The sequence below is a fragment of the Sebastes umbrosus genome, chromosome 6, assembly GCF_015220745.1.
Source record: "Sebastes umbrosus isolate fSebUmb1 chromosome 6, fSebUmb1.pri, whole genome shotgun sequence".
NCBI lineage: Eukaryota > Metazoa > Chordata > Actinopteri > Perciformes > Sebastidae > Sebastes > Sebastes umbrosus.
In genome coordinates, this window is record NC_051274.1 from 30,748,196 (window position 1) to 30,954,869 (window position 206,674).

Genomic DNA, 206,674 nt, shown 5'->3' on the forward strand with positions numbered 1-206,674 from the left:
TCGGGGACTCCATTCCTGTCCCCCCTGGGTAAAAGAATCCAGAAGCTCTCTGCGAACTCTTTTTGTACTGGCTGAGCCTCGCCAAGATAAATGAGGCTCTATTCACCAGTGGTATGGTACCGGGGGGGATTGCCAGCTGGGTCTGTGCCACACCGATTCACTCTGTGTGTGTGTGTGTGTGTGTGAGCCCCTGTCTGAACCTGCCTCCATTGTTTAGCCGTCACCAAGGAGATGTATTACAAATCACCGGTACAAAGAAACTACCAAGCGTGTATTACAGAGTCTATAAACATCCTGCGACTATCATCTGCTGCAGATTTCCTTCAGCAACACGTCTTCTTCACACTTCAATGGACTAACAATAGTCTGTGTTTTTTTTTTACAGAAAGTTCAAAAGAGTAAATCTGGGTGACTTGTAAATTGATATCACAGCCTGAAATACATAATGAAACTGCTTCATTTCTTTTCCTTGAGACCGTCGCCATCTAGTGGTCGGGTCTGTGCAGTACACTTCACTGCAGAAGCCGGAAGGGCCACCAAGATGACATTTAAAGTTTACGTTATTGGGCTTCATCACAACCTATAATTATGTTTTTGTAGATATAACAAACCCCATAAAAAATTAATGAATGAACAAATTACATTTACTCAAGTACTGTACTTAAGTACTTGTATGTTTATTTGCGTTTTCAAAGTTAACGCGTTACGCAAATTCGTTTTAACACCACTAATTTCTTTAACGCATTTACGCAACTTGTTATTTTTATGTTGTTGTGGGCTCACTTTTTTTTTGTTTTTTTTGTAACTTAGTTTTTATTTCAGTTTCAGCAACTTAAACAATAATCATCACATTCTTTCCCACTGTTTTTTCTTTCTCATTTTACAGCTGTCTCTTTGTTTTTACACATAATTTCACAACTTAAACAAGGTGGGAGAGAGAGAAAAAAAACAAGACTTCAGCTTGAACTATAATTTCAATTGAGTTCGGAGAAAAAGAAAGGACACATACTTAGACAATCCAAAGAATTAAAATAAAATAAAGTAAAATAAATAAGTAAATTAATTAAAAATAAATAAATAAATGTGATGAATGGTCAGAGATCAGGGAGGGGAAATTAATATGAAAGGTTTTAGCCACTTAATTGTGATGCATTTAATTGCTGCTGTTAGTATATACTGTATATCTGTAAGAGATATTTTTTTAGCTCTTCCATCAATGCCTTCCGGTATTCAAGATTCAGGAGTTTTATTTGCCATTTGCACCTAATATAAGTACATTGGAAATCTGAGCAGTTTACACCGAGTCAGCTTTAAGAAAAGAAAAAGCAGAAAAGGCACGAGGTAATTAGAGTACAAAATATGTAACACATTCAACTCAACACAATAAATAAATAAATAATTAAAACATAAAACGCCCTCAGTGTAGTCAATAAATAAACTAAACTACCCTCTGCATAGGAACGATACCCCCATAATACAAATATACAATATATATGCTCTATGACCATATTAAAAGAACTTGTAGCTCTCATAAAAATATTTTTCAAAAATAATTAATATATTTCAGAGGGTTGCACAGTGGAAGGCAGCATGTGGCACAACATTTCAGTCCTTTTGGTTCAGGTGTACTGCATGTCAATAACGGTACCGAGGTGAGGTGTGGGCTATTTGTGGGTATTGCTCCCAGCAATGCCATTTTTGGATCTTTAGTGAAGTTTTGGTAAAATAGTGACGAGAATAAAGTCATAACTTTACAAGAAAAAAGTCGTAATATTACAAGTATAAAGTCATAACTTTACGAGAAAAAAATGTCGTAATATTACAAGTATAAAGTCATAACTTTACGAGAAAAAAATTTCGTAATATTACAAGTATAAAGTCATAACTTTACGAGAAAAAAATGTCGGAATATTACAAGTATGAAGTCATAACTTTACGAGAAAAAAGTCGTAATATTACAAGTATAAAGTCATAACTTTACAAGAAAAAAGTCGTAATATTACAAGTATAAAGTCATAACTTTACAAGAAAAAAGTCGTAATATTATAAGTAATGACATTAAAAACCCCCAAAAATAATTCTATTGCCCCCGGTCTCCCCTATTCAATACTGCAGTACACTGAGACTCTATTCTTCTGGGCTCACTGACAGTCCAAATATAGTGTGTCATATCACAGGTTTATAAGGATGAAGATAGACCAAGTGTTGCTCCAGAATAGAGCACCCTGAGGACTCCCATCCTCTTCCCCCTCCTCTCCTCTCCTCTCCTCTCCTCTCCTCTCTCCTCTCCTTTCCTCTCTCCTCCTCTCTTCTCTCTCCTCCTCTCTCCCCTCCTCTCCTCTCCTCTCCTCTCCTCTCCTCTCTCCTCTCTTCTCCTCTCCGCTCCTCCTCGCCCCTCCCCTCCTCTCCCCTCCTCTCCTCTCCTCTCCTCTCCTTTCTCCTCTCTCCTCCTCTCCTTTCCTCTCCTCTCCTCCCCCCCCCTCTCCTCCTCCCCTCCCCTCTCCTCTCCTCTCCTCTCCTCTCTCCTCCTCTCTCCTCTCATCCTCTCTCCTCCTCTCATGTCCTCTCCCCTCCTCTGCCCTCCTGTCCTCTCCTCTCCCCTCCTCTCCTCTGCTCTCCTCTCCTCTCTCCTCTCTCCCCTCCTCTCCTCTCCTCCCCTCTCCTCTGCCCTCCTGTCCTCTCCTCTCCCCTCCTCTCCTCTGCTCTCCTCTCCTCTCTCCTAGCTGTTCCCATCTTTGTCCAGTGGGTGACGATATTTTACCAGTTGAACTTTGAGAACCCCTCAACTGTTCTCACCCAAATATTACGACTTTTTCTTGTAAAGTTATGACTTTATTCTCTCCTCTCCTCTCCTCTCCTCTCCTCTCCTCTCCTCTCCTCTCTTCTCCTCTCCTCCTCTCCTCTCCTCTCTCCCCCTACTCCTCTCCTCTCCTCTCTCCTCTCTCCTCTCCTCTCCTCTCCTCTCCCCTCCTCTCCTATCCTCTCCTCTCTCCCTCTCCTCTCACCTCCTCTCCTCTCCTCTCCTTTCCTCCTTTCCTCTCCTCTTCTCCTCTCCTCTCCTCTCTCCCCTCCTCTCTCCTCTCCTCCTCTCCTCCCCTCCCCTCTCCTCTCCTCTCTCCTCTCCCCCTCTCCTCTCCTCCCCTCTCCTTTCCTCCTTTCCTCTCCTCCTCTCCTCTCTCCTCTCCTCCTCTCTCCTCTCCTCTCCTCTCCCTTCTTCTCCTCTCCTCTCCTTTCCTCTCTCCTCCTCTCTTCTCTCTCCTCCTCTCTCCTCTCCTCTCCTCTCCCCTCTCCCCTCCTCTCTTCTCCTCTCCCCTCTCTCCTCTCCTCTCCTCTCCTCTCCTCTCCTCTCTCCTCTCCTCTCCTTTCCTCTCTCCTCCTCTCTTCTCTCTCCTCCTCTCTCCTCTCCTCTCCTCTCCTCTCCTCTCCTCTCCTCTCCTCCTCTCTCCTAGCTGTTCCCATCTTTGTCCAGTGGGTGACGATATTTTACCAGTTGAACTTTGAGAACCCCTCAACTGTTCTCACCCTCAAACATGAAGAAGGATGCTGTCATGCTGAGTTGCCCCTCACACACACACACACACACACACACACACACACACTCACACACACACACACACAACACACTATAGTCTGAGAGCACTTGACTTTATTCTCGTAAAGTTATGACTTTTATTCTCTCCTCCTCTCCTCTCCTCTCCTCTCCTCTCCTCTCCTCTCTCCTCTCCTTTCCTCTCTCCTCCTCTCCTCTCCTCTCCTCTCCCCTCTCCTCTCCTCTCCTCTCCTCTCCTCTCCTCTCCTCTCCTCTCCTCTCCCCTCTCCTCTCATCCTCTCTCCTCCTCTCATCTCCTCTCCTCTCTCCTCTCTCCTCTCCTCTCCTCTCCTCTCCTCTCCTCTCTCCTCTCCTTTCCTCTCTCCTCCTCTCCTCTCCTCTCCTCTCCCCTCTCCTCTCATCCTCTCCTCCTCCTCTCCTCCCCACCCCTCTCCTCCTCTCCTCCTCTTCTCCCCTCCCCTCTCCTCTCCTCCTCTCTCCTCCTCTCATCTCCTCTCCCCTCCCCTCCTCCTCTCCTCTCTCTCCTCTCCTCTCCTCTCCTCTCCTCTCTCCTTCTCTCCTCTCCTCTCTCCTCTCCTCTCCTCCTCTCCTCTCCTCTCACCTCCTCTCCTCTCCTCTCCTCACCTCTCCTCTGCCCTCCTGTCCTCTCCTCTCCCCTCCTCTCCTCTCCTCTCCTCTCCTCTCCTCTCTCCTCTCATCCTCTCTCCTCCTCTCATCTCCTCTCCTCTCCTCTCTCCTCTCCTCTCCTCTCCTCCTCCTCTCCTCCCCACCCCTCTCCTCCTCTCCTCCTCTTCTCCCCTCCCCTCTCCTCTCCTCTCCTCTCCTCCTCTCTCCTCCTCTCATCTCCTCTCCCCTCCCCTCCTCCTCTCCTCTCCTTTCTCCTCTCCTCTCCTCTCCTCTCCTCTCTCCTCTCTCCCCTCCTCTCCTCTCCTCTCCTCCTCTCTCCTCCTCTCATCTCCTCTCCCCTCCCCTCCTCCTCTCCTCTCCTCTCTCCTCTCCTCTCCTCTCCTCTCCTCTCTCCTCCTCTCCTCTCACCTCCTCTCCTCTCTCCCCTCTCTCCTTCTCTCCTCTCCCCTCTCCTCTCCTCTCCTCTCCTCTCTCCTTCTCTCCTCTCCCCTCTCCTCTCCTCTCCTCCTCTCCTCTCACCTCCTCTCCTCTCCTCTCCTCCCCTCTCCCCTCCCCTCCTCTCCTCTCCTCTCCTCTCCTCTCTCCTAGCTGTTCCCATCTTTGTCCAGTGGGTGACGATATTTTACCAGTTGAACTTTGAGAACCCCTCAACTGTTCTCACCCTCAAACATGAAGAAGGATGCTGTCATGCTGAGTTGCCCCTCACACACACACACACACACACACACACACACACACACACACACACACACACAACACACTATAGTCTGAGAGCATTCAGAGCAACGATTACTCTCCTCTCTCTCTTTATTATCCTCAACTCCATCACTTATGACAGCATTGTTATATCAAACGTTCCGTTATAAGAGGAAGATAACACATACAGGTGTCTCTGCAGCAGCTGCTCGTGCTGCTCTGTAGTGTGTAGTGGCTAACTAACGTTGGCTAATTGCCCTGCTGGCTGCTGCTGCTGCTGCTGCTGCTATTGTTTGTTGTTGCAGTCTCTTCATCAAACAAAATCACAGATGTTGTAGATCAAGCTCTTCAAGGTAAGTGCTCTGAGCTTCAACCATCTTATCTTACCATCTTACAAATGTGTTTGTGAACGTTGTGACTGTTATTTGGCTAATTTAGCCTATTAGCATCCTGGCTAGCTAGCTAGTTAGCTGATAGACTTGTTCCCTTGGTTACTATGGAACGTTAGCGGCTAGTGACTAGCACTGATTAAAAAGGTGCCGTCTAATGTCTGGACACAAACAAGCTCGTTGACACCGGTTAGCACAATGCAAACACACACAAACATGGTTTCATTTTATTAAACGCTTGGTGGTGTTTTAACGTGCATGTAACGTTGCAGTGCCTCATTAGAAACGGTTTCTCTTGTTGAATCACCCCTGTTGTAGTAGCTTTGCTCCAGGGAGTAGACGGAGCCCGTTTCAGCTATTGTCATTAGCTCATGGTAAACGTTAGCTTAGCTTGGTGAAGCTAACTTGCTGTCTTTGTGTGCTTTGACTTACTGAATTATTGTTATGTAGCAGTGTGTACATGGTGTGTTATGTGGGTTTAAGCTATACACTGGATAATAATGGCACATTTATGGTGACTTTATTTGGAGACAAAGATGCAAGGCTTGTAAATATTGTTCATGGGAGAACATTTGTCAACAAATAGAAACATGAGCACTTTCCACCTCTGGCAGCCTGAGGAGTTCACAACATCTGAGTAGTAGTGACTACATAAAGGTGCAGGGATAGTGCTGTTTATAGTATGGAGGACCACAAGAGTCACAGAAATAGTAATACAATGTAATTGATTAATAACTAATTGTACAATAAACATATGCATTAATAAACTTGTTTACAAATGTATTTATTGAACTATGAATATATGGACTATTAGTGTTTAGTTATTTTATATTTTAACGGGCAATAAAAAGAAGAATTATAAAAATGATTTACAAATGAAATATGGACTCCACGCGTTCAAGTGTGGGCTTGACTTACAATTATTGTTATGTAGCAGTGTACAGTTTGTGGTTCTTTATTAGCTTGGTTTCAAACTAACACTGGATAACGGGAAACACTTATAGTGACTTTTTTGGAAACAAAGATGCAAGACTTGTAAAAATGTTCGTGGGAGAAATTTGTCAACAAATAGAAAGAGCAGAATTGGCATGAGCACTTTTCACCTCTGGCAGCTTGAGTAGTTCACAACATTTGAGTAGTAGTGACTACATAAAGGTGCAGGGATAGTGCTGTTTGGAGTATGGAGGACCACAAGAGTCACAGAAATAGTAACAACATGTAATTGATTAATAACTAATTGTACAATAAACATAGGCATTAGTAAACTTGTTTACAAATGTATTTATTGAACTATGAATAAATGGACTAAACTACAAAGTAATTCATTATTTGACATTTTAATGGGCAACAAAAAGAAGAAGTATAAAGAGAATTTACAAATGAAATATGGTGCCTTCAAATGTATTTATTGATGCCTTCAAATGGGGTTGTGTTTATGAGAAGAGTCCATATGAACGCCCCCCTCATGTGGTATTCACAACCTCGTAACTGGAAAGTTTCTGAAAGCTCCGAGTTCACGACTTGTGACGTGTTTGTTGACGTTGTGAGAAATGGCGGAGCCCATGGAAGTTTGCCTCATTATGCCTTTGCATTTCCTACATTATGTTACCCACTGGTTAGCTTGCTAAATTGTTAGCCTCTGTGGCTTTGAGACGCCAACAGTAACGCTAATATTACTGTTGCTTAGCAGCGGTGTTCTTCACGACTTAACCACTTGAACGCCACGCATATTGTGTACACGACTTCCCATGTTGTAAACACGAGCTCACGAGTTTCATTTGAAGGCACCATACAACATGGGAAGTTACAATAATTATATTATTACACGGATTTGTTGAATACTCAATTCTGATCACGGCATTCTGCAGTCTGTTATTTCTTTATAGCAGACTGTTGCTATGAATAACAGACCGTTGCTATGGACGCAGCTCTGATGTCGGACTCTGGAGGACCGTTTTTGTGTCAAATTATTAATTTCTTTAGTAAGTAGCTATGTAATAAGCGGGATAATGTACAGCTAGCGGGTCATTGTTGTGAAAGAAACCCCTTCAGGGAGACCGCTTCGCTTCCGGGTGCAGCATCGCCCCGTCGGGGTTTCATTCACAACAATGACCTGCTCGCTGCACATTATGCCTTACTTAACTTATTATGCACTAAAAAAATTATTTCCTGGCCGCCGCCATTTCTGACAACATCAACAAACACGTCACAAGTCCTGAACTCTGAGCTTTAGAAACTTTCCACTTAAGAGGTGGTGAATATAACATGAGGAGGGCGTTCATATGGATTCTTCTCTTAAACACGGTAAACACAACCCCATTTGAAGGCACCAATAATTCATCAATAAATAGTTCAAATTAAAAAGGGATTTACAAAAACACCATAAAACAGTCATCATCTAAAAATACATTAATGAATTCATAAATAAATGATTTCTTTTTATAATTCTTTTTTTTGTTGCCCATTAAAATGTCAAATAATTAATTAGTTTGTAATTTAGTCCATTTATTATTACTATATACAGTATTAATGCATATTTTTATTGTACAATTAGTTATTAATCAATTAAATGCTTTATTACTATTTAAATGACTCATTTGGTTCTCCGTAGTGGAGTTGTGAAATTGAAAAATAGTAAACAAAAGACACTCTTTGGCTGCACACACCATGCATAATCTGTCTTTTAGATGAGATTCCAGATATGGTTTTCTATTCATGATAGTATCTGTAACTTGAGGCAGAGCCATTAATAGCTGGTGATTTATATTTATTGAGTGCTTATGACTCACTGCCGACTTATGACTTGTGTGCCTTACAGGCTACATAGCCCTGCACCATTGTGGACTTCACCATAGCTAATGAATATACACTGTGCACAATGATCAAAGGCGTGAGCGGCATTTGATTTGCTCCATAAATGCCAAGCTATTTTCAGTCCACTGAAAGAAAGTAATTTAATGTTGACAACAAAGCCTGCATTTCCTTACTTGTCAGAATATAAGGAAATCTTTAATAACCTGACACAGCATTGCATTGTAAAACATAGTATGTTTAATGACTGTAAACAGATTAACATGGACACGTTTTGGTACTTTACTCTAATTACCTATTGCCACCTGTTCAGGCTCCTGATAATGTCATGACTGTGTGGAGAGAGGTCACTGAACTGAGAAAGTTCATCATGTCATGTCTGTTACACACACTGTGGTTAGCAATAGAGGGTTAGGTAAGAAAACACACACACATACATGAGAGGAATACTGCAGCAATATTTGTACACAGTTTAATACAGTTAAAAGTTTAACAACAAGTAATATTTCTTTCTTGCTTTGAAAATATACACCACAAGATATTTAATCCGCTTTAGATTTTACTGGACATATCCTGTATACGGCTGCAACTAATTAATTGAATCGATTGGTTGTCATCAACTATTTAATGGTCAACTATTTGGATAATCAGTTAAACGGTTTGAGTCATTTTAGTAAGAAAAAAAAGTAAAAAACTCTGATTCCAGCTTCTTAAATGTGAATATTTTCTGGTTTCTTTACTCCTCTGTGACAGTAAACTGTTGAGTTGTGGACAAAACAAGACATTTGAGGACGTCATCTTGGGCATTGATCGACATTTTTCACCATTTACTGACATTTTATACCAAGCAACTAATCGATTAATCGAAGAAATTGTCGACAGATTAATCTCCGATTAAAATAATTGTTAGTTGCAGCCTTAAATACATGCAAAGATTTGTAGCTCAGATTGTACAAAAGGTGGTGCTGTGATGAAATCTTTGCATGTATTTAAGGCTGCAACTAACGATTATTTTAATCGGAGATTAATCTGTCGACAATTTCTTCAATTAATCGATTAGATGTTTGATCTATAAAATGTCAGAAAATGGTGAAAAATGTCGACCAGTGTTTCCAAGATGACGTTCTCAAATGTTTTGTTTTGTCCACAACTCAAAGATATTCAGTTTACTGTCATAGAGGAGTAAAAAAACGCATATAATATTCACATTTAAGAAGCTGGAATCAGAGAATTTTTACTATTTTTCTTAAAAAAATTACTCAAATCGATGAATTTATTGTCAAAATAGTTGGCGATTAATTTAATAGTTGACAACTAATCGATTAATAGTCGTTAATCATCATTGCAGTTGTGACTAAAGTGGCATCTTCATACACCTTTTTAGCTCCATACATTGTGCATATATATATATACACTTAAAGAAGTCTATTATATTTATTATTATTTTATTATATTGTTGGTCATAGGTGCTTTATATCTACGTATATTTATAAAATATTTATACACCTATTTTTCCACTACTTGTGTACATAACAGTCCTGTCTAATCTTCACCTTTATTTGTCCAGCTTTGTTCCTATAGCTATTATTTAGAGTTCTGTATGAGTATGCTTAGAGAAATGCATAAAAACCAGAGGCAAACTCCTTGTTTGTATGTACTTTGGGAATAAATCTGATTCTGATATGGCACATCTGATGTTTTGGTAGCCTTTCCTGCTGCCAGTAGCTCAGCAGTTGTGATTTAGATTTTCTTAAACTACCACTTAGACTGTAAACTTGCTAGGTTTGGTCACGGAGGTCTGCCATTACAGGCTATACGTTGATTACTACTTCAGCAAAGCGCCGACAGAAAGCACCTTAATGTTTGGTTTATAGTTTCTGTAGGAAGATAATTTTTCAGGTTCGGCCAATAGGATGATTTAGAATAGCTTAAAACAGTTGTGGTGTTCATTTTTAATGTATAAAATGTGCTTTTTAAATCCACATTATCTGGTTAGTTCAGGGGTCAGAGGAGGTCAGGGTGTTTTACAGTGTTCCAGTTTGCTCTCAAGAGCAGCAGCGGGTAAAATGACTTTGACTCACATATCCAGTGACACACCCCATCCATCGGATGTTAATCTAGCTGTAGCTGCAGCAGAGTAATGATAAGAGAAGTGTAATAACCCTGCTATTTTCCTTTAATGACTAATGTGTGTTTGAGTAATGGCAGCTCTCTGTGAGTAATATTATGTGGCAAAGAGAAGGCCAGACAATGTTAAGGAAAATCCCTTTTCACTGACACCTCTTTTGTCGGATGATTTGTCAATACACATGCCCGGGAATTCAATGTTTACATGCTGCGCTCGAGCGGCATCTTGCTGTTTTTCACCGAGATGCCGTCGCTACATCTTTCCTTCGCCATGAATTGTCATGAAAGATGATTCCCCCCCCCCCATAACAATGCCCAGGTCTAGTCTCAGAGCTACTTCATGCTGAATACTCAGGCATTGTGTTGCAGTACGAGACGGTGCTATATAACCTGTCAGCGGTGTGGCAAGCCTGTATTTTAAAAGGGGCATTTTACTCTCAGCAAGGCTATTGTGTTTCAAATAAAGGTGATTAGGTGGATTTATTGTGACTTTTTGCTCAAGGATTTCATATACAGTATGAAATTATGTTGGCAGGAGAGGTAGCTGAGCAGTGAAATGTCTCCTTGACAAAACCAACAGCACAGGGAGTGATTTGTAATAAAGCATCTTTAGACATTTGTAATGAAGAAAATGTTTTGCCTTGTATTTATTAGGGCTTGGATGATACACCTATCTCCTGATTCGATACTATCACGATACTTGGGTGCCGATTCGATATTTATTGTGAGGGTGCAGGTCGTATCCACGCAGACCCTCCGCCGTTTTCTACTTTCTCGTTTCTGCTCGCTGCGGTTTGTTTTGGTCGACGGATACGGAATGGATATGACGTCACGTTACTCAGACTACAACAATAAAAACTTCCTTCTACCTCCGCTTAGATTCAAATGAAGCAAATATATCGATTCTGGCATAAAACAAATAGCAATACACCCCTAGTATTTATATTCAAATGCTGCTGCAAAGACAACACAATAGGGAAGCAAGTGGATCAACTGATTTAGCTTTTTTTTCCTGTACACTGCTTGCTTGATATCGGTTGCATTGCAAGATATCTGGCTGTTACATAGAAAATTAATGCTCTGAACAAAGGAGCAATGTTCGCTCAAAGACCTCTTGATGGGCCATTCAAGTGCTGTATATTCATTAAAAATAACAATCTGTCAGCACTTACTGACAGCACGCACAACAAGCCAAGCTCTCTTTTATTGTTCTCCGAAGATGTTTTTCAGTTCCCGTGCCAAGAGCTGGGTAATTGGCTGTAGCAAAGCCTTGCATGTGTTGTTTTAAGATATTGGACTGACACGCACAGGGCACACTGGCAGAAATGAGGCAAGCACACTTCCCTCCTCCTCCTCCTCCTCTTCCTCCTCCTGGCTTATCCCAGCAAGTCAGAGGAGGCAAGATGCTGGATGTTTTTTTGTGTTCTTTGACAGCTTCCCTTCACCTCTCATAAGAGGAGATCCAAGCGTGCTGCATCATATCTCATCTTTGTTTGATTCGGGCCTAGCTCTGCAGCTCCACAATTGTGCCAAGGAGATAGCATCGGCAAACGCTATCCGTGTTAACAATTGTGAGCTGTCTTGCTACATACTGCTGGTGGTATTTGATGTACCAGATGTGATGAAATCTGCTTCTTTTTTTTTGGCTGTGGAGCTCATGCAGCCGCGTTGAAGTTGGTCTCACTTCATCCTGCAAATGCTGCTCCTTTCTGTGTCTTATTGGGCCGGCTTGGTGTGGAGAATTCACATCTTAACTGATCAGGCACATTGTGTTTTGTGTTGTTGCCAGCCTCTTGGCAGGTGTTAGGTAGAGCGACAAATATATCTCCATATTTTCCTTGTTCAATTTTGTTGGTGGCTTTGAGGCTTTGAGACTGTATAGTGCTGCAACTCAACACATTTCAGCATCTTCTGTGATTTATGTCGGGCTGCAAGTAACGATTTCATTGTGGATTAATCTGTTGATTATTTTCTCGGTTAGTTGTTTGGTTTATAAAATGGTGAAAAATGTTGATCAGTGTTTCCCAAAGCCATCTGTTTTTTTTTTTTTCAGAATGATTACAGCTTTACCAACTGTGACAGTGGCATGAATGTGCTCATACCATGGTTTTCAGTGCACTCAAATGACAAGTTAGTCAGCAAAAAGGTTGTGAGAAACCGCCAAAGTTATTTTAAAACACAAGATGTTAGATACTGAGGGATGAATGTGATGCTGCACAAGATACAGGCCTATATAAGATTTGGGTTTTATTAGGGCGCTGAGACTGTAAAGTGCTGCACCTCACAGCATTTCAGTGTCTTCTGTGGTTTATCTAGGGCTGCAACTAATGATTATTTTCATTGTTGATTAATCTGTTGATTATTTTCTCGATTAGTCGATGAGTTTGGTCTATAAAATGTCAGAAAATGGTGAAAAATGTGTCTTATGTGTCTTGTTTTGTCCACAACTCAAAGATATTCAGTTGTTTGTCAACTATTAAATCAATCGCCAACTATTTTGATAATCAATTAATTTGTTTGAGTAATTGTTTAAAGAAAAATAAGTCAAAATTCTCTGATTCCAGCTTCTTAAATGTGAATATTTTCTGGTTTCTTTACTCCTCTATGACAGTAAACTGAATATCTTTGAGTTGTGGACAAAACCAGACCTTTGAGGACGTCATCTTGGGCTTTGGGAAACACTGATCCACATTTTTCACCATTTTCTGACATTTTATAGACCAAACAACTAATCGATTAATCGAGGAAATTGTCGACAGATTAATCGCCGATGAAAATAATCGTTAGTTGCAGCCTTATTAGATAAGATTTGTGGCTGAGATTATTCAGAAAGTAGTGCTGTGTTGTTGGATGTTACAGGGACTGTGATAAATGCAAATGCATTAATGATTATGATGACATAAAAATGTAAACTTTTTTGATGCAGTCAGATTCTTTTTTTGATGATTTTATGGATATAGCAGTGTGTTCTTTATACTATGACAGTTTTCCTAAAATTAAATTAAAAAAATTGCGATAAATCACCTTGCTTACTGTATTGCAATTTATCTCAATATATTGAATTGTATCCCCTGTGTCATGATACGTATCGCCGGATTCTTGCCAATACACAGACCTACTACATGAAGTAGTTTTGATTATAGTGACTGCAAAACTGATATTTTTTTGTCTCCTGTATCTGCCTTACACATTGTTAGATTTCTCATGCACTAATTATTAGTTAAAACACACACTAGCATGCAGACAATAGCATATTTTTTTCAGCATTTGAGCAAGATAGGCTAATAATAGCACTTAGTCAATTACAGAGTCAAAAAAGCATGAATTGAAAGAGATCAAAAATAACAGTCAGCCATTTGCCATCTCGGTAAAAGAGGAAAATGAAATGGTGTAGGATCAGCTGGCTGGCCCCTGAGGAGAGGGAGAGAAAAGGGGGGAGAGTGATGAGGAGGTGGTAGAAGAGGAGGAAGGAGGAGGAGGAGTGCTTTGCCGCTGTGTGTGTGTCAGTGCTGATTAGGTAAGAGATTTCCTCATGTAATGACACGGCATGGCGCTAGTGGTGCAGAAACACAAACAATGCATACCAGTGTTTTACTGCGCACACCCCCTGCAGCTGCCTGCCTGAAGATGTTTATATAGACGTATACTCTCTCTCTCTCCCTAGAATATTTCAACATCTTTTAGATGATGCCTTGTTTTCAGCGACACACACACATATATATCTACGCCGTCCGGAAGCCAATAGCTTTTTTCTCCGTGCGCTCTCTTTTCTTCTGTAGCTCAGATGAAAGATGGAGGTGATTAAAGGAGAGGAGCACAATAGAGTCTGTGCAGTTTTCTATCAGCGCTTATTGTTACTATTGACAGCAGTATTTTTCAGCACAGTTATGTGTTGTTAAATAGGCAACATCACCTGCCAAACCTCTCTGCTGTGTGAGCTGAACCTTAAGCACACGGGATCATGTCATATTCTGTATTGTATTGGATCCATTATACACCGCAGTGTTAACAGAGTTTTCATCCATTAGCATAGCTAATAATTAGGGCTGGGGATCATTTAAAAAATGATGATACCCTGCAAGTGATACTGATATCAATAGAGTACTTAATATGATACCTTTTTTTATCTACTTCATTTGATACCCACCATGTGAATGGAAGCATTCAGTTGTGAGAAATGCCACCACCGCATTTATTTTTATCAGACGCCACAGACATGTAGTATAGCTGTACAAATAACACGGCGCTCGACCTCACCACACCACAGACTGTATGGGTTGTAGCTGCTGCGGTAGTGGGGCCAATCACACGCCGCATTTAATAATAAATATAAAAGAACACTTGCGGTGATTGGCTGCGAGCAACACCATATAAATAGTCATTTTTTTCTAGATCTGGGAATAAAAGGGATCAATTGCAGGGATCGTTTGACTGGAGAAGTTTCAATACTACTTGGCACTGGCTTATTTTGGTCAACACCTTTTTTTAAGATATTGTGTACAGATTAGGGCTTCGACCATTGCCATGGTATTCGACCTCCAAATCACTATTCGAAAGCTTTGTTTTTTATATATATATATATATTTATTTATATATATATATATATATAAGTATGTAATAATTAATTATAAATCCCAAAATATAGCCCATGAAATAAGGAATAATCCCACAACATTATTCATTATTCATATTCAACATTAATTATTATTAGTTATTCTCAGACGGATATCGCTGTTTGTTGTGTGTAGCGGTGCGTGTGTGTACAGTAGTGCGTCAGCAGCACTGAAACAGGGGAGATGGAGACTGAGCCTGTTGCGTCGCGAAGCTTCGAATACCTTTGAATATTTCTCACCGAATCTTCAAAGCCCAAGAAATGGTATCTGGTGCGGCTGTGGCTCAGAAGGTAGAGCAGGTCGTCCACCAATCGGAAGGTCGGTGGTTCAGTCCCCGGCTGCTTCGGTCACATGTTGATGTGTCCTTGAGCAAGACACTTGACCCGAAATTGCTGCCGAAGGCCATCGGTGTGGGAATGAATATTTAGATTAGATCCTGATGGGCAAAGTTGGCACCCTGCATGGCAGCCTCTGCCATCAGTGTATGAATGTGTGTAGTGTAAAGTGCTTTGAGTGGTCGGAAGACCAGAAAAGTGCTGTATAAATGCAAGTCCATTTACCATCCATTTACAGCCCTAGTACCGATACCCAGCCCTGCTATTAATAGACCTGCTTTAGGCTGTTGTATCTGAGACAAAATGTTAAGGAAGTGACACAGTGATTAAGGGGAACAGTCACTTTGTTGTAATTATCAGAGAGCCACTTTGATTAGCATGTTGTTGATTTAATTGACTGTTTTATAGAGAGATGTGTCAATAACAGCTGGCTATTGTCCAGACAAACATGTGTCTTTTGTCTTTAATTAAAGTGGCTGTAATGGATCCTTTCTGCGCAGGTCATTGATTTTCAACATTGTGGATGAGACGAATCACACGTACATCTTTTTTACAAAGTGCTGGTTGTGCTCTGTGGCCTCTGTGACTAATACGGGTATCGCACCGCCACCGATGTTGTGACTGCACATGAGGCACCGTCTGTTTGCAGAGCTGCAGACCTGTGACTGATCTTTTAATGGAGACGGTACGCGAGCCACTGGTGAGCTCAGGGGTTCATGCAGCCGCGAGGGAAATGACCCCGGCGGTGACATTATGGCAGCGTTCGCGAGGTGCCTCCGGTAAACCGTGCCTTTGCTCGCCCTTGCAGGTTAAGGCACACCTATTGAGCCCGCTGAGCCGTTTGGTTTAGGCGCTATACGGCTGGGGATCGAGCTCGGGTTTAAGGATGGACATCTTGTCTCTGTGCGTACCCCCAGTTCCAGCAGCCGGCGCCGAGAAAATGAGTTCTGAGGATTGGGTTTAGATTTGCCACTGTAGCACTTCAACTCTGATACACTCTAGCTACCATCAGGGGGAAGGCTGTCAGAGAGAGAGGGAGAGAAAACAGCGAAGCACAGCAGTGCTATCTAATAGATCAATTTGTAATAAATCTGTTGCCTCAAGCTGTTGTTGTTCGCCTCTACTCAGTAAAAGGTGTCTGCGTTTCTCAGGCAAGAAAATGCTTGTCAGGCAGAGGCATACAGAGCTATCAGTGAACGAGACGCAGCCTAAAGCACAGTAAATCATTTTCTCTGTGCTCGGTTTACATAGGTCGAAACACATCGCTCTCCTATCATTCCATTGGTCAGAAAAAAGGGGGGGTTTTCTAACCAATCAATGGGGGGGCCGAGCGCTGAAATGAGGAAGTAACGTTCCCCTCACATTAGATTTGTTCAATATGAGCCATTAATCATGATGAAGGAGCTATTGATTAGGCTATCAGCCGAGGTTGGTCAGTTTATTTGCCAAGAGTCATTCCACATATTGCAAGCTGTTTTAACATTTAATAGCTAGACAGGATATTCATTAGAGATCATTTTGCCTAGTCAAAACTCTAATTCAAGATATCCCTAATTCTATTTTGACGAGGCCAAACTCTGATTCATTACAGATATCTACAATTCAGTTGCAGATATCTGCAACTGAATTATGACTAGTCAGAATTCCAGTTCAACATATCTTTAATTCCCCTCAATTCAAGATATACATTGTCCTTTTTAGATATCTAAAATTAAATTTTGACTAGTCTTGACGTTGTAGATATCTCTAACTGGAGTTACGGATAGTCAAAATGTAATTACAGATATCTAGAATTAGAGTTTAGGTGAAATGAAGTTGCAGATATCTGTAATTACGTCAGAAGGGGGCAGGATGGGACGGGAGGTGGAAGCTATTCAAACATACTATGGCCCTGCACTGCAGCCGTATGGGTTTATAAAGTGTGTCTGGAGACAATGAATCTACAATACACTGTAAATTTCTATCACAACTCTCTAGCAAACAAAGCTCTCGTTGGCCACAGATTCCTCGATATGAGCTCTTTTTCTATTTCATGTCATTTTCTAACTATCTGATCCCAAGTTAGCAAAAGCTTCTGCTGACACTGTTCAGATGCTTTGTTGGGCCGATATCCAATGAGAAGCCCTGATGAGCAACTTCATGCACAACAACTCTGACTAGTCATAATGAGGTTTTAAGATATCTGTAACTGTTATTTAGGAGAGTCATAACTGAATCACAAATATCTCTAACTGTCGTTTTGACTAGTCAGAAAGACGTTAACTGGAATAAGAACTCTGACTAGTCACAATGTAATTAGTCAAAATGTAAAAAAAAAAAACGGTTTGCAATGTTCCACAATTTGAGGATCTGTTGAAGTAGCGCAGCTCCACGCAAAAAACAAAAAAACCAAGTGGTAGAATTTGAAATGGCCCCATTATTATGACAACAGTTTGATCTTTAAGGTAACAAAAGAGCGGGCCTCTATAAGGACCACATGGGACCCCTCCTGCTCCTCCTCCACCAGCAGCCATATGGACCGTACTAATTGTGTTTTACGCCGACCATTTTCACCGATCCATCGGGGACTTGTGGAAAGTGCTGTAGCTATAATGTCACCAGCAGTGGGCTGGCTCATGAAAGAAACATTAGCGAGCGAGATGAGAAGACAGGAAGGCAATACACTGCGAGTCAACACAATTATTGATTTTATTCAAATGAAATCTCTGCTTCTCTGCTCTGAATCTCATGTTAGACGCCTTTTTAAAGTGTGATTTCTATTGTTTCTTTTTCCCAGTTGCTGTTGTCGGAGAGCAGTTCAGCCTCACACATGCACTTTGTCAAATAAAAGCTCAAATTCTAGGCGTACTGCCAATGTATAAAGATGTTCTGCTCTTGTAATCCCATATATCTCCGAAGATGTTTTATCCCATTAATTCACATGATGATTTATCAAGGAGGTAGTTTATTCTGCTGATTCGGACCAGCGCCACATTTAGCCGGCTGTAATTGCTCCACAGAGAAATCGTCTATCATCCATCGTTTTGTTTTTGTGACGACACAAATGCTTGGATGTAAATGTGACATTCACAGTGTTTGCTTTTTGCCCTTCAGGCCAGGGATTGGTTGTAAAGCGTTTGAAGTGCTAAGTGTGACTGAGGAAAATCAGTGTGTGTTTTAACGTTTTTTTTTTATAATATGCAATCATGAAAAGGGCACATCTATGGAAATTAGATCCTGTGAAGGAGGGGAGGGGCGCTGGAGTGGCGGCGACGGTGGAGAGAGAAAGACAGAGAGAGAGAGGGAAAAAAAAAAGTGTGTGTGTGTGCGTTTCATTGTGTCCCCGCTAACAGTTTTCTTGTAATTATTGAAATTGATGTTTGCTGCGAAGCTGTAAATCTGCAAGATCTCTTGTTAATAAAGCGGCAGAGGCAGCCGAGCCGTTAGGCTGGGAAATAAAAGGCAATCAAGCCTCCAACATCCTGTCCTTCGCCCCAAAATGAAGCGGCAGAAATCCTAATTAACTGAGAGGATGAGCAGCTCTTACTCCGGCGCTTGGCTAGTCGGTGCCAGAGCTAGCTGCTGTACTCTAATGAAGACGCTCTGCTAGCCGCCCGCTACCTCTCTCTCTCTGTCTTCCTTCCAGCCCTCTCTATCTGACTCGCCTGAGGTATTTTCTCCCCCTCAGCTTCCTCCTCCTTCCTCGTGAGTGAAGTTATGGATGTGACTGTTGCGCTGATGGAGTGAGAGAAGCTTTGTTGCCTGGAGGTGTCTGGGAGTCCTGCGCAGGAAAATCGGTGAGCTAGATGACGGCCTCTGTGCTTATTGCTGCTTATGTAAAGAGCTGCGAGAAAGAGTGAGAGAGAGAGAGAGAGACGGCATTGATCTCCTCCCATTGATTTCATAGATCCTCTTTAAGATGACAATAAAATTGTCTTTCTGTGTCATCTCCAAGTGCTCCTTTTCAAATCAGCGACGTGGCAAATTACTGCTGTCATCAGCCGCCCGTACTCCTGCAGCATTGTGTGATCATTTTGTGGAGTTGAAAGTCAGGTTAAATCTCGCTTTGCACACTTGTTTGTTTCAGCAGGTCTTTGAACATGTCATTCAGTAATACGTTGGTTATGTATCGCTGCTTTGGTGTTAACCAAAGCTCTTAGAATTTATAGGCCTGCAACGTGGCTTTAATAGAAAATAATGATGTGCTCAGTGTAGTGAGAAATAGAGAGGTGAAGTGCCGTCCCTTCTGGTGGGCCATCATGGGAACTAACTTAGCTATGATCCCGCACAAATGAAACGTTATCTGACCTGATGTGTTTTATCCAGCGACTCCTGGTCTTTTTATCAGGTGGGAAGAGAAAGAACAATCAGACCCGTTGCTGGTGTGAGTTCATCCCAGTAGGAAACACACCAGCATCGTAGCTTCAGAGAGAGAGACGTCCCTTACGTGACTGTTGGGCGTGTCGTCTTTCTAATTACGTATTTTCAGTCTGACACTTCAACAGTTTTACGACAAACTGAGACTTTCTTGACTTGCAAAATTATCTTTTAAATTGACAAACATCATATGTGTGATTCATGGCGCAATTCAAACTCTCTCCATTAACTACCATTCATATTTTTTCCGCAATAAGGTCCCATGGTGGTCCACTGGAAGAGGAGGGACTTCGGCTCTCTATGACCTGTGATTTGCCAAAGTCTTCCGTCACGAGTTCGATTTTTTTAAAGCCTGAAAACAGAACCATAATGAGGTGCAGAAGTGTAGTAACACTTGAATTACAATATGCTGAAAGGTTGTTATGGATTTTTTTGCCCAATGATGCCAAAAATATACTGCAGGTTTAAACAAAGCTCTTAGAATTTATAGGCCTGCAAAGTGGCTTTAATAGAAAATAAGATGTGCTCAGTGTAGTGAGTAATACTGTGCCATAAGCCACGTCTTTGTTGTTGTGGAGGAGCGAGCGGTGATTGATTGTTTGAAACCGGAGCTCGCCTCGGCTCCCAGTCAGCTGCTTCTCACACTATTTACCTGTAAACTTGTCCTTTCTGCTTCGGCTTTGTCTGTGGATGGCCGCAGAGCTCTCTCTGTCGCCTCCCCCCCCCCCCCCCCCCCCCCCCCTCTTTGTTGTACCAAGCAGCCCAAAGGCCTCCAGGGATGAACAGACAAATAGAAGACAGCGAAGAGAGGTGAGGCTCGGTGCCCCCCCCCCCCACCCCATCCCCATTCTCCCATCTATCGCTCTCCCTTGCGAGCACTCTGCCAGACAAGTTTCCAGGCACTCAAAAGCAGCAAATCGACTCACTGTAGGAATCACTGTCACTTAGCCGAGCTGGGGCATAGCAGCGCACTAGGAGGCCAAATCCTCCTCCTCCTCCTCCTCCTCTCTCCATTTCACCGCCTTCTCAAATGAAGAAAATGCTATTTGGCATCGCTGAGGCCGGGTTCTCTGTACAGATGAGCTTATTCCAGTCTACCCCCCCACCCCCAAAAAAGCTTTCTTTTTGCCTCTTCACTTGTACATTAGTGGGGCGCTACTGATGACGACCTAATTAAGTGCTTGTGGAATAGGGATCTGACTTTGAATTTTTTCTCATTTTGCCATATATATAGCAGAAGAAATATTGCAATGTCAGTTTTTTCCAACGTCGTTCAGCCCTAATTTGTACATTAAAGCTTCAGTAGGCAACACTTTTTTGGCATCATTGGGCAAAAACTATAATAATAACCTTTCAGCATATTGTAATACAAGTGTTCTGAGAGAAAACTAGACTTCTGCACCTCCTCATGACTCCTTTTTTCAGGCTCCCGTGACGGAAGACTTTGACCAATCACAGGTCATTTCAGAGAGAGCGTTTCTATTGGCTGGTGGGCGGTGCTTGTTATTTCCTCAACTGATCTCAACATGGCTGACGGGTCACAAACGTTCTCATTTTCCAGCTAAACAGTACGCTACAAGATGTTTCTGAAAACATTTGAGGAGAGAAATAGGCATTACAGTAACAGAATATTGATTCATATTTGATCAGCGCTGCCTAGTTTGACCGTTTGATCGGACTTTGCGAGTGATTGACAGCTGCTCAGAGACGGCAGCGCTCCAGCTCGGCACGGCTTGGTTGTTTTCCTCCGGTCTGTGAAATCTTGCAGATGTCATTAGGAGACATATTTTGCTCCATTTCTACCCACTGCAGCTTTAACGGGGATGTAGCACAGCATGGAAGTGGAAACAGTGCTCTGTTTATTTTAATGTTAAAGTGCAATAAAATGCGTTGTCGCTAAAATCAATGAATAATCGTGATAAATAATCATGATATCAGCAGCCCTAGTGAGCAGCGTTGATTTGGCTCTGGTTGATTTTTAACCAACACGATTGGCAGGCGTAGATGGCGCGCCGCTATTGCATGAATCTCTCATCAAGGTTGGGGATGTTTTGTTTGTGCACAGATTTCATGATTGTGATTGAGCACGAGGAGGAACGCTGTCAGAGTCTCAGCCTTTATTCTTGGCACAAAGCAAACGATCTGCTCGGCACAAAGCCAGCGCTCGCTGCAAAAAAGAAAAACCCAAACGTGGTGAGCAGAGGAAGGTGGCGCGTGGCTTTCGTATCAGATGCATGCACAGACACATGCACTCGGTGTAATGAAAGACGAGAAATTCTCCTGACAGCAGGAGTTTAAATTTCACTCCTCGGTGCGACGGCTTTGTCACCGGGAAGAGATTCACCACCACCACCCCTGGCAGCCCTCACCTCTCCTCTGAGAACCAGCAGTCCTCCCTTTCTTCTCCTTGTTTCCCTCTGTATTTATTTAGCACTCAGTCTCTTCCTCTAATCAACGACAGGCTTGTGAAAATCTCTACATAAAACAATGCTGCTTTATTTCTTTTTTCTCTCTCTTTCCCTCTGCCTGACTCTTCCCCAGAGTTTTTTTTTGTCTTGCCTGTGCAGCTGCTGCTGTGAAGAGGATGACAACAGGCAGAGAAAACTAAAAGGACATGTCGTCTTTACCCCCCCCCCTCCTTTTCTTTTCTTTTCCTTTTCTCTGTAAGCAGCTGCTTACATTACACAGGGCTCGTCCACCTTGTATTTGCTGTTGCAGAGAGATAAAGACGATGAAAGTGAGAAATACGTGTGAAGTTCTCTGGGAATTTGGCTTAGGGATGCTGGTGTGCGTGTGGGTGACTAGTACGGGTGGGAAAAGAATAGATTCACCTATATATCGCGATTTTCTTTATGATTTTGAAATTAATTTTTTTAAGTATGGAAACACTTTGGGTGTCACACATTACCAGGAAAAGCAGAGCTAGACATCACGGCTAAAGCTGCATGCTAACTCTGTCACGGACAGGAAACGTTATCGTATTGCGTTAACGTCAAGCCAGCCGTCATTCTCATCTCTGTGGTCAAATGGGTCGACGCTACAACTGTAGAGCACCAATATACTGACTTTTATGTTAAATGCATTCAAACGGCCCCGAAAGAAATTTTAATAAATAATTCCTGACAATGACATATTGACACTGACAGATATATTTGATTTCAGGACATCTCTGACTACATACATGCTGAAAATCAAACATTTTTACTGTATTAATTTAGATATTTTTCAAAGTAAAATGAATTTCCCTAGGATCTAGTGTTAAAAAAGTTAACAAAAACAACAAAAAATCGCAATACATATCGAATCGGCACCCAAGTATCGAGATAGTTTCGAACGGGGAGATAACTGCATCGTCCCAGCCCAAGTGTAGAGGATTGAGGTCATATGAGTGGATTTTTTTGTATTTATTTTAGATGTGTGTTTGTACTGTAAGGAGCTCATGGGACCACAGGAACCAACAGGCATGTTTTAATTGTTTGTGACACGTGAAATGAGAAACAATAATGTGTGACTAGCGGACCCAGGAGATTACAATCCGGCCAGCCGCTTAAAGGAGTGTCAGAGAGATGCATTACCACGTCGTTGTCTCCCTCTGAGCCATAAACCACTCACAAGCATTTAGCCAGCAGTGATTTCTCCCCCCTGTTCACCTCCTCGCCCTGCTCCTGATGCTGTAGCACTGCTGGTGGAGAAACCTCCCTGAATGAATCCTTTATGTAGTGTGTGTTAGGGGTGTGAGAAAATATCGGTACACGTGAATATCACGATATTATGTTGTGCGATACTGTATAGACTCTCCAAAATACTGTATTGATTTTTAATTAATCGCTATTTGATGTTTCGGAGGTTGTAGTGGGCGCAGTTTTAAAGCTAGGGATAAGGAATTATATGAGACTGAAGGAATCCATTGGTACCAGCATGTGGCTGTGGCTTGTCGCGCAGGAGGCTAAATAACACTCCAAAGGTACGCTAAATTACAACGATTTTCACAGGGGTCTCTTGACCTCTGACCTCAAGATATGTGAATGAAAATGGGTTCTATGGGTACCCACGAGTCTCCCCTTTATAGACATGCCCACTTTATGATAATCACATATTTTGCAGTATAAATGTGTTTTTTACACGTACAGTGTGAGCACTCAGGTCGTGGCTGACGATCGGACGGTACAGTGTGAGCACATAAATCGTGAGCTTTGGTTTCACATTGCAAACGATCTACTCGTACAGCAGGAGTAGGAAGTACACAACAACATTTCTAAAATCAAGCACAGTGTATGCCCAGCTTTATAGTATTGCAATATATCCTAATATATTGAATCGTTACCTCTGTATCATCATACGTATCGTCAGATTCTTGCCAACACAGAGCCCTAGTGTGTGTGTGTGTGTGTCTCTGTTCTTGCAGCCCTGGTACTCTGCAAATCTCTGCAGCACCACCTGATTTGACTTGGTAATGGGGCATTGATGAGTCTTGGGGGAAATCTGGAAAAGGAGCACAAAACCATACCGCAAAAAAACCACTGGCGGCAGTAAAGACAGCGTTGGGGGTTTCTCAATAGCAATTGACAAAAGAGGGTGAGGTAAAAATGGAGGAGTGTGGAGAGATATAGCTGTCATGTGTTGATGCCTACGGCCGCCTGCGAAAAAAAAAAAAGCTTTAGAGGTGGAGACGGGCCTCAGCACCCAGGCTTCAACTCGATTTTGTATTTTTACTCCACTGCGCTGAAAAAGCTGCTGCTTCTCTCTCCAGGACAGCAGGTTATTTACATCTTTAGCAGAGCTCATTGCTCACAGAATATTGAGTTCAGCGTGGAGGACATAAAAGGTAGCCAAGCCAGGAGTAGTAGAGGGAGATAAAAGCAGGATCGCTTAAGCACTCTGTGTTATTTTGAAGCACATTTTCCTACTGCTGTTGATGTAGAGACTAGCCTAATAATTCATCTCTCCTAGTTTTTTATCACTCTCGCGCACACGCCCACACACAGTAACTATACTCACAAACACAAATTCCCCTCCGCCAGCGAGGGTAGGCCCCCCTCTAATATAAAACAAGCGATTCAGAGATGAAATGCTCATCATTCTGCTGCCTCACCGCCGCGACCATCCAACACATGAGTAGCGCTGCGAACAAAAAAGCAAAAGGGGGCCTTGCCTGCGCCCAGCTCCCTCACAGGGGCATCTTGTCTGTGTGTTATCACTCCAGCTAGTGCTGCAATTAATATTAATGTGCTTTAAAGCACGCTCCAGCAGCCCCGCTTCCCTCTCGCTCTCGCTCTCTCTCTCTCTCGCTTCTGTGTGTGTTTGCGACTCAGGAGGAAGAGAGCAATAAAGCCAGCGGGGATAAGAATCTAGGCAGGATATGACAGTCCTCATGTCAGCTGTCTTAGAGCTGGAGGGATATGTGGATAAAGACAAGGGATGAAACTGAATCCAAGCCAGCCAGCCAGACAGGCGGGCAGGCAGGTAGCAGCGTGGCGTGTAGGTTGCTGGTAGAGACTCACAGCGGCCGTGCACAGCCTGTTTATTTAGTCATGTTGTAATAATGCTTGACCTTTTCTTTCAAGTCCACGGCCTGACCTTTAGCACCTTTACTCCTCAGCAAATCAGTGTGTGTGTGTGTGTGTGTGTGTGTGTGTGTGTCTCTCTCTCTCACACACACTTGCACATGCAGAGAGGGAAACGAGCACCTCCTTTGCAGGGAGCGTCATGGTCTGCCAACTCCAGGAGTGGATTGTTCCAAATTAGTATGCATTAGGTGGTTAGTGCAAAGCATTTAATTATGCGAGATGGCACTAAACTGTCTATGTTATGATTAGCCCAACACGTTACAACCTTAATCTCTTCATTTTTTTCCCATATCTTTTTTCATGGGTGAATATGGGGGGGGTTTGATAGGCTGGTGAAGGAGGATGATGGGGGGTGGGGGTTGGGGGTGGAGGGCTTTAGACATGCTCCCATATTCCCATTAGATGTTACAAGTATCTCTGCAGCCAATGTTTTCTCCCTAGAAGGATTTTGATATTTTCTCCTCTGCGTGCTAGGGCTGGGATGATACACCTATCTCCTGATTCAATACTATAACCATATTTGGGTGCCGATTCGATATGTATTGCGATTCGATATTATGATTTATTGTTAACTTTTTTAACACTAAACAGTTGTAGCGTCGGCCCATTTGACCACGGAGATGAGAGTGATGGCCGGCTTGACCGTACGTTACCACAGTACGATAACGTTTCCTGTCCGTGACAGAGTTAGCATGCAGTTTTAGTCGTGATGTCTAGCTCTGCCTTTTTCCTGCAATGTGTGAAACCCAAAGTGTTTCCATACTTGACTGGATGTGTAGTGTTTACCACTTTGGATTTAAAATGTGAGTGTGCAGGTCGTATCCAAGTAAAACCTCCACCGTTTTCTACTTTTTTGTTTCGGCTCGCTGCGGTTTGTTTTGGTTGACGGATACGGAACAGATATGACATCACGTTACTCAGACTACAACAATAAAAGCGGTAACTTCCTTCTACCTCCGCATAGACTCAAATGAAGCAAATATACCGATTCTGGCCTTAAAAAATCTATTTCAAAATTGTAAAATAACAATACATAGCTGAATTGTTTTTTCTCCCACCCCTAATTCCCATTACAAGTATCTCTGCAGCCAGTGTTTTCTCCCTAGAAGGGTTTTGGTATTTTCTCCCCCTCTGCGTGCCCCTCGACACTTTGTCAGAAAACATTGAATCAAGTCGCTTCCTTTTATGTGTGCACGTCCCCGCTCTCTGTTTTCACTGCTTTTCATGGTAGGCAAGGCTGTTTTAATGTTGGGCAGCAGGCGGCGGTGGCAGAGGCAGAGGAGCCGGAGCGAGCCAGTCGGTCGCTGCAGCATCTCCCCAGAGGAGCCCATTATACAGGAGAGATATCAAACCATGAATCATTTACGCCAGTCCTCCCCTCCCTTCTCCTATACCCCTCGCACGCAGCCTTGACGCCCGGCCGGCCGCCTGCTTGCCGCTGTCTGCATCTTTAATGAATGATTATTGCGTTTCATAAACACGGGCTGCAGTAATTAAAGTCTTATTGATCCTTTCCATGTTGGCTCCAAGGTGGACAAAAAATGTTGTTTTTTTACTCTCCTCTTCACATATCTTTTTTTGTCACTATGCTGGATAGAGAAAATCCCTCTAGGAACAGCAGACGGTGATTTATTTAGCCTGACGGTGTGATCCCCCCCCCCCCCTCCTGTTTAGGCATTTCATTCAGGGAGGAGGGTGTTGATACAACAGGGTGGGGTTCTTCTCATTGTGGGTGTTTTTGCGTAAAAAGTGTAGGGACAACGGGGGTTAATGTGCTGGAAAAGAGTGATTTAGGTCAGTGGTCGTGTCTGCATCTGTCACTCTGACAAGCTTGGCGCTTTAGGAAGGCTGCGCGGCGTTTGAATAAAGGACAAAGTGAGAGACAAGTGAGGAGAGGAGCCGGGCTCTTTCAAATGGAAAAGAGGAAAACCTGACTTGACTGTGATTTGTGCTCTCAGCGACAGGCGCCGTGTTACAAGCAGCCGTTTGATATAAACCTAATCAGTTTCACCTCTTTATTGAGGATCAAGACAGTTAAAGCCTCTGCAAATAAGTGCACGTCTCCTCGCTTTCCTTCCATCTGTTTTTTTTTCCTTCCTTCCTCAGCTTTCCCTGCTGTCACTTCTCCTGGTCATTTCTCCTTTTCTCTCTCTTCCCACTTTCACTACACTCATCTTTCTCTACACCGTGTTCCCTCATCCTCCCTCCCCCCTGTTTCAATCAGGAGTGCACTTCAGCTTCTGTGTAAATATCACAATCACTGATGAGGAAAAAGTGCTGGCATCTCCACAAGGGGGATTAGAGGAGCCATTTTGTGTATCACTTATTAATGTGTCCATCTCTCCTTTCTTTTTGTGCTATCTCCCCCTGAGCTGTATGGATTGTTTCCTGTCATACAGGCATAAATCTATTCGCAGGCACATTTTTACCTCCATAAGAGTTTAGCAGTAAAATTTCACTGTCGTAATAAACGTCTACACTCCAGTGAATTTCTTACCTCTGAGGATTCTGATGAATTATTTTTATTCACAGCTGTTGTTTTTCCTCACTTCACAAAAAAAAACTGCTCAATAACATCACCATAAAACAATGCTGCATCATAAAGACGTGACGATCACATTGATCCAGCCATTAAAAGTCTGTGATAGCCCCGTTTGAACTAGCCCGTGCTGATTGCTAGCTGTCTCTCACCGCCCCTGCGGCTCGTCCCTTTTGTTAGCGAGCCACATGGCTCTCTGCAGGGCTTTAGTCTAATCAGCGCTAAATATTCAGCGGTAGTCCCGTAGCCTAATCAGCCAAAGCATAATCATTGTCAACCAATTGCATTCCTCTTGACCTCCCAGATGGAGGTAAACTGCACAGCCTCTCCATAGCGCCGCCTCAATTACTGCAGCAGTAATGGCGATAAAGAAAGACCACGGGCTCAAATGAAGATGGCTGATTGATGTGGACACACATGGCTTATAATTGGATTATAAGGAAGGACGTTAGGGGCGTCGCGGCGGAGCGGGGGATCCTAAACACGCACCAGGTATTTAGTGATTCACCCCTCCTGCCTCCTCATCTAATAATGCAGTTGTGCATCACAACAGTATCCTCGGGGGTCTCGGCACCTAAAGCGCAACCCCTCTTGTCCCGCCCCCCCCACCCTGCATGTCAGGGGTGGATGTGTGTGTAAGTAAAATGCTTATGTGCTTATGAGCTGCCAGTAACTGGCTTTCTTATGCTAGTGACAGCTGTGGGGTCAGAACAAAAAGCTGTCTATTTCCAAAGCAGCAGCAGCTCCTCGTCCTCCTGTCCAACACACACTGAATGAGTCACTGGGAGAATTTGGTTGATATGTCTACCCTACACTAGCTGCATTGACGAACAAGGCCGATTAAAGCTTACTTTCATTATTCATTTTATTATTAATCTTATAAATTGTTTAATTCTCTAGCCTTCACTTCACGACGTTCCACAGCTCAGAGTAAAGCCTTGAAATTTGAGATTTTTGTCTGACCAATAGGGGTGTAAATCACAAGTTTCATCACAATACGATATTATATTCAAAGAAAAAGTGCTGCACTGGGTCAGGAAACTCGGTGTTGGTAATGTTGAATAATAAAAAAAGCAGGTGCTCTTCAAGGATGGGGCAAGTAGTCAAATTATAAATGAAATAAAAAATCCTTTATTAAGACATAAATAACACCAACACGTTTCAACTCAACAACTTAACTTTTTTGAGGAGGATTTTTAACTCACAATCAGAGTGCCTCGGATGTTTTCCAGTCCTTATACCAAGGACTTCCTTTCAAAGTAAGCCAGACAGTCACTGTTTTTATTGTTATATTGATTCTTAGGACAACAATATGATATGTGCTGATATCACAAAGTCTGCCACCACGATACCATTTTGATTTGATTCAGTTCATTTAACACAATCAGTAACATTTATATCAACTCACAAAAAGCAACTAAAATATGAGTTGACAGTTTTATTACTGAGCTCTTCCAGACATTTGAATTATTCTCCTTAATAAAAAGAATAAATATAAAGTGAGAAAATAAAGGCGTATCTTAAAGATATGGATTGATGTTTTCACTTTGCATCGATGGTATTGGATCGTTGATCATTGAATCGATCTATCAATCCAGATCGATGTATCGTTGCACCCCTACTCACCAACATTAAAAAGTATTCAATGTACTATGAAATGGAGAAAATCAGCAAATCCTCTCATTTGAGAAGCTGCAACAGGGGGAAGTTTAGTATCTTTATTTAATTAGTGAATCATATGATTTAATTTAGGATGAAATACTCCTTTCTGTAGATGACTAATTGGTTTATGAACAGAAGGAGGAGCTGGTCGGTCGTGTTGCTGGGGGTTGGAGGTTCAGCGCCCCCCTTGTTGTTAGACAGCTCTTCATTTATTTCTGTTTATCCTAATGGGGAGCGCTAAGAGAGGGATGTAATTAATTGACCCTGGCAGCTCAGAGGGGCTGTGGTCGGGTCTGGGAGCAGGTGCTGACTGCGCTGCCCGCCGTCCCTTTCACTAGCCCTCATCTCAGTGTGCATATCTCCGCCGAGTGCCCGGCGCTCGCTCCCCGCTGACCGATTGGCTCCCGGTAAGTGCAATGATGCCGGATGCCTGAGCCTGCGTGAGCGGCATAATACCGACTAATGCCTGAAGGAGTGCTCTCCCCGCTTCTATCTCGCCTCTCCCCTCAGCTGCTGCTTAGCCAAGCCTGGCCGGTGCCGAGCAGAGCTGAGTGCCTTCCCTTTCTACTCTCACTCTGCTCTGCCTGGCAGTTTATTAAAGGGAATACTAGCTTTTTTTCCTCGCGCCCGGGCTTTTGATTTTCGACAGCAGCAGAGGCTGTCACGGCAGATAAAAGGCAGCGGGCCCCAGAATTACGGCGCACACAGCATCTGTATTTACTGCGTCATCCTGCCTGCCTCTGACAAGGGAGGAGGAGGAGAGGAGGAGAAAATGGAGGACAGGCTGCTGCATTCATGTGTCTTTACATTGACATGTCTCATCAGGGAAAGAGGTGGACAGACCGTCTGCAGTGAAGCCAATTCAAGCCATCAATCAGCCCCTTTTCAATACGCCTGTCCAGCACTGTAATACTCACACAGCATAAAGACGGCGTTATTGCTGTAATAGTGGGGTGATTGTGGCGTGCTGGCTAAAAATGTCAGGAAAGCAGTTTCATTATTTTGACTGTTCTGATTGTTGGTGTTGCTTTTTGTTTTTCAAACTATCAAGATGCATAAACAATCATCATATATATTTATAGAAATACAGAGATAGGTGCTTAATTCTTGTCTTGGCTGTAACCAGGGTCTGAAATCATCACTTGGAAGGCAGGGATGGGAACAGAGAACGGGTTCCTAGTTGTCCGATTCCTTGGCATCTCATGCCTCCGTGTCTATCGATTCCTCTTATTGATGCTTTCCGAAAAGTTAAGCATTCCCAGTGACGCATACGCACGCTGTATCATGTTTCAGTTTGTTTGGTACGGTAGCCATAGCGGAGAGAAAACAAAGCGCTCAAGAGCATGGCGCTACAACTAATAAACCTGAGGGGACGCACTCTATTTATTCCCTGATAAAGGTACACTGTTAACAACAAATCTGTGTTGTAATCGGCAGGAGAGCTAGTAACGTTAGCTGTTAGCAGCTGGTGGGCAGCGCGGTCCTGATAACGGAGATACTAATGTTAATAGAGGTTGAACGCATTATGGTGCGTTCAAGCTCTGCTCAGTAAAAATAACTATTGGGCGAAGGTGCATTTTTTTTTTTTTTTTTTTTAATTTATAAATTTTCAATCCAGTAAACAAGTAACACAACTACAAAGGAATAATCCACCCCCCCACCCTCACAAATAACAACAAAAAAAGAAAAAACAAGACAAAGAAAAAACAAAAACAAAAACATGCTCTTTTAGGATATAAATAAATATGATAAGCAAAACAATCATCACCAGCCAATAACTTCCTAACACTAGCTCTAAGCATTTTATGATATATAATTAAAACTACTGATGCCAAGAGTTTTTTAATCAGCATTCATTTCCTAATCATTTGAAATGTGTTTTTATGCAAATAACCACTACAGATGACAATACAAAGTACAGTACCCTCCCACACTCGAAACATAGGGCTCCCCCTGAAGCTACAGTGTAATTCAAACACTGGAATTTGCCATGCATATAATGTTTTTGTGTAAAATATATCGTAGATCGAATGACGTCAGATCTTAAATGTTATTTCTTCATTTAGCACGTCGATTTCAAAAGTGGCATATATAATTTCTGAGTGTCAGAAAAGTGAATTTCGGACTCCGGCTGTAACTGATTCCTCAGATGTTCGCTACTTCTAGTTAATCAGATAAATGGTTCAAATGATAATATTTTGATTTCAGTTTCTAAAAGGCGTTTTCTCTCTAAGCCTCACCGTGACTTAACAGAGAGATATCCATTTCCCTGGCAGTATCCCTCACCGAGGCCGGGGGTCATGCTAATTTTTCATCGGCATCATTTCATTGAGCTTTAATTAACACAACGAGGATTTGGTGTCCTCCAGTGTCATCCACTCAGACAGCTAATACAAACTCATTAGCCATTAACTCCCAGCAACTCTAAAACAAAATGTTATTGCGCTGTTTACTGTTTTGGTATATATTAGAATTGATTATGCTGATGTATTCATCCACATAAATTAAGGTTTTCAGATAGACCATTTCATCTGAGGGGCTAAAATAAGCCTTTATTTAATACAGTACAATACAGTCCTGGTGCTTAATCTGCTTCAGCGGCGTTTCAAGCAACCAGCTGTCTGTCTTCTTCATGCGTCTCGATGCTCTCGCCCGTGGTGACAGCAAGACTAATGTATTCATGGCGCCGCCACGGTGAGAGGCATTACTTTACCTTTGCTTAATTGAGGGGAAACTCCCCTGACACCTGCTTAGCGCGGCGCTAGGCTAGCAAAGCGGCCAAACTCAACCCTAGGAGCCGAGGCCACTGAACCCCGACTGAGAAATAACACAACCCGAGACCACCCAGGGACCGCCGAGGGGAGGAATGATTTAATAATGCTGATGAGATATTACGCCAGCCCTTCCTCCACTGTCTCCCTGTCTCTCCCCCTCTCATTACCTCTTACCTGGGGAGGGAGACGGCTCCGACTCCGTTGCCTGGAGGTGTGTGGAGATGGGGCTGCTAAATATTTTAAACCCTAAAGAGGGACAAGTAAAAGAAGAAGCAAAAAAGAGGAGCAAGAGGGGCGAGAAAATCAGTGCAGAGGGTTTTGACATGGATTGTGGAGGGAGGTTAGGGAGTGTAGTCAAGGGCACGCAGGGCAGGCTTGTAATTGGCTGACACCAGCGGTGGATTTGTGTGTGTGTGTGTGTGTGTGTGTGTGTGTGTGTGTGTGTGTCTCTCTGAGTGTGTGAAGTCAGACAGTATAGACTGAATACTGTAAAGCTGGGCATACACTGCGCGATTTTAGTTAGTTTCTTGCACGAATTTTGAAGCGCAGGACTCATTTTAGAGTCGGACTGAATTTCAGCTTCGTCGTGCGTCGTTTGCCGTGTGGCCGAAGACCGACATACTTGCCAACCATCCCGATTTACCCGGGAGACTCACGTTTTTAATTGCCCTCTCCCGTTTTCCTCCCGGGGTCACAATTATCCCGTATTTCTCCCGATTTATGGCAAATTTTCACACTTTTGTGTGAGTCTTTTTGAGCCCAATCGCATCATGTGATGGACACGGAAACTGTAGTACCGCCATTTGGCCACTACGAAAATTGGCATCAACGACCGGCGCTCTTCCTGGGGGCTTGGTCTGGGCCCAAACAGACTTGCATTGGGAAAAAGACGTCTGTATTTCAGCGGATAATTTTTTTTAGGTAAATCAACTTCCCAGTATGAACACTCTAACAGTCCCTATTTAAATCATGAGGTCCTAAAAGTTGTAAAATGCACTAATAAACAAACCCAGAGTTATTTCCCTTCCTCCATTCATGTGAATGAGACCCAGACTGAGGCCTTGAGCGAGGGTTGGGAGGTGGAGTTAGCAAGCTGTGACGACAGCGTGACGGCTGTGACCCCGTGACCGAGCCATGTGACCTAGCGGACGCTACTGCGCCTGCTCAATGGGCCCAATGGATGCAGAAGATCGCCGGAGGATCCGGGTACTTTTCCATACGGAAGCAGAGCCATTTTGGTCCCCGCCTCCAACGCTCTATCCAGTTCTCTTAATACATCCATGGTACAGACCTCTGCTAGCAAACAAACTTTAACTGCCTCTGAGCTTTCAAACAAATCTTTATTGACAACTGTCAACAGCCAGAACGTTTTTAATCTATTTTACACGTACAGTGTGAGCACATAAATCGTGAGCTTTGGCTTTCCATCGTAAACGATCTACTTGTGTAGTAGGAGTAAGAATTACACAACAACACTTCTAAAATTGTGTATGCCTCGTCTATACCCAGCTTAAGGCCAAATATATCCCTCCAGCCAGGCTGCATTGCTTTCAGTGTGTTGACATGCTGCCATCACCTTGCGCTACAGTGAATGTCGATCTCAAGTACAACAGACATTATTTTCTTTGGGCTCCAATACCAAACTCCCTCTACCTCCACCGCTACCGGTCCCATCTGAGACGCAGCATGACAGCTCCGCTGAGCTCCTGCCTCGTTTTTTAATTGTCCCATGCCCCAGGGGCTGCTGGGAGCTAGCAGGGCGGGGCTGAACATTTCCTCCAGGGGGGGTTGAGGAGAGGTGGGTGACGGGAACACTGGCGGTGTCAGGTGCAGGTGCGGAGAAAAGAGATGGAGAGGTTGCTGACAAGCTAACCGTGGGGAGCCGAGTAGTGGGAAGCCACTCACTCAGATTGGAGAGGAGAGAGAGAGCTTTATATAAGAGGAGAGCACACAGGAGGCATCCGTCACCACCGCTCTCACCGATACATATTATTCAGCTGTTATCAGCTGCTGGATTAACACACACCGCTGCGAGAAATGTATGCAAAGAGCACTCAATGTGGCCGTGGTGGTACAACAGCACTAGATTTCTGCACTGTGAATGATAGCAGCCTGTGTCTTTTTGTTCAGATGAGGTTTTGTTGTTGCAGGAAAGTCTTTTGTCTGTTAATTCATGGAACAACTCTTCCTCTAATCTAATAACATGTCTGCTGGACAAAACATCATCCTGGTCACATTTTAAATCACACCAGTCTGCTTGATAATCGATTAATCAGTTAAGTCATTTTTAAGCAAAAATGCTTAAACATTCGATGGTTTCAGCTTCTTAAATTTGAGACATTTCCTGCATTCTGGTGAGTTTGTATGCACCAATTTATGATGTATTGGTATGTATGTCAAGGAAAAATACAAAATTCAGGCACCAGGTGACAATTCAAAATATCACGTAATATAATGCAGTAAGGCTCTCTGGCATTCTGTATTGGTTTCAAATAGTTATTCTCCTAATAGATCAACTATTTTCATTACATGTTATCTCTGCTGAGTCAACACACATGTAGATATGATTTACTCTTTTTTTTTTTTACAGAGCAAATTAGTAGTCTTCAATAAAGGAAATAATCAATATCCCACTAATGGAAACAGTTACAACAAGACTTAAAGCAGCAATGACACCAAAATTAGAAACACACTACGTACATGAAATAATAAAACACATACAATATACACATTTACACTCAAAATAAATAAAAAAAATAGATAAATAAAATTAAATATAAGAATTAGATAAACAAAATAAAATAAAATAGATAAAGTAAGTTAAAAATTAGAAGCTCTAATGTGTTTCAGCAAGATTTCTGCTCGTTCAAAACTTTCTACAAAATTCAAAACATATCCCAGATCTGCATGTGTTCTCTGAGAAGTCGAGAATAAAGTTGTAATATTTTGAGGGAAAAGTTGTAATATTACGAGAGTAAAGTCGCGATTCAATGAGAATAAAGTCATAATATTTTTTTCTAGCATAAGAAAAAAATGCCCTATAGTCTGCTGTACATGACGTCATCGCTCTGCTGACATGTAGTATCCCCTTCAGACCGTCTGACCGGCACAGAACTCCGTTTTAAACAAATAATCGATTAATTGAGAAGATTAATTTGCAGATTAATTGATAATGAAAATAATTGCATGTATATTTGCAGCCCTGGAGGTGATTGTGTTATCAACTACATCTACATGGCCTGCAGCAATCTCACAATCGACCTTATTCTACGTGCGTATTTTTATTAGCTGTTTATGTAGGTTAGTAATTCCCATTTACCGTGCTACTAGCCATAGCCCAATTAATATCTTTAGACGCCTCCGCCACATTATGTTGCACCATCAGTTTCCTTCCAGTAGCCTCATACCACATCTCTCTGTCATGTTGTAGCCTCTGTAGTACAGATTGTGCAATAACACGGAGCTTTGTTCTATTCATCCTGCAGCTACATGAAAGCTGAGTCAGATGGTAGAGCGCCTGTTTTATCAAGCGCTTCTGCAAAATGCTGTCAAAGCTCTCATTGTGCGATTCATCACTCCATTAAGGTGTATCTTAAATGCTGTTGACTAAAGCAATTGGATTGCATGTCTTAATGTGATTATGCGTTCTCATACTTGCCAATCCTCCAGATTTTTCCTGGGAGACTCCAGTTTTTCATCACCCTCTCCCGGTTTCCTCCCGGGGTCACAATTCTCCCGTATTTCTCCCGATTTATGGCAAAATGTTCACACTTTTTTTTGTATAACCCCTACTGTTTCCACCCGGACGACAATAGAGCTACACCAACTGTCTGTTTCCCGGCGGAAGAGAGCAGTTTATGCTCGCCACAGTGTGCAGCGCCCGAAGTTGGGCTTTGCTATAAGCAGCAAAAAGGCGTCGTGGCGCGGCGCAAGCCGTTGGAAATAACGGGTTTCAGAATGCAGTGGTGGCGTTGTCGCGTTGTGTCTGAAAGGAGCTTCAGCGAGTGAGAGAAGGGGAGAGAAATGGAGAGAACTAGAAATACAATAATAAAAACTGATGAATATTAGTTTATCTCAGAGATTCACACAAATTATTCAGTTTTCTTTCCTGGGAGTTAAAGGTAAAAACATAAAAATGCTGTTGCAGTGTACTTATTATTTTGTTATTTTCATTTTTTTAAAGTCACCAGAATGCAGGAAACAATTCCTCCCTTTTTTTAAGGTCTCAAGGTTTGCAAGTATGTGCGTTCTCTGAATATGGATATGAATATAGGCTAATTGGAACATGGTGATTTATAATTGTCTCACTTGGGTAAATTATTGAGAAATTGCGGTCCTTGTAAACATAGTCTTTTTTTAGTCTGAACAATAGCGGAGCTGTTCAGAGCTGCTGGAATGAAATGTTGTGCAGCCGAGAGGAAGCAGCGGCGTGCTTTTGGGTCTCGCTCTTCCTGTGTTGCTGGCGCAGAGACGTCATCCAGCCAGTCACGCTGGGGTCAGAGGCTCTGAAAATAGCCCCGAGGGGATTCAGGCTGCTCTGATAGCATACCTGCTGCTAACGCTGAGATGTTATCCAACTGCCAGCTCCCTCCCAGCTGCTTGGGATTGTTCTGCAGTACCTCACGCAAAGATGGAGCGGAGCCATTACACCTCTGGCTCTGTAACACTCCCTGCAGACACACACACACATGCTTACTGAAACCTGCACAAACATGCATACATGCACTGCATTTGTTTGTCTTTGCACATACAGATCGTCACACACATACCCGTATAGTGAGGCATATAGGCAAACCAATTGTGCATTAATGACTAAAGCATGAAATGTCATCATACAATCTACCCCAAAGTTTTCTTTCAGACATGGAGGCAATTTGTATCTGACCTCTGGTGACCTTGAGAGGTCATTGACCTCAGCACTCTCCATTATAAACATGTATATCTTTGCCTAGATTTCATTTCTGTTCTTTTTCTACCCAGATCTGATCTTTTATACCCTGATCTGGTTGTCTTCTACCTAGATCTGGTCATCTTCTACCCTGATCTGGTTGTCTTCTACCTAGATCTGGTCTTTTCTACCCAGATCTGGTCTTTTTTACCCTGATCTGGTTTGTGTTCTACCTAGATCTGGTCTTTTCTACCCTGATCTGGTCTTATTCTACCTAGATCTGGTCTTTTTTTTACCCAGATCTGGTTGTCTTCTACCTAGATCTGGTTGTCTTCTACCTAGATCTGGTCGTCTTCTACCCTGATCTGGTTGTCTTCTACCTAGATCTGGTCATCTTCTACCCTGATCTGGTCGTCTTCTACCCTGATCTGGTTGTCTTCTAATAGATCTGGTTGTCTTTTCTACCCAGATCCGGTCTTTTCTACCCTGATCTGGTTGTCTTCTACCTAGATCTGGTCTTTTCTACCCAGATCTGGTCTTTTTTACCCTGATCTGGTTTGTGTTCTACCTAGATCTGGTCTTTTTTTACCCAGACCTGGTCGTCTTCTACCCTGATCTTGTCTTTTCTACCTTGATCTCTTCTTTTCTTCCCAGATCTGGTTATTTTCTACCTAGATCTGGTCTTATTCTACCTAGATCTGGTCTTATTCTACCTAGATTTGGTCTTTTCTACCTAGATCTGGTCTTTTCTACTTAGAACTGGTCTTTTTAATACCCAGATTTGGTCTTTTTTCTACCCAGTTCTGGTATTCTTCTACCCAGATCTGGTCTTTTCTACCCTGATCTGGTCGTATTATACCTAGATCTGGTCTTATTCTACCTAGATCTGGTCTCACTCTACCAAGATTTGGTCTTATTCTACCCAGATCTGGTCTTTTTCTACCTAGATCAGGTCTTTTAGTTGTCTTCTACCCTGATCTGGTCTTTTTCTACCCAGATCTGGTCTTTTCTACCCAGATCAGGTCATCTTCTACCCAGATGTGGTCTTTTCTATGCGACCACACACACACATCAAACCAGATTACGCTGTCACCGCAAAAAGCTTCGTCGCGGCAGCATAGGCAGGATGGCTTTTTCACAACGGGTCAGAGTTGACTGCAAATTACAGCTGGTGGCTGACCAAGGCCGCTGATGGATCTCAATGCACTCTGTGTGTTTACCCACATACACCTGCAACCCCCCCCCCTCCCTCCTCTCCCCCCAACACGGATAGGAGAGACGGCAGCACAGCCGAGAGCACACAGCCATTTTGTAACACCTCAAGGAACTCTCTCCCCCCCCCCCACCTCTCTCCCTGTATGAGGAATAGATGAGGTGGTGCCATTAAGTGAATTTGCTGTTATTTCCCCAGGCTCTTAGCTGAAGATGTCAAACCTCAGCCAGCGAGGCAGCCAAGGATGACTGCCGACTCAGGCAGAGGCAAACATACACACACATACACATACACCAAACTCCCTGCCACGCAAATGATCAGCTTTCATGCTTGCTTCTGTGTAATTTATCAAATTGCTTGGGCATGTGATGAATGGGCCCAGATCTCAAAAGGAGAAAAAGACATTTAGTTTGCATTAGGTCGCTGTTATGCCCATGTTACAGCTGAGAATTTAATTACAGTAAATGGTAAACATCGTATTCACATTTTCTGAAACAATATCTCAGTAGGCCTAATTGCTTTGTAGTTTCACAGACTTAACACTTCAGCGATTACACAAGTGGGATCAGCTTGTTAAATAAAAAATGTTCAATCCTATTACTTACACTATATACTACTATATTCTCTTATCGTGTGGAATGAGCAAGTAGACTTAATGTTCTCTACATTTTCACTAGTGTTGCACGGTATACCGATACCAGAAAGGTATCGCGATACCCTGCTGTTAAAAACGATGCAATACCCCGTTTTATTAGTACCGATACTTTAAGAATGACAGTGTTTTAATACGAGCCGTGCAGCGCTCTGCTTTAGAGGACGCCTTCAGGATTGGGATCTCGCAGGAGCAGGCACTTATAACTTTGCTGCTGGTGGGAGAAAGCGATCAAAAACCTAAACTGTAGTGATAACCAGAAGGATGGAGTCAACAAGTGAAGTTGAAAAGAAGATTAAAGCAGGTCATGAACCGCTCACCGGCTGCACAGTTCCGCTCTGAGCTGGTTTCTCTATCAGCAAAACTCCCCTTAAAAAAAAAAACAAGGAAATAACAGCGCGGCTCTGATTACCGATAAAATGTAGCGATAAAATTAGATTCACCATCTTTTCTGAATCTGTCCAAGCATCTCCTTTAATTCAGCAAACACGTAATCCACCAAAGAGCACGCGTTAAAGTATTAATCTACCGTGTGTCTCTGTAATGTGAAATGGACGGAGAGGAAAAAGCAGTCCGGTGACTATATAGTCAGACTAACTTCAAGTTAGTCACTTAGCATACATCACTCGGCTGTTCATATCCCTCCACTGGCTCCCAGTTGCTGCTCGCATCAAATTCAAAACCCAGTTGCTCGCTTACAAAACAGCAACAAAAACGGCTCCCTCCTACCTGAACTCTTTCATCCAGGTCGACACTCCCTCCCGCCCACTACGCTCGGCCAATGAAAGGCGCCTGGTACTCCCATCACAACAGGGCCCTCAGTCACGAGCTAGACTCTTCTCCTACGTAGTCCCCCGGAGGTGGAATGAGTTACCGAACTACACTCGATCCGCAGAGTCCCTTTCCACCTTTAAGAAAAAGCTAAAGACCCAGCTCCGGACCTAGTGACACTGATGATGTTGCTGATGATGATATTGATAATATTGAGGATATTGAGAATGTTGTTGACATTGATTAGGATATTCATGATGATGATGTCATTGATGACGTTAATGATGATAATGACAAAAAAAAGAAGATCTGCTTCTATATACCCGGTGCATTGCCTCTGTGCACTGCTTGTTGGCACCTGTGTCCGATCAGACTTGAAGCACTTACTCACATTGTTCCTTCCTATCTAGTTCCTTGCTTGTGTTGTACGAATTCTCAGATGTACGTCGCTTTGGACAAAAGCGTCTGCTAAATGAAATTGTAGAATTGTAGAATTAGTCAGGAAATGACTCAAATAAATATGAAATATAACAGAAAATGCCAAAACACACTGGAGGTGGGCTTAAATGCTCTACATTTTTTCACAAAAGCTCCGCGCTCACACATCCTTACTGTAGAAGAGGCTGCTTCTCTCCTGGTGATTTGTCACACTTCCCCATTGTATTACACACCACCTCTCCTTCACACTCCAAACCCCTCCTCCTCCCCTCCTTTTCTTTCTCTCCCTCTCTCCCTCCCCTCCCTCGCTCCCTAAATCATTTCTTTACATGTGTGTGGGTGCCCCCTCTTGCTGTGATTCTGATACTTCATAACGGCAGGAGGAAATTGAGCTGACCTTGAGGCTGCCGAGCTCCTTTATAATGCTGATGTATGGGGCTGTGGGCGCAGGCAGCCAGTAAGTGAGAGGCATGTTTTTATTTGCCAGGGAGCGGGGCCCGGTGTCAGGACGCATAACAGGGTTCATTTCTCGCCCACTCGAGCTAGCTAGTACGCCAGGAAGCTTAGTGTCAAGCATTCAACTTCCACTAGGTGTGATTTACCTGCATTAGCCTTTGTGTACTGGAATATGTCGCATCACGCTGCCTAACGCCACAGATGGAGTTAACCCTGTGGATAGATTTGGCCTCACTGAAATGTGATTTAGATGGTGTTGCCGTTGCTGTTATCTCAAGGTTGGACTAATTCATCCAGGATTGTTTCTTTGCATTTTGTTGCACGGGTGGTGACAGGGCAGTCATTTTAAAAACAATAGCCTCTTTGACAACCTTATATCACCGTGCCTGTCGTTGATGTCACTATTAGTTCGGGGTGGAATGGCCTACTTTCTTCTCTTCTGCAGCTCTCGGCTCATCAGCGCAATCAGCTGCCTCCTAACACAATCAGCCCGCTCTCAAATTACAGTCATGATTGAGACCAAGTCAGTCAGCAGGAAAAGACACTGGAGCGCTTATGATTCAAGCACGAACGCCGTTCAGGAGGTGGTGGACGCGATAAATGAATAACTGTAAAATATAATGCAATAGCCCTGCAATGAATGACGCCTTTGTGATGCCTGGAAGATGCTTTTTATTATGAGAGACTGTGGCCATTTTGGCGCTGCCTTCTCCTGTTTTGTTACTGTATATTGTCAGCTGCACCACAACAAAATGAAAATGAAACAATGGCCTCAATTTAAGATTATTCTCATTATTGATTAATCTACAGATTAATTTCTTGATTAATTAATTAATTGTTAAATCTATAAAATGTCAGTAAATTGGGGAAAAAAAGACCATTAAAAACAAGTTCCCAGAGCCCACGGGGAACCATGCTTTAATATTAAGACTGTTTTAAATGCCAAGTAAATAATAATAATTTATAAATAAATAAATAATTTACTAAAAATTTAGATATCAAAATCCACGTTTGGTGCCTTCAAATGAAACTTGTGAGCTTGTGTTTACATCATGGGAAGTTGTGTACACAATATGCTTGGTGTTCAAGTGGTTAAGTCGAGAGAACACCGCTGCTAAGCAACGGTATTATTAACGTTACTGTCGGCGTCTAGAAGCCACAGAGTCTAACAATTTAGCAAGCTAGCAAGCGGGTAACATAATGCAGGAAATACAAAGGCATAATGACAGAGGAAACAGATGAGGCCGTTGGGAATATCAACATTTTTTCTCAGACATATTGTAAAATTACGAAGAAAAACAATATACGACAAAAATTACAATATATTCACTTATTATGCAAAAATTGACCTCCATGACCTATGCTATTTCCTAAAATGTCAACAAACACGTCACAACTTGTGAAGCTTTCAGAAACTTTCCACTTACGAGGTCGTGAATGTCACAAGAGGAGGTCGTTCATATGGACTCTTCTCATGAACACGGTAAACACGACCCCATTTGAAGGCACCACATGTCCTACAATCCTAATGCAATATTAATGCAATGCTACTGAAAGAGTCTAATATACTATGATGACACTTTTCCATCTTCCACACTAGGATGTACTGTGGCCTTCAAATGCTCAACAATGCATGTTGAACAAAAGCAATATGCCTTTGCAGACAGCGTCTAAGCTGGAACACATTTTTTCTCTACTTACAGGCTTGTTGTTGGTTACATGGTTTTCAAAATAAAACCACTTTGATTTTTAATGTGGCGGTGTGGCTTTTCGCAATGACAAAGGGACAATAGAAGTGATACGCAAGTATTCATTTGTTTTCACTTTGTCAGGAATGTTAAACACTCATTCTAACCCCTAATTCGGAGCTTTGTGTGTAAATGTAGTGGCTGTGGTTGACATTAAGATGAGCGCAGGAAGCTCACGAGCCCTGCCAACTCGGCTCACTTCTCATATGGCTCGGATCCACTTGCATAACCCCGTGTCTGGATGCTGCACTCTGAAAAACAGGCAAGGACCCAATTCATTCACAGCCCATCCAACAACACATTGACTGTGCGCAAAATATGTTTTAGCAGCTTAACAGCGGCAGACTAATCAATTGATCCAGATTTTTGCCGTCCATTGATCTTGGCGCACCCTGGGTCCAGACTGTTACGTTGCACGTATGATAATGATCACGATCATTAGCAGCCCTTGGCCGACCTATTAGGGCAGAGGGAAATGCTAGTAAAAACCACCCGAACCGTGCATAGAAACATTTGCACTGCCAAACGCTGGAGCGAATGGTCCAAATCTGCTTTGCAAAATGCCTCCCTGTCACTCTCCCTCCCTCCCTCCCCTCCCCTCCCCTCCCTGCCTCACCACAGTAACAGTAGTGTGGCAGAGCGGCGTCGGGCGAGCCTGCTGGTGCTGCTGACTGGCATTCTGTGTGTTGATGAATGTGCCTCCCTGACGGCTCAATGTGCTTACCTAACAGGAGCTGCTCTACTGTCACACTGAGTTTCTCAGTCTCTCTCACTCGTGTCTTTTTTTTTTCTGAGGTAGTACGGAGAGCGTTCCACTCGGCTAGACACCGCACCCCCCACACTGTTTCTCAAAGGTTAATGGAGCTGCCTCACAATGCGCACTAATCACCAGGTAATCGCTTGATAGGTGGCAAAGGTCGCCTATGATGACCACCAATATGGCCCTCTTGGATAGAGGGAATCAGTTTGCCAAATATGGTTGTTTATTTTGCGCGAAATTTCTTGTAGCAGTATGTTGTCTTCTATAGCAACAAGTTTTTTTTTATGATACTGAATTGATTTTCTAAAACACTATAGATTTTGAATTAATAGTTTACATGCAAAGATTAACTCTGTCAAATCTTTATTTAATTTGCAAAGAAATGCACTTGTGATGTCGCGGTGAGGAAATTTTCCCATCGGTTAATAAACTTGTGATGACACCGGTGTTACCGATTACACCGGACCTTTCATAATAAAAGATGATGGTCAATATATGTAGAGCGCTTTAATCATTAACATCGGATAGCTGTGTGTCTGGCCGGGCTGGACCGTCCTCAGTGTGGCGATGTCTGCAAACCCACCCGACCCGTCTTGAAACACGGACCCCGTTTTTCAAGACGGGTCGGGTGGGTTTGCAAAGTTCTTCATCAATCGAGCCTCTTAATTTTGCTTTCAAAGTGCACCACATTGCTGCATTTAACTTTTAAAATGTAAGCCTCAAAATTGTCTTTCCAAATGCATGATGTCTCAATGTTGACCAAAATAATCGCGATTATGATTTCTGCCATAGTTGAACAGCCCTAACGGATCATATTGCCAGTACACCGCCCTAATAGAAACCACTTTTGGAATCGTTGCTCATATCCCAACACACTTGACACCCGCCTCTTACAGTATGGAAATAGCGAGGAAGATACAGCCCGAGCTATCTTTGGTGTCTTCATGTTGTGTTTGTGTAAGTGTTTGAAGTGGTTAGCATGAGCCTGGTGTTAAAATAGTGGCTCTTCTGACGAGCACGTACGTGGTGGACAGCCAGAGATGCTGGCTGACAGACTGAGAGGCCGACTAAAAGTCATGTCCTTTTGATGTCAGCCAGCTTCCGAAGGGCCGCGGTGGTCGGAGGGGATTGAGGTTTCAGCGCTGGGATTCGGGGATTGTCGTGTCAGAGAGGTCTCTCTGGGGCCAAGTGTGGGCGAGTCAGCGCATGCATATTCACATTCTAAGACCAGGCAGCTACAGAAGGAAAGGCCAGTTGTCATCATCCACATCACCCCACGGTGCTCACATATAATAACCCTCAACTCGCAGAGCATGGAAGCGCTCTCACATATACGAGCATATAGGATCAGACGTTTCTAGGCCTGTTGAGATTGTTTTAGTGTCTCTATTGTGACTTGTGGGAGAGACTGGATAGATGGGCGGTTTGTTAAAGGAATGATGTTGCATGCCTCGTGCTATTTGGATACAGCTTCTAGGCAGAGATATGAGCAGATTAAGATGAAGATGGGTTAGTCACAGACAGAGATGAGTCCCTCTGTGTGAGTGTGTGCTTGATGGCCACATTGTCTGTCCCCGTGGAAATACCAGAGTTACCGAAGGGATTGCAAAAAATCAATGTGAGCTATTCATACACGGATCTAATCCTCAGATTTACTGCCATTTAATCTGTGGTTATGGCAGCGCTCTGATGGCTCTAATGCCGTCAAACAGATGTCCCTGTTCAGCCACCCAGGTTAGGCTGCACCTGGTGACACCATTGAGCCCTGGCACCGGGTGGCCCCGCTGCACATTTCATCTTCTTCCTCAGGTGGCAACTATTGTATGAAAACATGCATTATAGTGTCATGGTGCATCCGAAAGATAATCGAGCCAAATGTTTATGGCAAACATCTACGACCCCCCCGAAATCCTCTTTGGTTGAGAGTGTGATCATGCTGTGAATATATGTGCTTATCTGGATGGTTGTTGTGTGCTATTTTTGACAGCATACTCCGCTCGCCGGGCTGTTGAACAGTGCTGAGATTGCACGGACAGAGATACTTGGGTTTTTATTCACTGCACACCTGGTGTTATTTTCACATTCAAAAAGGGAGCAGACCATTTCACTTCAGAATGCAGGCTGAATTCAGGAGGCGTATTGCATCAGAAGCAGGCAGGGACTGAATAACAACAAAACAGTATCAGTTTGTACATCTGGTAAATGTCATGGGACGTTGCCTTGTTTTGTAACAGCTTTGCCATCAAGAAATAATAAGAAACCAACCTCCTTTTGAAGACAAATAGCTCAGACAAAATCCTACACATATTCATCCTACAGTGCCCTACATATTCACTTTATCTTGTCTGTAAGACAATTCATTTTCTCATCCTCATAATATTCAGAGCTACATATAATGGCAAACACATAGGCTAGAGGGGTGGGAGGAAATATCGATACAGCAATGTATCGCGATATTTTGTGTGGCAATATTGTATCGATACACGTCAAGTATCACTCTTTTATTATATAAACTATTAACCCCTTAACAATCTGACAGAAGCTATTCTGTCTTTCAGAGGTTGTAGTGGGCTCAGTCTTAAAGCTGGAGTGAAGATACTGGTATCATATGAAACTAGAAAAACCTAAGGAATCGCACACACATCTCTATTACATGTTAGATGCTTCATGCATCATGACATGTCAGCTTGTCAGGAAGAACGCTCAATAACAAGGAAAAACTGGCATGGCCATTTTTAAAGGGGTCAATATCGAGTATCGATCTTTTATTATATAACAACAACAACATATAACAATCCAACAGACACTATTCTGTCTGAACAGAGTGAAAACTGTCTTATTAGATAAAACGGATGTTGACAAACTTCATAATTTGCAGTTGAAAAAAGGTAATAAATCACCATCCATCCATCCATCCATCTTCAACCGCTTATCCGGGATCGGGTCGCGGGGGCAACAGCTCCAGCAGGGGACCCCAAACTTCCCTTTCCTTTTATATCTTATTACAATACTCAGCATATAGTAAAATGTTTAACATCGCAATAAAATTGTATTTTGACTTAAGTATTGTGATAATATCATGTCGTGGGGCCTCTGGTGATTCCCACCCCTAATGGGCTATTCTATATATTTGTCTCAACCATGTTGAAAAATGTTCCTAAATTATCCTCATCAATCATTTGGTTTTGCAACCAACCAAAATGGCAAACCATTGAATCACATGAATAGACTTCAGTAATTGATGGATGATAATTGACTAGTTTTCATGAAAAGGACACAATACGACACTGTTTCCACAAAATCAAGATGTGCAGCATCCAATACTACTCCATGACTGCAGGAGGACATAAATGCACACGTTATACACCATCCCCAGGCTGTGCAGTTAATAAAATGCCTGCATTGAAATATTGCAGATTGATAGTGTGTGTGTGTGTGTGTGTGTGTGTGTTGGGTTTCTGGGTGTTAAAGAGAGTAAATGCAGGGAATCTCTCGGTGTGCGGATGCTGAATGTGAAATGTCAATGTTATTGAACAGGTGCTGCGAGGCAGAGCTGTGATGTTTTTATTTCCAAGCTCTTGTCAAGCAAGGCAGAGAAGAGAGGGCTCATGGGATAATAGGGGGAGGGGAGGGACTATGTGTGTGTGTGTGTGTGTGTGTGTGTGTGTGTGTGTGTGTGTGTAGATGTGTGTGTATCCAGAGAGGTTTATTGAGAAGAGGGAAATGAATACTGGCTTAGAATAAATGCTCATAGAAAACGTTAACTGCGCTGTGAGGGGAGTATTATATTATTTTTCGTGCACCTTTTTTCATTCACCATGTGTTCAACATGATGCCAAATATGGCTGCCGTCTTCACCCATGCGTACACCTCTACTGTCAAGCTGTTATCACCTCGTTTGTTCCATTTGCACATCATTTATGTTTTCCCCCCCCCCTCCCTTGTCCTCTGTGTGTGTCTTCCCTTTCAGTTTTTCTCTTGCAGATTGTGTCAATACTTGTTGAGAGGCAGTGTGGCAGAGAGCTAGGAGGTGAATGCAGTCAAGGTTAGTCAACAATGCTTCGTGACACTGGAGCGCTGGCTAACACGGCGTCTGCCCTAACCCCTCCTCTCCTCTCCTCTCCTCTCCTTCCCCCCCAAAAATGTTTCTATTCCTGCCCCACCCAGTGGACCTTGATCATGTTCTCTACCTGCCCTTGCTGCTCTCAGCCTCTCCATCATCATCCTCACCCCTCGATGTGCTTCGCCTTCTCCTCCTTCCTCCCCCTCGCAGCCATCTTTCCCGCTACTTTCTGTTCCATTGGAGAGAACAAGCTCCAGCCTGTCAACACTCATTCATCCCTCAACTACTAACTCATGCTAACCCACTCCTGTGTTTGTGTCTGGATGCATTATTTCCTATGTTGTAGCATGATGGCAAGCAGTTTTAACATTTAATAGCTAAGCTTGACTATCCGGAATTATTAGAGATATATATGATTTAACTAGTCAGAATTCTTCTGAATTCCAGATAACTATAACGTCATTCTGACTAGTCAAAACAACAGTTAGAGGTGTCTGTAATTCAGTTCTGACTATCCTAAATAACAGTTGCATATATTTCAAACGTCATTATGACTAGTCAGAGTTGTTGTCATGACGTTGCTCATGCGAGGCTTCTCATTGGATATTGGCCCAACAGAACACCTGAACAGTGTCAGCAGAAGCTTTTGTTAACTCGGATAGTTCGGTAAAGTTGGAAAGATATTCACAGATTTAAACTTACCAGATCAATAACTCATAAGTTGTTAAAACACAAACGACGCCTTTTTCTAACCGTAGTGAGGTAGACAACGAGCTACAAGCTCATTTTAATCAGCCGTCCTCCGAGCTGGACGCATAACATCGGTCTCTATGTGCAGCGGGCTGTGAGACGAGTGGTTCAGGGACCGCTGTGGATCAGATAGTTAGAAAACGACATGAAATAGAAAAAGAGCTCATCATCGAGGAATCTGTGGCCAACGAGAGCTTTGTTCGCTAGAGAGTTGTGGTAGAAATTTACAGCGTATTGTAGATTCATTGTCTCCAGACACACTTTATAAACCCATACGGCTGCAGTGCAGGGCCATAGTATGTTTGAATAGCTTCCACCTCCCATCCCATCCTGCCCCCTTCTGACGTAATTACAGATATCTACAAGTCATTTCACCTATAGTCAAAACTCTAATTCTAGATATCTGTAATTACATTACGACTATCCCTAACTCCAGTTAGAGTTATCTACAACGTCATTCTGAATATTTAGATATCTAAAAAGGACAATGTAGATATCTTCAATTGAGGGGAATTACGACTAGTCAGAGTTAAATTGTAGATATCTGCAACTAAATTGTAGATATCTGTAATGAGAAACCCCATACACATGAATGGCAAAAGTAGTTTGAATCGTACTAGTCAAAATATAATTACGGATATCTAAAATTAGAGTTTTGCCTGGTCAAAATAGAATTAGGGATATCTTGAATTTGAGTTTTGACGAGGCAAAATGACGTTACAGATATCTCTGATGAATATCCTGTCTAGTTATTAAATGTTAAAACGGTTTGCCATAGTAACATTACCTGTACGCACACCAGACAGTCTTTGATAATGTGATGCTTTTAATCATTTTCATTGCGGCTTCACTTGTGATTCTTGCACTTTTAATTCCATGTGAAAATGTGATTACCGTCTTGCCATTTACTCTCCCGCCATTTAAAAAAAAAAAAAAGAGTTGCAAGAGTGAGAGCAGCGCTTATATCTTAATGTCCAGAGCAACGGCGGAGAATCCAGTCACGATACAGAAGGAGGAGGGATGGGGGGGGGGGAGGCTGCAGTTCAAAGCCGACTAGCAGGTTACTTAATGAGTTTGGTAATTGGCTCGCTGTAGCCTCCGCGCATCCCTGCCCTCCTGCTGCTGATGTGTGCAGGAACAGGGAGTAGCGCTCTACGGCTCCTCGCACTCCCTCCCCTCGCTCAGTCTTTCCTTCCCTCACGCGACCCATCCATCTTTCTTCCCCTCCATCCATCCATCCCTCTTCCAACGAGCTGACTTATGGAGCTAACGCTGCACCGAGCCTCCTCTCGTCTGCCCCCCCCCACTTGTTCCTATTATAAAGACACCGTTAGCACGTTAGCTTTCCACTCTGCCATGTCGAATATCAACGGCCTACCTCTCATCTCTCTCCCACTTGTTCGCTATCTTTTACACTCACTTCCCACCACACACACACACACACACACACACACACACATCTATTATATGTGAGATGCTTCATGCATTATGCAGAATCTGTGCATCCAAACAAGCAATTTGCAGAATTTCCAGCTCACCACTTCTGCGTCGTAATTCTCCGTGTGTCCACACAACAACAAGCGTAATGAGAAACGCACTTCCATGCTCAGTTGATTCATAAGTCCAAACAATAAAGACAAAAGAGTAGCTCGGCTTGCCATGTAATCATAAATGACACCTAACATATTATTCTCCGATTTCAGCGCATTATCTCCTCACCAGAGACATCAAAGGGACAGCTATTCTTCTGTTGTAATAACGTGCGGTAGAGGGGGGGGGAATCGGCGTCAAATCTGGTTTAAATCTCATTAACTCACGAAGCAAATTATACTGATAATAGTGGGAGAGAGAAAAAAAAATCAATGACCTTCACGGTTTAGTTGTAATTGAGAGTTTTGAGTGTGGATTGTTTATTGCTTTGTTTGTTTATAACAAGCCTGTAGATTTAATGCCTTCGGGGATCTGCACTAGTGAGGCTAACCTAATATATATTCTGGCTAATGAGCAAGCTTCCTACCTTCCTACCTATTCCCATTAATTTCCATTTTGTACCTTTAAAACAAGCCATAAATAAAGCCTGCATGCATTAGCAGCCGTCTCCAGTTGCAAGACTGCTGCCAAGCTTTTTATCTACTCCCACAGTTGAGCGGTTGAATCTGAACGCTGTAGGGGTTGGGAGGCCAACGCACGGCTAAGTGGCTCCTCTTGACCTCGGCACTGATCTCCCAACTGTCTGCTCCGACTGCACACAGACACATTTTACCCGTTCGCTCCCACAAAAAAAACAAAAAACAGTCTAATCTCGTAACACACAGCCTCGGCACCCCCCCGCCTGCACGCTGTCTTTTTGAATCCTTCCCTCACCGCACCCCGGTGTTGACACGTTGACCGTACATTTGAGATTACTTCTCTCTGCTACAATTCATGCCAAATTGGGAGAAAAAAAAAAAAAAAGGAATGTGAGGAAAGCGAAAGCTTGAGAATCTTGTTCCTCTGACCTATAACGGATGTGCTTATTCTAGTTATCACTATCTATCTGTAAACTAGATGGCTGAATCATTAGCGTACACACACAGAGAGCAGCCGAGTGTGACCAGAGGAGAGTAATTGATTTCTGAAGAAGCGTCGCTACTGGAGGAGCTTTGTGAGCCATATTGAGCATCTTAAAGCGGCAGTAGGCAGAATATTTTTGGCATCATTGGGCAAAAAAATCCATAGTAACCTTTCAGCACATTGTAATTCAAGTGCTCTTAGAGATGACTAGACTTCTGCACCTCCTCATGGCTCTGTTTTCAGGCTTTAAAAAATCTAGCCCGTGACGGGTGACGGGTCATTTCAGAGAGAGAGAGAGAGAGAGAGCGTTCCTGTTCATTCAACAGAGGAAGCTGTAAATCACTCGTGATTAAACTGGGGACACACCGAGCCGACATCAATGACCTAGCAGGGACGAAGGCCACCAGTTGTGTCGCCTCACGTCTCCTTTGTCTTGGCCAAAAAGTTGCACTCGAACACACCGCATCTGCGCCTGCGTGACAAGAAATAACTCTCAACACCAGCAGACGCAGGTAGTCTGTATTCGTCATTCAAAAAGGGAAAGACGGCGCATGTAAAAGCGGTTGTTATGATACATACATGAAACAAAACAAAGCGGCGTTTAAGCTGAACAGCTAATCAGAGTGATTTCTCTCACTGACGGGCACCGCTGCTGATTCAACATGCTGAATTGGCCGAAAAAACTACAACACGGGCAGACTAGAGCCGACGGTGTGGGACACACCGAAAAAACTCTTGGTGTATCAGGACCTAAACGGTCAAACTAGGCAACGCTGATCAATTATGAATCCATATTCTGTTATTGTAATGTCTATTTATTGCGTAAAATGTTTCCAGAAACATCTTGTAGTGTAATGAGTTTCTCATTTTACAGCTAAACAGTACACTACAAGATGTTTCTGAAAACATTTGAGGAGAGAAATAGGCATTACAGTAACAGAATATTGATTCTTATTTGATCAGCGCTGCCTAGTTTGACCATTTGATCGGAGTTTGTGAGTGATTGACAGCTGCTCAGAGATGGCACGGCTCCACATCGGCTCTGATTGGTTGTTTTCCTCCGGTCTGTGAAATCTTGTCCATTAGGAGCACTGCTGTCGGGATATAGTGACCGTTTTATAAAAATACCCTTTTTTTAAAAAAATCACATTTGCTCCAATCTGCCTACTCCAGCTTTAATATGCATGTCATGAATTATAGTGTTTTACACCGTCTCCACCTCCTCTTTTAGCACAGCAACAGCATGTAGCTGCACCTCCGCTGTGTGTCCATAGGGTGGCAGTGTATGGAGGTGAGACCGCCATGTGCTCTGTGTGTGTGAAATGGAGCAGTCACTGGCTATATGAGCAGATTAGCTCAGAGACAGTAACCACACAGGAATCACACACCCCAACCGCCACTCTCTCTCTCTCTCTCTCTCTCTCTCTCTCTCTCTCTCTCTTTCATGATCAACGACCCCCATTTGCCTTGACTTTTAAACACATTTTCACCCTGCCGTAGTTGGATTTTACTAACTGCTTCCAGAGCTAAACATCACACACACGCACACGTACTGTTTGTTTATCTTGCTGCGTCTTTGTTCACAAAAAGGATTTGCCTGCAATGTAAACTTCCTCTTTTCGGCCACAGCCTGCACTCTGTCTCTCTCTCTCTTTCTCTCTTCTGTGGAAATACAGTCTCATTCCTCAGAGTCTGTTCTCTCAGAGCAGCCACGGCGAGGCTGAACTGCTCTTTTATTCAGATGAATGAGGCCCTGTTTAGCCCGGAGAATCAGACAGACACAGACGGTCCATGTGAGAGCTTGAAGAATGTCTGTGGCAAAAAAAAAAAATCCAGGCTCAGTGAAAAAGCATCTAAGTTATTACACGTCTGCATTTGTTTGCGTCTGTTTACACTTTCTGTATGTGAGTTTTACAACCATGCAGGGTTGGTTTGTCTGGTTCGTAAGCATTTCACACGCTGACCTTCTTTTACCTGAGCTTCTAATGGAAGCCATCGTCAGTGTGAGCTCCTATTGAAAGCAGTTTTTAGCTCATATACTATTTCAAAATCTGCAAATGACAAACAATGAAAGGTGGTCGCGCTCATCCAAAACCGCAGTAGGCCAGTGCTGGACCAGCAGAAGAAAGCAATGAAAAACTTAGAAGAAGGTCCGCACACTGTAGCTCCCTTTATGTGCAATTTATTGGCACATCTTAGTGAGTGACGTTTTCGTGCACCAGCTCTTCTTCAGACTTAATAAATCTGCACAGAGACGACATCTTAACAGGTAAACGCTCTGGTCAAATGATACCGCCAGAGACCCAAGTATCCCACATATAATCAAATGTAACGTTACATGTATATTAAGAAAAACCTATATATACATAGTATACAACCATTTATCAATTCATAATATAGGAAAGTACTGTAACACTTCATTTTACAGGTCATGGGTCAATTAGGTGATAATTAGCAAGTAACTTATTTGAAGTTTCTTTGGAATTACTGCCAAATTACCCCAATATTTACCTCAAAATGTATCGAAAATTACTTTATTATAAACATAATTTAATAATTATATGCTAAGATAGCATATAATGGTTGAAATAGGGCCCTTAGGCTTGAGAAGCGACTGAGCGCTGCTCTCCATCGGAGGTGGAAAACCAAAACTAATAGAAGACACTTCTGATCAGGCACAAATGTAACCTGGTAGCTAAGAATTTCAAATAAGTTATTTGCTAATAAATTTAATTTATTAAATAAATTATCAGCTATTGGGAAATGGCGGAATATGATTATTAAATAATGTTTATAATAAAGTAATTTTGAGGTGAATATTGGGGTAATTTGGCAGTAATTCCAAAGAAATTTCAAATATGTTACCTGCTAATTATCACCTAATTACCATGACCTGTAAAATGAAGTGTTACCGTGCTTTTCTATATTATGAATTGATAAATGTTTGTATATGAATTGTTGTATATATTCTCGTATGCTATGTATATATGAGTTTTTCTTGTTAATGTTACGTTTGATTATATGTGGGATACTTGTGTCTCTGGTGGTATCATGTGACCAGAGCGTTTACCTTTTTAAGATGGCGTCTCTGTGCAGATTTATTAAGTCTGAAGAAGAGCTTCTGTTCGAAACGTCACTCACTAAGACGTGCCAATAAATTGCACTTAAAGGGAGCAACAGCGTGCGGACCTTCTTCTACGTTTCTTTCAAAGTCTGCAAATGAGCAATCAGGTTTTGCTGTGTTTCCTAAAGAGAGAATGCTGTGATTTCCTCTCGCTAACATTTGATCAATTTGTCTGCCAGGTGGCAGATACCTCCATCTGGAATAAGCTTATTCTTCTTTTCTTTTTTTTTAATATGCAATAGTTTTAAACCAAATGGCTGCAGCAAGCAAGTTTCCCTCTCTCCGGAGTAGCTTGTGTAGCTTGGCAAAGAGATCAGACATATGTAGCCTACAAGTGTCTTGGTTTTCAGAGTGTAGCGAGGCTGCCAAATGTGACTGTGAATAGCTATGTAAACAAGATAGCTATGCGAGGCTAGACCTTGCAATGATTGCCTAAAGTGAAATGCCATTCCTCGGCTTCTTTCACTTTTTTACAACTGTGTTAATGATCGCAAATAAAGGCTCGCTAGGTAGCAGGTTAATTACTAGCTGTCTGTTTGGATTGTCTCCAGAGGAAGTCTTGATTTTCACTTTGTCACCATAATAGAGCTGTTTGCTTGTGTAGAGAAAAGCTTTAAAGAAAAGTGTTCTTAAAAGGTCCTTTTTTCTCTATTTTTAGTTAATGAAATTTGTGCTCTGTGGAGTGCTGTTCTTTTTAGCTAAAGCCTTGAATCTTCACATCCACATTAATGATATTTAGTTGAGTAATTTCCTCGAGTTACTTTGTTGGGAGATTGGAGAGGATTGTTTTATTGCTTCCCCCTCTTCTCTCAACCCCCTCCAGGCAATGTTTTAATTAGTCGTGTAAGACCCGATTTTCCCTTTGGATTCCCCCAACTTGTAAAGTGCTCTCTTAAGAATCCGTGAAGGCTAAAAGGGGCAATGAATGATTTGAAGTTTTTTTTTTTTGCCTGCCAGCCAGCAGTGAAGGGGGGGAGGAAGTATGAGGAACAGTAACTTCAAGCAGCAGTCACACAGAGGCTTTGTTCTTTATGGATTTGTGGCGAGGAGAGAGAGTCGCTGCTTTAAAGCCCCATCTGGAAAAGCGAGTTTTTAATATGAGAAGAAGAACAGCTCCTGTAGATAATACCTGGTGAAACAGTCTCAAGGTTTCTTTTTTTTTCCTTCCTCGTATTATGTTTTGGCAGCAGGGAAGTTAGCTTGTTACACTGTAGAGATTTAGGCCCTGTTCACACCTGGTATTAACACGCGTCCTGAGTGATCCGAACACAATTGGACAGCTTAAAGTAAGTCTGTTCACACCTGGCATTAGAATGCGTCTCCACATGCATCACGATATTATATATATATATTATATAGGAGACTGTCTGAACGCTGTGGGGGAACGAACTCTCCGTCCAGTCTGCTTTTGTTTCGCTCTGCTAATCGACACCTTCGGTCGATGCCGTCATAATTAAATGCTTCAAGTGTCCACATATAAACTTCGGTTGAAGAGTGTCGGCATACAGTTTGACACAAAACGTTGTCAGTTGAGCTTGACTATCATGAGCTACTGCTGTTTGGTGTACCGAAAGAATGTTGCGAACCGAACCAAGCGTCCTGTACTGAACGGTTCAGTTCGAATACACGTACCGTTGCACCCCTAATTCGCATACACACTGCTAAAAGAATGTGGCCATATGTGGCCCAGACCACCTCTGAATGTGATCTGAAAGATCGGATCTCAAGGCGTCTTGAGTGCGTTCGCACCTGTTCTCAGAGCTGTCCACTTGTGATCCGATCACTGAGGACTCATGTTAATACCAGGCCTGAACAAAGTCTTTGTTCTTTATGGGTTTGTGGCGAGGAGAGAGAGTCGCTGCTTTAAAGCCTCATCTGGAAAAGCGAGTTTTTAATATGAGAAGAAGAACAGCTCCTGTAGATAATACCTGGTGAAACGGTCTCAAGGTTCAATCTAGCACATCCGTTTTTATTTTTTTCTTCCCCTCCTCGTATTATGTTTTGGCAGCGGGGAAGTTAGCTTGTTACACTGTAGAGATTTAGTCATGTGTTAAAGTCTTCTGAAGAACACCCCCCACCACCACCGCCACCGCCGCCACAACCTAACCCTCCTTTTTGGTTTACAAGTCTGTTTTTCTTCTCTCAATCCCGTTTTCCTTCAACTTGTCTGCTCATCCCTGGTGAATGTATTAAATGAAGTTACTAGATATGAGTGCTTAAGAGGCCAGGGCCTCTGAGGCTTGCCAAGTCTCTCACAGGCTTGGCTCAGTCATCCATGTCGCTTTTTTTTTTTTTTTTTCTCTCCTGTTGTTTCAGCTACTGGCTTGTATTGTATTCTCTCTTTCTCTCTGAGTGGCTTGTTTTTCCTCCAGTGTGGAGAAATCAGGCTAAAGCAAACAGTGTGTGTCAGGCGCAGCTTTTGTTAAGTATTCATTTTTAATGAGCGTAAGTGGCTACAGAATCCTATAAACCATAAATGGAGTAGTCAGACCAGGGAGGGGTGATGAGAGAGGGGGTGGGGGCCGCGTTGGCCTTTAATTCACTGGCTGTCTTGCAGTCTTTTTGTTTAGCAACACTTGTACTAATTATGTTTGATGTGGATGAAGAAAACAAAATGATAGTTTGTGTTGCTTTATTCTTTCTCCCTCATATATACGCCCCCTCTGGTTTTGTACAAGTTCCCTTTTAATGATGGTTGCAGAGAAATGTGTCTCTTTTTAAAGCAGCTCTGTTAGATTTCATTTCCTCTGAATTCGGAAGATCGGCGCCACCAAGTAACCAGTTTTTGTTCCGTCGGGATGGAAGGCAGCGTAGCTGGGGGTGCTCAGGGAAAAGGTATTGTGATGGGCTGTTTGAATGCTGAGCAGAATTGAATAGACACAGTCAGCTTCCCAGATACATGCTTAGGCCTGTAGAATGTGGAGTGCTTTGCTTGTAACTGCACCGGTTGTCTCCTTTCATTATCGGTTAATGGTGCCCAACTTGACAGAGCCATGTGATAAACAGAGGAGCTGTGAAATCCTGGAGGTGGAGTTCTCGTCTGCCTGATAATGGGATCTCATCTGCCGGGGAGGGGGAGCCCGCCCCGCCAGCCAATCCAGCTTTACTCTGCCTTCACAGAGAGGATTCACTGCACTCGCCCTTCACTGCCAGAGTTGCCAAGTCTGCTTATTAGAAGCGACTTTGTGGGCTTGTTTTCCTGGAAAGTCGTCTATAACCGTCTAGTTTTCCCTGTTGCGGGATCCATACACAACCCCGATCTAAATCTAGATTTAATCTTGTAAAATTATGAACTAAAAATGGACACAAAAATTACATGAAACATTTAATTTCAAGTTTATAACAAGAAAAATGTGAAGTTACAAACTAAAAATGGATGCAAAAATTATATGAAACGTTTAACTTTAAGTATATAACAAGAGAAATGTAAAGTTACAAGATAAAAATGGATGCATAAAGGACAGAAACGTTCAATTTTAAGTTTATAACAAGACAAATGTAAAATCACAACCTAAAATTGGATGCAAAAAATTACATGAAGTGTTCAACTTTCAGTTTATAACAAGAAAAATGTAAAGTTACAAGCTAAAAATGGACACAAAAAGGACAAGGAGCGTTCAACTTTAAGTTTATAACAAGAAAAATGTAAAGTTCCTGGCTAAGACAGCAGAGATTCACTCCAACTTAAGCCTCACAATACTGGAAATGCTGGCTGGGTTCTTCTTGTGTAACACATGATTTTTTGTTTTAACACTGTGATTGAGCATCAGAAACGGAGATGTAAATCTCGCTATCTTGGATCCTCTGGATGTTTGTGTGACTCAGGAAAGGGGGCAGACTGTGTGTGCAAATATCATAAACACTGACCTTGTGAAATGTATACATACTGTGATAAGGGAGGAGCCGTGGCCACCGAGGTGTTAGGTTACTATGTGGAGGAGGACTTCTCAAGACAGTTGCCTCAGGAGCTGGAGGAGGTTTTACCAGCACTTTATTGTTGTTGAACCCCCCCACCCTCCTCCTCCCTCTGCTATTGAAACGAAGACGACCAACATGGTCTTGTAGCAGCACACAATGAAAGAGCCCCTGCACACAACCCCCCTCCCTCAACTCAATTGATATTGATCCTCACTGCCCGTCTCTCCTGCTGCCTGTGTTTGTGCAAAAAGAGCCCAATGCTCAAAGTATTTACTTTAGCTAATTGGATTTTGACAGTGATCCAATATCATGTTTAAGACAATGAAAATGTGTCAAGCTAGTGAAATCATCCTTTTCATTTAATGCAGTCCATCTTTTTTTCACGCTATATGTGTCAGATTCCTTTTCATTGGTGGTAGGGCTGCAACTAACTATTATTTTCATTGTCCATTAATCTGTCAAATATTTTCTCGATTAATCGATTAGTTGTTTGGTCTTGTGGAAAAAATGGTGAAAGATGTGGATTAGTGTTTCTCAAAGCCCAAGATGACGTCCCAAAATGTCTTGTTTTGTTCACAACTCAAAGATATTCAGTTTACTGTCACAGAGGAGTAAAGAAACCAGCGCTTCGTCCGAAATCGCATACTATGCTCTACATACCGTTCAACATACTTTACTAATTTACATCGTCACTTCCTGAGAACCTCCTTGCCGGTTGGAGACGAGTAACCATGGTAACCTGTGCCAACCTTGTGTTACCAAAACGACGGTTTGTTAGAATCATGCAGTTAGCATGCTAACTTCCTTACAATGATCACGCTAACACGCTGATGTTTAGCAGATGAATATATATTTATTTATATATATATTTATTTATTTATATATATATATATATATACAGATTTATTTATTTATTTATATATATATATTTATTTATTTATATGTATATATTTATTTATTTATATTATTTATTTATTTATATATATATACAATGTGCACCATCTTAGTTTAGCATGTTAGCATGTTAACTTCCTTATATTGATCACGCTAACATGCTGATGTTTAGCAGTTATATATATATATAATAAGGGTAATCAGGCATAATGATAATGTGATAATGGCATTTCAAACACTAAGACCTACATAAGAGAAATATACCGTGAGATCTCAGTCCACACTAGAACCAGGATCACATCTGATGTGATGTTCAGGCTCTCAAATATTACTAATGGATTATATTCACATTATCATCCCTGCTTGTATTTTCTGCCTTTTTTTAATGGGGTGGGGGGATGACTAATTAATTCATTATCCAAAAAATGCAAATGAGCTCCACAAGCCTGAGCAGCATGTATTCTCCAGCAGATGTATAATATATATACATATAGCTAATGTTTTCAGATCTAAATCAGCAGCAGCAGCAACCTCTATTTAAGAGCATCATTTAATTAATTAATTATTAATTAATTTATCAATCATTAAAACGCCTCATTGCTGTGTGGCTCTAATTAAGCCATTATTAACAACAACTACTACTATAGCTTTTCATTGTGTTTCATTGTGTCTCTGTAGTGTTTCAGTCACATCCCCCATAATAAGCATTGATCTGTTGGTGATGGTGATGGTGGGTCTCCTCCAACCACCACCTCCTCCTCCTCCACCATCCACCATCCACCTCCACCCTTTTGTCCCTGACGACTATTTGAATCCAGTCCATGTTTTTGTTTCGCTCGGATTTTCTCTCTTTCTTTTTGTGTGTGTGCGTGTGTGTGTGTGTGTGTGTGTGTGTGTGTGTGTGTGTGTGTGAGTGTGGTCGGGGTAATTCTCCTTCACTAGTGTGTCTGGATAAAGAAAGACTAGGTCAGCCATGTGGATGCGTCTGTTGAACAGCTGAAGAGGAGGAGGAGGAGGAGGAGGAGGAAGAGGGGGAGCGATAGGGAGAGTGTGTGTGCATAGGAAAGAGAGAGAAGAAGAAGAAGAGAGAGAGAGAGAGAGAGAGAGAGAGAGAGAGAGAGAGAGAGCTGAGTGTGTGTGACTGTGTGTGTGAGTGTGTGTGTGTGGAAAAAGGAAGCAGAGCCTGTAAACGGCGCTGTGTTACTTTTCATGTGGACTCTATCCTCGACAACAACCAAACACGACCAAAAGGGAATAGCAGCTTTTTTTCCGAGATACAGAGGGTTTTTTTGCGCGGTGCGTAAATCAGTAAAGTGAAACCGTCTTTTGTTGAAAGCAAGTGCTCGCCCGAGCTCGGAGGAAAAAAACCGGAGGGGGATAAAAAAGAAAGGAAAAAAAAAAAAAAGTGTCCGTGTGCGTGTTCGCCGCGTTTTGTCCCGGTTCTTGGATTTGGCCCCCGGCTCTGGTGGGTCATCTCCGGGCAAAGGATCGCGTTTTTTGAACTTGTTTGCAGAGGTCTGTGGGACTCCAAGAAATCACCAGACTGGCGGGTGAGTAGTTGAATACAAAAAAAGATTGCAGGACGGTTGTGGTTGGAGGAAGAGGAGGAGGAGGAGGAGGAGGAGGGTGGTGCAGACAACAGCAATGTGTGCCTGATAAATAAATACATGGCATATATATATAGGGATGAGGAAAAAGCCTGGTGTCCACTTTAGACTTTGAGCTACAAAAAAGTGTCCCTAATTGTGTTTGTAGTTGGAAGTAGGAAGCGTGTGTGACCTCGAGTCAAATGTTTTTTGAGTGCTGGAAGTTGGCTGCATTGTTGTAAAAACTTGGCTCTCTTGTGGACTAGCAGACCCCTCAGGCAACCTCCATGACCTGGCCCAGCCTGCAACAAGGCTTCAGCAGCTCAGGCTGAATAATGAAGTAAACAAAATGATGCCCAGAAACATGCAACAAAGATGTAACAAAAAAAAACTACTTGTGTGTGTGTGTGTGTGCGAGCAATCATCCAGGAAAGAAAAGTTTAATTTATATTTATTTAACCTCTAAAGCCCTAGGGTGCTTGAAGGTGTGGTTTGCACTAGTCAGACATAAACAAAATAAATCAAGAATAGCTCCACAACTGCCAGGTCTATATGCATGATGTTGGTCTCTGTGGATAGGTAAGACTTCAGAGAATTCACCCCCAGTGTGAGTAACATTGTGACTGTTACTATGCCTGAGTAAATTGTGATGAACCAAAAGACATGGCCTAAACATTTTTCTACATTAGACAGTGGATAAAACCATTATAGCAATGAGATGCCACTGAATTCATTCAGCAACTCCTTCACTACAACTGTGCCAAAGCAGATATAAATAACACAAAGTCGATTCTACAAAGGTTTTAGTGAGGATAGGACCAGGAGGACTCTCCATTTGGCCACTTGGATTCCCAAAGTGCGCCAAATGGGTTTTCTACCTCTTGAAAGGGAATCTGGCTATAAAATACTACTGATATCCCCTACAGGAGGCGATGTGCAAACAATGGAGCCTTTGGCTATGACATTTACCCTGTGCATCATCATATTCTACCATTGTGCACAGTATAACATCAATAAAAAACAACTAAATTGTATAATTTTGATGCCAAATGGAGTCGTTTTATTAGAATAATGAAATATGATCAAGTAAAACTAAACAAATAATCCAAGAATCCAAAGTACAGATTATTCCCACAAAGATTCAATATCTGTTCAAGCTCTCTTTCAAGACAGGATATAATAAAGATCAGGGATCATCAAATCCATCAGGCGTATCATTATCTTGGAGAATTAGAGCAGCCTGTTCCATTGATAGCAAGTTCATAAAGTCATTGCACCAGTTCTCCATGCTGAAACAGTTTGGTTCAGTTTATTAATATAATCTGCTTGGCTGCTGGGAAAGGCCAGGGCTATAATACTGTGAACAATTTTTGGTTGTTCAATGGCCGTTTTCACACTAGGGCTGCACACGTAATGAAATATTAATCGCGATGACGATTTTGGCGTCCCACAATTAAATAAGCACGATCAACTGATGTTTAAAATACTCATAGAAAACTCCGCTGCACTTCAAATCAAGCGTATTGCTGCATATATTACTCATTTTGACTGTTAAAACGCACTGAGTTCAGGTGAAGAACCTTATTTTAAGTCTTATATTGAACATTAGCAGGAATGTAGCACAACATGGAAGTGAAAGCAGTCTGTTTATTTAAATATCTGGCTATAATCATGCAGCCCTACCTCGTATACAAGTTACCGGATAAGGTTTGATATCTACATGAAGAAAAACATGACATGTTTTCAGTCATCTCTGACCAAAAGTGCTTAACAAGAGGACACAACAAATGCATCAGTATCTACTCCACAACCAGCACAATGTGGATAATACGCATAGGATCCTAATGAGTCTGTAGCACATAAATTTTGACTGGGTGGGATTTCCCCACATAAAAAAAGGGTTGGATTTACAGCCTTGCTCGTGTCATAAATTGATTATTGGACTGTAATAATGGAAAGAAGTTGAGTGTTTTTGAGGGAATGGTAGGGGGGCTGTCATGTGCCGGAGACCGGCTGAACCAGCAAACTGTTGAAGGACCACCAAATTAACTTGACTTCCCCCCCTTCAGAGCACCCCAGAGGCTATGAACTCTGGCCCGAGCACATGCGGCTCTCGCTGCGGGAGGGGGGGAGATCTGTGCCTGTTGTTGAAAAGAGCAAGGGGGGCTGATGGTGGTGTGTGTGTGTTTTAGGAAGGGGGGGCAGCTTAGGATTTGAAAGCAGACTACAGTTATTTGTCTGAAAGGCGGCTTATCTAATGTTTTCCAGTTATAGTACAGAAGTGGGGGAGGAGGGCTTGTTTACTTAAATCAACGTAAAATTGGTTATAGTGAGAGTTCATGTGACTCCAGTCAGAAGCTGAATCAGACGGTTTGTGGCCACATAAGCACAAAGAAAGCTTCAGCCCTGAAACTAGATACAAATCAAGGAAGGAGGGGGGTGGGGGGGTGATTGCCTTCAATCTCCGCCATATAAAAACAGTCCCTTCCTGAAATCCTCCCCCCTGCTGCTGCATTTTTTCACCCAGCTATTACATGGACTCAGATGTTGCATTGCTAATTGTGAGGAGCTAATCTCCAGCATGCCCAGCTTCCTGTGGCATTTTTTGTGTGTGTGTGTCCCCCTCCTCTGCTAGCTGAGAAGTGACCTCTAGCTTAATGATTCAGATGTGATTAATCCACTTGAGTGGGACGACGCTGCAAACGGGCCTAATGTATGGCACACACACACACACACACTCACACACACACACACACACGCACACACATGCACCGCAGATAATGGAAGGGTTGTTGGAACATAAAGGACATTTGCTCCACCTAAAAAAAATGGAACTCCTGAGGCTCATTCGGTTTTAAAAAGTCACACGAACGTGAATGTGAGACGTTGTATAAGTCATGAGGTGCAATAAAAAGTTAACAGTTGGTTGTGTTTCGTAGTGTACTGCCAGCTGGTGCGCTCTATAATCTTAAAAGGCAGTGATCTTTGATTTAGATGTCATTAACAGATGGGAGTGTGAAGATTTTACAGACTTTGCTTCCCTTTTTTTATTGATGATTTTCAGGCGAGGTCACTCGCCAGGTGAGTCTATTTGCGTTATTATCGCGTTAACTTTGACAGTCCTAGTAAATATCCCACACTACGTGTCTTAAAAAAGGCGGTTGCTAGCAAGTGGCTAAATGAGACTACAAGACGTGTCTTTAGCTTAGTGGTGGTGATGATGCGAAGTCGTGACAGTGTTGTAGTCCGTTTATAGCCTAACGTTAGCTTTTTACTGCTGGCGATTGCATTTACGCTTCAAAAATCATAAAAGTGGTGTTCATTTGTGGAGATTATCTTGCTGAACAAAGTGTGCAAGTATCATAAACGTTTGTTTGCCACAGAGTTTATTTTCTGCAATAATCTAAAACCCAGTGGAACAATCCCATTGGCTTTTTGTGGAGGGAACCAGGGCGATGCTAACTTCCTGTTTACAAAAATACGTCATCCCAGGAGCACTCAACTGGCTGTAAATATGGCGGCGTAAACAAGATGAGGTTTGAGTCTGTTTCTGGTTGAGAGTTTTTACGCCATACATGTTTTTGTTTCTGTTGTTTGGTGGTCACTGAATCGAGTGGCCCGTCTCTCTGAAATGGTAACCAGTAGCGTGACAGATTGTGGTTGTGTGGATGACGTGCACTATCATGTGGGAAAACTTGCATGGCTTGTTTTTTTTTTCTTTTTCCGAACAACTCCAACATTTAAAAATGTCGTCTTCCTCACTTCCCCGGAGGTTAGGATATCCATTTAGTCTCACTACTTGTGGAGTGCACAAAAGAGGAAGTGGTCAGACCTCTTAATGGAGTTGTGCATAAGAGCCTTAGTTGTTCCGCAGTGTGGGATTCGTATGGAAGAGAGAGCACTGAAGGGTTTCACGGTTAGAAGACTGCTATCAGATGAGAATATAGCAGTCTTAATCTTAATTATGCACACCACCGTACCACTGTCGGTATCATTTCACATCATCTCTGTTTGCAGTGCCTCGTACCAGTGTGTTTGTAGGAAATTAAATCTGATGTGCAATTTGATCTGGGTCTGAGTCCGCAGTCTGCGTTGTTGATTCATGTAAACCAAGGGAATCATAGTAGCGGCGGCGTGTGAGTCACCCCCCCCCAACCCCCTCCCCTCCTTCATAAACACAAGTCTCACCGCTGACAAGGTACAGAGTGAGAGCTGGTAAACATTCAGCTCACATACAGGCAGGCGCGTGAATGAGTGTCACCTCTGAGGAATCTGAGGGGCGATATCCGGATCAAAGAGGCTGTTTCCGACCATACACAGAGAGAGATGCTTCATAGAGTGAGGCTGTAACGGCTGTCTAGCTGCTCAGAGGCGGCCGGATGTTTGACAGGGCATTGGAAAAACGTTATTTAATCTGCTCGCATGATGGCCCTCACTGGGATTGCACCACGCTGCGATTCTGCCCCCTTTTTTTCCTCCCCATGTCAGGATGATGGCAGTTTGCTGGCTGGTAGAAAAACACTGGTTGTTGGTGTGTTGTTTTATTTTTACGGCATGATGTAATGCATTAAGAATCGGAGAAATTGTAATTGATGCAATGTTGGCGGGCCTCTTTATTGTCTTTCTAATGAGTAAGTCTACTGGGGTCTTTTCCATTGAGGTAATAAGAGTCTGAATGACTCAACTGTATCTCACTGTAATTACAAAGAAATGACCCAATTGTTATTATAATAAGCTATATAAATGGAAACAGATGTGATGTTTGACCCATTAAAAACAAACTGTTTGTAAGGTGCCGATCAGATAAGCGAAGGTAAATTACAACTCTTTGTGTGAACGTGGCTTGACTGCATTAGTGCTGGGACGATTCATTTATCTCCTGAGTCAATACTGGCAAGATACTTGAGTGCTGATTAGATATGTATTGCGATTTGTTGTGATTTTTGTTAACTTTTTTAACACTAGACTATGGGGAAAAAGTTGATTCATACACTTCTAGGGACTTTTACTTTGGAAAATATCTAAATTAATACAGTAAAAATGTTTGATTTTCAGCATGTATGTAGTCAGTGATGTCCTGAAGTCAAATATATGATCATGCATTATTTATAAAAAAATTTCCAGCAACCCCAAAATGAAAGAATAAAGACATTTCCTTCACAGATTAGTGGTATTTTCTATTTAATTTATAAGGGACATGTAATGTTTTATACTTCTGGTGAATATAATCCAATAAATCTTATTTCTATATATGGTTTTTGTATATACAGTTCCCTTATTTTGAAAACCAGACGTAGTCACACGTGTATACTTACCCTCTAACTTCGCCAAGGTCGTCGCTAGCTTTCCCGTCAGCTCCGTTCTCTTTATACATACATGGTCAGCTCCATCGGGGCCGTTTGAATGCATTTAACATAGATGTCAGTATATGGGTGCTCTACAGTTGTAGCGTCGGCCCATTTGACCACGGAGATGAGAGTGACGGCCGGCTTGATCGCACGTTACTGCAGTACAATAACGTTTCCTGTCCATGACAGAGTTAGCATGCAGCTTTAGTCGTGATGTCTAGCTCTGCTTTTCCTGTAAATGTGTGATCCACGCGGAACCTGCACTGTTTTCTACTTTTTCCTTTCATCTCGCGGCGGCCGCTTGCTGTTTGTTTTGGTTGACGGATACGGAACGGATATGACATCACGTTACTCAGACTACAACAATAAAATCGGTAACTTCCTTTTACCTCCGCTTAGACTCAAATTAAGCAAATATATCGATTCTGGCATTAAGAATTGATTTCAAAATCGTAAAAAAATAAATCGCGACACGTGTGAAACGATTTTTTTCCCACCCCTAAACTGCATATATCTACTGTATATCTACGACTCACAGTTAACCCTCTCACTCTTGACCCCAACAATACAGAAATGCAAGAGCCGCCTTATCATAAAGCCAGGCAGGAAAAATCAATGAGAAGTCACGGCTTCTTCCATACATACATACATACCATTGTTGCTATCAGTTCCCTCCCCCCTACACAGAAGCATGGTTTTTGAGGAGCGATGATAAATCTCTTCAGGTTTTGTTGATTCTTTAGACGGGTTTTCATTTCTAAATGGAACGAGCAGGCTCGCCACTTCCTGACCTATTGTCCTTGCAGATAGCGGTTCAACGGTGACGCATTTGGAATACATTAGCCACTGATTGACATAGTACACATGAAACAGTGGTGCTAAGGAGGCAGTACCCTCTGGTGGGTGACTACTGAAACAGAGATCTGGAGAGGTGCTTTGATTGTTCATAGAAAAAATCCATCCAATTTGTTGTGTGCGCAGAGGAAGGGCCGATATCTTTAATTAACATAAACCTCCGGAGCCAACGATGAGTGAGAAATTGGGATAATTGAAAATAGGCCCCGTCTCCTTTTCTTCCCCCCCTTCTCTGTCTGTACATCCTTAAAGCAGCTGAGCCCATCGGAGGGCACTTTCACACATGTTAAGTGGGGGGGACATCTGGCCTTGTTAATTCAGTGCATGGTAAAGTGGAATGGCGGTCCCCACAGGGCCGCCTGCTCCGAACACCGTCAGATGGAGCCACAGTGTGTCCTCGCTGCTGCTGCTGCTGCCTCCTCGTCCTCCCTGTTGACTGTCCCTCTGACACCAGCTCTGACACTTCAACAAGAACAGACTCACAATCCCGCTGTGATGTTTAAACACACACGTACCGATGTCCGAGGGAGATATAAAACGACACTACATAAATCTTAATGTGCCAGAAAAGAAAACTGTGCACACTGTACGGCTGTAATGTGTGGCTTTACTGACCAATCCTAGTTTTCATTTATGTTGTAGGGGTGGGGGGAAGAATCCATACAGCATAGTATAGCGATATTTTGCGTGCCAATATTGTATCGATACACGGACGTCAAGTATCTTTTTATTCTATAAACTCTTAATCTCTTGACAATCCAACAGACACTTTTCCGTCTTTCAGAGGTCGTATCGGGCTCAGTTTTAAAGCAAGCGTGAAGATACTGGTATCCTATGAAACTAAAAAAACCTAAAGGATCCATTGGTACCATGTCATACTAGCTTGTCTGGAAGGAGGTTAAATAACGCTTCACATTTACGCTACATTTTGGTGAAGAAAAAAAAGGCATGGCCATTTTCAAACGGGTCCTTTGACCTCTGACCTCAAGATATGTGACTGAAAACTCTGAGATGAACAGAGTGAAAACTAGGGCTGTGTACTGGCAAGAAAGAACACACCATCTCCTGAGCTCATCACTCGTCACTTTACCTTTATTTATATACTTTACATACTGTTTTACCAACTGTTACACCTCTGTGTATATATATATACACACTTCTCTTTACATACTACATTCCTGTCTACACCTCTGTACATATATTACATGTACACACTACATCCTGTTTACATTCCCATCTGAAATACTGTCTTCAACAAAATTACAAATTTACATTACTATTTTATATTTACTTATGTTTATATTTTATATTTAACTGCACTATTTTATGCCACTAATTTATCAAACTGTATGGGTTTTTGCCCCCAAACTGCATGTGATTATCATAAAGTGGGCATGTCTGTAAAGGTGAGACTCGTGGGCACCCATAGAAACTATTTTCATTCACATATCTTGAGGTCAGAGGTCAAGGGGACCCTTTGAAAATGGCCATGACAGTTTTTCCTCGCCAAAATGTAGCACAATTTCTGAGCGTTATTTAGCCTAATTCGCGACAAGCTCTTCACTCCAGCTTTAAAACTGAGCCTACCGCTACCTCCGAAAGATCGAATGGCGTCGGATTTTTAAGAGGTTAATTAAAAATGTTCTGGAGAATCAATACAGTATCACAACGCATAATATCATGATACTCATGTGTATTGATATTTTTTTACACCTCTAGTGAAAATTGTATTTTATTAGAAAGAACAGATGTTGACAAACTGCATAATTTGCATTTGTAAAAAGGCAACATATCTTATCACAATACTCAGCATATCGCAATAAGATGGTATTGTCACTCAAGTATGGTGATGATATCGTATTGTGGTGGTCGTATCTGGTGATTCCCGTCCCTACTACTTAGTACAACAAAGAAAGGAGACGCTCTATGGGGTTTTTTAGCAATCACCTACACAGGAACAGCTTATTTCCCCCCTCACCGTATATTGGATATCAGTCGCCTGTGTCCATTAAATGTGTGTGTGTGTTATGATGAGTGGGCTGTCGGAGTCCATACTCCAGCATCCACCTTCGGTCTCTGCATCCTCAGCGAACGGGAGCAGAAAATAAAATCGAGTGACAGCAGCAGGGGAGCTGCACTCACGCTGCGCATTCACATCCTATTTTAGCAAGTAAACATTTAATGTGTTTAAATGTATCACAGCTTTATTTATGCATAGAATCTGCTGTTAAGTCTGAATTATACATCAGCCGATGAATAATGCATCAGCGCCGTTCCTTAATGATTACTTGCCAGGCAGCGAATGGTAATATTTGCTGATAAATTTGCCCATTGATCTTGCTTGTGTTTAACCAGGCTTGTAGAGATGATGTTTGCTCCATTTTGTGTTCAGGGAGGAGGTTTTTGTCAAGGATGTAATCAAAAGCAAGATAATTGTCTGTTTTCTTTTTTGTTTTTTTTTAATAAGATGTCTTTTTAAAAATGACAAATGAGCCCGGAGGAGTTAAAGCAAAATGGGTACAATTCTCTCTCAGTTTGCCCATTTTCTCTTTAACATCTGAGTAACGTTGTGATGTGTTTACATACCGCCCTCTTCTTAGGATGAGTTATTCATCCTCCGACCTCGACAGATCAATGTCCAATTACAGTTTTGTCTGTGTTGGCTCGTAGTCCTTTACACGACACAGTATGTTTGTTTGAAGTACAGAGTCTAGACGAATGTCTAGTTGGTAATTTAGCCCCTACTTGGTAAAAGGTTCTTTCTGATACCGCGTCTGCGTATAATGCCGCGAGCCTCCAAGCTCAGCCCGTTACCGTGCAGATGTATTGCTTGTCCACACAATGAGAAAATATTGACTTGTTGTCACTCACTCAATTTGATTAGTTGTGCAGGCGATTCTGCTTTTCATTTGTCACCATGGCAACGTAAATGGGGGGGGAAACACAGCAACAGCCCATCCAGTAATGAAGCAGCACTGGAGCAGACCATCACATCTGGAAAACCTCTCTCTGTCTCTCTCTCTGAGCAGGAATGAATGTCTTTATCACTCACATTGTATCATTGGCACTTGTCAGCTCTGCTAGTATCCACAAAAAAAAAAGAAAAAGCCAACGTTTGACAGCTTTTCTCACTGCAGAATGTGCAGCTGCGTGGGAGGGATGTACTCCAGCAATTTCCACTTTGATTTTACAGCTTAGTTGAGGGAGATTTATCCGTATATTTACAGTGTCGGCGAGTAACTCCATTTTTCTTTTGTCTGCGAGAAGGAGCAGCTTAAAGCAGTCTGTGCGCCAGGTCACAACAAGAGCACCTTTACATTTAACCACTGGCCTTGTTCTTCCAAAAATAATGAGGTAGACGGTTAAGGGGCTGCCCCGGGCTGCGTGTAGCGAGATGATCTCTCTGAACCGGCAAATCATTCCTGTTTTTTATGCTAAAAAGACAGGCTAATGACTATTCTTGATGTGTGTCAGTGCTTTTAGTTAACTAGCTTTAATTCACACAAAGATCTAATGGGCTTGATTGTCAAGCTGAGTCGAGGCAGTCAGCGAGAGGCTCGGTTGGGGAGAGGGGGTGGGGGGTGTAATTGTTTTTGCTGGCGGTGATTCTCTCTGGGCGGGATGACTGCACAATCCAGATATGTAAACCGGGAGAAACTAAATGCTGATACCTTGTCCGTTTCCTCTTGATCAACCTCGCTTTTTAAAGTCCTAAGCTCAAAGCCCGAAAACACTCGGCCGCTTTACAAACCTGCGTGTGCTCAATTAAGCATTTCAAACATGCAAATCACGTGTGTGGAAACTGGAGATCTCGGAGGAAAATCATTAACTGTGACGGACGGCGCGCCGTAAAACAAAGAGAGGGAGAGTTAAAGACAACAGATGCTCAAAGGGGTTTGATTCTGCTTATTGGAGCATGACACTTATTTAGTGCAGCGGAGAATCTCGCGGTAGACAATGATGTTGTGTCTTTGCTGATGCCCTGCCAGTCATCTGCTCTCTAGAGGCAAATATTCATTTAATGTTGATTTGTTTTGCGTTAAAGCTGCAGTAGGTAGAAATGGAGCTAATATGATTTAAAAAAAAGTTATTTTTATAAAACGGTCACTATATCCTGACAGTAGTGCATGAGACAGGTAATCTAGGAAAAAAAATAATGTTCCTCGGTGTACTCCGGTGCTCCTAACGACATCTGCAGGATTTCACAGACCGAAGGAAAACAACCAATCAGAGTCGAGCTGGAGCCTTCTGACACAAAATTACTTTTTGTCAATCAGCTGTCGATTAAACTTTCAGGTTTCGTTACATCAGCGACGGTGAAACATTAGGCGATGTTAGCTAGATTTGACATTGAGCTCAGAAAATGACAAAAAATATACTATTTTTCATGAGGAATGGGTAACACAAAGGTTAATGACAAATGTGTCTCATTTGAGGTGCGAGTGTGTCAGTCGGTAAAAGATGTAACGTCGAGTGCCGCGTCACCAAAGTCCACTGCAACTTTTCACAGGACTTTCCTTGCTGGTAGCAGTCTACGATCAGAGAAGGTAAAGGAGCCGAAAACAACGCTTAAAAGACGATACGGCTGTTTATCAAACTGAGAACAAGGCCAACGCAGCAACAGAGGCTTCGTTTAAAGTGGCGCACATCCTAACGAAACACAAAAAGCCCTTCGCCTATGGGGGGATTGCAATAGAGGCGATGACTGCGGTGGCTTATTAAAGAACCATAAAAGTAAGACAGAAATTATGACTGCTATTGGCGACGTACAACTTGATGCTATGAGTCGCTCAGACACTTTCATTTTGTCAAATTAGCTCTCAGAGGAAAAAAGGTTGGAGACCCCTGCTGTAATGCCTATTTCTCTCCTCAGATGTTTTCAGAATCATCTTGTAGTGTCCTGTTTAGCTGTAAAATGAGAAAGTTTGCGACCCGGCAGCCATGTTGAGGAAGCACCGCCCACCAGCCGGAGCAAACCTTCTCCTTTTACAGCTAAACAGGACACTACAAGATGATTCTGAAAACATTTGACGAGAGAAATAAGCATTACAGTAACAGAATATTGATTCATATTTGATCAGCGCTGCCTAGTTTGACCATTTGATCGGAGTTCGCGAGTGATTTGAACAGCCAATAGGAACGCTCTCTCTCTCTCTGAAATGACCTGTGATTGGCCAAAGTCTCCCGTCACGGACGGGGTTTTTTAAAGCCTGAAAACAGAGCCATGGTGAGGTGCAAATGTGTAGTTATCTCTCAGAACACTTGATTTACAATATGCTGAAAGGTTATTAAAGAGAATTTTTTGCCCAATGTCGCCAAAATCATTCAGCCTACTGCAGGTTTAATCCAAAACCTCCCATTTCTTCGAGCCTGGCGTCATTTTACTCAGAGTCAGGTTGCTTGTTTGCCTGCACGAGACAGCTTGTAATGTTTATCAGGCTGTAGCGGAGAACACTTCCACCTCTTATGTTTCATAAATAACAAAGCCGCAGTAAAAAAAAAAAAAAAAAAAAGGAAGGTTGCTATGAGAAAGAGACTATTGGCCCTGATAGAGATCAACTTAAGACCCACCAGGAAGCAGTTTGCAAACACACGCTTTTCGGAGGGTTAGTGTTTGAGTCAGTGTCGGGGGCAAGACTGGACATCTGTCTCCTCAGTGATCTATAACGCCCACAATCCCTCCCACAGACTGTCGGCTTTTGGCGCTGGAGCGGCTACACCGGTTTGCCACAGCACACCCAGCCGCCCACAACAGTGGCTTATCTCGCTAGCATAACAAACACCGGTCCCCTAACAAAAGAGGATGGAAAGCAGTAGTAGGACACACAGCAACAGGGGGACCGTAATTGCGCCGTGCCATCATAACTCCACTTCAAAATGGAGGCCTTTGTTCTGAGGTGGTTGGAGAGGACATCACAGCGAGGTAGCAGCACATCTTTTCATCCTCAGACACACTCACTCCCACTCGGTCGGTGAAGGAGATCCTCTGTCGGATAGGGCTTCAGAGAGAGAGAGGTATTCCTCTGGGACTGTTATTGAGGGATATCTACCGCCCTGCCACGCGCTGATTAAAGGAACACTTGTAGATAATCCTTTTAAAAATAGGGTCTTTATTGTGGCAGTGGTGGAGTGAGGTGAGGGTGCAGGCGAAAGATCCCCCCTAGATTTAGATTTTTAAATGGTTATCACCTTGGTATGATCGGCAACTCTGCTAAGATAAATATTTAATGACAGGGTGGCTGAAATAGAGCCGTTACTGATTGCTGGTGAGAAATGGAGCTTCTATTTAGAGCCCATACTGTTCCATAAAGTCACGGCATTGGTAGACAGCCCAAGGTTATTAGTGTGGTATGAGAGTAGTGTGTGTTTGCGGTGCGTCTGTGGGTTCACCGGAGACTTCTCACTCTTTTCTTGCTGCGGCGATACGAAGGAGAGAAAATGCACTTTTGCTATATTGAGCATTCACTCATGAATCCTTGATGGATTACCGTGCGTGTGAGAAACGGCGCTAATGTACACGACAGCGATACCATTCAGGTGCACTTTACTTAAGCGAAACAGCTGTATGTTTTTGCCCCTTTCACTACCCTTAGTTTTGCTCCGTTTCATTTCACATGCTCCCTTGCCCTCTGGGTTCTTGTTTGATGTCATTCACGTCATGCAAAATTGATTGCGAAAGGCCTCGCGTCGACGCTCGCTGCAGATGAAGTTATCACTGTGTAAAAAGAAAGATTTCTCTCACATTGATTCTCCCGAACTTACACTTTTCACTCTCGAGTGAATAGAAGCTTTAAATTGATGTCAGCATTTGCTTTTTTAGATTTTTGGCGAGGATTATGAAGTGTATTAGGACTTGGAACGCACAGCTCATTTAAACACCGATCGCGGCTCCGCTGGATTCATCCTGTTTACTCATTACGCGACGGCTATGGCGAAAGCAATTACTTTCGGCTTTCAAGTACCTTTGCTTTCGGTCACACCGCGGCTCTTATTCATTGCAGCGGAGCTCCCAAGGCCCCGTGGCTTCCAATCAGTCCGGTGAGTGGCGTGCGCTAACATCTCGCCTCTTTGTGTAGGAAATAGGCGGGTAAACAGCAGCAGAGTCCTTGAAGCACTTCCCATCCCTGCTATTGGATTACCAGCTGCCTTTCCGGGGGTCTCATCTGCACAGATGAGTGCCAAGATCAATGGAGCTCTTAGTGCAAAGCTAATTCGATCAGGACTGGCTTTGCTACTGCTGATCAGAGATTATGTATTTTTTTTTTTACGTGAAACAAAAACTTAATCAAGTCGAGCACATGTCCGATAGCCCGTATTTTCAGCCGCTTCCAACTCTCATAGACATCAATTAGGAGGCATTTCATATTCATTATTGAGTTGTTGCATTGAGCCTGCTGAGAAGAGGTGTGGAGATGGAAGTAGTGAACTGCTGCGTAAAGTGATCCGGCCAGTTTTTTGCTGAGTGCAGCGGGAATGCCGCCTTTCTCTCCAGCCGAGCAACTGGCATCATAAATAAGCTAAGAGCATGTTTTTAGAGGGATGAAGCGTCTCCTGCTCGGAGAGAGGAAAAGGGTTGAAGGGCATATTGACCCTCTTGTTCTGGAAAGCGAAAAGCAGACTCTTCAGTGCCCCTTGTTCCCCATTAATTATTGTTTGATGCTAATAAAGGAGGGAGGGGGAGGGGGATGGGGGCATGTTATGAAACATAATTATTCATTGCAGCATTTCCCCCCTCGACGAGCCGTGTTCCCCCTCCCCTCGCCTCTCCTCGCCGCGCGCTTGGCGAGGAAGCTGTCAGTTGAGTACAGCAGGCAAAGATGTCCCCTCAGCCTTTTAAGGAGGGGACAGGAGGGAGCGGGGGTGAAGGGCGCCATTTGCCCGAGTGATATATGAGGAGAGACAGCAATATATGTAAGGAGCTGCTGAAAGAAAGATAGAAGGTCAAGGCACATTACACTCCAGCCATTTATTGGCTGAGCACATAGTCTGACCTGCACTGCAAATACAGTTGCTCAGCAGCAGCAGCTTTTTTTTTTTGTTTATATATGCACGCGCGTGCTCGTGAGCGTGCGTGTCAATGGCCTACACATTTTTAGATTGACACGTGTGTGTACACTCAGATGAATGCTGCACTGTAGTGAATATGCTCTGAGTGGCTTTTTATAAGCTTTGCAGATGCAGCGGGAAGCTATTTTAACGAGGCTGGAGCTCCACAAAGGTGTCCTCCTAGATTTCCACTAAGCGTCAGCGATGGCAGAAGCAACTGGAGGCTGATTTCCTATGCATGAGCGCAGCATATGGTGTGCTTAAACACAATGCAAGCATGGGATTAGTTAACAATTGTGTCTCGCAAATGAGCGCAGTAGAAACAGTTAATCCAGCACTTTAAATATAAATATATATATTTCTTCTCCCGTTGTTAAATACTAAAAAAAAAGCAAATCATTTAGTTGACGATATTTTTTTAAAAGAGCGTGTTATTGGCGCAGGCGGGCCCGAGGTGTATTTTCATTGTCATTAATCATAATGGCCCGGTGATGAGAGGAGTAGTCGGTCAGGCTGCCATGCTCAAAGCCTAGCATTAACATTCCAAGAATATCTGAGGCTTATTCACAACAACTCGGCCGCACAGCCAGCTGCGTTCACCTTCGGTTTAAAAAAAGGACAACAGGCCTGTAGTCCGTCTGAGCTGTGCTGTTGTACGGAAGGTATTTTTAAAGATTTTTTTTTCTGTATTTGACAGAGGACAGTGTAGAAATGGGAGAGAGAGAGAGAGTTGTATGACATGCAACAAAGGTCCCAAGGCTGGAATCAAACCCGAGATGTTGTGGTTATACAGCCGGCAGGGGGCGACTCCTCTGGTTGCTAAAAGAAGTCTGATTTGCATAGAAGTCTGTGAGAAAATGAGCCTACTTCTCACTTGATTTATTACCTTAGTAAACATTGTAAACATGAGTTTATGGTCTCAATCGCTAGTTTCAAGTCTTCTTCCATAAAGCAGGGGATGCTTTAGAGTGGGGCTATTTTGTGATTGACAGGTCGCTACCACGGTGTTGTCTGTTCTGGGAGTTGTCCGTGTTTCTGTCTTATAACTTTAACCCTTTCACAGTGTGTTTTCACTTCATCAAAGTTAACTATAACCTTTTTTTGTCACCGAAAAATGCCTTATTCAGCGTTCGGTTGTACTTAGCTCCTCCCTCTCGTGTCACCTCTGGTTGTAAAAAAACAAGATGGGGACGGCCAAAATGCCGAACTCGAGGCTTCAAAATGGGTGATGTCACTGTGATTACGTCCACTCGGCTACCAAGGGCTGGGTAATATATCCATATTATATCGGTATCGTGATATGAGACGAGATATCGTCTTAGATTTTGGATATCGTGATATGGCATAAGTGTTTCCTGGTTTTAAAGGCCGCATTACAGTAAAGTGATGTAATTTTATGAACGTACCAGACTGTTCTAGCTGTTCTATTATTTGCCTTTATAACCCACTTTGGCATTATATCCAAATTACTGATGATAAGTTATCAAAAATTGTCCAAATATTTTGTGAACACACCAATGATCGACCCCACAATATTGTTGCAAAAACGATTTTGAATTATCGGGATATTTGATTTTCTCCATATCGCCCGGCCCTACTACTACTACTACCAAGGTGCTCCAGTATTTTTAAATGTGCCACTGTTGTTGCTCAGTGAAGGATACAATGTGTAATCCAATATATTGCAAGTTGCTAAGGTGTTTGAAAAGATGAAAAATATGCAGCTTGTGTTTGCTCGAGGCATAGCACACTATCAGTCAGGGATCAAGTCTCCATTTCACACATGAACGGGCAGAGTTAATCTGCGGATCACTACAGTACACTGCGTAATATCCAGCCTCTATTCTCATATGTTCCCAGAAGCCCATTGTTTTAGCCCCCTGCTGCTGCTGATGTTTTTGGAAAATAGTTACCTTTTGTAGCCGGTGTGTGTTTTTAGGTTACGACCCGAGTATTCGCTTGTGGTCCAGGTAGTAAACCATGCAGGTCTGACTCTTTCAAATTAATTGTGTGTGTTTGTATTGTGTGTGTGTGTGTGGCCTGTGTGTTTGTGGCACTAAAATGCCACTGCTGTAAGAGGCCCAGTCCCAGCCACTGCATGTTTTATGAGCTGTCCTCCGAGGATATGGGAGCTCTGAGCTCAGATCCTGCTTGTTCCAGCAGTGTTTTCATCACTCCTGGCCACTTCCCCCCTCTAGCTGTTTTTTCTCTGGATGAGGGAGAAGGAAACGCATCCAGAATAAGGCAATATTTACAACACAGCCCCCAGTCTGTGGCTGCAGCGTGGCTCGCTGCATGGAGGGCCCCTACACAGTCATGATTCATATTATTCTCCCCCGTGCGCACTGCAGAGGGTGCTTTCCCCCCTTCGCCTGGGATCACTGGGCCGCACCACTGAGATGGTGGATGACAAGGCTGAACGCTACGCTGAATATTCCACTCTTCCTAGTCACCTCCCCCGCTGGCTGCTTTTTCTAAACGCCGCCCTTTTTTCCTTGAGCAAACACACGACTGGAGAACTGTCTATTTACAGTGCTGTACACATTGACTGGTGAGGTTGCGAGAAATTACAGCAACGGAGGGTCACGAAACAAAAGGGGAATGTTATGCTTAGAATCCTTTTGTTGTATTTATTTAGTGATGGTTGGTTGGGTGGCGGTTGGCGGTTAGAAGAGAGGCGTTTGCATATGAAATAATAGACCCTTCCTAATTAGAGGTAATACCATCCTGTGGTATCTAGAGGTGGAGGTGTTTCTTTGGCTCGGATCATTATAAGACGTTGAATGGAGGGATTGTCCCCCCCCTCCTTCCTTCCTCCTCCCCCGACCATCTGCTCAAGGATAGAGCGGGGTTTGCCACCACACAGCTAAATAATTTAGGCGGAAAAATGGTTTTGTGTACTGACCTAATGGCTTTGTTTTTGGGGGAGCTGTTCTCGAAGACATCCTTCAGTGCCCCTGCCGGCCCCGCGCCGTCAGTCTGAAACCTCCGAGCTGTCTTACCTGTCACTCTAATCTATTTATGTTAGTTTTTTTTCCCTTCCTTGTTGGCACGCCACTCCGTGTGGCATAGTGATTAGAGGTAGCTGGAGGATGTAGGGCAGCCCATACGAATACATTTCCTCCTCACCCACGCTCATTTAGAGACTACCAGTCGGAGATGAAGTGACGGATACGATCGTTAAACTGATAGGCAGATCTCGGGGAGGAAGAGCAGGGGATGTTTGATTGCAGAATATCAGTGCAAGTGGTGCATGATTGAGTGCTCAAATATTAAAATCTCAAGAGTGCTTTCATTCTAACAGACGACAAAATGTTTTTCCCCAGTAAATCTTTTGACTATATACATATGATTGAGAAACTCACTTCCTTCTCCCTCCCTCTGCTCCGTTTTATAGAGATACATATAAGATGCAGATATTCTTTTGAATGTGTCCCAAGTGTGTGTTTATACCTCTCCTGACCCCCGCTTTACCTTTTGGGTAAATGTCCTTCACAACAGCATAATTCACCCCGAAAAAAATTGAATTGTCGGTGCCTCTCCAGAGGTGAAAGACACTAGAAATCCTTTCAAATCAGGCACATTATTCACACCGCAAAAGAAGAAAGTGGCCCACAAATCTACAGGGAAACTCAATTAAAGAGCCACATTCATGATAGCGCCCGTCTGCCGCCACATACCTCACATTCTCCGGCTCCTCTTATCAATGACACGTTGGGAGAGGTCCTTTTCTGGCCCGCTCATGATTACATTTCTCAAGAGCGCCTCGTTTAGAGGGAAAAGGCGAAGAAGGGTGACAACGGACAACCCCGGCATTTCCCTCAGGAGCCGTGTCTAAAACATGATGCCTGGTGAAATAGCCTTCAGCTTTGCTCCAGCCAGACAGGACTGTGTGTCTTGGAAGTAGCTGGTATTAAGGCTGCGAAATGAAGTCCTGCTCACAGACTCTGTAGATAATGGACACGTTGGTGTTGTGGAGCGGCCCCCTCAGGGCCGTTTGGAGCTCTCGCAGAGAGCACACAAACAGGGACGAGAGGAGGATTTTGCCTAGATGGAGTAGAGGCTTAGACCCTGTGGAGCTCACAGTCTGATCCTCATGTCTTTGGTTGGAGGTACCTGTTGGACAGAGAATATGTTTGTCTTATGTCGGGTACACGCTACACGAGAATCAAGACGATTTTGGGCCCGATTCCCCCCCCCTCACGACAATCGTCAGCAAAGCCCAGCTTTCACTGCGTGGCCGCAGGTTTCCACCCGGTGCTGCTCCGTCGCGCACACCAGCTGTGACTGCTCCGTCCTCCTCACAGCGATTACCGCATTAACGTTATGGTTCCTTTATAGCGTTGGGTTTAAATCTGAAATATTACCAAATAGGCGCTTTTGCTTTTTGCTTTGACACCAAATAGTCTGCCATCGTCTCGTCCCACGTGTGTGAAATATGACACCTGCTACTCTGAGCTGAGACTCCGTGCGGAGCAGACACTTTCACTTTCAGTTTGTAGCGTCCGTCGTCCGACTATGTATTGATAACGCCGCTGATACGCCAAAATGAACGAAATGGGTTTTATTTCTATAAAAGAAATGTAGCGGTGGGTACATAATGTAATCGGTGTGTGCCCGACCACCATGTAACACCGGTAACACAGACTACCGCGGCAAGCCTATTCTAAAGATTATCTTTCCAGATATTCCTCTGTGGTGTGAGGTATGTTAAGAGTGTTTTTTTACATCCCCCGATCGTCTCGGAAGTCCATCCTGTCCGCGCCGATTTCAAATCGTAAATATGAATGCATGCTAATACATGAGCTAATGCTAAACGTGAAGTATAAAGTAGTAGTAAGATGGAGCTCAGAAATGGAGGACCAACTTGTTGATTTGTTGCAACAACACAAGTGTTTATTTAACGTGTCTCCATGACTTCATCCATCCATCCTTCGTCAATTTTCAGTACAAAGTAGTCAACATTACTGCCCGTCGTCCGCCATGTTTGTTTACACTAAAGTCACGTTTGATCGTGAGAGATTTCGTGAGATTTCCGTTGTTTTGAGTCGGGACTCTTGTTGTTCATGAATGAATCTGTTAGTGTGTGGTGTGCTGTTTTGGCCAAATTGTTGCTCTCCACACACTATAGGAACAAAACTGTTCAATCTAACACAACGTGTCGTTATGTGTGGGCCAGCCTTTAGTGGTTTATGTTACAGAAAGAAGCTAACCTATGCTATCGTTAGCCTTGGGAGATTTTGTAAGTGGTCTTAATGTTTTTAGACAGTGATCGTTTATTGTTGCACACTGTGTCATTGTGCATGAGAATCTGTTCTCTGTGCAGCAGCGCTTTGCCTTTTTACCATGGGAGTCTCTAGGCAGGTTTAAATGTTGATGTTGGAAAGCCCCAAGCTATCTTTTCTCGAGCATTGGCTTTTACCTACTAAACTAACCCCGGATGCCGGCTAAAAATAGAGCCTTTGTGAGCACAGCTTTAGCAGAGAGAGAGAGAGAGAGAGAGGGGAAAAAAAAGATGTGGTTACTCATCAGTGAATTGAAAAACAAGTGGAGCAGACAAGTGTCTTTGCCCTGCCAATGTGAACTAAAACAGAGAGGGCCTCGGAGAATAAAGCGAGCCATGATTGCACCAGGTAAGACAAAGCAGGCAGCGTGCAGAGACCACAGAGAATCCCTCATGAAGTGGCCTACCCCTCGCCTCCAGCTGAGCCTTTCATTGTGCCGTTGTTTCTAGGGGGGCTTGGATGGCAGCTTAGATTAGATCGCACCGAGTAATGGATTGGAGCTGACGAAAACCTGCTGCAGCTCGACATCACCGCCGCTAGGATCCGTGCACTGCCGAGGATCTGGCTGGTTTATTCGGATCAATTTGAGTTGCCCTCATTGTTAATAACCCTGTGTATATTCATGCTAACATTGTTCCCCCTCTAATCTGTATTCATGCGAGTATTTCATTCAATCCCTCCGCAAAGCCGGCCCTAAATCCTTGCCAATCACATTTTGCTACTTCATAATTCTCCAATTGAATATGCCATGAATGACTTTCTCAGTCTCCCTCTCTTCCCCCAAACCGAGTGGATCACTGCGCCGGTTTATAGTATTGTTGGATTTTGCATTTAAATGTAGATTATTTGTTCTATAAAATGAATAAAATGTCCAGCTTTCGCGAATTTTATAATCCAAGATAATCAATTACTCAGTTTTTGGCAGGATAAAAAAAGAAAATGGAAACCCTACAGCTTGTATAGGTACAAGCGTGATAATTTGGATGTTTATCCTTAGACAGGTTTTGATTAAAACTACAGAGATGAGCATGGATTTGGGGTAAACGTGGGAGTGATTGGGATGAATAAAACATGGCTTTTTTAAAAGGCTGTTCGGGAGACGGAGAAGGGAGAGAGAGAGCTGTGTTTAGTAATAGAAACCTGCTGTGTGGCCATTGTGGGGGATGATGTGTTAATCGTGCCACAAACTGTGTGGTTTTTCAGGCCAGAGGTCTCATTTAGACGGCCACGGAAAAAGAGAAATGTATTTGAGCGCAGGGCCCCGCTGGCTGCCGGTCCTTGACTCCATAGCAGTAATGTAAATGGTGGATTAGGTGACGTTGGCTGGGACCCCCTCAACCCCTCTCCAGCCACTAGGCCCCCTCCTCCTCTTTTCCATTAAGACAGCTGGTATCTTTCAAAGGGTCCCGGCCCAGTGATTGATGTGTAATAGCTCCAAGCCTCACCTGCCCCCTCACGGCGTTATTCATCGGCCCGGGCAGCCGGCGCTGCTTTCTACTAAGCACTTTGTTTCCCGGCTCGTGGGTGGAGAGCCTTCCCCCTCGCTTTCTTTTTCTCTCTCTTCTCTCTCCGTCTCACTTTCTCTTTCTCCTCCCTGTCAGCCATCAATACATTATGACTTTCCATTGCCACGGTGTTACTACTTCACTTCACACTGACTCACTCCCTGTTACTCACTCAATTTGTTCAACTTCAAATTGCTCATTTATCTGCGTTACGCTGCAGCTGCTGACGTGCAACGAATTAACCAAAGACACTTGAACACATCGTTAATTGGCTAGTAAAGGTTTTAACAAAATTAAGAGCAAGCGCATGTCTGTATGAGGAATTTTATAAATAAGGTAAATAAGGCGATAACATTCAGCCGCCAGATGTCGCATTCTCCCTCCCCCGTTCCGTTAAATTTACTTCACAACAAGTCGTTGCCAGGCACTTACTGTACTTCAAGCCATTTATCTGTTTTTTTTTCCACAGTAACTGACGACACAGAGATACCAACGTCGTTTTACTATTAGAAGTGGGAACCAAACGTCAGATATCTTCCACAGAGATAAACAATACATTCATTTTTAAAAGGATTAATTCACAATCATGATATTTTTTTATGGAAAACCCATACTTTTATTTGGAACTTTTCTAAAGTAGGGATGGGAAATCACCAGAGACCCCATGATATGATTTTATTGCGATTTTGTTGCGATTTTAAACATTTAGCGATATGATATATTGAGATTTATTACCTTTGTTTCAACTGCAGATTATGCAATTTGTCAACCTCTGTTTTATCTAATAAGACACAGTTTTCACTGTGTTTATCTCAGAGTTTTCATTCACATATCTTGAGGTCAGAGGTCAAGGGATCCCTTTGAAAATGGCCATGCCAGTTTTTTTTGCCATGTTAAGATTTTAGCATATTTTTTATGCTAAATGCAGTACCTGTGAGGGTTTCTGGACAATATCTGTCATTGTTTTGTGTTGTTAATTGATTTCCAATAATAAATATATACATAGATTTGCATAAAACAGCATATTTGCCCACTCCCATGTTGATAAGAGTATTAAATACTTGACAAATCGAATCGCGATTAAATATTTTAATCGATTGAGAGCCCTGATAATAAAAGATCGATACTTGACGTGTGTATCAATACAATTTTTAAGTATCGCGATACTATGCTGTCCCCTATCAGCAAGGTAATTAGAGATGCAGAGTTTTGAGAGAGGCAGTTGTGTAAAGTGCATCCAGATGTAAACTAATAGCGCCTAGATTGTAAAGATACTTATAGCGGCTTATAGCAGCCCACAACATCAAAAGGGAACGGGCCGGCCCTCCATTTGCAACAGTTCAGGGTCCTCGTCGCTCTCAGTGGAAGAGGCTTATGTTACTGATTAGAGGGGAGAAGAGGTGCTTAGCTCATACACAGATTCTGGCAGCTCCCAGGATTAGAGCCGAGCTATCAAATGGTACCTTCATCAATGTTTTCATGTTCCTCACACCTCCCAGACATGCTGCTGGATATGGACACAGGAGGGAGGGGGGGTCACAGTGTGTATTTTGGCACCACCAACGGAGGTGTCGTCGCACACACATGCGCGTTAAAACCTCTCCCAGAGCCTCCTTTTGCGTTCTGCGTGTGCTCTAATGTGTTCTTCTTGAGTGTGTGTGTTACGCTGGCAGCCCAGTGGTCGCCGTGGTAACTCATCATTAGGTGATTAATGGGGCTGTGACGAGGCTGCGGTTTAATCAGGCCCGGTGTTTGTGTTGAAGCCGACGACAAGAGCAGCTGCCCTGTCAGTTGGTGTCTGCTCACGAGATGACAGCACCCGCTGCTGAGGAGTGCCGTTGTCAAACACGCTTCATTGTATGTGTGTGTGTGTTTATGTGTGTGCCAAAATCCTTTCTCTCCGTCTATTCTTCACCTCACATTTCTGTCGAGCCCTCTCAATAAAAAAACGCACGTCCACTTGCAACCTGTATAATTTTCACTCAAAGCTGCGTTACCTGGCTCGGTTTCTACCCCTCCTCGTTTTTCACTCTCCCTCTCTCCCACCCTGCTATCACCACCACCATGGTAACGCGGGTGCTGATTGCCTGGTCTGATCCCTCTGGGGGCCGTAATAACTATTTCTAGTTAATTTGTTGCGGTGGGGGCGGAGGGGGGGTAAACACTGGCAGTAATTGAGAAGCTTCTTTTGTAGGCGCAGTGTAGCGCAGACAGCGTGCTGCCTCAGCTTTGCCCACTTCACTGTTTATGGAGGATTTCATTGTGAGAAAGTGGTAGCCGGGCTCCTCTCCTTTTTTTGAGTGAAGCTGAAAATGGCAGTGGACCGGGGCACGGCTCTGCCTCCCTCCTCTCCCTTTCCTTACCCAGTGGATTGCTGTGTTCTTCCCTCCAGAGCTGTCACTTCACATTAACACAGTGGTGACTGTCAGCCAGGGTAGAGGATTGGGGTGGGGTGCAGTCCACTAAGCCAGAGTACACACACACACACAAAACCACACACAGATGAGTAAAATTGAGCCTGGTGTCATCACAGATGGTCTGCAGAGAAGCTAGCCAGTTAACTCTGTCATTGAGTTTTACGCTGCGTCCCTCCCGTGGCATCGCAAACGACAAGCAGCGTCTTGTGCCGAAAAAGCCCCCTCGACACATTATCTCCGAGGAGTTCTATTGGCTGCCAGCCTCGTCCTCAATGCAGCACCACCTCCTCTTTACGCTTATTCAGTTACGACTTCCCTTAAGCTTATTATGTTACAAATACTGTGCATGCAGCACTTGTCATTCTTCTTTTTTACTCTCTTTTTTTCCTTTTAATAGCTGTGTTTTACTGCCTCTCTGGAAGAATGGAAATGTGTTGGAGCAGGAAGCCAGGAGGAGGTTCAGTTCTCTGATAAAGCTACTCGGTGCTCTCCAGAGTATACATGGTTGTGGAGGGGAGAGTGCCAACAATTACTGTGATGTTGAGAAGAGTCAGCACAGCTGCCTGATCTCTAGGAACTAATCTTGTATTTCTCACCCGCAAAACATCACACAAAACTGAGAAACTGGAGCTTCTTTATAGTGCTGACTGATGAATCGTATTTTCATCGTCATCGCGATGTAAACATGCGTGATAAACACATTGCAAAAGACGCAATGATTCATTTTATTTAGGGATGGTTACCAAAACCCAATATTAACTTTGCTGTTGTAAACTTTACTGTTGCTGCTCTAGAAGCAACATTTAGCCCAGTTATATTTAAAATATTCAATTCTAATGCAGTTCTGGATTTGAAGACAACCAGGCTGACAGATATAGCTGATATGCACACTTCAATATTTGTTTATTTATAGCAGGTCATATAGTTTTTGCAATATTGAACAATGATATCGCACATCGCTGATTTTCCTCATATCGTGCAGGCCTGCTTCTTTACTGTCAGGATAATGGTTATTGACATATAGACAAATTCAGCGACCGCCATTACTGCGGTGGCAAGACGTAGCGACTCTGCTGTTTGCTAACTGGGGACTTTCAGCTGAAAGCGTCCGAGGTTGCTCGTCGTAATAATAAACACAGATGAGTATGTATTTAATATTCCTTAAAGTCAAATTGAAGGCTTTTTACGAGGACACAGTGCGTCACTACGAGCAACCACGATGCATTTGCCTGAGAGTCATCAGTCATCACGGGGGCGTCTTTGCTTTTGTGATGCCGACCAAATGACGCTTACTTTGTCAACGTTATATTTCACAAGAACGCCACAGTTAGTTGATTGAGTTAATTTATTCCGTGGGACCACTGCAGCCCCTCGACAGTGCCTTTAGCCCACTGACGTTAGCTAACGCCAGCTAAGCAGTGTGAGCTTAGCTGACGTTACTTGTTCCACCATGTTAGACGAACGCTAGGCAGCAGAGAACTGCTCTGTTCTTCCCGAGCTCCTAGATTTTGTTGTCAAAAGTAACAAGCGACTTGTTTACTTCCGGTACTTCCCCGGATTCGTGTGCAGCTATGCTAATTGTCCTTCTTTTCTCTTCCACAGCTTTTCTGAAACACTGGGGTTGTTGGTGTGGCCAAATTTTCCCTGGATTTGACTGGTAAATTCAGAAGACTGAAGCCCAGGCTCACAGTCTACCTTTCACGGAGGCCCAGCCGTGAGAGGACTGAGGAAGGCACGTGGCGGATCATGACGGCCGACAAAGAGAAGGAGAGGGAGAAAGAGCGGGACAGAGACAGAGACAGGGACCGGGACAAGAGGGAGTCCGGCAAGTCCCGCCGGATGGACGGGGACCGGGGCGACCGCGAGAGCGAGAGCTCCAGGCCGCGGCGCAGCTGCACGCTGGAGGGCGGGGCCAAGAACTATGCAGAGAGCGATCACAGCGAGGACGAGGACAACGAAAACGGCAGCGGGGGCGCGGGGAGCGGCGGACCAGAGGAGGCCGGCAAGAAGGGCAAGAAGAAGACGCCCAAGAAGAAGTCGCGCTACGAGCGCACAGAGAACGGAGAGATCACGTCCTTCATCACAGAAGATGATGTTGTTTACAGACCCGGAGGTAAGTCCTGCTAATCTTGGCTAATCTAATTGTGTCAGCAGGAGGGCCGCGCTCATCTGCATGGTCACCAACACTGCTTTTTTTTAGGAATTAAGACCGATTTTTAATGAATCAATGATTAATTTCTTGGTTCTTAAAGAGTCATCTCTGTTGCATTAAGCTGCAGAATCTCTAACAGCAGAAGTACTCCCTCAGGCTGGAGGCCAATGCATCATACAATCAATTCCAAGTTGACCCACTCTGTGCTTTGTCTTGGCCTAAGTCAATAAAGCAAAGTGGTGCTCCACTAGATGATGTGATAGTGACGACAGCCACGATAATGATTTCATCCCCGACACCATCTGACTCACTGAAAGTATGCGATCTCCTCTGGGGGCCAAAAGGTACTCTGGTTTCCTGGAGAGAGTACAGTGTCTTTATTACATCTGATGCGTGAGGCTAAAAAGAGAACCAACCTTTCTGCAGCTGTAAACACGGCCTCTCTTTCACCTACTGTTTAGAGATTGGTTGTATTAGAGGGGGGGGATGTCAACACTGGCAGAAGGAAGCCAGGCTAGCTAGTCGAGTGTGTGTGTGTGTGTGTGTGTGTGTGTGTGTGTGTGTGTGTGTGTGTGTCCGCCTTGCAACTAAATCATCGCCGCCGTGTCTTTTCGTTTATCTAGCAGCTAGCAAAAGGTCAAGTAGTGGAGGGGGTGGCCCACATGGCTCGGCTACTTAATAGGAAGATGTAGGAAATTACAGCCAGTGTGCTCGCTTATTTTCTTCTCCGGCTGCCTCCTCATAAACACATCCACACAAACACCTCCTTTTTTTCCTTTTCAGCTACTTAAGAGACATCTTCAAGTAGGTGCAGTGAAACAGCCAGACCTCCTCCCCGCCCTGCGCTCTCTTCCCGTGTAGCTGCGTAATCTCGTCGGCTAAATTATCTCTGCGCTGGTATCAGCGGAGCTCCTCGAGCAAAGAGGTCGCCGCTGAACCTCGAGTTTTGTTGTTGCTCGCTCTCCATTTCTGTCCCCTCTAACTCTCTGCAACGGACTCCAATGAAGCGTTTGGTGCGCCGCATTTCATGTTTAATAGAGAGAGCACCGGCGCTTTGTCTCATAGTTAACCATGCGGAGAGGGGGGGGGGGGAGTGAAAAAAAAAAAGCGGAAGCAGTCAGTCACATCAATGAAACATTCAAAAGGCATATAAACAAAGTCGACCGTCTCAGCGGATTAGCCCTGCCGAATATTTATATTTCCACATCCGAGCGCGCAGCGCAGCCAGTGTTTGGTTGACGGGGGAATATTTATGTTTCCTGTCTTCCCCTTCAATTAGTTTGACAGGTCTAGAGCGGCCCGGGTGTCGCAACCTGCTCCCGGTTCCAGACTAGAGCTGTTAGATTGGTTTAGATTAGGGATGAGCCAGGATAGGATAGCGGGTGGCCCCAGCACCGGTACACTAGTTTGTAATTTACCTCCTATTGTCAACGCAGAAGATCCTCCACCTCAGCTACTGACCTCCTGCTGTCTCCTCTGCTCATTGTTCAAGTGATAAACCCTGTGTGTGCGTGTGCGTGTGCGTGTGCGTGTGCGTGTGTGTGTGTGTGTTGAGTGTTTTCGTCCTCCTGCTTGGTCAGTGGTAGCAGCCTTCTTGCAATCAGATTTGATGTGTGCAGCTTAGGCAGGCACAAAGCCTGCGATGGATTATGCTTCACTAAATGTTAAATCCCTTTATAGCCGTCTAGTGACACACAATATGTAAAACTAACCACCCCTGGAGAGGGATTTGCACCGCCCCAGACATGGGGGGGGAGAGGGTGATGGTAAGCTGCGCAGAAAAAAAAAATTGTGCAACCAAAACTGCTGTTTTGATTGCTTTTGTCACAGGGAGCTTTTAGAAACACACACACGCACACACAGGCCCATGTCATCACATAAGAAGTAACAGGTAAGCTAGTATTGAAACCGTCTGCACACTCCCAATCTCCAGCCACCCCCTCCAATCTCTCCGCTCAGCCTTTCTATCCCTTGAAGATGGGTTCAGGCGGCTTAGTGCACATCGATTGGATGGGGAAGAGGTGGAGAAGGAGAACGGCCAATAGGTGGGCCTGCAGCTAGCCGTAGCTCTGCTGCTGTTTTAAAAGGATAGGAGGAGTGTGTCTGCGTGGTAGTGGTGGTGTGGTGGTGGTGTTGGTGGTGGCCAGGGGGACTCTGTCCCGGGCCCGTCGGTACGGTCGGCTGCTGGGGTGAACAGCCTTATGCAGTGCAAACAGACATGCCGAATCGATCCGCGCCCCGTGGCTGAGCTCTCGCCACTTTCCCCAGTCCTGGACAGACACCTCCAGAGCCTGTTCTCTACACCCCCCCACCACCCCAGATTATAGATCCTCTCTCTGGAGATTATACACACTGCCATGGGGGATCAATAGGAGACACCCTAGAAGCACAGAGACACACACAAAAACTTGTCGGTACACACACATAACGCAGTACACTGATAACCGGTATTTCTGCACACTCACAAGTGGACTTCAACACATTCACATGCACACACTAACACATATACAAGGCATGCTTTTAGCAGTCATAGACACGGTTCCTATCTCTGACAAGCACACTCCTGCAACACACACTGCTCATCCTCTTCTCTCCACTGCAGCAGCAGCTCTGCTCGGGCGCTGCAGGCGGCTGACTGCCATAGCATGTCTCCTTCCTTCCTAACTGACTGGCTGGCTGGTCTGTTTAAAATGGAGAGAGAGCTAATGGAAACCACCTGCCCCCCCTCCTCCCCCCCTCTCCACTCCTTCTACCTCGGTTTATGTCACACAACATGGCCGCCACAGCCAATACCACTGGGTTTCAGGACGATAAAGACTTGATTAGATTCATTTCTTCTTAGAAACTGATAGGTGTGTGTGTGTGTAGTGTGTAGTGTATGATACAGGGAGATCGCAGGCTAGTGAGAAAAACACCTTGTGTGTGTACGAGTGTTGGGGGAGTTGTTGATGTGGACAGCTGGCGCTTCTTGCCGCAGCCACCACAGAACCCTGGGGAGTGTGTGTGTGTGTGTGAGTGTCATGTGCACACACAGGAAGCTGTGCAGCAGGAGTATGTCTGACACACACATGTAGAGCTGGATAACCAGCCCTCCCTCTTCCTCCTCCTCTCTTCTAACTGTGGACCAACTGTTGGCAGTCACACTAACTCACCATGTACTTCATGTGTGCAAAGGCTTCAGGCTTTCCTTTCATGAATATCTGTCAGCTGTAATTTTCTTCATGTTGAATATAATGTATATCGTCTTTACTGCTAATGATGCACAATATCTGTATCGGTGCAAATGCTGACATTTATTAACAACGTCAGGCGTTGATCAGATTCACATTAGTACACAATTTCTTAGTCAGTTCAGTTATAGATTTTAAACTTAAAGGGATATTTGCGGGTGTTTTTGAAGTGGGGTTGTATGAGGTACTCATCCATAGTCAATGTATTATCTACAGTAGATGACGGTCGGTACGCCACCAGTTTGGAGAAACAGACAGGAGTACCGACACAGGAGCAAAGTGACGTACTGCTGTGGACGGGGCCGGCAGCAAAACGTATTTTAGCCACTTAAGAAAAATCAATATCAGTTTAAGTGTACGCAATATATAGAATATTTTTGGCTGTTTTACCTTGCCATGAGACAGCTTTACAGTAATAGTTTCCAAAGTGGAACTGAAGCTGTTATCTATGCTCTCACCAAAGCCACCAGACTCCATTGAAAAAAACAGTAATTTTATCTTGCAGTTTGTTTGTGTTGTTGTGTGACTTTGGTGAATCTGTATTAAACGAAATCACACAATAGCACAAACAAACTAACCGACCGAGGCAGCGGTAGACCGGCAGATCCCGCGTTCTGCGAGGTAAAATTACTGTTTTTTTCAATGGAGTCTGGTGGCTTTGACGGCAGCATAGATGGATAAAACGGCTTCAGTTCCCCGTCGGAAAGGGCTGTCTGACAGCAAGGTAAAGCGGTGAAAATATTGTAAATATAGCGTACACTTAAACTGATACTGATTTTTTTTAGGTGGCTAAAATATATTTTGCTGCCGACCCCCGTCCACAGCAGTACGTCGCTTTGCTCCCGTGTCGGTAACTCCTGTCTGGTTCTCAAAACTGGGGGCGTACTGACCGCCATCTACTGTAGGTAATACACCGACTATGGATGAGTACCTCATAAAACCCCACTTCAAAACACCAGAACTATCCCTTTTAATAATAAAAGTGAATTTTGTAAATGTAAAATATAATTTGGTTTTAAAATTCCTAGTTCTTAAATGCCTTGTTCAGATGGATATTTGGTTCAGAGTAAACTACATATGAACACAACATTGAACTGGGTTCTGTTGTCAGTAGGGATCCTCTTGAGGAGCCTCTATAATGCTGTTCAGTGTGTTAGATCGGTTATTCTAGAGCCAACACACCGTAGGCTAGCGCCCGATTAGCATAGCACATCCCCCCTGCGCCACAAAGGCTAGCTGGCGATCAGTTTGCTGTTTCCACTCAAGCTAACATGAGGGACGAGCCCTTGGAGTCATCTCACATTGAAACGTAGTGGTGTGAATCTGTAGCCTGTCGCTAACCGAACAGATCTATTTTTAAAAAGCCCTCTCTGCTCTCCCATCTCTCCCCACGCTAGAGACTCTGGGAAAAGGGCTTTTTAGTGAAATCCAACCACCTGCCGACTGCTAAATGAGAAAGCGTGGGCTAGCCGAGAGGGAAAGGAGAAGAGGAGGAGGAGGAAGAGGGGGGTTGGTGTTGTCAAAGAGCCTCTGTTCTCCCCGAGGAGCTCAGTCAGCTGTAGGCCTGCCCTATTGTAGAGAGCTGATGGTATCGCTTGCCAGGTATTTCCCACTGCTTTTCCAGTGAGAAGAAGGGAGAGTTGTTGGGCTTGTAGACGAGGAGAGAGAGAGAGGAAGGGAAAAGTTGGGAAAGTGTCTCATGTGCCTCGACTGCATGTCACGCCACCCCACTGGGACGGGCCCAGCAGGAAGTGGCACAAGGCGGCCTCGGTCATCGGCTTGGTCTCCCTCGCAGAGGCGTTGCGGTTCTGCGTCGGATCAGTAATAACACCAGTCCTTCTCCCAAGCTCTCTCTCTCTCTCCTGTCCCCTCTCAGCCCCGTGGTTCCATTATTGCATTCCTTGTGCTATTTAATGTTAGGATCACTCAAGGGGCGGGGGGGTATCTTTACTAAAGCAGTGCACTACTCTGCTGTTTGTGAGCCGAGCACCCTTTTTAACAATGCAGGTGCGTCCTGCCTCGCAGCTAACACTTAGCACCTGCAAACAAACGCTCCTCTTGATTTAATAAGCCTGCCTTGTGTACTAAAATATGCTCATATTCTCGCTGTGTTTAGCTGGTCTCATTCCATAGCACCTAAACACACCGCCCTCCCGTCACTGTTTACTAAACATCGACACAGGCCCTGTTCAGACCTGGTATTAACATGCGTCCTCAGTGATCGGATCACAAGTGGACAGCTTTAAGTACGTCTGTTAACACCTGGCATTAGTCTCCACCAGCGTCCTGAGTGGCCACTTGTGATCTGATCTCACTTCCGCGCTCTATATGCAAATAAACACGTAGTAAACACACGGCTAATATAGACCTAATATTACATGAACGTCAGTAGTAATATCCTACATATTCGTGAATTCTGGTGCATTTTATTAACATCAAAATAAAAGGTTATTGTACCGGTGGTCCCCAGGGACCTCCGCGCCACCGGCCCCACCGCCTTTGCCAGGCAACAGCGGGGTACAGAGCTTCAGAGAGTCTGGGATGAGAGCGAGCGGGCGGATGTCAGCGCCGTGCAAAGCACCGGATCAAAAACACCGACATGTCTCTGACAGTATGATAATAATGCACTTCCTTTGCATAGTCTGATAGTCTGTAGTCATGTATGTCGGACACTCGCTAAAGTTAGGCTGCACTAACAGACCGAATGACAACGGCGAGCACGAAGCCACCAGCGACGCTACAGTTGCTGACGTAGCACAAACACACGGTCTGTCGGACTCTCGCTAACGTTACGCCGGGCAGACACACAGCTAAACTAAATGGTGCGGTAAAGTGGCTGAATGTGTCCTCGACACTACACGCAGCATCGTGGTTACTACAGTAACTCTATCGGACGGGTGAACTGGGGACTCAGTTGTCTGTTGTTGCTCATACATTGCAGCCAGCGCACCGCTGCATGCGACACACTAATCTTGTGGGTTAACGAGGGTCAGTTATCGGTTAAAAAAAGATTCAAAATAATTAGCATCCCTTGGTCTGAGTGAGTGCGTTCACACCTGTACTCAGAGCTGTCCACTTGTGATCCGATCACTCGGGACGCATGTTAATACCAGCTCTGAACGGGGCCATATATGCCTGTGCTCACAATGTGACTTTCTATTGTTGGCGGCTCGTAAGAGAAGCTGATTTCTATCTAAGACCCCCCCCTCTTCCCTCCCCTTTCTGCTGAAACACTGCAGCAAATTAAACAGCATCTTATTTGCTTGATACAGAGCGAGCAGGACAACACGGCTCTTTTGCTGAGGCTAGGTGTGTTTTAGATTAGACATGCTTGGCAGCCGTAAGAGAATGGCTGGCTGAACAACGAGCTACAGCTGAGAAAATTGCTGTGTGTATGAATGTGTGTATGAATGTGTGTGTGTGTGTGTGTGTGTGTGTGTGTGTGTGTGTGTGTGTGTGTGTGTGTGTCAGGAGGTTATAACGATGAATATTCCGTCGCCTGAACCCGGCTGTGACAATGTAATTGGAGAAACCGCCAGGATCAGGTTTCAGTGAAGTGTCTGAGGAACTGCTACTCAGTAGCTCCGTGATTATCTCCCGGTGTCAAAAGCACTGAACTTTCTCTCCCGCTCTCCGTCCGTCTGGGTGGCGTGGCGGTCGGCGGTTGGATTGCAAGGGGTGGAGGCGAAGTAGGAGAAGTTAAACTTAACAGCTGCGGAGGGAGCGAGAGCACTCGACTACAAAGGCCCTGCTGTGGTTCTCCCCTCCCGCAGCGCCGGCTACATCCATCCATCCAACGAGCGCACACTTCTTCAACCCTCTAAGAAAACTGAGCCCATCCCCCCCCCTCACGTAGACCCCCACCACGGTCTACGTCCCTCCCCCTTTTCCACTTCTCCACTTGAGCGAGGAGACCCACTTCCAAATGCACAAAATGGCAGGAATGTTTAACAAGCCAGGCGGACCCTGGAGGAACCGCGTGGCCCGCTTCGTCGAGCCCCCTCCACCGCCACCGCCCCACCCAGCCTCCCTGAGCCTCCTTCGAGTTTGAAGCATTAATTTTAACTTCCACATTCATTGAGAATCGTCTTCTAGTGAAATGCCCTTGAGGTAGTCGACTTTTAGCGCCCAGGATGAATTCAAAATGTGCTTTTGACGTTCGAAGAATAGACTCGCTTGCTGTCTGCGAATGATTAAACTAGATCCCTGTCTCTTTTTTCTCTCCTCCCGCCGCCTATCTTTTTCACTCTGTTCTTTACGCCTGTTGATGTGCTCTGGGGTGTAGACACGGAGATCTGGCCCCTCTAAATGAATGTGCCGACGAGGTGAAGGGACACTAAACCCTAATTCCCCCGATTTGACTCCTCCGAAACATGTCATCTCATTCAGATTAGTCTCTTTTGTTCTCGGCCCTCCCCCCACCTACCTCCCCTCCCCTCGTCACTCCCTCCTCCTCCTCCTCCTCCTCCTCCACCACTCGTCTCTCTCAACACACACACACTGTGTTGCTCACGGATCACACAATAGCACTGATGGATATTTTCATTCATGTTATCTTGTAAATGACTTCCAGGGATGGTGTAGAGGAGGGGAGGAACGGAGGGAGCGGGGAGAAGAGAGGGCAGCAGTGAGAGAGATATAATGCGTCACTCAGAGCCAGCGAGGGCGATAAACCCCCCCCCCCCACCCCTTAGAACAGCTCATTCAGCCCACAGCAGATAACAAGCCCACCCTGGGGTTACACACACACACACACACACACACACACACACACACACACACACAGAGCCTCTCAAAAAACAAAGCCCATGATGTCACAGACGCACTCGTACACACCAGCCCCTCTACAAATGGTATCTTGGGTGTCAGAGCCATTTAATATCTTCGCCACCCCTCTTTTTCCTCTGTAAGCGGGAAGATAAACCACAGCCAGATCGATAACTCTGTTGACACAAACAAATAAATAACAGATGATGGCAGCACTGTCAGTCACTGGAGAAAAAAAAAAAAAAAAAAGCTCGCCGTTCATCTTTTTGTTAGGGAAAAGTGTGTCTTTTAGTCCTTCTGCAAGGACTCAGCGTGTGTTTTAGTGAAATGAGCACCGGCGGTTTGTGTTGTCAGTGCAGATCTTACCTTGAATCAAAGCTTACAGAGCTGAGAGACACCGAGTACGTTTACATGCCCCAAATATTCAGATTTTTTACAACATTCCTGCTAATGAACATGAATATTCTTGTTTACATGAAGCCGTGCATACTCCCATTAATGTAAAACCTTCCCATGCTGACCTACAAATTAGCTAAACAAGTCAGCCGGCTACCCAGTTGTCTTTTTCCCTTTTTCTTACCACCACCATCATCATCATCATCATCATCGCCATCTTTGGCTGTGTTTGACAGAGGTCGATGCCCCAACATGTCGTTTATCACATCAAAATATAGAAAAGTGGAACGGCAGGAGTCACTTGTGTAAAGAAAAATGTTTTTTTTTGGGGTTGTCAAAGTTAACGTGATAATAACGCGTTAACGCAATCGATCTTACGGAGGTTGTAGCGGGCTCAGTTTTAAAGCTAGAGTGAAGATACTGGTATCATATGAAAGTAGAAAAACTAAGGAAAAATTGGCATGGCCATTTTCAAAGGGGCCCCATTGGTACCAACCATGTCATACTAGCTTATCGCAAAGGAGGTTAAAAAAAACGCTCCAAACTTGTGATAAATTTTGCCAAGGAAAAACTGTCATGGCCATTTTCAAAGGGGTCCCCTTGACATCTGACCTCAAGATATATGAATGAAAATGGGTTCTATGGGTACCCACGAGTCTCCCCTTTACAGACATGCCCCATGTTATGATTTGAGCATATTCTTTTATGGTAAATGCAGTACCTGTGAGGGTTTCTGGACAATATTTGTCACTGTTTTGTGTTGGTAATTGATATCCAATAATAAATATATACATACATTTGCATAAAGCAGCATATTTGCCCACTGCCATGTTGATAAGAGTATTAAATACTTGACAAATCTCCCTTTTAAGGTACATTTTGAACAGATCAAAAATGATTAATTAATTGCAATGAAATATTTTAATTGATTGACAGCACTAGTTTTTTTTCAAAGTTTTCCACAAGTGGCGGACGTGTTTGATTTGTGTGAACACAGCCTCCCTCTTTTTCATCCCTTCAACCACCTTCTTGAAAAGGTCTGCGTTGCGACACTGTCACATATCCTAAAACCTGCCGATATCAAAGTCTTTCAATAATGTTTACAAGTCGGTGTGTTTCTCCTTTTCTTTTGGGCATGTATCTCTGCAAAATGTCGGCTGGTTGGTTTGTTTACAACGCACAGAGCTGGACATAAACAGGAAGAGGCCGTGTGTCGCAAATCGCCGTGAAAACCCAGATTGAGACTCATATTCTGAATGTATACATGTCTAAAACCTGAATAATATCAGCATGTCCCACGTCTTAATCAGAAAATGCTCCATTTGTAATAAGGACTTATTCAGAATATCCGAAAGGAATATGCTGTTTACATGACCCTTATTAAACTCTGAATATTGTCATATTCAGAATAATTGTGGAATATTAGTGTGCATGTAAACGTATTCACTCTCCGTCTTCATGGCCTTGTGTTTTATAATGAGCGCTGCGCTCCGTTGCACCAACCGGCAGACTAAACCAGCCTTGGGAGCAGTCAAATAGCTTGTTGCGTTGCTTCCGTCTGAATAGAAGGTCAATTTCTTTAGTGTGTGATGTATTTTTCAATCAATTAAGTGTCAGTGGCTTTTGATTGCTTCGCTCGTTCAGCAAGCAGAGAACCGTCTTTTACAGGTTGTTATTTAAACCAAAATAAATCTGTGTTTTTTTTCTCCTCTGTTTGATCACACTCCAGGTTTTGTGTTTCAGTTAAAAGCAAAAAAAAACAGTGAATGGGAGACTATTATGCTAATTTGGGGATTCAAATCTCTTTTTCTATAATAATTCTAACCCATGGCTGTTTTCTGGAAAGTACTGCGCCAGGCTGAGCAGTAACCATTAGCCATGTCCCCCCCCCGACGCCTCCTCCTCTTCTTCTCCACAGAAGTGTCTGTGTGTTTTTGTCCTCTGCAGCGTGAATGTTTTTGTTAAGGAGATGAGGGTTCACGACCTGGCCATACCACCAGTCACATTCAATTTAACAGCACAGCCGGGCCAGGGCCACCTCCTCCTCCTCCTCACACACACAATGTGAGGGGGCTGCTTTTAACACTTGAGAGGGTTATGTAATTTGGCATCAGTTTAAAACACCAGAGAGGACAGAAGGTGAATTCTTTTTGTTGTTTCAGCGCTCTGCTAACCCGTAACAGGAGGACACACACATATATATAGGTGCAATGACAGAAGTTGTCATTTTGTAGTTCCAGTGATGACTGGGAGGTTGGAATGGGGTTAAAGCCAGTATTACTCACTGGTGTATAAATGGAGTGGAACAATAACATAATTCCCCTTGGGCGTAATGTTTGCTTTGGAAAGGCAACCTTGTAGCGCTCCAAAAGTCCTTAATCCTATTACTCGCATTCCAATTGAATTTGACTCAAGGAGGGAAAAAAAATGTCTTTTCAGCAGAGGTAACAGCATCCAGAATAAAATATATTACCGAGTCTGGCTGCATTAAAAAAAAAAAACATGAAAGCTTTGGGAAGTGTGAACGTCTTCTTTTCAAAACTCACTCTTTTTTTCTTCCTCCTCTCTCTTGCAGATTGTGTGTACATTGAGAGTCGACGGCCCAACACTCCCTACTTCATTTGTAGCATTCAGGATTTCAAGCTGGTGAGTACATTTTCACTTCCTGTCTGTCCTGTTTTGTCTCCTCGCGTCCTGAGGTTCACCACTAATCCCACCCACCCCTTGTGTCGCAAGCTGGAAAGCAAACCACTGTTGTTCCTAGTGAGCAAAACACAGAGGAGCCAGAAGAAAACAGGGCTACCCTGTTGTTTGCACTGTAATTAATAGGGGTGGAATTTTTTTATGATTTTAAAATAGATGTTTTAATGCCAGAAATTAGAAGGAAGTTACTGCTTTTATTGTTGTAGTCTGAGTAACGTGACGTCCTATCCGTTCCGTATCCGTCAACCAAAACAAACCGCAGCGAGCCAAAACAATAAAGTAGAAAACGGCAGAGGGTCTGCATGGATACGACCTGCACTCTCACATTTTAAATCCAGCGTGGTAAACACTACACATCCAGTGAAGTATGGAAACACTTTGGGTTTCACACATTGCCAGGAAAAGCAGAGCTAGACATCACGGCTAAAGCTGCATGCTAACTCTGTCATGGACAGGAAACGTTATCGTATCGCGGTAACGTGCGGTCAAGCCGGCCGTCACATCCGTGGTCAAATGGGCCGACGCTACAACTGTAGATCACCCATATACTGACATTTATGTTAAAGCTATAAAAGTTAGCAGAAGTATACACGTGTGACTGCATCCGGTTTTCAAAATAAGGTGTTAACAAAGGGAACTGTATATACAAAATATACAATATAAAATGTCTTTATTCTTTGATTTTTGGGTTGCTGGAAAAGATTTAATAAAACATGTCTGTCAATGACTGATAGATTTGACTTCAGGACAGCTCTGACTACATACATGCTGAAAATCAAAAGTCTTTACTGTATTAATTTAGATATTTTCCAAAGTAAATGTCCCTAGAAGTGTATGAATCAACTTTTCCCCATGGTCTAGTGTTAAAAAAGTTAACAAAAATTGCGATAAATCGTAATATCGAATCGCAATACCCCCAAGTATTATGATAGTTTCAAATCAGCAGAATGAATCGTCACAGCCCTAATAATTAGAACATATAAGTTGTACATTTTTGTTCCGCTGTGGTCGTCTGATAAAGACTGAATACAAATCAGAGTGATTATAATCAGTTTGTGTCCTGAGGTTTTGTTCTTTAAAGGGTCATGTGGAAAAATAGAAATCCCTCCGAGAACCGGTGGCTTGAATATTAACCACCTTTGCGATCCACTGGCGGTGTAATAATGCCTGTAATGGAAATAAAGATGTTTGTCGATGCACTTAATTGATTTAATGAAGGAGACCGTCACCAGATTTCAATTGATTTTTGTACAGCCTAATGTGGCCAAATTGCCTCTTTTGCTGAATAAAGAAAGAAATTAGTTTTTAATTTGCTGCTGAGAATGGCTGATTCATCAGACTCAGTCAGTTTAGTGAAGTGGTTTCTCTGCAATAGGACACCTAAAATGTATCGCACACACAGACAAATTGATTTTCCCACACTGCATTCTCTCTGTTTGCTAAAGGGGAAGTTGCATTGAGTTCACCCGGCAAGATTTGTCTTTGTTCGTGTTGATGAAAAGGATGTAACCTTCTGGTTTGAGAAATGCGGTTAGATAGATGCAGTCGACTCAGATGACACCATGCACAGCTTTTAGAAATCATGAATGCCTCACAGCTACCTGCCGGTTATTCAGATTATCTTTTTTTTTTAAATCAATATGTGGTCTTGAAGTACTGTATTATCAAACAGGGTGTCTTTTCAAAGAGTTATAACTCAGGCTGTCAAAGTTAATGCAAATTCTATTTAATGCCACTAATTTCTTTAATGTAATAACACAACTTGCTATTTTTAGGTTTGTAGTGGGCTCCGTTTTAAACCTAGAGTTAAGATACTGATATCATATGAAACTAGAAAAACCTAAAGAATCCATTGGTCCTTTGTTCTACCCACGAGTCTCCCCTTTACAGACATGCCCACTTTATGATAATCACATGCAGTTTGGGTCAAGTCATAGTCAAGTCAGCACACTGACACACTGACAGCTGTTGTTGCCGGTTGGGCTGCAGTTTACCATGTTGTGATTTGAGCATATTGTTTTATGCTAAATGAAGTACCTGTGAGGGGTTCTGGACAATATTTGTCATTGTTTTGTGTTGTTAATTGATTTACAATAATAAATATATACATACATTTGCATAAAGCAGCATATTTGCCCACTCCCATGTTGATAAGAGTATTAAATACTTGACAAATCTCCCTTTAAGGTACATTTTGAACAGGTAGAAAATGTGTCATTAATTTTGCAATTAATCGTGATTAACTATTTTAATTGATTGACAGCCTTAGTAATAATGCTTGTGTGTGGGATTTTTCTCAGAGGTCAATGCAACGAAACAAGTGGGGGGGGTTAAATTTTCACTGAATGCGAAGTTACCGGTGAGGCCTGAAATCCATTGTTTTTATTGGTCCTTTGTCAGATTTTTTCTGGTTGCCAAAAGTTGAAAAATGTTCAACTTAGTGTAAAATGCTGCACTGATCATCCTACATTTACAAGTGCTGAACAACAACAGCAGCAATGGAGGAGAAATTCGGTCCATCCTCTCCCCCTGTGTGATTTATATAACACTAAAATCAGGATAAATTAAGTCATTTGCAAAAGATGTTTTCAATAATACGCAATACTGAGCAAATTGTTATCACTGCAGGGGAAGTTCCTTCACCTCAACAGCGCTGAGCGGAGCACATTGTGGTGCAGGTTTGCAGACATGTTCCTGCCATTTATTGTGCAAAGACTGCTGGAATCTGTAATCGATGGCTGTTGCCAAATGAAGCAGCGTCTAACGCCGCCGGAGCGAGCACTGCCTGTCTTTTAACAGATTGGTTGTGTGAGCAGAGTGCAGAGGGCTCGGTGAGGGGCGGCCAGGCCCCAGGGGGCCCAAAGTAATGGCTGCCAACATCCAGGGTGATGATGGGAGGTCAGCTCAGAGGCCACACACATACACCACTTTTGGAAACTAGCGTGTGTATGTATATATATGTGTGTGTGTGTGAGGTAGGTGTGTTGGGCTTCATGTGTGAAGGGCAGTTGAGGGGTTTTAAGGTGAGCTGGAGGCCCTGCAGAGGGGAGGGCAGCCAGGCCCCACAGCAGCAGGGCTTTAATCCGATTGCTGCTAGAGAGTGCTGAGGACGGCAGGAACCCCTCCTCGTGCGCGCACACATGCACACACAAAAAAAAAAACACGCACCCACTGCACCTTGATTAAGAGCGCCAGAAGAGGTCTAGGGTGGACAGAGGTAATTGTCCAGGGAGGTAGAGAGAGAATACTGGCTCCGTTAGCTGACCCCTCTCTCTCTTTTCTCTCTCTCTCTTTCCTCTCTTTCTCTCTCTCTGTTGCTCCCCCCCATCCATCTGTAATTAATGAACAGCCATCTGCATGCCTGTATGTGTTTGAGCAGACTGTACCCTTGTCCTCCTATGTTAAAACAACAAGCCCCGCTGGTTCTCTCTAAACAAGTACAGCGTTTTCATTTGTCGCCGGGCTATAAATCACTAAAGATTGGCACAACGCTGCTCGCTACATTTGAATGATCTGTATTTAACTAGATTCCTCTTTTTAGGATGACAGCTGATTTGGGGTTGTAATTGCACACCACACGTTTCGCCGGCCAACCTAAAATCAACCCCTGCTCTCAAAACTGGGGCACAGACTTTGTGCCTTTGGGAGAAAAAAAAAAAATCATCCACTCATTCTGCTCTTTTGTGGCACATAATGGTCGGCGTAATCTCATTTCCTTCTCTTGCCACAACATATTGAAAAGCAGAGACAACAGGCAACATGAGATCCATGTGAGCGAACCAAGCATCAACTCATTCTCTCTATTTCCTCCGTCTCCGACCCCCACTTTTTCCTGCCGCACAAATTATCGATCAGCCTCCCCTCTGTGTGTGTGTGTGGGGGGGGGGAGCAGGGCTTCGGAGGCGCAGCGGAGAGACGGGGGGAGGAAATTTCATTGGTCCTGAACCAAACAACCTCATCAATATTGCCCGTCTCACACCTTTCTCCTTTTCTCCCTGTCTCTCTCTCCTCCCTCAGTCTTTTAGGCTGTAACAGTCTCACTCGTGTACTTTATCTAATGACCTGTGAATCCAATTAGCGGTGTGTAGAAATCCTGAATGCAGCCATCAATCTCTGCAGCGTGGGGAAGAACAGGAATTGAAGCCACCTCTCGGTGTCTCTTCCTTTCTCTCGCTGTGATTCGGAGACTCGTCGCGTTTGCATCATGTATGTTGTTTCTGTAGACACACGCAGCGCAGTCATTCAGCAATAACACATGCGCAGCGTTATCGGGGTCATTTTGAACATTCTCGCATCAATTTTCCCTCGTTTGTTTACCCAACAGTTGCAGCTGCGGTGCCCGCCGTAACCTCTGTGACATATTGATCCGGTCGTATAGATTTCAGTCTCCTCCTGCCTTCCTCCCTAAAATGTCTGCCCAGATACAGAGGTGGCCAGTAGGAGGCCATTTTAACCGTTTGAGGTATTAAACTAAATCAGGAGGGGAAGCAAGACATTTTTATTTCTTATTCATTCCGTTTAGGTTATTAGAAAAAGGGACAAATGTAATAACTAGTAAAAATGATTTGCAAAACTTACAAGACACAAATTTGAAGCAGTAAAACAACGGCACTACATGATAGAGCAAGTCAACATAAAATGTGAATTAGGGACTAAATTTCACTACTAATGCAAACAGAACTAGTAAAAAAAACTCTTATTATATCCACATTACTTTTGATTATGTATGAAAAATCTCATTATGTAAATATTTTGTAAAAGCACCAACCCTAAAACATCGTCGCAATATCGAGGTCAACAAAATATTGTGATATTTGATTTTTCTCCCTTTCCCAAAGCCCAAGATGACGTCATCAAATGTCTTGTTTTGTCCACAACTCAAAGATGTTCAGTTTACCGTCATAGAGGAGGAAAGAAACCAGAACATATTCACATTTAAGAAGCTGGAATCCGAGAATTTTGACTGTTTTTTTTACTTAAAAAATGACTCAAATTGATTATTAAAATACTTGGCGATTCATTTAATAGTTGACGACTGATCGATTGATTGATCGTTGCAGCTCTACCATCAGGTCAATTAAAGGCCAACAATCCTCCTGTGTGTTTTCCCACAAGGGCTAGTTTCAGTTTACACCGGGTGCCGTGACCTCGTAATGTGTTTACAATCTATATTTGATGAGAGTAACGCAGTGAGCCTGCAGACCGTAGACTCGTGTGTGTGTGCGTGCGTGCGTGCGTGCGTGCCTGCGTGTGTGTGTGTACATGGTGTGTTTGTCATTACATGCAACTTATATTACGATCATGCAGTTTGTGTTCATTAGACAGATAGATAGATAGACAGATAGATAGATAGACAGACAGATAGATAGATAGATAGATAGATAGATAGATAGATAGATAGATAGATAGACAGATAGATAGATGTACTTTATTGATCTCCAATTGGGAATTTATTGTGTTACAGCAGCAGGTTATCCAGACAATGCACCGGAACAGTAAATAAAATGTACATATTAACACTACAGAAATGTATCCATAGAATGCACAATATACTGGAATACACTATAAATATACCCAACTACTACAACTAACATAAAAATGATTCCTTATGTCATGAGGTATTGGGTATTTTTACTTTCTTATTATTATTACATACTTATATATAAAAAATGTAAATAACGAAGCATTCGAATAGTGATCACCATGGCAACGGTCGAAGCTTCGAAGCATTGGAGTAGGCCCTAGTGTACATATACAGTATAAATGTGGTTCAACACTGCACATGGTCTCTGTGTGAGCTGCCTGTTGTCGTGAGAGGAGAACCAATCAGCCGCCTGACTGCGACTGAACAATCTGCCGCCATATCTGCCCGTTGACCCCGACTTCACCAATCCATCCTGCTATTCTTACCTCGATTGTCTCCTCCGTCTCCATCTCTCTCACTCTCTCATCTGTCTGCTTCTACACTTCATCCCCCCCACCCCCCCTTCATCCCCTCTCCTCTTTATCTGCTGTCACTCACCTCCCTCCCTCGCTCCTCCCATCCCATGTTCCAGTCATTGTGTCCATGTCCCTGACGCTCATTGACCCCCCCCGCTGCCTCCATCTCTGCTTGTATCTAACCTCATTTGCTGTTATTGGCCAAGTCAGCTGTGTTCCTCCCTCCCTCCCTCCCTTCCTCCCTCACATCCCTCTCTCTCTCTCTTACTCCCTCTGCTTTCTCCCAGCATCCCTGTCTCCCTCCCTCTTTCGCTAATGGAGTGATTGCAGCGTTTCTCCCTCCGGGAACGCCGGATTGAGGAGCCCAGTACGCACAACACACACACACACACACACACGCACACACACACACACACACACACACACACACACACACACACACACACACACACACACACACACATCTCTACTCGTGGATCTCCCTGCTTATGGACATTTAATTAGATGCCATGTACAATGCAATTATCGTGCCAGGAGTCCAGCTCATATGTTGCGGGGCTGATCAGCTTAAAAGGATGAGGGATTTTCTTTGTCATAAAACCAGTAGGCTGTACTGTGTCCACTGGTTTTCATCTCGTGCCCCTCGTGTCGGCACCAGTGTAAGGTTCTCGAGGTTGAGCGTGCTCTGTTTGCACTGCGAGATGTGTGATTTTTGCATTCATGTCTGGTGGAAACGTGCTGTGATGGAGACGGAGAAGTGTGTTTGTTTGTCGCATAACATAAGCCCACACATGCACATTGTACATGTGTGTGTAAACTGAAAGTAATTGATGAGTGTCGATCTAATTGATGCGATGTGTTGAAACAAAAAGGTGTGCTTTGAAAGGAGAATGAATGACCTGTAAACCTTCACTCCTATTGATTAGCGTTTGGCCTCACATGCAAGATTTGTTCATGTGGGGTCACGTGACCTCTGGATGTCTAATCAGTAGAAGGATACACATGTTTTAGCTGATGCTAAGGTCCCGTCCACGCATATACAGATTGTCAAAACTGGTATTTTCCTCTAAACGTTTTGGCCTCTCGTCCACATGCAAACAGAGTTTTGGGTCACAGAAACGGATGTTTTTGAAGTGCAGATTTTAAACTCTGGTTACTTGAGATGTAGTGACTTTATGTTAAACCAAGTAAGAATAGTATGAGTAAGGAAAACTTAATAACGAACTAAATAAAGTCCGCTACCTGCTAGGCTAATTCATGCAGTGTAAAAATACCACAAGGCATGCAGGAAGTGCCCTGAGTATCGTAGCGATCCTGCTTTCCACGCGTTCTCTCCTTGCGACGGGTGAACTTTTCTGGTGTTTGTGAAAAGATATCACCTCATTTTGTTTTTCAAAACTTGTTGAAACGATTGCTGGGAAAGCCAAAACACTTAATTAGCAGATTGCTTGAAAATGAATGATTAAAAACAGCAATTTATAGTTTTCACTCAACACAGCACAGTTATTTCTGAGGACTATAACAGAATTTGCCGTTATGTTTTGATGATGCACAAAACACCAGATTCTCCCTGCAGTAATTTATCCAGCTACTTGTTCTGCAGTAAAGGTGTAAGATTTAAATCACATACAGTTCAAATTATAGTCTTTGACATGTTGAACTTGATGTAATCACCTTATAAAAAGTAATTGATTACTAGACTGTCCCATATGGGGTCGCGTGACCTCTGGATGCCTAACCAGTAAGGATATACATGTTTTAACTGATGCTAAGACACATCCTGATCACTCAAATGCCAATTTATTTTGTCATATTTACTCTCTCTTAACTAGGAACTGTCAAATAAAGCAAAAATATTATTTAATTATCTTTCAGATTTACCGTCAGCTCTGCCTTTAACTGTTAAAAAATGCCATTAAAATATGCGACATGTTTCTAATAACTGTGTTAATTAACATTAGTGATTCGCAGATGCTCACCTAGCCATGTTAGCTACACATTTAGAAACCATTTGAAACCAATTTTCTGGTGTTTGTGAAAAGATATCACCTCGTTTTGTGTTTTTTAAAACTTGTTGAAACAATTGACGGGAGAGCCAAAACTCTTAATTAGCAGATGAATGATAAAAACGACACTTTATAGCTTTCTACATTTTCATTTAACACGGCACACAATTATCTCTAAGACTATAATAGAATTTGCAGTTATGTTTTAATGATGCATAAAACACCCGATTTTTCTCTGCAGTAATTTACCCAGCTACTTGTTTTGCAGTAAAGTGTTTTTTAAATACAATCCAGACTTGAAACATTGCTGCAAGATTAAAATCCCACACAGTTCAAATTATCACTTTTATAAAAAGTAATTGATTACTTATGAACTTCCACAGTTCCCAGTGTGTAACCAGGTCACATTCACTGTCCATGTGTGGGTAAATGTGTATTCTAATGCATGTTTGTGTTGGATGGATATAACAGCGTAGCTTTCCCAGTTGTCATGTAAACAAGACACACACACACACATACCAAACGTTAATTATGTGTTTCCTGATGGTTTTAGCTGGTGCTTATCATGCAGCCACCGATTCAAAGCGCATAATTAAAAAAATGTTTGATGAAGATGCAAATATATGTGCATAAATATGGATGCTTAACACGAGCAGTTATTAGGTTTCCTGTGGACGGTCCTAATGGAATCCAAAGTGCCGAGAATTAGCTTAACAATGAGATCCGCTAGCTTAATTAGCTCGCGGCTAGCTCGCCTGCGCATATTCAAATCTGTGCACAAAAAAAATATCACTTCCAACGTGGAGTTCCCCCGCAGTCCTTCTGATCCCTCCTCAGATTCTCTACCCTTTATGTAAAGCTGCAGTCACAAAGTGCTCTGTGATGCACGGCACCGCGGTGAGTCAGACTGTAATGCACAACCTGAGCCGAGGACTCTCTGATTGGTGCTGAGCCATCGAGATGATAGTAGAAGGTTGACTAGACAGGCGTCACTTGTCTCTTGTCACTGCTTAGAAAGCTGAGTTCCCTCTTTTTATCTTCCCCTCCCTCCCCCCCATCCCCATCGAACATTTTGAAACGCAATTATGGATCAGTGAGCACCACCATCAGTCGCACTTCTTGTTAATATTTATCGAGTAGAGCAGCAGCCGCGCCATCTCTCGAGAGAGAGATCGAGAGAGAGAGGGGCGCTACCCTCATTAGGGGCAATTTTGTATGTATGTATGTGATCCTTTTATTCCACGGTCCACTCAGCTGCTTTAAGCGAGCTTTTACATTTTTACAGACATGAACATGTGGAGGTGCAGCCTTTCACAGTGTGTGTGTGTGTGTGTGTGGCTGTCTTAAGTGTCTGTGAGGAAGCAGCTTTGACAAGGGCATCTAGGCGTCTATAGACACGGCCAGCCGAGCCCCGCTGCAAGCTGTTTGATTGAAGCATTCTGCCTGTAATGTTCCCCATTGAGTCGCAGCCTTTAAGCAATAGAAGCGGCAGCACAACAGCTACTAAAACCCTGAATAGCTGTTCATTGCCACTTACCTACAAAAGGGAAAAAAAACAACCAGAAAATTGTTGGCTGATATTATACTTCTTAACAGTGGTCGGCTGGAGCGGGTTAACAACATGAAGTGGAATCGTTTTTGTGTTTTTTTCAATCTGAACAAACCAAATCATGTTCAGATTACCTCCATTTATTTGACAAATAGCCCCCTCGCTCTCCTCCCCTCACGGTCGGCTCTGACTCTGTGAGCAGAGGATTCTTTTTTTTCTTTTTTTACTGCTGCTCCGGCAGTATCAGGTGACTTTCCCCATTATGAGCGTGTTGATTAATGCTCCTCTATGAGGAGGTATGCACCATAGGCACAGTTAAGTTCACACAAAATAAAATCTAGAGAGAAGGTAATGTTGTAGCTACAACGGAGAGAGGTCTAGGGATGCGTGCAGTCGATATATTACACCCTCCAAACAGAATTCAAGTAAGCCTCATCAGTTTGATTGCGTTATTTTCTACTGGAATTTTCTCACTAGCTGCGAGCGACGAAGCGACGCGTCACTTGCATTGAAAGCGCCGCAGTACGGACGAGGAAAGGCTGATTAGTTTAGATGAAATGAGGAGTTATCTGTTACGATACCTCCTCATTTCACTACAAACACCTAAATAAGGAGGTAGCAGGCTGGAGGGAGATCACCAAGAGATCACCTGAAAGTTTACCGAGGCTGCTGTTGGCTGTGTTGTATTGTCATTTTCAGCAAACATCGCAGTATAAAACCTGTTTTCTGTTTAAAAAAAAACAAACAAGCAAGTACTGCTCACCCATCTGTCTGATCTGGAGCGCACAGCTGATCGGTACAAGGTTTGTTTACATGACGTAAGAGAATATTTAACGGATTCAGTGTGGACAGAGAGCGTCCGATGTTATTTTAAGTAAATAAAACGACCACAAATCTACCTTCTTATGTTGTTGGGTCAAGGTCGATGTTATTCATTATTGCAATAAATGATCAGTTAAGCGTTATTATAAAAAATAACGCAGACCTGCGCCAAGGTGTGTGACTTTAAAAACAGATCACAGCTCACAGCTGGCGGTACCGTGAGGTGGTCGGCTTGTTATTTTTAACACGGCGTGTTTCTGTGTAACGTGTCGGCGGATGCCTCTCTCATTCAGTGGCTTTATGTCTGTATAACGTTACACTACGTTGTCTCTCATCCCGTCAGCTACCGCTTTTTTCTTTCTCACCACTGACGGCCAGCAGCTCCTGCACTTCAAAGTCTCGCAACACATCCACACACGTATCTCTCTGCTCTCAGAAGGAGGAAAGAGGCGGGGTCACTCGTCATCAACGCGTCATCAGTCACACTGCGCATGTGTTAAACCCTGTGGTCTTAATGCTCAGGCTGATCGGAATCCTTAAAAGAATTCCTGAATCCGGATCACGATCCGGATCGCCACCAAAATCTAATGGATTGTTCATTGTGCTACACCCCAACTCTAAGAGTAACAGACAAACAAACCAATGCCGGTGAAAACATAACCTCCTAGGCCCTTGGCCTTGGCGGAGGTAATAAGATGCATTTCTAGGGGGTTCAGTGATCCCCCTGAACCCGTGCCTGTGGTATGCAAACCCCCTCCCGTTCCGTCCCTCCTCCGCCGTCTCCGCACACTTGAAATTTCATTGAGGTGAAGCTATTAATGCCGTTCTTTGTGGTAACATTAGGTCATTTAGCCGAGGTGTTGAGGTCACTGGCTGCAGCAGCAGCTGCTGTTTCTATGCAAGTGAGCGGACGGACGAGCGCTAGTCCCTCTCTGGTGTCGAGCTCGCTGCATTTCTAAAATCAGATGGAGACGGGGCACGCATCTCTCAAACAGCTACACAGCTCCGTCTCTCTTTGGGGAGGCAGGTAGAGATTGATTGTCCACAAGAGCGCGGCGATGAATAAATAAAGCAATACAAATGGCAGGGTTGAGATAACGGCATAGTTCAGGCTCAGCGAGTGCAGGCGGCTCCGCTCGTGGGTATAAAACCAAACCCCCCACCCCCCGGCTCCTCCTCGCTTTCTATTCTCCCTCGTATCCCCTTCTTTTCATCTTTTTGGACAGATAACACTTTTTTTTTTCTCCCTCTCACCCTCACTGCCCTCCCTGTGCATTAGCTAAATGCTGCTATGGAAACTAGTTGTTCAGCCAATAGGATGATCTCTTTCTCCAGGATAGAAGATGGGCGGGGAGGGGAAGTAGACTGAAATCAAAATGGGGTTTTGTGTGTGTTTTTTTTTTTTTTACGAGTGGTGATTACCTTCCCAGATGGAGAGGGTGCAGCCTCTGGACAGTGGGGGTTGGTCGTGGCTGAAGAGGCCACGCTAGCGGCTGTAGCATTTTCATAAGACTCTTTAAAAGCTCAATCAATAGCCACCTCTTTGACCCACTACTGCTAAATTATTCAGCAGCCTTTTGCCTACTCTTCCCCCTTTGGAGTTTCATTAGTTGAGTTGGTTGTATCTCTCACACACACACACACACACACACACACACACACACACACAGCATGCAAATTTGTCAAGTCATTTTTCAGCGACAGATGACATTTTGGGCATTGCATATATATCCGAGTGCTAATTTCACCGCTTGTTGCTGAGTTGTTGAAATATTCAGCGGCTCCTCGAGACACTTCTTTTTTTTTCTTTTTCTGGCACATCACAAGTGAAAATGTCTCCTCTGATGTCTTCACTAACATCTGAAGCAAAATGCGCCGCGCTCCGGCTTCGGAGCACTAACATTTTATCTTTAAAAGCAGGAGAGCAAACAGACAGTGCTATCTTCCTTTGGCAACCGGCTTTGATGAGAGAGGAGGAAATACAAATGTAGTTAAGACGTCAAGAAAGGCAGGTAGATGTGACGCTTTCAAAAAAAACAACAGGACTCCTAACCCGGTCGTTGTGTATGAAACTAATGACAGGGGGCTGTGTAATGACCTGACCAGGTCGGGGCGACTCCTCCGTAGAGGGGGGTCGCATGCTAAATTAGAGGGTGAAGGGTCCTTTGAAGAAGGCTAATGTTTGTCTAACAATCACTGGGGCTAGATGGTGTAGATACTGTATATAACATTGTAGGGCTGGGACGAATCACCTATCTCCCGACTCGATACTATCATGATACTTAGGTGCTGATTTGATATGTATTGCGATTCAATATTATGATTTATTATAGTTTTTGTTAACTTTTTTAGCACTAGACCATGGGGGAAAAGTTGAATCATACACTTCTAGGGACTTTTTCTTTTGAAAATATCTAAATTAATAGAGTAAAAATGTTTGATTTTCAGCATGTATGTAGTCAGAGATGTCCTGAAGTCAAATATATTATCAGGTTTTATTTATTACATTCTTTCCAGAAACCCAAAAATCAAAGAATAAAGACATTTCCCTCATAAATTAGTGGTATTTTCTTTTTAATTTATAAGAGCACAGCAAGAGTGAGGGTGCTAGTCGTATCCACGCTGACCCTCCTCCGTTTTTCGTTTCGGCTCGTGCTGGTCGGCTGCTGTTTGTTTTGGTTGACGGATACGGAACAGATATGACATCACGTTACTCAGACTACAACAATAAAAGCGGTAACTTCCTTCTGCCTCCACATAGACTCAAATGAAGAAAATATGTTGAATCTGGCATTAAAACATCAATTTCAAAATCGGAAAATACTTAGTTGAATCCTTTTTTTCCCACCCCTATAGCATTGCAGTTGAGCCCCTTCATTATTTCTTTGCTCATCATGTTCAGCTGTGAGTGTCGGGTGGTATCTGTGTATTTAGAGGAGAATCTCTTGGCCACCCAGCGCTTAGTGTAGTAACCAGACACTAAACACATTTGCGTGGATTGGTCAAGCTTTAATTGGATTGGCCTCTGCTCTGAAAGTGGACGGCTAATTTTACCCCCACCTCCTCTCCCACTTTACATTTCCACTTCCCCTCCTGTCCCCTCTTTTTCTCCTTTCCACTCCCCCCCCCCCGCTCTCTCTCAGCTTAAGTGGGTATCTGGCGTGCTTCACCACCGCTGGTTCGCAGCTCAGCTCGGTGTAATTTCCAGCTTGTCCAATGTGTGACATGCCAATAAAAAAAGAATGAGAGAGAGAGAGGAGGAGGAGGAGGAGGGGCGAGAGGGTACCGCTGTGTGGAAGTGGAGATTTACAGTGGTATCGGGTTCACACGCTTTCTACTAGGGTCCTATTTTTCCCCCCTTTCTCTCTCCGCTCAAGAACACATGGTGCAAATTAACTCTCTCCAGTAGAGAGAGGAAGGAAAGAGGGAAGAAGGGCATCGGTCAGAGAGAGGAGCAGACAGGAGAGGAGGAAATTTCAGGGATTGCTGTGAGGTCTGAGGAATGTCGACACTTTGTACCTCGGAGCCCGCTGCCTCGCGCAGCCCTTAAAACAACAGCAACATCGCCACAGGCTGCCGTCCCCTGCAGCAGCGCTGCGATCTCATACACAGGCCCTCTGACATTCTGTACATGTGCTGCAGCTCCACTCGCTGCCAGCTTTATCTATTCTCCATCTTTGAACGCTTGTTGATTTAATGCAACGCAACTGGCTCACATATGCTTGTGCTTTTGATCATGAAAGGGGGGAATATCATTTCTGTTTTAAGAGCTCTCATATGCCGTTGCTCTAGCACATCCAGTCAGTATATGTGAATAAGAAAACTCCTCTCCTAAACCTTAGAAACCAGAGAGTCTTATCAGTCATGTCATCAAGATTTAGAAGACACTGGAGCGGCTCCATAACCGACGACTTGAAGGGCTCACAACTCAAGCTTTTACTGTCAAATGAGGATTTTTTTTTGTAGATTTGTAAAATCCTCTGAACCATAAAATGCACCAGAGATAAAGTCGGCACAGCCTCACCTTCTGTAGCACAAAAAGATGAGTATCTGTGGTAGTGTAGTAGGGGTATCATGATTTAGATTCTGAATCGCAAATTGATCAAAATGAGCTTCCGATTTCTCTTCGCCTTTTATCTACTTGCGTCCGAAGGAAAAAAACAACACAAAGACGGACACAGCATATCTTTACCCGTAGCTACAGCTGCACTTTGAGACAACAGAACTCCTCCTGCTTCCCTTCAGTCACCGGTGTGGCGACATTTTTGCCTTCCCCGTGAGTTATGTAAACAACAAACGTCGTCTTTGACAGAAAAAACTTCAGTTCATAGGCATAGAGACTGCAGCAACCGAAGAAAGAAGCAGTAAAGCGGGTTTATGCTCGCCGTAGTGAACTGGATACAGCGTTGGAGGCGGGGCCGCGTTCATTCCTATGAAAGAAGCTCAGTGGCGCATGAAGCCAAAATGGCTCGACTTCTGACTGGAAAGGAACCCGGATCTTCCAGCGATCTTACGCATCCATTGGGCCCATGGAACATGCGCTGTAGCATCCGCTCGGTCACATGACTCGGTCACGTGGGTCCCAACGTCACACTGTTGTCTCGGTCTGGGTCTCGTTCACATGAACGGATCTGGATTAGGCTATTAGTGCGTTTTACAACTTTTAGGACCTAATGATTTAAATAAGGACTATCAGAGTGTTCCTACTGGGAAGTTGGTTCACCTCAAAAAAAAAGTATCCGCTGAGTTACCGACGTCTTTTTCCCAATATAAGTTTATGGGAAAAAGTATTTTTGGGCCCAATGGCATCACGTGACAGACACGGAAGATGTAGCACCGCCGTTTGGCCACTACGTAAATTGGGATCAACGACCGGCGCTCTTCCTGGGGGGCTTGGCATGTAGGCGCCGACAGGGACGTCATGGTGCATTCAGGTGTGCCTTGTAAACTCTGAGAAACTTGAGCTGTCTTTGTAAAGTACCGTCCTGTCATCTAGTCAATCTCCTTTTTGTTGAAAATGATGATGTTGTTGTCGGGGCATAAAACAAGTGATCTTTTGATCTTTACCAGTCAAGATTCCATAGTCTAACGATGGCGCGATGAAGGGCATTGAATTGAACCGTGACCTTCAAATCGAATCGTGACCTTCAAATCAAATCGAATTAAATTAGAAAAGCAGGACAAACAGGTTTTTCATTAATGACACATTTAGACCGGTCTGTCCTGGGACACAGAAGGAGGATTGTATGTTTTCTGTTCAGTGCGTCACATTTCCGCCCGCAGTGGCTGCGACCGGCGCTGCGTGTGCTTCTGATGGGCGAGTCTAAATTGTGTTTGCCTGTCTGTCACCAACGACGGATCACACGGAGCGAGAGGGAACCGCAGCTGCGAGGGGCTCGGAGACGCTTCGCCACACACGTGCACACACACACACACACACTTCATTTATTCCGCTCATAGGTGCATTTTTGTGACTTTCATCCACACACACACACAAAAACACTTCATTATTCTTGCGCCGTGTAACCCTCGAGTCCTCTGTTGTGCTTAACCACAAAACCATCCAGTCCGAGCCTCGACATTCCCCACCATCCCCTCTGCTCGTCTGCTGTTTCGCAGCACATACCTCAACCCCCGTCTCCCCTCCTGAACATCATCCCCCACTGAGATTTCATGCTACTACCAGTTGATTTCATTGTTGCCTCGATCTCAAACAACGACGCCACGGAGCAGCATAAACACTATCCGGCGACGGTAAAGACATTTCCTGGCATCAAAGGGCCGAGCTGTGCTATCCCCTCAGTAGCTGTATTCATTTCTGCTCCCGCCACGCTCAAACGCTCTTTGTTCTTCTCTTTATAGGAATGTACTTAACAGTTTGGCAGTGTTGTGTTTGTGAACAGAGCCGCCTTTGTTCCAGCCGGCAGTTAACACTCGTGCACGGAGCGGAGGGAGGAAAGTCTGCGTTATTAAGCCTACTGTTAAATTAGCCTAAGCACTATCTTAATGAAATGATTAAGAAAATACAGACCTCCCCTAAGTCCCTTTTTTTTGTACAGTTGTCAAATCCCCATGTCTTTTATCCAATGGCTTCTCCTCTCTACTCCCATACAGTTGTTAAGGCAAGCTGTGTTTGGAGCTTTGTGTGACGTGCTGCTTAATTTCTTCTTACTCGCTCTGCAGCTAATTGAAATAATCAGAGCTTTTTTTTTTTTTTAATCCAGATGGTACCGGCTGAGTGTTTATGGTAGGACTAACACAGTCAGCTATATAGACTTTTCACTGCAGCATCACTACAAGCTAACCTTGGGCTATTGAGCTTAACAGCCCATTTATAGATCGCCATAATGCCCTCCCCATTTGAGGGCGAATAACTCTTTTATAGGCTCCCATCATTTTGCTCTTTTCATATCTTACGCCGGCATCCCTCACCTTCTTCCACGTTATTTCTCTCCGACTTCTCCTTTCTTCCTCTCCTCTACTGTCTGGTCCTTGTGATGAATCTTGTGCCTCAAGGCATTGTGGGATCGGAGAGGGAGAGGGGGGGAGGGGGCTGATTTGAGCCCCCATTACCGATGGTGGCCCAGCACGTGGGCATGTCCGAATCGGTTCAGCTAGAAAGGACGGCGGTAAAAAAAAAGAAAAAAGAAGTGTCTCCTACCTTCACCCTCTCTTCTCCAGGTGAAATGGGATGATTTAATGTGCGGCCCTGTCGGGGCGGGTAATGGAGTTGGCGGATGAGTGCGAGGGGCTCTCTCCATCACAAAGTGGAGGGGTGTTGGAGGTGATCTAGACCCCCCCCCCCCCGTCTGTCTAGGTGTGCTCCTTGTGTAAACGGTGACCTCACGTCCTCTCCTCCCCGCAGAGACTACATACATACATTATCAATACATAGTTGGACGACGGATGCTACAAAGTAAAAGTGTCTGCTCCGTACGGAGTCGCAGGAGTCAGATTTCAAACTCTGACTCTGACCGACAACGCGATGGCGAAAGATTTGGCGTCGAAGCGAAACGCAAAAGCTCCTATTTGCCAATACTTTCGGATTTAAACCCAACACTCAAGGGGAACCATAACGTTAATGAGGCAATCGCTGTGCGGAGGACGTAGCGGTCACAGCCGGTGTGTACGGCACAGCTGCACCAGTGAAAGCTGGACCGGAGAGGCCAGACACACAGCCGTTAATGCTCAAAGTAAGCGCTCTACATATATTGAGCATCATCTTTTCCTGCGGTGTAACCGGTTATACCGGTGTTGTCACAAGTTTATTAACCGATGGGAAAATGTCCTCACCATCGCATCCCTACCATCGAAATCAAAAAGCAAGAAGGAAGAGCGAAGGAGAAATACAGCTGGACTCAAGAAATGTAACATGATTAAAAATATAAACCAGCACAAAAATACCTTCACCCTCTCTTCTCCAGGCGAAATGGAAGGATTTAATACGCGGCCCCTGTCGGGTTGGGCAATGGAGTTGGCGGATGAGTGCAAAAAGCTCTCGCCATCAACAAGTGGACGGTGACCTCTCGTCCTCTCCTCCCCACAGCGCCAAGACTACGCACATTTACACAAAACGCCATCTCTTCTGCGAGCGTGCCGCGGTGTAACTTGTGCTTACTCTCCTCTGGCTGTAGACTCGTGACAGGACCTGTAGGGGACTGATGGAGCTCGCTGTTAACAGATGGCTGGCTGTCTCTTGGAGTACTTTTTTTGGCCCAAAACGTCATCTCTAAAGATGCCTCCCTGGATCATTAGAGGGGTTTTTAAATGGGCTTACTCGTGAGTGATAATGAGACATAATGTTATTTATTTGTCAAAGCGCCGCTTTAGCTTTCTTTGAAGCTGCTAATTGCGTGTAGGTTAATTTAAGACTTTCTGTTTATCAGATCACACAGCTGAAATAAAGTCACTTTGAGCCGGTCTAAGAGGTTATAAAGCAGTGCAATACAAATACTAATTCAAACAGTGAAAGGTACAGAGGGAGAATATTGATCACTACTATTGATCACACTCACACTGTCCTTGCTCTCACCCCTCGCCTTTGTTTGGACTGTTAACATTTGACATGATGTAGAGCCAGCGTTAAAGCCTGCAGGCAGAGGTGTTGGAGGTTATCCTAAAGAGATTTAACCGCCCGGCTCTTGTGTGGATGGTTGTTGGAGACTCCCTGTTTAACTCAGGACGCAGCAGCAACCGGACATAATTAGGTGCAAACTGTTTGCTGCCACGCTAAAATGGCATTTAAATGCCAAATGGCAGTGAGGGCGTGTATGATAATATGTGGGATCTCTGGCCTGTTGCTGGAGACTCTCTGCTGGATTGTTGCTGCTGCCAGAGAGAGGTTACACGGAGATAAGTGGTTGTTCGTAAGCTCATCAGCTAGGACTCCCCCTCCAAAACCTTTAGCACGCCACCAGCTATTGTTAGCAGAGATGCTGCTATCTGGTAAACAGGAGAGGGTGACTATTTAATGTGCAAATGTGTGCAGATCAGCGGGCAACTCCGGGGTCTGAAAAGTGAAGCCAATTCTGAAGTGCCTTAAACCTGCATTCTTTCTAACAGCCAGCAGGGGACGACTCCTCTGGTTGCTAAAAGAAGTCTGATTGTATAGAAGTCTATGAGAAAATGAGCCTACTTCTCACTTGATTTATTACCTCAGTAAACATTGTAAACATGAGTTTATGGTCTCAATCGCTAGTTTCAAGTCTTCTTCAAAACAACATGATGTTCATTTAATAAATTATGGTCCCATTTAGAGTCAAATAGACCATAAAGCAGGGGATGCTTTAGGGCGGGGCTACCTTGTGATTGACAGGTGGCTACCACGGCGTCGTCCGGTCTGGGAGTTGTCTGTGTTTTTGTCTTTGAACTTTAACCCTTTCACAGTGGGTTTTCACTTCATGAAAGTTAATTATAACCTTTTTTATTGTAGGGCTTTGTTGAATACTCAATTCTGATTGTTCAATCACGGCGTACTATAGTCTCTTTATAACAGACCGTTGCTATGGGCGCAGTTCTGATGTGGGACTCTGGAGGACCGTTTTTGTGTCAAATGATTGATTTGTGAAGCAAGTAGCCGTGTAATAAACGGGATAATGTACAGCTAGCGGGTCATTGTTGTGAAATAAACCCCTTCAGCTTCACATAGGGGTTTATTTCACAACAACGACCAGCTCGCTGTACATTATCCCTTATTTGGTCGTTTAAAAATGTCTAATTCAGCGTTTTGTACTTAGGTCTACCTTTTTGTGTCATTTCTGGTTGCAAATAACCAAGATGGCCACGGTCCAGATCCCAAACTCGAGGCTTCAAAGCGGCAGTGCAGATGAGCCAGTGAGACGGTTTAGCCGAGCTCAGCTTTTGGTGTGAGAATTCACTGTAGCTTCCACTCACCTCGGAAATATTTTTTTTATTCCCAACCTCACATCTCCCAGAAAGGTACACAGCTGATTTTGTCTCTTTTACTAAGTCTTTTGTCTATGCAGCGCTGACACCCACTCTGTGCTGTTTCTCTTAACTGCTCTGACATTAGCGGGCTAGCTGCTGGTCCAGCAGCACCGCAGGGCCCATATAAGGAGCGCGTGCAATCGGCTCTGTGCGGTTCTGCACAGACTCACAAGGTGTCTGGAGCCCACCTGTCAAGCCCCACCAACAGCCATCTTTAGCACCAGCCTGACAAAAAACCACCAGAGCACAGCCAGCTGCACGCCAGCCTGCTGATGTGCTATGCTAACATGCTATAACAACGATGTTTATTATGGTAATACGTCACGCTGAGGTCGCAGTCGTCGGTCGCCTTGAATGAAAAGAAGCAGTGTTTTCACAGGGCTGGTGCAGCAGCCGCCGCCAAGCTTTATAGCCTTTAAAGTAAAGCAAGGCTACACGTCCCCACATCCCTACCAAACACTCTCATATGTGTGTGTGTGTGTGTGTGTGTGTGTGTGCATCACTGTGTGTGTGAGCAGCGTATGTAATCACTCCTAGCTGGCGGGCTCAGAGGGAGAGAGGTGGAATCAATGCAGCGAGCTATGAAGAGAGGAGAGAGAAAGGAGGAGAGGGAGGGAGGAGGCTGATCAATATCATAGCAGCAGGGTGGGGTAATATCCACTTCATGCAGCGCCGCCACAAACAGAGAGGATTGTGGGAAGCGGGGGGGACGCAGAGGAGAATGAGAGAAGAGAAGAGGAGAGGGAGGGGCAATGGTAAAAAGATGCAAATCTCCATGGCGCCGGTAAACAAGAGGCTTTGTGTCAATCACCAGATGAAGTGGCACATTTTAGCATTCTCTGCCTCAACCATTCCAGCACTGCTGCCGGAGGATTGTTTGCTCGGCAGCCGCCTGCCCATTGGTCCGGGCCCGGCGACGGCGGGGCGTGGCCCACGCGGCCGATAATGTATGGGCTGCCATGGCAATGATACCCGCTGTTTAAGAGAGTCATCAATAACCCCGCCCCGTTGTATCCCCGCAGACTGTTAGTCAATGTCAGCTGGATCATTCCATCATCAGCCTATCATATCACTCTCCGCGCACAATCTATTACAAGCATCCACTCTGCTACAAAGGGCCAGCTGTTAAGAACACCTAATCACCCTCCACCCAAGGACAGGTGGATGTCAATCACACACCGCCACGATGATAAAAAAAAAGCAGGAAAGGCGAGAATCTGCCAACAAAACGGTGCTGGAAGCAGACACAAGCTACAGCTACATAAAGCTCTCTGTCTTTATGCCGCCGCCGAGGTTGCGTGCGCAGCACCAGATCTCACGCTGATGCTGATTGCATGGTATGGTGAGCCGTGTCTCCTTTCTGCTTGATTTAACTTCAAAGCCGCGACTGGGCTGAGCCGTTTAGAGCTGGGAGACAGGATGTGATGGCGGACAACTGAACTGTGCACTGTAAACGGACACTTCCTCTGCGGTGGGGAGGAAGTCCCCGCCAAACCATATGGTCGCACTGGGACGCACAGATCATCTTTACGTGTGGGTGTATACATTGGTTTTCCTCTCCTCTTCTGAGTGTGTTTGTGCGTTTATTCCTGTATATCTCACCCTGAACATGCTGTTACAGCTAATTACATTGACCTCCTCTTATCTAACAGACAGTTTTTAAAGACAGAGGTAGACGTGTCACCTTTCAGCGATGGCGGCGGGGGGCAAGTGAGGGGTGAAAGTGAAGCGAAAAAGGTGACTTGCAGAGAAGAAAGCACAGCAGTGACCTCTCTTGTCTTTTCTTCCTTTCTCTCACTCACTGCGGGTAAACAGTCATCCCCCTCTCCTCCCTGACAGAGTGAGCCGAGGCAAGTAATTCCCCCGTCTACAGCAAAATCCTTTACCTCCCCTGCCCAGCCCTGGATGCTGCTGCTGCTGCTGCTGCTGCACAAAGCAAACGCAGTCTGAGCCTCTGCGTATGTGTTCAAAGTATGCCTTTTGATTTACAGGCACACACACAGATAAATGGGCGGAGAAGGCTTTGATGTGCCTCGGTTGCAGCGAGTAGAGATGTTGGTGTGTTGTTCAACCTCTTTGTCTCTCTCTCTCTCTCTCTCCCTCTCTCGGTGGGCGCTCTTGTCTGTACGTGTGAACGAGTGTGTGAACGATAACCAATATGTTTGACACACCACGCTCATCATGACACCAATGTGTTTCCCATGTTCTGCATTAGCGGGCAATCGTTCACTAAACCATGTGCGTTTTATTGTGTTACAGTCACACAGCAGCAGAGACATTGCTGCAGTTTTAATTAGCAGGGAATCCATTTTCCGCTATTCTTAGATAGTCGCTCGTTCATCCAATATTTTGTCAGCTGAATGTTCACTTGGTACATCGTCATCAGGGCTGTTTATCGGCAACAATCTGGTGATACGATACGTATTATGATACAGGGGATTAAATTTATTGCGATACTGTCAGTGAGGCGATTTATGCAATTTCTTAAATCTAATTTTAGGAAAACTGTCAGTATAAAGAACACCGCCATGTGCATAAAATCTGAGTAAATCTGAGTGCATTTGTCACAGTAACTGTAACATCCACCATCATAGCACTACTTTGAGAGGACACATACTCTGAGAGGACGCATCTCAGTGCCAATGTAATAAAGTATTGACTGAGTTAATCGTTGCATGTAAACTATTAATTAAAATCAATACTGTTTTTGTAACAAAACCAAAAATGCAGAATTTTAGACAGGAAAGGTTATTCATGGATCCGTTTTTCGTTCCCATCTTCACTCTGCTACGTTCAACCTGTCAACGTATCCTCATACAACGGCTTGTATGAAAGTTATCTCTTGTTTTTTGTGTGTTTTCCATACAGATGTCTAGCGATGCACGTGTCAATTTCAAAGTAAAGTGTCTTTTCAAAATAAACTTCCATCTTCACAGGAAACAACTTGGTCAGGTTTAGCCAACAAAATTACTTAATTAAGGCCCTGACACAACAAGCCGACGGTCGGCCGTCCGACAGTTTGGGGTCGCTGTGAGCTTCTGTCGCTCTGGAGTTTTTTCGGCCGATTCAGCATGTTGAATCCCTTTTGTGGTTTCCCTTTTTGAATAACTAATACAGACTACCGCCGCATGCTGGTGTGGAAAGTTATTTCCTCTCACGCAGGCGCACAACGTACGTGCTAACTGGCCGTTGGCTGTCGTCTTTGCAGTGTGTTCAAGTGCAACTTTTTGGCCAAGACAAAGGCGACGTGAGGCGACTCAACGGTCGGCCTTCGTCGCCGCTTGTTCTTTGATGTCGGGTTGGTGTGTTCCCAGCTTTAGGTTAAGGAAAAGATCATGGTTTGGGTTAAAAATAACTTCGCAAGTGGTGTAACCTAAGTACAGAAGTTACGTGACAAAGAAATCAACATTGACTTCTGGTGTCACACGGAACACGAACATCGGTCTCCTGGGCGAAATTTTTTTTGACCCACCCCGATCTCCTCTCTATGCAGCGTTTGAGCTCTTTATACTTCCTGGTTCACAATTACATGGATTACATACTAATTGATTTTGTTGGATATATACTAATTACAGTGCATTACTTTTCATAGGTAGAGTGTATGAAAACAGCCTGAACCTGTGAAGGAAGTAATGATGCAAGAATATAATGCATCCTATTACATTATGGAGGACATCAGCCGGTTCTTGAAGTCTAGACAGAATGTGTAACGGCAAAAGCGGTTAAAGGTGTATTTTTTTCCACTTGACAATGGCAGTTGTGGTCACAGCATGCCTGCTCAGTTAACACAGAACAGGGTGTGAACGGCGTTTCATTGTTTCTGTATTACTTCTCCTTCAATAATTCATACCTTCCCACACCCTTTTATCTCGCTCTTACCACCACTCATGTCTAGTTTCAGAACATTAATCAGTTACATCTAATTAAAAACACAGTGGTTTGCTTGCATTGTTGTTGTTGTTTTAATTCAGATTATTTTATTAATTTACATTTCCTCATTATCTCTTTCTACCTTTTCTACCACACACTATGCTCTGGAAACTGTGAAGCCTCTAGTGGTGAGTTAATTGCGTAGGAGGAATACATAAAAAGAAATTCAATCAATGATACAATCACAGAGACGTGAACACATACAACCTTTACCATCTGTTTTAAAAAAAAAGAACGCCTTTGGACTTCCTCACTGAAACCAGATCTGGTTTTGTGATGAATTAAGGAAGCAAGACGTTAAGAAAATTCATTCTCAGGTCGAATTAAACCCGTTTCAAATGGACTGAAATGTGTCTCTCAGAAAACTCCTGTTAACAATATGGCGGCTGTTACTGCTGGTCTAGACTGAGAGTCATGCAGCTCAACTCCTTCTAGCACTGGGCCAGCCTTGTTATTGCAGCTGTGTTGTCTACAATACATCTCTTGTTGCAGCACAGCAGGAGGCTGCTCAAAGCTTCTGGCCTCTGTGAGTGAGTGTGTGCGTGAGTGTGTGTGTGAATATGTGTGCACACGTGTTATAATCACATTCTTCCCCAGCGTTCACACTACAGTTGCTGCCTTTTTATTTTGCAACTGTATCTGCAAGGCCTGTAACTTCTTTAAATCTTTTGTCTAACACACAAACACATCTGATATCCTACCTACTGCATTTGCATCCACCCTGATATCGGTAGCTAATTTGCATCGGTGATTATTTGCATATTGTACAAAGCAAAAGCGCTCCCGACGTCGGACCACCCACCGCTCGGCTATAGCGCGGCATCTGGCTGATACACAGCTTACATGATGTATCGCTGATAGGGCCCGGTGTCATCGCCGGAGACTGACTGACAAGACAGGCAGGCAAGGTCACCTTCAGGCGCAGACAAGAGAGAGATGGGTATCTTCAGAAGCTGTTGCCAGATAAAACAACACAATCGCAACTGGTTGAGCCCTTCAAAGCCGTCCGCAATGCCGTCCGTCCGGTTTTCACACGCAGCGTTAAGATCTGTTTTTGCATGCTTGTGTTCTTCTTCTCGGCTTATTTGCCTCCATCTCCGGCTGAGTGTCGCCACTCCTCTCTCTCTCTCTCTCCTGGGTGTGTGTTACACAGAAACGGTTGCATGTATTTGTGTGTGTGTGTGTGTGTGTGTGTGTGTGTGTGTGTATGTATGCGGAAATGAGCTTTGGCGTGTGTTAGAAGGATCATAAATATTCCTATTAGCTGTGTATCGATGTGTGCTGACCGTACAGAGCAACACACACACAAGAAGCCTCTTGATTTCTCTGTATCTATGTCACTCACACACACACACACACACACACACACACACTCCCCATAGACACACTTCTCAGGGCCTGACAGCTGCTCTTACACAGAGAAGACCTCCAAAGCATTCACAGAAACACACACGCACACACACTTCTTTTTACCAACCCGCCATCATCCTTCTCAAAGCACACACACCCCCATCAGTCTTTGAAGTGGCACACATCCGCACACACACACACACACACACACACACACACACACACACACAACACCTTTCTGACTCCCCAGTGAGTTGTCGACCGAGTTGTACTACACACACACACAACCTGTCCATCAGGGTTGGGGAAAAAATCGATAACAGCATAGTATTACGATATTTTATAATATTGCATCGATGCACAGATGTCAAGTATCGACCTTTTATTATAAACTATTAACCTCTTAACAATCCGACTGCCGCTATTCTGTCTTTCAGCGGTTGTAGCGGGTTCAGTCTTAAAGCTAGAGGGACCCTTCCTAAGGAATCCTTTGGTATCAACCATGTCATACTAGCTTTTTGGGAAGAACGCGAAATAACGCTCCAAATTTACACCAAATTTTGGCGAGGAAAAACTGGCATGGCCATTTTCAAAGGGGTCCCTTGACCTCTGACCTTTAGATATGTGAATGAAAACTCTGAGATGAACAGAGTGAAAACTGAATCTTATTAGATAAAACACATGTTGACAAACTGCATGATTTGCAGTTGAAAAAAGGTTTCTGGACAATATTTGTCATTGTTTTGTGTTGTTAATTGATTTCCAATAATAAATATATACATACATTTGCATAAAGCAGCATATTTGCCCACTTCCATGTTGATAAGAGAATTAAATATTTGACAAATCTCCCTTTAAAGTACATTTTTAACAGATAAAAAATGTGATTAATTTACGATGAAATATTTTAATCGATTGGCAGCCCTAATCGCAATACTCAGCATATCGCAAAATGTTTCAAATCGCAATAAGATCACATCGTGACTTAGGTATCGTGATAATATCGTATCGTTCTGACCACCCTTCACACACACATCCTACCCACATCTTATTTGCTTTTTGCACACTTCTTACTGCTGCATTAACCTACGCTTTAGCCAGACAGTTAAACGTGTATGTGTGTGTGAATCGATTAGCATCGGCTTAAGCAAGCCTTCTCACTTCCTGTCTTCCATTAAAGCGCTCAATCAGCCCACAGCTCCTTCTCTGCCATGCCCTGCTCAGGAGGATGCCACTGGTAGTCGTACACACACACACATACACATATATACACACAAGCAGGATTTGGATTAGCTGGCTGGGCAGACGTCCAATATGACATCCACACACACACACACAAAGCCTAATATTCATATCCCTTCTGCACACCCCTCTCAGTGAGCAGTTTCTCCACAGCAGTCAGTCCAGTCAGTATTAGTAAGATGTCTCATTAGCTCACCGGGCTACGCTAACAAGGCAAAGCTAACACAATGGATCACAGGCCTTCCAAGCAAAACACCGAGCCGTTTAAACACTCTGCACAACACAAAGGAATCCTGTGTCGTCCAAAAAAAAAAACGCCTGCATTCCTCAGTGTTTTCCGTGTGTGTGTGTCTTACTCTGAATCCTGACTCATGGGTATTACCTTGAGACCAGACAAGTCTGCTGCTCTCAAGAGAACATCCCAGGCTTCACGCAAACACACACACACACACACACACAGGCAAACACACTGACACACACAGGAAGCCAGGTATCAAAGCGAGACGGCTTTGAAGCGGGCTAAATGAAAGACTGAAGGCAGAAATGACATTGTTTTCTGGCAGGCTATAACTGTACGTCTGGCTGAGAGGGAGGGCTTGGGAAATAAAGTCAGTATTATGATCTGAACACCCAGATATGAGCTCTCCTAACAGCCTCCATCTGTCCTCGCGCAGCCTACGTTTGAAGTCTCACTTTGGATCTGCATTCTAGTCTATACCCCTGCTAGTGCTGCAAGGATTTCTGTCTGTGTATTTGTGTGTAGCCTAAATCGCTGAACACAAGTTGTCAGGTCCCCGGTGCTCCGTGTCTGTGGTCTGCAGATAATGATCATCATTAGCGGATGTATTTTTTTTAATATCCTCTCTCTCCTTTTTTGCCTTTCACGGTGCTGCTCTCTCCGTACCATCACTTGAATTGTCTTTAATTTCTTGGCTTCAAACCGCCGCGCAGCAGAAAGTGTGTCGGAGGCAAAGACAAATATTTAAGTTGGACGCAGCCGGGCTGTTTTATGGAGCGAAGGCTGGCGTTCTCGACTCTCACCGCCACTCACCGTCTAGAAGGAGGTCGACATCATACATCTTTCTTATTATTTCTGCCATTAATTTACTCGCTCCCACTGGGACACTGTTGAAATAAAGGAGACATGAAGCTAAGACTGGTGCAATTAGCCCTGCTTGTTATCGGCGTGGGGTGAAACACAGTGCTGGACCTCAGATGTAACAGTCATGTGTGGTGCTTGTGACTCTCCAGTGTGTAAAGTGTGCCTGTGGTTGGCAGTATGATCCACCAGCAGTGGCCCTCAAGACTTAATTAGCATCATCTGTTAGTTCCACGTGACTCGACCCCTCTCCTCTTTTTCTGTCTTCTTGCCGTCTCTCCTTCTTTTTCATGGATGACAGGAGGCTGACTGCGGTGTGGTTCGTTTATAGCCTAACGTTAACTTTTCACTCCTGGTGATAGCATTCAAAAATCATAAAAGTGGTGTTCATATGTGAAGATTATCTTGCTGAACAAAATGTGGAACTACCATGAACGTTAGTTTACTTCAGAGCTTATTCTCTGCAATAATCCAAAACACAATGGAAAAATCCCATTGGCTTTTTGTCGAGGGAACCAGGGCGATGCTAACTTCCTATTGGACTACAAAAATGTGTCACTCTATAAGACATTTTTAGGTGACCAAAATGTTATAATTAACTTCTATGTACTGAAAAACACACTGTGAAAGGGTGGCAGCGACCTGTCAATCACAAGGTAGCCCCGCCCTAAAGCATCCCCTGCTTTATGGTCTATCTGACTCTAAATGGGACCATAATTTATTAAATGAACATCATGCTGTATTGAAATAGACTTGAAACTAGCGATTGAGATCATAAACTCATGTTTACAATGTTTCCTGAGGTAATAAATCATTGTGAAGCAGGCTCATCTTCTCATAGACTTCTATACAATCAGTCTTCTTTTTTTGCAACCTGAGGAGTCGCCCCCTGCTGGCCGTTAGAAAGAATGCAGGTTTAAGACACTTCAGCATTGGCTTCACTTCTCAGACTAGTAGTGAGTCTGTCGTAAAGTGATTTTATGCGTGTCTGCTTAATTCCTTGAAAGGGAAGGGTATAAATTTAAGGCAGGCGTGGGCGCTCATGTTCAAAGGCGCACACACAAAGAGCAACAAGAGCAAATCTGCCCACTTTGAAACGGCTAATGCTCATCCAATCCAATATGGAGCCGGGCTGACAGATGGGCCCAGCGTGTTCAAAGCAGAGGGCGCCGATTTAATATCCAAACAGGTCAGGCCAAAGAGAGGCAGAGAGAGAGAGAGAGAGACGCCCCTGTGCAGGCACGGTGCAAAAAGGTCTCGCCAGCACCGCCACCGCCATCGCCATCGCCACCGCCAGCACAGCTGGGACTCACCTCATCTCCTCTCCCTCCCCCCCCCATCTGCCTCCCACACTTCTCTCCATTTGTTCTTGTTGCCAGGCGGGGTAACCAGCCTGCACGCACAGTTTCCTCCTCGCAAACATTGTAATCAGCATTTGTTTAGCGTTTATTATATGTGTGCCTGAGCGAAGGAGGCTTGAGGGGCAGGTTATCCTTCCTTTCCTCCCAAGTAGCCCAAGTGCTCACGGCGAAGCCCATAAGGAGAGAGGAGGATTGCAGAGTGGAATCCTGCTGCTGCTGCCGGCGCTGACAGCCTGATTTAGAGGTGCTTTTTCTTACCTCTGACACAGAGTCCCAGCCTGCCCCGCTCTACTGCAGGGTTGGGAGAAGAATAGTGGTGCTTATCCTGAAAGCCTGTTATTTGTGTATGTGTGTGTGAGAGTGCATTGGCTTGTATGTGTGTGTGTTTGCTCGCACAGCATGCTGGCATTTCTTTTTAACAACCTCTTTTGTCAGTCAGTGAGATGTCGTAGATTGCACAGCAGATCTCTTGTACCTCGCCGGTGTACGTTCACACACACACACACATGCAGTTTTAGTGTGTGTCGTCCAGATGGAAGTGCTTATTGAGTGCTGGTGTGCTGGCAGATATCTCTGTCTCGGAGAGAGTGGGAGAAAATACGGGAGAGAAAGGAGGAAAATGAGGAAGTGGAAAACCCTTCCAATCAGATCCATCATCTTTTGTGTGTTTATGCGTATGTGTGCGATCTTCCCAGCCAGCTCTTCCTGCCTCCCCGTCTCTAATCTTATCATGTTGGGAGCAGCAGATTAGTCCTCCCAGATCCCATCTCTGCCTCCAAACGCCACAATCAGCCTTTTGTTCTTTGCTTGTGCTTACTCTCCCCTTGCGGCCAGCGAGGCGAACACTCCCAACAATCCGCCTCTCCGTGCCATTTTGAGCCTCTCTGCCTGTCAATGTCACGCCGCGACCAGCCCCTGATCCACCACGCTCGAGCCAACCCCTGCCCCCGGGGAGCGTTAGCTAACTGAGCCGTTAGCTCAGCAGCCTGCTAGGCTAGCTCAACTGCTTGACATTCCTCGCTAACACCGAGCTGCTGCTGCTCTTGTCTGTTTGACCTCCCTCCCTCCCTCCCCTTCCTCCCTCCCTTCCTCGCTCTCCGCTGTCTCCTTTGTGTCTTTCCTTCCTTTACTTCTGGCTGAAGGAAGTCATAGATCTCGGCTGCTGATGTCACCGGCGAGGGGAGAGCGGGTCACTAACGGGGTTAGCAGAGGAAGAAGAGAGTGTTTGAAAAGCAGAGAAAATAAACAGAGGTTTCCTGTTAACGAGGTGCACTCGGGGGCCTGTCGTGTGGGAGCGGGAGGGTCTGGTTTTGTTTAAAGAAAAAGCTCTAGTGTTACAGTGTGCAGACGCGGAGAAGGAGGACGAATAGCGGCGTTAGGTTTGAGGGGTTACAGGTTGTAACAACGTTCTCTCGGTTTTGTCACAGCTCAGCTCGGCTGCAAAGCAGTGACCGTGTTGTAAAAAGGCCACCGTGAGCAGATGTGGAGGGGGGGAAAGTCTGGGCTCGCTGCTACCGCCGTGCACTCTCCCAAACAGCATTAGTGTTGTCATTGGTTTTGAAATGAAAAGCACCGTATTGATTTCACACTCTCTTAAATTGAAAACATGGAATTAATCCCACATCTTTTTACTTGTACGCCGAACACAGCTTTTCACATTTAAAGCCTGTTCTTGTAAAAGGAGAGCCTACCCTCTGGATCCCCCCCCCCCCTTCACCCTCTCCTCCAGTCTTTGTGGTGGTGTGGTCGTACACAGGGGCCCCAGCTCCAGAGTTGACTACACACACATGCAGCCACACAAAGAAAACTGCACAGCCATTATGGATCCAAGGGGCCAGCCACCTTTAGCTAGTCAGAGAGGGAGAATTAACCGACTCAACACAATGCCCGGCTTGTGTTGGCTGCTTTTAGGACAGTGATGAATGCATTGATTTGTTTTTTTATTATTAATAGTGATATATTTTCGATTCATTCTATAATAATGTTCATTTATTAAAAAAATTCCACGATACAAAGGGCTTCACAAAGGCAGCAAAATAAAACAGACAAGTCATAAATCACCCAGTTAACAAATTAAAATAATGGTATAAAATAGGGGTGGGGGAAAAGTAATACAATATAGTACCGTGATTGTATCGAAGGACGTCAAGTATTGATCTTTTATTGTATAAACTATTAACTTCTTAACAATCCAACACTATTCTGTCTTTCAGAGGTTGTGGCCGGCTCTAAAACTACAAAAAGCTAAGGAATGGATTGGTATTAACCATGTCATGTTAGCTTGTGGGAAGAACGCTAAATAGCACTCCAAATTAATGCCAAAAAAACTGGCATGGCCATTTTAAAAGGAGTCTCTTGACCTCTGACCTCAAGATATGTGAATGAAGACTCTGATGAACAGAGTGAAAACTGTATCTTATTAGATAAAACAGATAATTTGTGGTTAAAAAAAGGTAATAAATCACAATATATCACATTACTCAGCAAAATGTTTAAAATCGCAATAAGATCGTATCGTGACTTAAGTATTGTGATAATATCGTATTGTATGGTAAATAAAAAACAATATAGTGTAGAAAACAGGAAGAATGGGAAATAAAACCGTTCAACAGAAATTAAAACGTAAGTAAAATCAGGAAATCCTCTCCGGTAAAAGTGTGTTTTAAAAAGAGACTAAAAGGAGATCACTGAATCAGCCGACCTGATTTCCTCAGACAGATTGTTCCAGAGTCTCGTTGCCTGAATGCAAACGCACTGTCCCCTTTAAGCCGAAATTATACTCCCGAACGGACGCGTACACAGACAGCTGCGGACACCCCGTATGCGTAATAGGTCTGTTAATACATATATCCGCTTGGAGGATGAGTTCCACACATGCCTAGTAGATTGCTACGCTGCCACTTTGCCGGTACGCGGATGTCCGCACAGAGCCAGACCCTTGGTCATAGATATAGCAGGGAGAGAGACCATGACGATCATTATAAGTGATCAGTTAAATCTAAAACCTACTGGGAGCTAGGGGTGTAACGGTACCTCAGTTTTGGGGTCGTGGATCGGTACGTTTTTCAGATAAATAACTTGTTTTCTTTTATTTTGAAAAATGTTTACATTCCACAATGTCTCATTGGTCATAAGTCTTACTTTAACAGCTAATGCACTCAAACACTGGCATATTGTCAATAAAAGATAAATAGCCTATATAACAAAAATAGATGACAGTAATCCAGGCGTGGTGAGATGAAGGCGTGTAAAATGGTCTTTTTAAAAATAAGATAGTTTGTATTTTTTCTAAGATGATAAAAACATGATTGCACAAGCTTGCCAAGAAATAAATACACTTTAAGATCTGGTAATATTTCCCAGTATATATAACCTCTTTGAGCGCCCTCCTCTAATCCAGCCCCCGTGTGATGAGTGTGCCCCAGAATGCCACAGGCCAGGCTGAGCCACTGGAGGGAGGAGGGGGATGGCATTGTGCTCGGCCCCTAAGCATGACTCTCAGATTTATATCTGCTCAGTGAATAAAGGGGCAGCCTTGTACCCTGGGGGGTTCAGCAAAGCAGGAGGAGGATAGTTGTAATTTTAAGTCTGAGGAAATGAGAAGGTCTTGCTCCTCCTACCTTAATCCACCCCCCCTTTCTCTCTCTCCTCCTCCTCTATCTTCTTTGCTCTGCTTCCTTGCACTTTATCTTTTTTTTTCCTCCTCTTGTTTCATTTCTTCCCCTCACTAGTGGGTTAGTAAGTCTTTTGGCCTCTCCACAGCGAGACGCATTCCCAGGGTTTAGGGCCCAGGAGGAGGGGAGGGCAGGGCCATGTTTAGCCTCTGGCAGGACAGACAAAGATGGCCGACATTGTGCAGCTCTCTGCAGGCAGCGTGGAATGTCTCTAATCAATTCAGCATTGTGGTTCCCTCTTATATGTCCTCTCTGTTATTTTCTATGGCGGGGCTTAGGAAAAAAAAAAAAAAAAAAAAGCACCCAGACAATACAGCTAGTAGTTGGTACGGCGACTCTGAGCTGTCTGTCATCCCCCGTCATTTTCTCCTGGTGTTATCTACTCATTTTTCCTCCCCGCATGTTTATAGAGTCGTGATAATTGAAAGCTATGCTTCACTCCCACTACGTGCTCCATATGTTGCACTCTCGGTCTCTTCTTGCCTGAGAGGGCTCGACGCCGCTGTGAGCTTCTAAACAGCAATCTGCTTCAGGAGAGCGACAGCTAGAGACGATTGGTTTAATATAATGCATGAATAGTAGGTCTGGGACGAGTCAGCTATCTCCTGATACGATACTATCACGATACCTGGGTGCCGATTCAATATGTGTTGCGATTGGATATTCTGATTTATTGCAATTTTTGTCAACTTTTTTAACACTAGACCATGTGGAATAGCTGAATCATACACCTCTAGAGTCTTTTTCTTTGGAAAATATCTAAATTAATACAGTAAAAATGTGTGATTTTCAGCATGTATGTAGTCCGTGATGTCCTGAAGTCAAATATATTATCAGGCATTATTTATAAAAAAAATTCCAGCAACCCAAAAATAAAAGAATAAAGACATTTCCTTCATAAATTAGTGGTATTTTCTTTTTAATTTATAAGGGACATGTTTTATACTTCTGGTGAATATAATCCAATCAATCTTATTTATGTATTTTGCATATACAGTTCCCTTTGTTAACACCTTAGTTTGAAAACTGGACGTAGTCACACGTGTGTACTTCCTCTAACTTCTCCAAGGTCATCTCTAGTTCTCCCGTCAGCTCCGTTCTCTTTATCCATCCATGGTCAGCTCCATCGGGGAAGTTTGAATGCCGTTTGAATGCATTCAACATAAATGTCAGATTTGACCACGGAGATGAGAGTGACGGCCGGCTTGACCCTGCACGTTACCGCTTTACGATAACGGTTCCTGTCCATGACAGAGTTAGCATGCAGCCTTAGCCATGATGTCTAGCTCTGCTTTTCCTGCAATGTGTGAAACCCAAAGTGTTTCCATTCTTTACTGGATGTGTAGTGTTTACCACGCTGGATTTAACATGTGAGGGTGCAGGTCTTATTCACGCAGACCCTTCAACGTTTTCTACTTTTTTGTTTTGGCTCGCTGTGGTTTGTTTTGGTTGACGGATACGGAACGGATATGACGTCACGTTACTCAGACTACAACAATAAAAGCCGTAACTTCCTTCTGCCTCCACATAGACTCAAATGAAGCAAATATATCGATTCTGGCATTAAAGAATCTATTTCAAAATTGTAAAACAAAATCTTGATACATAGGTGAGTCAATTTTTCCCACCCCTAATAGATTGTGTGTGTGTGTGTGTGTGTGTGTGTGTGTGTGTGTGTGTGTGTGTGTGTGTGTGCGTGCGTGCGTGCGTGCGTGCGTGCGTGCGTGCGTGCGTGCGTGTGTGTGTCTTTCCGCCTGCTTGTGCTTCTCTGTTTGCATCTATGTTCCAGCTTTTTGATTTTGGGGTTTCAGAGGCAGAAAATGAAATGTTCAGGTAGCACACTGGCAGTCTCCTTAACGTATTAATTATGTATAAGCAGCAGGATAACTCCTCGTTCTGCTGTTAGTCTAGAAGGCAACCGTGTCTGTACACTGGATAGACGAGAGGTTGGGAGGGGATGGGAGGGACATGACGTCACTGCACACATTTCTTCACACGCGGTATGTCGACGTGCTCGGGGTGTCTCAGTCCATCAGTGTCTGTTGAATCGCAAGACAAGTGTGTGTGTGTGTGCGGTCGTTGCGTGTATACTCACACAATCATCCGGAGCAGTAAATGCAGCTGACTGACTGCGTGCCAGCTGCTGTTTAACACGTCCAGGCTCACTTACTCAGTCATTTCTCCTCCCCTGCTCGAGGAAGAAAAAAAGGAGAGAGGTGGCGGAGCGGAGGGGTTGGAATGAGAAAGATGGAGGAGGAGGGAGGGAAGGGAAGGGAGTATGAGAGGAGGAAGGAATGGAGAGAATGGGAAAACCAGAGGTGGGCTTTGAGGGTTTAGGGAGGTGATGATTTGCTTGGCTGCCTGTGCTCAGCCTCCTCCCCAGTGACATAACAGAACAATGTACTCTAAAGGCTTTAAATATCTTTACTCTGACCTCATGTTCCTGCACACACACAGTTACAGTTAAGAGCCTGGAAAAGAGCGGAAGTTAAACTGTCTGTCTTAGATTATTACCATACACTTTTTCACCCTCGTTTTTTCCATTCCTCCTTTTTACTCCGCGGGTGGTGCAGGTGTCTCAGTCGGTTAGTGCGGCGTAATAAAAATGGCTGGGATTGTGTCGCAGTCCAGCACCCCCACCAGCCCCGGCACTCTCTCTCCCTCTAATGTTCTTTCAAACCACTGTGACGGTCAGTTGGGCTTATGTGAAGGCACAATAAATATTTTATAACATGAAATGAAAACACTATTTTGCCCTTTTCATCTCTCACCTCAGTGCTGGCCTCAGTTTCTACCATTTTCTTCCATCCTCCCCCTCCTCCTCCTCCTCTTTCTTCCCCTCCCTCTTGTGTTTTTTCATTGACTGGCCCTGGAACAGCTCTCCTCACCTCAGTGCTGCCACTTGCTGGTCATTGAAGGGATTACAAGCTGTGCTGGCTTGCACTTTATCAAAAGAACCAGTGGGTGGCAGCACTTAAAAGAACACTGTAAAGGGATACAGTGCCTGTTCATGAACTTTTAGAAGCCCTAATAGTGTCTTAAAATCATTATTGTGTCGTCATTAAGTGGAGCAGAGATTGAACATCCATCTCCCCTCATGGTTCCCCTCTCTCTCTCTCTCCAGCAACGGCCATCCCACTGTTTACTTTATTAAGGCTCTAAATGCTCTGCAATCCCTTTTTAATTGACTTGGTCTCTCTTTGTGCTTTTTGGCATCAGCCTGCGCCAGTCATAAACAGCGCTGCCTCTGTTTGCCAAGAGGCCAGTTTGTGACGTCGTAATCAAACAAAAATGATGTCTGTTTATCCTAGATTTTTTTCTTCTTTTTTTATCTCCTGCTCATTCGCTCTCTTTCTCTCTCTGTGTGTGTTTCAGAGTAAACGGGACCATCTGCTGATGAATGTGAAATGGTACTACCGCCAGTCAGAGGTGCCCGACTCCGTCTACCAGCACCTGGTGCAGGATCGCAACAATGAGAACGGTGAGAGCGCCTTTTGTTTGCTGCAACACATCCGCACATGTGCATATTTACAGTACACACACACGGAGAGAGAAAGTCAATATGCTTAGTGAAGAAAGGAGGTTAAAGGCGCTTCAACCGTTTCACAAGGAATAGAAGGCCTGTCCGGTGCTCACAGAGTAGGGCGATCTTGTAACAGGAGAGACTTCAGAAACCAGGGCCAGAGCACACTGGAGCACACGGATTTAATCAACTTTATTAAAGACTAACGTTTCGACGCCAACTGCGTCAAACCGATCTGGGACTCCCATCGTCTTAAATAACCTCCCCTAGTTGGGAAATGATTCAGCATAAACTGGAAAAATGGGGAGGGAACAATAAGCTGCATGTAGGCAGGGTAAACAATCATACATCCGAATCGAGTATTCAACAAAGCCGTGTAATAAATGATAATAAAAAGAGAGCAGTAGAAGTAAATATATAAATAGCAGTTTCAATGACAACATCCATTTACATATATCAAAAATTATTTAGTAAGAATAATAACAAATAACATTAAAGGTAAATATATCCAAATATCAAAACGATCTTAAAGGTCCCATATTGTAAAAAGTGAGATTTTATGTCTTTTATATTATAAAGCAGGTTTAAGTTCTATATAAATACTGTGAAAGTATCAAAACGCTCAACCAACAGATAAATACACACAGCCCGTATTCAGAAACTCTGCGTTTGAAACAACCCGTTAGGATTTCTGTCCCTTTGTGATGTCACAAATCTACAATATTTCTACAGTTTCACAGTTTTAAATGTAAACATTCTAAATGTGTCCCAGTTTATTTCCTGTTGCAGTGTATGTGAATGACATCAGCTGACAGGAAGTAAACATGGACCCAAGCTGTTGCCTAGCAACGCAATTCCGTTGCCATTCCTTTGAAATGAGCTAAAACGGAGCCTTTCAGACAGAGGGGGAATACTGGTATATTCAGGCAGACAGTATAAGGAAAATAATGTGTTGTTTGAACATTAAAGCATGTAAACATGTTCTAGTAGAAACCCAAAATACAAGTATGAACCTGAAGATGAGCATGATATGTCCCCTTTAAATATCCTAAATACCTCTCCCTAATGAGGAGCTCCAGTTTACAGTGGGAGAGTGGGCTACATACAGATTATCAATAGATAAAACAGACATAAATTAAGGGATATACAACATCCATAGATACTGATATCATCTCCTATTGCATTAATAACAATAGTAGATAGCCTGTGCCAAGCAATATGGCTGAGTAACGAGTTGGTTTAGGCTATAAAAAACACTTAATTCTTCATTAAGTCCTGATGGTTCAACAGTGATCACTGATCCAGGAAGCTTCTCTACGTAGCAATCTATAGAGAATATGAGAGGATGTGAGTCTCAGATCGGTTCAGTTGGCGTGGAAACGTTAGTCTGTAATAAAGTTGATTGCCTTAAATCCGTGAGCTCCGGTGTGCTTTGGACCCGGTCTCTGAAGTCAATATGCTGACTCGCTCAGTAACACAACACTCTTTCACAAGCACACACACACACACACACACACACACACCTGCCTCAGCTCTCCAGACCGTCGGGGGGATATATGAGCGAGCAGTGAATTGCATCTCAAACAGAAACCAGAAGACGGTGTCCCAGGCAGCCGAGCCAATCCCGCGGCTCTGCCGCTGTTCCCCCGGTAACACTCCTCCTCCTCCTTCAAGCCAGACAGCAGCACTGTCAAGTGTTAATAACCCGCAGTGTCATGTGGCCTTTGAGCACACACACACACACACACACACAAACACACACACACACTCTCAACGCCATCAGTGTCAGTGGACTCATCACGCTCTAACACATACACATCTACAGGGACAGAAGCACCGTCACTGTGTTGTTAGCAGCTGAACATCAGATGCTGACGACAAGAAGGAAATGTCACGGAGGAAAATCTGATTCAACACTGACGTGTAATAATAGTTTGAATAATCAGTTGATGAATATGTATTTGGATGTTTTTTAAATAGCCTATGCTGAGTCATATGTGTCTGTTATTTATTCATATTAAATTAAACAATATCTTTTGGATTTTTAACAAATTCTCAATTAATAAAGCCATCACATGGTTGTACATATAAACTGAGGGAGCTTTCATCTCAACATGTAAATAATTGGTTACTTATATCCATTATTAATATTTTCGCAGTCTTTCTTTGAGTCTTACTTAAAATATTGTTCCAAAAGTGTTTGATGTTGTACTTGGGCTGCACGATTACGGCCAAAATGACAATTATTTTGATCATTATTGAGATCACTGTTATTTATCATGATTATTAATTGATTTTTAATCTTTTAAATACACACATTAAATCAACAGAGCGCTGCTTTCACTTCCATGTTGTGCTACATTCCTGCTAATGTAGAAATCTTTGCATGAAAATAAGACTAGTCCCTATTCACAATGCATCTCCTAGAAGCAAAATAAAATTGTACCAAAACTTTTTACCCAAAGCACCAAAGCACTGCTTTCACCTTCACTTTGTGCTACGTTCCTGCTAATTAACAAATCTTTGCATCAAAATAAGACTTAAAATCAGGTTCTTCTTCACCTGAATTCAGTGCATTTTGCAAAAGAAGTAATATTCAGTATATTACTCTTCTACTCTGGACTGCAGCTCCCCAAAAGTGATGCCAAAAACATCTGGATCACCCCCCGGTGGCTGGATTAAAGAAGCGCTTGATTTGATATGCAGCAGAGTTTTCTATTTTAAACGTCAATATCGCAGTCGATCACGGACGATTGTGGGACGGCAAAATCGTGATCACAATTAATGTTCTATCAATTGTGCAGTCCCAAGTGTTCTAGTTATGAACAGTTTGTTAATGTACAGATACTTGCAGTTTGGGGGCATATAGTCTTAGGTGTATTGCTCTTAAGAATGCTTCTATTCAAACTCAGTATTGAGAAAAATGTTAATACTCACACACACACCTGTTGTCAGTTAGCGGTTCTCGCTAGCTACCGTTCCCCTTATGGAGGAGCTTTTTTATTCTACTTCATTGGATACCCATCATGTGAATGGAAGCATTCAGTTGCATATAATGCCACCACTGCATATATTTTTAACAGACGCCACGAACGTGTAGTATAGCCGTACTTTTTAACGTTTTGGTGCCAACTCCGTCATATACACCGCGCCAACTTCACCACACCACAGACTGTATGGGTTGTCGCTTCTGCGGTAGCGGATCAATCACACGCTGCATTAAATCAAAGAACGCTGGCGGCGATTGGCTGCGAGGGAAAAAAAAAAAAATAGCCATTTTCTCATTGATCAGGTATCATTTGACTGGAGAAGTTTCGATACTTGGTTCATGATTATTTCATTCAATAGCTACCGATATCCAGCCCTAATAAATATATATAAAACAACAAGTGCTTATGTAGTCACAGTTCTAACTAAACAGGCTGTTTTCCCTTTCTTTAGTTGAGGTTATGAACCACCTACACAGTGTGTTGCTGTTTCAGTGCTCCTGTATCTGCAGCGTGTCCTTGCAGCAGGACTCAGGATTATTAGAATAAATGTCACGAGGCCGGAGTGCATTCACAACTCGGGTCATTTGTCAACGACGAGTGCCAGCCGTTCCTGGTGCATCTTAACCTCCCCCCCCCCCCCAAAGGGTCATCTCACTTAAGAACTGAACATAATGTCCTCTCCTCAGGGGACCACACTTTATTGGCCTTATTGAATTATGTGGCATAATCTGACCTCCGCGGAGCCAACTGTTACTTTCGCAGAACTGTGCTCATGATTTTCATTAAGTGAGTTCAAATAACAAAGCTGCTTTTATCTCTGTTCTTTGTCAGAGATGAATGAGTCTGGTGGTCTTTATATAAATATGTATTCAGTACGACTGTGTTGTTCTTCCTGCAGACTCCGGCCGGGACCTGGTCATCACAGACCCAGTGGTCAGGAGTCGAGAACTCTTCATCTCTGACTACGTGGACACTTATCACGCTGCTGCTCTCAGGTAAACAAACACTAACACACACATATATCTACATGCACACAGATACACACACACACACAAAGACTAGGGGGGGCTTTATACTCTTAGCAGCGGTAGAAAATAGAAGCACTCACATGTCCAGCCCTAAATATCCAATAACATCACAGCTTCACAGCACCAACCATTACACCACTATGCTGTTATCTGTGGTGTTTTGAGTTAACAGTTAACAATCTCAGTTCTGTGGTCATTAAAATGCCTTATTTAACTGAAGTTTTATATTTGTTACCATATGAAAAACTCTGTCACTTTTTGTGGCACCTTCTGCTGTGACTTAGGTTTGGAAATTTGTTTCGGTTAAAGTAATCCATATGAGTATAAGTCTATTTCAGAAAAATTATATTTTACTGTCACCAGTTTTGTGCTTTCCTACCAACAATTCATCCTGTAAGCAAATACTGTTCTTACATACTCAAACAGACTAATGACAAACACCGTCTGTGTTTTAATAGATAGACCACCACAGAGTGCTGCAGGGATGACGTATTTTTGTAGGCCAAGCAGGAAGTTAGCATCGCCTGGTTTCCTCCACTAAAAGCCAGTGGGATTGTTCCATTAGATTTTAGATTGTAGCAGAAAATAAGCTCTGTGGCAAACAAACGTTTATGATACTTACACACTTTGTTAAGCAAGATAATCTTCACAAATGAACACCACTTTTATGATGTTTGAAGTGCAAATGCAATCGCCAGAAGTAAAAAGCTAACGTTAGGCTATAAACAAACCACACCACAGTCGCATGACTTGACATCGCCACCACTAAGATAAGGCGGACTATTGTACAGCGTGATGACGTTTAGCAGTCTCATTTAGCCACTTTTTAGCAACCGCCTTTTTTAAGACACGTAAAAGCTTCAAAATTCCCAAGTGGAATATTTACTGATGTGTTTTATATTGTAGAACAAACCGTTAAAATCTCTTCAGCTTGTGTTAACCACAGACTTTATTTCAGGAATATGATTTCAGGATGGGGTGGCTGTGGCTCAGAGTGTAGAGCAGGTCTTCCACCAATCGGAAGGTCGGTGGTTCGATCCCCGGCTGCTCCAGTCACATGTCGATGTGTCCTTTAGCAAAACACTTAACCCCAAATTGCTCATCAGGCATAGCCATCGGTGTGTGAATGAATATTTAGACTAGATCGTAGTGTAAAGTGCTCTGAGTGGTCGGAAGACTAGAAAAGCGCTATTTAAGTGCAAGTCTATTTACCATAACTAAAAACGCATTGACTTGCTGCTGTGATCTGGATTCAGGAGACAGAAGAATGACCTCTTTACTACAATGTCTCTGTATTTTTCTGAACAGTGGCAACATAATAGAAATCGTTCTACAATACTGCCGTCAGCTGTCCATGAACAAACTTTAAAAGAGCAATTGTTCTGTTATTTTAATATGATATACTGTACATGCTGTAGCGCTGTGAGCAGGTGTTGCAGAATTAGTCCAGATGTGTAAAGATGCATAGTCATAAATACCTCAAGCTGTCTTACATTAAAGCACTGATTGAAATGGCCGTGCACACACACACACACACACACACACACACACACACACACCTGTCAGCCTCTGGAGTAAAACTGATGGCTCTCACTCTCTCTGTGCTTGATGTCAGACAGGAATACAGGCGTAATCATTTTCTTGTTCTGTGTTCAGTCTGTGTTCCTTCATCCATTTCTGTCTGACCGCCGCTCCCACCTCTCGCACTTCCCCTTTTTCTTTAACCAAAACCATCTGTGAGCCGCACCACGGCGGCGGCCAGTCAAAGCCGTGTCTCCCAGAAACCGCTGATTTCAGGGCAAATTAGCTGCAACTTCTCCTCCACACAGCACCCCTTTGATTCGACTCATTTTCCAGGCTTTAGATAAACGGGAGGGAATTCCAGCGGGATGCTGTAATGCCGCAGCTCTCGGAAGACGGCCCTCCTTAGCGCCCTTTAATCTTTTCAGAGGGGGAGGAAGATACTGTTTCTCTGCGAGGCAGCCTGTGATATCTGTTATTTAGATAGAGCCAGACACCAGGGTGCTGGAAACAGGAAATGGTATCAAGATGTGGTCAGAGCCTCGGTCCTCCCGGCTCGTTGGGGGGTAATCGTATCGCTGAGGGAGTGGAGGGGGGGGGCGCACAGGTTGAATTCCCGTCCAGATCTGTGCAGCGTCTGTCTCCCTCGCCTACAGCTGCAGCAGGCGAAGCAGGACCGACATGTTCAGCTGGTGTTTATGGGTTCAGTAGCCCGACATCTCGCCGCAGAGTCAGCAGGCAGTGACAGCCGCGACATACCTGCCGCTGTACGTGTCACCTCCGATAGACGGAACACCCCCAGAGCTCCTAATTAGGGCCACGTCTGCTCCTGCTAGGGCATCACTTTGTCATGTCGCTGTTTTTTGTCTAATAAAGCCTGTCTTCTCTCTCTCACAGGGGGAAATGCAACATTTCCCATTTCTCCGACATTTTTGCTGCCAGGGAGTTCAAAGCCCGCATCGACTCCTTTTTCTATATCCTCGGATATAACCCAGAGACCAGGTGAGGAGCTTGATACAGTCCCCTTTCTTCATCCTCCCACAGGACACAAACGCTGCGTCAACTCTCACAAAATTATATTTAAAATAGGCCGCCGAACAACATTCATTTCCTTCATTAATCAATTTTTTTTGTCTATAAAATAGTGAACAATGGCCATCACAATTTCTTAAGCCCAAAATGAGAAGAAGATTAACAATCCAAAACCCCCAAAATATTCAGTTTACTATCACAGAAGACAATCATCAGAATCATATATACTTTATTGATCCCGGGGTGGAATTGGGACAATACCGTTGCTCTTATATAAAAGCATAAAGAAATATAAGTATAAAAGAAATGAAGGAGTATATAACATGTAAATTATGTACATAATGTCACAATATATGTAGAGAAATATAAATAACTAAGAAACATTTTAAATATGTGCATCAAAACACACACAATATTTAACCACAGTGTAAATAAGTAAATACAAAATAAAAAATGCTGAGAAGTGGGATATATTAAGTGTCTTAAACAACGAAAAGCAGCTCATAATTGAACGGCTATAACTAAGTAATATTTAACATTATTTATTTTTTTAATACTATTATCATTGTTTGTTTTTTTTGTTCATTTTGAAACAACAGAACAAACATTCACAAACGTCCCCAATAACAACATTCTCGGTACAAAGAAACTTAACAAACATAATATTGATATAAAATAAGCCATTATAGATACAGGGAAAACATACATATACAAAAATATTAAAATAAAATATACACAAGTAAAAAATTATAAAAAAAAAAGAATAGAATAAATAATATATATATATGTATATATACATATACATATACATACACACATATACAGTATATACACATACACAAATATATATATATATATATTATCAATTAAAAATCAGTGTACAAATATTTAACATTATTATCTGAATAAGTCAATACTTATTTATATATAATATATACGGTCAAATCATAACATAAGTTATCTCATGACCCTTACCATATAGAGCAGGTCTAGACCGTACTCTATCATTTACAATAATGACTCAAAACGATTAATCGATTATCAAAATAGAATAATCAAAGACGATATTAATTTTCTGTCCATTTTACTAATCTGCTAATTGTTTCAACTAGAAATTCAAAGTTTATGGGGAAAGCTCAATTTAATTGCAAACAAAAGTAAAGTCATTAGTTACAGCTGAGCAACATACTGATATAAAATGATACAAGACAACACGGTGGAGTTTTTATTAAGTAATATCACACAAATGACCATATAATTATAATACATCCCTAGTAGGATTAAATAATGTTTGATGATTAAAAATGTCATCAAGTTTATAGTTTATAGTTTATGAGTCAGAATATTTGCTTTTTTTCAGTATCACTCAGCAGTAATAAATAATAATAAATGTATTGTGCATGTTTTAGGACAGGAGAAGTTATTTTTCTCAGTTTCATCACACACGAGCTCTCTGTTTTTTTGGCTTTGGTTACTCAGTGTTTCGATGTCTAATGATGCTTTCTGCTCATTACTCTGTTATCAGTGTTATCAGTGCACTGAGAATGGTCCTGATGTGGGGTAATTATGGAGAATGAGCCGGGGAAACCTCCACGGCTTTATTAATTGTTGGGGTGTTTCTCGATATTTGTCAAATTACACGTCAAGTTTTAACGTTTTTAAGATTTAACATTAAGATTAGAAAGGAAAAATGTACAAAAGGCTCATTGATGGTGTTTTCTGGTATTGTGGATGCTGGCTCACCAAGTTTTGTTATTAGTCGTAACACCTGTGCTTTTTTTCCTGCTATGACGAGTCAAAAAAAAAATATAATATTCTACATTTGTTTCATCATGTCTAGTGGCATCGTTGATTATTGGTAATTTTTGTAAATTAATTATTATTATTATCAATAATAGTATAATGATAGCAATAATAATAATAATTTAGTTTGGGGTTATTAGTGCAATTTAATATGATTGTAGAGTTTTACATTTTAGTTTGATATTTAATGCTCTCCTGAGTATTTTAATGACATTTTCTAATACACTGATAATAACAATATCTCCCCACAGTTGTGATTAGGACTGCTACTAACGATTATCTGTCGATTATTTTCTTGATTAATTGATTAGTTGTTTGGTCTATAAAATGTCAGAAAATGGTGAAAAGTGTTGATTAGTGTTTCCCAAAGCCCAAGATGACGTCCTCAAATGTCTTGTTTTGTCCACAACTCAAAGATATTCAGTTTACTGTCATAGAGGAGGAAAGAAACCAGAAAATATTCACATTTAAGAAGCTGGAATCAGAGAACTTAGACTGTTTTTTTTCCTTAAAAAAATGACTCAAACTGATTAATCAATTATCAAAATAGTTGGAGATTAATTTGATAATTGACAACTAATGGATTAATCGTTGCAGTTCTAGTTGTGATGTTGGTGTTGATGTGCTAAAAATGGACTTTTGATTTAAAATAGACTTTTAATGAGTTGTTTGTGATACCTGCTCAGCTGGCAGCATTGTGAAATTGTTAAATAGCCTTTGTAACTCTGAAGACCGACAGATTGTAGGCTACATGCCAGCAGATATTTAGTTTAAATCAGGGCTGTCAAAGTTAACGCGTTAACGCAAATTCGTTTTAATGCCACTAATTTCTTTAGAGCATTAACGCAGTCAATCTTTCTGAGATTGTAGCTCAGTTTTAAAGCTAGAGTGAACATTAAAGTGAAGAAAACCTAAAAAAAACATTGGTACCAACCATGTCATACTAGCTAAATGGGTTCTATGGGTACCCACGAGTCTCCCCTTCACAGACATGCCCACTTTATGATAATCACATGCAGTTTGGGGCAAGTCATAGTCAAGTCAGCACACTGACACACTGACAGCTGTTGTTGCCTGTTGGGCTGCAGTTTGCCATGTTATGATTTGAACAGATTTTTGCTATGCTAAATGCAGTACCTGTGAGGGTTTCTGGACAATATCTGTCATTGATTTGTGTTGTTAGTTGATATACAATAATATATTAAACATATTTGTCCACTCCCATGTTGATAAGAGTATTAAATACTTGACAAATCTCCCTTTAAGGTACATTTTGAACAGATAAAAAGTGTGATTAATCGTGATTAATCATGCGATTAATTGCAATTAAATATTTTAATCGATTGACAGCCCTAGTATAAACATCAAATTTAATTGAATAGATCAGCCCCATTGTCACGATACCCGATCCAGCTATCTGAGTCAGTATCGGCCCGATATCTGAGCCAGTATCGGTGCATCCCTAATTTATATTCTTTACCTTTGTATCATTTATGTTTGATATAGCTGTCTGTCCACAAATATTCCCAAAAGGAAAAATATGGAATTGTGGGATTTGTGGTTTATTGAACATGATGAGCTGTTTAATTGAGGTGCTCAAGCAAAGTTGGTGATTGTTATTATTATTATTATTATTATCCTCTGGTGGTGCCTTCACGTGTTGCAGTGACGGCTGTCCTTGTTATTGGCACTGAGGGGTTGCCAGTTGGGAACCCCCTCCTTCAGAGCCCTGCTCAGCCTCAGTCTTCCTCCTCCTCCTCCTCCTCCTCCTCTCCTCTCGTTTGGTATTCTGAGCGGGCTGTCTGCAGCCTTGCAATTTCACTCTTGTTTATTATGGCGCAGACATACGAGGAGGGATGAATTCCGTATCCTGCATGCATGCGTGTCTGTCTGCCTCCTCCTCTGTGTGTGTGTGTGTGTGTGTGTGTGTGTGTGTGTGTGTGTGTGTGTGTGTGAGGTCGCAGCACATGCTCAGTAGTGTCTACAGAGGAGCTCGCTGGTTACGTGCAGGCTGAGGTCACAGCACAAGCTCAGTGAACACCTCTCCGGAGCGGATGCGTGCGTCTCCATTTTGAGCACCTAGAAATAGGTGGAGAGGAGAGGGGAGTTCAATCCAACGAGCATTTATTATTATATATATATATATATATATACAAACACACACGCACACAGTGTCGGCAGCAGCAGCCAGCCGCAGGGCTCGATGTCAGAAATGGACGATCTGTTCAGTCCCCGGAGGTAAGCTCTGCTCCATCTTCTCCTGCTTCTTTCTCCTGCAGACGCTGCTGCTGCAAGACTGCTGTCTCGTTTTCAACCAGTCTGCATTTCAGCTGCTTTGCGAGCTTGTCCACGTCGCTGTCATTGTGTTTGTGTGATCGCTGCACATTGTGTGTCAGGAGGAAGGAGGATTGCATGCTGTTGGAGCATGCAAAAGGCATGTCATTTGCAGAGAGCGCATACCGTTACGCATATGCGTAAAAGCCGCTTTTATTATTAACACGTTACCATCAGGAGTGCATGTTAAATGCGTAATGTTTGCGACGCGTCCGCGAGTGTTAGGCTGATAAATGTGCACCCGGAGAGAGCTAACGTTACCGTGGCTCCATTTTGCAGCTCCTGTTTACAACCGGAGCGACATGGATGCATGCATGGAGCAGAGCAGAGCAGAGCAGAGCAGAGCTGCTGCTGCTGTTCTAGTCTGCACACAAAGCTGCACCGGCTCGGATGTGGATGTGGACACGCGTCTCGTCACGAGAGTTAAATACCATCAAGTTGAGTCTGTTTTTGCTTTGCTGCAATTATGTCAGTGTGCCACAGACTCGCGTCGTGATTGGTCGGAATTTATTGAGGGGGGCGGGGTTATCCTTGATTGCATACACACACACACACACACACACACACACACACACACACACACACAGAGAGAGGGTTGACCAGACTGGCATGGTGTTGTTTGGGTTTAATAAGTAAGCCTGTGATTATTTGGCTGTGTGCTGAGTTAGATCTGAATAGTTTATTGTGTTCGGCAGCAGCAGGCTTTGTGCAGCTTAATAGAGGAAAAATAAACATTATTATAAGAAGTTGGTATTATACCTATGAAATATCCATTTCTTATCGACACTAAGAGTCAGAAAATTGTAGCTTCTGAGACTTTTATTTTTCCAGATTTGTCAAGAAATTCAAACTATGAACATTGGTAATTGTTTTGGACATATATTAGTATTAATAACATATAGAGCTGCAACAATTAATCGATAAGTTGTCAGCTGTTAAATTAATCGCCAACCATAGGCGCAGTTTGAACTTTAAGGTTGGGGGTTCCCCAAAAAAAATCTTGAGGGACTGTAATGTTTACAACGCAGAGAGATCTAATGTATTGGGAAGCGTATAGCTGACATATTACACCCTCCAAACAGAATGTGACGCGAGCGAGCGTCAGTGACAAAATTAGTTTGATTGGATTGTTTTCTATTGGAATGAATTAACTGGCCACGAGCGACGAAGTGCTGCACATCGTGCCGTTGTGAGCTGAACTTTTATCGGACGTTTCTATTTATTCCTGTCGCTCACTTTGAAAGCGCCGCAAAGGACGAGGAACGGCTGCTTCCTGTAGTTGAAATGAGGAGTTAACTGATACGATACCTCCTCGTTTCACTTCAAACATCTTAATAAGGAGGCAGCTGACTGGAGGGAGATCACATGAAAGTTTACTGAAGCTACTGTTGGCTGTATTGTATGTCATCTTCAGTAAATATTGCAATATAAAAACCTGTGTTTTTTGATAGCAAGTACTACTCACCCATCTTTTCAGTGGCTACGTCTCCAGTCTGATCTGAAGCTCACAGCTGATCGGTACGTGATTTGTATAGATGACGTTAAAGAATATTTAACTGTGTGTGGACGGAGAGAGTCCGATGTTATTCAGCTATAACTAAATAAAAATACCACAAATCTATCTTCTTATCTTATTGGTTTCTTATTCTTTCGATAAGAAAACACAGTAAGGTCGATATTATTCATCATTACAATAAATGATTAGTTCTGTGTTATTATAAAAAGTATAGATGCATTTCTCTGAGGTTCAATGAACCAACGCAAACTGCACCTGTGGTATTATAACTATGATGTTTGCCATTTTTATCTACATTAAGAGTCAGAAGATTAAAGCTTCTGAGGCATTTATTTTTCCAGATTTGTCCGCAAGAAATTAAAACTATATACATGGGTCATTTTTTTGGGACATATATTAGTATTACTAACATATAGAGCTGCAACGATTAATGTATTAGTTGTACTACTATTAAATTAATCGCCAACTATCAAATTAATCGGTTTGCGTCATTTTTTAAGCTTCTTAAATGTGAATATTTTCTGGTTTCTTTCCTCCTCTATGACAGTAAACTGAATATCTTTGAGTTGTGGACAAAACAAGACATTTGAGGACGTCATCTTGGGCTTTGGGAAACACTGATCAACGCTTTTCACCATTCTCTGACATTTTATAACCAAACAACTAATCGATTAATCAAAAAAATAGTCGACAGGTTAAACGACATTGAAAATAATCGTTAGTTGCAGCCCTAATGTTGGCAAATAAGTAACAAGGACCGGCAGTATAGAAATGGAAACTAGACTACAAACTAGGCTTGAGGTAATTTAGATAGGATACTCGTATCATATGAAACTATAAAAAACTTAATGAATCCATTGGTACCAACCATGTCATACTGGAAGGAGGAGGATGAAGGAGGTTAAATAACTCTCCAAACTTGCGCTACATTTTAACAAGGAAAAACTGTCATGGCCATTTTCAAAGGGGTCCCTTGACCTTTGACCTCAAAATATGTGAATGAAAATGGGTTCTATGTGTACCCACATGTCCCCCCTTTACAGACATGCCCACTCTGAGATGATAACATATACTAACATAGCCTTAATGTTTATCGCATGCTCGTCGGCGCTTTGCTTGTTCTGTTCAAGTATACCTGCAGTCTATCTTTATGGAAACTCCAGAGAGCTTCCTGCTGCGATACATCTGTATTCTGCCTCCTCTCTGAGGACCGGTGCCGCATTCCACCTGGATGTCTGCGTTCAGGATTTTGCCTGAGTAAAACATAAACGCCGTTCTTATTCTGGTGCGCCGGTCCTCCTCATTTGTCATCCTTACAGCCTGCTGCCAGACGGACCTGGCCCACTGCACATTGTCAGGAACACGTTTGTAGAACTTTTTTCTCAGCAGGAACACAAACCAGATTCACTTTCAGTTAGTAGACTAGTACATGCAGACATACATCTGTTTTAACCATTCAGCATTGTAGATATAAAGTATATCTGTATGTTCTATGACATTTTGTTTGTTCATAAAAAAAAATCAGAAATTTTGAGAATAAGTTAATAATACTACGAGAAAAAAGTCGTAATTTAATGAGAATAAAGTCATACTATTTTGAGATTCAAAAAAAAGTCGTCCTCTTCCACAAAAGAGGCAGCCATCAGGTCCATGTGGCTCTTTCTTCGGAATAAACGCAGTGTCTTGCACAATCTTTTCAAGGTCCTGATACTGATGATAATGTGGTGCTGATGTGAGAAAAGATGAAGTATTTGGTTATTTGTGAAACATAAACTAAAGTATAACTTCACAAGATGCTCCACGTTCCTCATTTTCACACAGACGATACGCTACTTTATTTCCCCTCTAAAATAACACGTAAATTACTACTTTATAATATTATGACTTTATTCTCAAAATACTACGATTTTTTTCTCGAAATCGAAAAGATTTTTATTTATTTTTTTACTGAATGAGGCCCTAATACTCCGTCGTAATTTCATGCTTCGTTCATCTAAAATAAATCCAAAGAAATAGTTAGTTATTAGCTAGTTCTACGTAGGGCTGGGTAATATGATGATGCTTACCGTCAAAACAATATAAAAATGTCTATCGTATATATTTTCCTCTATAATTTCACTTAAAACTTTCATGTTCACTTTGCACTCAAGTTCTTAAAATGAGAAAATACTAATTTATTTAATTCACTCAGGAGTATACAGAAATAGGTTTTACCATGTGGTTATTTCATATTGATACATGCTATATCGAGATATATGCATCGTGAAAGAGGAGTTTTGCCACATCGCCCAGCCCTACATTCAGCATTGTAGATATAAAGTATATCTTTGTATAAGTATATGCTGAAACATTCTGTTTGTTCGTAAAAAGCAGGATTTGCATTTCTTTGTTTCAAGCTTCGTTCATCTCAAATAAATCCAAAGAAATAGTTAGTTTATTAGCTAGCTCTCTGCTCCTCACTAGTAATAACTATTCCAACACAATCAACACAGTTCAAAGTACGGTTCAAGACTTTATAAAAAACATTTAAAGAGGACCTATTATGCACATTTTCAGGTGCATACTTGTATTTTGGGTTCCTACTAGAACATGTTTACGTGCTTTAATGTTCAAAAAACGCTTTCTTTTTCTCATACCGGCTGTGCTGCAGCACCTCTTTTCACCCTCTGTCTGAAACGCTCTGTTTGAGCTCCTTTATGCAAATGTGTTACTTGGTGACATCACCACGTTACAGAAGAAAAGGTGGGACTTCAAGCGAGGCGTTTCAGGCAGTTCAGGTGTTTCTCTTTGGTGTGGGCTTTGTATCTTTGCAGACCTTTTACAACACAAAAGACTATCTAACACACACCAAATCTAACGACCATATTTTATCTCTATCAGCCCTGTTCATCGCCGCGGGTTCTCGCAGTCTGCCAAATCTTGATTGCTTTACATTTAGTTCGCCTTATCTGCCGTGAATGTTTGTAATAAAATGAAATGCTTCATCTCGACATGTTCTGGAGCAGCGGAGCGGCGTCCTGGCAGGCCCGGGGTCATTTACTGCAGCTGAAATCCACTTTTTTTGGCCCGTGCCGATACAGTCTGTGCCAGTGCCTCTGTCAGCCATAGTTCATATAGCAGTATGGATTACCCCTCTAATCGCTCTCTCCCCGTCTGAGAGGAGGCGGAGGTCCGTTTAAGACGGGGGAGTCGGGTCAAATATGCACCCGTCGTAGTGTTTTGTGTGCTGGAGGACCGTAAAGAGACCAGAGGGCCGTGGCCTCTCCGGTTTCCGCCAGGTCTCTCCGTTGATGGAGTGCGAGCTTCTCTGGGTGCAAATCACGCTGACAGATTCTGGGCCGCCCCGCGCTCGGCTGTATGAAAATTGGCGCTGTTACCTAGGCAACGGAGGGGAAAGGCTTTTCAAAAGGAACATCTTGTCATTTTCTTTAATCCACTGCAGCTGGAGATTCAGAACACTATTATTAAATTGCAGTTGCTATGGCTACCAACATTTGTACCAGCAGCCGTTTTCAGAGGCGCTCGCCCTGCATATCCAGAGCCAGCTTCCCCCACCACCATCACCACCTCCACCTCCACCCCCCTCTTCCTCCTCCACCACCTCCTCCTCCTCCTTTTAGGGGATTCTGTTTTATTGCTGCATCCACAATATCAGACCTGTAAATGTGCTCTGCTCAGCTCGCTGTGCCGGAGCAGTCAACCAGGAATATTCTCCTGAAACCTTTTATTTGCATTTCAGAATAAAACACTATGTACTTCTCTCACAATAGAACAAATACAGCCCTCTTCCCCTTACTGTTTGATATCATCCACGTCATGAATTGTTAGTTTTCTGACATTTTCTCTCTCAGTTATGACACCCAGTTGTGCAGTTGTCGTTTAGCTGATTCAACGGGCCGACAGATTTCCTCAGTTTGCTTTGAAATGTTGCCAAGTAAATATTTAGTTTCAATCTGCTCTCTTTGTCTCTTCTCAGGCGACTAAACAGCACACAGGGGGAAATCCGAGTGGGACCCAGTCACCAAGTAAGTCATTATGCAGCACACATCAACCAGCTGTTGACTTGAGACATTTCTCCACTGTTGCTGAAAGTTTATTTTTTCCACGTTTGAAACAGCATTCAGCCACTTTGTTACAAAAATCGTCCTGGATGTGTGGATTTCATTATGCACTTCTCATACATCATAGATGCCATTTAGTCACTTCCTCCCACTGTACAAAAGTGAAGCCAAAACGGGAGCTGCCATCTTGAGATTTTTACGTCATTTGGATGCCAGAGTCTGCGCAGTAGGGATCGGTCTGAGCCAATCACGAGCCGAGCACAGCTGCACCTTGCTAGCGTGAGCCACCTAGCTGCTACATTAGCACCACGGTAGCTGTTTGGCTAGAAAGACACAACAACTGACCATAATATGGAAAGTTAAAGTTACATCTCCTCTCGTAGCCTCCGGCTAGCATCAAATAACTAATTAAAACCAAACTTATCAAAAAAATTAACGCTTGAACATACAGTACATCAGCATGATAATAACTATTTAAAATAACAGAAACCATCTTTGGGAACAAAATATTTGACGTGTACTTTGACTTTTTAGTTCCCATCCGCTAACATGGAGTTGGCCGGATTCATGACCTATACTGCAGCCAGCCACCAGGGGGCGATCCAGATGTTTTGGCTTCACTTTGGGGGAGCTGTCATGTCATCTATCTTTATATACGGTCCTATTTTTAAGATGTAGTAGCATAAAACCGTCTTGCCGTTCAGTTTTACCACAATATCTCCCACAAAATATCTGAAGCTGCTGATAACAACGAGCTAGTTTGGTTTTTGCTGCAATGCTTGTGTTCTTTGTTTAAAATGCAGTACATCTAAAACTTTAAAATTTAAATGTTGAAACAAAACTACAACAGCAATTTTATCAGGTGGTGATGCCAGAGGAGAAAATGACACCTTCCCTAGTGAACCCTGGTGGAATCAAGATCCTTCAAATTCCTTTAAAAATGTGCAATTTACGTGGAAGTTTGCAGCTTTGTGTAATAACTGTGTATACAAACTTGAGTTTAGATGTATCAGTTCCCACCGAATTTAGCTCTGTCATTATAAAAAACATAAAATGATCTGAGTACTGCAGTTCTGTGTTGTGTTAAGATATCGAATCGTTGTGGCTGTAACTCGTCCCCCGCTGTCCCCACCCCGCCGCTGAGCGAAGAGTTGATGACAGGCGGCTGAAAGCTGATATTTTGTTCAAGCTTGCTGGCTTGCTATTTGCAGTGTGACACCATCTGTCTCTCTCTCCTTCTCCCTGGACCTAATTAGGCCAAGCTCCCCGAGCTGCAGCCTTTCCCCTCTCCCGGTGGCCAGGCCGTGACCGAGAACGAGGAGCTGGTCTGGATGCCCGGGGTCAATGACTGTGATCTTCTCATGTACCTCAGAGCCGCAAGGTGAGCCCAGACAAAGGCAGGAGGTCAGACCTGGCACAGCTGCAAGGTCTGATCTACTAGTTCACTGAGGTTAAAGATAGTTCTTTCAAAAATATCTAACCTCAAACTGTCCCGGCCCTCCCTGTATTGATCGGAGCATAAATTCAGTACTTTCAAATATCAATATATCAAAGAGAACATCTACAGGACAGCAGCGGCCTCCACTCTCCACCATTAATCTGCTTCTGTACCCAACATCAGAGACTACATTTACACACACAAAATATTCCGGTTTATGCCCTTATTTTGAAAAAGACAATATTCCTACTAAGCTGTTTACATGGATAACTTCCTCTTTACATGCAGTGTAAGTTTCCCCCCCGTGCAAACACAGCCTCCCTCTTTTTCATTCCTTCAACCACCTTCTTGAAAAGGTCAGCGTTGTGATATTTGCGCATATCCAAAAACCTGTTGATATCCAAGTCTTTCATAATGTTTAAAAGTAGGTGTGTTTCTCCTTCCGACCAGAAATGTGGGCTTTTCTTTTGGGCGTGCATCTCTGCAAAAAACTTAAATTAAACGCGCTGAATACACATATCCAAAGAATGCTCCTAAAACACAAATAATATTGGTCTTAATATATAATGTCTTAATTGTAAAATGCTCCATTCAGAATAAGGCCTAATTCAGAATATTGCTGTTTACATGACCTTCTGAATAACAGTGGAATATGAGTGTGAATGTAAACATAGTCGGTGTCCCCTGAGATGTTGTTGCAGTGAACGTGATGCGTGTTAACAGGTTTCTGTGTTGTGTTGTAGTCTGAGGGGACTCGGTGTAATTTATCACAATCTGTCACCGTGACAAACAGTGTTGTAGAAATTCCTTCAAAGTTTATATTTAGCCGTCATATTTGTTTTCAGTCTTTACACAGACCCACACTGTGTCGCCTTTGTGTGCTGTTGAAAAGTTGAAAGTAGTTTTTCTTGCTGGAACAAAAAGGGATATCAAATGTGCGTTTTAAGGACAACAAAACAGTGTCGTAAATGTGGTTATTAATACTTTATATGCCTCATCATAAGTTTATGAGAAACACAATTTACCACAGTCTACGGCTGCCCCTTCTAAAGATTTCTTTATTCGATTAGTATTTTTTTTATGCTTTTTTTCATGCTGAATGACTTATTACCATGAAACTTATGAGCACATCTCTGGTAAACACAAGAGGCTTTTGTGGGATTCTTTGTGGAGAAACTCATCGAAATTCGGTAAATTTCATTGCGATAATACGGTAATATGTAGAATACAAACTTAGAGAGACCAAAGAAGCCAAAATATTCTAAATATATTACATATATATGTGTGTGCATTAGCAGTTTTTTATTACATGACACATTACATACATTTTGGTTCAAACGTTTACCCGCCAGTGTGGTGGATAGCCTTCTAAGATGTACTCGCCAAACAGAAAATGTACACGCATTTGGCGCCTGGCGGGTGTTAATTTAGAACCCCGCCTACATGGACATTAAAATCAGTTTATGGATATAGAATCAGCTCTGTAAGCAGGTGTCTGTGGCCGTTTTAATGCTGATTTCATGTGTGTTGTGTCCACAGGAGCATGGCTGCGTTTGCAGGGATGTGCGACGGAGGCTCAACAGAAGACGGGTGTTTAGCCGCCTCTCGAGATGACACTACATTAAACGCACTTAACACTGTAAGTAGCCACGATGCAACACGTCTAACGCTAGAAACTACGACGGAGTATTAGGGACACATTGAGGGAAAAAATAAATAAATCTGAGATTTCGAGAATAAAGTCATAATATTACAAGAAAAAAAAAAGTTGTAATATTATGAGAATAAAGTCATAATATCATAAAGTAGTAATCTTGCGTTATTTTAGAGGGTAAATAGAGCAACGTGATTTTTTTTCGTGTATAGTTATGACTTTATTCTCGTAATATTACGACTTTTTTTCTCATAAAGTTATAACTTTATTCTCGTAATATTACGACTTTATTCTTGAAATCTTAGATTTTCTTTCCCCCTCAGTGGGGCCCTAATATTCCGTCGTAAGAAACCAAGTGCACATGATATTAAAAACAGTAAAATGTTACGTTTGAATTGTTATTTTATCTGCGATGCAGCCCTGCAGCGATGGGCAATGATAAAGCCCCTGAGCCAGTAGAGCAGCCCCCTGCAGTAAACCCAGCCTGCCTCAGAGGCTTACAATACATTAGGCGTAATGAGAGATTTGTCTGTCATACTGACAATGAATACGGAGGAATCAAGCACAAGAAAGAGATTAGAATCATCATAAACAGGGCATTTATATTCCGACTCTATAAACTGGAAAATTAACATAGCGGGGCAGGTCATTGTCTCTCGACCTTCCTCTCCATTTGCAATTCCAATGAGTAATGCCTGTTTATTCTCAGAGGAAGAGCTCCGCCGCTGCCTGTTTCACCCAATTGAATGTGACATGGGCTTTAAAGCTGCACGGCGATTGCCTTTGTCACCAGAGTTGTTTATTTCCAGGCTTGGATCTTTGCACAGCGTTTCCTCCGATGCTCTGAGATCTCCAGTAAAAGGTTTCAGTTTGTAAAACAAGTCGGCTCAATAAAATGTGTCAGTGCAGCTCAACATGTCTCAACATGTCTCAAAGTGTCCCTCGTGTGTCGCTTCTAATGAAGTTGGCTCATTAGTGGGGTTGTAACGGTATCATCATTAGTAGTAGTAACGGTATGTGATTTACACGGTAAGATAACCATCTCAGAAGATATCACAGTTCTGTGGTATCAATATTACACTATTCATTTTATTATTATCAGTAGTAGTAGTAGTAGCAGTAGCTGTATTATTATTATTATTAATACTAGTAGTAGTAGTAGCAGTATTATTATTAGTAGTAGTAGTAGTAACGATATGAGATTTTCACGTTACGATAAACATTTCAGAAGATATCACAGTTTCATGATATACGGTATTACACTATTCATTTTATTAGTAGTGGTAGTAGTAGTAGTAGTAGTAATAATAGTAGTAGTAACAGTACTATCAGTTACAATGAATACAGTTACAGAATTATAATAAACAGAATTATAAACCTGTTAAAAAAAAGCATGCAACTATAACATGTTATACAGTATAACTGTAGCATGTATTTAACTACTAAATGAAACATAACATCAGCTGTGAGCTTTAAAATAATGACGTTGTATGATTATTAATAGTTAACATGTAGTGTAGGTGTTTGACAGCAGCCAGACTGATCCTGTCTGTACCTTTAACTCACACTACCGTAGATCAGCAAATATACACGGTACGATAACCGCCAACTCTCATACCACGGTCTATCTTGATACCTGTATACCGTTACAACCCTACACCTTTAGTAAATGTTAATTTGATTCTATGTGAGAATTATAAGCTGATATTTTTGTTGTGATTGTTCCTCAGCTTCACGAGAGCAGCTACGACGCAGGAAAAGCTCTCCAGCGTCTGGTGAAGAAGCCGGTACCCAAACTGATAGAGAAGTGCTGGTCTGAGGACGAAGTGGTAAGAGAACCGTGACTTTTAATCTGGATTAACAAAGATATTGTGCTTGAAAAAGGAGTATTTAAAGGATACAAGTCGGCATACACAACAAATAGAACCGTGTTCTCTCAGGTAGGGCTGTGCAATTAATCAAATATCAATTACAATTCTGATTTTGGCTTCCAACGATTATGAAAACACGATTAATATCTATACAATCAATGTGTTTATGATTAAATTGTTTACTACGACACAAAGTTCTCTCAAAAACTTATAAATTTTCCTCCCAAATTGCCCCAGATTGATGCATTTAACTTTAAAATGTAGCCGACAACATTTTCTTTCTCAATACATCAGGTTTCCAAAGTCGATGAGTAATCTCAACATCTCAATATTGACCAAAATAATCCATAATCAAGCAGGGTCTTTATTTCTTGTGTGGTTTCCCTGCTCGGTTTGTGTCTTTAGAGGGAGCTGTTGCTGAGAGAGAGTTAAAGCAGGGCTCTTGGCCCGGTCTCACAAGACATCAGTAAAAACACTCGCCAGTTTCCAGCTCCTCCAAGGCCCAAGAGCAGCTGCATCCTGTTTATCACCCACAGAATAAATCTTGAGTGTGGAAGCCTGCAAAGGGGAAAAAGATTGAGGGCTGGTAATGTTAGCCTCCATTTGAATTTAGATGTGAGTTTCCCCCGCAGCTGCTGAAGGGCTGCAGTCAGAAAATGGCAGCAGCCGTTCTCCCTGATCAAATATCGTGAACAGGTAGGAGGGAGGAATGAAAGTGCTGGATAACAACATGCGCTTGATGCTTTATGACACTCCGTGTTTGTACACACGCTCCCTTTTAAAGATACACTACTGACTGAAGCTGCGTGGCTCCACCACTAACATTCCTCTGTGTTAGTCTTTCCTCCTCCTCTGTGAATCATCCCCTTTTTCCACTTTGATATTGTTTGCTAAAGCTGGGAGCTCGGCGTCTTTTGTTGAGCTTTGAATCCGGCCGCTCGGATCCAGTGGAAGTGAACGGTTGTTTGTCTTGTAATTGAACATGATGGGCACATTTAGGTGAAGCCAGAGCTCACGGCAGGACCACGGAGAATCAGGACAGAATAAGTCAGCCGTCCCTTTGTGGACTACGTATGATATATACTTTATTGATGCTGCTCGCTGGTGCCAATCTGTGTGAAGATGATCAGAGCGCGTTGATTGGAGGCTTTATTGCGTCGTTCCACCACAGCAGGTCCACCACAGACCACTTGTCAAAGAAGCTCAGTAGGGGCTCGAAAGTAGACGCTGTTAATAACTCAATTAAGACAATAAAGCGATCATTTCAGTAATTCACTTTTTTAATCAGAATAGAGTGATATTCATTTGCAATTATACACCCTAATTACAAGTATTGGAGCCACATTTAGGGAAAAATCAAATCTGAATTTCGATAATAAAGTCATAATATTATGAAAATAAAATCATAAGTTTAAGAGAAAAAAAGTCGTAATATTATGAGAATAAAGTCATAAGTTAACGAGAAACAAAGTTGAAATATTGTGAGAATAAAGTCAGAAGTTTACGAGAAAAAAGTTGTAATATGAGAATAAAGTCATAAATTTAAGAGAAAAAATCATAGTATTATAAAGTAGTAACGTTATTATCGCGTTAACTTTGACAGCCCTGAAAACGTAAATATATCCATCTAAATTACCTCAAGCCTATTTTGGCATTTCTCTACTGCAACTTCTTGTGACTTATTGGCCAACATTAAGGCTGCAACTAACGATTATTTTCATTGTCGATTAATCTGTTGATTATTTTCTCGATTAACGAATTAGTTGTCCAAGATGACGTCCTCAAATGTCTTGTTTTGTCCACAACTCAAAGATATCTAGTTCACTGTCGTAGAGGAGTAAAGAAACCAGAAAATATTCACATTAAAGAAGCTTGAGTCGGAGAAGTATGACTTTATTCCTTAAAAAAACGATTAATGGATTATCAAAATAGTTGGCGATTAATTTAGTAGTTGACAACTAATTGATTAATCGTTGCATGTCTAGCCAACATACAGCATACACCAATACAGATATATTAGCCTGGACAATTTATTAGTCTAGCTATATACCACAACATAACAAATGTATTCAAATTACATATAAATCATCAAATTCATGTTAAATGAAATGACAGCAGATAGAACTCCTAAGACGTGTAAAACAAAAACCTTTATAACCAACTTGAAATATGGACAAAATAATTTAGTAACATGCTCTGATCATATTATTCCAATAATATTTCACTCAGAGACGATTACGTTGTTTTCTTGCCTTCAGCCCGTTTATTAGTTCTGGGTCGAGGCAGCTCCAGCCACAGCTTCACAGAGGAGTGTCATCATGTTCAGACAGCGTTACGTAACTGGAGTGGAAGAGCTGTCGGGGAGTCCAGTACACCGTGTTAGCCGTGTTCAGGGTGTGTTTAGTGTCTGCGGGGAGGAGGCGGCGGCGGTCAGCGTGCTCCACCTGCCCCACGGTGGTGGAGCAGCAGCAGCTTTGGCCAAGGACGCCGCTCCCAGTGATCCCGTCACCAGTTGTGCCTTTTCAGCGCTGCAGCCTTGAGGGACAGGTGTAAATGTAGCTCCAACCTTGACTCACGAAACCAGCCCTGCTGCTCTTCATTTATTTATCAGTCCCTTTCTCTTCCTCTTCCTCCTCCTCCTCCTCCTCTTCCCTCTCATCCCCTCCAGGACGAGCTTCATTATTCCTGCCTGCTCTTTTTTCACCCCGCCCCTGCATTCCTTTAGAGATGTGAATAAAAGTGACAGCGGGGGCCGCTGAAATGACAGAATCAGCCTGTCTGCAGGGTCACTTGTCACCCTCCCCTCCCCCCCCTCTATAACTTATCTTAGCCCCCCACCCACCACCACCACCCCACCCCTCTCTCCTCCGTCTGCAGCTGCTGCCACATAGCACATAACCTCGTCTCAACTCCCTAACTCTAGACAAACATTTATAATTTCTCACCGCACACCTCCCACAGAAAGATAAGAGCACGATCGTTTGTAAGCCGTTTCATTACGGCAGCAGAGGAAGTGACAGCGCTGCGAAGGGGGGAGTGTTATTCGTTGTTATTGTATTCTCGCAGGCACAGAAAATAACTTTACGTCAGTAAGATGTGCTGCAGTCGATCCCCGAACCATCGCTCACTGTGAGGTTATTAGTGCAACTTTCACAATTTAAAATCCATCACCTTAATGTGATGCACCAATAGAAATAGAATAAGGAGTAGAACGGACATTCAAATCAACAGCAGAGCGGTGGCCATATTTATATGTACCGTTGCCATAGAGACCGCTGTAGTGGGCCGACTTTCGTATAAACTAAACCGACTTACGGCAAGTGGAGTAGTAATGTTACGAAGCACAGAGAGACAACTTAATGCTTCATCCACTCAGCGGAGGAAAGCACATCGCTATCAGCAGATGAGCGATAACTTTGTTCGGCTTGTTTTCTGTAACGAGTGAGGTGTTGAAGCACGGTGGAATTAGCAAGCAAGCTAGCAACGAACGCCGGACTTTCCCACTTGAGACCGCTGTTCGTGTCTCGTAGTCACGTCGTAGTTTTAAATCCAAACCATAATGTTTTTTTACTAACTAAACCTAACCCAGTAGTTTTGTTGCCGAACTAAAGCTGGGCATACACGGTTTTGCCAGACGGTCGGATGAATTTCTGACATGTCAGAAATTTTGGTCGGCCGTCCACAGGCTCTCGCACAGTTGAAGCAGAGCCACGAGCCGATTCCCCGACGTAAGTCCCTTTTTCTACTCTTTTCACAGTAATCAGAGCGGAGCTATCAAGATAACAATGTACAATAGATATACGATAGTAAAACGTAGCTAGCTTACCTCTACCTACTGTCCACGTCTCCAGTGTGACCATATAAATCGTGAGCTTTGGCTTTACATCGCAAACGATCTACTCGTCCAGTAGGAGTAGAAAGTACACAACAACATTTCTAAAATCGTACAGTGTATGCCCAGCTTTAATAGGTTTTTTTTTGTGCTTTTGTTTGTTTTGTTTTAGTTTACAACCTTAATCACGTGTTTAAAACTGTGACCGTAATCCAGGAGAAGATACGTTTCCCTCAAAATGTATTTTGGTTATGTAGTTAAGTTGTATGGGAACGTTATCTTGTGGAAGACTGTCCTCCGGGAGCTGCGTCCGTTCTGTTTCCGTATGTTTACTAATATTTTTTGGACTGTCTTAGACCATAGGAATAACATGTATGAATCTTGAAAATGGGTGTAGTACCCCTTTAAATTATCAGTAAAATCCAAAGTAGGGTCAGTATTACGCCGTCTGTACCTGCAGACTTCATCATCGAATTCTTGCAAACTCAATGTAATGAACTCGTCTCTTCACGTGAAGCTGCCGTCACTCCTGATTGTGAATGCGCGGTGCTAACATCGGCCAACAGGAGGTGCCACGTAAACAATCAGAAGCAGCGGTCGTGCGGCTGATCTACGACCGCTGCGGGGCGGCAGGTCTATTCCTCAGCCAGCTGCACTGTGCCGCGGCTTATCTCCGGCTGTGTCTTCAGCTGATGGATGACTGGAGCAGGCTGACGACAGCACCGAGCTGGGAGGGGAGGGGAGGTGAGGGGGGGGAGAGGAGAGAGTAGCGGCCCCCCAGTGGTTGAACACAAGCCTGCAGACCTGAGACACAACATGCCGCCCCTGCTTCCCCTGCTGCAGGCTGTAGATTATTTTAAAGTTAGATGAAGCAGCTTTGCTTCTCGTCTGGAGAGGGAGCTCTGTCTGCTGCGCCCGAGATTTAGTGTCAGTGGTGTATTTTATCACCCTCGTGGTTCAGTGCCAGCAATGCTTGTTAGGGTTGTTTAGTAACTAAATAGCAGGATGGGTGTGTGCTGGAATTTCCTGTCACCTTTTGTGTCAGTGCAAGCGAAAGGAAGCCGAGGACGCTTTCTTTGCCTGCTGAAAGTTGGCAGAATGTTTCCATGTTTATTTGGTTTTCTGGGTTTTTAAGAAGCATTCTTCATACATTTTTCTAAACATAGCTTTTAGTCTTTATGTTTAGCTTCGGTGTAAAGAGGATGTGGGTAGTCTAGATTCTGTCAGTGCGGTCTCCCCCTCTCTTCTCCAACCATGTTGTGATTTCCTCTCTGCACACCGTGGCCAATCTCATTACTAGCTGATATTTCAGAACAGACTGGAGTGTTTTTCCCCCCTTTTGATTTTTTGGCTCGCTGACTGATTGTCCTCCGGCCCTGTGGGTTTACACACTGCAGGCTGCGAAAGGTCAGCTTTTAACAACAAGTCAAGTATAATGACTCCATATTGAGTGAAAGTGGCTTTGTTTGCCTGTCTTGCGTCAGTGTGTGTGTTTTTTTTTTCACGGCGTGACATTTAGCAGAGTTATGTTCCATGTGTGCGCCTGCGCCCCCGCTCGGTCATCGTGATAGCATCTCCGTGCATGTCTGCTTTATCTTAACCAGTTTTACAACTCCTGACAATCAACTCTCAAAGCAGGAAGTGCGCACACACAACAATGGCCTATTGAGTCATGTTTTTCTCCTCCTCCTCCTCCTCCTCCTTTTTTATATGTCTCCTCTCCGGCCTCACAATAGCGCTCTGTTAGTCTCCGAGGGGGAAAAGCGCCAGCTCTCTGGAACACACTCTGCAGAGAGAAGCCTGTTGTTTCTGCACAGCGGATGGCCATTTGGTAGCGCTTCCACCCTCCTCCTCCTCCTCCTCCCCATCCTCCTCCTCCTCCTCGCTCTCTGGCTCGCTCACTCAGCCCCTCCTCCGCCGCTGTGTCGCCTAGCAACGGAGGGCTGGAGCAATCGGAGCAGGGGCAGAGCGATTCAGGGAGCAGATTGGCGGATGATTTATTAGCTGGGCTGGAGAGCAGTGAGCCCAGGCAGCTGAAATGGAGCCTTAAACTGGAGCCGACGTGCAGAGAGGAGGAGGAGGAGGAGGGGGAGGAGGGGGAGGGAGCCAGCTAGAGAAAGAAAACGAAAGGGAGGGAGGGAGGGAGCACACGGCTCCTCTATGGAGACGGACGGACAGACTGTGTAAATAGTACAGTCGGGGGAACATAATTAAGGTGACATAATTAGGACAGGCACGCAGGCTGCATGGGCAGGTCTGATTATTGACTAGAAATCTCAATCCAAACTCCCTCGGTGGCGAAACCAAACTCAATTTAGTCAGCAGAATCCTCCTCCTGTTTGACTTGTGAGAATACTTCACCTTTAAAGCTGCAGTGGGTAGAAATGGAGCAAATATGATTTTAAAAAATATATATTTTTATAAAACAGTCACTATATCCTGACAGTAGTGCATGACACAGGTAAAAAAAAATCATGAAACAACCAATCAGAGCCGAGCTGGAGCCTTGTCGTCTCTGAGCAGCTGTCAATCACTCACCGATCAAACGGTCAAACTAGGCAGTGCTGATCAAATATGAATCAATAATATGTTACTGTAATGCCTATTTCTCGCTTCAAATGTTTTCAGAAACATCTTGTAGTGTACTGTTTAGCCGTAAAATTAGAAAGTTTGTGACCCGGCAGTCATGTTGAGATCAGTTGAGGAAATACCAAGCACCGCCCAGCAGCCGGAGCACAGCCAATAGGAACGCTCTCTCTCTCTGAAATGACCTGTGATTGGTCAAAGTCTCCCGTCACGGGCTAGATGTTTTTAAAGCCTGAAAACAGAGCCATGCGGAGGTGCAGAACTCTTGTATTACAATATGCTGAAAGGTTATTATGGGATTTTTGCCCAATGATGCCAAAAACCTACTGAAGCTTTAATACTCTTTCTTACTCTCTCCATCCTTCCTCAAAAAAAAAAGTAATTTTCTAGACACTTATATGTGACTTCATGCACCTGCAGCCTTGTGACACTGAGCTGAGTGTAGAAGCACTTTTTCTTCCTACACTTTGGTCCGCCAAACGAATAAATGTAATTGATTTTTTTTGTCACAGCAGGTCCACTACCTCAGGTAAAGACGCAGCCCTCTCACCTCACTGCTGCTAAAGAGACATTAAACACATCATTTTAAACTCATCCTCAGGACTAAACTCTGCTCCAGGATCATTTAAAGCTAATATTTCAAGTGAATATTTACCTAGCTGTTGTCTGTCAAACAAACCCCCTGTACTGTAATGTCAATCCTCCACTGGTCGTACGCAGCTCTGTCGACTGTTTGACTGACAGCCCAAATGGTAATCTGCTCTTAACCCCTCGAGTGGTTGGGTGTCGGATGTTGGATGTTGGATGTTGGATGTTGGGGGGGTTTGAGCGCTTGTGTTGGAGACGGCTCCATCTACTGGCTAATCAACCGCTACACCTTCGCTCTGATTAATGCAAATGAACTGCTGTCTCATGTCACTGATGAGGCTGTTTTTCTGTTCAGCTGTTCAGCTTGAGTTTGATTACTTAGTCTGGTTTAACTTTTATATTTTGCTCCTCACAATTAAACTATTGAGTTTGTTTGGAGATAAATACATTCAGATTATAATCTGTCCTTCTCGTCTGTAATTCCCCCTCTCCCTAAAAGACAGTTGCAGCTGTCTGTGTTACTTCTGTAAAATGTGCCCTTTGTTCCCCACCACAATCTGAGTATGTAAACAATCTGTGGTTACATAACGCACTGTACACATGAACTCCTGACGCTTTGGGAGAGGCTCCACGTCTGGTTTTCCCTCTCGCTTGTCTCCTTCCTACCATGTCCGAGACCTTTCTCCACACAAACTGTGTATCCGCCTGCCTCCCCTTCTCGGGCTGGCAGCTAGTTGTAGTTTTACCTCTCGCCCCCAAAGCTCTGAATGCATTTAAAGGACTGCTGTCGTTTCTTATTTAAGTAGGTAGATTCAGTGTAGTTTTAATAATAACAAACAGGCTGTTCCCTGTGTGTGTGTGCGGGGGTGGAGACATGAAGCCTGCCTGTGCAGAGTTAGAGGATGGAGAAGAGGCTGAAAGGACTCCACTCCGGGTTTTCCAGCCTGCTGCGGACCAGAGGCTCTCTTGCAGAAAGATCACATGTAAAGCCTTCCCCTTTGTAGTGGAAGAGCAGAGAGTGACAAGCTATTTCTTGCTTGTAAAAGAAAAGGAGGAAAAAGAAAAGCAACGTACCGTCGCAGACAGTGTGGATCTGCCCCTTACACCCCCCTTATACCTGTGTCTGGACGCAGAGGTTCGCGCTGCGCTCCCGGAGCACTTTCCCCGCTTCTTGCTGGAGTTGCTTGGTGGAAACGGCTGTCTGAGATCTCTGAGGAACGGCTCGCCTCTGGAACCAGAAAGTAAATGTGTTGGTTGTCTGCTTCGCTGGTTATGAATGTTTCCAGCCTGCGCTCTTTCTACGGCTCACAGTCTGCGGCTCCTTAAAGGAGAAGACATGCAATAAGCTTCTGTGTTTTTATTATGTTGTTTCTGTGCTCGCTGAGCTGAGCTGGTGTTTTCATGTCAGATTAAATCTGCTGTTATGAAGTAGCATTTTCTGTCATCTCTATTCGCTCCTTTAAGGGTGTGTGTGTTTGATTTTAAATTGTGACATGTTTAGTATGCTGTTAAAATGTGCAGACAGAAATAGGAGCTGTGCACACTGAGGCGTTTTCTTGCTCTCAAGTTGGCTTTAAACTTTCCACTTTTCACGTTCAACATTCACTCTCAAGAACATTCTCATATTATATTATATATTTTTTTTAAACTGTATTTTTCTGTCCACATGAAAAGACAAGCTGAACCTCAGCGTCTCTCTCTCCCTGCCTCACTTGTCATTTCCTCTCTTCGTGTTTTGCCCTGACATGCTGTGTGTTTTCCTCCGGAGTTTAAACGACGGCAGAGATTTCAGTAGATACACATGAAACCTCTCCGACCACAGACTTACCGACATGAAAACATAGGCTGTAACTTTATGCGGTCGCAGTTGAGCTGACTTCACACATACTAACAGATCTCTTCTCTCTCTCTTCTTCTGTGAACAATTGCAGAAGCGCTTCATTAAAGGCTTGAGACAGTTCGGCAAAAACTTCTTCAGGATCCGGAAAGAGCTGCTGCCCAACAAAGAAACGGTAAGACAGATTTAAAGCTCTCTGTGCTGCTGAACTTTTTGTTCAGTGTGCGTGTCATTTGTTTTATAGCGCTGCTACATGTGGTTTGCTCGTAACTAATGCAAAGCAGTAAAACATATTCAGTATAATATTGTGAGCATGGATGCTTTTTAAACCAGAAGCCTTATTGATAAGAAGTAAGTGCTGAGCTGCAGGGAAAAAACTAACACATCTTGTTATACCTGAGATTAAATGCACTTTACAGTCGACCACTGAAACCTTACAAGTGCCTTTGCTGAACATTAATTAGCACCCTCTGTTAGCGAGTAGTAAACAAGTTGTGCAGATGTGTGTGTTTACAGCACATCTCAGGTCTGAGGAGCAGCCTGCTTTATCTCATGTTCCTGAAGCACTCCACATTTCTTTTTCTTTTTTTTTTTTTACATTTTCACCAACTTTCAGAGTAGTTGACTCCATAAAGTGCAGCCTAACGGCCTCCACGAGGATTAAAAAGCAGGTTACGATGGGAGCTTTTTTAAGTGAACAACAAACACGAAACCTCCGATAGTTGTGCTTTTAAAGGAAACCATTTAATTCAGCGTCTCAAAAGTGGCAAATTTATAGAGACAGAAGACACATGCTGTTCTTTTAAAGGCCCAATCAGTTAGATTTGACCATGTAAATTAGAGATATATTCACTAGGGCTGTGTGTTGGCAAGAATCTGGCGATAAGATACGTATCATGATACAGAGGTTACGATTCAGTAAGTAAGGCGATTTTTTAAAACTAATTTTAGGAAAACAGTCATAGTATAAAGAACACCCCACCATATGCAAAAAAAAAGTTTACTTTGGTATGCATTCAGAACAGCGGGATCTGCATTTGCATTTATCACAGTCCCTGTAACAACAACATCATAGCACTACTTAAAATAAAGTATCGACTTAGTTCCTCTTTGCATGTAAACTATTAAATAAAACTCAATACTGTGTTTTTGAGAATCGATACAGTATCACAAAACATAATATCACTATATTCAATTTTTCCGCTATTTTCATACACCGCTGATATTCACATACACAAATCAAGAGTTAAAGATTTAAAATCAGAGTGTTACTTTTAATTCAGGCTCCTTTGTTTGATTACATCACCGGTGTCGACAAACCTTCAACGGCATCAGGAAATATTAACACCTTTTGTTGCTGTCAAATGTGAGACCTGAAAGTGAAAGTAGGTTGAACTTTGGTGTCACTTTACATCTTGAACTCAGATTACTGTGCCTACTATGTATTGTTGAGGATTAAATTATAATGTTGTTATTGCGTTATATACGCAGGGTCTGACATCAACTATTTTCACTGCCTACCTTTGTCTGCCACTCAGAAATTTTATCTGTCATTTTTTAAATCACTGAGCTAAATGAACAAAGTAACATTTTAGATCTGATGTCATTCAATGTTCGATATATTTTACATAAAAAACATTATATACACGGTAAATTACAGTGTTCGAATTACACCGTCGTTTCTGGGGGAGCCTTATTTTTTGGGGGGAGGGAGGGTACTGTGCACAGTACTGTACTGTACTTTGTTATTGTCATCTATAGTGGTTATTTGCAACACACAATTCAAACGATTATGATTATTTAAATATTTGCTTTGATTACAAAAAATCTTGGTAAATTGTTATGAAGTTAAACAGCTCATAATCCCCTCTATAATATATATTTTATATTGATCTGAAAACAACTGGATTTTACAAGATTACATTTGAACACATCATGATGACATTGTAATTTACCTTCACCCAATGGTCATTTTGCTGAGCAGACCGTGAACGCCTCATAATAATAACTCAATGGCACCTCCGTTGACTTTAGTAGCTCTGTTATTCATCCAAGCAGGACTATGCTGCACACCTGCTGCTAACAGGTAACGTTACCAACTCTCCTGCTGATTACAACACAGGTTACATTATCAGGGAAAAAATAGGGTGCCCCCCCCCCCCCCTCAGGTTTAGTAGCACCTTGCTTTTGAGCGGGGTTTTTTTCTCTCCGCCGTGGCTCCGGTCCCAAACAAACTGAAACATGATACAGCGTGCTTATGCGTCATTGTGCATGCGCAACTGTCAGAAAGCATCAATAAAGAGGAATCGATGGTCACGGAGGCAAGAGATGCCAAGAAAGCAGACAACTACTGTTCTCTATTCCCATCACTAGCGTTTTCCCTGCCTGCCAAATTGCAAATGTCCTGATGATTTCACCCGCCACTGCCAACAATTTACCCCGCATTTGGCGGGTGCTACTTTCAGACCCTGGTTATACGTCTTGGTAGTTTTAAGGTCACTGACAAACATTTAGATTAAAGGAGACAAAGTGATTTAATAATATCTGCCGCGCTTTGAGGAACTAATTGTGTTGTTTACGTACATGGGGAGAAGTTTTGCTCCTCTCTGTGTGTGTGAGCGTGTTAATCATTACCGAACAACCGGGTGACTCATTTCACGCTACAAAATGGGTCTAACGACGACAAACAACAAGTTATTAAATGTGATCATTATGTTGAAAACAAGACATAGCAATAAGCTGCTGACTTTACTGTAATCTGTCTCATTATATCCGCGCAAGGAAGCCGTTAAAGCTCCAGAAGGGTTTTATTTTTTATTATCTGAGGGAACATGCTGTACATGTTGCCTTCAAAGTGCCCCACACCTTTGACTCGGCTGTTAAATAATTCTCAGATATGCATTTTGATTCATAAAGCGGTGCCGAGCTTGCTGTTTTCAGCGAGTCTGCTCCTGCTGACACAGACTTCAAAGGGAAATCAAAGGTGTTTGTCGTACTTCTTCATTTCCTCGTCTGCTGTCGGCCCTTCTTCTCAAACACCCCCCCACACACCACCACACGTCATGTTATATTTTTTTTACTCAAGAACTCTTTAGCGTCGCCTCCTTTTGTGCTGCATTTTTTTTTTTATTCCCCAAAACCAATTTGAACCTCTTGAATAAGAGATTAAAGTGTATGAACACAGTTTCCTCACAGAGGTTTCTTCAATTATTTTTACTGGTTCTGAAATATACGACTAGTCCGGCTGATTGGCTATAAAGGAGGTATTATTAATGTAATTCAACCTGGAGGGGGGAGAGTCTACTTGGCAGGAGAGGTAATAGACCTCCTCCAGGATCCAGGCCTGCCACCACCACAGAGCAGAGAGATTAATTTTCCCCCTACAAATGGAAAATAAACTGCCCTTTAAACATATGAAAAGAGGGAGAAAATGACGGGCGACCGGAGGAGAAGGGGGTAAGGTGGGGCGTCAGCTCGATATAGACACTGGGTTGTCGCACAGGAGGGAGAAAAAAAAAACTCTTGGCTTATGATTGAACTTCGTCTGAGGCAGGAGGAAAGCTCCATTTATTTTCTACCTGCTCATTCCCAAATCCTGTGAGCACAACAAGATATTTTAGGTCCTGGATATTTTCCCATTATCTCCCGTCACAGGCACGTTTCCGTCATTCCACTTGCATGAAAAAAAAAGAAAGAAGCATGTCTCAGAAATGAGGTGCCCTAAGTTGTGGCCGGAGCGCTGTCGTTGAGCCGGAGTGCAGAGCGTAAAGCCCTCGGGCTGATATCCAGAGTACAGTGTGTCTGCCTCCTCCCGCTAGCCCCTATTAGCCGCGCTGCCCCAGAAGTGCCAGCAGCGCGGCTCAAAACACCCAGTGCCAAGGGTAAGCAGCACCCAGCGCTGTGTAAACACACCGGGCCCCGACCAGCACTCAGGAATGCTTTATATAAAGTCACATAAAGGCCCCGGAGGGGGGGAAGTGGGTGTGTCGTCGTCGTCTGACCGTCTGCAACTTAGCTTTTTGCTGCCACCATTTCCTCCAGGACGTCACGGAACACGAGCTGCTTCCAGTGTTTAAACAACTAAATGTGCTGAAATGGCAGATAAACAGATAACTCTGCTGCTGATATTTTCACTTCAAAACAATGTGGTTTTATGGGATATAAACTTGCAGTATTTGCAGAACAGATTAGTATCAGCTACAGCTCTGATTGCAGAGAAAGTGACAGTTGAAAATTAGATGAAGTGTTGCCTTATTTCCATATAAGATTGGGCCCAAACCAGTTCACTGGTGGAATAAGGTACTGCAGTTAACATTTGCAGATGAAATAGGGGCGATAAGATACGATGTTATTGCGATTTTAAACATTTTGCGATAAGATATATTGTGATAAATTACCCCTTTTCAACTGCAAATTATTCAGTTTGTCAACATCTGTTCATCTCTTTATGTTTTCATTCACATATCTTGAGGTCAAGGGATCCCTTTTGAAAATGGCAGATTTTTCCCCCCCAAAATTTAGCGTAACTATGGAGCATTATCTAGCGTTCTTCCCGACAAGCTAACATGACGTGGTTGGTACCAATCAATTCCTTATATGATACTAATAATAGTTTATATAATAAAATCTCAATACTTATATTTCCACGCATCAATATTTTATTAATTTTTTCCCCCACCCCTAAAATGACATGTTTTGAAGATGTTAATGTGCAGATAAGAACATATTAACGTGAGTAACTGGAATGATATTATTTTGCAGACAAGGCTGTTTCCAGTGTTCCGGTCATAATATGCATCACTGAGTAAGAAACTGTATTCGGTACAGCTCCTGTCTGAGATTATAAATTGCATGAAAACACAAGTAATTCATTCACTTTATAGTCACATATCAGCGTATTATGTATTTATAAGATGATAAACATGTTTCACAATAGAACACAGAGCGACTATAATCTAATAAACTAGATGAAGCAAAACGATTTACAAGCGTGGAACAAAAGCTCGGTGTGAATGTTTATCAGTTGAGTTTCCCCCTCGAGGCTCCAGTCCTGCATCCTGGACTTTATCCTCATTTAAATATTAAAGTTCATACAGGACATCAGCACAGAGTTAGCATCAGCACCAACATAGTTAACTAGTTGTGTTTTAGTCATACTAGTCATTTATATTAAACTATATAGTAATATAATAGTTTTAGTAATGCAGTCAGCTGGTTCTTGCACAGCACAACATCAGCTGCAGGTCGTGTAAACTTAAAATAAAACATTGAACTGATTCATGGAGACATTTTTATGCTGCTGGTTCCTGCTTTGTTTTGGCACGGAGCTGGAGAAGACAGAAAGGTGCAATGTGTTAGAAAAGCCAACAAAGGTGTGTGTTTTTGTGTTTGTGTTGACGTCACAAGTCAAACAAGTGTCCTCGGATGGACAAGTAGCAGAAAGTATTTGGAAAAAAAGACCAACCATGTCATACTAGGTTGTTGCGAAGGAGATTAAATAACGCTCCAAACTTACGCTAAACTTTGGCGAGGAAAAACTGTCATGGCCATTTTCAAAGGGGTCCCTTGACTTCTGACCTCAAGATATGTGAATGAAAATGGGTTCTATGGGTACCCACGAGCCTCCCCTTTACAGACATGCCCACTTTATGATAATCACATGCAGATTTTGGGCAAGTCATAGTCAAGTCAGCACACTGACACACTGACAGCTGTTGTTGCCTGTTGGGCTGCAGTTTGCCATGTTATGATTTGAGCATATTTTTTTATACTAAATGCAGTACCTGTGAGGGTTTCTGGACAATATTTGTCATTGTTTTGTGTTTTTAATTGATTTCCTATAATAAATATATACATACATTTGCATAAAGAAGCATATTTGCCCACTCCCATGTTGATAAGAGTATTAAATACTTGACAAATCTCCCTTTAAGGTACATTTTGAACAGATAAACAAATATTTTTTAACACTCTTAAAACAGTTATTTGAACTATGCAAATGTTGTAGTTTTTGAGATCTGCTCGTTTTTATGAGCAGATCCGGAGCAAAGGCGTTGATGGTTTCATTACATTACGTGGGGAACGGATCATCACGAGGGTGCAACGTGATGACAACACGAAAGACAGAAGCCATAGGGTTCAGGACATATCTAGGCTCATGGCTGACCTGAGCTGTATGTCTGATTTAAAAAAAAACGTTGCCTTGCTCATGTCGACACTTAGTCTACATCCACACTAATACTTTTTTACAACGCATAACTTCTGCTACGTTTACGCCTAGCGTCCGTACTACTGCTGTGTTTTCGAAGCCCCTAAAACGAAGACGAAGTTTGGAAACGCTGCTGACCTTGTTTTAGTTTTAAAAATCTGGGGTTGCGTTCTTCAGTCATGACGTGTCCTTCCCTGATTTGTCACGCCTCATCACGTGAACCTTTTCAGGAAGAAAACAAACGACATCAGCCTCGACCACCAGCGGTTCATTTCAACATGATAATGAGTTACAAGCGTTGCTGACCATGTGCAGTTAAATTCTGCATTTATAATACTACCTACTACTGCCTATTATTCGAGCGCTTTACATCAATTCCCGTGTCCAGCGCTGCTTCCTGTTTACAACGCCACATGCATGCCCAGTGTACGTGAATGATCATGTGATATGTGTTTTCAGGCGTGGTAGTAGGAGAATAATTGTGAAACGACCCTAAAACAGTCGTCTGGACGGAGATCGTTTTTGTTTTAAAATGCAAAACATATAAGTGAGGATGTAGCCTCAGATCAACCAGGACGTCTTGCAGCATCTTGTTCCTCCTCCTCCTCCTCCTCCTCCTCCTCGGGCCCTGTCATTTACAGGACGGCCAAGAGGAGAACAGTGTTCTCAACACAACCTCGCAGCAGATGTTTGCCCCGGTACAATCTGTACAAATGTCAAATTGAATTCATTGCCATGTCCTTAGCTCAGCAGCCAGAACCTTGGGGATGACTGTGATTATACATACTTTGGTTCAAACACTAATTAAACCAGCTACAAACTACAGGGGCCTGGTCCAGTTGGCAGCAGCTGTCAGCAGTGTGACAGAACAGCTTTCGCGTTTGGTAAATGATATAAGTTGTTTAGGCAGTGAAATCGCTGTCGGCTGACGGACGCTCGACCGGCGCGTATTGATGTTCTCTTAGCAGACCACAGGCAATTTAGCGTGTGGGCTAAAATGTTTTTTTTCAGCCTAATAGACGGAGCACGGAGATCAGGAAGCTCCCTGTGTAATTGAGTTCTTTGGTGAGCTCCATGTTGTGGTTTTTTTTTGGGGGGGGGGGGACTAGCTTATCAGCAGAACACGCAGCATCGACCCTCCAGCGAAAAAAAAAAAGGCACTGTTGCCATCCAATCTGCTTTCACTGGCAAAAAGCGCTTACAGCGGGGGAAAAAACACGAGTGCTGATTCTTCAGCGTGTGCATCCCTGACCTGTGAAAGCAGAGCTTATTCAGTCATTCTCCAGCAGAAAGGCGCCGCGCAGCAGGGAATAGCTGTCTATTTAACCGCCTTTCACATGCACTCTGCTCCACCAGCCAAGGTCCTCTCGCCATTCACTCGCCTCACGTCTAAAGAGGACGGAGAAAGTGATTTTTATTTCACCCGCTATTCACCTGCGACCTTGTAATTTTTGCAGGATGGTTGTTAATGTTTTATCTGCATATTATGTGACTACTGAACTGAAATCAAAAAGCATAATCTTTATGTCATCTGAATCATATAAAGACTACATTAATTAAAGTAGAAAGAAATAAGCATTAATAGCAATGCTGTTAACCCTTGTGCCTCACTTTAAGTTAATCTTTTAACCCGTATCAGTCCTGATCATAACTTACCAAATATTCATTAATTTCATCCGAATTTTAACTCTTTAAATGCCAGTTTGTTAAAGCTAAAAGGTTATGTAAGTCAATAAATTATAATAGTTAACAAGAGTATTGAAATTGTGTCATAAATTTAAAAGAAAAATACAAAATCTGACATGTTTTTTCCTACAATATTTATAAATAAACACACAAAACATATTGATCCAAAATATTTCTAAATGTAGAAACGTGAACAAAACATTTCTTAACACTCCATAAGATACTTGAAATATTGCACATTTTTTAGTTTTTGAGAGGCAGAGAAAATTATTTTTATTTCTCCCGGTATTCACTTGAGACCTTTTCATTTCACAGGAAGGTTTTTAATGTTTTATCTGCATATTATGTGACGACTGAACTAAAGTCATAGAGCATAATTTTATGTCATCTGATTCATATTAAGATTACATTAATTAAAGAAGAAAGAACAAAACATTAATAGCAATGCTGTTAAGTCTTGTGCCTCACTTTAAATAATGTCTGTGTCAAAAAAAACTGCCATAAAAATATGATATATTAATATTATTTTCCATTTTAACTAGCATCAGTCTTGATCATAACTACCAAATATTCATTAATTTCTTCATTTATCAGAATTTTAAGCCTTTAAATGCCAGTTTGTTTACATAATGTCACTGTTTTTTTATGAAAAAAAATATATATATATTTTCTTTATACGAAATGCTAGGGGAAATTTTTTTTTCTTTCACAGTCTGAGATATGTCAATGCAGCAACATTGATTTGTATGCTATATACATTAACACAGACAAAATGAAAAAGCCAAAAATGTCCCTAGTGAGGCACAAGGTTTAAAAGACTCGAGATAAATTAAAACTGCAAGCGGCGATGATCGGGCACTCGCACCTTCGCGCACGTCGGGTGAACTGGCGAGATGCAGATTGAAGCAGTGTCCGTCCGACACCAGACGCACAAGTTAGACGTAATTTCCTGTGTTGATTGAGTGCCACAAATTTTGCACCTCTTCCTGTTTCTACTATATGGCGCTAGAGAACACGCGCTAAAAATGCATGATCTGGCTCATTATCAAGTGTAGACCACACCATGTCAATTTCATGTAGATCGGATGATGTTTGTCACATAACGCTGACTTCCTGTTGCCAGTAGGTGATGCTATGAGTCAATATAACCATCTAGAAGTCCTCGGGCCTGAACGGCTGTAAAGTAGGTCAAGTTTTGGGCAGATTTTACCAAGTACAGTGGAGTTACAGCAGTTTGTTGTTCAATCGTGAATCATGTAAATTCTCTACCGTCAACGTCGTTTCATAAAAACTCAAGATTTTAGCAACTTTTCATTACAAAGGTTCGTTAAAGTTTGTTGAAGTACAGAGCCTGGAAATGGCCAAAAAAAACCACGAAAAGTTCAAGATAAATAAATGTGCACTTTTCACTTCGAGTCGTGTCAAAAGGCCCTGCAGACATCACAGATACACTCCTGACCTTTAACCTTTAGCCACATATGCATTTACAAAGTTCCCCCCCTACAGTTACAGTCAGTATGAGGATGATAGAATAGTCACAGATACGCTGTACAACCTGTCGTGGCCGATGAAGAACACCAAGTCCAGGGGTCGAGCACATACATAATTAAACCCTGGTTTGATTTAAGCTCAGAGAAATACGTCCCCCCTTTCACCTCGGTGAAATGAATCAGGAGGCCGTCCTCCCTCCTCCTCCCGGCTGCAGACTGAGGAGGCAGGTTCATGCTGCACTAATGGATGTTTACACAGCTCACTATCAGCCAGCACAACCCAGAAATCACATGCTCCCTGCTCGCCACGGCTAAACTGCCTTAAGTTTTTAGCAGGGATTTTTATTTGCAGAGAGATATTTTTTTTTTTAGGAAGGGTTGTGGTTGGATTCGATTGTCCATTGTTATCCTCTGCTGGCTCTTTATTCCTCCCCACTCGGCTCTCCTCCTCCCCCCCTCTTCAGCTCTCTCCCCTGTTCTCTCCTCCTTCCCCTGCTCTTGCCAGTAACGGCCTTAACCGTTTGGCTTCGTGTCAAAGCAGGGGCCTTTTGTGGCTCTGTCACAAATCTGCCAGGAAAAACAGAAACCATCTGTTCAGGCCTGGGCCTGAGAGGGGATGAGGGTGTAAATACACAAGTTTAGCCCTCGCCCTCTCAGCCCTGCCCGCGCACACAGGACCACCGAGCCCAGCCGAGGATCCGGCACTCCCACTCGGCCTCAACCTGCACTCCCACTCGCTATTAAACCGTAGTCTGCAGAGGTTTCATGGTTAACCGTCTAAATCATAAAACAGGAACAGAAGATGGTTTACAGCTCAGTGACTGAGTGCAAAACCTGTTGACTTCTGTTACAAAAAAAGTGCTCATTTTATTTGAATAATGAGGTTAAAATCTGTTTTGTTTTTTTAGATATATTTATATAAATAAATATAAAAATTAGGGGTGAGGAAAAAATATATTTTTTTAATTAATACAATTTTTTTATTTTTTTTAAATTTTGAAACCAATGTTTTAATGCCATAATCGATATAATTGCTTCATTTGAGTTTATGCCGAGGTAGAAGGAAGTTACCACTTTTATTGTTGAAGTCTGAGTAACGTGACGTCATATCCGTTCCGTATCCGTCAACCAAAACAACCAGTAGCCGGCCGGGCTGTAGCGAGCCGAAACCGGCAGATACGACAGAGCAGAAAAAGCCGGAGGGTCCACGTGGATACGACCTGCACCCTCACATGTTAAATCCAAGGTGGTAAACACTACAAATCCAGTAAAGTATGGAAACACTTTGGGTTTCACACATTGACAGGTAAAGCAGAGCTAGACATCACGGCTAAAGCTGCATGCTAACTCTGTCACAGACAGGAAACGTTATCGTATCGCGGTAACATGCGGTCAAGCCGGCCGTCGCTCTCGTCTCCGTGGTCAAATCGTCCAACGCTACAAGAGATTTTTCAGCTACTACTCTAAAGAGCACAGATTATTTTTAAATGAATTTATGCTAATTACAGTAAATAGAGTACAAATCTTTGCATGATGGATGAAGAACTCATGATTGAGTGTCAAGAAAACATCGCTGTACATAATCTTGAACACACACACACACACACACACACACACACACTTGTATGTAGACGACCATTTTAAATGGCAATAACCGGGATGGAAGCCCTGAGTGTCGTGATAGGAGGGTAAGCCCTTTCCTTGTCGGATAATCCACTGGCCAGAAAGCTCCTGCAGATGGAAGCAGTCTAAAAGGCCTTATAATACTGAGCTTATGTTGTCACTATCTCGTGTACTGCGGAGCGGCAGCACACTCTGTACCACTCTGAAGTGATTTAGTGAACTTGGGGGGGGAATTACGGTACGGAGGCCGGGGCCAATCTAGATTTAAGTATTTCCATGATTTTTTTAGCGGTGAGCTGTTTTAGACGCAGGTTCATGGAACGGTTTACTGTCGTCTTTATTTTATATGAAGAAACAGCAACTCAAGTCTCCATAAGTGCGTACAAACTGGCTAAACGCCCGATCATGGAGAAGAAAACACCAGGTAATGGAAGTTAAAGTGTTGCTGTGGGCATATGGCAGCATCAGGGAAGTTTGAAGTGCAGGCAGGTTGAGAGAGGTAATCTGTCAATCTGCCTTTGACACTAATTTACAGCACAAAGCCGTTCTCAACCACATATTCATGAAACTAGAAAACCTGATGAATCCATCGGTACCAACCATGTCATGCTAGTTTATCACGAAGGAGGCTAAATAACGCTCCAAACTTACGCCAAATTTTGGCGAGGAAAAACTGTCATGTCCATTTTCAAAAGGGTCCTTTGACCTCTGACCTCAAGATATGTGAATGTAAATGGGTTCTATGGGTACCCACGAGACTCCCCTTTACAGACATGCCCACTTTATGATAATCACATGCAGTTTAGGGGCAAGTCATAGTCAAGTCAGCACACTGACACACTGACAGCTGTTGCTGCCTGTTAGGCTGCAGTTTGCCGTGTCATGATTTGAGCTTATTATTTAATGTTAAATGCAGTACCTGTGAGGGTTTCTGGACAATATTTGTCATTGTTTTGTGTTGATAATTGATTTACAATAATAAATATATACATACATTTGCATAAAGCAGCATATTTGCCCACTCCCATGTTGATAAGAGTATTAAATACTGGAAAAATCTGACTTTCAGGTACATTTTGAACCAATACAAATGTGCGATTAATTGCAATTAACTATGGACAATCATGCAATTAATCACAAATATTTTAATTGATTGACAGCCCTATAAAATATATATATATATATATATATATATCAATTCAATCAATTAGAAAAACTTGGCTTTTCTCCAGGCCCAGAGCACATTTCGTCTTCTTTTTTTTTACCAGTAAAACTTTTCAACTCAATAAATTAATAAAAGCTGCTACTTTTGTTTTTCTTTCCATTTACATCCGGCTGGCTGTCTGCACCAGCTCATCTGTGCACCTGTTAATTCCCATTCAAAAGCCCAAGTTAGTGTTTTCATTAGCCCCTTGCCTAACGTAATGGTACTTGACACAGTGTAAGTGATGGAGAGGCGGGGTGACCTTTCCCCGTGTCTGCCAAGCTGTTGTCGAGGCCGTGTTGGTTGTCAGCCTGCAGCGAGGAGCCAGAGAGGCACCGCTGAGAACAGTCATTAAGCACAGAGCAAAGCCAGCGCTCGGCACCGCTCGACACTTTTGATCTGCACATTTCAATTAGATTTCACATCAGGACGCCTGCCTTCCCTCAGTTAGCACCTGCGCCCCGCCTTCCCCAACCGACCGGCCGGCCGGGCTGAGGAGGGAGAGTTGTGTTGGCAAGCCTGAAATAGATGCACAAACACACGGCAACATGATAGAGCTTTTTGGTGATATAATCATCTTAGCTGCTCCGTTCTTGGCATGACCATAGGGTTATTATTACTCTTTATTACACGGCTTTGTTGAATACTCGATTCTGATTGGTCAATCACGGCGTTCTACGGTCTGTTATTTCTTTATAGCAGAACGCTGCTATGTATAACAGGCCGTTGCCATGGACACAGTTCAGATCTCAGAGTCTGGAGGACCGTTTTTGAGTCAAATTATTGATTTTTTTTAAGTAAGAAGCCGTGTAATAAACGGGATAATATGCAGATAGCCAGATATTTTTGTAAAATAAACCCCTTCAAGGTGATGACCAGCTCGCTGTACATTAACCCTTACATAACTATAGATGTTCCACAGGTAGAAGGTTGGTCTTTCCTTCTTCTTTTGCAGTTTAAAGCAGTCACTTTGAGCAAATATGATAAAAGTTGTTTTTATAAAACTATATCCTGACAGTAGTGCATGAGACAGATCCTGATCCTCTGCCTCCTTTTAGTAGCCCTAATGGCATTTTCAAGTTTCAACTAAACAACTAATCAGAGCCACTAAAACTCGCAAAGTTCAATCAAACGGTCAAACTAGGCAGCGCTGATCTATTATGAATCAATATTCTGTTACTGTAATTCCTATTTCTGTCCTCTATTTCCTTCAACAATGCTCATAAAATATGTATATATAAAAGGCGAAATCGCACAAGTAAAAGTAAAAAATTATAATCTAAGGCATAATAATAATTATAATAATAATAATAATGATAATTGTATTTATACAGAACCTTTCAAAACAAGGTTACAAAGTGCTTTCCAATAAAAGCATGATAAAAATAACTAACATTCAGAACTTGAAATCTAAACAAAATAAAATCATATAAATAGTTACAACAGTGCACCATCAGTTAAGAAAAAGCCATAATATAAAAGTGAGTGTTAAGAATAGATTTAAAGGAAGATACTGAGTTAAATAGTGCAGTTAAAATAAATGGCTTAAATATAAACATGTAAATGTGGATTTGTAATTTAGTTGTAGACAGTATTTCAGATGGGAAAACTAAATATAAACAGGATGTAGTCTGTATATACATGATGAGAAGTAATACATATACAGAGGTGTAAACAGGAATGTAGTATGTTATAATGAGAAGTACTAAAGATTACCTGCCTCACACACTACTGTCAAGATATAGTGACCATTTTATGAAAACAACTTTTTTTATTTTTTTATCATATTTGCTCAAAGTTACCAACATCAGCTTTAAAGGATTTCTACTGATTTGTCTCTTTGCTGAGCTCCTACATGTGGAATCGTTCCCAGTACTCCAGATGTGCTGCTCATCTGCAACAGTCTTGAGGTCTGCAAAAAAAAATCCCTCGCACAAGCTGCGGGCCTTGGGACAGTTATACTCCGGAGCACTTGCCATAACACGCCGCAGCACCTTAATTTACCCTGAAATTTGAGAAGGTTTCATTGAGCTCAGACGCCCTCAGTAAATGTTCCCAGCGCTGCTTGGCCTGATAAGACTCCAGTCCTACAGCCACCGGTAGATATGAGTTCCCCCTCAGAGCCACATGAAGGGAGATCTTATTAAACACACTGCCAATCAAAGACTCTACTTGTCCCTTAATGTCAGATACTAACAGGCGATAAAGGAGTTAACGCTGACCAATCCCTCACCTGTGTTTTCTCACAGCAAACAGCCTCAAGTAGTTTTGTATTTCACAAGATAAAGAATTAAAGCTGCAGCTACCTTTATGTTTCCATCAGTGCTGTCAATCGATTCAAATATGTAATCGTGATTAATCGCATGATTGTCCGTAGTTAATCGCACATTTTTTATCTTCATATGATACCAGTATCTTTAGTAATTAGTGGCGTTAAAAGGATTAATGCGTTAACATCAGAAGGCATAAAAAAAAGATCCAAGTAATTTCTTGTGGTGTAACTTAAGTCGTTTATTTTAATTCCTCAAGTTTTTCCAAAAAAATTACAAAATACTCAAATGGAGAAAACACAGGACTCATGTTTTCATATTACTTCAGCTTCAAAATACCAGTATCTTCACTCTAGCTTTAAAACTGAGCCCGCGACAACCTAAAAATCACAAGTCTCGTTAATGCGTTGAAGAAATTAGTGGCATTAAAACAAATTTGCGTTAACGCGTTATTAACTCGTTATAATGGCATTAACTTTGACAGCCCTAGTGTCCGTTAATACCAGCCTGTTGTGCTTTGAAATCGCTGGCTTTGTTACAACGTTATTTTCTCATATTTTTTAAAGTAGAGTCCTCCGTTTCATCACATCCTTCCCCTGCCGTTGTTTGTCTTGGAACATTTTGATAGAAGATGTTAAGCTGTTGCTGAAAGGCCGTTAATGCATTTTAGAGAGCAACACGCTGACTAATTTATGTCAAGTTTCTCAGCTGAGGCGAAGAAGGAAAAACAATCGATGGCCATTAAACCCTGGGAGCTTTGTTGAGCAGCAGTTTAACAGACCTCAGACGGTGGACGGGTGCCCTCTGGGCTGTAAAGATTACAGGTGACTTACTGCTCACCCCACAATCACACCACACCTTCGTGAATCTGTTATAGAGCCACAGTAGAGGACCGGGAACAAAGTGAGGGGTTCACGGCGAGGGAGAAAAAGGGCACAGGAAACTACATAATTGTGCCTGACTCCTGTCGCCAATTTTCGAGGCCTGTGTGTGTTATGAGTGCGGCCGGAAAGCGGCAGTTAATATGCACAGGCTGCCTCAGCAAAGTGCTTTCTGATCCATGATTGCATGTGTTAATGTTTCAGTTGGGTATTGATTTCCTGGCGGCCTTTTGTACACTGGATTTATCCGCCTCGCTCGCTGGCAAGCGCGCCCCTCCGAATGTTTGATTAAAGTTCAATTGACTCTTCCAGTGAAGGGGCGAGGAACCATTTCACTCCCTATTTGTAGCGCCAAAGCTCTGCCTGACATGTTCTTTTGTTCCCATTCAAGCTGCTGCCACCCAGGCAGCCACCAATGCACTGATCCTAATATCCCTGCATTCAGCGAGCCTCCTCGCCTAATCCTGGGACAGACAGGGCCACAGCATAAACATGCCGGGCCAGCTCCAAATCCTGGCATGGACTCACCCGCTCCACGGCCTTTCACTGTCAAACACTGTGCTGACTGCTAATGTTTACCTTCCACATATTTTATTCAACCTAAATGCAGCTATTTCACAGTGACTGTGTTCACATTTCTTTTTAACTTTTTTTCCCCACTTTGTTTATTAGTTTTCAGATTAAAAAAAGAAACATTTTGTTTGCAAAAGTACAAGAAAACATTTTTCATCTTTTTTTGTTAAGGAAACAAATAAGATAGTCCCCATATTAAAATAATAATAGTAATACAAATTAAGAAAAATAAATAAAATAATAAGAATAATTAAAAATAATAAGAATAATTAAAAAAACAGACACACTTTAAGGATTTAAAAGTTGTGACAGAGTCAGCTGATGTGATGCTCAGTGGAAGACTGTTCCAGAGTCGGGGAGTCAGTACTGCAAAGGTTCGATCACCCTTTGTTTTAAAGCTGGTCTTTGGAATATATATAGTATATGTAATTATAATATATCAGCAATAATCAAACATTGAAAAAAAAAAAAGGAAAAGGCAGAGTTCCAAATGCACATAAAAGAGTTCAGGCACAAGAGTCGACATGGTTATAACTATCCCATTTCCCCCAGTATTTATCCCCGTCTCCTTCTGAAGGAGAGTGAAAATCATTTTCTCCATTTAGTGGATAGAGTTGATTATGTTGGTAAGAAGGGCGATGGAAGGAGGGTTCTTCTGTAGTCAGCATTTTGTAATAGTTTTTTTACTAGCAGCCGTAATAATCTTTAAAAGGTATTTGTCGCTTTTACTGAGACCTTAAGGAACATTTCCCAGGTACAAAAAGGTAAAACATAAATCAGTTCAGAATCTCTGAGACGAAACCAAACCAAAAAAAATAGGTGCATGGTCCGCCGAAACCGTGCTGAGCGCCACTAAATTTGGATTTCTGGTCGGAGGTAATAAAGAAACGGGCCAAAATTTTCCAGCAGAAATCTCTCCAAAACAAGTAGTTAGTGGAAGTAGACTGGGTTTCCCATGAAGCCACATTTCCTCTGGTATTACTATGTTAGTTTCCTTTTCCCAGCGCTGCCTTATGTAATTGGTTGATCTTTTATTCATTGAGGTGAAGCCCTGGTAGAGTTTACCAATGATACCTTTTTTTGAATCATTTAATATCTGCGTTATTCTCGAGGGTTCATCCGAATCAGGGATCCTTATTTCCTTTAGAAAGAATTGGCGGATCCGTAGGTACCGGTAAACGTCCTACTTACCCAGCTCATAAGTCTGGCATAAATCCTCAAAATGATTAATATTTGTTATTATTCGGCAAAAGGAAGTGATGCCTCGCTTGGACCATTATGTGTACTTATGGTGTTGCGATGCTGGGAGGAAGTGTGGATCGTATGCCGGCCAGCTCCGCAGTTTAATCTCTCTGTGGAGCTGAAATCTCTTTACCACTTCCGACCATATTTCATTTTTGGATTTTGTAGCTGGAGTGCTTCATTAATTCTGCTGGGACAGGCCAATACTGAATGTATAGGTATCTCTCTATTAAGGAAGTAAATGATGAAAAACAAACCATACTACAATCTCACAGCTGAGGACCTTTTAGTTTCTTTTAATTCAGTCGCCTCCTCCTCGTTGTTCTTGTGATATATTTGTGCATTTTTAACTGGATTGGTTTTGTTTTTTTATTTCAGGGAGAGCTTATCACCTTCTACTACTATTGGAAGAAGACCCCCGAGGCAGCCAGTTGTCGAGCACACCGCCGACACCGCCGCCAGCCCGTCTTCCGCCGCATCAAGACGCGAACCGCTTCAACTCCTGTCAACACTCCCTCGCGCCCGCCCTCCAGCGAGTTCCGTACGTATATATTTGACCCCTTCGACAAGCGGCGGGAGAGGAAAGAGAGAGAGACCTGATATGTTCTGGTGTCGGAGCGAAGTGTGTGTGTTAAGTGTTTCTTCCTCTCTCTCTCTCTCTTCCAGTGGACCTCAGCTCAGCCAGCGAAGATGACTTTGACAGCGAAGACAGCGAACAGGAGCTGAAGGGCTACGCCTGCCGTCACTGTTTCACCACCAGTAAGGCGCCACATTTTACATATTTACTCGTACTGGTCATTGGCTCGGCTATTCCTGTCTTGATTGGGATCAGCGTGAGGAGCCTGCGCAGCGCACATCGCTGTGTGTGTGACAGATGGGCATCAGAAGATGTCAGGACTAATTTGATCAAATCAGACATGAGCCCAGAGCTCGTTCCCTCTCTCCACCTCATTATCTTTACCCCTCTTTCCACACAGCTAGCTCCCAGCGCCACGCTCCCATCTGATCACACTGAGGTTACCGCCATCACAGCTAGGGTGGCTAATAACATTGGCTTCATAGTGCTTACCCATATAGACCATTACTGAAAATGTAAATACAGTATGTAGCGGAGGCACACATCTACATGTATTTATCTCATTAGATGTTAAACTATAAACTGACATTGTGAGATCATTTCTGTGTGTCTTCTCGCCGCCTCTGTGAGAGCGTAATATCACAACTGTAAATGTCTTTCCTCAGCCTCCAAGGACTGGCACCACGGGGGCCGGGAGAACATCTTGCTGTGCACAGACTGCCGCATTCACTTCAAGAAGTACGGTGAGCTGCCCCCCATCGAGAAGCCCGTGGACCCGCCGCCATTTATGTTCAAACCTGTCAAAGAGGAAGAGGATGGACTCAGCGGGAAGCATAGCATGAGGACCCGACGGAACCGAGGCTCGGTGCGTGCACAACTACTCATCTATCCCCTCTCTTTTCACCTTCAGGAATCACAGCCTCAGAGTTATCCCTGGAGCCAGGCTACAAAGCAACAAGCTTATCATCTCTAGACCAGTAGCACAGGGACAGCGCTGACATGCAGTGTTTCATACATTTGGTTTTATAAAGATATTCGTAATAGATGGATTTGGACTCACATGTGGTCAACATAGTCTCACTCCCAGCTCCTCAAATACCGCCGCTTTGTCAGTGTTCATCGGCATCGGAGACCGACGCACGGGGTGTTTTCACAGGACCTTAGTAGGGGTTGGGGGAAAAAAATCAAATCACCTATGTATCACGATTTATTTATTTTTTACGATTTTGAAATCAATTTAATGTAAATTTTTTAATGCCAGAATCGCTATATTTGCTTCATTTGGCGGTATTTGACGAGTTGGGAGTGAGAACAGGTTGGTGTGGTGTATGTCCATCTTCTGTCCAAATGATATGAAGCCCTATTATTAGTCATGATTCATGTTGACTCTGTTTGTTGCTCTCAGATGTCGACGCTACGTAGTGGTCGTAAGAAGCAGACAGCCAGTCCCGATGGCAGAGCCTCGCCTACCAACGAGGATCTGCGCTCCAGCGGTCGTACGTCTCCCAGCGCGGCGAGTACCGACAGCACTGACAGCAAGACAGACTCCATGAAGAAGCCCAGCAAGGTAAACACAGCGTAGACATGCTTGGATCTTTGTTTTGCTCTGCACGTATTTCTGTGAAATGTATGTACCCTAATGGCTCTGCTGCTTTTGGCTCCACAGAAGATTAAAGAAGAGGCTCCTTCACCGATGAAGAGCGCCAAACGGCAGCGAGAGAAGGGAGCCTCGGACACGGAGGAGCCCGAGAGGTCCGGCGCCAAAAAGTCCAAGACACAAGTGAGTCCTCGGTCTTTGTTTTGCTGTTCGGATGGAATGCATAAAGTCGGTGTTCTGAAACTCATTCTTCTCTCTCTGCTGTCCCTCAGGAGCTGAGTCGACCCGACTCGCCCTCAGAGTGTGAGGGAGAAGGGGAGGGCGAGGGCGAGAGCTCTGATGGACGCAGCATCAACGAGGAGCTCAGTAGCGATCCTAAAGACATTGACCAGGACAATAGGAGCTCCTCCCCGAGCATCCCCAGCCCGCGCGACAACGAGAGCGACTCGGACTCATCTGCCCAGCAGCAGCAGCTCCTGCAGAGCCAGCACCCTCCGGTCATCCAGTGTCAGCCGGGCACCTCAGCCGCCTCCTCGGCACCGCCTCCGCCTCCGACCTTGGCCCCGTCGCTGCCCCCGCAGGTCTCCCCCACGGCGGCCTCCGTCTCTCTACCTCCCCAGCCTCTGCCCCAGGCAAGCCCGATGTCTCTCATCCAGTCGGGAGCGTCCCTCCACCCTCAAAGGCTTCCCTCTCCGCATTCACCTTTGACTCAGGCTCCGCCTCCCGGCCCCCTTATCCCACCTCAGTCGTTACCCAGCTCGCATCACGGGCCCATGCCTCCCATGCCTCATCCGCTGCAGCCCGGCCCCTCACACATGCCTCACCCTCTCTCCATGCCCCCCCAGGGCTTCCCTGTGGGTCAGTCTCAGGTCCCGCCCCTGCCAATCTCTGGCCAACCACAGCCGAGGCCGCACACGCCTCCTTCCCAGTCCCAGTCCACAGCTCAGAGTGGAGGCCAGCCTCCGAGAGAGCAGTCCCTGCCCCCCGCCCCGATGTCCATGCCTCACATCAAGCCCCCGCCGACCACGCCCATCCCTCAGATAACCAACCCGCAGTCCCACAAACACCCGCCCCACGCGTCAGCGCCGCCGTTCCCTCAGATGCCTTCAAACCTGCCACCACCTCCTGCCCTCAAGCCCCTCAGCTCTCTATCCAGCCACCATCCTCCGTCAGCGCACCCACCTCCCTTACAGCTCATGCCTCAGGGGCAGCAGCTTCAGCCTCCACCAGCCCAGCCTCCAGTTCTCACCCAGTCCCAGAGCCTCCCACCGTCAGCCAGCCACCAACCTCCTCCAGCTCCTCCTCTGCCGCCCTCCGCGGCGGCGTCGCACCCCAACGGGCCGCCGCAGCCGCCGTTCTCGTCTCATCCTTTCAACACAGTTCTACCTCCAACCGGCCCTCCCCCATCCTCGTCAAACTCTATGCCTGGCATACAGCCGCCATCTTCCTCCGGTCCACCCTCCTCCATCTCCATGCCACTGCCTGCCTCCGTCGCTTGTGCCGGCCCGGGTCCGGTACTCCCACCTGTACACATCAAAGAGGAGCCTCTGGACGAAACGGAGGAGCCGGAGAGCCCTCCTCCCCCACAGAGAAGCCCCTCCCCAGAGCCGACCGTCGTCAACACACCCAGCCACGCCAGCCAGTCGGCACGGTACGTCCACAAACATGCACCTGCACACGCTGTTATTTATCTGCAGTCTGTTGAGCTGCTTACTGTTGTCTGGGGATGCTGATTAGCTCTCAAACACATCCAACAACAAAGAGGCTCTGCCTTCACATTTTAAGACTTTGATGAAAGCAACAAATCGAATGTCCTCAGCAAAAACAGGCATCCAAGGCCACAATTAGCCCTGAACTCCGAGGGGCTGATGGCGAGGAATTATCGGGGATGGAGAGCAGGGAGATTAATTACAGTGAGATGCGAGTGAACCGAGGCCTCTGAATATGAGTATCTGTAGTTGCCTTGTGCTTAAGTGGCTCTCAGGCTGCCAATGAATAGCAATGAGGGTTTTAATACATACTTAACATCGCAGCAGAAGTGAATGCCAAGGGAGTTTGTTTCCGTTTGAATAATGGACCAGCGTAAGCTAATACAAGCTGTCTTTTCATCTAATGGGGCATCATCCTGCCTTTCAACATGCAAAATTACACATGAATATCTCTCTGGCCAGTTTTGTTTTTGTTTGTAACATCAGTAACACTACAGGTGATAATTAGCAAGTCACATATTTACCTCAAACTTTATTGAAAAGTAACTTTATTATAAACACAGTTCTGATGTCTGATGACTCTGGAGGAACGTTTTTGTGTCAAAATATTGATTTCTTCAGTAAGTAGCCGTGTATTAAGCGGGATAATGTTCAGCTAGCGGGTCATTGTTGTGAAAGATTCCCCGACAGGGTGAGCAGCTCGCTGTACATTATACCAAACATTTTTCAATTATGACTACACGTCATGATAACATTTCACTCATCACACAAATGTAAATGTAACATAATCTTAAAGGAATAGTTGAACATTGTGGGAAATTCACTTTCTTGCCAAGAGTTAGATAAAAAGATGGAAACCACTCTCATGTCTGTCCGTTTCATGTGAAGCTGAAGCCAAGAGGCGGTTAGCTTAGCTTAGCACAAAAACTGGAAACAAGGGGTCCGCTGCGTGTCGGGGTGCGACATCGCCATGTCGGGGATTCTTTCACAACAATGACCCGCTAGTACATCATCCCTTACATATCATCTATTTATCACCAGACATGGAAATAAAGCATATCAATTAACTTTGTATTCTTCTCCTGGAAATGTATTAAATAAATTACCAGCTGTTGGGAAATAGCGGAATATCATTATTAAATCATGTTTATAATAAAGTCATTTTGAGGTACATATCGGGGTGATTTGGCAGTAATTCCAAAGAAATTTCAAATAGGTTGCTTGCTAATTATCACCTAATTACCATGAAAATTGCGGACCTGTAAAATGACCGTAACAAGTATTAAACTATGAACTGGAACATCCTTTGAATGTTTTTTATCTCTGCCATGATCACAGGTTCTACAAGCACCTGGACCGGGGTTACAACTCGTGTGCTCGGACGGATTACTACTTCACTCCGCTGGCTTCATCTAAGCTGGCCAAGAAGCGAGAAGAAGCTCTGGAGAAAGCCAAGAGGGAAACAGAACAGAAAGCCAGGGAAGAGAAGGAGCGAGAGAGGGAGAGGGAAAAAGAGCGAGAAAGAGAGCGGGAACGGGAGAAGGAACAAGAGCGAGCGGCGGTGAGTGCTTTCTCCTCTTTAGTTTGCCAGTGGTTCTTTTTTCTTTTCTTTTAAATCGTACTAAACATGGCGCGTTTTGTTGTCCTCACAGAAAGCCAGTTCCTCTCATGACGGCAGGATGGGTGAACAGCAGATGGGCGGCCCCGCCCACATGCGTGCGCAATACGACGGCCCCCCCACCACGATCGCGGCCGTGCCTCCGTACATCGGCCCCGACACCCCGGCCCTACGCACCCTCAGCGAGTACGCCCGACCCCACGTCATGTCCCCCAACAATCGAAACCACCCCTTCTTCGTGTCCCTCAACCCCGCGGACCAGCTGCTGGCCTATCACATGCCCAGCTTGTACAACGCCGACCCGGGCATGCGGGAGCGTGAGCTCCGGGAGCGGGAGATGCGGGAGAGGGAGATTCGGGAGAGGGAGCTGAGGGAGAGGATGAAACCCGGTTTCGAGGTCAAGCCTCCAGAGATGGACTCGCTTCACCCTTCCACAAACCCCATGGAGCACTTTGCGCGGCACGGGGCCATCACGTTGCCCCCCATGGCCGGCCCTCACCCCTTCGCCTCCTTCCACCCGGGCCTGAACCCCTTAGAGCGCGAGCGGCTGGCCCTCGCCGCCGGGCCCCAGCTGCGGCCTGAAATGAGCTACCCGGAGCGGTTGGCTGCAGAGAGACTCCACGCCGAGAGGATGGCCACAGTGGCCAACGACCCCATCGCCCGTCTACAGATGTTCAACGTCACGCCACACCACCACCAGCACTCGCATATTCACTCACACCTACACCTGCACCAGCAAGATCCTCTTCACCAAGGTGAGAGAGAGCCCTGAATACATACATGCATGTATAGATACAGTATATACCACTGTACCACTTAACATGACACAATACAACAAACGAATGAATGAATTCTAACAACTATAACATATTTTATTGTATTCAAATGATAACAGATTTGAAGGGTTGCACTCCAAAACATTAATTTGGGGAAAACTACATGCTATTAATTGCTCATCATTTGGCAAACACAGTCGCATAAATGTATTTAGTAGGGCTGTCAATCGATTAAAATAGTTATTTGCGATTAATCGCAAATTAATCACACATTTTTTATCTGTTCAAAATGTACCTTAAAAGGAGATTTGTCAAGTATTTAATACTCTTATCAACATGGCAGTGGGCTAATATGCTGCTTTATGCAAATGTATGTGTATATTTATTATTAGAAATCAATTAACAACACAAAACAATGACATACGTTTTGGGAAAACTACACGCAGTTAATTGCTCATTATTTGGCAAACACATTTGGTAAATAGAGGTTGCAATTTGGCAAGTAAGATTTTAATTATCCTTATCTCCTTATGATGGCATTTTGTCAGAATAGTTTTTCATATTTCATATATTCATATATTAGTTGATATCTCATTTAGAAATTCTCAGTTTCATATTTTATTATTTATCTTCCATACACTTTTACAGACACATTCTGCATGTATTTGATACATTGATCTTTTGTATACAGTTATATATTTGTAAATTGATTTATGAATATTTTAGCTTAATTTTCTGAATGTTTTATTGTGTAATGTTTTTTAACTCATGCATTTTGACATAGAAAATGAGATCTGTATTTTCAGCACAACTATAAGACAAATATCTTTATATAATGTTTATATTAAAAGTTATAGAGGACCAAGAATAGATCCTTGAGGCACTCCGCAGATTAATCACTACATTTATTGAATTATTTTTTTTTTTTTTTACAATTTTTGGACGCTCCAAATCTCTGTTATTTAAACTGTTAGACATTTTAGTAAAACACCATCAAGTTAAGTTTTCTAATAAAAATATTGTGATTAACGGTATGGAAGAATTTGGATAGAAATTAAACCGATGCAAGAGTCACATGTTTTAAGAAGTAGAAATATTACTAACCAGTTGAAACGGTGCCAACACTTTGATTCAAAGTTATAGGAAGAGAAATTTATCTGAAGAATCTTTGAAAGCCTGATATTAGACGATGATGTAAGCAGAAATGAGGGTCACATGGTTTATTATGAGCACGTTAAATAATGTACAAGTAGAAGAAAAGTTTTGAGGATGTTGATATTAGTATTTTATGCTGTAATTTGAATGACATTTTCTGTAAATGCAATTATAAATATAATATATGATACTTCTCTCATAACAGTGAAGAGTGAACAGAAGGGACTTTTGAATTAATGATAATTCCACCTCCATCTTTTCTAGTTTTTTTACGATATGATCTGAAACTCCATCTCGTATTTTATTGCCGCTGTAGTAACGTACAGCATTGACACGTGAGATTGGACTAAAGCATATTATATCCTCATTAAATGTCTGCTAGAGCCAGCAGATGCTTTACGGAGGATAAATATAGTTCGGTCGTCCCTGCACTCTTCTGGTCAACCTTGAGAGGAGTAACATGATATGAAGCTGTGTGTCACTAATGCCTGTCATGAAATGAAATGAGTGCACCTTGAACCTCAGACTCTAACCGCCCGAAGGTGGTGAATGTCTTGTGTGTCCTCCAGGCTCGGGGGGCCACCCCCTCGTAGATCCCCTTGCAGGACCTCACCTGGCTCGCTTCCCTTACCCGCCCGGCGCCATCCCCAACTCTCTCCTCGGCCAGCCGCCGCACGAACACGAGATGCTGCGCCACCCAGTCTTCGGTAGGCTCTCCGCCAAACGTCGTCTCTCATTGATCTCGCCTCCAATCTATCAGTCCGAGCTCTGCCAGATCAGCCCGATCAAATCTGTTTTTTGTTTGTGCGTCCTCCAGGTACTCCATACGCACGGGAGCTACAGGGAGGTCTGCCGCCGCCCATGTCCGCAGCCCACCAGCTGCAGGCCATGCACGCCCAGTCCGCTGAGCTCCAGAGGCTGGCCATGGAGCAGCAGTGGCTCCACGGACACCATCACATGCACGGGGGACCTCTGCCTGGCCAGGAGGACTACTACAGGTAGAGTGTGTACCTTTGATTTGCCAAATAATAAACACTAGGGCTGTCATCAATTAACATATTTGATCGTGATTATACGCAAATTAATCGTTTTTTTAAGTGTTCAAAATGTACCTTAAAGGGAGATTTATCAATTATTTGATCCTCTTATCAACATGGGAGTGGGCTAATATGCTGCTTCATGCAAATGTATGTATATATTTATTATTAGAAATCAATTAACGACACAAAACAATGACAGATATTGTCCAGAAACCCTCACAGGTACTGCATTTAGCATAAAACAATATGCTTAAATCATAACATGGAAAACTGCAGCCCAACAGGCAACAACAGCTGTCAGTGTGTCAGTGTGCTGACTTGACTATGACTTGACCCCAAACTGCATGTGATTATCATAAAGTGGGCATGTCTGTAAAGGGGAGACTCGTGGGTACCCACAGAACCCATTTCCATTCACTGATCTGGAGGTCAGAGGTCAAGGGACCCCTTTGAAAATGGCCATGCCAGTTTTTCAGATTTGGAGCGTTATTTAACCTCTTTCCCGACAAGCTACTATGACATGAATAATAAATGTTAAAATGATTTTCTCCGTCCTCTGATTGCTACCAATGGATTCCTTAGGGTTTTCTAGCTTCACATGATGCCAGTATCTTCACTCCAGCTTTAAAACTGAGCCGCTACAACCTAAAAATCGCAAGTTGCGTTAAAGTGTTAAAGAAAAAAGTGGCGTTAAAACAAATTTAATTCGTTAAAAACGAGTTATTATCGTGTCAACTTTGACAGCCCTAATCAATATATAATATTTTTATGACAGTTTTTGTCCTCTAAGGACACCAGAGCAATTTTTTTAAGTGGAAGCACAAGGGTTACCAGCATTTCTATTCATCTTTCTTTATTTCTTCTTTAATTAATGTAATCTTAATAATAAAAATGATGCTCTATGACTTTAGTTCAGTAGGAACTTGTCACATAATATCCAGATAAAACATTAAAAACCTTCCTGCTAAATTTCAAGGTCCCAGGTGAATACCGGGTGAAATAAAAATGATTTTCTCCGTCCTCTGGTTGGTACCGATGGATTCTTTAGGATTTCTAGTTTCATATGATCCCAGTATCTTCACTCCAGCTTTAAGACTGAGCCGGCTACAACCTAAAAATCACAAGTTGCGTTAATGCGTTAAAGAAATTAGTGGCATTCAAACGTCTTTGCGTTAAGGCGTTATGATCGTGTTAACTTTGACAGCCCTTAAAAACACATGTAGATGACCTGAGTGTGGCTTTGATTTGTTAAACATTAACACGCTGTCGTTTTGTGTTTCAGCCGGCTGAAGAAGGAGAGCGACAAGCAGCTGTAACCGGCCGAGGGAGGCGGCGACCGACGGGTGCAGGACACGGGAAGTTGTTACATTCAGTTTTGAATAACGGAAAAGGCCAAGCGGATCGTCTGAGAAACTCTTCTGATATCTGGTTTTTCGTTCCTGTCAAGGACTTCTTCTTTTTTTTTCTTTTTTTTAACTATTATTTTTCAAGACTTTCTTTGGTATTTAGCCAGTAGTAACAACGTCCTCAAGGCTCCTGCATGACAAGCTTCCCTGACGTTTTTTTTCGTAGGTGCTAGAACAAGACACTGTGCTTATCGACAAACAAAAGAAAAAAGAAAAAAAAAGACAAGACCGGTTTATGGAAAAATAACAAGTGCTATCTTAAACTCGACATTTATTTTAATACATTGTTGGAGGTTTTTTCATAATTTTAAGAAAAAGCTACAGCATGGCGTTTTTGAGTCTGTAAATAGTATATATAAACATATAATTATTATTATAATTATTATTATTACTAGGTGTGGACTCCAAACCAAGTCGTTTCAACCTCCGATATAATTGTTTTGAAGCATTATCCCTTGTTTCAGAGGGGAGCACCACGGCATTATTATACGAGCAGTTCCTGAGGGTTCAGTTGTAAACGTTCCTCTGACATCACTGTGTTAGATTTTAGTCCCGCATACACCATGTAAACCATAAACCTGTCACACACACACACACACACATCCATTCATCACGCAGCAGGTTGTCAGAATGTGTCAACTCAACAACGCTACGTTGAGTTCATGATTTGAAACACTTGAAGAGGGTGACGCCGTTAGTCGCCGAGGTTTCTGTGGAGTGCACACAACGAAGCCGTGGATTCAAAAAGAAAAGTTTGCACTGAGAGAGTTCCACTCCGTTTTGGTTTCGCTTTAAAATCAATATTTAAGTCATTGGAGTAATACTTCATTGCTTTTTATGTTTTTGTTTTTACAGAGAAATGATTTTAATTATGATTTTAAACGCGCCGGAAATTTGGCTGAACTGAAGAATTTTAAATTACCAGGACCTGGATTTGAACTATCAGGAGGCTATGACAGGACTTCAGGATTGTTTTAAACGTGTGAATGGTTGGTGCTAGTTGTGTCGTGGGGGGGGGTGTCCTTCTCTTCTCCACCTGGTCCCCATGTTCGTCGCGGGGCTCATGTCCGACTGAGTCGTCCTCCAGCTAGGCTGTAATAATGTTCACTGTGACACTAGAGGGGACGGGGGCCACCAGGAGGTTCAGTTGGGGGGGTCCATGATGTGTGTAAGCGTATACGGTATGTATGGGTGTGTTTTCCTCACAAATGATTTCGTATGCCTTGGTTCCTTTCGGGACGCACACACACTCCTGGGCTTGAGGAGTGTGTGTTTGTGTGTGTGCCACTGACTGTTACGAGTTGTGTTGACCTGTCATGACGGTGCACGTGAGCCCATTTGTTTTTCTTTTTCGCTGTAGCCATGACAACGAGTTGTTCCATGCACTAAAGACTGCTTGACCGTCATGGACATTTAGAAAACTGTGGCTTTTTTTTTTTTTTTTTAACCAAATGAAGAAACTGTACTTGCATTTAAAAGTGACCATATCTTCCCTTGGAGCACTATAATTTACATTTAAACGCTTCATCAAACCCCCCCGCACCCCTTCTTAAAAAGTCCAAAAAAGTCTTTGAAGCCCTCGACGAGAACCCCGTCACTTTGTCTTGCCATCTCCCACCGATCCCTGTCTCTCTCTCTCTCTTCTGACGGCGTACTCCTCATCCTCATCCTTCACCTTTGCCTCGTTTTCCCTGACGATTCCCTTTGCCTTTTACTCCCTCTTTTTGTGTCTCCAAAAACCTTTGATGTTAAGTGTTGTCAATGGTTTAGCTTCTTGTTTCAAAGCGGCAATAGCAGAATGTAAATTCTGACTGCTAAGATTTATATATATACTGGTATCTTGAAGCTTATTGTATATATGAGTAGTCGCCATGGGATGACACAATGTAAACAAAAAGTAGAAATAATAAGAAAAATTGTGAGTCCTGTGTTCTCTCCATTTGAGTATTTTGTAATTTTTTTGAAAAATTTGTGGAATTAAAATAAACGACTAAGTTACACCACAAGAAACGACTTGGATGTTTGTTTTTTTAATGCTTTCTGATGCATCATATTTATTTTAGGGCTGTTGGAGTTAATACAATAATAACACGTTAACGCAAAATCACTTTAACGCCACCAATTTCTTTAACGAAATTAAACTTTCAGAGGTTGTAGCGGGCTCAGTCTTAAAGCTACAGTGAAGATACTGGTGTAATATGAAACTATATGAATCCATTGATACCAAACAGAGGACGGAGAAAATCATTTTTATTCACCCGGTATTAACCTGGGACCTTGTAATTTGGCAGGAAGGTTTTAAATGTCAGAGCATCATTTTTATGTCATCTGAATCATATAAATATTACATTAATTAAAGAAGAAAGAAAGAAAGATTAATAGAAATGCTGTTAACTCTTGTGCCTACACTTTAAAAAAAACTTGCTATGGTGTCCTTAGAGGACAAAAACTCAAAAATATTATACATTGATTAGGGCTGTCAAAGTTAACGCGATAATAACTCGTGATCATCATAAAGTGGGCATGTCTGTAACTCGTGGGTACCCATAGAACCCATTTACATTCACATATCTGGAGGTCAGAGGTCAAGGGACCCCTTTGAAAATGGCAATGACAGTTTATCTTTGCCAAAATTTAGCGCAATTTTGGAGCATGATTTAACCTCCTTAGCCTAAAACATAAGGAATCCATTGGTACCAACCATGTCACAAAGGCGGATAAATAACGCTCCAAACTAAATTTTCAAAGGACCCTTGACCTCTGACCTCCAGATATGTGAATGAAAATGGGTTTTATGGGTACCCACGAGTCTCCCCTTTACAAACATGCCCACTTTATGATACTCACATGCAGTTTGGGGCAAGTCATAGTCAAGTCAGCACACTGACACACTGACAGCTGTTGTTGCCTGTTGGGCTGCAGTTTGCCATGTTATGATTTGAGCATATTTTTTATGCTAGATGCAGTACCTGTGAGGGTTTCTGGACAATATCTGTCATTGTTTTGTGTTGTTAATTGATTTACAATAATAAATATATACATACGTTTGCATAAAGCAGCATATTAGCCCACTCCCATGTTGATAAGAGTATTAAATACTTGACAAATCTCCCTTTAAGGTACATTTGAACAGATGAATAATGTACGATTAATCGTGATTAAATATCTCTTGACAGTTTATTTCTTCGTAAACACACTTGTTTGTATGCAGACTGCTAAATCCCATCAGCCGTGAGACACAATAATCCTGTTTTAAGGGAAAACCATTTAGATTACTCACCGCTCATTCGCTGAATGACAAAGAAAGAAAGAAAGAAAAGAAAACACTCTTTAATTCCCTCTGGTTCTGTTTACAGTTGTTGTGAAATGTGATTCTCCAGCTGAGCAGAGGGACTGACGCTGGGTCTGTTTTCATGATGATACTCATGTCCTACATTTTGCTCTTGAATAATAGAGGTTTTTTTTTGCGTGTTGCAGAATAGATCCAAGCATTCCTGTGTTTTCAGCACTTCCATTTCTCTCAGCTTCACAAACACCGAGCTTTAAGAGATCACCCCCGGCAGCAGGTAGTAAATCTCAGAGCTGAATATTGCTCTGCTCTGGTATAATAACATCAAAAGCCCGGCTAAGCCAGGAGGAACACTTACTCAGGATGAGATGCCTCGCTATCAGCGGGGCAGGGCTGTCATTTCATCCTCTCTGTGTGTGTGTGTGTGTGTGTGTGTGTGTGCGGGGGGGGGAGTGATAGACCGGCAATCTGTGATGGTGTGCCGCGGCGATGGCTGTCATTTTGAGAGGGAGCTATTATTCTACTGCTGCTCTCTGAAATGATGCCCTGTCCTCGGGAAAAAATCAAGGTTCCTTTGGATGCTCTATCCCGGGGCTGTCATGTGACGGAGGAGGAGGTTGTGAGGAGGTGCTGCTTGTTGTCGCCGGCTCACACAGCCTCCCCATAAGACACAACAAGACGTCAGAGCCGAGCAGCGCCGGCTGCTTGAATAATTCATCCTCCTCCTCCTCTTCCTCCTCCTCCTCCTCTTCCACACCGCCGATGGAGCGACTGTGACTTGTGTCAACTCAAATCCTTCTCATAATAATGTGTGTACCCCTCAGGCTTCCACACAGGGATACACAGTCTCAAGAAAAAATCTGCTCTTTCTGTCTGAATAGCAAAATGTCTTGTGCAGGGTTATTGTATCTGTTGCAGCAGGTCTCGGACACGGAGCCTCCTCATCATCATCATCATCTTCCTCCACCCTCCTGTCGTTTCCTTCCGCTCCACCGGGCCTGGCCTGGCTGCTGCAGGAGGGTGATGCTCGGTGGCAGAGAGGAGGCCTACATGCTATTAGTGCATTCAGCTGGAAGGTAGCTGCGTGTTCCTTCAGCGGGTAGCTCTGCGGCCGCCCTGTTTATCTTAAAATGAGCTGTGTTGACACTGAAAGCAAATCTGTCGTCTGAATTAGATATACAAAGAGACATGACACCAGTTTTTTATGTGTTTTGGTGCAGAATTAAAATCACTGCTTCTGTGTTTTCTCCTTCACTTTAGGAAACAAGCGACCTGAGGTTATGTAAAAAACTCAATAAATTGAGCACAGCTGTAGGAATTTGATGCGATGCAAATAAAGGTAATTAAACACATCTGAAATGCAAATGTGCCCGTCTCAGATGTGCATACATGCATTTTATTTAAAACAAGGTTGGTCCCTGCATTTCAAGCATCTGAATATGTTTATCAATGAAACAACCTTCCTTTTGCAAGGAGAGGTTAAAGCACACAGGAATGATGACTACACCTGGGAGGATACACTCTTAAAGAGGACCTGTTACACTTATTTGCAGGTGCATACTTGTATTTTGAAGACGTTTACATGCTTTCACATGACTCATGTCAGTAACAAGTGTGTTTCAGTGTGTGTGGTCCGTGAGTTCAGGAGTTAACTGGACACAGGAGAGGATGTTGGGCCTTTTGGCAGCGATCTGGCAGGACATTTTTCACGGTCTGGGGATCTCTTTTGGAAAACTTTTTGTAATAAACTATAAAATAATACTTTTAGTATTTTTATAGTTTAGTATTGCTACTTTTACTTATAGTAGTAAATGATCTGAATACTTCTTCCACCACTGCTTTATACTTCTACTATATTTCAGTGTGAAATATTACACTTTTTATATCTTTATTGTACTTTTCAGACTACACTACCCATAATGCAACTTGGTCACAGATAGTGGATTCGTTAGTTTCAGGTGTGCTATGCCAGTAGAGGCTAATGTAGTCTTGAGCTGTTGGCCTCCAGTAGAGCTGAGGAGTGGTCTAGAGGTCTGGTAAGATCACTTCTTCTGTCTAACTCTGCATCAACAGATTCAGTTTCAAACTTGTCGTCTTCAGACCCAGCAGATGTTGACTCAAGTGACATCAGTTGAGGATATTTATCAGAGTTTACTCAGCTCCCTCTGGAGGCTTCATACAACTTTGCCAAGTAAAGGTGTATAAATGCTACGTTAATGCACAAGGCATTTAGCGTGCAATAAGAACGCCGTTCTTGCTTTTCATGTGTCATTTGTACACCATGTAGTCTGTACTGACTGCAATGTAAACACATCTGGGTAAATATGCTACGCTCAGAGCTAGTGACGCAGGATAGAAAGGGAGAAAGACTGCGTATGGTTGGTGGGTGGGGAGGTAGATGGGTCCAACAACGGTGTTTTGTTTTTTTAGTGATGTTTGTGTTTTCCGTACTACTGTTGCGTTATTTCCATACGTGATTTACTTAGTTTACGTACTTTTTTCATGCCCAACCATGATGTTTTTTTCTAAACCCAAGGTTTTGTTGCCTAAACCTAACTGCAGACGTTACTGTGTCATTTGTACATTATGTTTTTGTTGCATGGCGTACAAATGACACATTTTTTGTTGCATGGCGTACAAATGACAGGCTAAAATGCGTCTTCATGACACATCAAATGTAATGTTGTGCTATTTATACGCCATCCTGTGTTTTTATTATCAAACTTGTAGTCTTCAGCTCTAACTGATGCTGACTCAAGTGACATCACTTGAGGCAGTTTTTCAGATTTCACACAGCTCCATCTGGAGCCACAAAAGGCTTTTTACAACTTCTTTCACATTATGTAGTAGTACTCACCAAGGCCTGAAAATAGACTTTAATGAGTAAAATCGGTCCAATAGAGAGCTGCAGGAATGAGTCCTAAAACCCAGAAATGAGTTAACAATTTAGCACTTCTGGTTCCCTCGTCTGGAAGTCAATGTTTTTTTGTTAGATGCCTGAAATAAAGTCTGTGGTTAACACAAGCTGAAGACATTTAACATTTTGTTCTACAACATAAAATACATCAATAAATTCCCTACTCATGAATTTTGAAGCTTCTACATCGTCTTAAAAAAGGCGGTTGTTAACCAGAAACGTGTGTTTACCACAGAGTTTATTTTCTGCAATAATCCAAAACACAATGGAACAATCCCATTGGCCTTTTGTGGAGGGAACCAGGGCGATGCTAACTTCCTGTTTGGCCTTCAAAACTACGTCATCCCTGCAGCGCTCTATTCCTCTTTAAATAAAGCTGTGAAGGCTGAGCTCTCCGTTACATCTTGGTTGGACACCAATAAAAAGATTGTTGAAATAGAAGTCGGGGAGGATACTACTGCTCTAAATACCACGCGTCATATTTCATGTCCAAGAGTCGGCTGCCATTTCGATCCACCTTAATGTTGAATCCCTGCTGTAATAACGTCCCCAGTGTGTGTGTGTGTGTGTGTGTGTGTGTGTGTGTGTGTGTGTGTGTGTCAGTTTATGTGGATGTATGTGTTTGCGTTGCTGTCTGCTGTGTGTTTGAGGCTGCAGCTCCCATGCGTCTAATGATATCCTGCTCTCACATTCCTGTCATAGCCAATCTGGATTCCCCCTTGTCTGCACCAGCGGATCAACCCAGTGCGGCCACTGGCCCGACCCGAGCATTCCTCACCCACTCCCAACACACACACACACACACACACACACACACACACACATATACGCCCTCAGGAGGCCTTGGCTTTGCCGACGCCTACCGCAAACCTCACTCACACACACTCACACACACACACTGCCTCTCGTTCTCCCACACTCCCTCTCCCTTCTGCTCCTATTGTCTCGAGTTAGATTTCAAGGGAGCAGCCTGTAGCCAGAGTCGTCGTAGGAACTCTTTGTTCAATAAAGCGTGCCAGGTTGGGTTGCTCGCTGGCAGAGGACAGACAATGCAAGGCTTCACACGCTAGACTTCCAGGCTCCTCTTTAATGTGTTGTCATAAAACATGCAGCTGGCAGAGACTTAGCGTTCAGCGGTGCAGCACTCTGAGCCCTGGGTACTGCCCTTCCAACTGTCCACACAGGCCTTCATGTTGCTTTCGTCAGCGTCTGTGCACCGTCAGAGTCACACAGACCTGACATTTCAGATTCTTCACACAGCACAACATTTCAATTCACCGTCCACCGAGTGGAAAGTCTGAAAAAAAAATAAGGAGACTGCCGGGGCTACAGTCCACAAAAATGTCCTCTACTGTCATCTCAAAATATTGGGTCAGTGGAGGGATATTGGTTCTTTTGGCAGCGCACTACTTCACATTTATTCTCTCCTCTGCTCAAAGAGAAAAGAAATGGATTGAAGCAACAGTCTGCATACGGCCATGTGGCTTACCCCTAACCCCTTTAATGTAGTCACGACGGTTTCACAACCTTCTATAACTCAAAAACAGATTTGTTGTACTCTTGTATGTACCAACAAATTCTGTTAGTCCTTAAATCAGAAAGCATATAATAAATACCAAACTAACTTACACAGACGCCGGCTTAATGATACGCTTATGATAGATATGTCTGTTTGACATTATGAACTTCTTAGCAGCATGTACTTTTGTACAGTTTGCTCTGGTTCTTCTTCAGGTTTTATTCTTTTCTCAAGCAAACTGAACTGAACTTTCTACATGTCTTTCTGCATTTTAGATATTAAACAGATCCCATGCATAAAGACATATTAAAGGGGACCTATTATGCTTATTTTCAGGGTCATACTTGTATTTCGGGTTTCTACAAGAACATGTTTACATGCTTTAATGTTAAAAAAACGCTTTATTTTTCTCATACCGGCTGAGCTGCAGCACCTCTTTTCACCCTCTGTCTGAAACGCTCCGTTTGAGTCTGCTCTGATTGGTCAGCTGGGCACTGTTGTGATTGGTCAACCGAACCAAACTCTTCAGACTCCGCTCCAGCTCCGCTCTAACTAGCTTTGTTTGAGGGCGTGCCAAACTAGGCACTAAGGCAGGTATTATGGGTATTATGCAAATGTGTTACTTGGTGACATCACCACGTTCACAAAGAAAAGGCAGAAGGCGTTTCAGGCAGTTCAGGAGCTGTGTTTCTGTGGGGGAGAGTAACTCACTTTGGTGTGGACATTGTAACTTTGCAGACCTTTTACATGCACAAAAAACTACATAACACACTAAAGAAAAGGGAAAAAGCACAAAAGCATAACGGGTCCCCTTTAATTTAATAAAAACAACTTTTTCTCTAAAGTCGCACACAACAAGGTCAGAAATAAAACTTTAAAAATGAAATGGAGATATGATTTGCTATTAAAACTATGTACATGGAAAGGAGAAATGTTCACTAAAACCAGGTCAAATCTCATTTTCAGAAACAGGAAGCTCACCATATTGTCAGACATGGATCACAAACAATGCTTTATTGACTTTATTTAACTTCTTGCCATCAGAGCAGACACAGCCCAGAGAAGTGAAGTCAGTTAAACCTGATAGAAAGATTTTTATGAGCAGAAAACATCCTGCTTTTGCAAATCACATTTATGGACCTCAGCCTGGCAGCGAGTTCAGGCACAAAGATGCTCTGCTACGTCTACTAGTGACATCGGCTGCTTGCTGTAATACATATCCAACGCACTCTTTGCTTTAAAGCGGGTTATTTAACCCATTAAAGCCTTCGCTCCTCCGCTCTGCACGGCTGTAAACACTTGTTGCTACCACTGCAGATGATAGGATATCTAGAGCATCTAAGCAGTGTTTGATTTGTATCCTCACTGGAAAATAAGTAAGTAAAAGCTACTCAAAAAGTATGCATATTAAAAATGCTTGAGTTTTTTTTAGTGTGCTCTTGATGAACGTTATTGTCCCACAATGCATTAAACACAGGAAACAGAAGAGCTGCTCACAGCTGGAGAACATTAAAGCAAATTGTGGATGGTGCTCCAGGAATAGCTCCAAAACATAGCAACTAAATACTAACTAAACCCGTGGAAAGACATTTTGATCTATTTGTGAAGTCAGCAGTTATATTCCAATGTTGTTGCATATAAACTGTAAAAATAGCCGTATTACATGTTTAGAGATGTAAACATGACTTTTGTCAAACAAAAGATTGTCACATTCACATTTCCGCCTCGTATTAGAAAACTATTTCACTCAAAGCAACGAGTTAATGTGACTACTTTACTTTAATGTTCTTTATATCATAATTGTAATGTGAACGTCTGAGCTCCTGCTGCACTCACTGCCAAACTTAGAGGAACATCGTGTAACATTTCAGGGGATCTATTAGCATAAATGGAATACAATATTCAACACTATGTTTTCTTTAGTGTATAATCACCTGAAAATAAGAATCATTTTGTTTTCATTAGCTTAGATTGAGCCCTTCATATCTACATAGGGAGCGGGTCGTCTTCACGGAGTCCAGCATGTTTCTATGGTAGCCCAGAACGGACAAACCAAACACTGACTCTAGAGAGAGACTTTCCCGTTTTTATGTTACTTGAAGGCCACCGTAGTTCTCCGACACGCTTGTGAAACTGTAACGTCTGTAACCGCCAGCCGCCGTCTGACTTCAGACTTCAGTCTGACTTCAGCTGCTCCTAAAGAAGTGTTATTATGGTAAGGATGACCTCTGAGTGAGGCGAACGGCGTTAGTAGGATTTTGCACTCGGTGGCTCACGTTACCGCAGTCTTGAAAAGAGAGGAGTGAGCAGGAGGGGTGCTCAGTTGGTTGCAATCTGCAACCACACCACTAGATGTCGCCAAATCCTACACACTGTCCCTTTAATATAATTAGCTTTCTGCATATCAATCAATTTCTGTTCACTGTAACTTCATTTCAGTGATAAGCACAACGGATGTGATTTGGGGATCAAATGTCGGCCTCATTAACTGACTGACCTGCTATAATAGCTCAGCAGCTCCACACTGCCCGTCTCCCATCACGCAGACGATAACCCCGCTCCGACCCGGGCCTGTCACACTTGCTGTGGTGGCTTTATAAAGCCTGCCTGTCTCAGGGTAGCAACAGCACCAACGCTAAATAAATCACAGCCGGTAAATGGCTGCTACTCCTCAGCAATTTCCTCAGCTATCATCAGTCTGTGGGGCCGGGACTGATAGCGTGCTGTCAGTCGCCCGCTACCTCGGAGTAGCCCGGTAGCGGCTCTCTCTGCAGTGTGGCGGCGGGTTGGCTTCGCCTCCTGTTGTTCTGAGGACCGGGCCAGAGAAGGAAAAAGCGGTCGGACGGCCAACAAGTGTCCTCAGAGGTGCAGCCGGGGGTTGCCACGCCGTGGCTCGGGGGCCAGAGGAGACAGGAAGCACCCTGACCTTGTGTTTGTGTAATGGCCGTCCCTGTGATAGATGGCATTGTCAGAGCATACACCTGCTGCGCCGTGGGGCTGTCCACTTGCCCTGACGCAGATGGATTGGCCTTTGTTTTTCCCTCCTCACCTCCGCTGTGTAATTAATCTCCAGTGCGAGTCTATGGAGGAGAATGCTCTGCGACTGCGGGCTGCAGGCCGATAAACTCACCGGCGGGCGGGTAGAGGCGGTTTTCAGGCCCCGAGGACAAGCAGCACCACCTAGGAGATGGCAAAAGAAGATGTTTAAATGCACGCTGCTCCGGGCCTCCTCCCTCACCTCAGTTATCAAGAGAAGAGGCGACGAGCACAATATTTGTCCCCGCGCCGGAGTTCAATTTATCTTGGGTGAAAGTAGCATCTCTGGGAAGATTCAGCAGTAATAGACCCGCTCCAGCACCGTCACATATTTTACACTGAGGCTGGTTTCTCTCCACCTATTGCTTCACCCGCACCACTGCTCTATTTCACTAGATAATAAGGCTGTGGGCTACAATGGCTTAAAACAAATGAACGTATCTGTGCTGCTATTTTTTTATGTTCTCTTTGAGTTTATCAGTATGAAGTCTGTAAACTGGCCTCATTACAGTGATAAGGATCGGTTCAACAAAGGCTACACAAGTGGAGCTGCTTTTTATGCTCAACCATAAAGGAAAACATAATCTATATATCTAAATAATACATTTTGTCCCTATTAAAGGAACAGTGTGTAACATCTGATCCGTTAGCAGAAATGGAATATAATATTCATAACTATGTTTTCATTAGTGTATAATCACCTGAAACTAAGAATCGTCGTGTTTTCGTTAGCTTAGAATGAGCCCTTCACATCTCCACAGAGTCCGCCATATTGCTCTGGCATGTTTCTACACTAGCCCAGAACGGACAAACCAAACACTGGCTCTAGAGAAAGACTTTCACGTTTTTACGTTACCTGAAGGCCACCGTAGTTCTCCGACATGCTTGTGAAAGTGCGGTAACTTGAGCCGCAGAGTGCAAAACCCTGGTACCGCTGTTGCAACACGCTCTCATCCCAATTCGTCACATACCGCCGCTTTGGCACTTTATTTTCAGCATCAAAACCGCTATAGTGACCCTTGGCGTCTCTTTAGGTTTAGGCAACAAAACCACTGTAGTTAGGTTTAGGAAAGAACTACATGGTTGGGCTTAAAACTACCGTGTTTGTAAAGTGAAAATGAAACTGAACGTTGTGAACTCGGAATACGAATGAACAGCTGATTGTAACGCGAAAGTGAATATTAACACACGGGACACGAACAACGGTGTCCTGGATAAAAGCTTTGTGTTCGTTGGACCCATCCACCTCCCCTCCCGCCCACTCTAAACTACGTCATCACACTCCGGGTGCACTTTCTCCTAGCGTTTACTATTGCCACAGATGGGTTTATATTGTTGTTAATGGAATGCCCGGTGCATTTCGTATCGAGCGCTGATGCCCGTGACAAAGCCTCGGTATTTGACGCCCTGGGAATGAGAACGGGCTGGGTAAGGATGGCCTCTTGGCGACGGCGTTACCACGGTTTTGCACTCAACGTCTCACGTACCATAGTCTTGGAAAGGGATGAGTGAGCGGAGCGGTGCTCAGTCGGTTGCAATCTGCAACCACACCACTAGATGTCACCAAATCCTACACACTGTACCTTTAAAATTGTAATACTAGCATGTTAGAAGGCACGCTTTAATACCACAGTACTGTAGGTTTATACAGAACATGTGGTGTTACGCTGACAGCTTAATATTTGATCTGGCTGCCACACTTCACTGCCTCTGCCAATCCTGCTGTATTATAAAACTGCATGCACATATTTATTATGAAATGTAATGACAAGAAATGGTTGATATCTCTATAATGATACAAATGAAATGTCTTTTGAGCTGTGTGATCCAGAGGTTTGTAGGCAGTGTTTGTGATTTGAGTATAAAAGCCTCCTTCGGGTGCAGTAGTGGGCTGCTAATCAGAGGCTGTGGTTAATCCCTTGGCTGTGGTGCTTTCCACCAGCTGAGAGCAGCGAGCTGAGAGACGAAAATAAAAGAGACATACACACTGTATTTTCTTTCTTTTTTTTTTCTGTGGAGGGAACGTCTTCATAAAGCTTTAATGCCGTGCAGAGGGACAGGTCAGTTTAATGAGGTGATGTGAAGCCTGGAAATGAATAGTGTTGTGATATCCTGCAGCACAGCAAATAGAAGCACTGGGAGCCATTGAGCTTCAGAGCCCGAGGCGCAGGACTGCAGAGCAAACAGGCAGGAGTGTTAGTTCACTAAATGATGCAGAATGGATGCTGGGTAATCACCACGCTGCTCATAAATTCTCCTTTTAAAGGCACCTCATAGGATAGCCTTTTTTCTTTAGTCTAGCCTGCATCAATATATCTCACCATGTGATCCAAACAGAAATTTTATTATACTAATCTGATTTAATTTGATGAATAGACGTGTTGCAAACAGAGCAGATGCATGAAGCGGGATGTACGCCCGCTCATCCCGATTATCAGTGTTCATGTTGAACATTTCTCTGGTGCAGCCCCTGGGGTTCTGGAGGAACAGTGCATGGTTTAGTGGAGCCCTCCTCCCTCCCTGTAAGCCCTCAACTCCGGTGGCTGGCTGCAGATTTAATGGGCTTAGCAGCTGTTGAGGAAAAGCAGTGAGGGCTTGTGGCATATGCTCTGGTTAGAACAAAGAGCAGCGAGCACAACACACACCAGCTCCAACCGCCTGAGACAAACGTGGCGCTGCCACAGGGGCTGCAAGTTCACCATTAAACTCTTTTACAGCTTGTCTTCATTCACTTTATTTGATTGTCTTTTTTGTTCATGTGCTGCTCTGGTTTTTGTGTGCTATTATTAGTGATCATTTCCCACCAGTTTGCAAAATAGTGCAAAGAATGAATCTTTTTAGGTGTTTTTTTTTATGTGTTTGCTTTCTTTTTTACTGTGTGAGGTTTTACAGTAGGTGTGTAAGCTGTTAATTCATGAAATGAGAGCAGAGGACGGTAATTTAAAGGCAGCTTGACAAGGCCGCCCTCTTCAGGGAGAGCTGTAACCTCCTCCAACACGTCTGCCTTCAGTGGGCTCCATGATGCTTGGGTTTGGATAGAAAGTGGTGCAGAGAGTCCTCTAGTGGAAATAGTGTGAATACACATACAGTAAATGGCTCTGTGGTTTAAAGGTTGATCTATTTTTTATGCAAAACATGCATACAGACACAGTTTTGCCCTCAAATTAATGACAATATAAAGTTTGATTCTCATTTTTCTATTGTCAAAAAGGAGGACAAAACCAAATTTGAATAATTTTAATTTTCCGCCCGGAACATTTTTATTTGATTTGGCAAAGTGCTCTACTGCTGCCTGTAAACAGGATCTGATTATTAGCTGAAAACTAATTAACTCTGGCAAATATGTGATCCTCAACACTCAGAGTGGTTTTGTTGAGCAGAATGAACAGTAGATATCCCTTAAAGGTGCAGTGTGCAGGATTAGGCGGCATCTAGGGGTGTGGTTGCAGATTGCAACCGACCAGCACGTCATGCTGTGTCTAAAAACGCGTGCCAAATACCAGCCGTGCCGCTTTTTGTTTCTTTCCAATATCCTTGGGAGGTTGCGGTCCTGTTGCGCCTGCCGTTACCAAACCTAAAACCAAAACCTGCGTGCTTCGATGTCGATGATGATGAAGTTGTGGTAATTTAGCAGGAAGCCTCACTGACTAAACTAAACACAATCAAAACAAAGATAAATTGATTTCCAGCACCGTAAATCACTCACAGTAGCTTTACACTTGATTTCTCTGTGTCAATATGGCTGGCATTTCAACGGGATGTTGTGACGTCCTCGGACAGAAAAGGTGAAGCAAGTAAAATAGTTTGTGGGACAGGTGGTAAAGCTCTGGGTAGCACTAAAATGATTAACTTCTCCTCCATATATTTACCGTAGACGTTTTTTTGTCTTTACAGAAGATAGAAAAGATATCTGCCGACTATGATTGGTTGTTCCTCGTCACAGGACATGCGGTGCGCGCTGCAGCGTTTCAAAAGTTGAACTATTTTTATCTCGGAGTGCAGCCGTTGTGGCCCGAGAAGTAGGCGCTTGGGAACGCTTGCACGCCACGACGCCGTCGGTCTCGCCTCGCGTCTAACAATGCATTTGCGTGCAAAAGACACGTCATGTGTACGGCCCCTTAAACAAGCGTGTCGGAGAACTACGGTGGCCTTCGGGTACCGTAAAAACACGAAAGCCAGTGTTTGGTTTGTCCGTTCTGTAGAAACATGGCGGAGCAACATGGCGGACTCCGTGAAGAGGACCCGCTCCCTATGTAGACATGAAGGACTCATTCTAAGATAACAAAAACACAACATTTCAGGTGATTATACACTAATAAAAACATATTAAAGTCCATTTCTGCTAACAGATCCCCTGACATGTTACCCACTGTTCCTTTAAGAGGTTATTACTCTGCTTTATTATAGTAGTATTTCATATTGCATGCAGTATTTCCTGTACATATATAACAATCTGACAGATACTTTTTCTATATGTGGCCCCGCACAGTCTGGTCGCTCCTACAATTACCAGCTGCTGTGGACACACACATGCTGATGTAAGTTTTATTGCAGTTTGCACAGTTGCTCTGTGCATATATGAGCTTCAACAGGCAGCATGTGTAAACAGTGATAATGTTGTGTTTGTGCAACGTGTGTGTGTGTGTGTGTGTGTGTGTCCTAACCGTTAGCAAACACGCCGTGGTGCCATATTCTCCCACTCGCTGCTGACAGAAACAGCTCAGTGACTGTGTGGGAGTCGAGCGTGGCAGGTTTGCTAACTGTCTGTTCTCGTAACAGTACAGTACGAGCTCTCTAAATCAAGGAGGCTGCTCTTCGTGTGTGTGTGTATCTCTGTAGGTGAGTATGAATAAAAGTAGTAAACGCCGTCTCTTTCATTGCCTGCTTGCCCCCCGTTAAAGGATGAAAAATGTCCTTGCACTAGCTACGCTGCAGGGAGGCAGAAATGTTTAAACGAATGGCTTTCAGCGGAGGCAAATAAGATGGTAAACACTTAACGTTGTGTAAAAGAGATATGAGAGCCTGTGAAGGGAAAAGGAGACCAGGCAAGAGAGGCCACTGGGCGAACAAAGGCTTATCATGTGTAATCTTCACCAGTGTTGCTTGTCAGTCTCATCATGGCCGACCTTGTCTCCAGCTCGGCTATAAGCGTGACCCTCTGTCGCGGCTTGGCTGAGCGGACCCGTCACACTCTGTTTGTCTGCGAGCCTCTGGCCTCCCACACCGACCAACCAGCAGCACCGCCTCTGCGTGCGCCTCGCTTACCTCACAGTGTCACCACATGAAGAGAAATAGGTTACATGGGGGGAAAAGAGTCTTAAAAGAAGACACCAGTTATTCTACTTTGTTTGTTTATTGTGCTGCAGTGTTGTATAAGTGTGTGTGTTTATGTGCGGGTGGCAGGAAGATGAATAAAATGTGAAAAATGGCATTATTTTACAACCCAGAATAGTCTGTTTTTGTATATAACGCCCTCACAGGATTGAGGACATTTACACGAGCCAGACTCCACGGAGGATCTCATCTGTTTTAGGAAAGAAATTCAGCAAAGACGACGAGTGAAATTTTGTGTTAAACAAAAATGTTCTGTGCAGTGGTGGGAAGTACTTTTACTCAAGTACTGTTTTGAAGTATGTGTACTTTACTTGAGTGTTTCCATTTTAGGATACTTATTTGATAGATATAGTTATTAGTTAGTTATTAGTACATGATCAGTTTATAGAATACTTACTTACTTAGTCCTTGTGTCGCCTGGTGGCACATCGGGCAAAGACAAAGGATCTCCACTCATCTCTTTTGTTTGCTTTTTTCTCAATGCTGTTCCAGCTGTATTCTCTCGTCTTCATTTCTCCTTCGATGGTTCATCTCCAGGTTGTTTTGGGCCTCCCTCTTTTGCGTTTTCCCTCTGGTGTCCAACGCAATTACACTTTTGTCATGTCATCGGATGGTTTCCTTAATACATGCCAAGCCGTCTCCATCTTCTTCTTATCAATATTGTTTCCATGTCCGAGCACCCTGTCGTTTTGTGTAGTTCATGGTTTGTAATCTTCCTAGGCCAGAATATCCTCATGATCTTTCTGAGGTGGGTATTGTGAAAGCTGGATAGCTTGCCTATGTCTCTTTCACTCATTCTCCAGCACTCAGCACCATATAGAATGACAGATAGTACAATAATATAAAATACAATTTGTTAAAAATGAAACCAGTGGCTGCTGCAGTTTGGCCCCCAAATTTTCCAAATAATTTAATTTAAATAGATT

The 206,674-nt window shown here is 43.2% G+C and overlaps 1 protein-coding gene and 1 long non-coding RNA gene across 8 annotated transcripts; one reads left to right on the forward strand and one right to left on the reverse strand.

Moving 5' to 3' along the window:
* Nucleotides 1-4,915: 4,915 nt before the first annotated feature.
* On the forward strand, nucleotides 4,916-191,659 carry rerea (arginine-glutamic acid dipeptide (RE) repeats a). 7 transcript variants are annotated; one of them, XM_037772956.1, is made up of 23 exons: nucleotides 4,916-5,226; nucleotides 46,943-47,017; nucleotides 84,919-85,429; nucleotides 96,437-96,507; nucleotides 132,360-132,465; nucleotides 136,396-136,492; nucleotides 138,944-139,048; nucleotides 148,708-148,756; nucleotides 150,049-150,173; nucleotides 151,770-151,869; nucleotides 153,615-153,713; nucleotides 162,693-162,773; nucleotides 180,154-180,316; nucleotides 180,442-180,534; nucleotides 181,018-181,217; nucleotides 181,758-181,919; nucleotides 182,019-182,132; nucleotides 182,222-183,600; nucleotides 184,997-185,219; nucleotides 185,311-186,031; nucleotides 187,750-187,914; nucleotides 188,025-188,210; nucleotides 189,530-191,659. In XM_037772956.1, the coding sequence occupies exons 3-22, from the start codon at nucleotides 85,063-85,065 to the stop codon at nucleotides 188,207-188,209; spliced, it is 4,605 nt and encodes a 1,534-aa protein (XP_037628884.1). In that variant the 5' UTR covers nucleotides 4,916-5,226; nucleotides 46,943-47,017; nucleotides 84,919-85,062; the 3' UTR covers nucleotide 188,210; nucleotides 189,530-191,659. The 7 variants fall into 7 exon arrangements, with proteins under 7 accessions (XP_037628884.1, XP_037628881.1, XP_037628883.1 ...); XM_037772953.1 differs by having other exon boundaries at nucleotides 188,025-188,205; XM_037772955.1 differs by lacking the exon at nucleotides 46,943-47,017 and having other exon boundaries at nucleotides 188,025-188,205.
* Nucleotides 137,642-167,045, reverse strand: LOC119489918. Its single transcript, XR_005207281.1, has 3 exons — nucleotides 165,646-167,045; nucleotides 145,388-145,394; nucleotides 137,642-138,084 (listed from the first exon to the last, which is right to left on the reverse strand). It is a non-coding gene; the product is annotated as an uncharacterized LOC119489918 (long non-coding RNA).
* Nucleotides 191,660-206,674: the final 15,015 nt, after the last annotated feature.

Coding starts and splice junctions, on each gene's coding strand:
- rerea (XM_037772953.1), top strand. CDS start 85,063: ATGACGGCCGACAAAGAGAAGGAGAGGGAGAAAGAGCGGGACAGAGAC. Junction 180,317..180,441: donor CCCGCCCTCCAGCGAGTTCC/GTACGTATATAT, acceptor TCTCTCTTCCAG/TGGACCTCAGCTCAGCCAGC. Junction 183,601..184,996: donor CACGCCAGCCAGTCGGCACG/GTACGTCCACAA, acceptor CCATGATCACAG/GTTCTACAAGCACCTGGACC.